Source organism: Homo sapiens, chromosome 14 (assembly GCF_000001405.40).
Source record: "Homo sapiens chromosome 14, GRCh38.p14 Primary Assembly".
NCBI classification, from domain to species: domain Eukaryota; kingdom Metazoa; phylum Chordata; class Mammalia; order Primates; family Hominidae; genus Homo; species Homo sapiens.
The window spans coordinates 104,903,500-105,120,579 of record NC_000014.9 but is presented as its reverse complement, the minus strand read 5'-3'; the positions used below and the strand labels follow the sequence as shown (position 1 = coordinate 105,120,579).

Here is a 217,080-nt window from a genome sequence, read left to right as displayed (position 1 = left end):
TCAGTCCATAGCAGCTTCCAAGGGTGGATCCGGTCACGCTTATCCATGTGTATTTCCTTATTGGAGCTGCTGGCCTGTGGGTGATTGCTCACCAGTGAGGAGGGGTCACTGGTTTGCTTGGTTAGACAGCCGAGACATGCACTCAGTGGCCCTCACTGACTGAGGTCAAGACGCCAGCACACCTCTGGTGTAGCTGAGAAAGAATGAGAGGGCTTAGTGAATGGGATACTGGAACGGTTTTGTCCTGTGTAGCTCATCCCTGCACCTCTATGCCTTGTAGATGTTCCCACCTCTTAGTGGGTGGATCCTTTCCTCTGAATGGGGAAAGGAATTTTACTCCAGAGCTCGGCCTCAGAGACTAGCTAACCACGTCATATTTCTTCATTCCTTTAACAAATGCTTCACAGTGTTCACTCTATGCCAGATCTTGCTCTGAAAACTTTGCAAAAATAATTCACTTAACCCGCAGCACCACAGGTGTTTTGCTGGTGATACTCTTATGATTCCCATTTTGCAGGTAAGAAATGCATAAAAGGGCTACATGGATGGCCATGGCCACAGAGCTGACAGAGCATCCTGACCCCTTTCCGGGTCACTCAGCATGAAGCTCCCACCTGCACACAAGGGGGAGAGGTCCCAGGCCCGCACCTCTCTCCTTGGCATGAATTTGGTCTCCAAATGTCCTGTGAGCACATACATGGACAAGAAGCACATGAGCCTCCCCAGAGCAGACAGGATTCTCAAGGATGCTATGCCAACTCTGGAAGGGTGCCCCTGCTGGGCGCCTCTGCCCTCTCTTGTCCCCCTTCCTGCGGGACAGACCCTCACAGGCCCAGCCTTGTGCAGAGCCCAGTTCCAGTCCCTGTCTGGGCAGAGCCTGTGGCCTGGCTGTGTCCCCAGAGCCCAGTACCTCCCAGACGCAGCTGGGTCCGACAGCCCTGCCCCTGCGGTTCCACATCGGCTCATCTGCATTTGGCCCCATCCCTCCTTCTGACCTCCCAACTTGGCTATGCATTTTACCCTTATTTTAGAAAATCAGCACTTCTGGCGCTTGGGGTTATAAACAGAGCTCTCGGCCCTGCCTGTTCAGGCGTCTTGGGCAGGAGAAACCAGCCTTTTGCCTGGGGCCTAGGGGTCCACTCCAGTCTTCCCAACCACAGCAAGGATTCCGTTGTCAGGAAGCACCTGTGCACAGAACATTCTCCCGGTGCCCCAGTGACGGACATTTCAAGCTGTTGCTGTGGAGCCGCCTGTGTGCAGGTTTTTTTGAGGGATGGCTCTATCACTGTGGGTGTACCGTGTCAAGAGCGAACACGTCTGAAGATGTCGGTGGGGGCAGTGGCGCTGCTCTGCACAGAGGCTGTGCTCTGTGTGAGCTCACCCAGAGAGGGAATAGAGTTCCCTTTCCAGCACTGGGAGTGGGTGGGGCTCCTATGAAGAACAAAAATATGTGACCTTATTTGTACCCCAAGCTGGTAGAACAGGTTGCACTGGCTATGTTTGTCTATAATGTCTTTTGCCATGAGATATTTTTAATTTTTACATGGATAAATCTGTCATTTCTTCCATCATGTATATTGCAAATGTATATATATTTTTTTTGCAAATTCAGAGTTCCTGGTGGAGTCTTTGCTGAGTAAAAGTCTTAAATGCTTATGGTTGAATCTGTCCATCGTTTTGGGATGTGTGTTGCAAGAAGCGTCCCTCAGTTTGTTCACTGTGGTTCTCTTAACTGATCAGAAGTTTGGAATTTTTGTGTAGTCAGGTCTGTCAGTCTTTCTTTGTGGCTTCTGTGCTTTTGTGGTGGGGTTGTTGAGGAGGACCACGAATGATAGCCCATCCCTCCCCCCACACATACACACACCAAATTCAGACCAAGTGAGGCCCATGAGTCAAACTGGTGGAAATGAAAATCTGGTTCAGTACTGACAGGGCTGGGTTGAGGCTGTGGATTAGATAAGCAGCTGCCATGGGCTCCATGGAGTGTGCCCCTCCAACAGACACCCTCTGGTGACAGTTGGATGGGAAAAATGAGGTAGAATCTGTCATTGTTGCTTCCCTCGTTTTCCACTAGCAAGCCCAGACAGGGAGATGGTCAGCATTTCTGAGGCGGCAGTAACAGAAGCCTCAGAGTCTCACCCCTAGACCTCATGTCATAGGATATTCATTTTGCTGTTATTTGTCTTGCCTAGGGGAATATGGTCCTGGAGCCAAACATAGGGGCATCTTATGGTTTCCCCAGTTTCTGGATTGTGGCAGGAATGGAAGCTTCCTGGAGAGGCGCATTGGATATCTTTTTGCTGTGTAATGAATCATCCCAAAGCTCAATGACCATGCATTCAGGTCATGGTTCTGTGGGTTGACAATTTGGGCTGGGCTCAGCAGGATGGTTCTGCTGGGCTTGGCTGGGTTCACGCTTGCATCTGTGCTCAGCTGTTGGTTCTGTAGTTAGTCGGTGGGTCAGCTGGGATCTAGCTGGTTCTTATTGGCATCACACACAGGTTTATCAGTTGATTGGTTTGGGGCTGGGGTGCTTCAACACTTACCCAGTTTCTTAGCCTCACCAATACTTGTTCACATTGTCCCAGCTCTCCAAGAGCACCAGAGCAGGAGCTCCAGAGCTTTACTTTCAATACCTTCTTTGGTCAAAGCTAGTCACAAGTCAGTCCCTAATGAGGGGGTCGGGGGAGGCGGCGAAATGGATCTACTTCTTGACTGCAGGAGCTGCAAAGGATCTGTGGCCATTTCTAATCTACCACAGCAGGACAATTCTGGAGTACCACTGTGAGAGCCGTGGCTGAGGCCCAGCTGAAACCCTGCTCTTCCTGCTGTCACAGTGCCCTTAATTCTCTCCATTCTGCCTTGATTCAATCCCTTTCTACCCAAAGTAGCCAGGATAAGTTTTTGTTATCCACAGCTGAATCCTGACTCCTACAGTATTTGACACCAGAAGTGACTGCAGATAACAGACCTTGGTGGGTGAGATTCTGGATGGTTTCTATGACCTGGTTGGGTTTGGGGGCCATGAGGATGAAGGGATATTTGGAGTCCGTGGCACCTGGTGAGACAGTTAATTAAGTAACCACCTGTGCTCACCTAGAGTGAAGCTCCTGTGCAGTGTGGGTCTGGTGATGGCAGCACAGTACAGCGGGCAGGAGGGGCACAGGCCTGTGGGCTGAGGTGGCTGCTCTGAGCTGCACTGGAGAGTCTCAGGAAACAAGATGACACAGTTGGGCTTTTCAAATGCTGAGCTCAAGGCCTGGTCAGAGAACAAGGTTTCCATCATCACTGAAAGAATCTCTTCTCTCTTAAGGCTGTTGAGTCTGGTGTGCCCTCAGGTCAGCCTCAGGGCATTATTGGGAGGTTTGCTGAATGCCAATGTAGACCGGACTTTCACCCTCCCTCAGGTCTCTTCTGTGAGAATCAGGGCATGGACTGGGAAGGTGTTGGACCCCAGAATCAGGAGGGGGGCGATGAGCTGCATACCCTGACAATCACACCAAGAGAAGTAGCCCCTGTTTGATGGGTCTGGTCCTGCATTGTTTGAAGACCTCTCTGTGACCTCACCTGATGTGGTTACTTTGCAAGCAGGTGCTGATTTCCATCCCACTCCACCACTACCAACCTCACCACTTCCAAACCTGCAATTACAATCAGATCCCGGCATGTCCCAGGGGTATCAGCACAAACCTAATTTGGGAAAAGAAGGCTTACACATCAAAAGGTTTGCAAGATTTGTCATTTATATTGTTAGAAGACTGGGGGTGTGTGTGTGGGGGTGGGTGGCTTCTGCAAACACTAGACCTGGGAGGGAAGCACAAACTTAAAGATTAGAGTCTGTTGAGCTGTGTGCATTTACAAGAGATTCTGAATTCAATATTTTTAGTTCAAGAAGCTGGAAGTGGCCGGGCGTGGGGGCTCATGCCTGTAATCCCAGCACTTTGGGAGTCCGAGGTAGGCGGATCACGAGGTCAGGAGATTGAGACCATCGTGGCTAACACAGTGAAACCCTGTCTCTACTAAATATACAAAAAATTAGCCGGGCATGGTGGCGGGCACCTGTAGCCCCAGCTACACAGGAGGCTGAGCCAGGAGAATGGTGTGAACCCGGGAGGTGGAGCTTGCAGTGAGTGGAGATTGCGCCACTGCACTCCAGCCTGGGCGACAGAGCAAGACTCCATCTCAAAAAAAAAAAAAAAAAAAGAAAAAGCTGGAAGTGTCTCTAACATTTTTCTTCGTTGGTTGATTGAAGCCTGAGCTCCAGAGTCACCTCCATCATTGGAGGCTGAGCCGCTGAAGTGCCTTGGCATGACATAGAGGAAGGAGTGCAAAGTGAGGAGAGAGGCACTCATCCCCTGACTCTCCCCATGAAGACCCTGAGGAAAAGCCCCTCACCACGGCCTGGGAAATAGGCAGGAGAGCAAATGCTGGCATTTGGGCCAGTCCCGAGGCTGTCCTCCACAGGTGGGAGTGAGAGAGGGAGATGCTGCTGTCAAAACGGCTCCCTGCCTGCCATGGGGATGATGGGCGACCACATCCCAAAGGGTCAGATCGTAAAGACAGAAGCAAAAATGAACGGACTCAGGTTGGTTAGAACAAATAAGTAAGTCTAGGAGCTAATTATTTGGGGATGAAATCAAAATAAAATAGAAAAGCAATGAGAAAACCCAATCAAGGAGAGAAAAGAGGCACTTGCCCTCCACGTCGCCCGCCTGGCCCTCTTCCAAGTGCACTTTCCTTCCTTTCCTTCCTGCTCTAAAACTTTTTAATGAACCTTTGCCTCTGCTCTGAAACTGGCCTCGGTCTCTCCTTCTGCCTTGTGCCCCACAGTCAAATTCTTTCTTCTGAGGAGGCAAGAATTGAGGTTGCTGCAGACCCCTACAGACTCACCACCGGTAGCTCGGATTCCTGCCACCAATAGCATATGTTGGTGCTCTGTGACTTGGGTAACTTCTGCTGTTAACATACTTTGCTGCGTGACTCCAATATGTTCCCTAGTGGTAAGAGGCCTCTATGCCTCACCTTCTTCTGCTAGAGGCATTCAACCCCCATACGCAGTTTTCTTCTCCTCTTTCTCCTGCTTACTAACCAAACCCCAGAACAATTCCTCTTGGCCATAAGTGACTCTGCTCCCCTGGCTGATTTCTCAGCTCACCCTGGCAGGTGGCTTGCCAGGGTGGAAAGGATCTTAAGGTCCTCACCAAGCAGATTGGAGGTTAGAATTTGGCCCTCCTGGGCAGGAGGCTCTCGACAGTGGTGAGGCTAAGGCCTAAACCCATGCAATGTCTGGGGTTTCCTCTGCTTTTTCAACAAAAACCAGCTCTTTTCCCAAAAACCTGCACTGCCCATTCTCCTAATTTCTCTTTGTGTTCTGAAAGGGCCTTCAGCACCCAGGCGGACCATCTACCTCTGCTTCCACCCCGTGTGCCACGTGACTTCTTAAACACACTCCCTGGCCGGGCGTGTTGGCTCATGCCTGTAATCCCAGCACTTTGGTAGGCCTAGGCAGGCAGATCACGAGGTCAGGAGATGGAGACCATCCTGGCCAACATGGTGAAACTCCGTCTCTACTAAAAACACAAAAATTAGCCAGGCGTGGCAGTGGGCACCTGTAGTCCCAGCTACTCGGGAGGCTGAGGCAGGAGAATGGCGTGAACCCGGGAGGCGGAGCTTGCAGTGAGCCAAGATCGCACCACTGCCCTCCAGCCTGGGCGACAGAGCGAGACTCCGTCTCAAAAAAACCAAAACAAACAAAAAAAAACACACACTCCCTCCTTTGGTCCCATCCCTCCTTCTGACCTCCCAACTTGGCCATGCATTCGCGTGCTCGCGGCTCTTGCTGTGTTTGTGGGGCAGCAGAGACATGGGTTCCCGTGCAGACATCCCCTGAGAGTCACGCTTATTTTTTTAAAAAAAAGAAGAGAAAGTTGAAATATACAACAAGAAGAAAATAATCCCAGATATCAAAAAGATTGTTTACATTACAAGAGCACATTTTGATGAACACCAAGCAAATAAATCAGGCCTTGGTTACGACATTATTCTTACAGAAAATATTATAATGAATGATTATAATAATATTATAGCAGATCTCTGAAGAGATTTAAAAATCTAAGCACACGAAGTGATGCAGACCATTTTTAAAATGTGAACCTTTTATTTATTATTATTTTTTGAGACAGAGTCTTGCTCTATAATCCAGGCTGGAGTGCAGTGGTGTGATCTTGGCTCACTGCAACCTCCGCCTCCCGGGTTCAAACAATTCTCCTGCTTCAGCCTCCCAAGCAGCTGAGATTACAGACTAGTTTTTGTATTTTTATTTTTATTTATTTATTTTTCGAGATGGAATTTCGCTCTTGTTGCCCAGGCTAGAGTATAATGGCGTGGTCTTAGCTCCCTGCAAGCTCCGCCTCCCGGGTTCAGGCGATTCTCCTGCCTCAGCCTCCCAAGAAGCTGGGACTACAGGCACCCACCACCACGCCTGGCTACTTTTTTGTATTTATTTATTTTTTGAGACGGAGTCTCGCTCTGTCGCCCAGGCTGGAGTGCAGTGGTGCGATCTTGGCTCACTGCAAGCTCCGCCTCCCGGGTTCACGCCATTCTCCTGCCTCAGCCTCCCGAGTAGCTGGGACTACAGGCGCCCGCCACCGCGCCCGGATAATTTTTTGTATTTTTAAGAGACAGGGTTTCACCGTGTTAGCCAAGATGGTCTCGATCTCCTGACCTCGTGATCTGCCCGCCTCGGCCTCCCAAAGTGCTGGGATTACAGGTGTGAGCCACCGTGCCTGGCCCCCACTTTTTTGTATTTTTAGTAGAGACAGGGTTTCACCATGTTGGCCAGGCTGGTCTCAAACTCCTGACCTCAGATGATCCACCCGCCTCGGCCTCCCAAAGTGCTGGGATTACAGGCTCAGTGAGCCACCGCACTCAACCCCATTTTTAATTTTTAAAAATGTTAAAACAAATTTTTTTTTTGAAACAGCTCACTCTGTCGCCCAGGCTGAGTGCAGTGGCGCAATCTTGGCTCACTGCAACCTCCACCTCCTGGGTTCAAGCAATTCTCCTGCCTCATCCTCCCAAGTAGCTGGGACTACAGGTGCATGCTGTCATGCCCAGCTAATTTCTTTTGTATTTTAGTAGAGACAGGGTTTCACCATGTTGCCCAGGCTGGTCTCGAACTCCTGAGCTTAGGCAATCCACCCGCCTTGGCCTCCCAAAGTACTAGGATTACAGGCGTGAGCCACCACGCCTGGCCTAGATTTTGTCTTAAAAAAAAAAAGAAAAGAAAAGAAATCTATTAATAAAAATAACATATTTAAAAAATAATATTGATAGCTGGGCGTGGTGGTGCACACCTGTAGTCCCAGCTACTCAGGAGGCTGAGGCTGAGGCAGGAAAATCGCTTCAACCTGGGAGGCAGAGGTTGCAGTGAGCCGAGATTGCACCACTGCACTCCACCCAGACAACAGAGCAAGACTCCGTCTCAAAAAATAAAATAAAATAAAAGGAAAAGAAAAAAGAAATTTCAGGCAGAGGAAGTCGCGGCGCCGGAGGCCCCAGAAGGGTCGAAGGCGCCGCGGGCTGGGGTCGGTGGCTTAGGGAGCCCGTCCGGCCATGGTGGCCGCGGCTGGTGGTTGGCGCGGCTGCGCTGCGGCCCGGGGCAGTGCGGAGCCAGGACAGTCGCGGCGCTGACGCCCGCGGGCCCCAGCTGCAGATATGAAGCGGAGCCGCTGCCGCGACCGACCGCAGCCGCCGCCGCCCGACCGCCGGGAGGATGGAGTTCAGCGGGCAGCGGAGCTGTCTCAGTCTTTGCCGCCGCGCCGGCGAGCGCCGCCCGGGAGGCAGCGGCTGGAGGAGCGGACGGGCCCCGCGGGGCCCGAGGGCAAGGAGCAGCCGCCTGCCTTGGCCTCCCAAAGTGCCGAGATTGCAGCCTCTGCCCGGCTGCCACCCCGTCTGGGAAGTGAGGAGTGTCTCTGCCTGGCCGCCCATCGTCTGGGATGTGAGGAGCCCCTCTGCCTGGCTGCCCAGTCTGGAAAGTGAGGAGCGTCTCCGCCCGGCCGCCATCCCATCTAGGAAGTGAGGAGCGCCTCTTCCCAGCCGCCATCACATCTAGGAAGTGAGGAGCGTCTCTGCCCGGCCGCCCATCGTCTGAGATGTGGGGAGCGCCTCTGCCCCGCCGCCCCATCTGGGATGTGAGGAGCGCCTCTGCCCGGCCGAGACCCCGTCTGGGAGGTGAGGAGCGTCTCTGCCCGGCCGCCCCGTCTGAGAAGTGAGGAGACCCTCTGCCTGGCAACCACCCCGTCTGAGAAGTGAGGAGCCTCTCCGCCCGGCAGCCACCCCATCTGGGAAGTGAGGAGCGTCTCCGCCCGGCAGCCACCCCGTCCGGGAGGGAGGTGGGGGGGGGGGGGGTCAGCCCCCCCGCCCGGCCAGCCGTGCCATCCGGGAGGGAGGTGGGGGGGTCGGCCCCCCGCCCGGCCAGCCGCCCCGTCCGGGAGGTGAGGGGCGCCTCTGCCCGGCCGCCCCTACTGGGAAGTGAGGAGCCCCTCAGCCTGGCCAGCCACCCCGTCCGGGAGGGAGATGGGGGGGTCAGCCCCCCGCCTGGCCAGCCGCCCCGTCCGGGAGGGAGGTAGGGGGGTCAGCCCCCCGCCTGGCCAGCCGCCCCGTCCGGGAGGGAGGTGGGGGGCTCAGCCCTCCGCCCGGCCAGCCGCCCCGTCTGGGAGGTGAGGGGCGCCTCTGCCCGGCCGCCCCTACTGGGAAGTGAGGAGCCCCTCTGCCCGGCCAGCCGCCCCGTCCGGGAGGGAGGTGGGGGGGTCGGCCCCCCGCCCGGCCAGCCGCCCCGTCCGGGAGGTGAGGGGCGCCTCTGCCCGGCCGCCCCTACTGGGAAGTGAGGAGCCCCTCAGCCCGGCCAGCCACCCCGTCCGGGAGGGAGATGGGGGGGTCAGCCCCCCCACCCGGCCAGCCGCCCCGTCCGGGAGGGAGGTAGGGGGGTCAGCCCCCCGCCTGGCCAGCCGCCCCGTCCGGGAGGGAGGTGGGGGGCTCAGCCCTCCGCCCGGCCAGCCGCCCCGTCTGGGAGGTGAGGGGCGCCTCTGCCCGGCCGCCCCTACTGGGAAGTGAGGAGCCCCTCTGCCCGGCCAGCCGCCCCGTCCGGGAGGGAGGTGGGGGGGTCGGCCCCCCGCCCGGCCAGCCGCCCCGTCCGGGAGGTGAGGGGCGCCTCTGCCTGGCCGCCCCTACTGGGAAGTGAGGAGCCCCTCTGCCCGGCCACCACCCCGTCTGGGAGGTGTGCCCAACAGCTCATTGAGAACGGGCCAGGATGACAATGGCGGCTTTGTGGAATAGAAAGGCGGGAAAGGTGGGGAAAAGATTGAGAAATCGGATGGTTGCCGTGTCTGTGTAGAAAGAAGTAGACATGGGAGACTTTTCATTTTGTTCTGCACTAAGAAAAATTCCTCTGCCTTGGGATCCTGTTGATCTGTGACCTTACCCCCAACCCTGTGCTCTCTGAAACATGTGCTGTGTCCACTCAGGGTTAAATGGATTAAGGGCGGTGCAAGATGTGCTTTGTTAAACAGATGCTTGAAGGCAGCATGCTCGTTAAGAGTCATCACCAATCCCTAATCTCAAGTAATCAGGGACACAAACACTGCGGAAGGCCGCAGGGTCCTCTGCCTAGGAAAACCAGAGACCTTTGTTCACTTGTTTATCTGCTGACCTTCCCTCCACTATTGTCCCATGACCCTGCCAAATCCCCCTCTGTGAGAAACACCCAAGAATTATCAATAAAAAAATAAATTAAAAAAAAAAAAAAAAAAAAAAAAAAAGAATGGACTTTCCCAGGCCAGCTGTGGTGGCTCACGACTGTAATCCCAGCACTGTGGCAGGCCAAGGCGGGCAGATCACCTGAGATCAGGAGTTCAAGACCAGCCTGACCAACACGGAGAAACCCCGTCTCTACTAAAAATAAAAAAAAATAGCTGGGCGTGGTGGTGCATGCCTGTAATCCCAGCTACTTGGGAGGCTGAGGCAGGAGAATTGCTTGAACCCAGGAGGCAGAGGTTGTTGTGAGCTGAGATTGCACCATTGCACTCCAGCCTGGGCAACAAGAGGGAAACTCCATAAAAAAAAAAAAAAAAAAAGGACTTTCTCAAAGAAAATGTATTTAAATGTCTGCACCAATAATTCCAGCATGTGTATGAATAAATATGATATGTCCTTTACTAAAAAAAAAAAAACAAAACAAAAAAATAATAATAATATTGATAACAAAACTCCAAAATGTAGCACAATAATGTAAAATTACAGGCCGTAATGACAATCACTGCAATGTTATTGTCGTTTGCAATAACGACAATGCAAAAATACTAAATAAGATATTAGTAAATAGGATCAAGCAGCACATTTTTAAAAATTACACTCTGGGGCCAGGTATAATGGCTCACGCCTGTAATCCCCGTGTGTTGGGAGGTCAAGGCGGAAGGATTGCTTGAGGCCAGGTGAGACCAGCCTGGGAAACGTAACAAGATCCTGGCTCTACAGTGTTTGAAAAATTGCCTGGGCGTGGTGGTGCACACCTATAGTCCTAGCTACTCGGGAGGCTGAGCCAGGAGGAGCGCTTGAGCCTAGGAATTCGACGTTACAGTGAGCTATGATCACACCACTCCACTACAGCCGGGGTGACAGAAAAAAACAACAACATACACTTAAAAAAACAAACAACAACAAAAAAAACCCACACAACCAAACTCTGAAACCGAGTGACGTCTACCATGGAATCATGCAATGTTAAGAATGGCTCTTTTTTTTTTTTTTTTTTTTTTGAGACAGTCTCTCTCTCTCTCCCCAGGCTGGAATGCAGTGGTGAGATCTCGGCTCACTGCAACCTCTGCCTCCTGGGTTCAAGCAATTTTCCTGTCACAGCCTCCTGAGTAGCTGGGATTACAGGCACATGCCACCATGCCCAGCTAATTTTTGTATGTTTAGTAGAGACAGGGTTTCACCATGCTGGCCAGGCTGGTCTCCAACCCCTGACCTCAGGTGATCTGCCCGCCTCGGCCTCCAAAAGTGCTGGGATTACAGGCACGAGCCACCGCACCAGGACTTTTTTGTATTTTTTAGTAGAGACGAGGTTTCACCTTGTTGGCCAGGCTGGTCTCTAACTCCTGACCTCAAGTGATCCACCTGCCTCAGCCTCCCAAAGTGCCAGGATTACAGGCGTGAACCACTGCGGCCAGCCGGGATGGCTCATTAATGGAGAATATTTTAATACAATTCACCATATTAACAAATCAGAAGGCAGAAATTATTAACCTCTCCTTAGATACTTGAAGAGGCATTTTATAAAATTTAACATATTTTATTTTGTTGAGGTAATTTACATACAGTCAAATGGACAGATTTTTAAAACAATCCTAAACCTACAGAAAAGTTTCAACTTAGTTTCTGGAACCATTTGAGAGTAAGTTGCTGACCCGATGCCCCATCACCCTCAGATACTTTAGTGTGTGGTTAGAGCAAGAATATTCTCCTAAATAATAAAAATCCAACTCTCAAAGTCAGGAAACTGGCCGGGCGTAGTGGCTCACGCCTGTAATCCCAGCACTTTGGGAGGCCAAGGTGGGCAGATCACGAGGTCAGGAGATCGAGACCATCCTGGCCAACATGGTGAAATCCCGTCTCTACTAAAAATACAAAATTTAGCCAGACGTGGTGGCGGGCGCCTGTAATCCCAGCTACTCGGGAGGCTGAGGCAGAAGAATCGCTGGAACCCAGGAGGTGGGGGTTGCACTGAGCCGAGATTGCGCCACTGTACTCCAGCCTGGCAACAGAGCTACACTCCATCTCAAAAACAAACAAACAAACAAAAAACACCAAACAAAGTCAGGAAACTGACGCTGATAGAGCAGTGCCTTCTAGTTGATAAAATCCCTGCAGATTTCATCATTTTCCTCACACGATCCCGCCTGGAACTCCACACTGCATTTGGTTGCCCCATCTCTCCAGTCTCCTTCCATTTGGATTTGTTCTTCAGGATTTCCTTTACTTTTATGTCCTTGACACATGGGAAAAATCACACGCCAGTTATTTTGTAGGATGTTTCTCAGTCTGGATCTGCCTGAGGTTTCCTCATTGTTAGATTCAGGATGTACATTGTTGTTAGGAACATCTCAGAAGACAGGCTGTGTTCCCAGGGCACCCCATCAGGTGAACACACATTTCACTTTGCCCTGTTACACACGGTCTGCACCTTGATCAGTTCTCAGAATGTGAAGCTGCTCTCTCTCCCTCTGTAATTACTGAGAATTTTGTGAGAAGGTATATTGAGACTATGCAAATATCCTAGTCCTCATAAGTCATATAATTAATACCTATCAGTGTGGATTCATGAATTCTTATTTATTCAATGCATTCTAATTGTAACTTTCAGTATTTATTTTATAGCTCAAATCATCCCAGATTTGGCCACTGGGAGTGCCTTTAAGCTAGCTTCTGTGTCTTTTTGACATGCCGCCTTCCTTTGTTTTTTTGTTTGTTTGTTTGTTTGAGACAGAGTCTTGCTCAGTCACCCAGGCTGGTGTACAGTGGCGTGATCACGGCTCACTGCAGCTGCAGCTCCTGGGTTCACGGGACCCTCCCACCTCAGCCTCCCAGGTAGCTGAGACTATAGGTGCTTGCTACCAGTCCCGGCTAATTTTCTGTTTTTTTTTTTTTTTTTTGAGACAGAGTCTGGCTCTGCCACCCAGGATGGAGTGCAGTGGCGTGATCTCGGCTCACTGCAACCTCCACCTCCCTGGTTCAAGTAATTCTCCTGCCTCAGCCTCCCGAGTAGCTAGGACTACAGGTGTGCGCCAACATGCCTGGCTAATTTTTTATATTTTAGTAGAGACGGGTTTCACCATGTTTCCAAAGCTGGTCTCGAACTCCTGAGCTCAGGCAATCCACCCTCCTCAGCCTCCTAAAGTGCTGGGATTACAGGCATGAGCCACTGCGCCCAGCGAGTCCCAGCTGATTTTTACAAAACTGTTTGTAGAACCAGGGTCTAGCTATGTTGCCCAGGCTGGTCGCGAAGTCCTGGGCTCAAGGGATCCTCCCACCTCAGCCTCCCAAGCATCTGGGATTACAGGTGTGCACCACCACACAGGCCCCTTCATTCTTGAAGCACAACTTACTCTCTGATAAACACAGTGTTCCAGGCTCCCCTTATATGTTCCCTGAACCAACCTAGTAACTAGCCATTCCTTCAAGGATCCCTAATTCCTTTTGGTGGAAGATGGTATTTCAATATACAGATCTGAAGTGTACAATTCAATGAGATTTGAGAAATGTATGCACCACTGCAGACAATAGCCCCAAAGTATAAGCCATTTCCATCACCCCAAAAAGTCACTTTGCCTCTTGAAGATTATTCCTAACCCCATAAGTAATCACTCTTCTGATTTCTCTCAACACAGATTCATTTTGCCTGTGAATTCATGATTATAGTCAAATGAATTCATTTATTCTTCATTTGAATAGAAATATTAAGTACACATGTTTTTTGTGTTTGGCATTTTTTATTCAATCTAAAGTTTTTGAGGTTCATTCATGTTGTGGCATACATCAGTCATTCATTTTTGTTTTTGCCACGTAGTATTTCATGGTAGGGCTCTACCACAATTTCTTTATCACCTTGATAATGCTCTGGCATTATAGGCATTAGCCACCATGCCTGACCCTTCTCTCTCTCTTTCTCTCTTTTCTGGAGACAGGGTCTTGCTCTGTCACCCGGGCTGGAGTGCAGTGGTGATCATAGCTCACTGCAGCCTCGAACTCCTGGGTTCAAGTCATAGTCCTGCTTCAGTCTCCCAAGTAACTAAGACTACAGGATTGTGCCACCATTCCTGACTCTGTGTGTGTGCGTGTGTGTATGTGTGTGTGCAGATGGGGTTTTGCTATATTGCCCAGGCTGGTCTTGAACTCTTGGCCTAAGGCAATCCTCCCACCTCAGCTTCCCAAAACGGTGGGGTTACAGTGTGAGCCACCATGCCTGGCCTTATAGTTTTGATTTCACCATGGAGATTTCATGTTTGTCTATTCATTTTCCTCATTTGCTCCTTTAATCTTTGGACAGATTTACAATAGATCTTTTAAAGTTAAGGTCTGCTAATTCCAACATCTGTTCACCTGGAGATCTATTTCTGTTTACTTCTATTGTACTGGAAAATCATCTTGAACATATCAAGCTCGGCTTCTGCTTGTTTTTAAATTTATTTTTATTTTGTTTTGAGACGGGGTCTCACTCTGTTGCCTAGGCTTGAATGCAGTGGTGTGATCATGGCTCACTGCAGCCTCAAACTCCTAGGCTCAAGTGATCCTCCCATCTCAGCCTCCTGGATAGCTGGAACTACAAGTACCCACCACAGCACCTGGCTGGTTGTTTTGTGATAATAGAAAATAATGTTATCAAAACATTCATATGGCTCATGCCTGTAATCTCAACACTTTGGGAGGCCAAGGCGAGAGGATTGCTTGAGCCCCGAAATTGGAGACAAGTTTCTGCAACATCGTGAGACCCTGTCTTTTCAAACAAAATAATTAAAAAATAAAAATAAATTAGCTGGGCATGGTGTCGCGTGTCTGTAATCCCAGCTACTTGAGAGGCTGAAGTGGGAGGATTGTTTGAACCCAGGAGGTTAAAGTGAACTATGATTGTACCACTGTACTTCAGCCTGGAAAACAGGGAGACCCTGTCTCAAAAAGAAAAATGTTTATTCTTAATTGTAAATTGAGCAAAATTATACATTATAAAATAATATCTCTGATACCATCCCTTATTTGTAAAAATTTGACAATGGCTATGTAAGCATAGAAAGGACTAGAAGGAAATATTTTACAACCACAGCAAATGACTTTAGTCTTCTCTGAGCCTTCGGTTTTCTGCAATGAATATGCTTGTAGATGTCCTCGGTTTTCCTTATCTCAAGCTTTTATTTTTATGTGATAAGAACACTTCACATGGGATCTGCACTCCTCTGTAGGGTAGTACACTGCAGTAATGTTAACTATGGGGACGATGTTGTATAGGAGATCTCTAGAACTTATTCGTCTTGCGTAATTGATACTTTATGCCCATTGATTAGAAACTCCCCATTTCCCCCTCCTCCCAGCTCCTGGCAGGCAAACAACATTCTATTCCCTGACTTTATGAGTTTGACTCTTTCAGATACCTCACATAAGCGGAATCAGGTAGCGTTTGACTTCCTGTTTTTGTTTCTGTCTTCTTTTCCTGTTTTCCTGTGCCTTATCCCTCTTCTCGTGTTTTCTTTTTTGGGTTTGTTGATATTTTTGTGTTGCTATGCTTTGATTCCTTTCTCCTTTTCTTTTTTGTAACTTCTATAGGTATTTTCTTTGTGTTTACCATAGCGCTTACATAAAATATCTTATAATTAAAATAGTGTGTTTTAAGCTGATAACAACTTAACTTCAATCACATAAGTAAATTCTACACTTTTACCATTCCTCCTACTTTATGTTACTGATGTCACAATTAACATCGACTTATATTGTGCACCCATTAAAATATTTTTAGCTGTAGTTATCTTCAATAATTCTGTAATTTAACTTTTATGTTAGAACTAAAAGTGATTTACCCACCACCATGACAGTAATACAGTATTCTGTATTTGTGTATATAGTTACCCTTGTCAAAGAGTTTTATGTGGCTGGGCACGGTGGCTCATATCTGTAATCCCAGCACTTTGAGAGGCCGAGAAGGGCGGATTACCTGAGGTCAGAAGTTCACGACCAGCCTGGCCAACATGGTGAAACCCCGTCTCTACTAAAAATACAAAAATTAGCCGGGTGTGGTGGCGCATGCCTGTAATCCCAGCTACTTGGGAGGCTGAGGCAGGAGAATTGCTTGAACCTGGGAGGTGGAGGTTGTAGTGAGCTGAGATGGTGTCATTGTACTCTAGCCTGGGCGACAAGAGCGAAACTCCATCTCAAAAAAAACCAAAAACAAAAAACAAATAAATAAAAAGAGTTTTATGTTTTCTTATGCTATCATGTTGCTGTTTATTGTCCTTTCATTTCCAGTGAAATAACTCCCTTCATTATTTCTTACAAGGCAAGTTCATAGTGAAGAACAGTGTCAGCTTTTGTTTGTCTGGAAAGTATGTCGCTCATCTTCATTTCTGAAAGACAGTTTTTTCCCAGGCACAGTATTCTTGCTTGGTAGTTTTAAAAATGTCAGCACTTTGAGTATGTCATCCCATTCCCTCTGGTTTGCAAGATTTCTGAAAAATTAGCTTATTTCTTATGGAGATTCTTTTAAATGTGACAAGTCACTTTTCCCTGCTGCTTTCTAATTCTTTGTCTTTGACAACTTGATTTTAATGTCCCTTGCTGTAAATGTCTTTGAGTTCATCTTATTTGGGATCTTTTGGGCTTCTTGAATCTGGGTGTCCATTTTCTTCCACAGATCTGAGGAGTTTTCAACCGTTATTTCTTTGAATATAATGATTCTTTCCCTTATCTTTCTGGGACTCCCTTAATGCATCTATTGGTCTGATTGATGGTGTCCCATAAGTCCCTTCTACTTTCTTTACTCTTTTTCTTTTTTTCCGTTTGCTCCTATGATTAATTTCCAATGACCTTTCTTTGAGTTCACTGATCCTTTTTTCTGCTTGATCCAGTCTACTGTTCCCCTCATCTAGTGACTTTTTCAGTGCAGTTATCATATTCTTCAGCTCCATGATTTCTGTTTGGTACTTTTTAGCATTTTCTGTCTCTTTGTTGAAATTCTCCCATTGTTCATACATTGTTTTCCTGTCTTCAGTGAGCAATTTTATGATAGTTATTTAAAATTCTCTGTCTGATAAATCATATAACTCCATATCACTAGGGTCAGTTTCTGGAGATTTATCTTATTCCTTTGTTTGAAACATTGTTCCCTGTTTCTTCATTTTCTTGCCTTTCTCTGTTGCTGTCTGAACATTCAACAAAGCAGGCCTCTGTCAAGTTTTCACGAACTGGCCAGGTACAGGAGGAGACCCTCACCAATCAGCCAAGCCAAAGATTCTGGGGGCCTCTCTAAACTTCCTGCTGGCCCAACCCACTTTCTCTGTTTTCTGGAGCCCCCGGGTGTCTGGAGTATGCCAAGTCCTGTCAGCATTTTAGACAAGTGACTGAAAGAAGTTCCTCAGGTAGCCTCCAGAAAACTGGATTGTTGGGTGTTCTGTCCAACTCTTTTCTTCCCTAGGGAGAAGCCTGAATCTAAGGTGTGTTTTTGTTGTTTTTCCTGTTCACTCTGTGCTGAGTTGGACTGTGGTGACTAGTTGCACTTTAGATCATCCCACCAGGTCTCTTTCCATGGCCCTGAGGCAGTGGGGTTATGCTACGTCCCATCCGCACTCTGAGACAGGCAACACAGAAGTCAGCCCCCTAGGTAGCCCTCAGAAAAGTTGAGGTGTTGAATACACAGCTCATCTCTTTCTCACTCCATGGTAAGCTGGGAGCTAGGGGATTTCCTCTCAGTCATATGGCACTGTGCTGGGGGTAGGGATTATGCCAAGAGGGTGTCTTGAATTTCCCTGCCAGTTTCAATGTGAGTAGATTCATGCTTACCTGGAATGCGTGAGATGCTCAGCTAGTTTCTGGATTTCTTGCAAAGGGAATTTTCAGGAATTGTTGTTGAGTTGATGTGTTCATGGTTTTGAAAAGGAGAGTCCAGAGCTTCCAATTCCATCATTTTGCTGATATCACTGCAGGCTTGATTTTATGCTTTGTAAGGGTGAGTCTGTTTTGGTTGTGTTCTTAGTTCTGTGCTTTGGCCATTATTCTGGAGTGCGATTCTTATTCTTAAGCCATGGCCTTTCTGATTTCTCAACTGATTGCCTGAGGGGCTTGGTGAGGTTTCTCCACCCTAGCTGGGCAAGAACTGCAATGTCGCCTAGCACTGCACACTGCTGGGCTTGTCTGTCAGCTCCCAGCCCCACAGCAGCAGCTTCCCGCTAGGCCTTGTGAAGGATCACCTTGCACATGTACAGCCTGGCCTCATCCAGGGACCTGAGGGACCCCCATGCAGCCTCTGCACCCTCATTCTACGTAGCACCCTCCCCTCCAGTGCCCTGCTCTACCAATCGTAGCCACCTCAGCACTGATCTCTGCTTTCCCAGCCAGTGATCGCTGGCTGATGATCTCTGCTGCGGCTTTATCTCTCATACCTTGGTAGGAAAACCCAAGGTAAAAAGACAGGGCAAACTTGGACTCACTTCAGGTATTTCCCTTCTCTCAGCTATCACAGTCCTACCAGTTGTCCAATTCCTGTACATAACTGCCTTATACATTTGGCCCAACTTTATCGTTGTTTATGGCAGGAGGCTAAGTATAAATCTCATTACTCGTCGTGCCCAGAATCAACTTGCATTCTCAGTAATACTTTCTCAATGTGCTGCCATTCATTTATGTCAGCCTCAAAGCTACTCCTGTGTCAAATGGGGAAGATACTAGAAGCATCTCTGTCAAGGTGAAAGCTCAGGAAGGTGTCTTCTATCATCACTGTTATTTAATTTTTTTGCAATTGGAAGAGAGAAAGAAATTAAGTTTAAAAAATGCAAAGGAGGAAATACAATATCACTTTTTGCAGATGACATGATTAAGTCCTTGGAAAATCCAAGAGAATCAATTTAATTTCTATGACAAACAATATTTAAGTTTTGTGGCTGGAGGCCGGGCACGGTGGCTCACACCTGTAATTCCAGCACTTTGGGAGGCCGAGGTGGGCGGATCACGAGGTCAGGAGATCAAGACCATCTTGGCTAACACAGTGAAACCCCATCTCTACTGAAAATACAAAAACAATTAGCCGGGCCTGGTGGCAGGTGCCTGTAGTCCCAGCTACTCAGGAGGCTGAGGCAGGAGAATGGTGTGAACTCTGGAGGCAGAGCTTGCAGTGAGCCAAGATCACACCACTGCACTCCGGCCTGGGTGACAGAGCGAGACTCCATCTAAAAAAAAAAAAAAAAAGTTTTGTGGCTGGGACGAAAGTAACATGATAATTAGCCTTCATCTACATAAAAAATGACTTGTGAGCAGGAATATTGATGAGAAAAAATATCTCATTTACCACAGCACCAAAAAAAAAAAAATAAAACCTAGGAATAAACCTAAAAAGAAACATGTACAATCAAAAAGAAGAACACTTTAAATCCACTGAGGGACATGAAAGGAGACCTGAGAGAATGAAAGGCATATCGTGTTCTCAGATCCAGTGGTTGAACATCATAAGACAACAATCTTCACTGCGAGGAACTTATCCTATGGATATGTTCTCGTGTGTGAAGTGAGGTATGTGCAAGGTTATTCATTGTAGCATTGTCCATAACAGTGGTGCAGGGCAGGCACACCCCCAAATCGGGGCTTAGCCCAGGAGGGTTCCTGGCTTCACCCAGGGAAGAATTCAGAGGCAAGCTGCTGTGCATAGCAGAGCAGCCATGCATGGCAGCAACACAGGAACTGTCCCTTGTGGAGCAGGGCCACCCACAGGCAGTATGCCCAGAGCAGCGCTCAGAGGCAGCTCTGCACTCAGATTTATACCCACTTTTAATTACATGCAAATTAAGGGGTAGTTTATGCAGACATTTCTAGGGTGAGGGTGGTAACTTCTGGGTTGCCAGGTCATTGCCATGGAAAGATGCCATAACTTCTAGATGTTGCCATGGTAGTGGTAAACTGACATGGCACACTGGTGGGTGTGTCTTATAGGGAGGTGCCTCTGCCCTGGACCTGCTTAGGTAGTCCTCAATTTGGTCCAGTGTCTGAGCCCTACCTCCAGAGTTGAGTTCTGTTTCCTACCTCAATAGCAAAGAGTTTGGAAACAACTCAAAAGGTCGATGAGGCTGGTTAAATAAATCATATTACACATCCAGAGTGGTGGTATACTGCCATTAACAAAAACGAGGCTGGGTGGAGTGGCTCATGCCTGTAGTGTCAGCAGTTTGGGAGGCCTAGGCAGGGGGACTGCTTGAGTCCAGGAGTTCAAGACCAGCCTGGGCAACAAAGCAAGACCCAGTCTCTAAAAGAACATGTGAAAATTAGCCGGGCATGGTGGCACATGCCTTTAGTACCAGCTACTCGGGAGGCTGAGGACGGAGGACTGCTGAGCCCAGAAGGTCCAGGCTGTAGTGAGCTATGATTGTGCCAATGCACTCCAGCCTGGGCAACAGATGAGACCTTGTCTTAAACAAAAACAAAAACAAAAACCCAAGAAAACAAGGGCAAGACAAGTTGCCAGGCACTGATAAAGGATGATCTGCAAGACTGATGGTTCAGTGGAAAAATCGAGGTGCTAGTCGGACAGCATGTGATCACTTGTGATGTACGTGTGGCATGCACATGTGTCTGGTTTTGTATGTTAGAAATGTCTTGGCTTTAAGTAAAAGAAAATCCAACCTAGCATGAGGCCAACAAACAGGGGTTTATTTTTCTCCCTTGAAACCGAGAGGCAGTGGCCCCAGTCCTGACTCAGCTGCCCAACCGTACCATTGCCATCTTAGGCTTCTCTTTCCATTCTGCCCTCTGAAGCAGGATGGCATTTCCCTCAGTCTTGCTGCCTCCTATTTGCAAGATGGCTGACTCATCTCCAAACATGACGGCAATGCAATGTTCGAATCAAGAAGAAAGGGGAAATGCAAAAAGGTGACTGGTCCTACATGTTACTGGAAAAGCAAACGCTTTCTGATTGCACCTGTCAGCAAGTGTTTCTTGTATCTCGTTGGCCAGAATGGAGTCACATGACTGCTCCTAGCTGCAAGGGAGGCTGGGAAATAGAGCATTTAACTTCCAGGACTCTGCAACAGAGAAAGGCAAAGAAGAAGAGGTTAAGAATGAGTGGTGGGGCCAGGCATGGTGGCTCATGCCTATAATCCCAGCACTTTGGGAAGCTGAGGAGGGTAGATTGCTGGAGCCCAAGAGTTCAAGACTAGCCTGGGCAACAAGGTGAAACCCCATTCTAAAAAACAAACAAACAAACAAAAACAAACAAAACAGTGGTGGGTGACTCACTTTACTAGGTTGGTCGTACTTAGAAAGTCTTCAAAAGGACACATAAGAAATTGGTAATTGGGAGTTCAAGACAAGCCTGGCCAAATGGTGAAACCCCATCTTTACTAAAAGTACAAAATTTAGGGTATGGTTGTGGGTGCCTGTAATCCCAGCAACTCTGGAGGCTGAGGCAGGAGAGTCGCTTGAACCCAGGAGGCGGAGGTTGCAGTGAGTCATGATCGCGCCATTGCACTTCAGCCTGGGCAACAGAGTGAGACTCCATCTCAAAAAAAAAAAAAAAAAAAAGAAAGAAAGAAATCAAAGTAGTAACCACACCTGTATCCCACCGCACACGCACGAAAACAAACACACACTTCCCAAAGCCCCCAGCACAGTGGCATTCACAGCACCCATATCCCAAACCTGTGGGGAACAGATAATCCACAGGATATGTCCGTTGTTCCAGAAAAGGAGAAGTTAAGGGAAAGTGGTCCTGCCCATTTGATGAAGCTCATAGACAGCTAGAAACGGGAACACAAATAAATTGCAACCCAGTTTTATAAAAATCTTGAAGTATCAGCTAACCAAAATCCAACAGAATACCAAGGTCACATAAAGTTTATCTCAGGAATATCAGAAGGGTTCAAATCAGACATGTTAACACAGAAATTCACCAGGTTCAAGAAGAAAAGTAAAGTCATCATGGGGGCTGGGCATGGTGACGCCTGCCTGTGGTCTTGGCTACTTGGAGGCTGACGTGAGAGGATCACTTGAGCCCAACAGGTCGAGGCTGCAGTGAGTCCAGATCACACCACTGCCCTCCAGCCTGGGCGACACAGCGAGACCCTGTCTCAAAAAAAAAATTGTAATCATTATATTGATGTGGAATATGGCATTTGATAACATTTATTATACTCATGATTTAAAGATTTTTTAAAGTAGAGAATAAGAACGAGAGGGCATTTTCCTATAAGGACTGTCTTCCTCACACCTGTGGCCAGCATCGCAGGGAGACTGCCCGTGACCTCCCTCTAAGGTTGGGAAGCACCGGGCGGCTGCTCTCAGTCACTCTTCCATATCATCCTGGAAGTCCTGGCCGATGCAACGAGACAGGAAAAAGAAATCAGCCTTTGAGGAGCAATATCAAGGAAGGCAAAGTTATATTACCGTGTCTTTCATGGTAACATGGTTGCTTAATGTTGAATTTCCCAAATAACCAACAGTTAACTATTAGCACTGATCAGAGGTCAACAAGGGGGCCCAATACAAAGAAGTCAATAGCATTCTTTAAAGCCAGTAAAAAAAAAAAATAACAGGGAAGAGCTCATTTTCCAAAAGAACAAAAATTATAAAATATTCAAGAATTAATCTTGAAATCCACCTATCTTTTATGGGGGAAAAAAAAGCAAAAACAAAAAACTAAGCAACCTGAAATCTCTTTCCAGGCCATGTCAGAAGACTGGGCTAGAGAGTGCCATTCAGCCCTGTGTGGAGGGGCCTGGCGGGAGGTGCCCACCATTGCCCTGGCCGTGCTTGCCAGGTTCCAGTGCTCACATTCCTGCAGTTTGGAGGCCTAGGGGAGGCTCTGGGCCGTGGCAGGTGTCATGGCCCCTCGAGGCCTGCCTTGCACCCCAGCTGGCCCAGCGCTGCATTGAGCTGCCCTGGCCCCCTCTGCCCTCCCCATAAGCAATGCTGGGACCTGGCCTTCCTGTGGCAGCCCCTCCCCTGCTGGGCTACGTGGTTCAGGGACAGGACGCCCTGGCCCCTTGGCCCTACAGCTCAGTCACAGGTCAGTGGGCCGTGCTGGTGCTCTCTGTTCAGACCTCCAGGGCCTGAGCTCCTGAGATGCCGGGTGCTGACCAGGCCTGTCAGGGATCTTCCCAGCCACTGGGCCAGGATGCCAGGGCGTGCTGGAGCCTGCCTGTCTAATGCCTGGCTCAACCAAGCTGCTTCAGGTGTGTGTGTGTGTGTGTGTGTGTGTGTGTGTGTGTGTGTGTACGTGTGTGTGTTGTAGAGGGTTGGGAGGCAGGGGGACGGGCTGGACCTGCAGGGAATGGAGTCGGCTCCCTGAGCCCAGAGGGCAGCTTGAGCTTCCAGGACGACTTGAAGGGCACAGGCCCAGGGCTCCTCCCTTCTGTTTAGCTACCTGGGACTTGGATGTGCTGTGTGACACCAAGCCAGTCACTCCGCCTCTCTGGGAGGCTGCATCCCAGACAGGGGCTGAGCATCTCATTCTGCAGGCTCTTGGTGAGGGCTCTCCTTGCTGTGGTTTGGGGAAACACAGTATTTGACTCCGGCTTGGGGCTGAAATGGCAGGGCCCTGAAACCCAGCCGGGGAAGGCCAGAGAGGCAAGGGCTTCTCAACTGATGCAGACACAGGCCAGGTCGGGGGCACAAAGGAGGGGGTAGAGCTGGGTGGGACTCAGAAGGGGGCAGAGGCAGGACAGGGTTTGCAGAAGCAGTAACACCTGAGTTTCAGTGTGGGGCACAGAACCCGGGTGGGCGGACCTGTAAATAGCCAGACATAGCCTGACGGGGTGTGGGCTCTATTGAGGTTGTGGCCACAACAACAGCTTGGGTTTGATCTTGCAGGTACTGGGGAGCAATGGTGTGTGTGCTTCAGAGCAGAGGAGGGGGCAAGTCAGATGTGTGTTTGAGATGCTCTCTTGGCAGCCAGGATGGAGACAAGGTGAGTTGGGGAGCCAGGAATGGGACAGGGCTCAGAGTGGATAGACGTTTAGGAGGTTGAATTGATCAGAGACGGAGGGAAAGAGGTGGCTCCTGAGCCTGAACTGCCAGGGGAGGGGTGCCTCTGAGAGATGGAGGTCCCAGGCCACTGGAGACCCGCGTCGCACTTTGGAGAAGAGCCGGGGCTGGGGACAGAGGCATGTACAGGGTGGCATCACCGCCCTGCTCCCGGGATGGGGAGACCGAGGCTGGGGAAGGGGCTTAGGGATTGTCAGGATCTCTAGCACAGAGCTGGTGACCAAGCTGTGGGCATCATGAGTGTCCAGGAGGAAAGATCAGATCCCAGGTGAGAGAAGAGGGCTCAGGGAGAGGGTGAATTGTGGGCAGAGAAGAGAGGAAGACCTCCCTGGGGCAGCCATGGGACGGGAGCCAGGTGGGGTGTGGCCCCTGGGATGGGGGTGGTGTACACACCCACACAAGGTTGGCCTGGTGGGCCAGGGCCAGGCTGCACGGGCTGAGAGAAGCTGACGGCCTTGTCTGTGACCTCCAGGACCCCTGGGTCTGCCTCTGTGGGCCCCTAATCCTGGGCTCACAGACCTGCCAGCCTCCGTGCGTGCTGGCCTGTGCCTGGTGGGCACGGCTGGTGCAGGCTCCAAGGGGGCCTGGCAAAGCCTGGAGCTGGCCCAGGGGAGGCCTCCCCTGGCCAGGGAGTCTCCCGACCCCCACCTTGGAGGGATGTATCAGCCCCGGTGAGGCTTCTCAGACTCATTCTGGAGCTTCTCAAGGGCGCGAGATCAATTTGGCCGAGAAGGGCCAAGGGCCGAGCCTGCACCTTCCTTCTGCCCCAATGCTAGGTGAAACATTCAATGTCTGTTTAAATCTATAGAAAAGGGTGAATTTGAGAGTTGAGGATTTATCAAACTTCCAGCAGTTAAGTCCCTGGGAAACAGCACCAAAAGAGAGATAATAAAGGAACCAAAAGAAGAAACCACACAGGAGCAGATGGAGGCACCAACTGCATAAAGAATGGTGACTGCACACAGGCAAGATGCGCACAGCAGGTGGGAAACTTCTGTAACAAGTATGTCCACAGGCAGATCACCTTTACCTGTGAGGAGCTTGTGTGCACGAGGGCAACCTCGCAGCAGCGACGCCCACCACAGAATGCTGATGGCTCAATCCCAGCAGAAGTTTATTTAGGGCACAGAAAGCTGGAAACAAGGGCTTGACTGGAGGCAGCTCTGCAGCAGGTGGAGATTTGGACAGCGAGGGCTGTCCTGGAGGAAGTCCCAAGGTCCTCACTTCCCTCTGTAGGCCACCCTTGGTGTGGACAACAGCTGCAGACAGGAGACACGGAGGGGGCACACAGAGGTCTTAGGGTCTGGCCTCAGGTGATGTCCATCACATCTCTTTCTGTTGGTGAGAGCTAGTTACCTGGGCCCCCAGGGTGCAAGGCCGAGCTGGCATGGCATGCAGACCAACTAGTAGGATCTTCTTGCCAGCTCAGGGGACAATGCACACATGGAGAAGTGCAGTTGGATACCAGGCATCTGGGAAAATGCACATGCTCACTCTTTTTCAAAGAAATGCAGGTTCCAAAACCAAACACCATTAGAAAATAGACACCAGCCAACACAATCAAGATTAGAAGGTCTATGGTGAGACCACTGATGGAGCGTGAAGCTGGCCAAACTCTGGAGAGTGGTTGATGATACGTATCAAGAATCCAAAATCCAGCAGGGCGTGGTGGCTCACGCCTGTAATCCCAGCCAGGAATTCGAGACCAGCCTGGCCAACATGGCGAAACCCCGCCTCTACTAAAAATACAAAAATTAGCTGGGCATGGTGGTGCACGCCTGTAGTCCCAGCTACTCAGGAGGCTGAGGCATGAGAATCACTTGGCCTTGAGTGATTGCAGTGAGCAGAGATCGCACCACTGCACTACAGCCTGGGTAACAGAGTGAAGTGAGTCTCTAAATAAATAAATAAATAAACCTGAAATCCTAGAAATCTGTTTAATGGCTCAAGATGTTATCTTTCCAAAACTCGAATCTGACCCTGTCACTCCCCGGCTCAAACATCTCCAATGGCTCCCCACTGCCATCCTGGCCATGTTCCAGCCCAGGCCCCTCCCTCCAGCCTCATCTTCCATGCTGAGGTTTGCACCTCCACTGTGGTGGAGCACAGCGGGCATTTCTCCCTGGTGCACCTTTGCTTCTTTGGGCCCCTCTGCCTGGAATGCCCTTCCTGTTCCTGTCCAGACCCACTCGAGACACTCCTGCCCTGAGCACCTCCTGCCTCTCCCTCCTCACTCCAGACACTCCTGCCCTGAGCACCTCCTGCCTCTCCCTCCTCTCTGCCGCTCCCCCCACCCTCATGCTCTCACCCTAGCTCCTCCTGTTACTGGGTCCCTCTGGGAGCACCGTCCTGACCAGTGCCCAACCTGGGCCTGGGGGACAGAGGGGTCGGCACATGTAGGCTGAGCTGAGCTTTCGGGAGCGAGGAGGCCAGGCGCTGGGAGTGGTGGCCTTGCTGTAGGCTGAAGACACAGCTCGCAGCTCAGCCTGCCCTCCACCTGACCCCCCGGGCCCAGCCTTCCCTAGTGGGCCACGACCTTCCCACCAGGGCCCTCGGCCCTGCTCCTGCTGGCCCCTGCAGACCTCAGCTGAGTCCAAGCTCCTGGAGGGCAGGGAGGGTGAGCATCTCGTGTGTCCCCAGCGCACAGCTGCTGTGCCAGCTCCCGGTAGGGATTTGTTACAGGAATAAATGGGGTGGGGGTTGGAGGAGATGGAGGCAGGCCCTGACGCCGGCTCCTGGCGCACCCTCCAGGCCCTCTCCATCGCGGCTTCGCGGCTCCGGCTCTGGCCCCGCCCCAGCCTTCCCCGCCCTGCCGGGAACCTGGGGCCTCTCGGACCACGAAAGCCGCCCACACCTCCGCGGCTCCGCCCTCGCCTCTCGCTCCCCCAGCCTAGCCTGGACCCTCCGCTCTCCGGGGCTCAGCAGCGACCCCGATCGGCCACACGCAAGCCGCCCACATCGCCGCGGCAGCCACCTACCCCGGGACGCCCAACCAAGCCCTCGGGGGACCAAGCCCGGGGACTTCGTCCCCAACTCCAGGCCAGTCAAGCCACCCCACAGGGGCCCTGCCTGTCCCACCCGCAGCGTGCTGGGGGGTCCATGCTTGCGGTGATCAGGAGGGTGGCACGGCCCTGGGGTTACAGCCGGCGGAGGGGCTTCCCAAAAGAATCCTCAGCCTCTCCCGCCTGCGGCGGCGCAGCCCAGGCGGGGCTCGGCCCGCAGAATCCCCTCGTGGCCTCGCCAGGTATGCGCGCGGGGCCCGGGGCGCGGGCCGGGGGCGGGCGCTGGAGCGGGGCCGGTGCCGGGCCCGCCGCGACACGCTCGGGGACGCGACGCACAAAGGCGCCTTCTGCCGCCCCCCGACCCCGCCCCGCGCTGCCCCCGTCCAGCGTGGCGGCCCGCCCCGGCAGGCGGTGAGGGGCTGTCGGGGTCCCCTCCTCCTGGGCCCGCCACCCCCCTCGCGGGCGACGTGCCCTGTCCGGGCGGCGCGCAGGCGCGGGCTTGTCCCACCGCGCAGGAATCCGAGGCCGCCGCGCGCGTTTCCGGCCCCAGCCCCGCCCGCGGTGCAGGGGAGCGAGTGCGCAGCCGCGTGTCGGGACTCGGACCCCCGTGGCCCCCGCCATACTCTCTTTCTCCACCCGCGGAGCTTTTGCTCAGGAATCCACTCTTGCAGCCAGGGAGCTTCCGGGCCCCCTCCTCCAGGGAGCGTTCCTGGCTGCTCCGGTGAGCACTTGCCTCCTCGCACCCCTGTCTGGGCACCTTGAGGACCCAGCCTGACCACTCCCCTCTCCTCTGTCTGCATAGGAAGGCGCCCCATTGGAAAGGGACCCCCCCCCCACCAGACCCTGGCAATCCCATGGCCAGGCCAGGGTTGGGAGTAAGGACCCACCAGGAAGGAGGGTGCCCGCCGCGTCAAGTGGGCAGTAGAACAAGGCTGGGTCCCAGGGATCCCCGCAAGCCAGGTGGCTCCGTGGCTCGGCCCCGCAGAGGCCAGAGTCCTCCGCCCTGCAGCCGGCGCTCACCTTTAGCGCCTTCTCCCTGGGCCATATGTGGCAGAGGGGGTGGGGCAAGTTCCAGGCCCACAGGGCACCACGGGCCTCTGGGAGGGGACGCTAATGACTGTAATTTCCACTTAGCAGATCAGGACGGCTGGCAGAGTGGAGCCATCCTCCTGCCTCTCAGGAGCCCGGGCGAGATCCTTCCTTGGGCCCCTCCTTTATCTGGACTCCTGGCCCTGGGCCCCTCCCACGTGGGATTTTGAGATTGCTCTCCCCTCCCCCAGGCTCAGAGGGTGGTCCTGTTTCCTGTGGGACCCCTTGTCCCCTTGTCCACTGGTTGGGGTGCTCAGTGGTGCTTGAACAGGGGTCGGGGACGCATGAAGGTGTACTGAGGGGGTAGCTGTCAGCCGGCTCCAGAGGCTGGGGGAGCAGGAAACAAGCACATAGGGTTGAGGGTTCTGAGCCGCGTGCCAGGCTTTAGCCTATGCTGGCTCCTTTGTGGTCAGAAGCCCAGGACATTCTGGGATCTGTCTTGATGCTGAGCAGGCCAGTGTCCTGAACAGCACCAGGCGCCCAGGAGTCTCTGGGTGGGGCAGTTGTGGCTGCCGAATGGGGGGTGCTAGGGCAGGAGGGTGAGCATGTGAGGCCAGGCTGGCGGAGAGGGGCTGGGACTCTGTGCCCTGTGGCAGACTGGGGAGGTGAGGGAAGGGGTTGCTGTGGCCATCACAGGCTGAAGGTGGGGACTGGGCCATTGCCCAGTGCTGGTCTCTGCCCGATTAGTCTGGGCACCAGGCCCCGTGCCCAGCTGGCAAGAGGTGAGGCAGGAGCTTCTGGGGCACCTGGGGAGCAGGCCCAGGCCCTGGGAGCTGGGGTTCCTGAGCTGAGGGAGTCAGCTCTGTCTCGCCTGGGCCTGCCTCCTGGCCTCCCCTGTGGCCTGGCTGGCAGGGCCTGGGCGTGGCCTCGCTCCCTGGAACTGGCAAGGATCAAAGGGTGGAAAGCCGTCCTCCACCCCCGCCCACTGAGACAGGAATCCGTGGCCCCAGGGGGCGGAATCCACAGCCACATTCCCGGTGCCCTGGTCCCTGCAAGGCAAGGGTGGGGCAGGGCTGGGGTGCCAAGATTGGCACCATAGAGCGTGGGAACGTGGTGCTGCTGGCACCCGGCCCAGTGCCTGAGCAGAGCGGACGGCACCCTCCTCTCGGCCGAGCCGTGGCCTTTGTCCCTTCTGACCTCCCTTGATGGCCTCAGGCACCAGGGCCTCAGCTGCCAAATGGGCTTCCACCTTGCCTGGAGGTGGGGTTTGCATCCTGGTGGCCCAGGAGGCCTGGGGGTCCTGAGGAGGTTGGGGCCTGGGTTTCTGTGGCTCAAAGCAGTGGGCACTCCCGACCCCCGGGGCGCTCTGGGCTGGGGGACTCGGCCTCCATCTGGGGCCAGTGGGGACCACAGGAGGGAGAGGGTGTTGACAGCTGGGGCATACCTGCTAGGGGTCACACCGAGCCCAGGCCCCTGGCACACACAGATATGCTCACACACGCACACAGCAGAAAGCAGAAAGGCAGCCGCTCAAAGGCAGCCTCGCTTGTTCTGGCCACAGCCCAAAAGCTCCCCAGGAGAGTTTGTCCTCAGCTGGCAGGTGCAGGGCTGAGTTGGCCCTGTGGACCCCCACCCATGGGTGCAGGGTCACCTGCTGGCGGAGACAACAGCCTTTAGGCACCTGTGCTGGGTGGGGTGGGTCCCTGCTCCCAGGGGCTGGAGACCAGCCTGCTGGAGCCAGGGCCCCAAGCTCTGTCCTGTAGTCCCATGCTCAGCCCCAGCAGTGATGCCTTCCCACCCCCACTGTACAGGTGGGGAAACGGAAGCCCAGAGAGGTCAGATGACTTTCCCAAATTGGTGGCTTGGAGGAATCCTGGAGACACAGACCTCCCACTCCCAAGAGCCAGGGCCGGTGGCATCCTCCTCTCTGGCCTGTTTCCTCATCTGGGGAGTGGGCCCACAGTGACCACCTGGCTGAGTTGTCCTGAAGCCCGGAAGGTACCAGCCAGAGGTCAGTTAGCCTCTTCTGTCCCCAGCCCCTGGGCTCCCAGATAAGCAGCACTGCTGTGTCCTAAGCCCGCCCCTGAGGCAGGGCGCCCCCTGGTGGTGCGACAGTGCCTTTCTGTGCCCTTGGGTGATAGGAGCTGAAGGAGGAGAAGGTGAGGGAGAGGTCAAGCCTGGAGCAGGCGCTGGGAGGGCTGCAGGCCAGGGCAGAGGGGCTGCTGGCTTGGAGCAATGCCCCTGGGGGCTGGTCCATGCAGGAAGGGCCTGGAGAGGACATTGGTCCCGCCAGGAGGCTGCAAGTCGGGACCTTGGCAGGGCTTCCATGGGCAGTTGAAGCCCATTAGGGCCCAAGGACACCATCCCCCGGAGGATGGCAGCAGGGGGAGCAGGACTGGTGCGCCAGACACTGCCCGCTGCTAGGGTGGGGAGTGTGGGCAGCCAGGCTGGGAGAAGTGGAGGCCAGGCCCAAGGTGTCCGTGTGTTGGCCAGCTGAGCCCATCCCTCTTCAGACCTGCACCCTGGGTGCCTCTAGAGGCCTCCCCGCCCTCTCCAGGATGCTCAAAGGCCCACACTACTTGACCCTGATCATCCCAGTGGCAGCCATCCAGGCATCAGGCCAGGTCTGGCACTGGGCAGCCGTGGGGCTTCTTTGGTGGAGATGTGAATGAATGAGGAGCCTCCCGGGGCTGCGGTCCCTCCTGGGCCCCAGCTTGCCTCCTGCAGCATGGGGTCCTTGTCAGTCAGCAGGCTGTGATGGGCAGGTGCTGAGGAACCTGCGGCAGGAGCGACAAGGCTAGGGGTGGGTGGGGGCCCTGGCTCACCCATCCCAGCCCCCCACACCAGGGGAGGGAGCATCCCTGGCCTTCGGGAGCTGTCAGGGCGGAGGCCATACGGGGATGTGGTGGGGTGGGCCAGCCCATGAGACCCCTCTGGGCTCTGGGTCTGGGTGGGAAGTGGTCTGCCTGGTCTCTGGGCCCAGGGTGAAGGGACAGGTCTCAGTTTGTGAGTTTGTGGTCCCCTGCTCCATCTCCTACCCTGCTTCGCGGGCAGTGGGTTCAGGGGGGATCTGGGAAGCGGGCTTGAGCCTGCTCAGGGCGGGGCAGCTGGGCCCCCACTCACCCCAGGGGCTTGCCAGCAACCTGGGCAGGGAGGCTCGTGTGCCCTGGGACTCCTGGTTCTGCAGCGAGTCCCTGCAGACCTGGGTCCCCCAGTGTGTCTGCACGGCAGGACCCCAGCTCCCTGGACTGTCAGTCCTTAAGGCTTCTGCGGAGTCCCCCATCCTGAGTGCCCAGCGCCGTCGGGGTGGGGGGTTCCCTGGGGTTGGCTGACCTGGCTGGCCCTCCTTCCTGGGCTCTGCTGTCACCTGAGCTGGGGGACTTCTTGGCCTGGAGGGTAAGCCGGGGACCATCTGCTCTCAGGGCACAGGCCTGCCCTTGCAGGGCGCTGAACCCACCACAACTCCCTCTAGCCCCCAGATGGCAAAGCACTCCTTGGCAAGGGCTGATCAGGGGAGGGGACAAGCTGGGCCAGCCAAACCTGGGGCGGGGGCCCAGTGTCCCCAGGGACTGGCATCTGAGACCTCCACTGTTTACACAACACCACACCCGAGGAGTGGATTGCCCAGAGTATGCGTGCGCGCACACACTGCTTCCAGCATACACACGATGCACACTTGCATGAGCACAGGGTACACACACATGTTCACACCAGCACTCACACACAGGCACACACCTTCACACGTGGAGGGCACACAGCACACTGCCTTGCATGACATGCACGCCCATTCACACCACTGTGTACAGCTCAGCCTGCCTCGAGCTCCCAGCTGGGTGCCCTCTGAACCTCCAAAACCCACAGCATGATGGAGGACACTGTGCGGGGAGTGGTGGGGGCTGGGGGCTGGTGAGTAGACGTGGCTCTGTGGTGTTGGGGCCTCTGGGCCTCAGTTTACCTTCCATGCAATTGTAACAACCATTTACAAGACACTTTGAATCTCAACGAGCCATTCTGAGATGGCCGTTAGCACCCTTTGCAGAGATGGGGAAACAGGCACAGAGCATTTGGTAATGTGCTCAAGGCCCTGGGGCAGGAGCTGGACAGGGTCTGCCCCGGGCTGTCTCTGGTGGTTGTGGAGTGAGGGGAGTTCACATCTGCCTGGGTCCGGAGCACAGAGGGTACTGCTACCTCCAGGCAGGCTGCCTGGGAGGGGGAGGGACACGGACAGGGCGGGCTCCAGCAGGAGGAACGAGGTGGGTGTGCGCCCCACCCCCGTGGAGGGAGCCTGTCCTCCCCTCGGCCCCGCTGGCTGGGGCCGGCCAAGAGCAGAAGAGGTCACAGGCCGCGGCCGGCTCTCCTGGGAATTCCAGGCGCGTGTGTCAGCGCGCTCGGCTTCGCCCCCGCCCCCAGCCCTCCGCCCGGGCTGGCGGTTTGGCAAAGAGAACTAGATTCCCGAGGGGGCGAGGGGCGGCTCCCAGGGCCTGGGACCGGGTTGGGGACTCAGGAACCCTTCTCCTCCGCCCACTCCTCCACTCCCAGAAGAGAGGTCCTGGCGGGAGCGGGTCCCCTCTCGACCTCCTTCCAGATGGCTCGCCATTTCTCCAGGGAGGGGGCTGAGGGAGGGCTTCATGGGGAGGGGAGCTCTGGGGCCCCGGGTGCTGGCACGTGCACCCGAATTCTCAGCACCTCCCTGCCCTGCCCGCAGGCAGGCTCGGTGAGGTCCCTAAGGTCAGGAATGATGCTTGTTTCTGCGCAAACCTCTGCCCGAGGACGGGCGGTGTCTGGAACCTGGATACGAATTCCAGTTGTGTCTCGACTTTCGAATCTGAAAAGTGGGAACAATAGCATCACCCACCTCGGGGTGATTGTGCAAATAAAAGAGCCAGAGGCGAGGCCAAGGGCGATCTGCCTGGGAAGCGGGCCGGCGCCCCACTAAGGCGCGCGTGCGTGCTGGGACCCAGGAAACCCAGCGCTGGGCCAGCTCTCCCGCCCCCGCCAGCTCGCCCCGCGCCAGCGCCCCAGCCTGCCTGGGCTCGCTCCAGCCTCTGCGGGGGCTCCTCCGGGCCGCGCAGACGCAGCCTCCCCGCCCGCCCCGCCGCTGCTCCGCCAGCGGCCTCGACAGGCCCAGGCGCGCTCCAGCCTGCGGCGGCATGAAGGTGGGCGCGGATGCCGCCGCCGCGAGGCTGCCCGCCTGCCCGGAGCCTGCCCCGCCGGGCGGGAAGGGCCAGGGAGGCTCCTGGCCGGGGGCGGAGATTGAAGGGTACGGTGCGGGCAGGAATGCTCTGGGCTGGGGGTTGGGGAGGCGCGGAGGGGACTGGGTGGTTCCCGGCCTGGGGGGAGGGGACAGGGAACTCGGGACCGAGGGGTGGGGAGCTGTGAGTCTCGGTTCTAGACCAGGGAGGGAACTGGGGAAGAGAATCCTGGGGATCGCTAGGGGAGAGGAGTACTTCTGGACCGCGGAGGCCACGCGAATCCTCCAGGCCCCCAGGGCGGGCTCCCCCGTCCTCCCTGCGCCCGTGGGCGCAGCACGCCCATTTCCCTGCCTGGGAAACAAAGGCCCCAGGTCTGCAGTGCGTCTGATGGCGGGGAGGAGACTGTGGCCGAGGGAGCCGTGTCCGTGGACGGCGTGCTGAGGGTCCCCCGCGCAGAGCTGACTGCACCCAGGAGAGAAGCGGCCCCGAGCGCAGGAGCCGAGGTTGCGGGTAACACCACCTCCGGGCTGCTGTCTCGACCTCTGCTGCTCTCGGCGCACTCCCGGGCGCGGGCGGGGGAACTGGAGGTCGGATGCCCTGGAGCGCGGGCCGGTCGGGCGCAGCGCAGCCGCAGCCACCAGGCGGCAGGGCAGCTCCGGGACCGGCGGGGCTGGGGACGTGGTTGGGGGAGCTGAGAAACACGTCTCAGTTTCTTAGGTCCGCCAGTCTCCTGGCCTGCACAGCCCGTCCCAGGAGCAGCCCGGTGGGGTCGCAAGTGGGGACCCAGGCCCCTGACACCCTCACCTTATCCTGGAGAGACTGTGGCAAGAGGGGAACAGGGAGGCCGCTGTCTCAGAGATATCAGGTGGAAGAAGTTTCTGGTCCCTGTGCCTCACCCTGCACCCTGCCTCTGATGGGCTGTGTGACCTTAAGCAACTTTCTCAGGCTCTTTGTGTCTCAGTTTCTTCTAAGAAAATGGGAGGTGGGCTGGGCGCGGTGGCTCACGCCTGTAATCCCAGCACTTTGGGAAGCCGAGGTGGGCGGATCACCTGAGGTCAGGAGTTCAAGACTGGCCTGGCCAACATGGTGAAACCCGGTCTCTACAAAAATACGAAAATTAGCCGGGCATGATGGCGGGTCCCTGTAGTCCCAGCTACTTGGGAGGCTGAGGCGGGAGAATCATTTGAACCCAGGAGGCAGAGGTTGCAGTGAGCCGAAATTGGGCCATTGCACCCCAGCCTGGGTGACAGAGTGAGACTCCATCTCAAAAAAAAAAAAAAAAAAAAAAAAAGAGAGCGAGAGAGAGAAAGAAGAGAAGATAAAATGGGAGGTGGGACGGTGAGAATTCCCAAGCTGCAGGGAATTGTCCCCCAGAGAAACAGGCTGTGGGAAGCTGGGTCTCTCCGGAGGGGAAGAGGAACTGAGCACCGGCCTGTTAGAGGAGGAGGGGCTGGTGAGCCTGGGACCCTGCAGGTCAGGGCCCAGCCATCGGGTTTGGATCTGGGCAGTGGGAGTGTACCTCCCCCACCAGGGCCTGGCCACCCCCCTAGAGTCCATTTTAGCTCTTGGGGTGCCATTGAGCATGCCCAGATGCCCCCACCAGCAGCTTCTGCCAGCATGGCCTGGCTGGCTGCATGGGTTGTCCTCCTGCCCCAGGCACTGGAGCTTGGCAGTAATGGGAAACGGGAGGTGACATGGGAGGGATTGGGGATGGAGAAGGCCCAGGACACGGTTGCTGAGGGTCTGCGCCTCACTGCATAAACCTGATGGGGGCCAGTCCCAGTGAGAGCAGGGGAGGTCACAGGCCTCTGGTGCCTTCTTGCCCACAAAGAAACTGAGGCAGGAAGCCACAACCAGCCTCTAGAAGCCCAGGACTCCCCCACATCACTCCCTGTTGTGTGGTTGTGGTCGGGGGTACTTCAATCACTGTGACCAGGGGACCAAGAGATTTTCCGGCTGAGGGTGATGGGGGTTTCTCTGAATCAAGAAAATTTCTAATGAATGGCTGAGCCTGGGTCATTAGTTATTCAGTGTCCGGGGAACTGAATGGGCCTCTGCCCCATGCCCAGTATGCTGTTTCCCAAGGCTGGGCTGCAGGCACAGAGTCTGAGGGGCTGCTGCCTCCAGTGCAGTGGGCACTACCAGCTGTCTGCCCTCCCAGGGCCAGCTCCATGGAGGGAGGAGCAGGGCTGGCTGGACCCCCTCTCCCAAGCTGTGGCAGTGCCTGGAGTTTCACCATCGCGCAGGGAGAACACAAGGTCGTCTCCAGGGTCCGAGACTTCCCTCGCTGGGTTCAGGCTGGTTTCAGGCTGTCCCAGGTAGCTGGAGGGAAGGGCCAGGGGTCAGGGCTCTTCGCGTGCCTCAATGCTGGACGCTCCCCTGTTCTTCCTGTCGGTGTTCACAGGCGGCTGTTCAGGGTCCCAGATGTGGAAGGGTGAGGCCCAGAACATGATGGGCTTGGGCAGCTGTGGGAAGTGAAGGCAGAGGGCAGGCCTGTGTCCCAGGGGAGCACCCAGCTGCCTCCTGACCCCCTCCCTGGGTCCTGCTTGCCAGTGGAGGGTTGGTGTGAGAGCACAGACCTTGTTTGACCTCAGACCTCAGGCCAGAACACCAGGATCCCTAGAGACCACAAGGTATGGCTGTCCCAAGGCTGTGGTGACTTAGAAAGTGATTAGTGGACAAAGCGTCCCCACTCTCCCGTCCAAGCCCAGCCCTGGGACCGGCCACTGAGCATCACTTCACTGGACAGGTGGGATGTGTTGTGTCCTCCCTGTCCTGAGACTCACCATCACTTGATGGCAGAACTGCCACAGACCTCTGGGCAGAATAAATGACTTTTATTACAGAGTAACTTAGACATAGCCAAACCCAAAATGTATACTTTGACAAAAGGATGTCCAAGGCCTGCCCTCACTCCCCTCTGGTTCCAGCTATCGAGGGCTCAGCCTCTCCAAGCTCTCCCTCCACTCACCCTGCAAAGCTGGGCTTTGACGTCTGCCTCTGTGAGCCCTCTCTGAATCTGCGTGGAAAAGGGTCACTCAGCAGGCCTGGGAGTGCACACTCTGCACAGTCCAAAGAAAAGCCTGGCCTCTGCTGGCTCCTGGGAGGAGCCCTGTGCCCATGGAGAGGATGACATCCCTGTCCTCAGCCTGTGGTGGATGGATGTGGGGGTGGGCTGCACCAGCAATCTGTGGCAGCCCTTAGGTCTGGCTGTCAGGCCTTTCTCTGCTGGTCTCCAATTCACTAAGGCATGAGGCTTGGAAGCAGCACCCCCAGTTGGAGTCAGCCCCCCAGGACGTGGGGCTTGTAGGGAAAACAAAGGGAGGAGAGGTGGATGGATACAGTGGTGAGTGGATGGATAGAGGGATGGATATATGGATGTATGAAAAGATGGACAAATGGATAGAGGAATGGATGGATAGAGCTGGATGTATGGAGGGGTGGATAGAGGAGTGGAAGGCTGGATAGAGGGATGGGTGGGTGGATGGGTGGAAGGATGGATGGATGGATGGGGGTAGATAGAGGAATGGAAAGATGGATAGAGGGATGGGTGGGTGGATAAATGGATGGATGGAGAGGTGGATACAGGAATGGATAGAAGGATGGATGGATGGATGAATAGAGGAGTGGGTGGGTGGATACAGGGATGAATGGATAGAGATGGATGGGTGGATGGTGAATAGAGGAGTGGAAGGGCAGATAGAGAGATAGATGGATGGGTGGATAGAGAGATGGGTGGATGGAGGGTGGAGGGGTGGATAGAGGAATGGATGGGTGGAGGGAGGATGGAGGGGTGGGTGGATGGGTGGATAGAGGAGTGGATGGGTGGATAGAGTGGTGGATGGAGATGGTTGGTTGGGTGGATGGATGGATGCCTGGGGGGTGGGTGGAGGAGTGGATAGAGAAGTGGATGGGTGGATAGAGTGGTGGGTGGATGGATGGAGGGGTGGGTGGAGGGGTGGATAGAGGAGTGGAAGGGCAGATAGAGGGATAGATGGATGTGTGGATAGAGAGATGGTGGATGGAAGATGGAGGGGTGGGTGGAGGGGTGGATAGAGAAGTGGATGGGTGCATAGAGTGGTGGGTGGATGGATGGAGGGGTGGGTGGAGGGGTGGATAGAGGAGTGGAAGGGCAGATAGAGGGATAGATGGGTGGATAGACGGGTGGATGGAGGATGGAGGGGTGGGTAGAGGGGTGGATAGAGAAGCGGTTGGGTGGATAGAGTGGTGGGTGGATGGATGGAGGGGTGAGTGGAGGGGTGAATAGAGGAGTGGAAGGGCAGATAGAGGGATTGATGGATGTGTGGATAGAGAGATGGGTGGATGGAGGATGGAGGGTTGGGTGGAGGGGTGGATAGAGGAGTGGGTGGGTGGATAGAAGGATGGATAGAGATGGATGGATGGGTGGATGGATGGATGATGGAGGGGTGGGCGGAGGGGTGGAGAGAGGAGTGAATGGGTGGATAGAAGGATGGATAGAGATGGGTGGATGGATGGATGATGGAGGGGTGGGTGGAGGGGTGGAGAGAGGAGGGGATGGGTGGATAGAAGGATGGATAGAGATGGATGGATGGGTGGAGGGGTGGAGAGGAGTGGATGGGTGGATAGAAGGATGGATAGAGATGGATGGATGGGTGGATGGATGGATGCCTGGGGGATGGGTGGAGGGGTGGATAGAGGAATGGATAGGTGGATAGAGGGGAGGATGGATAGAAATGGATAGATGGATGGCTGGAGGGGGGGATGGGGGTTGATGGGGGATGGATGGATGGATAGAGGGATCGAAGGATAGAGATGGATGGATGGGTAGATGGTGGGTGAAGGGGTGGATAGAGGAGTGGAAGGGTGTATAGAGAGATGGATGGGTAGATGCAGAGATGTGTGAAGGAACAAGTACAGTAAATTGTTAACTAGAATTCAAGTGGTGAGTGGGGTTACACTGTGTGATTCTTTTCATGTTGCTATATGTTTAAAAATATGCAATGTTGGGGAAATTATAGACAAGACTTTTACACACACACACACACACACACACACACACACACACGTATGTACACTGCTAAATAACATAAGCTAAAGAAGGGATCATAATAGAAACCTTAAAAACCCAGAACTGGGCCGGGCGTGGTGGCTCATGCCTGTAATCCCAGCACTTTGGGAGGCCGAGGTGGGTGGATCACTTGAGGTCAAGAGTTTGAGACCAGCCTGACCACATGGTGAAACCCTATCTCTACTAAAAATAACAAAAAATTAGCCGGGTGTGGTAGCACATGCCTGTAATCCCAGCTACTCGGGAGGCTGAGACAGAAGAATCACTTGAACCCAGGAGGCAGAGGTTGCAGTGAGCCGAGATCGTGCCATTGCACTCCAGCCTGGGCAACAGAGTGAGATTTCATCTCAGTAAATAAATAAACAAACAGAACTGGATGATCATGAAAACATTGCACACCCAGCTTGTGGGGGGCCACAGAAGCGGGGCTTCCAGAAGCATTGCTACAGATGCTTACAGTGAAAAGAAGAAATCTTAAGGTTTGTAAGCTGTCTCCATCTCAGAAAGTTAGGGGGCAGGATTGACTGTGAAGAGGCATGAGGGAACCTTTTGGGAGATGGCAATTTTTTTTTTTTCTTTTGAGACAGAGTCTCACTCTGTCACCCAGGCTGGAGTGCAGTGGCGAAATTTCGATTCTCCTGCTCAGCCTCCAAGTAGCTGGGACTACAGGCGTGCGTCACCACGCCTGGCTAATTTTTGTATTTTTAGTAGGGATGGGGTTTCACCATGTTGGCCAGGCTGGTCTCAAACTCCTGACCTCAGGTGATGCACCTGCCTTGGCCTCCCAAAGTGCTGGGACTACAGGCGTGAGCCACTGCGCCCGGCCAGGAGATGGAAATGTTTTACAGTTCGGTTGTGCTGGTGGTTACAGAGCTAAACGCATGTGTCAAGTCAGAACTGTGCATACCAGAGGAGTGAATTGCACTGTATGTAAATTATACCTTAAATTTTAAAAAATGAATTTTAAAAAGAGGAAGTTGGGAGGTAAACAAAAGCAAAAACAGTGTAAGCCCAGAAAGTTGAGAAAATGGAGATAAAAATAAGATCAGAAATCAATGAAATAGCAAAGATGCAATAGAGAAGAACAATGAAGACAAAAATTGGTTCTTCGAAAAAAATTATCCAACAAAATGGATCAACAGTTCTGGGAAGAAGGAGCAAAGAAAGGAAAGACACAAATAATATGAACAAAAAAAGGCCAAGTTGCAGATTTAAAAGATAATAATTACCACAGACTGGTGGAAAATTTTCAGATCATTTATCAGATAAAGGACTTCCATTCAGAATATATAAAGAATTCAGAACTGAACAATAAAAAAAAAAAAAAACCCAGTTTAAAAATGGGCTAATGCTGGGCGCGGTGGCTCACGCCTGTAATCCCAGCACTTTGGGAGGCCGAGGTGGGCGGATCACTTGAGGTCAGGAGTTCGAGACCAGCCTGACCAACATGGTGAAACTCCATCTCTACTAAAAAAAAAATACAAAATTTGCTGGGCATGGTGGCGCATGCCTGTAATTCCAGCTACTTGGGAGGCTGAGACAGGAGAGTTGCTTGAACCCGGGAGGCAGAAGTTGCAGTGAGCCAAGATCACGTCATTGCACTCCAGCCTGGGCAACGAGAGTAAAACTCTGTCTTAAAAAAAAAGGCTAACAGCTGGGTGTGGTGGCTTATGTCTGTAATCCTAGCACTTTGGGAGGCTGCGGTGGGAGGATAGCTTGAAGCCAGGAGTTCAAGACCAGCCTGGACAACATAGAGAGGCCCTGTCTTTACAAAAATAAAAATAAAAAATTAGCTGGGCATGGTAGCATGTGCCTGTAGTCCTACCTTCTTGGGAGGCTGAGGTGGAAGGATTGCTGAAGCCCAGGAATTGCAGGTTACAGTGAGCTATGATTGCACTACTGCATTCCAGCCCGGGAGACAGAGTGAGACTGTCTCAAAAAAGAAAAAGAGAGGAAGAGAAAAGGAAAGGAAAAAAAAAGGCTAAAGATCTGAAGAAACAGAGTCACAGAAGGTATACAGACGGCAGATACGAACATGAAAAGACGCGCCACGTAATTTCTCGTTAGGCGAGTGTAGATTAAACGCAATGCCATCCCATTGCACAGCCACGCAAACAGAGCGCCACAGAAGGTATACAGATGGCAGATAAGCACATGAGAAGACGCTCAACATAATTTCTCATTAGGCGAGTGCAGATTGAAAGCACGATGCCATCCCATCGCACAGTCACGAAATGGCTAAAACATAATCACACAAGTAAAATGACAATGCCACATGCTGACACAGATGTGAAGCACGAGAAATTCTCATCTACTGCTGGTGAGAATGCAAAATGGTGCAGCCGTTGTGGAAAAGAAATTGGCCATTTCTCACCCAGAAATGCCACTCACATAAATCTTCACAGCAGCTTTATTTATAATCACTAAAAACTGGAAGCAGCTCTCCCTCTCCCTCTCCCTCTCCCTCTCCCCACGGTCTCCCTCTCTTTCCACAGTCTCCCTCTCATGCGGAGCCGAAGCTGGACTGTACTGCTGCCATCTCGGCTCAGGCTCACTGCAACCTCCCTGCCTGATTCTCCTGCCTCAGCCTGCCGAGTGCCTGCGATTGCAGGCACGCGCTGCCACGCCTGACTGGTTTTGGTGGAGACGGGGTTTTGCTTTGTTGGCCGGGCTGGTCTCCAGCTCCTAATCGCGAGTGATCTGCCAGCCTCGGCCTCCCGAGGTGCCGGGATTGCAGACGGAGTCTGGTTCACTCAGTGCTCAATGGTGCCCAGGCTGGAGTGCAGTAGCGTGATCTCAGCTCACTACAACCTACACCTCCCAGCCGCCTGCCTTGGCCTCCCAAAGTGCTGAGATTGCAGCCTCTGCCCGGCCGCCACCCCGTCTGGGAAGTGAGGAGTGTCTCTGCCTGGCCGCCCATCGTCTGGGATGTGGGGAGCCCCTCTGCCTGGCTGCCCAGTCTGGAAAGTGAGGAGCGTCTCCGCCCAGCCGCCATCCCATCTAGGAAGTGAGGAGCGCCTCTTCCCGGCCGCCATCACATCTAGGAAGTGAGGGGCGTCTCTGCCCGGCCGCCCATCGTCTGAGATGTGGGGAGCACCTCTGCCCCGCCGCCCCATCTGGGATGTGAGGAGCGCCTCTGCCCGGCCGCGACCCCGTCTGGGAGGTGAGGAGCGTCTCTGCCCGGCCGCCCCGTCTGAGAAGTGAGGAGCCCCTCCGCCCGGCAGCCACCCCGTCTGGGAAGTGAGGAGCGTCTCCGCCCGGCAGCCGCCCCGTCCGGGAGGGAGGTGGGGGGGTCAGCCCCCCGCCCGGCCAGCCGCCCCGTCCGGGAGGTGAGGGGCGCCTCTGCCTGGCCGCCCCTACTGGGAAGTGAGGAGCCCCTCTGCCCGGCCACCACCCCGTCTGGGAGGTGTGCCCAACAGCTCATTGAGAACGGGCCATGATAACAATGGTGGTTTTGTGGAATAGAAAGGGGGGAAAGGTGGGGAAAAGATTGAGAAATCGGATGGTTGCCGTGTCTGTGTAGAAAGAAGTAGACATGGGAGACTTCATTTTGTTCTGTACTAAGAAAAATTCTTCTGCCTTGGGATCCTGTTGATCTGTGACCTTACCCCCAACCCTGTGCTCTCTGAAACGTGTGCTGTGTCCACTCAGGGTTAAATGGATTAAGGGTGGTGCAAGATGTGCTTTGTTAAACAGATGCTTGAAGGCAGCATGCTCGTTAAGAGTCATCACCACTCCCTAATCTCAAGTAATCAGGGAGACAAACACTGCGGAAGGCCGCAGGGTCCTCTGCCTAGGAAAACCAGAGACCTTTGTTCACTTGTTTATCTGCTGACCTTCCCTCCACTATTGTCCCATGACCCTGCCAAATCCCCCTCTGTGAGAAACACCCAAGAATTATCAATAAAAAAAAAAAAAACAAAAAAAAAACAAAACTGGAAGCAAATCCACTGTTCTTCAGTCGGTGAGTAGATCAAACCTGCAGCCCATGGGTGGAATGGAATACTATTCAGCAACAAAAAGGAAGAGGCCATCAATTCAAATGTCATGCATGAGTCTCCAATGCATTTTTCTTTGTGAAAGAAACCAGATTCAAAAGGTTACTATCTGTACTAATAAGCATTATTGTGCATATTAATTGATTAATTGCATTAATTAAATGCATTGACTAAACTGCATATTGGTTGATTGATTAATTACATTAATATGACATTCCAGAAAAAGCAAAGCTAGAGAGAAGGAAAATAGATTGGTGGTTGCAGGGGTTGGGGATGGGGGCAGCACAGGGGGATTTGAGGGTGACGAGACTGTTCTGAATCGTGACTGTGGGAGTGGATGACGTGATTGTGCATTTGTCAAAACCTGTAGAACTGAACACCAGACAGTGCATTTTTTGGATATGTATATTAAGATTTTTTTATGCAAAAAAAAAAAAAAAGCAATTCTAAGAAAAGATAATCTTCCCATGCAGACATTTTGGGCTGGAAGGACCCGTTTTTCGAGTGAAGTCACAGAGGCCAGAGGACAGCAACCTCAGAGCCTGCCTGCCTCAAAGCCGAAGGAAGGGGCTCTGCTGACGATGGAACTGCTCTCTCTGAAGGTGGAGGATTGACAGGAGCTGCCTGGCTGAGGCCGAGGCAAGCCTTGTGCCCAGGCCAGAGCTGGAGCCCACAGCTGCAGCTGGGAAGATGCCCCCAGGACCTCTGAGCAGTTTGCACATGGCATCGGGCCCCGTGGGTCCGGTCCACACCCCCGTCTTGCCCTGAGGGAGCCCAGCCCAGAGACTTGAGGCAGCCTGCTTGGGGTCTCACAGCAGTAAGATGGCCCAGGGGTCCGGGCCTGTGGCCACCCATGCTCCTGGCTGGCCTGGAGCCATGTGTGGGGGTTTGTGTGTGTGTCCCTGTGTGAGTGTGTGTCTGAACACACATATGCAAATGCATGCCTGTGTGTGCACCTGTGTCTGAGTGTGTGTGCACCTGTGTATGTGAGAGTGTGTGTGCACCTGTGTGTGTGTGTGTGTGCACCTGTGTATGTGAGAGAGTGTGTGTGCACCTGTGTGAGAGTGTGTGTGTGCACCTGTGTGTGTGCACCTGTGTGTTGAGTGTGCATGTGTGTAAAGATGAGATCTCTCAGGTGGGTGAGGCAGTGGATGGGTGCCAGCACGAGCAGGGCTGGAAGGTGTGGCTTTGGGGTGAGGGGGCTAGAAGATGCAGCTTTGGGGGTGAGGCCCTGTCCAGGCGGGTGTTGGGTTCCTCCACCCCGGAAGGAAGTCACACCCCTGAGCAGGGGACACAGGCCAAGGCTGTGGAGTCTGTAGGTGAGGGGGCAGGAAGTGGAGCACCCCCCCAACCTCCTGCATTTTCTGTGAGGCAAAGGAGTGCCCTCCACTGCCCTGCCGCGGGCCGGTCAGAGCCGTGCAGCAGAACTCCTTTCACACGCACACACGTGTGTGCATTCTCACACACACACGTATACACATACTGGCATGCCCGTGTTCACATGCACAGGCTGTTCCTCAGCCCTCCAGCTCCTGCCCGGACTCCACCAACTCTGAGCACCTGGTAAATGCCCCCCACCCGCCCTCTGGCCTGCCCCTCATCCTCCCCCGCCGTGGGCGGGCAACTCTGCCCTGCCAGCCTCACGTGGCCTCTTAGCCCTTAGGCCCTAGGATCCTCTGAGCCCTCTCGATGTCCTGTGCAGTGCCTTCAGGCTGGATGTCCTCTAGGCCTCGCCTCTCCCACAGCCTGAGGGTGGCTGTGGCTTGGGGATGTCCACTCCCCCAGTCCTCCTCTCCCACGGACAGCCCTGAGCCCTCCTGCTCCCCTGCCCTCCGTCTCCTGGCCCAGCCTCCTTGGCCCATGGCCTTGCCCACTCTGCGTCACCCCTCACCCCTCCCTGCTTTTGCCCTCACTGTCCCCTCGGCCCGGGATGCCCTGGCCTGCCTCAGCGGGCTCCGCTCAAGCCCAGCCCCTCTGCAAAGCTTCCCGTCCTGCTCCAGGATTTGGGCCTGGCCCGCATGCCCAGGGTGGTGATGGTGGCCTTTCTCCAGGGCCTGCTGACGGGAGGAGCCCCCTCCCAGGACTGTGGGTCCTTGGAGGCAGAGAGCTCCCCCACCTCAGAAGCTGCCCGGGGTGGGGCGTGCCGCGGGCCTGCAGGTCTGTCTGCCAGAAACCCCCAGTTTCTGTGGGGTCAGCCCCGACTCCACTGGCCCTCCTTTATTAGTGACAGTGAGGGGTCCCGCAGCCCAGAAGCCTTGGGTCCCTGACCCTGGATTGTTAACCAGACCCCTGGCAGCTGAGCTTGGCTGGAACCCCGACAGCCTGCAGAGGGAACCAAAATGTTTCCAGCATGGGTGCTGAGCGCTGGCATCAGCCAGGGTGCTTTCCACCTGGGGTTGCTGTCTCCCCAGTGGTGTCTGGGTTGCTGTCCTGGCCTCAGCTGCCAACCTGGACACTGCACCTTTAGGGGCTTCCCCCGGGCTGAAGGACACTGGCAGGGACGCAAGGGCTGCCCCTCTATCGCGTGGCCTCCTGGCACTAGCCGTCTCCCAGCCACCCTCCCAGCCGCCAGCCCTCCCGTGGGGGCGTCGGAACAATGATTCTAAAACAGGACAGCTCTGAGCTTTCCCCTGGCTGCCCGAAGGCTACCAGGACTTCTTGCCTGGACATTTGGGGCTGGAAACTTCTTTGTGGTGGCGGGAGGGGCTGTCCTGTGTGTTGCAGGACATTTTCCAGCTTCCTTGGTCTCCACCCACTAGAAGCCAGTGGCACCCCTCCCTGCCGTGAAGTCCAAAGATGTCTCCAGAGACCCTAACTGTCCCCTCTGTGGAACGGGGGACACTGGACCCCCCCCTCACTGGCACGGGGAAGGGGAGGTGCCTGTTGGGAGCCACTGGGCCGGGTTCCCCCATAAGGGTTTCCGTGCTGAGCTCCTGCTGGCCTGGATGGGGGCAGGGGAAGCAGCTGCACTTCTGCTGATCCGCAGAGGGCCTGTGGGGAGCAGTCTGCTCCCTCCGCTGCCCCGCCCCATCCCTATCCCCCGCCCTGAGGCCTGGGGGGTGGCCCTTATCTTGGGCCTTTCCTGTCTCAAAGCACCATTAGGGCAAAACAAGCAGTTCCTAAAAGCGGCTGAGAATAGGCCCTGAGGGCTTGGCAGGGGCTGTGGGGGTGGGAGGGAGGGTCTGGGGGAGCTCGGGGCAGGGGCTGTGGGGGTGGGAGAGGGTCTGGGGGAGCTCGGGGCAGGGGCTGTGGGGGTGGGAGGGAGGGTCTGGGGGAGCTCGGGGCAGGGGCTGTGGGGGTGGGAGGGAGGGTCTGGGGGAGCTCGGGGCAGGGGCTGTGGGGGTGGGAGGGAGGGTCTGGGGGAGCTCGGGGCAGCGGGGCTGCAAAGGAGGCCCAGGGCCATGAGGAGGGTAAGTCCCCCACCTGTGGAGACTCTGTGGGTCCCCGCCCAGACCTGGCACCCAGCAGGTACTTCACAGAAGAGCTGTGCCTGGGCAGATGGCTCCTGGGTGTGGTGGGACGTTCAGCAGCATCCCTGGCCCCACCTAGCCACCGCAGCCGGCTGCACGTCGCTCCTTCCTGAGTCCTGGAAGCTGGCCCTGGATGTGGCACCTGTTGGCTCCAGCTGGCTCCAGGCCCTCAAGGAGTGTCACAGGGACTGTTCGGCCGGGGTTTGCCTGCTGCTGCTACCCCCCCAGGGACGAAAAAGGATGGTCAGTGGAGACCAGGGACCGCCGGGGGCAGGAGCAGATACAGGGCGAGTGGACACGCCCCAAGGCCCAGCTCCACAGGGGTTGGGGGGACAGCCAGGCTCGAGGCGGGTTCCCTAGGGAAGTGCATTCCAAAGGGGATCAGCCCCCCACGCTGTGAAGGGCAATGAGAAGGATGCAGCCCCCACCAGGCCCAGCCCTTCCTTGGGGCCCCAGGGGAGGGTCTCTGAGGAGGGTGAGCTTCGGGGCAGGGGCCCTGAGCTGCAGGTGGAGGGGTGTACTCTGCGGTTGAGGAGAATTTTCAGGGGCCAGCTCTGGGGTTCAGGGGGCCACATGATACCAAGCCCTTACCCCAGAGAGCCACCCACACCCCACACTGAGGGTGGACCCCCCAACCTTGGCCTCCCACTGCTGCAGGGTCTTCCTCCCCACCAGTTCCTAGAGAGGAGAGCTGGGAGTGACAGTCCCCAGAGAGGGGACAGCCAGGAGCCCAGCTCTGGGAAGCCCCCAGGGACCTGCTTCAATCTCTCCTGGACCCTCCAGGTAACAGATGGGTTCTCGGAGCATCCCCTGCCAGCCCAGAGCTTGAGACCACAGGGGAATAGCCCCTGCCCCGGGAGCATCGAGCAGCCCAGACTGCAGCCAAACCCCGCGCCAAGCAGAGAGGGCAAGAGAATGACAAGCATGGTCCTGGGGGGCCGTGGACGCATGGTCACCGCGGGAGCAGTGGCGGAGGTGGCTGTGAGTTGGACCCTGGCAGGGAGCAAGACCCAGAGGCTGGTGGAGGAAACAGGTAGAGGAAGGGGAGTTTATTAGGGGGGTGGTGGTGCCGGGGGCGTGGCAGGCTCCGAGGCCCAGCTGGACACAAGGACCCAGATTCGTCTGGCCAGGCCTGGGCAACCCAGCCTCGACCACACTAGGTATGGGCTGCCCAGAAGAGGAGCCACTCTGCCCAGGGTGGGCTGCAGAACCTGATGGGCCAGAGTCCTGTCCTGGGATTGTTCCAGAAATCAAGGCTGTAGCTTGAGACTGGGGGCTTCCCCAGGTCTTCCACCCTGAGGGGAGAGCAGCTGGCCGTGGACACCACCCTCAGGGAGCTGAGAGGCCAGAGGTGGAGAGAGGCTGGGGGCCGGCTCTGCAGCCCCCAGGCCCCCACTGCAGCCCCCAGGCCACCCTTGGCTGCCGGCTTAGGGCCCTTGGCTTGCTCAGCCTATCTTTAGCCACCATGGCCTCGTAGGGTGCCCTGCAGCCCCTTCTTGGCCCAGGCGAGCCCTGGAGCAGTTCTTCACTTGGACAGGTGCATGGTTTACGGTGAGGGATTCAGCTTGCCAGAACCCGCATGCCCCTTGGAAGCCCCTTTTTCTGCCCCCAGCAGCTCCACTCCCACCACCGCACCCACCCCAGCAGCTAGTCTAAAGCTCTCTGTCTCCAGGGATGCTCCCAGCCCCCCTCCAGCAGATGGCCTTTCTGGAAACACCCTTAGGCTGAGCCTCTGTCCACTCCACTGGTGTAACCAACAACAGGGAGCTCCCAAGGACCCCACAAAAAGGCAGACATTGTAAGGGGGAAACTGAGGCCCAAAGTGTCCGGCAGCTTGCCCAGATCCCACGGGCAGGGAGCAGGAGCCGGGATTGGGCTCATTCCTTCAGCTGGCAACCGTCCATTTGTAGGGGCAGAGGCGGCAGGGACATAGCCTCCTGCTTGGAGCTGGGAAGCGGGGGCGGTGAGGGGGACACAGAGGAAGACTACCCAGCTCCACCCAGGCCTGCCTGTGGGGGCACTTCCTGCGGGATGCGGGGACTCTGATGAGACCCAAAGGAGGAATGAGAAATGTGGGCAGAGCTGGAGCCGGCCAGGGATGGGATGATCCCACAGGTGTGAGAGCAAGGGAGTGCCCTGTCCGCACCTCTGCTTTCTGGTGTCCCCACCATACCTTTCTGTTACGTCCCTTCTCTCCTTCTGAGAGGCTGTCCCATCCCAGCTGCACACCATTCTCATTGAAGTGAAAAGGCTGCCTCCCGACCCCAGCTGCCCAGGGCAGTCATCCACACCCTGGCTCTGGGCCATCCGCCCCTCTCGTGGTTCCTACGGTCCGTGTCCTCTGTGGCACCTCAAGTGCCCCCTGCCTGCCCCAGGGACAGCCACTCACTGGGCTCAGAGCCCCCTGACACACACACAGCAGGGGGCTTCGAGAGTCCAGGGATGCCTCCTGGAGTCACGGCTCTGCCAAGCTCCCCAAAGTTGACTTGGTGGGGGAGCTGGCATCCTGACTACATGGCCGTGTTGACAGGACCAGCGAGCAGCCTCCTGGTATCTGCTGTTAATCCTCATGACTGCTCTCAAACCTCTCAACTCTACTGAAGACACAGACACAGTCATGCCCACAGCTCCACAGAGAGTTCCTACCTAAACACCCGTGCAACCAGCACGTGATGAAGACACAGATATCACCAAGAACGGCTTGATGCCTCCTACAGAAGTGTCCATTGCATGTTGGAAGTTCCTGAGCTGAACAGCAAGGTTGTTTGCCATCTTCATCTCCCTAGGCAAGACTGCCCTGGAAGAGCGAGTGATGTGGATGGAGACAGGGAATACTGAGGTCTGCTGACGTCAGTCGATGGCGGCCATGTGGATGGACGGCGGGCATGTGGACGGACGGTCAGACATGTGGACGGACGGGCGGGCGTGTGGACGGGCGGGCGGGCGTGTGGACGGGCAGGCGGGCGTGTGGATGGACGGCGGGAGTGTGGATGGATGGTTTTGGTGGTTGACACCAATCCTGCGTGCAAAGGCTTGATGTGGGTTTTCCCGGGGTTCCCGTGGGGAGAAAATTCCTTCACAATGAACCAAATCCCGCTCCCACTGGGTGTTCCTCCTCCTCCTCCATCTTTTTCTCCTCTTTTGGCTCCTCTTATGACATCATAAGACATATATATTTGGTCTCTGTCCCCCATTACTGACACAGAGCTCCTAATCCCTTAGACTTGCCTAGGTGATGGGAGCATCTTTTGTTCCAATGAGGCAGCTCTTGCTGGGCTCCTGGGTAGCTCCAGGATGGGGGCTGGTCGCCAGCAAGACCAAGCCACGATGAGCAGCTTGACACTTCTGGCCTCACCCGCCATGCTCTGGGGAAGGGAGGGGCTGGAGACCAAGCCTGTGTGATGAAGCCTCCATGAAAAGTCAGAACAATGGGATTTGGAGAGCGTCTGGGTTGGTGCACGCGTGGAGGCTCTCGGAGGGAGGCGCCCGGAGAGGCCGTGGGAGCTCCACCCGCATCCCCATACCTTGCCCTGAGCATCTCTGCTGGCTGAGTTGTTTCCTTTAGTAATAAGCCAGAAGTGGCCGGGTGCGGTGGCTCACGCCTTTGGGAGGCCAAGGTGGACAGATCGCTTGAGTTCAGGGGTTCAAAATCAACCTGGGCAACATGGTGAGACCCTCTCTCTACAAAAAATACAAAAATTAGCTGGGCGTGGCGGCTCATGCCTGTAGTCCGAGCTACTTGGGAGGCTGGGGTGAGAGGATCGCTTGAGCCCAAGAGGCAGAGGTTGCAGTGAACCAAGATTGCACCACTGTGCTCCAGTCTGGGTGACAGAGGCAGACCTGTCTGCAAATGTAAAATAAAAATAGATATATATAATATAAAACATTCTGCTGAGAGAGAGCATGACAGAAAAAAAATTCAGTAGTAGGAAACAAACAGTTGTTCTAGTCTCTGTGAGCTGTTCTAGCAAATGACTGAACCCGAGGAGAGAGTCATCAGACCTCCCATTTGTCACAGCCAAGGCATTCAGAAGTAGTGGGTAACCTGGGGACCCACCCCTCCATGACTGGTGTCTGAAGTCAGGGCAGTCACGGGTGACTGAGCCCTTAACCTAACCCCAGAAGTGAAGTGCCAGAGGCGTTGTGAGTTACAGTATGGAAGAAAAGCTTTCTCTCATACGCCCAGCTTCTCTGGCCTCGGGGCTCCACCTCCTTCTTCCCAGTTCAACATCCCCTGACCCTTTTCTCATTTGGGGTAATTGAGTCCCTGGGCTTGGCCAGCGTGCCCCTCGCTCAGCTGCCAGGGACCTGCCCTTGCTGGGTGGAAGAAAAGCTGGTGACAGTGTGTGCCATTGCAGCACACATCGCCGACTCCGCGCCCCCTTCCTGATTAGGAGAACACCCAGCATCAGCTGGCGCAGTGACATCAAAGACTACGTTTCCTAGCCTCCCTCGCTGCCAGATGTGGTCACAAGACTACGTTGGGCCCAGGAAAGAGGGAAGATGGAGCAGGCGAACTGGGTGGGAATTCCGGGAATTCTCCACACAGGGGACGGGCCGTGCCCTGCTCTCCTTCGCTCCTTCCTCATTCCTGGAACACAGATGTGAAGGCTGGAGATCAAGTTGCCATCTGGGACCATGAGGTAAGGCTGGGGGCTTCCCATGGCTGTGGAGGCTGTCGTGCCAGCCCTGAGAAAGAGGAAACTCTGTGGATTAGGTGGGTTAGGCATGGTCGTCTGGGTTTTCTGGGGTCACAGGCAGCCTCTCCCTGGCCTCACTAGGACACACTATGACTGTTGAAACCATGACTCATGATTCACATTGGGGGTATGCCCTGGTCAAAGGAACATGCGCTGGCAACAAGGAGTTTCAGAATGATCCAGTTCTTGGGTTGACACTTCTCAAAAGCCCCTATCTTCCCCTGCCTCTTCTGTCTCGGGGAGGCTGTCTTCAAAATTTCCCTAAAAACCCCTTCCCTGGCTGAGACCTGGGGCCTCTTGCCTTCTTACCAGAGCAGCTGTCCCCCAACAGAAACCTCAGGACACTTCCGCCTTTCCTCTTCCCACTTGGCCTGTCATCCGGTCCCCACCCCCTGCTTGCATCACTAACACCCAGGGGTGGGAGAGGCCAGGACAGAGCCCTCCTCCAAGGGAGCGAACAAGGAGTCAGAAAAGGCTGGGAAGACTTCTTCCGAGGGATGGAATCACCATCTGAGCAGAGGGGCCCGGCGAGACGTGAATACACAGACACACCTGATGGAGGGAGGGATGGAATCACCATCTGAGCAGGGGGGCCCGGCGAGGCGTGAATACACAGACACACCTGATGGAGGGGGGCTCCGTGCCTGGAAACTGACACACAGGATTTGCCCTATAGTCATCAGCACAGAGGCAGAGTGGGTGACTTGTCAAATCTGGGACAATTTGAGCATCATCAAGAATAATGACTAGGGGCCGAGCACAGTCCCAGCACTTTGGGAGACCGAGGTGAGCAGATCATCTGAGGTCAGGAGTTCAAGACCAGCCTGACCAACATGGCGAAACCCCGTCTCTACTAAAAATATAAAAATTAGCTGGGAGTGGTGGTGGGCGCCTGTAATCCCAGCTACTTGGGAGGCTGAGGCAAGAGAATCGCTTGAACCCGGGAGGCGGAGGTTGCAGTGAGCCAAAATCATGCCACTGCACTCTAGCCTGGGCCACAGGGCAACACGTCATCTCAAGAAAAAATAAAAATAAAAAAAGAATAATGACTAGGTTGGACAGAAACACTTGGAAGATATAAAAGTCCATGAATCCCACACACCCATATTCACAGCAGCCAAGCGACATCCACCCATCAACACCTGAATGGCTAAACACAGAGACATGGAAGGGATGTTATTTACCCTCAAAAAGGAAGGAAATTCTGACACGTGCTGCAAGAATGAGACTTGAGGACACTGCACTAAGTAAAATAAGCCAGACATCAGGACAAAAGGACAAAGGCTGTGTGATTGCGCTTACGATGAAGTACCCGGAGTAGCCGCGTGTATAGAGCAGAAAGTGGAAGGGGCTGGGCGCAGGGAGGAATGGGATGTTACTGTGTAGTGAGGACAGTTTCAGTTTTACACGATGAAAAATTTCTGAAAATGGACGGTGGGGGCGGTTGCAGAGCGTGAATGTGCTTAGAGCCACTGACCGGTACACTTAGAAATGGCTAAGATGGTAATTTTCATCTCGTGTAATTTTCATCTTGTATTTTACCATAAAATACAAATCTATGAGTCCTTAATAATCAAGAGAGAAGGCCAGGTGCAGTGGCACACACCTGTAATCCCAGCACTTTGGGAGGCCAAGGTGAGAGGATCACCTGAGGTCGGGAGTTCGAGACCAGCCTGACCAACATGGCAAAACCCTGTCTCTACTAATAATACAAAATTAGTCAGGCGTGGTGGCACATGCCTGTAATCCCAGCGACTCAAGAGGCTAAGGCGGGAGAATCGCTTGAACCTGGGAGGTGGAGGTTGCGGTGAGCCAAGTTCCTGCCATTGCACTCCAGCCTGGGCAACAAGAGCAAAACTCCGTCTCGAAAAAAAAAAAAAAAAAAGCCAGGCGTGGTGGCTCACGCCTGTAATCCCAGCACTTTTGGAGGCTGAGGCAGGCAGATCATGAGGTCAGGAGTTCGAGACCAGCCTGGCCAACATAATGAAACCCTATCTCTATTAAAAGATACAAAAAATTAACTGGGTGTGGTGGCACACACCTGTAATCCCAGCTACTTGGGAGGCTGAGGCAGGAGAATCACTTGAACCAGGCAGGCGGAGGTTGCATGAGCCGAGATTGCACCATTGTACTCCAGCCTGGGCGACGGGACCGACAGGGATCTGGGCATCTGCCCGCCACACCTGTCCTCCTGGGAGGCTGGGAGGCCTGGGGCCCCCACTCTCAAAGCCTACCCTTCCGGCCACTGTCTCTCTACAGTTATAGAGCAAAGGCCCCCGACCCAACCCTGCCGCCGTCACCAGAGGAGCAGCCCCACAAGCCCCCACAGCGTGGTCACACCTGGCTTGGGGGACAGCCGCACCCCACATGCAAGGTAGCCCTTGGGAACTTCTGCTCCAGATGCACCAGGTGGGGAAGGCCAGAGCTGGCCATTCAGGGTTTTTTAGGGCCAGACAAGAGCAAGGCCCTGTGTCTGCCCGGGAGGTAGAGCAGACCACACTGGCCCCATGCACAGGGGCTCTTTGGGTCCCTCGTCCCATCTTTCCAGCTCCTTCCAACTTTGCCCCCTGGACATTTCTTGCTCTGACCCTCCCTTCCCTTATTCCTGGCCTTGTCTCCCCCTGGGCCCAGGCCTTCCCAGACTGACTGGACAAATTAGCAAGCAATCACCAGCTTTGGCTTCTGCAGGGTCCAGACAGGCCAGGAGAACGGCTGGTGAACCCACCGGACAGCAGGGCGGTTTCTGGTGCACACATCGGGATGTGAAGTTGTACCCCATGTCTGCAGCTTGGACCTCACCACTGCTGTGTCTGGGCCGCAGGGAGCTGTTCTGGCACGTGACTCAGCCGTGGGATGTTCGGGTGACTTCCTGTCTGAAACCTGCTCTCCTGTTGGTGAGGGATTCTCTGGGTATGAATCGCTTTGCTGGGGTCAGAGCAGGGAGAGCCATCTCCCTGACGGGCTTCTCAGAGACAACACCCCAGGTGCCGCACAGCCCGGGGCAGCCTCCACTGGTCCCGAAGGCCCGGTGGGAATAGGCAGGGCCAGTCCACACCCCCAGGCTGTCAGTGTTTGGACTCCCAGGCTCCTGCCTGCCCTCCACCCCAGCCTGGCTTCTCCACCTGGCAGGGGCAGGGGAGCCGGTACACGGCTGCCAACCCCCCAGTTCATACCCACAGCTCCTGCCACCCAAGGGACCCAACTTTCCTTTCCCAGACCCCAGTGAAGGACCCAAAGAGAGGATTCAACTGACCTCACTTGAATCGGCTATTCCCGGACTGCCTGGCAAAGGCCAGAAGGCATGGAGGGTGACAATGGCCTGAGCCGGGTCCGCATGTCACTCCTGGACCCCTCACCGGGGGCGCAGAGGAGGCCTGGTGAACGTGACAGACCACCCAGTGGGGCGCAGGACGGGGCAGGTCCTAGGAGGCTGCTGGGGCCAGCGACAGGAACCCACAGCTGTCCCTGGCCATCACCCCCACTGGCCTGATGTGGGCTTCGTCTATTGCTGCTCCGAGGGTGGGGCTGCCCTGGCCCAAAGACCCGGGAGGCCAGTGACCCCATGAGCAGTGGCCTGTGGAGGCGTGTGTTTGCACCAGATCCCCTAGAGGATCACTGTCCCCTGGGCAAGTGTTTCTGGAAAGCCAAGGTAGGCCCTGCCCTGAGACCTGCGCCTCCCCGCCAGGGCAATGGGAAAGCCCAGCTTTCCAGGGACTCCACTGCCACCCACACAAAACCCTCTGAAATCGCTGTTCGGAGGCAGCCTCCAGCCATGCGGCCCTGCAGCAGGGGGCAGCTGTGATCCACGTGTCTGGGGGAAAGTGTAGACTGGGGGCTCGGCCTCCACCGGCCTCTCCTGGCCGTGGGTGTACCCACCCAGGATGGCGGCTTCTTCGCTCAGTGACCGTCCCTGCTGCGGTGCTGGGCAGTGTCGCTTGGAGACATTTGTGGTCCCCAGCTCCTTCCCTCAGCCCGGCCCTGTCCCCACTGCTGAAAGAGCCTGGCTTGGATGGAGCTTGGCAGGCTCGGGAGTGGGCACCAGGGTGGGTCTGTGCCCTGAAACTCAGAAGCAGCCTGGAGGTGAGTGGAGTTGTAGGTGCTGTCCACAGCCAGCTGGCTTTGTCCAAGGAAACTGGGCCCATCATGGCCGGAAGCCCCACAGTGAGGGGGACTGTCCCAGGCAACCCTGCCTGCCCACCCTCCAGTTCCCACAGGGCCCCTCACAGAGAAGCCCACCCGCAGGGCTCCTGGGCCAGGCCAGGCTTGGTTCTGGATGCAGGAGGGGTTGAGGTAGGGCTGGGGGAGGAATGTGGAGTGTGCAGTAGGCTGTTCTTCCCACACGGCCCTGCCCCATGTAGGAAGAGGGAGGCGGGGAGGGGAGGGTGCTTGTGTGCAGTGGCTGTGCCGAGCCTTCCAGGACATGCAGGTGCCATCCTGGTCCCGGGGCTGCAGTGGGCGCACTCAGCCTCTCTACTCCTGGCACCCCGGACAGGGACTCCTGGGAGGACACAGCCTCTGGGAAGTCACCCTGCTCCGTGCTTGCCTGGCCCGAGAGTGGGCAACACCAGGCCTGAGCTGCAGAGGAGCTGGATTTTGTCTTTCCAGGACCCCTCCCTGCAGCCTTTCCAGGACCCCTGTCCTGCCTTGCCTGTCTGGGGACACACGGACAGCCGCTGTGCCGCGCCAGGCCCCAGCACCTGCCTGGGAGCTCCTGAGTGAGTGGAGCCTGGCTCTGAGTGCTGCTATTGCTAAAAGAGGTAAGACTGGGGTTTCCTGCCACTCCCTCCCTCAGGAAGGTGACGAGGCCATGCTGTCATCACCAGTAAGATACCCCAGCCCGGTTGGCTAACCCCTAGCTCAGCCCTGTTTGTGGTTAGGGGAGTTCTAGACAGAACATAATTAGACCCCTGCTACTTCCTGAAACCTCAGCTAGGACTGCAGGGAGGGGTGCGAGGCTAGCCACGCAGGCGGGGCCCTGGGTAAGTCGCTGGGCTCTGCGTGCTGGGGAGTGGGCCTGGGGGGCCAGGCTCTGGGATGGGGCTGGGGGCTGGGAGCTGGAGGCGGGCAGAGGGGGATCTGAAGGCAAAGGTGATTTGTTGGTAAAGATGGAGGCTTTGTTGAGGGTTCTTAATCTGGGGTCCCTCCCGAGAGAACCCAGGACCCCCAGTGACCACAGATGTGATGGGGCCGGAGGATTTGGGGGAGAGGGACAACAGTTTCCATTGTATCTTTGTCACCGCCACCTTCCTGGAGACTTTCTTCTGGAAAAGGCTTCCCTGGCTACTGGTCCAGATGGGGGTGAGTCAGGGGGCTGGACTTTGTCCCTGGAATCTCTCCTTGGCCACTTGCTTCCGTGATTGGTCGGGGGGCACTGAAGGGCTGGGCTTCTCTCTGTGGGGCCTGTGCTGCTTGTGGGGTTACACAGAGGGAAAAGCAGGGCAGTGGGGGCTGTGCTGCGGTGAGTGGCAGTTGGCCCAGTCACGTGACAAGATCCTGGAGCTGGGCAGGTCACCGGCCTTTGGAGTGGCGTTCGGCGCACCAGGCACAGCGGGGCGGGGGGCCCAATACCTTCTGTCAAGTGCATGACGTGGGTCTGTACCACTGCAAGGGACTGGGACTGACCACTGAAGACTGGCCAGTTGGGCTGAGCACAAAATGATATTTCAGGAGATTGGCCAGGCCGAGGTGGGAGAGCAGAGGCTCCTGGAAGAAGATGAGGATAGGGGCTGGGCACGGTGGTTCATGCCTGTAATCCCAGCACTTTGGGAGGCCGAGGTGGGCGGATCACTTGAGGTCAGGAGTTTGAGACCAGCCTGACCAACATGGTGATACCCTGTCTCTACTAAAAATACAAAAATTAGCCGGGCGTGTTGGCACACGTCTGTAATCCCAGCTACTTGGGAGGCCGAGGCAGGAGAATCGCTTGAACCTGAGAGGCGGAGCTTGCAGTGAGCCGAGATCGCGCCATTGCACTCTAGCCTGGGCAACACTATCAAATTGGGAAAAATAAGAAAGTTGACAATGGGCTTTGGATGGGTGTGGTGGAGCAGGGAGGTTGGAGCTGGTGACTCCACATTTCCCTCCCTAGGGTTTGTCTCAAACGTGACGGCAGAAAAGAGGTCATAGGTTTGCCTGGTGCCAAAGCAGGTGGGAGTAAAAGACGGAAATGGCTAGGAATGGCCAGCAACCGTGAAACAGCTTAGAAATTACAGGCAATCCAGCCAGGTGCGGTGGCTTACGCCTGTAATCCCAGCACTTTGGGAGGCCAAGGCAGGTGGATCACCTGAGGTCAGGAGTTCGAGACCAGCGTAACCAATATGGTGAAACCCTGTCTCTACTAAAAATACAAAATTAGCCGGGCGTGGTGGCACACGCCTGTAATCCCATTTACTTGGGAGGCTGAGGCAGGAGACTCACTTGAACCCAGGAGGTGGAGGTTGTGGTGAGCCGAGATCGTGCCATTGCACTCCAGCCTGGGCAACGAGAGCGAAACTCTGTCTCAAAAAAAAAAAGAAAGAAAGAAATTACAGATAGTCCACAAGACAGACCTCAGCAGCCTGAGGAGCTGTTTTTGACAAATGGGCTGGAATGAGGAACTGCTCCCTGCACATGGCAGGGGCCAGGGCTCCTTCTCTGTCCTTTTGTGTCTGTCTGAAAAGTTCCATCATAAGTTACAAAACAGGCTGGGCGTGGTGGCTCACACCTGTAATCCCAGCACTTTAGGAGGCCGAGGCGGGCGGATCACCTGAGGTCAGGAGTTCAAGACCAGCCTGACCAATATGGCGAAACCCCTTCTCTACTAAAAATACAAAAAATTAGCCGGGCATGGTGGCAGGCGCCTGCTAATCCCAGCTACTTCAGAGGCTGAGGCAGGAGAATCACTTGAACCCGGGAGGCAGAGGTTGCAGTGAGCCAAGATCGTGCTATTGCACTCCAGCCTGGGCAACGAGAGAGAAACTCAGCCTAAAAAAAAAAAAAAAGTTACAAAATAGATTTTAAAAGACTGGAGGAGCACAGCAACTTGCAGGCCAGAGAGCTCCAGGGACAGTGGCTGGGTGAGGTCATGCTAGATCCTGTTATTGAAATGTCCATCCCAGGAACATGTGGTGCTTCTCTAATCTGGAAAATGGATTCATTGGCCGGGCATGGTGGCTCACGCCTGTATTCCCAGCACTTTCGGAGACCGAGGCCGGCGGATTTCTTGAGCCCAGGAGCTCGAGACCAGCCTGGGTAACATAGGGAAACCTCGTCTCTAAGAATAAAAGTACAAAAATTAACTGGGCATGGCAGCAGGTGCCTGTAGTCCCAGTTACTCGGAAGGGAGGATGATGTGAGCCTGGGAGGTGGAGGTTTCAGTGAGCAGAGATTTTGCCACTGTACTCCAGCCTGGATGAGGGAGCAAGACCCTGTCTCCAAATAAATAAATAAACAAACAAACAAACAAATAAAGCAAGAGAGAGAGGGAGAGGGTTAGGGAGAGAGAGAGAGAACAATTTTAATAGTATTTAAAGAAAAAAAAGCTGGGCGTAGTGGCTCACACCGTAATCCCAGCACTTTGGGAGGCTGAGGCAGGAGGATCATTGGAGCCCAGGAGTTCAAGACCTGCCTAGGCAACATGGCAAAACCCTGTTTCTACTAAAAATACAAAAAAAGTAGCTGGACGTGGTGGTGTGCCTGTAGTCCCAACCACTCGGGAGGCTGAGGCAGGAGAATTGCTTGAACCTGGGAGGTAGAGGTTGCAGTGAGCCAAGATCGCGCCACTTTACTCCAGCCTGGGCAACAGAGCAAGACTCCATCTCAAAAAAAAAAAAAAAAAAGAAAAGAAAAGAAAAGAAAGAAAAGAAAGAAAAGGCAAAAAAGGCAAAAGAAAAAAAGAAAGAGAAAACATGGGTTCATGGAAGAAGCACGGAAAGTGTGAGGCAGAGCAGCCTCGGAGCTGACACGCTGAGTGGGAGAAAGGCGGGTTGGACACAGGAGAGAGAAGTCCAGGGAGCAGTGGAGGGCTGGCCTCAGTGGGCTGCCAAGGTGTGGCTTGAAGATGGAGCTGGACAGGGACACATTTGCCCAGCATGGAGGCTGGGTGATGAGGGGCTTGGTCATTTGCTGATGTGAGGTGGAGGCAGGGGCCCAGGGCCAGCAGGGACAGGAGATGCAGCTGGAGCTCAGGGATGGGTGGACGGGGGTGTCAGGCTGACCTGGGCCCACACACACTGTGGTCTTGTGGCTGGAGTCATCCGAGGGACCTCACCATGGCCATCATGTCTGGCCACGCTGCCCTGAATCCAGTTGGAGTTGGATGGTGATAGCGGGGCCTCTGCCTGTCATAGTCCCTCAGAGCAGATCAAGAACAGAGTCCCCTGGAGTCCACCAGGCCAGGCTGGCATTGCTGGTGCTGTGAGCATGGTGGGCTATCCCCTACCCAAGCCTCCGGCAGGCTGGGAGCACCTTGCTGCTGTTTCAGAAGTGAAAGTCTGCACCGGGGACCTTTCCCACAGGGCTCAGTCACTCCCACCCACCCCACAGCTGAGAGGAGCCCCACTGGTGGGCCAGACAGCTGGGGCGATGAGAGGAAGGGACGGTCCCCATGCACAGCCCAGGAGGGACTCCCCCCCCCCAGGAGGGTGGTGCCTGCTTCCTGAGTGGAACAACACAGGAAGCCTCTGCCTGGCCTTGTCCTTCCACTTGAAGACCCAGCCCCAGGGGAAGCTGAGAGAGGGCCCGGGCCCCACTGCACCCTCCCCGAGGAAGAGCAGGGCCTGAAATGTGGGTGACCTGCTGTACCCCACGCCCCTTTCTGTGGAGGAAACAGCCCTGGCCCCGGGCCAGGACAGACCGCGACACTGCAGCTGGCGGGTGGGGCCACTGGGCTGGCCGGAGAGAGGGCCCTGAGCCCCTATCCTGAGCTCACTCACCCCGAGGGGAGGCAGAGGCTCCCAGGGGCAGTAGGAGTAGCAGGTGCGGCAAAAGGATGGTGAGCAGGTGCTGGCGGGACCCCGGACCCTGGTCCAGGAAGGCCCTCGGAAGAGGCCGGTGGGCTGCCTGAGGCTGTGGGCCTGTCCGGCAGGGAATGCCAGACAAAGCCTGGATGTGCTCTGATAAGCAAAGGGCTGGTGCAGGGCTCCCCCGGCGCCCAAGCCTGGTTGGCCATGCGTGGTGAGGAGCTGGACCTCGGTGCGAGGGAGTCGGGACGTCCCAGTGGACCCGGCTCTCCGGCTGCCCTGCCTTGGGTTGTTCCCACCGGGCCTCCTGCTGGGCCCACTGACTCTTTCCAGGCATCCTCGCCAGGCTGTGGTGCCCAAAGGTCAGGCACGTGGCGGGATCTGGACGTCAGCAGCTCACGCTGCATGGGCCGCATGGGACCAGCTGGATGGGAAGGTGGCTCCGGCTCTGCCCCTGGCTAGTCTCTGCTCTCAACATACAGGCCTGGATCCCAGAGGGGCCTCGCTGTGAGCCTCTGCCTGCGGCTGGGGCCCGGGAGGGGAGCGTGCATTTCCACTGCAGCTGCCACTTCCTTTGGTTTTGCAGAAGTGCTTGCAGCCCTCTGACCCAGGGTTGCCGGCTGGCATTGGCGTGACTGGGCGGCACAGCCCTGGACCAGCAAGAGTTCATCCTCCCAGGTTTGGGAGGGTTTCCAGAACCCTTGGTCCAGTTAAAGTGAAGGAGGCAGACTCCCCGGGAGCCCCTTCCTGGGCGGCTCAGGCGTTCTGATGGGGCCCAGGGGCCTCAGGCAGTGGCTCCATGTGCTCACTCCTGCTCATTTGACAGGAGAGGTCCCTGCCTCGTGTTATTCAGAATTTGAAAGGTGGGGAGGGGGCGGCTGCAGAATCGGAGTAGACACCAGCGAGCAAGAGTATGTGGGCTTCTAGGGCCACTGAAGGGGACTCGGCAGCTGAGGAGGGAAGCCAGGCCCAGTGTGAGGCTGGTCGGGCCCCCCACACCCCCGGGGCTCAGAAGGAACAGGACTGGTCTCAGGTGGCTCTGACATGCCCCCAGCCCACTTGGGCCCCCTGCCTGGCTGGGGGTCTGCCTTCCTTGGCCCTCCTGGTTCCGGCTCACTGCTTCCTCACCTACTGACCCCTCTGTTTTGGGCATGGCCAGAGAGCCCTGCATCTCTTGCTGGGCCTTGGAGCTGGGCGCAGCAGCCAGACGACAGGGCCACACGGATCTTGGCAGAGCAGCAGCTGGGAGGGCAGCGCCCAGCACACAGGCACCCGAGGGAGAGTCTGAAGACCCTCAGCGCTGCCCCACCATCTCCACTCAGGGGGCTGGCCCGAGATGCAGGGAGCAGTGCATACTTACTCCAGCCAGTGGCAGGGTGGTGGCAGAATGGGTAGCCCAGGAACCCCTCCGGCCCACACCACCCACCGCCAAGGGGGCATCACTTTGGAGATGGCTTTTCTTGTTTCTTTCTTGACTCAGTGTCTCACTTTTTCATGTGTTTTCAAGGTATTGCTTTAAAATTCTCCATAAGTTAACAAGCTTCCTGTAATCTCAGGAGAACATTGTGGCTTCCTGTTTTTCCAGTTGTTAAAAAACGTCGAGACAAGTCTCAATCATTTTAGGAGGTTTATTTGCTAAAGTTGAGGACACGCGTCTGTGACACAGCCTCAGGAAGTCCTGATGACGTGCCCAGGGTGGTCGGGCGCAGCCTGGTTTCATGCATTTTAGGGAGACAAGAGACATCAATCAATATATGTGAGACGTACATTGGTTCCGTCCAGAAAGGTGGGGACAACTCGAAGCAGGGAGGGGGCTTCCCAACCATTTGTCTCTCGCCTACACAGGTAGGCGAGAGACAAATGGTTGCATTGTTTTCAGTTTCTGATAAGTCTCTCCAAAGGAGGCATCAGAATATGCATCTGTCTCAGTGAGCAGAGGGATGACTGAATAGAACGCCAGGCAGATCGGCGCTGAGCAGTTCCCAGCTTGAAGGGGCCCAAGATACTTTCCTTTCACAGAAATATACTTGAAAGGGCAGCTGGGGATGTCAACACACAGGCAGCCCCACCTGCTGGCCCAGAGCCCTTGGTGTGGGTGTCCCTGGGTTCTGCCTCACTTTTGAGCAGCTTCCAGAGAATTCCTGCAAGAGCCACGTGGGATGGGCGGGAAGAGCAAGTGGCTCCAGGGAGTGCCCCTGGCCAGCCTCTCAACATACAGGCCTCGGGCCCAAAGGGGCCTTGCTGTGTAGGGGCTCTGCCCGCAGCCGGGCCGGCCCTGCCCTGGGAGGGGAGTGTGCACTGGGAGACTGACTGCACCTGCTGGCTTCCCATGAGGGTCTCGGCTGATAGAGGGCAGCACCAGGCAGCATGGGGTGGGGGTTGGGCCTGGCACCAGGGAGGCAGGATTGGAGCTAGTGAGGCAGCCGCCAGGCTCAGCCTCTATCCCTGCACTGCAGGGCCCGGAAACAGCAGAGCGAGACCCTCAGGCTTTGCAGGGCTGTGGGAGAGGCACAAACACCATCTGAGGATGGGTTTAGGGCGCTCTCCTCCCTGCAAACCCTCTTTGGCTGGTCAGGGTGGTGCCTGTTTTAGAGGCACCTCAGGTTAGGGAAGGAAGCAGAGGGACAGGCCCCTGGGCGCCTTGCGCCACCCCCCTGCATGCCCTGAGCCATCTGCTGCCCGCCCATCATGCCTCCCTCCTCCGGGCCCCTCATGCTGTGGGTGACACAGCTTCCAGGCCATGTGCACGTCACACCTCGGGTAGCCAGGAAAAATTCCTAGAAGGGGATCAGCCAGGTCAAAAGTAGAGCACATTTGAGATTTTTGGAAACATATTGCAAAATTTTGCTGCGAGCCAATTCATACTTCCGTCAGTCCCGTGTACGGGCACCCATTGCCTACTCTCAAACACTATGAGTTTAAAAGGTCTTTATTTTTGCCAACATGATAGGCCAAAAAAAGATTTTAAAAGACTGTCTTTCAGATATTCATGTTTGCATTTCTTTGATTAGAAGTGGAGTTGAACATTTTTCAGATTTTAGGAGCTTTTCTTTTTTCTTGAGACGGGGTCTCTCTCTGTAGCCAGGCCGGAGTGCAGCAGCTCAGTCACAGCTCACTGCAACCCCTACCTCCTGGGCTCAAGCGATCCTCCCAACTCAGCCTCCTGGGTAGCTGGGACTACACGTGTGCACCATCATGCCTGTTTATATTTTTGTAGGTGTGGGGTGTTACTATATTGCCCAGGCTGGTCTTGAACTCCTGGACTCCAGCTATCCTCCCACCTCAGCTTCTCAAAGGGCTGGGATTTACAGCCATGAGTTACCACACCTGGCCTTTAGGAGCTATTTTTATGTTTTCTGTGAAAGCTCATCAACTTTCTTTTCTCTCCCAGCTTTATAAAGGTATAATTGACAAACAAGAAGAGTACCTAGGCCAGGTGCGGTGGCTTACGCCTGTAATCCCAGCACTTTGGGAGGCCGAGGTGGGTGGATCATTTGAGGTCAGGAGTTTGAGACCAGCCTGCCCAACATGGTGAGACCCCGTCTCTACTAAAAATACAAAATCTAGCTGGGGATGGTGGCGCGTGTGTGTAGTCCCAGCTACTTGGGAGGCTAAGACAGGAGAATCGCTTGAACCCAGGAGGCGGAGGTTGCAGTGAGCCGAGATCATGCCATTGCACTCCAGCCTGGGCAACAGAGTGCGACTCTGTCTCAAAAAAAAAAAAAAAAAAATTAGCTGGGGGTGGTGGCAGGCGACTGTACTCCCAGCTACTCAAGAGGCTGCTGCAGGAGAATAGTTTGAACCCGGGAGGCAGAGGTTGCAGTGAGCCGAGATTGTGCTACTGCACTCCAGCCTGGGCGACAGAGCAAGACTCCATCTCAAGAAAAAAAAAAAAAAAAAAAAAAAAGAATCGTATGTAGTCGCAGTGGCTAATGTGACGTTTTGATGCCTGTTGGCTTGGAGCCTTGCTTGTGTTTCTCATGTGGGATGCAACGGCAGATTCTCAACATTTAAAAAACACCTACGAATCAACGGGCCACTTAGTAAATTAGTAAATACTCACTAGCCGTTTGTCAATGGGTTAACTTGTGACTCAATCTGATTTCCCTAAAACAATTTCAACCTACTCTTTTTCCAGGTCATTTTAAACTCTCAGAGTGAACGTCTTGATAGGACCGACAAGACGCATGACATGTACTTAGAAAGCTTATCTTAGAGCCACACTGAGATTGGAACCCGCAAAATATGCCAGGTGAGAGAGCCTTCTCCGACTTTGAACATGTAAGAGGAAGCCCATGAGAATTTTTCCATGAAGCATGTTGTCTCATAATTCAAAAATTAACGCATAAAAATAGATTATCGAGATAAAAACTAGCTCAGCAATAATAAATCTAGAGGTGCTACATGGAGAAATGAAGGACTGATTTCATAATTCTTTCGTGAAGTTCTGGGAAGCCAGGAACGGGAATGAGGGCATAGTTGGTGGCTCCTGGGAGGGCGACACAGTACTGAGTCAGGGGGCTGTCCCACAGGTCCCAGGGGAGCCCTGCACGGTCTGGGCCATGAGGAGCTGACCACCAGCCCCCCGCATCCATGCGTCTCCTGGTGCCGTTGCCCCTACTTCTGACCCACCAGGAAGGCTCTCTTCCCAGGAGGTCACTTGTGGCAGGAGGCGGGGGAGCGGGGGACAGCCTCCTCACCAGATGGGCACAGAGCCACAGACACCACGGACCTGGTGTCCAGAGGTGAAGGTCCCAAGGCTGCGTGAGGCCTGGAGCAGGGGGTGCGGGACTGAGGGGCACCGAGGCCCTGACTGAGACCGCACGGGCGACGATGTGTGGGGTGGGGGAGCCGTAGGAAGTCGGGGAGGGAACAGACCAGAGCGGCTCTGTGCAGGCTGAGGTGGGAGGGACCCCTCTGGCCACCCCGGGTCTTGCCTGCATCTCCCCTTGTGTTTTGGATTCTGGCTCTGCCTCCCAGGGCCTGTGATTGTCATGAAAGAGACGGGGCCGTGTAGGGGGCCCGAAACTTCCTCTGAGCTCAGGACTCGCACAGCGGGGCTGGGGCACTCGTTTGATGGGAAAAGAGCCATCTGGGTGAAGAACAGTGAGTGCAAACACAGGCGTTGGGCCTCCCACCCGAGAACTGCCTTCACTGCCCCCCGCCGCCCGCCACAGGCCTGTGTCTTGGGCGAAGTGGTGACAACTGAGTGTGAGGCAGCCCAGTCACACCCACTCTCTCCCTCTGCCCAGGGAGGAAGGTGAGCAAGGGACACGACACTCACCCGGAGAAACCCAGCAAGCGCAGCGAGGCTGTGGGGAGACCGGAGCCCTGCACACCGCCGGGGGAAGGTGGGCCAGCGCCACCACCGTGGAGAACAGCGCGGAGGCACCCCACGAGATGAGACGGAACTGCCGTGAGATCCAGCAATGCCAACTGTGGGTCTGACCCAGGAGAACGGAAAGCAGGGACGTGAACAGCCCTCCTCATGTTCTTGACACCGTCATTCTCAGCAGCTCAGCTAAGGCACAGAGGCAGCCGAGCGTCTGTCAGCGGAGTCGTGGCTGAGCAGAACACGCCACACGCCACACGCCACACGCCACACGTGCAGGATTGCTCAAGATGGAAGGGCACAGTGGAATATATATATATATTTATATTTTTGGCGAGACCCTGGAGGACACACTGAATACAATGGAATACCATCCCGCCTTTGAAAGGAAGGGAAATCCTGGCACACGCTGCAACAGGAGGGAGCTTGAGGACACTGTGGTGAGTGGAGCACGTGAGACACGGAAGGACACACGCTGAAGACACGCAGAGATGCCCACCCACGTGGGGAGGTGACAGGGGAGCCCAGCGCACAGAGACAAAGTGGAATGGAGGCCTGGGGGCTGGGAGCAAATGCGGAGCGAGTGCTTCCTGGGGCAGAGTCTCCGTTTGGGAAGATGAGAAGGTTCTGCCGACGGATGCTGGCGATGGTTGCAGAAGAATGTGAATGTGCCCAATGCTACTGAAAAACGGTTACAATGGTAAATTCCTTGTTATGTGTATTTTGCCACAATTTTCCACTTTTTCAATTTTTTTTTCTTGCGATTGAGTCTCACTCTATCGCCCAGGCTGGAGTGCAGTGGCACAATCTCGGCTCACTGCAGCTTCTGCCTCCCAGGTTCAAGGGATTCTCCTGCATCAGCCTCCCAAGTAGCTGGGATTACAGGTGCCCACCACGCCTGGCTAATATTTGTATTTTTAATAGAGATGGGATTTCACCATGTTGGTCAGGCTGGTCTGGAACTCCAGACCTCGGGTGATCCACCTGCCTTGTCCTTCCAAAGCGTTGGGATTGAAGGAATGAACGGCCCATGGGGCCGAATTTTTTTTTTTTTTTTTTTTTTGAGATGGAGTCTTGCTCTGTTGCCCTGGCTGGAGTGCAGTGGCGCAATCTCTGCCTTCCGGGTTCACACCATTCTCCTGCCTCAGCCTCCCAAGTAGCTGGGACTGCAGGCACCTGCCACCACGCCTGTCTAATTTTTGTATTTTTAGTAGAGACGAGTTTTCACCAGGTTAGCCAGGCTGGTCTCGAACGCCTGACCTCTAGTGATCTCCCCACCCTGGCCTCCCAAAGTGCTGGGATTACAGGCGTGAGCCACTGCGCCCAGCTGAATTTTTTAAATGCACAAAAACAAGTGGCCTGGCATGGTGGCTCACACCTGTAATCCCAGCACTTTGGGAGGCCAAGGTGGGCAGATCACCCAAGGTCAGGAGTTCAAGACCAGCCTGGCCAACCTGGTGAAACCTTGTCTCTACTAAAACTACAAAAATTAGATGGGCGTGGTGGCGAGTGCCTGTAGTCCCAGCTACTCGGGAGGCTGAGGCAGGAGAATCACTTGAACTTGGGAGGCAGAGGTTGCAGTAGCAGAGATCACGCCACTGCACTCCAGCCTGGGCATCAACACAGTTTTTTGAGACTACGTCTCAAAAAAAAAAAAAAGAAAAAAAAAGAGCGACACAATGGGGCCGCAGGGCTGACCCCGTTCGGGGTGACTTGCCCCATCGTGCTGGAGGTCAACAGGCCCTCAAGTACAGGAGGGAGGTCAAGGAAACTACGACATTTGCATGTGGAAGGTTCCTGAGGCCAGCGGGCTGGACAGTGCCCAGGGACCCCTGACCTCGCGCCAGGGCACAGCTGAAGTTTGCCCCGCCCGGGGCTGCTGTGGCCCAATAAGTTTGGCAACGCTCTGTCCGTCCGTCAGGTGCTGAGGCCAGGTCTGTCTGCGGCTTCCTGCTGACCTGGAGGTGGGACTCCATGATCTGTAACCACAGAAGGCCCAGAAGCATGAACTCAGCCAGAGTGGGCAGCCAGGACACTGGAGCTGGTGGCGCTGGCAGAGCTTGGGGAAGTCACACCACTGCACACCCTGCGTGACCTCTAGCAACCCCCTGGCTGGAAAGGATGAGTTTCTGACCTCGGAGAGCTGTGTTTGAGGCAGGTTGCTGAGATCACTTTGATCTCCTTTTCTTTTGCCCTCTCCCACATTTAAGGACTTTTGTGATTCCATTGGGCCCACCAGATAGTCCAGAATAATCTCTTTATTTTACTGTCAGCTAGTTAGCAACCTTCATTCAACTTGCAACCTTAGTTCCCCTTTCCCGTGTAACCTGCCATATCTACATGTCCCAAGGATTAGGATTCAGACATCTTTTGGGTGGGGTCATTAGTCTCCTGCCACCGAGAGGAGGGGTATCACATGACATAGTAATAAGAGGATCAATTCACCAAGAAGACAGAACCATCTGTGACTCCTATGCCCCAATTCACAGTAGCTTCAAATACGTAAAGCAAGCACTGGGAGAATACAAGGAGAGGTGGACAAATCCACCACTCCCACAGGAGCTTATAATTATCTTTTTTAGTAATTGATAGTTCACACAGGCAAATATGTGGTAAGACTACAGATTAGCCGGGCGCAGTGGCTCACGCCTGTAATCCCAGCACTTTGGGAGGCCAAGGAGGGCAGATCACCTGAGGTCGGGAGTTCAAGATAAGCCTGACCAACATGGAGAAACCCCATCTCTACTAAAAATACAAAATTAGCTGGGTGTGGTGACGCATGCCTGTAATGCCAGCTACTCAGGAGGCTGAGGCAGGAGAATCCCTTGAATCCGGGAGGCAGAGGTTGCAGTGAGCTGAGATCGTGCCACTGCACTCCAGCCTGGGCAACAGAGCAGAGGGAGAGACTCCATCTCCAAAAAAAAAAAAAAAAAAAAAAAGACTACAGGTTAGGAATTAGGATGAGGCAGTGCCCAGCTATGGGGCCAGGTGGGAAGTGGAGGCAAAGTGGGTCAGCGCTGGAAGGGCATAGTAGCAGCGCCTAACAGACTGCTTAGAAAAGCACTCACACAGCAATTACAGGATCAACATTCTTTTCAAACACACAAGCAACTTTTTTTTTTTTTTTGAGAAGGAGTCTCACTCTTGTTGCCCAGGCTGGAGTACAGCGGCACGATCTCAGCTCACTGCAACCTCCGCCTCCTGGGTTCAAGTGATTCTCCTGCCTCAGCCTCCAGAGTAGCTGGGATTACAGGTGCGAGCCAGCACGCCCAACTATTTGTTTTAAATTTTTAGTAGAGACAGGGTTTCTCCATGTTGGCCAGGCTGGTCTCAAACGCCTGACCTCAAGTGATCTGCCTGCCTCAGCCTCCCAAAATGCTGGGATTACAGGTGTGAGCCACCATGCCGGGCCAGAAGCAACATTTTTGAAAACCTCAGTGAGTTACAAAGACTCAGCATTGCCCAGACACAATGGCTCACGCCTGTAATCCCAGCACTTTGGGAAGCTGATGCAGGCGGATCACCTGAGATCAGGAATTCGAGACCAGCCTGGCCAACATGGTGAAACCCCGTCTCTACTAAAATACAAAAATTAGCCAGGCATGGTGGCACGTGCCTGTAATCCTGGCTACTTGGGAGGCTGAGGCAGGAGAATTGCCTGAACCCAGGAGGCAGAGGTTGCAGTGAGCCGAGGTTGTGCCACTGCACTCCAACCTGGGCCACAAGAGCAAAACTCCATTTCAAAAAAAAGAAAAAAGAAAAATGATTCAGTATTGCCCAGCCTGCATTCTTTGTCCATGACGCTGCTAGGTTGGAGATCCACTATCTAATAATTGCTCTAAAAAATCAATTTGGAAATGTTTTAAACACCTGCGTGTGTCTAGTCTGAGCTACCACAAAGCTTCTATCCTTTCTTCCCACAGTAGAGTCTCTCCCAGGTGGTTTCCAGGGACTCCCGTCCTCACTCTTGTCTCTGTCCCACAGGAAACGCCACCCCAGTGACCACCACTGCCCCGTGGGCCTCCCTGGGCCTCTCCGCCAAGACCTGCAACAACGTGTCCTTCGAAGAGAGCAGGATAGTCCTGGTCGTGGTGTACAGCGCGGTGTGCACGCTGGGGGTGCCGGCCAACTGCCTGACTGCGTGGCTGGCGCTGCTGCAGGTACTGCAGGGCAACGTGCTGGCCGTCTACCTGCTCTGCCTGGCACTCTGCGAGCTGCTGTACACAGGCACGCTGCCACTCTGGGTCATCTATATCCGCAACCAGCACCGCTGGACCCTAGGCCTGCTGGCCTGCAAGGTGACCGCCTACATCTTCTTCTGCAACATCTACGTCAGCATCCTCTTCCTGTGCTGCATCTCCTGCGACCGCTTCGTGGCCGTGGTGTACGCGCTGGAGAGTCGGGGCCGCCGCCGCCGGAGGACCGCCATCCTCATCTCCGCCTGCATCTTCATCCTCGTCGGGATCGTTCACTACCCGGTGTTCCAGACGGAAGACAAGGAGACCTGCTTTGACATGCTGCAGATGGACAGCAGGATTGCCGGGTACTACTACGCCAGGTTCACCGTTGGCTTTGCCATCCCTCTCTCCATCATCGCCTTCACCAACCACCGGATTTTCAGGAGCATCAAGCAGAGCATGGGCTTAAGCGCTGCCCAGAAGGCCAAGGTGAAGCACTCGGCCATCGCGGTGGTTGTCATCTTCCTAGTCTGCTTCGCCCCGTACCACCTGGTTCTCCTCGTCAAAGCCGCTGCCTTTTCCTACTACAGAGGAGACAGGAACGCCATGTGCGGCTTGGAGGAAAGGCTGTACACAGCCTCTGTGGTGTTTCTGTGCCTGTCCACGGTGAACGGCGTGGCTGACCCCATTATCTACGTGCTGGCCACGGACCATTCCCGCCAAGAAGTGTCCAGAATCCATAAGGGGTGGAAAGAGTGGTCCATGAAGACAGACGTCACCAGGCTCACCCACAGCAGGGACACCGAGGAGCTGCAGTCGCCCGTGGCCCTTGCAGACCACTACACCTTCTCCAGGCCCGTGCACCCACCAGGGTCACCATGCCCTGCAAAGAGGCTGATTGAGGAGTCCTGCTGAGCCCACTGTGTGGCAGGGGGATGGCAGGTTGGGGGTCCTGGGGCCAGCAATGTGGTTCCTGTGCACTGAGCCCACCAGCCACAGTGCCCATGTCCCCTCTGGAAGACAAACTACCAATTTCTCGTTCCTGAAGCCACTCCCTCCGTGACCACTGGCCCCAGGCTTTCCCACATGGAAGGTGGCTGCATGCCAAGGGGAGGAGCGACACCTCCAGGCTTCCGGGAGCCCAGAGAGCATGTGGCAGGCAGTGGGGCCTCTTCATCAGCAGCCTGCCTGGCTGGCTCCCTTGGCTGTGGGCAGGTAGCACGCCTGCTGGCAGAGGTACCTGGTGGCTGCCCTGTTCGCATCAGTGGCGATGACTTTATTTGCGGAGCATTTCTGCAAGCGTTGCCTGGATGCGGTGGTGCATTGTGGGCCCTCTGGGCTCCTGCCTCAGAATGTCAGTGAGCACCATGCTGGAGGTCACCCAGCACTGTGGCAGCGCCCAGGAGGGCATAGGGCAGCCTACCACCTCCAAGGGGGCAGGCGCCCTCATCTGGGGTTGGGTCTGTGCTGAGCTGGAGGGCCTCTAGGGAACCGTGGGGCAGGGTGGCCAGCTGCTGGCTCCCAGAGCGCAGCCCAGGCGTCCTCAACGGGGAGCCCCAAATGTCCACGCCCAGAACAACAGTTGGCAGGACAGGTGTGACACAGCCACAGCAGAGGCAAGGGGTGCCAGGAGTCCCCAGCGGCATCCTCGGGGAGATGCTGGTGAGGGGTCCGTACAGGGTGGGGTCCCCACCCCTAGCCCCTTACTGAGGGGGGAGTGCAGCAGTTGGCCTGCTTGTCTGGCGGAGAAAGCCAGCTCCCTGCACCCTCGGGGCTGAGTCAGATCTGGGTCTGCCGCAAAGGCCTTGCCTAGACCAGGTCACACTGATGCCCTGGTTTCCCTATCTGTAAAATGGGGCCAATGACACCTACCTCACTGGGTCACCATCGAGATCAATCCTCCTCCCTGCCCCGACACCTCGGGCACATCGCATGCACTCAGAGCACAGAGCCGGGCAGACGCAGCACCTGCATGGGGAGCCCAGTGCCCGGCACAGCACAGGGGCTTCCAGGGAGGCCGCGCAGGGCCGTGGGGCTGAGCCACGCTCTCGTTTTGTCAGGCAGCTATGCAGTTGCTCTTCCTTGTTTTTGTTTTGTTTTTGTTTTTGTTTTTAATATTTATTTTTTTAGAGACAGGGCCTTGCTCTGTTGCCTGGGCTGGAGAACAGTGGCACCATCATAGCTCACTGCAGCCTCAAACTCCTGGGCTCAAGCGATCCTCCCCGCTCAGCCTCCTGAGTAGCTGGGACTACAGGTGTGCACCACCACACCCAGCCAAAACAGCCATCCTCCCCTTGAGAGTCATCAGAAAAATACATTAGGAAAATGTGTTTAGAAATAAAAGCACAAGGCAGGGCAGTGCTCACGCCTGTCATCCCAGCACTTTGGGAGGCCGAGACGGGAGGATCAGTTGAGGTCAGGAGTTTGAGACCAGCCTCGGCAACATGGCAAAATCTTGTCTCTTTTTTTTGGTATTAAAAAAATCATAAAAATAAAAGAAATAATGCAATTTAACCTTCACAGTTAACATTTCTCCAATTTAACCTTCACAGTTAACATTTCTCCAATTTAACCTTCACAGTTAACATTTCTCCTGCCTTGAGAGGAGTGTGCCCCTAGGCTTCCAGAGGACAGCCGTGACCAGGGACTTGAAAAGTTGGGGCTGAGGTTCTGGACCAGTCTGGAATATTCAGGGCTGGGGCAAAAGGGATCATAACGATGTCCAGCAGGGGCTTTCCTGTGGCTGCTATAACCAGTTCCCACAAGTTGGTGGCTTAAAACAACAAACCGGGCTGGGCACCATGGCTCATGCCTATAATCCCAGCACTTTGGGAGGCCAAGGCGGGCAGATCACCTGAGGTCAGGAGTTCAAGACTAGCCTGGCCAACATGATGAAACCCCGTCTCTACTAAAAACACACACAAAAAAATTATCTGGGTGTGGTGGAGCACACCTGTAATCCCAGCTACTTCGGAGGCTGAGACAGGAGAATCGCTTGAACCCAGGAGGCAGAGGTTGCAGTGAGCTGCGATCGTGCCATTGCACTCCAGCCTGGGCAACAAGAGCAAAATTCCTTCTCAAAAAACAAAACAACAGCAACAACAAAAAAACACAACCAAAAACTGTTTACTCAGGCTGGGCGCGGTGGCTCACGCCTGTAATCCCAGCACTTTGGGAGGCCGAGGCGGGCGGATCACGAGGTCAGGAGATCAAGACCATCCTGGCTAACACAGTGAAACCCCTTCTCTACTAAAAATACAAAAAATTAGCCGGGCGTGGTGGCAGGCGCCTGTAGTCCCAGCTACTCGGGAGGCTGAGGCAGGAGAATGGCGTGAACCCAGGAGGCAGAACTTGCAGTGAGCCGAGATCGCGCCACTGCACTCCAGCCTGGGAGACAGAGCGAGACTCCATCTCAAAAAAAAAAAAACCACTGTTTTCTCACAGCTCTGAAGCCAGAGTCCACTTTTTCATCTTTTGCTGCCACACAGCAACAAATAAGAGCCTCGCTCCCACGTCAGATCCCAGCCTTGGGGACCGGGCGCCGTCTCACCCACCGGTAGGGACAGCAGGGCTAGGCTGAGACACGCAGAGTACCTGGCTCAGGCGAGGGACTGCCTGAACTGGCTGGTGTCACAGTGGCAGGAAAGTTACCAGGCATAGCCGGGTGAGGTGGCACCTGCAGTCCCAGCTGCTTAGGAGGCTGAGGTGAGAGGATCATTTGAGCCTGGGAGGTGGAGGCTGCAGTGAGCTAGCACTGCACCACTGCACACGGGGAGGCCAGGAGACAAAGGCCCGATGGGACCTGGGGATGACACCTCTGTGGCGGTTTCAGAGGGCGCCTGAGCGCAATGTCTGCAGTGAAATTTAAAAATGGACACCGGACCTGTGGGACCCACGGCAGTCACCATCAGGTGGGGAAGCTCTATGCAAAGACAAACCACTCAGAGTGAAACTCGGGGGGTGGGGCTTACCTGATGGGAGGGGCAGCTACGGGGACCTTGCCCAGGGTGAGGCCCAAATGGGACCAGGCACCCAGAAGGGAGGCCCAGCCCAGCCCTTAATGCTGAGACCCTCGAGGGCTGTGGGCGGAGGGCAGCAGGTTGAGTCCCTGCAGGACGGGCGCAGCTGGGGAGGTGGAGGTTACGGGCCTGCCTGGCTGCTCACCGCCCCGCGTCTGCTCTGGCAGTGAGAGAGGGTCACAGCATGGCTTTGTCATCAGCCACTGACCACTGACCACAGGCCCTGGCCCTGTCATCCAGCTTGTGCTGCTGGTGGGAGCTGCTGAGGTGGCCAGCGCTAGGGGCCGCCCTGTGTGGAGTCTGGGCTCACTCACTGTCTCTCTCACCATCGACCCCTTCCTCCGCCCCGCTTGACCTCACTCAGGCACTCCCTCCACGAGGTGCTCCTGGGGCACCCCAGGTAGTGAGGAGGCCACAGTGAAGGCCGCTGTGACCCACGCAGGGAGGCGGGAATGAGGAGGGGAGCCCCGAGGGCCACCCCTGCCTCCAGCACCATGCCCTGCCGCCCTGCCCTCCAGCCTCTAGCCACAGTTGCCTCTTCAGACAGGGTCCAGGAGGGGCAACACTGCTCTGCTCACTGCCCTGTCGTTACCTGAGTAACGGTGACAGGGAGAGAGGACCACACACCTCCTCGCCAGCTGGAGAGAAGCCCCCGGACCTATGGAACTGTTCTCCCAGGTCCTACTGTGACGAAGACACCTGCACACCAGGGGAAGGAGCAGTTCAGAAGCAGCACCTCAGGCTCTCCGGAAGGCCCTGTGTCCCGTCCACACCCGCTCCCCTCCGACCATCCCCACTCTGCCTGGCATGGCAGGGGCTGTGGATGCCTCACAGCGACAGCCCAGGGAGAGGCCGCATAGGCCAGGGAGGCAGGGAGAGTTTTGTTGGGAATTCTGGGATCCTACTGCCTGGAGTTGGGGCAGGGGAGCACAGCCCAAGGAGGTCACATCCTGGTGGCCCTGCAGCCTCCTGGCATGTGGGAGGACATGCCTGGAAGAGACAGCATGAGGGGGGACCACATATGGAGGACTTTTTTTTTCTTTTGAGACAGAGTCTTGCTCTGTCACCCAGGCTGAAGTGCCGTGGCATGATCTCAGCTCACGGCAGCCTCCACCTCCTGGTCCCCTGAATAGCTGGGACCACAGGCGTGCACCACCACACCCAGCTGGTTTTTTTTTTGTTAGGGACAGGGTTTCACCACATTGCCCAGGCTGGTCTTGAACTTCTGGACTCAAGCAATCTGCCTGCCTCAGCCTCCCAGAGTGCTGGGAGGGATTACAGGCATAGGCCACCACATCCATCCTTTTTTTTTTTTTTTTTTTGAGACAGGGTCTTGCTTTGTCACCCAGGCTGGAGTTGAGTGCAGTGGTGCAATCTCAGCTCACTGCAGCCTCTGCCTCCTGGGTTCAAGCGATCCTCACACCTCAGCCTCCTGAGTAGCTGGCATCACAGGCATGTGCCACCATGCCCAGCTGCCCAGCTAATTTTTACATTTTTTATAGGGACAGGGTCTCACTGTTGCTCAGATTGGTCTTGAACTCCTGGCCTCAAGCAATCTGCCTGCCTTGGCCTCCCAAGGTGCTGGGATCGCAGGAGTGAGCCAGCCCCCAGTGCTAGCAGTGCTCTTGGGTAATGAACGTGTGAATGAGAGCACACTGAATGGTCGCGTGGGGCGGCCACCCTCCTGAGGGACAGCTCACTATGGACAGGTGATACCACCACTTGGTACCTCCTTTCTTCATCCATAATTTGCGAATGGTGACAGTGACTGTCCCACAGGCCTGGTGGGGTATTAATTCAGATAGTACACGTCCCACACCTAAGATGAGCCTGGCACAAAGCAGCGCTCAAAAACACACATCTTCCTTTAACTTCCTCCTCGGTTCCCCCAATGGGGGATCTTGCAGGCAAAGTGTTGACGAAAGGTCCGCCCGTTCCCAAGAACGACCCTAGAGGGCGCCAGGCAGCGGGGCTTGAATGGACCGGGCGGGTTTCGCTTTCCCGCTAGTAGCCGCCCGCGGCCGCCAGGGGGCAGCAGCTGCAAAGGGCGCCCGTGGGCAGCCGGGCCGCGCCTGTGGCCACGCAGTGCAGAGGCGGCCCCATCCGAGCGCTCGGGCGGGCGGGAGCGGAGCCGGAGCAGTGTCCCCGCCACCGCGGAACCTTCGCAGGCGGAACATTTTGCACATCCTTCCAGACCTTTCCTAAATCCTTACCTGCCTGCACAGGCACTCGTGGAAAATACGCGATACTGCCTTGTGTGTATGCATTTATCCAGCTTTTTATTTTGAAATAATTCCCAATTTTGGGGCTGGGCGCAGTGGCTCACGCCTGTAATCCCAGCACTTTGGGAGACCGAGGCGGGCAGATCACGAGGTCAGGAGTTCGAGACCATCCTGGCCAACATGGTGAAACACCGTCTCTACTAAAAATACAAAAAAAAATTAGCTGGGCGTGGTGGCGTGTGCCTGTAATCCCAGCTACTCGGGAGGCTGAGGCAGGAGAATCGCTTGAACCAGGAAGTCAGAGGTTGCAGTGAGACTCCGTCTCAAAAAAAAAAAAAAAAAAAAAAAAAATCCCAATTTACAGAAGGTGGCAAACACCGTGCAAAGAGACCCGGATATTCCTGTCCTGCAGATTCGCCATCTGTGAACATTGCCCCGCTATTCCTTCTCTCGCTCCTGCTTATATGGCATTTGAGAATAAGCTGCAGACTCCAGGCTTGCTCCCCTAAACAGCTCAGAGAGTATTTTGGAAATAAACGAACTCTCTCCCAAGTAATTGCAGTGAACCTTGAAAAATCAGGAAGCCACCACTGATCCAATGTCCCCATCGACTCCGCAGAGCCCCTGCCAATTTCCCCGCTGTCTCAGTGAGTCTTTGTGGGTCTTATGGGTCTTTGTGGGATGGCCCTCGCTCTAGCCTTGCCTGTTTCCTGTGGCTTCTTCATTTCCAGGAGGAACCCCTCAGAAGTGAGACTTTCCTCTTACAGCAACCTACCGGAGGCCCACGGGGCCAATCTGGCCATCGCTGGTGATGATAACCCTCATCGCTTGGGTATGATGGTGTCTGCCGCCATTCCCCACTGAAAAGTTAATTAGTAAGCATTTTGCATTCATTAATGAATAAGCAATTATTACACCGTTTCTGGGGAGAGAATTTGAGGTTTCCACTATGAGGTCAGGCTTACCCTTCTCTCTCATGTGTGTATGTGCGGGTCTCCGTCCATTTTGTCTTGCTATAAAAGATTACTTGAGACTGCATAATTTATCAGAAAAAAAAGAGGTTTACTTAGCTCACAGTTCTACAAGCTGAGAAGTTCAAGGGCATGGCCCTGGTGAGGACTTTCATTCTGTGTCACAAAATGGTAGAGAAGGCAGGGCACAGTTGCTCACACCTGTAATCCCAGCACTTTGGGAGGCTGAGGTGGGTGGATCACCTGAGGTCGGGAGTTCAAGACCAGCCCGGCCAACATGGTGAAACCCCGTCTCTACTAATAATACAAAAATTAGCTGGGCGTGGTTGCACATGCTTGTAGTCCCAGCTACTCGGGAGGCTGAGGCAGGAGAATCGCTTGAACCCAGGAGGCAGAAGTTACAGTGAGCCGAGATCGCGCCGTTGTACTCCAGCCTGGGCGACAAGAGCAAAACTCCATCTCAAAAAATAATAATAATAATAATCCAAGATCTGGGCACTAGGGGTGCTCACTGTTTCCAGATCTGTAGAAAATACATATGCCTATACACACACACATAGATATATACACACACATAGATATACATCTGTATTTCCAGCTATCCATATTGGAACTGGATTTGTACTGATATCTCCAATTTCAATCCACCCAGCCAGAAGTTGGTCCAGTCTGACCACTTTCCTAATTTGCAACTCCCTTCTCCGAAACGAGAGTCCTCAAATCCTTCATCCCCGATGCTTTTACTTATTTGTGCAATCCCCAGCCCTCTCCAACGTCTCTTTCTTGGCTCCTTGGCAGGTTAAAAGCTGGCCCTCAAGGAGGAGGGAAAGGGGAAGTAGGAAAAAGGAAGAAATGAATGGTCTGAGAGTTCCCTCTGTTTGCAAGTGAACAGTGAGCCTGCCAGTGTTCTGAACATGGGCAAGACATGAGACACCTGGGTCTGAGACAAAGACTTTGTTACTCACAGCACAGCAGGCAGCACGAGCTTCATATTCCCCCCAGCCCCCCAGCCCCACGGACAATGAGGAGTGGCTCCGGTGGATGCTGTACACACAGCTAAGGAACCCTGGGTTAGGAAACACCAGTCATTTAAAGGACTGCTAGCAAACCTGCCCAGTTTCTGCCCAGAGGGAGAAGCCATCTTTATTATCTTGGACAGCAAGCAAATTTGCCCTCTGCCTGGAGGGAGACACATGCATGACGCTGAGGATTCACGTGTGGACATTGGGACCCCAGGGCCTGAGCTGAGACCCCAGCACTGCCCTTTACTCTCTGGGACCTTGGACAAGTGACCCAACCTCTCTGTGCCTCGCTGTCCTCATCTGGAAAATGGAGACAATAACTGTATCCAGGTCACTGCTTTCTTAGGAAGATTAGCAAGACCAGTATACAACGTGCCAGGGTCATCTATGCTGGGAAGGGCTGAGTGGGCTGCAGACAGGGCCATGGATGGCCTCTCTGAGCAGGTGCTTTTGAGACCAGACCAGTGGAAGTGGGGAGCAACCTTGCAGCTGGTCTGGGTCAGGCGCAGGGCAAAAGCCCAGGGCAGGGAGCACTTCAGGTGCTCGAGAAGTGGTGAGAATCCACGGGGAGCAAGAGCCCAGGAAGCCAGGCATCGACAATGGAGTTCCCTCTGAGCACCTGAGACGGCTGTGCCGGGGACTCCTGAGCAGAGGCCAATGCAGCCAACTCGCATTTAAGGGCCCGCTGGCTGTCGTGGAAGTGCCTGGATACTCAGGAAGAGCTACAAGCATCTGGAGGCGGCCCAAGGGTGCAGGTGAGCCTCCGAACTGGGCAGCAGCGCGGGCGGTTGCAGGTGGGTAGATCCTGATGTGTGTGAAGGTGGAGCCGAGGACGCTGGCGGGCAGATGGGAGGTGGAGGTGAAAGAAAGAGGCTGCAGGAGGAACCCAGTGCTTCGGAGGAGCCTCAGGTAGCTGGTGGTCTTCCTCTCCTGTTACCACAAATTGCGTGGTTTCAAGCAGCCCACCTTTCTTAGCTTGCAGTCTGTGGGTCTCTGCTTACGCTGGAGTCAGGCGGCAGCTGGTCACGCTCTGGTCTGGAGCTCAGGGTCCCCTTCCAAGCTCGCTCCTGTCGCTGGGAAGCCGGGTGTGGGACTGAGGAGGTCCCTGCCTCCTTGTGGTGTCACTGATGGCTGCTCCCTGCTTCTGGGGGGTGCTCATGTTCCTTCTCACGCCCCCCGCCCTGTCTTCAAACCAGCATCCGCACCTTGAAGCCTTCCCAGGCTTGGACCTCCCTGACTCCCCCTCCTGTCACCAGCCACAGAAAACTGTCCTCTTTTCAAGGCTCCCGGGACTAGGTCAGGCCCACTTGGGAATTAGCGTTAAGCTCCACTCTGCCGTGTAAACTCGCCCGACCTTGGGAGTGGCACCTCCGCAGAGGCACCAGTTCCAGGGGCTGGCGCAGGGGAATCTGGGAGAGCACATGTTCTTAGAATTCGGCCTAAACTGGGGTGCTTAAAATAAGGGCACGGCTGACACGCAGTGGCCTCCTGGTTCTTTTGGTGCAGGGTGGATGGCGTTTAATCCAGGACTGGAGAGGCGCCTGGGGAGTAGGCGGTGACAGAGGGGCGGTGTGAGGGCTGGGATCCGGAGCCCTGCAACACTGGGAGGGGGCGGAGAGGAGGGATGCACAGAGGCTCACGAGGAGGGGCTGGTGGGAAGAGCAAGTGCAAGGGTTGGGCAGGGCAGGGCAGGGCCCACAAAGTTTGGCCCAAGGCCCCCAGTGGCTTGGAGAGGAGAGGAGGGTGGAGGACGGCTGGCAAGCCCATAGGTACATAAAGGCCTCAGGAGGCCAGCATGGTGACTCATGACTGTAATCCCAGCACTTTGGGAAGCTGCAGTGAAAAGATCGCCTGAGTCCAGGAGTTCAAGACTAGCCTGGGCAACATAGGAAAATCCTGCCTCTACCAAAAATACAAAAATTAGCTGGGCATGGTGGTGTGCGCTTGTTGTCCCAGCTGCTCGGGAGGCTGAGGTGGGAGGATGGATTGAGCCCGGGAGATTGAGGCTGCAGTGAGCCATGATCACACCACTGGTGGAGAAAGAGTGCACCCCAGGAGTTTGAGACCAAGAACAGCAAAGTAACTGTGGCCACGGGGGTGTGGGAAGGTTTTGGGGTATTTGCTAGTATGAAAGGAAAATATGGGGACCCCAAAATCACTAAGCCAAAGTGAAAAGTCAAACTGGGAACTGCTGGCAGGCAGACCTCCCTCCAATCCTATTTGTAAACAAGACAGCTACAAAGATTAAAAAGCTACATACCTCCCACACAAATTGCCCACAAGGAAATTCCTTGTGATGTGTTACCCGTGGAAGGTGCTCCCCACTCCCTGCTTCGAGTTGTCCCACCTTTTTGGAACAAACCAATGTGTTTCTGTTTCTTTTTTTTTTTTTTTTTGAGACAGAGTCTCACTCTGTCGCCCAGGCTGGAGTGCAGTGGTGCAATCTCAGCTCACTGCAACCTCTGCCTCCCGGGTTCAAGCGATTCTCCTGCCTCAGCCTCCCAAGTAGCTGGGATTACAGGCGCCTGCCATCATGCCCAGCTAATTTTTGTATTTTTGTAGAGACAGGGTTTCACCATGTTGGCCAGGCTGGCCTTGAACTCCTGACCTCAGGTGATCCACCCACCTCGGACTCCCAAAGTGCTGGAATTACAGGCGTGAGCCACCGTGCGCGGCCTTATGTATTTCTTTCTTTCTTTCTTTTTTGAGATGGAGTCTCGCTCTGTTGCCCAGGCTGGAGTGCAGTGGCACGGTCTCGGCTCACTGCAACCTCCGACTTCCTGGTTCAAGCGATTCTCCTACCTCAGCCTCCCGAGTAGCTGGGATTACAGGCGCCCGCCACCATGCCCGGCTAATTTTTGTATTTTTAGTAGAGACAGGGTTTCACCGTGTTAGCCAGGATGGTCTCGATCTCCTGACCTTGTGATCTGCCCACCTCGGCCTCCCAAAGTGCTGGGATTACAGGCGTGAGCCACCGCACCCGGCTGGCCTTATGTATTTCTTAAATGTGTTTGATTGATGTCTGTGTCTCCCTAAATTGTATAAAACCAAGCTGCACCCCAGCCACCTTGGGCACATGTTCTCAGGACCTCCTGACGGCTGTGTCACAGGCCATGGTCACTCATATTTGGCTCAAAATAAATCTCTTCAAATGTTTTACAGAGTTTGATTCTTTCCATTGACATGTTACTGGTGAAAGGTATCTGAGTTACTGGCAGTGAATCCGTACAGGTCTGTGGCAACCTCAATTCTTGCCTCCTCAGAAGAATTCGACCAATGGGCATAAGCAGAAGGAGAAACTGAGGTAAGTTTCAGAGCAGGGGTGAATGTTTATTAAAGAACTTTGGAACAGGAATGAAGGGAAGGAAAGCACACGTGGAAGAGGGCCAGGTGGGCGACTTGAGAAACCAAGTGCACGACAATCTATACAATTTTTCTTTTCTTTTTTTGAGACGGAGTCTCGCTCTGTCACCCAGGCTGGAGTGCAGTGGTGGGATCTTGGCTCACTGCAACCTCTCCCTCCTAGGCTCAAGCGATTCTCCTGCCTCAGCCTCCTAAGTAGCTGGGATTACAGTTGCACGCCACCACGCCCAGCTAATTTTTTTGTATTTTTAGTAGAGATGGGGTTTCATCATGTTGGCCAGGCTGGTCTTGAACTCCTGACCTCAAGTGATCCGCCCACCTCGGTCCTCCCAAAGTGCTGGGATTACAGGCATGAGCCACTGCACCTAGCCCAATCTATACAATTTTAATCATGTTGAGTATAAAATACAATTTCCATAAGCCTTTTATAACCTTTTATTAAGGACTGGGTTAATACTCCAAGAAAACCTTGTTAATCCGACACAGAGGCCCATATGCTGGGCTTACATCAGTGTGCCTTCAACATTAATGGTTAACTTATCTCTCAAAATCACCCCTTACAATCCACACACCCGCCTCTTCCGCGATAGTCCCTGGGCCTTCAGGAACTGAACTGTTTTAACTGGTTTTGGTTTGATTTCTGGCCTGTGTCTCAGGAACGCGGTTTATTTTGACTGGCATCTTCTATCGGGTCTGAGGATGAGGCTTTAACTGCTGTCAGTGTTTAAGATTTAGCAGGACTTTGGCTAGTGGGGGTGGCTCATGCCTGTAATTCCAACGCCTTAGGAGGCCGAGGTGGGTTGGGAACTCCTGGGGTCAAGAGTTCCACACCAGCCTGGCCAACATGGTGAAACCCTGTCTCTACTAAAAATACAAAATAGCCAGGCGTGGTGGTGCAAACCTGTAATCCCAGCTACTTGGGAAGCTGAGGCAGGAGAATCGCTTGAACCCAGGAGGCAGAGGTTGCAGTGAGCTGAGATCGCACCACTGCACTCCAGCCTGGGTGACAGAGCGAGACTCTGTCTCAAAAAAAAAAAAAAAAAAAAAAAAAAAAAAAAATTAGCAGGACTTGGTGTCCTTTTTAGACCCAGGAGTCAAAGCCCTGTAACTTAATGGCATAAGGATTTTAAAAGCACGTACAGAAAATTACACAGATGTAATAACTTTAATTTAAAAACATTTTAATCTCAATTTTTCTAAGCAAATCACAACTTAGGAATTATTTCAATAAAGTGTAAAAAGCCAGTTACCCAAAGGCAAAAGAAAAGACCTTCTGCAGTATGAGTGCTGTTCCCTGCGGGGAGTCCATTTAGATCACCGGCAAGGCAGAACTGATGACAAGGTACTTGAATTAGTTACACATAGTGTAGCAGGACAAGTCGCAGACAAAACTCCTCAGACACCGGATTAAAGAAGGAAGAGGTTTTTATTCAGCTGGGAGCGTCGGCAGACTCACGTCTCAAGAGCCGAGCTCCCGGAAAAAGAAATTCCTAGCCCTTTTAAGGGCTTACAACTCTAAGAGGTCCACGTGAAAAGGTCATGGTAGATCAAGTAAGCGTGAGGAACGTGACTGGGGGCTACATACATCAGCTCACAGAACAAAAAGTTTTACATTGCTTTCTCATACAATGTCTGGAATTTACAGATAACACCAGTAGTTTTGGTCAGGGGTTAACATTATTATTATTATTATTATTATTATTATTATTATTATTATTATTATTTTAACCACGAGGGCCAGGTGGTGGCGCCAAGGTCATCTAGCTATTTATCTTACTTCTGTTTCTTTCCAACTTTTTGCTTTCTCCCTTTTCTCTTGTCTTATAAACTAGGGAAAAGGGGAGGTGGGGGAGAAGCTGGGAAGGACAACAGGAGAAGTGGTGGTCTCATTCCACAATAGGAAGAGTGTTTCCTGGGTCATAAGCGAAAATTTTTGGATCCATAGAACAATTTAAAGCAAGAGCACAGAACGTTATGTTGGAAGGAAACGCGTCCTTTAGAACTCTAAAACAAAACATTTTCTAGCATCAGGTCACAATAAACAGAAGCTGAAGAATAAAAAACTTACAAGAGTTAAACACTAGTTGAAGGACAGAGTTATTCTTTCAGGCCTATTAAAAGGGGAGAGAAAGCGGAAAACAGAGAGGTGCAATGAAGTTGAACTTTGCATACAAAAATAATAATGTTGTGTAACTTTATTAAGAGTAAAGCAATACCTTAGGAAAATTTCATTGTTCAAACCAACTTTTTAGGAAGTTTTTAAATATCAAAACCTAATCTCTAGAAAGACCATTATAAACAATTTCCCTTTAATTATGACAACTATAAAAGTTTTTTCCATAAATCCTCTTCTTATGATTTACACAGACCATTCATGACGTTTGGACTTTCTGGTTTGTCCTGAACATCCCTCTTTCATGAACAACCAGTCATTTTATTCTAGGACAAAAATTCACCAAACAAGATTCTTTCTCATATAAAATTATTTTTCTCTAAGCATTTTTTTTTTTTTGAGACAGAGTCTTGCTCTGTCACACAGGCTGGAGTGCAGTGGCATGATCTCGACTCATTGCAACCTCTGCCTCCTGGGTTCAAGCAATTCTCCTGCCTCAGCCTCCTGAGTAGCTGGGATTACAGGCATGTGCCATTGTGCCTGGCTAATTTTTATATTTTTGTAGAGACGGCATTTCACCATGTTGGCCAGGCTGGTCTTGAACTCTTGACCTCAGGTGATCCACCTGCCTCGGCCTCCCAAAGTGCTAAAAAGGATTACAGGCATAAGCCACTGCACCGAGCCAACTTTTTTTTTAATACTAAAAATGCCTCTTTATTTTTCTTTCTTTTTTCTTTTCTTTTTTTTTTTGAGACGTAATTTTGCTCCTTGTTGCCTAGGCTGGAGTGCAATGGTGCGATCTCAGCTCACTGCAACCTGTCTCCCAGGTTCAAGCAATTCTCCTGCCTCAGCATCCCAAATAGCTAGGATTACAGGCATGTGCCACCACGCCTGGCTAATTTTGTATTTTTAGTAGAAACGGAGTTTCACCATGTTGGTCAGGCTGGTCTCAAACTCCTGACCTCAGGTGATAATGCCCACCTCAGCCTCTCAAAGTGCTGGATTACAGGTATGAGCCACCGTGCCCAGCCTTTTTTTTTTTTTTTTTTTTTTGAGATGGAGTCTCACTCTATTGCCCAAGCTGCTGGAGGGCAGTGGCACGATCTCAGCTCACTGCAACCTCTGCCTCCCGGGTTCAAGCAGTTCTCCTGCCTCAGCCTCCCGAGTAGCTGTGATTACAGGCACCCGCCATCATGCCTAGCTAATTTTTGTATATTTGTAGAGACAGGTTTTCACCATGTTGGCCAGGCTGGTCTCAAACTCCTGACCTCAGGTTATCTGCCCACTTCAGCCTCCCAAAGTGCTGGGATAACAGGCATAAGCCACCGCTCCTGGCCATGGCCTTTTATAACTTTCTTTACATCTCTTTTATTTCCTGGTTCCCTTTACCTTGTTTTATACATAATCTTTAAATAAGCTTTAAATTACACAAAAATTGGCTGGGTGCGGTGACTCATGCCTGTAATCCCAGCACTTTGGGAGGCTGAGGTGGGTGGATCACCTGAGGTCAGGAGTTCAAGACCAGCCTGGCCAAAATGGTGAAACCCTGTCTCTACAAAAATACAAAACTTAGCTGGGCATGATGGCGGGTGCCTGTAATCCCAGCTACTCAGGAGGCTGAGGCAGGAGAATCGCTTGAACCCAAGAGGCAGAGGTTGTAGTGAGCCAAGATCACACCACTGCACTCTAGCCTGGGCAACACAGTGAGATTCCGTCTCAAAAAAAAAAAAAAAGGCAGGAGAATCACTTGAACCCGGGAGGTGGAGGTTGCAGTGAGCTGAGATCGTGCCACCCACTGCACTCCACCTGGGCAATAGAGAGACTCAGTCTCAAAAAATATATATAATCATAAAAATAACAATAAATAAATTAGACAAAAATTATTCATCTTTTAACAAGAACACACATTTTTTAGAAAGAATGTTTTCTTAGTTTTTTTAATTGAAAAATACCTATTTAAGGAAATATCTGCTATTTAACTTAATATTAAACTTTAGGTTCTAAATTATGGCATTTGTCTACAAGTATGTATCCCATTACATACACCTAATTATTTTATATTAATAGTTTACCTGCATTATTTATGAAAACTGTGAGTCATCATGTAAAGTTATTTCCCTGTCAACCATTTTATAGCCTGTGAATTTCAGATATTTAGGTGAGTAGAAACCTTAAGATTAAATATATGGTTATTTTACTAAATAATTCAATATTTAACTGTTTTCATTAAAACAGTATTAACGTCTTATTTATCAAAAATTACACAAGCAGGAAAACTTACCCAAGCCAAGATCATTCTGTGTTGGGCTGGGTTTATAGTTTAATGAGCTTTATGCCAAATGTTGGCACCATTTATTATTTGGCAGGGATAAGAATGAAATCTCTTGATCAATAAATGCAAATAGAAATGTATGCTGGCTGGGCACAGTGACTCACACCTGTAATCCCAGCACTTTGGGAGGTCAAGGCAGGCAGATCACCTGAGGTTGGGAGTTTGAGACCCCAGCCTGACCAACATGGAGAAACCCTGTCTCTACTAAAAATACAAAATTAGCTGGGTGTGGTGGCGCATGCCTGTAATCCCAGCTACTTGGGAGGCTGAGGCAGGAGAATTGGGTGAACCCGGGAGGCGGAGGTTGCCGTGAGCCAAGATTGCGCCACTGCACTCCAGCCTGGGCAACAAGAGCAAAACTCCATCTCAAAAAAAAAAAAAAAAAGTATGCCGACAATTCATAAGACTGTTCTAATATCACCTTACCAAAATTTTAAAGCTAGCTTATTAAAGATTTTACTTAAGTCACATGAACTTGAAAAGCATTTCGGTTATTATTTATGAGTACTCTATAACTTTAAGCCAATTTGGTACCTGTGGCCAAAAACACATAACAAAATACAGGTATATACACATAAACACACACATACACACTCAAAAATCCTATAGCTTTTACTTTAGAACTCTAGCCATGCGATATTAATACAAACTCATTGGTTTGCGGAAACAATAACAAAAAGAAATGGTTGGATGCAAACAGTGGATTTTATCTCAGTAGAAAAGTAACAGCAGACTTAAAGCAGGGAAAACACAGCAGAGAGATAGAGAACTTAGGAACTTTGGCCGGCTGTGGCGGCTCACGCCTGTAATCCCAGTACTTTGGGAGGCCAAGGCAGGCATATGACCTGAAGTCAGGAGTTCAAGACCAGCTTTGCCAACATGGTGAAACTCCGTTTCTACTAAAAAATACAAAAATTAGCCTGGGCATGGTGGCGGGTGCCTGTAATCCCAGCTACTCAGGAGGCTAAGGTAGGAGAATCACTTGAAACCAACAGGTGGAGGTTGCGGTGAGCCGAGATGGTGCCATAGCACAACAGCCTGGGTGACAGAGCGAGACTGTCTCAAAACAAAAGAAAAAACAAAAAAAACCCACTTAGGAACTTGACAGTTGCAGGCCGACCCTCAGGCGCTGCATTTTCCTTGACGTAATTGTGCACAGAAAGACCATATTTCCATTTTATACAAACACTTGCAAACAGAGGCATCATAAAACCAAACGGGGGCCCAAGAGGCGTTGCTTTCCTTGGCTTTCCTCATTCTTAGATGATTTGTTTCCCACATTTTTTTCTCAAAAGGAGGAAGTGACCTGTGGCCTAGCAAGTGTCATGGGTCAAACTGTGCTGGTTGCGGGTGGGACTTCACAGTGTCACCACGAGTCATTGCTGCCCTCTCACGTGTCTCAATTTCTCTCTCCGGAGGTCTAAGTGTCTCAATTTCTCTCTCAGGACGTCTAAGTACCTCCAGAAGGGCTCAAAGTGCGGAGTGAGCCACTCTTACATGCGCTTCCTGGACAACCTTTTAAACTAATTTTGTTGGGGGTTTCCTGTAGGACCGTCGCACATCGCAGCGGGTCAACCCCCCGGACACTCCTGCTTGGCCCCCATTCACCCAGGAGCACCTTTCCACTGGGAAAAGCAAAATGTCCTTTCTTTTTGGAGCTGAGGAAACTCAATCTCTCATTTACCTATGAAAACAACAGTTGAGTTCCTCATGCAAATGTGCATACAAGGCAATGGAGAAGACCCTTTAAAATGCACCTCCGAACTAGAATTAGGATCCTAAACAACAACTTCCCAGGGGGAAAAAATCCCAGCCAAGACCACTTCCTATAAACTGTCCTCAGCCACCCCTAACTTTGTAGCTCTCGCCCACCATGATTATAAACGCCAAGCTCAAATCCTCTCATAGCGCAAGGTCATCTCTGGTACCCCCACAAAGCCAAAGAATACAGGTAATGTAGCAGGAGCCAGAGCCTTAGACCCAGAAGGACCTGTCCATGACTCTTGAAACGCCACCAAGAAAACAGAACACCCCAAAAGGGGTGAGTGGTGCCATTGTTCTGAGTTCTTTACAGGATTTGAGTCATTAGACACCTCTAGATTTTTTTCTTGGTACTGAAGTTGGTGAAGGGGAAGGAGGAACAGGGTGGAAGAAAAGTAAGACAGGAAGCAAACATGGAAACCGAGAGCGCGACCGGGAGCGAACGCGGAAACCGAGAGCGCGACGGGGAGCGAACGCGGAAACCGAGAGCGCGACCGGGAGCGAACGCGGAAACCGAGAGCCTGACGGGGAGCGAACGCGGAAACCGAGAGCCTGACGGGGAGCGAACGCGGAAACCGAGAGCCTGACGGGGAGCGAACGCGGAAACCGAGAGCGCGACGGGGAGCGAACGCGGAAACCGAGAGTATGGTTTTGTTTTGGTTTTCTCTTTTGCATCTGTGAGGAATTTTAGGTAATTCAGAAAGTCCTTGTTCCCCATAATTTGGAATTCTCATTCGGATTTGACCAAGGCAGGTAGAGTGGGTCAAATCTAATGGGAGAAAGACCGGAAAACATTTTTTTAAAAAAGATCCCAACAATATGATTACTGAGCACTCTAATGGTAAAGAGAAACTGAGACCAGCTGGTTGTTAATCATAACTTTAGCCAAGACGAAAACCCAATTAAGCTACTTACCTAGGAATGGGTCTCAGGCTGAAGACTGCCATCTTCCATTCTAGAAGCAGGGGAAAACTCAAATTTGCCTTCCCTGTTGAAAGCAGGCTCGAACTCCGGAAAGGAGTTATCTGCCTTCCACCGTCATGGAAGCAGGAAAACTTGCCTTCCTTGTTGGAAGCAAGTAAAACTCCAAAAAAAGGAGTTGTGTTACAAGAAAGGGGTCCCGATCAAGACCCCAAGAGAGGGTTCTTAGATCTCGCACAAGAAAGAATCAGGGCGAGTACATAAAGGGAAATAAATGTTGTTAGGAAAGTAAAGGAATAAAAGCATGGCTACTCCGTAGACAGAGCAGGCCTGAGGGCTGCTGATGGCCCGTTTTTATGGTTACTTTTTGATGATATGCTAAACAAGAGTGTATTATTCATGCCTCCCCTTTTTAGACCATATAGGGTAACTTCCTGACGTTACCATGACATTTGTAAACTCTCATGGTGCTGGTGGGAGTGTAGCAGTGAGGATGACCAGAGGTCACTCTTGTGGTCATCTTGGTTTTGGTGGGTTTTAGCTGGCTTCTTGACTGCAACCTGTTTTTAAATCAGCAAGGTCTTTATGACCTGTATCTTGTGCCAACTTCCTAGTCTCATTCTGTGACTTAGAATGCCTTAACCGTCTGGGAATGCAGCCCAGTAGGTTTCAGCCTCATTTTACCCAGCCCCTATTCAAGGTGGAGTTGCTCTGGTTCACACGCCTCTGACAGTTGCACAGAAAAATAAACTGTAGATCTCAACCAAATTTTGGGAGATCTGGGATTCTCTGGAGGGAGGGAAGCTCCCAGTCTTCAGCAAATTGTCCTATTGGTTTGAGCCGTAAAGAAAGCTCAAGCTGGTACCAATCACTGATAGATTTGTTGAAGGTCAGGGTCACCTCCACTCAGAGTCTTTTTTTTTTTTTTTTTTTTTGTGAGACAGAGTCTCGCTCTGTCGCCCAGGCTGGAGTGCAGTGGCGCAATCTTGGCTCACTGCAAGCGCCACCTCCCAGGTTCACGCCATTCTCCTGCCTCAGCCTCCCGAGTAGCTGGGACAACAGGCGCCCGCCACCACGCCCGGCTTATTTTTTTGTATTTTTAATAGAGACGGGATTTCACTGTGTTAGCCAGGATGGTCTCGATCCCCTGACCTCGTGATCCGCCCGTCTCGGCCTCCCAAAGTGCTGGGATTACAGGCGTGACCCACCGCGCCCGGCCTCAGAGTCCTTTCTGTTGGTTACCAAATTGGTAAACCAAAACGTATCTGAGGCTGGGTGCATGGCTCATACCTGTAATCCCAACACTTTGGGAGGCTGAGGCAGGTGGATCACCTGAGGTCAGGAGTTCCAGACCAGCCTGGCCAACATGGTGAAACCCCATTTCTACTGAAAATACAAAAATTACCCGAACATGGTGGTGGGTGCCTGTAGTCCCGGCTACTCAGAAGACTGAGGCAGGAGAATCGTTTCAATGGTCTGGAAAGGTGGGACAATTCAAATCGGGAAGGGGGCTTCTAGGTGATAGGTAAATAAGAGACAAAAGTTTGCATTCTTTTGAGTTTCTGATTAGCCTTTAATTGAATACACAATTTATAGGAATAGTCACTTACGCCTTAGTCCAGCTTAGTGAAACAATAGGGCAAAGAAGCCATCAGCTGTGCGTTTGTCTCACCGGAGCAGAGGGAGGACTCTTGAGTTCTGCGTGTCTTTTGTCCACAAGGAATTTTCTGTGGACAAATTTTGAGGGAAGGACATAGCTTTTTTATGTTTGTAGCTATTTTATTTAGGAATAGGATGGGAGGCAGGTTTGCTGATGGAGTTCCCAGCTTGACTTTTCCCGTTGGCTTAGTGATTTTGGGGTCCTGAGATTTATTTTCCTTTCAGTTTCTGTTATTGCAGCCAATCTGTTGGCTCTGTTACCCAGACTGGAGTGCAGTGGCACTATCTCAGCTTAACTGCAGCCTCGACCTTCTGGGCTCCAGCGATCCTCCCACTTCAGCTTGAGTAGCTGGAACCACAGGCAGGCGACACCATGTGATATAGTTAGGCTTTGTGTCCACAACGAAATCTCATCTTGAATTGTACTCCCCATAATCCCCACGTGTCAAGGGAGAGACCAAGTGGAGGTAACTGAGTCATGGGGGTGGCGGTGCCCCCATGCTGCTCTCACGTAGTGCATTTGTTCTCAAGAGATCTGATGGTTTGCAAAGGGCTCTTCCCCCTTTGCTCGGCACTTCTTTCTGCCACCTTATGAAGGTGTCTTGCTTCCCCTTTGATGGCCTCCATGATTATAAGTTTCCTGAGGCCTCCCCAGCCATGTTGAACTGTGAGCCAATTAAATCTCTTTCCTTTATAAATGACCCAGTCTCGGGCAGTACTTTATAGCAGTGTGAAAGCAAACCAATACACCACGCCCGGCTAATTTCTTGATTTTTTGTAGACGGGGTCTCGCTATGTTACCCAGGCTGGTCTCAAACTCCTGAACTCAAGTGATCCTCCCACCTTGGCCTCCCAAAATGTCAGGATTACAGGCATGAGCCACCATGCCCAGCCCCAAAAGGGGCATTTTCTACCATTTAAATAGTGACAGCTCTGCCAGTGACCATGGCTCTTTGTGACAAAAATATTAAACAACATAAAGGAAAAGAAAAAGATGGCTGGGAGGCTTAGTCACAGGCTGAGGGCCTGCCTTGACAGGAGTGTCCTGAGCATCTCCTCACTGGCTCTCTGGGGACTTCCTGGTACATATGGGCCTAAGGTCTCCACCCTACCACAGACCCAACAGCCCACAGCCCCAGGGTTGGCCCCAGGAGTCAGGATGAGTGATGAGGGGGTGGGTAGGGCCATAGCAGCGTCCTGCCTGGAATCTGAACTGTGCACAAATGCACCCAGGCTGCTCCCAAGTGAAGGGGCTCAGCTGCGAGGCTGAAAAGCTGAATGCATTTTTTTTTAATTAAACAGAAGCCTTTTTTCCTTGACTAGGTAATACATATGCATGGGAGGTAATTCCAAAGGAACAAAAAGACGGACATGGAACCTTCTAGCCTGGCCTGAGCCCCAGCCACCAGGGCACCACCCAGAGATAGCCCCTGGGGATCCAGCCATAGATACATTGTACGATACATAGTACTTAATGTACTTTTTTTTTTTTTTTTTTTTTTTGAGATGGAGTGTCTGTCTGTCGCCAGGCTGGATTGCACTGGCCCTATCTCAGCTTACTGCAACCTCCACCTCCCAGGTTCAAGCGATTCTCCTGCCTCAGCCTCCCAAGTAGCTGGGATTACAGACATGTGCCACCATGCCCGGGTAATTTTTGTATTTTTGGTACAAACAGGGTTTTACCATGTTGGCCAGGATGGTCTCGATCTCTTGACCTCGTGATCCACAAACCTCGACCTCCTGAAGTGCTGGGATTACAGGTGTGAGCCACCCCGCCTGGCTTAATGTACTTATTTATTGAAGTCAAAACACAGAATGCCCTGAAAGGGAGCACACAAAACAGATTCAACACCACCATTCAGATCAAGACAGTGATGGTCTCCAGGTCCTGGGAGACTGCCGTGCTGCCTGAGGGCCATTCTCTGGCACGGTGCCCTCTGCCTCATCTGAGCTTTCCATCTGTGGAAGCAGCCATTACTCCTGAGTTTGGCTTCTCTCCCGAAACGTTATGCTTGTGGGACCCATCCATTTGTTTGTGTGCAGCAATGTTTGCTCGTCTCATCTCACAAGTGTGCCACTGTTGAACATACCCACCTCCAGTGTCCATTCTCTTGGGGACATTTGGGTTGTTTTCAGGTTGGAGCTTTCACTGGGTGGAATGGCTCGCGCCTGTAATCCCAGCACTCTTTGGGAGGCTGAGGTGGGTGGATCACAAGGTCAGGAATTCGAGACCAGCCTGGACAACATGGTGAAACCCCATCTCTACTAAAAATACAAAAAATTAGCTGGGTGTGGTGGCGCACGCCTGTAACACCAGCTACTCAGGAGGCTGAGGCAGAAGAACTGCTTGAACCCAGGAGGTGGAAGTTGCAATGAGCCGAGATCGCACCATTGCACTCCACCATGGGCGACATAGCGAGCCTCTGTCCCCCCAAAAATAGAAGTTAAAAAAAAAAAACAGAGAGTTGAATCTCTAAGTTTAAATAAAAGGTTGTATTTGGGTGTAAGAAGTAGGACTGCAATCTGGGACATATAGACAGACCATGGTGGTCTCTGGTATGTCCAAAGAATGAAGGGAAAAGGTTAGGGTTTTATTAGGGAAAGCGTAGGCTACACAGGTTATTTTGAAAGAAAGTATATTGGAGCTGGAAGTGTCTTATAAGAGCTGGTGAGTTTTTATTTTTCATAGTTTTAAAATTAAATTCTTTTTTATAGAGACAGGGTCTCACTATGTTGTCCAGGCTGGTCTCGAACTCCTGGCCTCAAGTGATCCTCCCACTTCAGCCTCTCAGGATGCTGGGATTACTGGCATGAGCCACTGTGCCTGGCTCTGAGCTGGTGAGTTCTGACTGGCAAGTGTTGGTAGTTGCTAGGTAGGACGTGTAGTCTGGGAGTTGGCTAGGCTCCCGCAGTTTTGGATTGGGCTTGTGAGGCCACGTGTCAGGCAAGTGTTCTTGTATAAGCAGCTAGCTGTCCTTGTGTGACTTGTGTAGTGACCTGTGGTTTGGAAACATCTCATGATAGTTCTTATAATCGCGCACATCATACACGGGAGACTTCCCTTCATGCCCTTCCCCAGCTCCATGTAGCCAGGGGATTGTCACAAGTGATCCCGTTTTGAATCGGACAACTTTCACCAGGCTACTATGAGTAACCCTGCTATAAATTTTATTGTATAAATCTTTTTGTGAACATATGCATGCCTTTCTACGGGACACATCCTGACAAGCAGTGCTAAGTCATAGGCTCGGTGTGTGCTCAGGTCTGGCAGATCCTGCCATACATCTCCAAAGTGATTGTCCAGCTCACCACTTTCTTGTTCTTCAAGGTTGTTTTGGCTCTTTTTGGCACTTTGTATTGCCATAAAAATGTGAGAATCAGTTTGTCAATTCCCATAAAAGGTTGGTATTTTGACTGAGATTGCTTTGAATCTGAAGATAAATTTCGAGGTCTCTGATATCTTTACAAGAGTAAGTCTTCCAATCCATATGCCTGGTTTATTCCTCCATTTATTTAGATTTCTCTTGGCAATGTTGTGTAGTTTTCTGTGTAGAGGTCTTACATATTCAATGTTAGATTTATCCCTAGTGCTGATGTTTTCAGTGGTTTGCAAATGACATCATTAAAAAAGTATTTTATAATGGTTTCTGGCTTTTTTTTTTTTTTTGGGATGGAGTCTCACACTGTCGCCCAGGCTGGAGTGCAATGGCGTGGTCTTGGCTCACTGCAACCTCTGCCTCCTGGGTTTAAGCGATTTTCCTGCCTCAGCCTCCCAAGTAGCTGGGATTACAAGCTCCCAACACCATGCCCACCTGATTTTTTGTATTTTTAGTAAAGACGGGATTTCACCATGTTGGCCAGTCTGGTCTGGAACTCCTGACCTCATGATCCGCCTGCCTCAGACTCGCAAAGTGCTGGGATTACAGGCATGAGCCACCACGCCCGGCCAATGGTTTCTTATATATACAAATAGAATTGATTTTCCTGTATTGGCTATATTAAAAAATAAAAATCCAAGACAAGTTAAATATAACTGAGTTTAAGTAAGCAGAGAAAACATTCGTGTACCTGGGAAACAGTCCAGACTGAAAATGGTTTAGAATGCATCACCCAGCAATTTCTGCAAGCTATATTTATAGCCAGAGAAGAGGAAATGACATACAGAAATAACCTGATTGGTTACATTTGGTGTTTGCCTTGTTTGGTCATGTTTTGGCAGCCTTCAGCCTCTGACTGGTGGACATTCAGCTGCTATGATTGGCTGAGACTCAGCTGCTTATTACAAACCCATCCATCCTCTTAGGTTAGTATACAATTTGTTTACACATTAACTTTTTATTAATTTGAACAATTTATCTGGGGATTCCCTCCCTCCCTTCCTTTCTTCCTCCTTCCTTCTCTCCTTCCTTCCTCCATCCCTCCCTGCCTCCCTTCCTCCTTCCTCCCTCCCTTCCTTTCTCTCTTCTGAGACTCTTTCTTGACAGTCTTGCTCTGTCACCCAGAGTGACAGTGGTACAATCATGGCTCACTCTAGTCTCAACTTCCCAGGCTTAAGCAATCTTCTTGCTTCAGCCTCCTGAGTAACTGGGACTACAGGTGTGCATCACTACACCTGACTAATTTTATTATTTTTATTTTATTTTTCTTTTTTTGAGACAGAGTCTTGCTCTGTCACCCAGGCTAGAGTGCAGTGGCACAATCTCCACTCACTGCAACCTCCACCTCCTTGTTTCAAGCGATTCTTCTGCCTTAGCCTCCCAAGTAGCTGGGACTACAGTTGCGTGCCACCACACCCGGCTAATTTTTGTATTTTTAGTAGATATGGGGTTTCACCATATTGGCCAGGCTGGTCTTGAATTCCTGACCTCATGATCCGCTTGCCTTGGCCTCCCAAAGTGCTGGGATAACAGCCGTGAGCCACTGCGCCCGGCTCATGTGGCTAATTTTTAAAATTTTTTTGTAGAGACAAGGTCTCACTATGTTGCCTGGTCTGGTGTCAAACCCCTGGCCTCAAGTGAGCCTCCTGCCTTGGTCTCTCAAAGTGCTGGGATCAGAGGTGTGAGCCACCGCGCCCAGCATCCTTTGGATTTTCTACGTTCAAATTCCAACTTTCTGAAATTAATGATAATTTTAGTTCATTTTCAAATCTTCATACCTTTTCTTTCTTTTTCTTGCCTTCTTACAATAGCTAGGTCCTAGAGTACAACGTTGGGTAGAAATTAGTCAGAGCGGAGATGAGTCAGGAGATGAGGAAGTAATAGGAGAAAGCTTTACCATTTTCACCATTTCGCTATTCATTTTAGTATTTCCTGTGGATTCTTGTAGATACAGATGGTCTCTGACTTATGATTGCTTGACTTAACGATTTTTTGACTTTACAGTGGTGCAAAAGCAATACGCATTCAGTAGGAACCGTACTTCCAAGTACCCAGCCGGCCATTCTGTTTTTCACTTTCAGTGATGGTGAAAAAAGTGAAAGTATTCAGTAAATTCCATGACATAGTCAGTATTTTATTATAAAATAGGCTTTGAGTTAAGATGGTTTTACTCAACTGTAGATTAAGCTAAGTGTTTTGAGATGTGTAAGATGGGCTAGGCTTAAGGCATGTTTGGTAGGTTAGATGTATTAAATGCATTCTCAACTTATTTTTGATATTTTCAAATTACAATAGGGTTTTTGAGACATAATTTCATCCTAAGTGGAGAAGCATCTGTATATATTTGTTTAATTTTACTACAGTATACACCAATATCTGTCATTACTAAGTATATATTTAAGTTTACTTACAGTATGTTCAAGTATGTGGTAAGAATTAGTAGACTACAGTAATGTTTGGTTAGGTGTGGTGGTGTGTGCCAGTAGCCCAAGCTACTTGGGAGGCTGAGGCGAGAGAATCACTTCAGCTGGGGGAGGTCAAGGCTGCAGTGAGCACCACTGCACTTCAGCCTGGGCCACAGAGCAAGACCTTGTCTCAAAACAATAACGATAATAGGCTGGGTGCAGTGGCTCAAGCCTGTAATCCCAGCACTTTGGGAGGCTAAGGCGGGCAGATCACTTGACGTCAGGAGTTCGAGACCAGCCTCGCCAACATGGTGAAACCTTGTCTCTACTAAAAATACAAAAATTAGCCAGGTATGGTGGTGGGCGCCTGTAATCCCAGCTACTAGGGAGGCTGAGGCAGGAGAATCGCTTGAACTCAGGAGGCAGAGGTTGCAGTGAGTTGAGAGCATCACACCATTGCACTCCAGCCTGGGCGACAGAGTGAGATTCTGTCTCAAAATAATAGTAACAATAATAATGTCCTCCAGGGAATTGTCTTCTCGTGTCCACACTGGCCCTAGGCTTGGCCACATGTGGTTTGGCCACCTGGACATTGGCACATATGAGCAGAGCAGAGGGAAGTATAAAAAGAGCCCCTGTATTGGTGCCTGCCTGGGCTGGCCTTCCGGAGGATGACAGAGCAGAGATGAGTCAGTCATCTCTGCCAAGACCCAAACACTTGAGTGAGCTCAGCTGATGCCTCATGAGACACAGGATGCTGTGACCCCAGCCGAAATGCCAACCGCAGAAATGCCAGCAAACAAAAGGCTGCCTTTTGAATCTACTAAGTTTGGGAAAGTGTGTCACACAGCAAAAGGTAACTGATATAGAGGTGGGTGTCCTCCTTAATACTTTTCTTTTTTCTTACTTTATCTATAGGGTAGCCTTCCACATGTATTTCTCTAGATTTTTATTTTATTTTTTATGTTTATTTATTTATTTTTTGAGACAGAGTCTCACTCTGTCGCCCAGGCTGGAATGCAGTGGTGCAATCTCAGCTCACTGCAACCTCCGCCTCCTGTGTTCCAGCAATTCTCCTGCCTCAGCCTCCCGAGTAGCGGGATTACGGGTACATGCCACCACGCCTGGCTAATTTTTGTATTTTTAGTAGAGACGGGGTTTCACCATGTTGGCCAGGCTGGTCTCGAACTCCTGAACTCAGGTAACCCGCCCACCTCAGCCTCCCAAAGTGCTGGGATTACAGGCATGAGCCACTGTGCCCGGCCATTTCTCTAGATTTTTAATAGCATTTTGTGAGGTTTCAAAAATATCCTGGGATTTTGCCTGGCAATAGAATAAATGTATATATTCATTTGGGAAGTAAATGAACTCTGGACTCAGGCCCAGTGACACATTTTCACCAGCAATACCACTATGACTCCACTAAGAGAACAACTGGAGTCTCCGCATGGCCTCTCCTGGCCGCTGCCCCATGCACCTCTTCTCTTGGTTAATTTTAATGAGCCTTTTCATGGTAATGAACCATAACCACGAGTACAATAGCTTCTAGGGAATTCTCTGAGTCCTTCTAATGAATTTCAAACTTGAGGGTGGTCTTGGGGCTGTCCCTAACTTTGTACTTGTATATTTAGTTTGCTAAAGATTATACCATGAAGGGGTGTTGAATTTTACTAGATGCTTCTACACTGAGATTTTCATACTTTTTTTCTCCTTCATTCTATTGTCATGAATCATGTTGACCTTGCAATGTGAAATCAACTGTACTCCAGTTCCTGGAGTACACCCAACTTGGTTGTGATGAGTTACCTTTTTTACATTATCATTGGATCTGATTTGCTAATATGTGGTTTGGAATTTTAAACAATGTTCATGAGAGAGAATACCATGTGTGTTTTCTCCCATCATGTCCCTTTCGAGTTTTAGTATCAAATTTGTTAGCCCTGTAGAACAAATTGGTAAGAAGAGTTCCCCTTTATCATTTGGAAGACTCTGTGTAAGACTGATGCTCTTTCTTCAATTTGAGTCTTTTTTTTAACGGATTCTAGTTCTCCTTGTCATCAATTTTCCTGAATACATTAGTTACTGAAAAATATGACTCCAATCTTGGTGTAACCATAGACTTCTATGTTTTTTCTGGTCCTATGTCCTAGCAAGCCTGTTAATATTTTATGACTACAGTTAACAGTAACTTACTGCATATTTTCTAATAGGTAGAGGAGAGGATTTTGAATGTTCCCAACACAAAAGAAATGATGTTTGAGGTGATGGATATGCTAACTACCTTGATGGATCATTATACTTTGTATATACATGTCAAAATATCACACCAAATCTCATCTTGAATTGTAGCTCCTATAATTCCCATGTCGTGGGAGGGACCCGGCAGGAGGTAACTGAATCATGGGGCAGGCTTTCCTGTTCTGTTCTCCGGATAGTGAATACATTTCCTGAGATCTGACGGTTTTATAAAGGGGAGCTCCCTGCACACGCTCTCTTGCCTGCCGCCGTGTAAGACGTCCCTTCGCTTTTCCTTTGTCTCCTGCCATGATTGCGAGTCCATTAAACCTCTTTTTCTTTATAAATTACCCAGTCTCGGGTATGTCTTTATTAGCAGCATGAGAATAGACTAATATGCTCTGGAAGATATTATCTTACTCCAGACATTATTTTAGATCTTTGCCAATTTGACCCGTGGCAAACAGCACTCCAGCATAGCTTTAATTTCCACTGCTCTTGTTCTGATTGGGGCTGAGCATCTATTCGCCTGTATAGGAGCATTTGTATTTTCTTTGCTCTGAACTGTGTTTATATTCTACGCCCACTTTTCTTTTCTTTTTTTAAGAGATGGGGTCTCACTCTGCTGCCCAGGCTGGAGTGCAGTGGTGCAATCATAGTTCACTGCAGCCTCCAACTCCTGGGCTCAAGGGATTCTCTCACCCCAGCCTCCTGAGTAGCTGGGATTACAGGTGGGTGCCACTATTTCCAAACCACTTTTCTTTGGTGATCTAGATTTCATTTGCATTTGCAGAATATCTGTATATTAAGGAATTTAACCTTTATGTGGGATACAGCCAGGAAAAACTTTTTTCCCCATTTGTCTTTTCACTTTGACATGCATAAACTTTAAATTCTCAGGTAGTCACCTTTATCAAGTCCCATTTTCTTTTACCTGGGCAGTAACCTAATGGGATTTTCTACTTCCAGCCTTCCTGCCACCTCCTCCAAATCTATTACCAACAGTGATTCTTGGTGGTTGTGGTGCCTCATGCCTGTAATCCCAGAACTTTGGGAGGCCAAGGTAGGAGGATCACTTAAGGCCAGGAGTTGGAGACCAGCCTGTGTAACAAGACAATACCCTGTCTCTACAAAATTACCAAAAAAAAAAAAAAAGTTAGCTTGGTGTAGTGGCACACTTCTGTAGTCCCAGCTACTTGGGAGGCTGAGGCGTGAGAATCACTCGAGCACAAGAGTTCGAGGATACAGTGAGCCATAATCACGCCACTGTTGTCCAGCCTGGGCGAAAGAGACCCCCTTTTTTTTTTTTTTAAATAAGAACAGTGATTCTTTTCAAGCACAATTCAGATTCCAGTTCCTTCTCTGCTGACCATGCCAGTAGTCTCCATCCCACTCCCAGAATAGCCCAAAAGTCCCTCCACCCCTCACACTTAAAACTTTCCCACGAGATCACAGGGTTCTTTCTCACTGCACTGAGACGTGCTCCTGCCTCCTGCCCCTGCCTCGGGCTTTGCCCCAGCCATTCCTCTCCTGAATTCTCGTCCACTCTTCCTTTTGGTGCTTTAAGACGCTCCTTATCCTAGAGACCTATGTGAGCAGCGCCCCCACGTCACTCCCAGGTTTCCCGACAGCATTTCAGCATTTACCACCGACCTTGGCGCATCCGCACCTGCGGATTGATCTGAGGATTCCCCCCCAACTTCCAGCACTTGGCTCTCAGCTGCAGCCACGCCTGCCGGGCCTGCTGCAGGCGCTCAGGGTATTACTTAAGTCAATGATTGCAGGTTCTCGCATCCTATTTAAAACCTTTTCCACTAAGAGATTTAAAACACGTGTCCCCTGCTTTGAACTTTCACGTTACATTTCTTACGTGTAAACCTAGGAAGCCTTTGGAGATAACCCCGGTCTCTGGAGAGGCTTGGATAGACCTCGGAGCCCAGACCGCCCGGGAATTGCCGTGCCCGGCTCCTCCCGACCCCGGCACGGATGCCTCGGCGGAGAAGTTGAGCCAGGCAGAAGCGAGAGAGTCCAAACCTCTGTTTGCCCCGCCACGCCCGCCCGAGGGCCCCACGTGGGCCCCAGGCGCAGGCGCGTTCAGTTCAGGGCCAGACGCGCGGAGACCTGGGAGCTGGCGGGGCGGGGCCGGACTGGGCGCGGGGAGACCTGGGAGCCGGCGGGGCGTGGGCGTGGCGGGGCCGGGCGCAGGGGCGGGGGCGGGGCAACCGAGGGCGCGCGCGAGCCCCAACGGCCGTCGCCGCAGCGCGGGAAGACGCGCCACAGATGCCCCGCCCGCGTGGGTTTGAACAAGAGGCCCCGCCCCCGGCCCGCGAGTGGCCAATCAGCGGGCGTAGCGCGCGGAGAGCGCAGCGTCGACCCTTTGTGGACGCCGAGTGGCGGTCGCTCGCCCCGCCCCGCGCCGTCGGGCGCTCCTTCCTCAGCGGCGGGAAGCTGGCGGCAGCGGCGGTGGCGGTGGCTGAGCAGAGGACCCGGCGGGCGGCCTCGCGGGTCAGGTGAGCGGGCCCGGCGGACCGCTAGGGCGTCTACGGCGGCGTGCACTTTTGTGCTGCAGGGCGCGGAGGAGCCTGGGGGCGGTGCGCGGAGTCTGTGGCTCCTGGCGCTGGGTCCGGGGCGGAGGCGGCGCCCGGGACCACCGCTGGGGCTGCCGCGGCGCCCTCGCCGCCCTCCTGGGCGCTGGTTCCCCCGCGGGGTGGCCGCTGCTGAGGGGGCCCGGGGAACAGAGGGGCCCGGGCCGCCGTCTGCGTTCCTTGCGGAGCGCGGAGCTGGGGCTTTGCCGAGGCCTGCGGGCGGCCCCACGCGGGAGCCGCTTCACGAGGGCCCGGCTGGGGTACGCAGCGGCGTTTCCCGTACCTCGGCTCTAGTTGCAGCGGAGGGAACGCCAGGCGCGCCGCAGCCCCCTCTGTCGGAGCCCGGCCGCGGAGAGGGCCGCGGATGTGGGAGGAGGCCCAGACCCCGGGCGGGTCGGCCAGCGCCGTCTTCCCTGGGCTCCTCCGGCGGTGCGAGGTGGGACTAGGGAAAGTCCCCGAGACACTTGCAGAAGTCAGACGCAAGCCTCCCTCCGCGTCTTCAGACGCTTCTCGCCCCGCAAACAGGATCGTCGTGGCAAAGGCTCCGACAGCTTGCTGGAATAGAGGGTCTCCGCTGCCTCGCTTCTCCTGTGGCCTTCGTGTGGGACGCACGGGACGGCGGGACCCAGATAACCGTTCTCTCAAAGCGAGCCACAGAAAAACATTGCCTGTTCACAAAACTTACGTTTTATCAACTTTCTACGTACAACCACTCTATTTTCAAGTGTCACCGTGTTTTATAATTAGGGTGGAAATCCAGAATACAAAGTGAGTTACACCCCTTTTCTAGGAAGAGTAGTAGGCTGTATCTTGGAAAAGGGGCTAGGAAGTTTCCCTCAACTTGCCACTGGAACATGTTTTCAGGGAAAAGAAGGAGTGTGTTTCGTTCCAAGTAACAAAAGTACCTGCAATTGGCTGGGCGCGGTAGCTCACACCTCCCAGCACTTTGAGAGGAGGCCTAGGCGGGTGGATCTCCTGAGGTCCCGAGTTCGAGACTAGCTGGCCAACGTGGTGAAACCCCGTCTGTACTAAAAATACAAAAATTAGCTGGGCGTGATGGCGCATGCCTGTAATCATAATCCTAGCTATGTGGGAGGCTGAGGCAGGAGAATCGCTTGAACCAGAAAGGCAGAGGTCTCAGCCGAGATCGTGCCATTGCACTCCAGCCTGGGCGACAGAGCGAGACTCCGTCTCAAAAAACAAAAAAAACCAAATACCTGAAATTAACATAACAGTAATTGTTCATGAACAGCCTCCAGGAGACTTGTAGTGGAAGGTGGAGCTCCCACTCAGTACTCAAGACTGCAGACCTTGCTCCTCTTCTCCCTGTTTTTCCGATAAAGTATTTCAAAGCTTATCTGATGTGTGAGGAATGGAAATTGTTGATGATTTGCTTAAAAACCCGAAACTTTGAAGTGGCTGCAAGTCCAGCTGTGAAGGTGACAGGTTAGGTCAGAGTTGAGTCTGTCCCCAACCGTCCCAGCCCTACTGATCAGAATCTGGGAATCTGCGTTTTCAGCCAGCCTCGTGGTATTGCTCAGCCACGAAGGTGTGGCCACTGCTGCTGTAGTGAAGGACCAGTCCCCGAGCTGTACTCTGCTTGCCTGAGCAGCACTGCGGGGCTGCTCCCTGCTGGCCTCTGCCTCGGTGGGCCTAGGTTGCTCTGTCCCTAGTGGCCTGTTGGCTGTTCCACCTGCCATGTCGGACATGTCCTCAGTCCGTCTGGCCCTCTTCGTTTTTCTCTGTCTGGTCGGTGCTTGGTTTAGAAGCCTGAGGGCAGTGCTGGGAGTTGACTGAGGGCTTGGCTGTCCCGGTAACAACCTGTGGAGTTGGTGGGATTTTAGGCATTTAACTAGATGTGTAGAAAGAGCTTCAAAACTGAGCAGGGGGCCAGGCATGGTGGCTCACGCCTGTAATCCAGCACTTTGGGAGGCCGAGATGGGCGGATTGCCTGAGTTCAGGAGTTCGAGATCAGCCTGGCCAACATGGTGAAACCCCGTCTCTACAAAAAATACAAAAATTAGCCGGGTGTGGTGGCGCGTGCCTGTAGTCCTAGCTACTCGGGAGGCTGAGGTAGGAGAATCGCTTGAACCTGGGAGGTGGAGGTTGCAGTGAGCTGAGATTGCATCACTGCACTCCAGCCTGGGGGACAGAATGAGACTCTGTCTTAAAAAAAAAAAAAAAAATTGAGCAGGGAGCTAGGCTCCACAGCCCCACCGGTATGGTATAGGGCCCTTTCTCATTCCATATTAGAAGGAGTTAAGCAGCCTCAGGCAGAAGTCACACAGGAGGCCCTCAGGGAGCTGGGCCCAGCCCAGGCATCCCTCGGGGCTGGTTAAGACCATGCTCTTGCTGACTTTGTCCCAAACACAGATATAACCCAATTCAGGGTGATCCTCACAGGCCAGCTTCTCCGGGCCCAACCTTATCCTCTTCACTCCTGAACACATGTTCTGGGTGACAGCTCTTTGGGGTCACGTGACTGTAAAAAGCACCTGTGAGCTTTACTCTTTTTTGTATTAATAGTAATAAACTTGTCAGCATTTTAAAATATTGGGTACAACACAGAATTAACAGCTGCTGGAGATTTGGAACATTGGAGAGGAATGATTTGAAGTGACTGAACAGGGATATTCTCCTGGTACCAGAATGGGATCTGTGCATGGGATGAGATGCAGTGGAGGATGATGGGGATTATCTCTCGTCCCTTGTAGAACTTGTGTAACCCAGGCACATCTATGCAGGTCCCTGGGTTACACAAGTCCTACAAGGGGCGAGAGAGAATCTCCATCATCCTGGAGGATTCTTTCTGGCCCCTTGTAGCATTTCCCACCCTGATGGTGGCTACCCTTCTGTGTTTTCACAACTTAGATTAGCTTTGCCTGTCCTGAAGGTTCAGATCAATAGAATCCTACGGTACATATTTTTGTGTGTGTCTTGCTGCTTTTATTCAGCATAATGTTTTGAAATTTATCCGTGTTGCATAAATCATTGAGGTATGTTGCTGAGTTGCATTCCTTTGTCAGAATACACCAGATCGTATACATTCAACTTGTTTTAAGTGTTTTTTTTGTGTGTGTGTGTTTTTTTTTTGAGACGGAGTCTCGCTCTGTTGTTCAGGCTGTAGTGCAGTGGTGCAATCTCTGCTCACTGCAACCTCCGCCTTCCAGGTTCAAGCAATTCTCCTGCCTCAGCCTCCCGAGTAGCTGGGACTACAGGCACGTGCCACCACACCTGACTAATCTTTTGTATTTTTAGTAGAGATGGGGTTTCATCGTGTTGGCCAGGATGGTCTCAATCTCCTGACCTGGTGATCCGCCTGCCTCAGCCTCCCAAAGTGCTGGGATTACAGGCATGAGCCACTGTGCCCGGGCTGTTTAAGTCCTAAAAGAATGCTTGTGGCTGGGTGTGATGGCTCACTCCTGTAATCCTAGCACTTTGGGAGGCCGAGGTGGGCAAATCACTTGATGTCAGGAGTTCGAGACCAGCCTGGCCAACATGGCGAAACCCCGGCTCTATTAAAAATACAAAAAACTAGCTGGGCGTGGTGGTGCACGCCTATAATCCCAGCTACTCGGGAAGTTGAGGGAAGATGAGGCAGGAGAATCGCTTGAACCTAGGAGGTGGAGGTTGCAGTGAGCCGAGATTGCACCACTGCACTCCAGCCTGGGCGACAGTGAGACTCCATCTAAAAAAAAAAAGAATGCTTACAACTGAGAGTGATGAAACTAGGCCAAGGACCGCCCCCCACCTCCCCAGGAGCCTCTCTGGAGGCTCACACCTGCTGGTCCTGTCCTTGAATAGACAGAAAAAAGGTTCCCCCTGTTCTCTGAATTTCTTTTCGGTGTGATAGATCTCATTGCCTGTGCATTTAACACTCCTAAATTTTATAAAACGATTATTTCTTTGGCATTTATCCAAGAGAAATGAAAAACCAATGTTCATGCAAAAACATGTTCTAGAATGTCCATAGCAGCTTTATGTGTAATAACTCCAAACTGGAAACAAGGAAAAAGTTCCCTTCAGCTGGGGTGTGGTGACACTCTGCTCCGTCTGTGCCTCCAGATCCTACTCTGTTGGGAACTGTTGACACACAAGAGTTTGCAAGGATCTCAAGAGAATTATGCTGAAGGAGAAAAGCCAACCTCAGAAGGGTGCTTGCTGTGGGATCCCATTTATGCCACATTGTTGGGCTGACCCAGAGCTGAAGGGTGGCATGGCCAGAAAAGGACCTACACAGGGAGGCCAGGGTGTCTGGTCCTGGCAGGAGAGCAGCCGTGGAACAGGGTAGGAACACAGACGTGGAGCTCAGTGGAGGAGGGAAGGAACGCTTAGCTGTGGGGCTTAGAGACTTGGCAAAACAAGAGGAAGCTTTACCAGCAAGTGTGCAGAAATAGTGCGGGAGAAAGTTGGTGGAGCGTTCCACCTTCTTAGGATGCAGTTTAATAATGTTTATCAAGCCTCTTAAAAATGTACCTGCACATCACCCTAGTAAGTAAAGAGCCGAGGCTAAGGAAGCCAAATGCTAGAAATACCAAAACACCTAAAGTTAGAAACTGGTATCATTTGTGATTGGGAAAATTGTCAGTAGTGTGAAACTTCCCTCCCTTGTGCAGAGAGGAAAGTGCTGGGAGAAACGACTGGAAAGGAGGAACCCAGGTGGTGACTGTGTTTTTCTGAGTGGATGGGATCCTGGGAGAAAATTCGTTTTATGGTTTTTGATGCTCTTCCAGATTGTCTATGGTGAGCTGTGGAAATAAGCAACCAGGTGAGAACAGGCAGAGGCTGTTTATCCAGAGCTTCCCCTAGCAAGGGTGCGGCCCTCCTCTCTCGTGATTGGCAGAAACTCATAGGCAGGTGAGGGAACAGGAGAGCTTTACAGTGGAATCCAGGGAAGCTCAGGGATGGCTGATGGAGGCTGCTGACTTGGGGGACTGGGGTGGCCAGTTAGAAGTGGGGCTCCTGGCCTGGCACGGTGGCTGACGCCTGTAGTCCCAGCACTTTGGGAGGCCAAGGTGAGTGGATCACCCGAGGTCAGGAGTTTTGAGACCAGCCTGACCAACATGGTAAGTCTCTACTGAAAATATAAAAATTAGCCAGGCCTGGTGGTACACCCTTGTAATCCCAGCTACTCGGGAGGCTGAGGCAGGAGAATCCCTTGAACCTGGGAGGCGGAGGTTGCGGTGAGCTGAGATTGCGCCACTGCACTCCAGCCTGGGCGACACAACAACAACAACAAAGAAGTGGGGCTCCTGTGAGATGGCCTAGAACATGTTTGGCTTTCTCTGGTTGGTCCTAAATTGGAAGCAGGGACAAAAACTGGAGAGGTTGTCGGTTACTAATCATGTCCTGGCCATTTTGGGCTGCTTGCTATGGAAATGATTGTTTAGCTTCCTGGATTGTTCCTAGAGAAAGCAGCCAGGCTTCCTGCAGGTCTGACTAGGGCAACCTGGCTTCCTGGCCCGTTACTGAAGGTAAAGGGCTGGTTTCCGACTGATGGCGGCAGATAATGGCTGAGAGTTCTGTTTCTGTATGTGGTTCCGCCATTGTTTGTTGGTATATTCCCTCGCTCAGAGCAGATGTTATTAGGGTGATTTCTGACGGTCACGTATTGCTAGTGCTGCCCTTAGGACCGCTGACAGCACCAGGCCAAGCACTGAATTCATCCTCTTAAGATCCCCAGTGGGAGGCTTCTAGTATCCATATCTGGCTTTCAGAAAAGGGCGGGAGGGTCTGTCGTTGGGTTTGGACTCAGGACCTGGCATTTCTAAGGACTCAGAGGAAAGGAAAGTGGGACCCAGAGGGTCCTAGGAGCTTGGGACAGCTTCTTGAACTGGTTCCCAGTGTGGTTGTGGGTCTTCTTGGCCTGTCCCATTGGTATTCTTGTTCCTTCTGTGAGTTGCCCTGATTGCCCTGCTCAGTCGTGCTGACCTCCTGTAGGCCCCACATTATGGGGGTTGTGCTGCTGGGTTTCCAGAGTCAGGGGAGGCAGCCAGGGGTTCTTCTGTCTATAAACTTGGGCTTAATGCATGCTGTTCAAGAGGATTTGGTTTGGGTCCTAAATTAATCCATTGCTATGCAGGCTTGGGATTGAGATAGGTTGAAAGAGAAACTAAAAACCTAAAAGGTATATTGACTTCCCACAGAGGAACCCGTGGGACTTAATCTTTTCCCCAACGCAGGGTGTCCTTTGTAGTTTGACATAGCCTTATGTTAATTCTCGATATACTTAGCAATTTTAAGCCAGTGATTTAAACAATGGATTGGGATGGAAAAGCTCTGAAAAGTTAAATTTGTGGCTGACACAAAGAACTCGAATATTTACCAAAAGTAATAGAAATGTGTAAATGTGTTTTGGTGGTAAACTGTCCTTCATTTAGAATTAGTTGAGAAGCTGGTGTATGCAGGTGTGAGAGGCGGTGCCCAGCCTGAGGGCTGTGCCTGTGGTGACACTGGCATGCTGCTCTGGGGAAATGGGTGCTGTAGGGGAAATAAGCTAGGGTTAGGGAAGTTTTCCTTTAATTTTAATTTTGAAATAATTGTAGAGCCAGGGGAGGTTGCAGAGCAGTGTTCAGGAGGTCCTATGTGCCCTTCCTCTGCTCCCCAGGGCCGGCATCCTTGTAGGATGCACAGCCAGGCCCCAGGTCCGTGTGATGACACGGCTGCCGCAGGCGCATGTGTGCGTGTCCGGCGCTGTGCAGTCAGGGTAGGGCCACCCCCACAGCCCAGGAGCAGAAGGGCCCTCACCCCCAAGATCTCCCTGCGCAGGTTCCTTTCTAGCCCTGCCACCCCTCAGCTCTGGGTCAGCATGACAATGTGGCATAAATGGGATCCCATAGCAAGCACCCTTCTGAGGTTGGCTTTTCTCCCTCAGCCTAATGCCCCTGTGGAAGGATCCGTCCTGTGTATCAACAGTTCATTTCTTTCTATTGCAGAGTAGGATTTGGTGGCATGAATGGAGCAGAGTGTGTGTCACCGTGCCCAGGTGAAGGGTACATTTTCCTTGTTTCAGATTTGGAGCTACTACAAATAAAGCTGCTGTGCACATTCTGGAACATGTTTTTTGCATGAACATTGGCTTTTTCTCTGGGATAAATGCCCAAGAGGTCACTTAGTTTTTTAAAATTTACATGTGTTAAAGGCACGGGGATGAGATCTGTGACACTGAAGGGAAATTCAGAGAACAGGGGGACCCTTTCTTCTGTTAATTCAAGGGTAGGACCAGCAGGTGGGAGCCTCCAGAGGGGCTCCTGGGAAGGGGTATGTTTGGCAGCCAGTTCTCCCGCACTGCAAAACTTCCCATCCTTGGTCTCCAGACCCCGAGCAGAGACAGCATGTGCCTCCCATACGCCAGCTTTCCAAGAGCACCTGGGTATACCCTGGTCACAGGGAGCCATCAGATTGACTAAGAGAAAAAGAAGTTCCAAAGTTTGCATATTCAAAAGATTGTAACCCTATTTATGCATAACTTGAATTATTTGAAATAATATTTCACTACATTACAAGCATGAGAAGAGAGAAACTTAATCATGCGTGAGATGCTTGTCCTGTCAGACTCTGCCGGCCAGTATGGCCCTGAGCCAGCTGTCATCCTCCCAGCTCCCCGCAGGCGGCACTGGCTCAGAATGGCATCTGTCAAAAGCCAGAGCCCACCCTCCTGTCTGCTCTGCCTTTAGTGCCCCAGAGATGTCCCAATTTAGAATCAGTTAAAAAAAAAAAAAAACAGTTTGCACAGACTTGTACTTCTGAGAGTAGACATGGCCAATGTCCATCTAGTGCATCTGTGCTGTGCGTCTTAGTGGAACCTGCCCAGCAAGGCTGAGCCTTAGGTGCCATCCCGGAGTTGCCCAGGTCTGGGGTAAGATCCAGGAATCTGCATCTTCAACCAACAGCGCCAGTGCTGAGGCATACGCCGAGAAACACTGCCTTGGCCAGCTCTGGGCTGCCACAACACACTGGTGAGGAACCCACCCCCCCTGCCCCGGACACACACATACCCTGCCATGTTTTGGTTCCTTTGAAGAGAAAGGAGTTGAGATGAGAGGGGAGGTGGCCCCTGAGGCCATGGTTGTACGGGCTGGTCAGAGCTCTCGAGTGGAGGGCATTGACCTGAGAGATGTCAAGTAGAAAGCAGCCAGGCAGAGCCTGTGCACCTTGGGAGAAATGAACTGGTGGGGCGGGTGGGGGGAGCCAAGGAATGGGTGTGATCCCTAAGGCAGGCAGCATGGGCGGGTGTGGGAGCAAGGGACTGTCCAGGGCCACATAGGCTCGGCCAGGAGACCCTGTGTCCCTTGGAGAATTGTGCACGAAACACAGACCACTCGCTGCATGGGATGAGCATACAGCCCTGCAGTCCTTCCCCTGCGCGTTCCTGGTGGCACAGCTTTCCAGCCCGGCTGTCTGCGACATATAGAGGCTTTTAGTGAAAGCATTGAGGGGGAAGGCACTAACTCTTCTGAACGCAGAAGTGACTTTGTCCGAGGCAGGATCCTGAGGGAAGTCAGAATGGTACGTGTGTGTGCCCGGCCCTGTCCGGCCCCCGCCCTGCGCCCTCTGCAGGCTGGCACGGTTCACATTAATCTCATGTTACCCCAGGGTCTCTTCTTTTGTACACACCACAGTTAGATTTTTGAAACAGATTTTCAGCCAAGCTCTCGAACACTTACATTTCTCTTATATATTTCTCCTATTTTTAGTTCATTTATCTTTTTTGCTATAAAACACTGTCGTGGTACAGTTGAGAGGTTTGTCGTTTCTAACAACGTGACTGTGCCTGGCTTAGGCAGGATGGCAGCTGATCTGGGGGTGGGGGTCTCCCACTGGGCTCCACGTCTCAGCTCTGTTAGGGAGTTACAGCTCTGTCAAGTCCCTGCCAGTTACGGAGTCGCTGCTCCTTGCGTACAGTGAGGGCAGTCAGACGAAATCCAAGGGGCGCTGTCCGCAGAGAGTCTGCCGTGTGCTAAGTGGTGTCTTCCTTGGTTTCTGCAGGACACAATGTTTGCACGAGGACTGAAGAGGAAATGTGTTGGCCACGAGGAAGACGTGGAGGGAGCCCTGGCCGGCTTGAAGACAGTGTCCTCATACAGCCTGCAGCGGCAGTCGCTCCTGGACATGTCTCTGGTGAAGTTGCAGCTTTGCCACATGCTTGTGGAGCCCAACCTGTGCCGCTCAGTCCTCATTGCCAACACGGTCCGGCAGATCCAAGAGGAGATGACGCAGGATGGGACGTGGCGCACAGTGGCACCCCAGGCTGCAGAGCGGGCGCCGCTCGACCGCTTGGTCTCCACGGAGATCCTGTGCCGTGCAGCGTGGGGGCAAGAGGGGGCACATCCTGCTCCTGGCTTGGGGGACGGCCACACACAGGGTCCAGTTTCTGACCTTTGCCCAGTCACCTCAGCACAGGCACCAAGGCACCTGCAGAGCAGCGCCTGGGAGATGGATGGCCCTCGAGAAAACAGAGGAAGCTTTCACAAGTCACTTGATCAGATATTTGAAACGCTGGAGACTAAAAACCCCAGCTGCATGGAAGAGCTGTTCTCAGACGTGGACAGCCCCTACTACGACCTGGACACAGTACTGACAGGCATGATGGGGGGTGCCAGGCCGGGCCCCTGCGAAGGGCTCGAGGGCTTGGCTCCGGCCACCCCAGGCCCTAGCTCCAGCTGCAAGTCCGACCTGGGCGAGCTGGACCACGTGGTGGAGATCCTGGTGGAGACCTGAGCAGGAGCCCTGAGTGCTCACAGCCGCCTCTGACGCATTGACACGTGAGCACTGGCTCCCACGGAGGGTGCGCCTGCCGCCAGCGGCCCAGCCTTGCTGCCCTGTCTGCTGATTCTGAGAAATCCCAGAACAGCCCATTACCAGTGGGGCTGCAGCCCTAGGCCCGTCCCACTCACCTCCCCCCTGTGGAGCGCCAGGCAGAGGCTGTTCTGGAAGGCTTCTTGTCTTCTGACGTCCCCACAGCCCTGGGCCCCTCGTGTCTCTTTGTGTCCCCCACTGTAGAGGACGGTGAGCCGCAGCTGCATCAACCTCCTTTTACCTTTAGATAGGTGAATTTTTACAATTCAGTTTTACATGTTTTGGGCAGTATTTTGTCTTAAGATATATTTTTTAAACTTTTTATACCTTATCTCTTTAGATTTTTTCAGCTATTTTCTTAAAAGTATATTTTTTCTATAAACATCCTTTGCTGCTACATTAGAACTTTTATAGCCTAAACAATTGCAGTTGGTGTGTTTCATTTTTTTAAGGTTTAAATAAGGGTTTTTTGTTTTGTTTTGTTTTTTGCAGTGAGCATCACTACAGTCTCAGTCAACAGTGTGAATGTATCATGTTTTACTTTAAATGTGTGTGTGATACTTCTTCATTATGTCCTGCGCTGCAGTGAGACCTGGGTGAAAATCAGGAGCCGCACACAGCCACATCTTCCTAGACCTAAGAGTAAATTATGGAGGATTTTATTTATGTCTATTTATATGTAAATGTCATTGAAGACAAAGGTCAAATATTTGTCTGTTTGTAGATCACAGGCACCAGTTGGTCTTCAGGGACCTCATAGCCCCTCGGTGGTGCCTTCTCAAGGCAGTGTTCCTGGAGGCTCCCATCAGGGTCAGCCCATGCACCTGCCCTGGGTGAGGAAGTAGCATTGCTGCTGGATGAGAAACGCCTGCGCTGCTCTGTTAGACTGGTGCTGAAACAAAAGGTTAAGGCTAGGTTGAAGTCTAGAATGAAAGAAATCTGAATCCATGTCATTCATAACCCCTTGATCTGTAGTGTCATGGGTGCTGCCGCAGGCAGGGAGTGAGCTGGGGGTGCCTGCAGCCTTCCACTCCTGCCCCGCCTCACCCCACATGCTCCCTGTTTCTCATGCTTTCTCTAACTTCCTCACCCCTTAACCAAAAAGGTGTGTTTTCTTTTGTGCATATAGCCATTCTTAAATATCAGTGATGTAAACCTCACTTTATTAAAAAATTATCCAGCAAACAAAATGGGAATGTGGTGTTAGTTACGACCACGGCCTGACCCTCCAGCAACCTTTCTGCAGGATCAGTTCTGCTGTATTATCTGGTGGTGCTTTCTAAGGTGGGGAAAGGAATTGCACTTGGCTGCATTAAATGGACGCTGGGTTACTTTTATTTCCCCCCCCCACAGGGTTGCAGAGCAAATTCTTTTTACATTGTTCAGCGCCCGGCTGGAGTTGGGGGTGTCCACGACCTCTGACAGCCCCCGATGTCGAAAGTTAATCCTCATGGACCCTAGTTTAAAGGGTATGTGTTTTATAGGAATAAATCTAAAGCACTATTTTGTTTCTGTATAGCATTTTTATCTTTTAGAAACATCATTTGTTCAGCATTAGTAGTAGTTGTAGTGCCTGTTTTGGTAGCCTTCAAAATTATAAACTGCTCAGAGAATGTGACTTTTGAGCGCTTTAGGGGTGCTTGGTCGGAAAACAGACTGGGTCTGTGGAAGGACCACAGACAGGAGAGAACAGCTGCTGTGACTTAGAAGTGTAGCCGGAGTCTCATTCCCTGGACTCGCCGTGTTCACCTGTGACACCGTACACCAAAGCCTGCTTGTTTCCACCGTGGTGCGCAGTGGCTGAGTAATCAGCTGTTTTCCAAGCATCATTTCTCTGCAAGTTTAGTCCGTGTGTGTGGCTTTGTTTTTTTTTGTTTTTTTTTTTTCTTTTTTTTTGATGGAGTCTCGCTCTGTCTCCCAGGCTGGAGTGCAGTGGCGCGATCTTGGCTCACCGCAACCTCTGCCTCCCAGGTTCAAGCGATTCTCCTGCTTCAGCCTCCCAAGTAGCTGGGATTACAGGCACCCACCACTACGCCCAGCTAATTTGGTGTATTTTTAGTAGAGACAGGGTTTCACCGTGTTGCCAGGATGGTCTCGAACTCCTGACCTCATGATTCACCTGCCTCAGCCTCCCAAAATGCTAGGATTACAGGCGTGAGCCACCGCGCCTGGCATTCTTGGTTTTTTGACAGGATTTAACTTTTGTTGCCCAGGCTGGAGTGCAATGGCGTGACCTTGGCTCACTGCAACCTCTGCCTCCCAGGTTCAAGCGATTCTCCTGCCTCAGCCTCCCAAGTAGCTGGGATTACAGGCATGTGCCACCACGCCCGGCTAATTTTTATATTTTTAGTAGAGATGGGGTTTCACCATGTTGATGAGACTGGTCTCGAACTCCCAACCTCAGGTGATCCACCTGCCTCGGCCTCCCAAAGTGCTGGGAATATAGGCGTGAGCCACCGCACCTGGCCATGTATGTGGTATTTTTAAGTCTGTAGGTACAAATTGACTTTAATTGGGAAGAAATTTTCCAAGTGTTTAATAATTTTGTTTACAAAATGTTTATTCAGAAACAGAAATACAAATTCCAGTCATCTAAACTTGGCACTGTTCTCTGCGGTTTGCTTCTGGCCAAACTGAGGGGAGCGGGCATGTTAGTTGACAGTTTCCCAGGGGCGTTTCCTGACGTGTGGTGGGTACCCCTCACGTGCAGCATGCCTTGCACACAGCTTCGGAGCCCCTTCTACCTCAGAAGTTCGGTTTCTAGGGTTATAAAGTAATGCACGTTTATTTGAAGACATGGAACCAGTATGAAGATAGCAGACTCCTCCCAGGGAACCGATCTTCCTTTCAGGGGTGACAGCGCACCTTGGAGAACGCTACCTGCTCCGCCCACAGATGCCTGCGCAGGATTTCCTCGGGGGCGGGGCGGGGTGGGAGGGGGTGGTCTCCACAGGGCTGAGCCCAGCCATCTGGGCCTGGATCCCTGCTGGGCCACATCTGGGCCAGGCGCCTTCTCCCAGGTTCACTCCTTAGTGAAGTGGGCCCGGCAGTGATGGAAGGAGGACGCAGCAGCAAACTGCGGAACAAGTGTGGACATTGTGCTCACCCTGTGGAGTCCAGGTAGCCGGGTGAGCAGGCTGGCGGAGCCACCGGAAAGGGCCGGGCTGGGGTGGGTGGGTGTCTGAGGTGTGGACACTTGATGTGTTGCCTTGGTGTCTACCTAAAGACAGAGTGGTGGGATCACGTCCCTCATCATAAACTCTCACAGTTGGTTTCTGGGTTGCTAGAAGTTTCTATCTGCAACCAGCGAGCCGTGTCCTTAAACTGGGATTTTGCTGTGACCTGAACCAAGCTTTCCATGTGGCAGTGCTGTGTGTGCTGGGTTGCTGCATTTACTCACAGGAAGGCCGCTGTTCCTTCTCATGCCCTGTGTGGAGGTGGCTGTGTCCTCAGTGCCTGCTCAGGGTTTGTAGTGGAGCCAAGCAGGGAGGGGAGTTGTGATGTGTGGATGCCTGAGGGTTCGAGGGTAACCTCCCTTTCTCAGTGATGAGCCTTTGCAGTATTCTCAGGAGTGGCGATCGCCCGTCTGGGAAGATGTGACTGCCAAGTGCAGCCCTCAGTTGAGGTGACACATGTTGCTTGGTCGCTCCAGCAGACTTGCTGCAGCTGGACAGTTTAAGCTCTTGGGGCTGCTTGCTGCCCCTTGCAGGCGTACACTTCATCGGCCCATCCCTCACTCTGCTGTGCCCCTGGGAGATAAGCCCCGCCTTCTCAGATCCGTCCCCCTTGCCTTCCACGCTGGGCCTGAATGAGCCTCTGCACTGCGCAGAGGAGCCCGGCAGGGGCCTTGCAGAGGAAGCTGGGAGCAGCTCCATGGACTGTTCCTGAAGCTGTCGGAACCAGCTGGATGAACTGGAGGTGCACTGAGGGCCTGCTTCTTGGGTGACAATTTGGTCAATGCCAGAACAAGAGGCTTGGAAAACCTACAGCGAGCTGGAGTGGAAGGTCCAGGAAAGGCCCTAAAAATGATAGGCTCTGAGCAGCCTGTTGGCCACAGCCACTGTGCAGTGGTTCCCGTCGGCCTGTAGACGCCAGGCTCGGGCTCACTGCCTGGCCTGGCCCGGCCCTGCCACCTCTGGGGCCTTCAGGGACCCTTCAGCACCCTCATCTTTTTGTGAAAAAGCCCCAAATGTATAAACTACCCCCATCCCTGGGTTGGCCCGAGGCCCTGTGACCTTGCTGCCCCCACATTCCTGCACACCATCGGACTGGGGGGTAGTTACACCGATCTACTTGAAGGTTGGCAAGTTGCATGGAGTTGGGGGAGCGGGTGGGTGTCCACAGGCACCTCTTGGGTGGACGCCCAGAGTGGAGTCGAAAACCACCTCAGATTCAAAACAAAGCAACCTGGACGGGATGTTATGAACACGCAGCCTCTGCCTGATGAAAGCTCCTCTGTCCTGCACTCACACATGTGCCTCCCTGCAAGTGCCTCCATCGCAAGCTGCGGAGAAATCTGGCATGCCAGGCGAACCTGCCCTCCAGGCTGCCCGGTGATCCTCTTACTGGAGCTGATGCAGAGCACAGCCAGGCCCATGGGCTGCATTTGGTTGACAGACAGGACTTTCATTACAGGTGGGTTCATTTCCCGCTGGGGTCAGAGAAGGGGCGTTCCAGGACCCTACAAAGAGCTGGGCAGGCCTGGGGACAGAGGGCACTGTGGTGCTGGGCCCCAGGAGGGGCTGCCCCACCAATGACCCCACCAGTGATAAAGCTGGGCAGCCTGCAGGGCAAGAGCCAGGTGGGGTGCGTGCTGCCCACAAGCTGAAGATCGGGTCCCAGGAAGCTCTCCCAGGGGCTCTGCCGTCTTCACCCTGTTCTTCCCACCTTGGCTGGTGGCCTGGCCTGTGACAGCTGTGCTGGACCCAGGCACCCAGCAGGACCAGCCACCCACTGAGGGGCAGGAGAACAAGAAGGGGCACTACCCAGCTCTGAGAGCTCAGTTGGGGCGGTGCCTCTGCCTCCCGACCCTGGCCAGAGGCCCAGCCCGTCCTGGGGACTGGCTGTACCAAGTCAGCCTAAGCCCAGTCCCACGGTGAGACACAGGCGGAAAGGTGCTGCCTCCATCCTGGCTGCCTGCTGTGGGGACTGGCTGGGTGGTGTAGGAGGGTGTGCACGTGTGTGTGCACCTACACGTATGTGCATGCGCAGCTGGAGGGGGTGCTGGGGGTGAGGGCCGGGGAAGTGGTCAGATCCCAGCCTGTTGGAAGATCCTGGTTTGTGATCCTGTCCCTGTGACCACGGGGCCACCACTCCCGCAGAGCTGCTCAGCCGTGCTCACACTGGGTGCGGCTGCGAGGAGCACGGGCCGTGCATTTTCCTCCTCGCCCGTGGGCCTGGCCAGCCTGGTGCTGAGGGTCACTGGGGACTGGGAGGGTCCCCAGGAGGCCACAACCCCTGCCACCACCCCAAACACTTGGCCCTCGACTGTGGCCTCATGGTTCCCCATGCTTCGCCTTCTGGATGCAAGTTGAGGGCCAGGCAGAGCTCCCAGCCAGAGGTAGAGGTGCTGTCCCGAAGCAGGCAGGCTTGCCTGGAACAGTTCACACACCTGGAGCCCGAGCTGGGAAGCAGGACACTGAGCCCCCGGGCCTGCTGCCTGGGCTGACCAGGTGTTAGCACTGTTCATCCTTTTTTTTTTTTTAATTTGAGACAGAGTCTCTTACTCTGTCGCCTAGGCTGGAGTGCAGTGGCGCAATCTTGGCTCACTGTAACGTCTACCTCCTAGGTTCAAGCGATTCTCTTGCCTCAGCCTCCCGAGTAGCTTGGGTTACAGGCGCCCACCACCACGCCCGGCTAATTATTTTTAGTAGAGACGGGATTTCGCCATGTTGGCCAGGCTGGTCTCAGACTCCTGACCTCAAGTGATCCGCCCGCCTTGGCCTCCCAAAGTGCTGGGATTACAGGCATGAGCCAGCGCACCTGGCCTTTTTGAGTTTCTGAAAGAATTTTAAAACAAATCCCAGATGTTGAGACATTTTGACCCTAAAAACACGTTAAACTTCTTTCCTTTTTTTTTTTTTTGAGACTGAGTCTCCCTCCGTCACCTAGGCTGGAGTGCAGTGGCATGTGATCTTGACTCACTGCAACCTCTGCCTCCCCGGTACGATCAATTCTCCTGCCTCCGCCTCCTGAGTAGCTGGGACTACAGGCCTGTGCCACCATGCCCAGCTAATTTTTCTATTATTAGTACAGACAGGGTTTCACCATGTTGGCCAGGCTGGTTGGTCTTGAACTCCTGACCTCGTGATCCGCTCGCCTCGGCCTCCCAAAGTGCTGGGATTACAGGTGTGAGCCACCATGCCTGGCCAGGTTAAACTTTTTTAAAAAGACTTTTGTTTATTTATTTTTTGAGGCGGAGTTTCGCTCTTGTCGCCCAGGCTGGAGTGCAGTGGCGCGATCTCAGCTCACTGCAACTTCTGTCTCCCGGGTTCAAGCAATTCTCCTGCCTCAGCCTCCCAAGTACCTGGGATTACAGGTGCCCGCTACCATGCCCAGCTAATTTTTTGTATTTTTAGTAGAGGCGGGGTTTCAACATGTTGGCTAGGCTGATCTCAAACTCCTGACCTCAGGTGATCCTCTTGCTTTGACCTCCCAAAGTGCTGGTATTACAGGTGTGAGCCAATGCGCCCAGCCAAAAAAGACATTTTCTTACACAACCACAATACCATTGTGAAAGAAAAATACAATTTCAGGGCCCCCAAATTCACTAGGCCAAAGGGAAAAATTAAGCTGGAAACTGACTCATTCAAGAAACCGCCTTTTTGTTTCTGAGCAAACAGCTGCAGGTAGAAGGCCACAGGCCTCCACAGGCAGCTGCGCTTGTCTGCTGTAGCTTATGAAAGCACAATTTGCTGAGCGAGACGATTGCGTGACGAACCTGGGAGGCAGAGGCTGCAGTGAGCCAAGATCGTGCCACTGCACTCCAGCCTGGGCAACAGGGCAAGACTCTGTCTCATAAAATATGTGTATATATTGAAGTCCCCAAATCTTGCTCTCTTTGGAAAAAGCACAGATCACAGACTGTTCCTGTGGTTTTGTGTTTCTTTTTCCTGGGCTCTGGCAAAATAAACCTCTGACTTGATTGAGAGCTGCCTCAGATGCTTTTTGGTTTACACCATATTGTAACTGGAAAATTAGGGAGAATTCTTTAATATCTAACACCTGCTTCATAGTCAAATGTCTGATTTTCTCCCTAAATTGTCCTTTTTTTTTTTTTTTTTTTTTTTGAGATGGAGTCTTGCTGTCGCCCAGGCTGGAGTGCAGTGGCGCGATCTCCGCTCACTGCAAGCTCCGCCCCCTGGGTTCTCGCCATTCTCCTGCCTCAGCCTCCCGACTAGCTGGGACTACAGGCTCCCGCCACCATGCCTGGCTAATTCTTTGTATTTTTAGTAGAGACGGGGTTTCACTGTGTTATCCAGGATGGTCTCGATCTCCTCACCTCATGATCCACCCACCTCGGCCACCCAAAGTGTTGGGATTAGAGGCGTGAGCCACCACGCCCGGCCCCTTTATTTCCTTTTTAACTTTTAAAAATTGAGGTACATAGTAGAGTCCAGAACATGCCAGAATTGTCAGTGTCCGCTTGGCAACAGTTTACACGGGAAGATACCCTGTAGCTGCTATGGGTTAAGGTAGGGGAGGTGCGTCCCCACCGTTGCCAACAGGATTTGTGGGCCTGATCTGCTTGTGAATGGGCACCTGCAGGGCCTGGCCTTTACATGTCGTGAGGTTTGCCCAGGTTGTGTGTGTTGCTGTTCTTTTTTAAAAAATTAACTGTTTTGGTGGGGCGCGGTGGCTCACGCCTGTAATCCCAGCACTTTGGGAGGCTGAGGTGGGTGGATCATGAGGTCAGGAGTTCAAGACCAGCCTGGCCAAGATGGTGAAACCCCGTCTCTACTAAAAATACAAAAATTAGCCAGGCGTGGTGGCAGGTGCCTGTAATCCCAGCTACTTGGGAAGCTGAAGCAGAGAATTGCTTGAACCTGGGAGGAGGAGGCTGCAGTGAGCCGAGATTGTGCCACTGCACTCCAGCCTGGGCAACAAAGCGAAACTCCATCTCAAAAAAATAATAATAATAATAATAATAATTAATTTTTAGGCCGGGCGTGGTGGCTCATGCCTGTAATCCCAGCACTTTGGGAGGCTAAGGCGGGCAGATCACGAGGCCAGGAGTTCGAGACCAGCTTGGCCAATGTGGAGAAACTCCGTCTCTACTAAAAATACAAAAATTAGCCAGGCATGGTGGCCTGTAGTCACAGCTACTCGGGAGGCTAAGGCAGGAGAATCGCTTGAACCTGGAAGGCGGAGGTTGCAGTGAGCCAAGATGGCACCACTGCACTCCAGCCTGGGTGACAGAGTGAGACTCTGTCTCAAAAAAAAAAAATTAATTTTTAAATTGACAAAAATTGTATATCATGTACAACATGTTTTGAAATATGTGTACACTGTGAAACAGCTAAGTCGAGCTAATTAATATGCACTGCCACACATACTTGTCACTTTTTGGGGTGAGAACACTTAAATCTACTCTCTTAGTGGTTTTATTATTATTTTTTTGAGACGGAGTCTTGCTCTGCCGCCCAGGCTGGAGTGCAGTCGTGCAATCTTGGCTCACTGCAACCTCCACCTCCCAGGTACAAGCGATTCTCCTGCCTCGGCCTCCTGAGTAGCTGGGACTACAGGCATGTGCCACCACGCCGGGCTAATTTTTGTATTATTAGTAAAGATGGGGTTTCATCATGTTGGCCAGGCTGGTCTCGAGAACTCCTGACCTCGTGATCCACCCGCCTCAGCCTCCCAAAGTACTGGGATTACAGGCGTGAGCCACCGTAGCCAGTCTCTCCTAGTGGTTTTCAAGAATGTAATCCATTGTTACTGATTACGGTCCCTGCGTACAAGAGATCCCCGAGCTCATTCCTTGCAACTGAAATTTTGCATCTTTTGGCCACCATCTCCCCAGCCAGCCCTCAGCCCCCGGCAACCACCAGTCTACTCTGCGTCTGTGAACTCCCCTTTCTTTTTTGAGACAGGGTCTTGCTCTTACCCACGCTGGAGTGCAGTGGCGCAAACATGGCTCACTGCAGCCTCAATCTCTTGGGTTGAGTTTTGCTTTTTTTTTTTTTGAGACAGAGTCTCGCTCTGTCACCCAGACTGGAGTGCAGGGATTACGATCTTGGCTCGACGCAACCTCCGCCTCCCGGGTCCAAGTGATTCTCCTGCCTCAGCCTCCTGAGTAGTTGGGATTACAGGCACGCACCATCACGCCCGGCTAATTTTTGTATTTTAGTGGAGACGGGGTTTCACTATGTTGGTCAGGCTGGTGTCAAACTCCTGACCTCAAGTCATCTGCCCAGCTTGGCCTCCCAGAGTCCTGGGATCACAGCCGTGAGCCACCATGCCCAGCCTTTATTTTATTTTATTTATTTATTTAGAGACAGAGTCTCGCTCTGTTGCCAGGCTGGACTGCAGTGGCCCGATCTTGGCTCACTGCAACCTATGCCTCCTGGGTTCAAGCAATTCTCCTGCCTCAGCCTCCCGAGTAGCTGGGACTACAGGCACACACCACCATGCCCAGCCAATTTTTGTTTTAGTAGAGACGGGGTTTTACCATGTTGGCCAGGAGGGTCTCGAACTCCTGACCTCAGGTGATCCGCCTGCCTCGGCCTCCCAAAATGCTTAGATTACAGGCGTGAGCCACCATGTCAGGCCCCGGCCTTTATTTTATATTTGTGTAGAGATGAGGTATCACTCTGTTGCCCAGGCTGGTTTCAAACTCCTGGACTCACGTGATCCTCTTGCCTTGGCCTCCCAAAGTGCTGGGATTACAGGCATGAGCCACCACACCTGGCGAGTTTGACTTTTTGGGTTCCACGTATGAGTGAGATCACGTGGGGTTTGTCTTTCTGTACCAGCTTATTTCGCTTAGCATAAATGCTTCAGGTTCATCTAGACAGTTGCAAATGAGAGGATTTCATTTTTTTTTTTTTTTTTTTTTTACAGCTGAATAGTATCCCATTGTGCGTATGTACCACATTTTCTTTATCCATTCATCTGTTGTTGGACACCTAGGTTGGTTCCATAGCTTGGCTATGGTGACTAGTGCTGCAATAAACATGGGGGTGCGGGTATCTCTTCAACATACTGATTTCCTTTCCATTGGATAAATACCCAGTAGTGGGATTGCTAGATGATATGGTAGTTCTATTTTTAACTTTTTCAGACACCTCCATACTGTTTTCCATAGCGGCGGTACTACTTTACACTCCCACCAACAGTGCACAAGCATTCCCATTTCTCTACACCATCACCGACATTTCATCTGTTTAGAATAGCCATCCTAACAGGTGTGAGGGGGTATCTTATTGCAGTCTTGATTTGCATTTCCCTGATGATTACTGATATGGAGCATTGGTTTTGTATAGCTGTTGGTCATTTGTGTGTGTGTATATATATAAAAATAGATATATATATATTTTTGGAAAATGTCTGCTTGGCTGGACGCGGTGGCTCACGCCTGTAATCCCAGCACTTTGGGAGGCCGAGGCAGGTGGATCACCTGAGGTCAGGAGTTCGAGACCAGCCTGGCCAACATGGTGAAACCCTGTCTCTACTAAAAATACAAAAATTAGCCGGGCATGGTGGCGGGCGCCTGTAGTCCCAGCTACTCGGGAGGCTGAGGCAGGACAATCACTTGTACTCAGGAGGCAGAGTTTGCAGTGAGCTAACATTGCACCATTGCACCCCAGCCTGGGCGACACAGCAAAAAAAAAAAAGAAAGAAAGAAAGAAAAAATGTCTGTTCAGGTCCTTTTCCTATTTTTTCAATCAGGTTATCTGGGTTTTCTTCCTGTTACGTTGTTTGAGTTCCTTATGTATTTTGGATATTAACCCCTTATCAGACATATGGTTTCCAAATATTTTCTCCGATTTCCGAGGCTGTCTCCTGGCTGTGTTGGGCAGAGGCTGCCTGCTTTTCCTCGCTGTGTGTTATTCGAAGTTGTCTCTACATTTGGTTTGTTTGAATCAGGAGTCATGCGAGAGCTGCACATCACATGCTCTTACGTCTTCACTTAGGACCATCCCTTTTTCCTAGTGTTCTGCCATTTTCCATTTTGTTGATTTTGGCACTCAGTTTTATTTCCTTCTTTCTGCTTACTTTTGGTTTAATTTGCTCTTTTTCTTGCACATTAACATGAAATCTTAGGTGGTTTTGTACTTTTCTTACTTTCTAATATAAACATTTAAAGCTATAAATTTCCTTCTATGCACTGCATTCACTCAGATTTTGATCAGTGCCATTTTCATTATTCAGTTTCAATTACTAAGTTTCCAGTGACCTCTATGGACCCACTGGTTATCTGGACATGTGTTGTTTTCATGACCTCCTGCTGTGTAGCTGCCATCACTAGCTTCACAGCATGCAGCACCTACCATCTGTTACTGCCATGATCTCATGCCACGGCTTGGCTGGGCTCAGCCGGGTGGTTCTTGCTGGGATCTGTCAGGCCACTGCTGTCAGGCAGCAGCTGCAGCTGGATGCACCCCACCCTGAAGGCTTCCCTCCTCCCAGGGCTGGCATGCTGGCCGGAAAGCTCCAGCAGCTGGGTCCTTGGGCATCTTGTCAGCATCTCTGTGGGATCACTGCAGACATTTCTCCAGCATAGAGGCTTCAGGGTGGCCAGGTTTTTTGCATGATGGCCAAAGCCTCTGAAGGCCATGTCCCTGGCCTCTGATGTGGCTGACGGCTCAGTTATCTGCTTGGAGAGAGCTCCACGTCCACTAGAAAGAATGAGGGCTTTGCAGTGTCACTCAGGTCAGGTGATGGTCACGTTCCTTCAGGGCCTCTAGGAATCAAAGGCCAGGACAGATTTACACATTCAAGAAGTTTATTTGGGGAAATACTTATGAAGGACAAAAGGGTTAGAAAGCAGGAGCAGGCAGAGGAAAGCTGTCAGCCTCAATGCAAGCCTGGCATCTGTGGGAGGAAGGGCCTTTGCCACACCCATGGGCCCTGGATAGAGTGTCCATCTGAGGCCGAGGTGGGCAGAAACGGCTGGCTCTGCACCACTCTCTACTCAGCACTGACTGCAGACAGCTGGGAAGCGGCAGTAGCTGGCTGGGAGAGGGGCTTCCCTCTTGGGTCTGGTCCTCCATCAGTGTTATTTGGCACAGGAGCCCAGCATGGCACGATGGGCCCCAGCATGCCCCGTGTTTGCACTGGCTCTGCTCCTGAGCCACTCCAGTAGGGTGCTCCTGGGGGCACCTGTCCTGCCAGCTGTCCCTGCAGACCAGCTCCAGCTCAGCTCCTTTGCCTAGGCCTGTTCCTATATAGCCACACTCACTGTGAAAGGCCTGCGTCTCAGCCTGGGAGGGCAGGGGGCCTTGGCCAGGCCTTAATTCCTCACTGTACCTCACCGCCAACCCAGAGAAGCTGCTTTCCCGCACCTGCTACTTCAGGGCCTATTAAGTAAGTCTTTATTGAAAAACAAAAAACAAAAAGAGAGGCCAAGGCAGGAAGACTGCTTGAGCTCAGGAGTTCAAAACCAGCACGGCAACATCGTAAGACCCTGTCTCTAACCCAAGCCAAACCAAACCAAGACCCTTTTAGTAGTTAACCAACTTTTACTACTTAATTCTTTTTTTTTTTTTAAGAGATAGGGTCTTACTCTGTTGCCCAGGCTGGAGTGCAGTGGTGTGATCACAGCTCACTGCAGCCTCCAACTCCTGGGCTCAAGCAATCCTCCCACCTCAGCCTCCTGAGTAGCTGGGACTGCAGGTGAGCGCCACCACACCAGGCTAATTTTTTTTTTTTACTTTTTTGTAGAGATGGGGGTCTCACTATGTTGCCCAGCCTGGTCTCAAACTCCCGGCCTCAAGCAATCCTTCCACCTTGGCCTCTCAAAGTGCTGGGATTACAGGTATGAACCACATACCGGGCCTAGTAATTCTTTACATTTTTTCCTCTTCAGATAACTGGTGTGGTTTCTGTATCCTGGCTGATAATGCCTTCATTTTTAAAGAATATTTTTTTCTTTTCTTTCTTTCTTTATTTTTTTGAGATAGAGTCTCACTCTGTTGCCCAGACTGGAGTGCAATGGCGTGATCTCGGCTCACTGCAACCTTCCCCTCCCAGGTTCAAGTAAGTCTCTTGTCTCAGCCTCCCAAGTAGCTGGGATTACAGGCATGCGCCACCACGCCTGGCTAATTTTTGTACTTTTAGTAGAGATGGGGTTTCTCCGTGTTGGCCAGGCTGGTCTCAAACTCCTGATCTCAGGTGATCCACCTGCATCAGCCTCCCAAAGTGCTGGGATTACAGGTGTGAGCCCCTGTGACCAGCCTAAAGAATATTTCAATGTATGTGAACTTCTAAGTTGACCTTCCTTTTCCCTTCAGCACCGCAGATGTGGGTGCGTGCGTGGCCTTCTGGTGGGAAGTGAGCCATTGTTCCTATCGTTGCTTCTCTATATGAATCTCCTGTTTCCATCCTAGCTGCCTTTAAGGCCTGTAGGATGTGTTCAGGTACGGTTTTCTCCACGTCACCTCCTTGCAGTTACAGAGATTCTTGGATTTGTGGATTATTTTCTTTCATGAATTTCAGAAAGTTCTTAGTGATTCGGTCTTGGAATATTTCTTCTTTATTCTCTCCTGTTCCTGCTCTGGGACTCCAGTTACACCCAGTTAGGCCATCTGACTTTGGCCCACAGATCTTGGACCCTCTGTCGTCTTCCCTCCCCTCTCTGTGTTTGGATCTTCTTTAGTGACCAATCTTCAAGTTAACTGATCCATTCCTCTGTGATGTCCAGTCTGCTGTTAAACCCATCTAAAGATCATTTATATACTGTATTTTTCATTTGCAGCATCTTCATTCTGTCTTTTACTGAAGTGTCCCTGTTTCTGCTGAACATCCCTATCTCTTGGTGAATGTCACCCGCCATTTCCACAGGCCCTCCCCACCTCCCCAGAGTTCCTTCAAAGCCCTTGACTTCAGTTTTACCACTGGGGCTGACTCTGCTTCTACTGCTCACTGTGGCTCACGTTTTCTTGCCTTTTCATGTGTCTTGTAATGTCTTACTGCAGGCTAGACAGTTCATATAAAAGAACAATCGAGGCTGAAGCAAACAACGTTTAGTTCCACAGAGGGGCACGTGCCTTCCACTGTGAGGTTGCCAGAGTGGGAACAGAGTTGTCCTTCCCGGTAGTTGAGCTAGCTCTGGACTTCTCTGCAGCTGTAGTTAGGCCTTCAGACGCCCTGAGGGTGGCATCAGGGCATGGCTTCGGTGGGGTCTGAGCTTTGAGCACAGTGATTCTGGACATCAGCCTGTGTGTCGCAGCCAAGCCACTGGCTTTGGGGGCTGCATGATTTCTCCGTTCTTCAGCCGGACTGCCGTCCTTTTTGGCCACTGGAGGCTTCCTTTGCTCTCCATTCCAGCCCCTCGCCTTGCGCCCGGGGTGTCTTGCAGCCTCTTCCTCAGCCTTTGGGGGCTTGCCTCCCGCCCACTGTCCCAGCTCCCCTGCTGGGCCTCCAGACTTTGGGAACAAAAATCCCAGCATATCTGTGAGAGGGGCGTTCTCGAGGGAGTGTCCGTCAGCTCCCTGCCCCCACTCCCAGCTTTTGGCACTTTCTTCCTGAGCACTCAGTGTGGACCTGAGGGAGGCCAGGGAGCTTTGGACTTGCCTGTTGCAGGGTCCTCCAGACCCTGGGGGCTTGGCAGCCGCACTAGTGGACAAGTGGTTTGCATGTACGTCGCCTGGTCCCTCCTTACCTGACTCTGAGGGGCCTCTTCCTCTCACTCCCCTCTGGGGACGAGAGCAGCAGGGCCTCTCTTCTCTAGTGGGTGCCACAGAAGTCAGGTTTGGAACCTGTTGCTTCTGAGGTTCCTGTGAGGCCACAGGGAAGTCAGAAGAAAGGCTTGGCCTTCTGAGGTCTGTGGGTCACCAACATCCAGCCAGGTGAGGAGCAAGGGCCACCATGGGTGACACCATGATGCCATGGCACAGTCTGAACCCGAATCTTGGAGTGGGAGGAGCAGGATGGAGTATTTTGGCTTGTTAAAGTCTAACTTTTAAAGGTTAGGAAACCAGGGCATCTCCTGGAGGGGCTCTGCTGGCAGGGCCCAAAAGACAGTGCCTTTGAAGGAAGCTGTGTGTTAGAAAAACAGTCTCTAAATTCCCACTTTCCCCTGGCTGAAAATGAAAAATAAAGGCAGCTTTCCAAACCATGTGGTACCCAGAAACAAACAAACAAAAAGGAATTCTCCTCATCACAGACCTAGAGCCACGTGCAACATGGTGCTGGCTATGCAGCTGGGTGGCCGAGGCCAGGGTTTGTGCAGGGACATCTGCTTCCTCCTCCCTCATGATGGAAACTCCTGCCCATCACTGTGCACATCGCACTGATACCACAGTGACATGGAGGCTATGGTCCCCTGTGTGGCCTTGGCAGGAAAAGAGACAGCCAGGGTGGCTGCTTGCTTAAGACTTCAGGCCTCCCCTGGGGACAGGATTTCAGGTATCAGTCCCCCCAGCTGATGAACCAGTGACAACAGGCTTATCCAGGTGGTTTTATTTAGTAAAATTTTACAAAAGTCAGGGCTGACTTCTTGGCTCTGCCCTTCGAAGAGCACAGTTTTCCTTAGCAGATAACTGGGGGAAGCCACGGGCCCACCAGAGGCTCTCGCAGGCCAGTGGTGCGACCTCCTGTCCACAACCGTGAGGGACAAAGGCCTGTCCTTGAGGCTGCTGGGCAGGGGCCCAGGCAGTAAGTGAGGGCACCTGCGAGGCTCTGAGGACACAGCACATCTGTACACCCTCATGGTGCCCTGACCACACAGCAGCCAGGGCAGAGTGTGACAGACAGAGGGTTTCTGAGCGGTCTCAACAGCTGTCTCTCTGGTGACGTTTCAGTGCCTTCCCCTTTTCCTCTGAACTCATGGATTTGGCCACAAGTTGCTCCCCCTGGACTAAGCAGCCCAGAAGCCATGCCCAGGGTCCATCCCTGGGCAACCCCCCACCAGGTGCCAGCAGCATTCACATGGGGCAGGGGGCCCATGAGTGCCACCTGGACCCCGACAGCCTGTCATGGCATCCAGAAACCTCTGTCTCCCCTTGGCTCTGCCAAGGACACATCCTCCATCTCCTGGTCAGACCCGAGACAAGCCCAGAACACAGGACAGGTCCTGTTGGAGAGATCCCAGGAATGGGCCTGGGGTCTGGAAAACAGCTCCACAGACAGCTCTGGTTTCCACATCAACCCAGCCAGGAAGAAAATGAAAAATTCCTCATAAAGGTACAAAGTCCTCCTGATTTTAGCAAACGTCGCTATTAAAGAGTGTCAGTTTGAGCTTGCGTGGAGTGAACATCCTTTTCCTTGGAATAGTGATGTGCTGGCCACCTCCGCATGAGGGGGTCTTCAGGAAGCGGCTGCATGTCATCAGCCTCCCCTGTTTGCTGCCAGGCGGCCCCGAGAGCTGAGATGAGAGGACAGCAGTCAGGCGCGCGCACCCCGGGCAATGAGAAGCGCTAGCTTGGGCGTTTGCCCCTGGCCGCCCCCTGCCTCTCGGCCCCCTAGTGTTCTCTCCTTGGTTCTCCTCTTAGAAACCTTCTCATCATGGGATGTCACCAGAGAGGCGCCCAGGGAAAACATGCTGGGGCTTCCTCATGGTGCAGTCTGTGGCTCTGGCCTGCAGCCAGCCCCGAAGACAGCAGTGGGCCCACATCTTAGGCGGGGTCTCTGGCCCTTGTGCTACGTGTCTGGCACTCCCTGGTGGAGGCTGCCACTACCCTGCACACTCACAGCCCTCCAGTAGCCACTCTTGGACTACACCACAGACTTCCCCCAAACAGCTGCGGCTGGACGTCTCCCCCACCGGCTGCTGTGAACAACACAGCCACGAACATTTCTTTACAGCTGCTGCTCTAGGATAACCCTCCTGTGCTATGGTGCTTTTCAAAAAGATGGACAGCCTGTGAAGACGGCCGATCAGGGCCCTCTCCTGTTGCCCCATGGCACCTGTCGCCTGTCACCTGTGTGCTGATCATCCAGGGAACCCACCCCATGTCAGCTGGGGGCAGTGCCACATTCATGCCTAATTCTTGCCCAGAAGCTGACCCTGGCTGCCTCCTGTGCTATGCAACCTTCCTGCTGTCCCAGCTCAGTCTCAGGTCCTTGTTACCTCCTACCAGGCCACAGGGCAGTACTTTACCCCTGCGCCTCCCTGCATGTCACTCTTCATGCTCACAGCCGCCCATGCGCCCCTCCCACCATCTCCTGGGTGTACACAATGAGCCCCGACTGTTCCAAGGTCCTGGGTCTCCAGGGTGAGCAGGAAACCAGGTGAGCTAGGCCTGGCCATCTCACCCCTCCTGCAATACTTGGTCTGAGGGTGGGCTCCAGACTCCAGCCCAGAAAAGCTTTTCTTCCCCCTGATAAAAGAGAGAGCTGCAAGAAGAAGTCCCCTTCTCTGCCCATCTCCTCTTCTGCCTTGAGCCCGGCTGTGATGATGTGATGAAGTGACTCTGTGGCAAGAACCGCGGCTCATGAGAGAAAAGCTGTGGGCAGACCCTGTGTAGGGTAAGCGGCCCGTGACTGAAGCCGCCAGTCAGATCCGTTCACGACAGCTGCCCAGGCGGAGTCAACATCCCCTGGCCCAACAGTCACAGCCTGGTCCTGCCTCATCCTTCCAGCCTCGTCATCCACACCTGGCGTCTCAGCTTCCCTGCAGCTCTCTTCTCTCCCTGGCTTCTCCTGCGTGACCCACCCATATCCTGGGTCCTCTGGCCTGAGAGTCTTTCCGGATGGTATTTATATTCCTTGGCACCCTGCAGTGGTGTTCACAATTTGCCTGTCTGCCCTAAATAGCACAAATGTTTGTTTTCTGGAAGTCCACAAGACTTAAAGGAAGAAAACAAGCAACTGACTCACATCAGAGAAAGCGGAGGGCTCCACATGTGTGGACACCGCCAGCGCGGTTCCCTGAGGCCTCTCCTTGGTGACCACTCACCTTGGTCTGGATCAGGGCTTTGCAATGCTGGAGACAGAAGCTGCTGACAGTGAGGAGTCCTTCAGGCTCTTTGAGGTCACAATCTTCCATGATGTGGCCCTGGCCTCCAGAAAGGTTCTAAGGAGACAGACCCCATCAGACAGCCGGTACAGTCATCATTTTGTCTCCTGTTTCCTTTTCCCCTGAGCCCCTCTACTAATTTCATGCTAAAACTGCAAAGTTCTCTCAGGCCCCTCTCAAGGTCAGCGCACCAGTTTCCCCTGTGTCGCCCTGCCACTCGCTGCCTCATGCCCGGCTCACAGGCCTCGCTCCCCTTCAGGACCTCAGCGCCCCTCAACTGCTCAATGGGAATAATGTCTTCACGGCCACTTTCAGACACACCCTTCAGGCTGCCGCCACTCGGAGCTGGCCCGCACCTGAGGCTTCTATTCAGGCCTCCCCCATTTCCTAGCCTCCTGGTTCTCTGTTTTCCTCACACAATGACACAGTCAGGGCGAATCTCACTGGGAGCCTCTCTGTTCCTTTCTGCCCTTCACTTCCTTCCTGGCCAGCCCAATGTGGCCCATGGGCCAACAGGGCAACCATTTTCATGCCCCTGTCTTCACCAGGGCCAATCTGCCTGCCTGGCTGGCCCTTTTTGAGTTTTCCATGTTTGAAAATTTCCATAATATTTAAGAATGAGGAAAGATCATTGAAATCTAGATCTCTGAAAAGGCGGCCCTCCCTATGACTGGCGTTTTCTGCGACAGCCCAGGAGCTTGAGCACGTGCACGGCAGTCTGTGCGTGGCAGTGGCGCATGTGGTGGCGTGTGTGGTGTGTGTGCTTGGTGGCGTGTGCGTGGCGGCATGTGAGTGGTGGCGTGTGAGTGGTGGCCGTGGCAGTGTGTGCATGGTGGCATGTGGTGGTGTGTGAGGCGTGTGCATGGCGGCGTGTGCGTGGTGGCGTGTGCATGGCGGCATGTGGTGGTGTGTGAGGCATGTGCGTGGCGGGGTGTGCGTGGCGGCGTGTGCGTGGTGGCGTGTGCGTGGCGGCGTGTGCATGGCGGCATGTGGTGGCGTGAGGTGTGTGCATGGCGGCGTGTGAGGCGTGTGTGTGGCGGCGTGTGCGTGGCGGCGTGTGCGTGGTGGCATGTGCGTGGCGGCGGCAGTGGCATGAGTGCACACACACTGTTGCACATCTCTGAATGCGTTGTCTGCTGCAGGCTCAGGCCCGTTCCTTCCAGAGCCTTTCCCCACCTCCTGCTCTAGGCTTTGCTGGCTCCTGCCTCAAGCATTCGGGAGTCATCCAGTGGCCCTGACACGTTTATGGGGCCACCTAGTGGCTTTAACCCACCTGAACCCACACCTCTGCCTGCACCCACCCCTTGGGCGCGGCCAAGGGCCACTGGTGACAGTGAAGTTCAACCACACTCCCAGGAGCCCTGTGTCAACCCAAACCGCCTACCTTCTGCGCAGCATCTATTCCGAGAACAAGAAAGAAGTTCTCCTGGCAACGGGACTCGCTCCAGAGGCGCTGAGAAGTAGACGTGGTGTGTATGCTCTGAAGGGCTCTCCAGAGTTTTCTGGATTCGTTACTGGAAAACAGATGCACTTGTTAAAAGGTGACCTTGAGAGCCTTCTGAGGAGATCATGAGGCACGGCCCGAGGCACGCAGCGGGGCGCCTGGCCTTTACCCGCAAGCCGAGACGCGCACAAGCCAAGAGGCGTATGGCTGTTAAGAACTCTAAAAACAGTGTTCCCGGGCTGGGCACAGTGGCTCACGCCTGTAATCCCAGCACTTTGGGAGGCTGAGGCTGACAGATCAGGAGGTCAGGAGTTCAAGATCTGCCTGGCCAACATAGTGAAACCCCGTCTCTACTAAAAATACAAAAAAATAGCCGGGCGTGGTGATGGGCGCCTGTCATCCCAGCTACTGGGGAGGCTGAGGCAGGAGAATCGCTTGAACCCGGGAGGCGGAGGTTGCAGGGAGCGGAGATCGCGCCACTGCACTCCAGCCTGGGGGACAGAGTGAGACTCTGTCTCAAACAAACAAACAAAAAAACAAATAAAAACAGCATTCCCTGCAGGAGCACTGGGCTGTCTCATTTATTTGTTCATTTATACTTTTATTCAAACAACACGTGCCATCCTTCAACACCCCAACCCACCTCCCGTGCCCCCTCTATGCCTCACAGCACCTGCCCTGGAGTAGCTGACTTACTGCCGTTACTGTCTCCTCCAAGGAGTGGAAGCTCCGTGAGACCAGATATTTTGCTGGTTTTGTTCACTCAAGTGCCTAGAACTGTGCTGAGTACAAAACAGATGCTCCCAAACTACGAGTACCAGTGCATGCTCAGGAGAACAAATGAGCAAACCAACGGTGAATGTCTACTATGTGCCACACGTCACTGCTACGCACTGTGAGGGACTGAGAAGGTCTGCCTGCAGGAAGTTCACGTTCTAGTATGGAAGGGAAAATGAGTGCAAGGGCAGGTGCGGCAGCTCACACCTGTAAACCCAGCACTTTGGGAGACTGAGGAGGGCAAATCACTTGAGCTCAGGAGTTTGAGACCAGCCTGAGCAACATAGCAAAACCCTGTCTCTACAAAAAATACAAAAATTAGCTGGGTGTAGTGGCGGGTGCCTGTAGTCCCAGTACTCAGGAGGCTGAGGCAGGAAGATCGCTTAAGCCTAGGAGACGGAGGCTGTAGTGAGCTGAGATGGTGCCACTGCACTCCAGATGAGTACAGAAGAAGAGCAAATGTGCTAAACACCAAACCATTTCCAAAAATACCCCAGTGTTTCAGAACACACAAACCATGCTCTACTCCACCCCCAAAGTACCATCCAGCCTTCTGTCCCACGAGTGTCCAGCCCCGCCAAGTCCTGACACCCAGGACTCCCCATGCCTCTGGGTCCGCGAGTTGTGCTGCTGGGGACAGAGATGTCAATGCTGCCAGCACAGAGCCCACCCCCACCGTCAGCTTGCTGGGACCACATTCTCCACAGTTTTTCCCCAGGGATCATGCTTTGCAGAAGCACCACACACAGAGGGCACACGGGCCATCTGGGCAATGCTGGTTGCGGCCTTCTGGGCTCCAGGCCTCTGTCCTCAAGCCCCTGTAGAGGGTACCCTGGGGCAGGTGCTGGTTGGACCCCAGCAGAGGACACGGTGGGCCAGGGCTGGAGCCCAGAATGGCCTGTCTGCAGAGCTCTCTGAAAGTCCAGGCCTGCTCAGAGACACAAAAATCAGCAGGCTGACCTGGCTCTCCCCTGGCTGCTGGGAGACCCACTCCGCAGACCACACCGAGGGACAGGGAAGCTAGCTCACCCCAACCTTCACTTCCCTCCTCCCTCTGGGGCCTTGGGCCAACTTACCTCGAGCTTCTCAACCACTGCGGCCTAATCCACTCGAGCGCTGTCTGTCTTTCAATGCTCAGTTGAAAGTGTGTCCCTGGAAAATGGCCATCTGCGAGTGACTGCGGGTGCACTTTCCCCTAGGAGCCTGTGGCCCTGCAGGCAGCACCGGGAGCACCCCTGGGGCTGGGCCTGGGGCTGACAATGGGGCTCCAGAGTGTGGAACGTTTTCTAGAACTCTGTGGCTGAGAACCATGAGGCAGCCGGTGCCCACTCAGCCAAGTCCCCCAGAAGGCCCCTGTGCCCACTGCCCAGGCCCACCAGCCACTCGCACTGAATGCGAGGCCCCCACCCACTCCACCAGCACTGGCACTGAGACCCAAGGGGAGCTGGGCTTGGGTCCAGCTGCTCCAGGTGAGCTGGCTGGGGAGGAGGATGAATAGGGCTCAGAGTGGAAGGCCACAGCTGGAGCGCCAATCGTGCTGCCCCTTCTCATAGGACCCCTATGACCCACAGATGGCAGGGACCTCAGGAGAGATGCTACTCTCCATAAAGGCAAAAACAAAGCCTCACACACCTACTTTTATCAAACAAAAGTACAAAAGCAGTTGCTGTAAGAAATATTTCTTCAGTTCATTACCACAATTTATGTACACGTTCAACGCCAGGTTTTTCTTCACTGCTTATTTCTAGGAAATGGTCTATGGTGGAAACGTCTTCAGCTGCCTGCTGGACTGTTATTTCTTGAAAAGCACACTTTAAAATGTTCTCATAGCTGAGAATGGGCTGAAAAGAAAAGAAGAAAAGCATACCAAAGTTAGGAGAAAGACATACATAACGTTACCTTATTCCAAAGAAATAATTGTGATAGAAATGAAATTTGTAATTGATCATACCATTAGTGTTACTATCACTTGACATATTCATTCCTAAAAATCACCAAGTTAGCAAAATCACACAAAACCAGAGGACTCATGGGAAAGGTGGGGTTAGGGCAAAACATTCAAACTTCATCAGTGACACATGAAAAAAGATGACCACCCAATAATGTCAGTGCTGTTTTCCAGTTTGGTTAAGAAATTATACATGCGGCCGGGCGCGGTGGCTCACGCCTGTAATCCCAGCACTTTGGGAGCCCCAGGTGGGCAGATCACGAGGTCAGGAGTTCGAGACCAGCCTGGCCAACATGGTGAAACCCCCATCTCTACTAAAAATACAAAAATTAGCTGGGTGTGGTGGTACACGCCTATAATCCCAGCTACTTAGGAGGCTGAGGCAGGAGAATCGCTTGAATCCGGCGGGTGGGGGGCAGAAGTTGCAGTGAGCCGAGATTGTGCCACTGCACTCCAGCCTGGGTGACAGAGAGAGACTCCGTCTCAAAAAAAAAAAAAAAGAAATTATACATACTACAGTAAGCACAGCACTTTACCTTGGAAAAGACAAAGGCTCGCAGGCTGAGTTAGTGTGAAGGGGTAGGAGGAGGGTGGTCTGAACCGGGTGAAGTCCTAACACCAGGTGTTGACAGGTGTGCTACATTGGGGCACTAAGCGCTGTGTGAGGGTGTACGTGTGCGAGTCTCATGTATTCCAACGGGCCCCAGCTCAGCTGGGGGCAGTTTTCTGCATTTATCTACTCTTTCTTGTGAAATTTCAACTATGCTCTAATTGTTCCCTAATACATCAATCACGCTGGAAAACAAATCCTGTATTCAAAACAAGCATTACAGCAGACCTTACTCTATTAAGAGTGGATCTCATCAGGATTCCAGGGAAACTGCTTCAGAAAACAGTCCGGCCGGGCATGGTGGCTCACGCCTGTAATCCCAGCACTTTGAGAGGCCGAGGCGGGCGGATCACCTGAGGTCAGGAGTTCAAGACCAGCCTGGCAAACATGGTAAAACCCAGTCTCTACTAAACATACATATATATATATATATATAAAAAGTTAGCCGGGCGTGGTGGTGGATGCCTGTAATCCCAGCTACTCAGGAGGCTAAGGCAGGAGAACTGCTTGAACCCAGGAGACAGAGGTTGCAGTGAGCCGACACAGTGCCACTGCACTCCAGCCTCAGCGACAGAGTGAGGCTGTCTCAAAAAAAAAAAAAAAAAAAAAAAAAAAAAAAGAAAAGGAAGAGAAAACAGGCCAGCCCTGAGAACTACAATATCTTTATTTCCTTCCTCACTGGTTTTATTTCTGATCTCTCATGATGGTGCTTGGGATGAACCATTTGGGAAGAAGTGGCAGAGAAAGAGGAACAATGGAAGGAAGAAGACAGGAAAAGAGAAGGAGCGGAAGTGTCACCAAACGGTAAACACCCACAGTCTGCTCTGAAAGAGAGCAGGGGGCAGGGGCCTGAAGGCTGGGACCCTGGCTCCCGGACAGGTCGGAATGGGCATCACCCAATTCATTACAAGCTCCCGGACAGGTTGGATCCCGCGTCACCCAATTCATTACAAGCAAGTTGAAATGTGATCATGTGATTTTAGAATCTCTGAGACTTTTGAACTCAGCAGATTCAGAATTCAGACAAAAAGCTCCTCCTCAAATGCCCTGAGCTGGGGCCAGTGCAGCCCCCACCAATGGGGAATGGACAGGCTGGGGGAGGAATGGTCAGAAAGAGCGACCCAGCTCAGGTGGCCCCCACCTGGCCTTCGTGTGACCCATTTCTGCAGCCTCCTCTGCCAACTCATTGCTTCCCTGGCCTCAGGATGGGACTGCCAACCACATGGCCAGGGACGAAGGCCAGGAGAGAAGCAGACGCTCTGGGGCTGTCAGCCCCCTCCCTGGCCAGCACGCCACAGCATTCGAGGGCTGTAGGCCTCTTGGTGTGTACACGTCCCACTCAACATGGTGACCACAGCACAGCAGAAATACCTCAGAAGGTGGGACGGCAGAAGTTCCTGTCACCCAAGGTCCACCCTGGCATGGTTGGTGAGAACTGCACTCTTTTGGGGCAGAAGTGGTTCTCGGTGGCTGGGGTTCTGTGGGTCCCTCGAGGAGTTCAAGGGACTGTGAGAATTGTCCAGACTTGGCTGAAGATTCCCGAAAGCCTTCAAACTCCCCCCAAGTGCTGCTGTGTTCCCCAGGGTCAGGACATCGGGCAGTGCAGGTGGAACCGCCCTCACGGGGCATGGAGATGCTGGCTTTCCCATCGGACAGGAGAAGGTCGGGGCAGGTCCGTCTCCATTCCAAACTGTCATCACTCAGCCTCTCAGGTGCCACTCGGAGGGAAGCGCTGGCTGCTTCCTCCTGGAGGTCACTCAAAGGCTCTCCCCCCAGCTCCCGCCGGCCTTGCATCTTGGAGCCCCCAGGCCAGCAGAGGCCCGATGGGCAGCTGCTCAGGAGACATGCACGCCGGGGTGCTGGCCGCCCAGGACTGCCCAACCTTCCCCTGCCCTGGAGAGGGCCAGGGGACGCTGCAGGAGTGCCCCGGGCTGCCCAGTGGCTGACGGTGGAAAGTGCCCACGTGCTGCTGTGGAACTGACACAAACCACAGGAATGGCCCGGTCGCCCGGGAGTCCTGGCTTCCTCCCACGCAGGCGGGCGCGGAGTCCGACACAGAGGCGCGTACCAGACCCACGGCAGGTGTGAGAGGGGCGGCCCAAGGTGGGGCTCCTGCTCTGGAGAGAGCCGCGAGGGGGCCTGGGAGGCCCACGCTGGCCAGAGGAGCGAGAGCCGGGCGCCCGCGGGAGTCCCAAGTGGGAAGGAGTGGGTGCGGCGCCCCGGGGCCTCCCGAGAGTCCCTCTCGCACGCGGCCCGCAGAGCAGCCCTGGAACGCCTGGGCCTGGACAGGGCCCGAGGTGGCCGGCTAAGCGCCTGGCCCACGGCTCCCGAGAGTCCCCGCACCCACCTTGGTCGCCGCCTCGGCGGGGCCGCGCGGGACCAGGGCGAGAGAAACCTGCAACCAGCCGTTCCCTCCTGCCTGCGCCGCCCCGTTGCCTGGCAACGGCGTGCGCCAGCTCCGCTTCCGGCGTCCGTCGCCGTGGCGTCAGCACGCATCCGGGGCGAGGCCAGCGCCGGCCCCCGCCGTTCAGGACCCGCCCCGGACCCGCCCTCCCTGCCCCGGGCCGCCTCCGCTGCGGGTGGGATCGGGCTTCCACACTGGCCGAGCCCTGGGCGCCGGGCCGCTCGAGCTTTCTGTCCGTGCTCAGTTCGCCGCCCGAGTGGTTCTTTCTTTTTTTTTTTTTTCTTTTTTTTTTGAGACGGAGTCTCGCTCTGTCGCCCAGGCTGGAGAGCAGTGGCGCGATCTCGACTCACTGCAAGCTCCGCCTCCCGGGTTCACGCCATTCTCCTGCCTCAGCCTCCCGAGTAGCTGGGACTACAGGCGCCCGCCACCACGCCCGGCTGATTTTTTTGTATTTTAATAGAGACTGGGTTTCACCGTGTTAGCCAGGATGGTCTCGATTTCCTGACCTCGTGATCCGCCCGCCTCGGCCTCCCAAAGTGCTGGGATTACAGGCTTGAGCCACTGGGCCTGGCCCTAGAGTGGTTCTTTCTTCCTCACGACGAGCTCCCCAGGTCCGTCCCAGCGCACCCGTCACCCGCAGCCCCTTCTCCCGGCGCCCCGCAGCCTAACTTGCCGCGCCGCCGACCCCTCTGTGGGTGCAGCTGAGCGACGGCCCCTCAGGACCCCACCTGTCCCTGGCGAGAGCCAAGTCCGTCTTGCTGACTCCTGAATCCCAAAACCTCGCCCGCCCCTAACTCGTCCCCATTCCTGGGGGAAGGAGCTGCGGGGAGGCTCCACCCCTCCCTCGCAGGCCGCATGGAGTGCTCCCCTCCTTTGTCACCAGCCAGACCCGGGCAGAGCAGGGCTGACGGACAGCCCCTCTCCAGCCACTGGACGACCAAGGAGCTAGGCTGGCCTCTGGCAGCTCCCCTCCGGGCTTCCAGGCCTTCTGCCATCTGCCCTCACCCCCAGACTCAAGGAGTCAACCTTGACTCCATCTCCTCCCTGGCCTTCCCAGACTGGCCCCCATCACTGCCTCCTCTGGGTAAGGGGAGGGCCTGGCCCTGGTGAAGCCCTGAACCATGCCACCTACTGTCCACCCCCTATCTACCTCAGGCTCGCATTTCTCCCACCCTGGGGCCTGGGGCCCTGCCTGGACTCTGTCCTTGCTTGAATCACCCCTTCCCTCCCTGGTCCTTCTCAGCCAAGCTACAGAACAATTTAATTTTACAAATGACAAGATGAGATCATTCTCTGCACCTTAGACCCAGCCTCCTGTCCCCGCTCCTTCCTGAGGGGCAGAGCAGCCGGGCCATGCAGTATGGAAGCTCTTCGGTCAGACTGCCCAGGACTGGATCTTGGCTTGGCCACCCCAGCACCGCAGTGACCCTAAGGATGGTGATCAGGAGCTGGCTGGGTTTGTAGACCAGGCCTGGGCCTGTCTTGCCAGCTTAAGGGCAGTGTCCGTTCCCACTGCTGCCCCTCATCCACTGCACGTCCTTGCCGTCCTTGAGGCCCAGGGAGCTGGGAGGGGGGCAGGAGGAGTGTTGTCCTTGTGTACAGGTGGGGAAACTGAGGCCCCACCCCAAAGGCCTGCGTGAGAAGCAGAGCTGGGACAGGAGCTGCTCTCCTCGTTCTCTGCAATTCCCCACCCCCGTCTGGGCCTCAGCTTCCACGTGAAGAGCGTGGGGAGCACAGTACTCCCAGGGTGGTTGGAGGATAGAAATGACCCATATGGGTTGAAGAGCTGGTGTGGCAGTTGAACAGCCCCACAGAGATGTCCACATCCTAACCCCTGGAACCTGTGGCTATGTGACCTTACAGGGTCAAAGACACTTTATAGATGGGCTTAAATTAAGGCTCTTGAGAGGAGGAGTGGAGCCTGGATGAGGCATGTAATCACAAAGGTCCTGAGAAGGAAGCAGGAAGGTCAGAGTCAGAGAGGAGACGCAAAGATGGAAGCAGAGCCGGAGTGATACGAGACTGCAGATGCCTCTGGAGGCTGAAGGGACCAGAAAACAGATCTCCCCTGAAGCCTCCAGAAGGCACACCATCCTGCCCACACCTAGAACTGGAGTTGATAAATGCGCACATGCTGTTTTCAACCACTGTGTCGGGGGTATTTTGTTATGGCAGCAGCAGGGAACTAATATGCCTGAGTGACCCCTTGTGACCCACTGAGAAGTGCTGCGTCGGGGAAGCCAAGGTGCAGAGGAAATGGCAGCGGCAACCTTGACATCAGGTGCCCAACCCTGGTTGCAGGAGGAGGTGGGGGCAGCCCAGGTGGCTGCTAGGCCGCTGCTGGCTTCTTGGGCCAGCTTCTGGGCAGACCATCCTGCTTCATGGCACAGCCTGAAAGGCACGAGCTGAGGATAAGGCTTCCAGGTTGGCGATTGGAGCAGGCACTGCTCAAATTGAACTGGCCCAGCTGCTAGGGGAGACTGGGCCGGAGAGGGTGGGTTCCCATTAAAGCCTGGGTGTGGGGGACATTAGCCATGACTCCCGAGGGGCATGGAGGGGGCAGGTGGAGTGTGGTCGGGACGAGGAGCCCATGTGGCCCTCCCAGGACCTCTCCAGCCACCTCGGTCCACCCTGAGCCCCAGCCCTGCTCAATGGCTGTGTGGGGAGCACCTTCCCTTCTGCAGAGGAGCCAAGCTTCCCTACCCTAGTCTCAGGAGGAAGGGGCCAGCCTGGGTTCTGGGGCAAGTGCCACCTATGCACAGAGCCCCACAGTCATCTTGGGATCTCCCAGCATCACCTGATGAGCAAGGACTGGCTGGGGAGGGGTCCCCAGAAGCACCCAGGCATCCTGGTCCTCTGGGATCCTCAGCCCCAAGTCCCTAGGGCAAGTTGGGGCGTGTGCCTGTCCTCACCTCTGGCAGCAGGAGTGCCAGGGCTTGCAGGCGGCAGCATGGGAACCTGCTGCTGCTCGGATCCCAGGCTAGCCCACACGGACTGCTGAGCCAGAGAGCCCGATGAAGACATGGGTTGAAGAAACCCATCCGAGTGGAACGATGGCAGCACCCTGACATGCCCCACCACTGCCACATTTCCTGATCCCAGCTGTGTGGGTGCAGAGGAAGTGGACCTGGGGACAATACCCAGGCCTGAAACGGGCACCCAGCTTTGGGGGAGAGTGAGGCGGTTAGAGGTCAGGAGTCAGTGTGGTCAGGCAAGAGTGGGAGGCTGGGTGGACAAGTGTCCCCCACCTGGTCAGGGGGTCCTCCCCCATCATCTCCGTATAAAAGACTGAGGAGGGGCAGGCAGTGGCTGAGACAGTCCTAGATGCTCCCACCTCACCTCACACCCCTCCATCTGGGCACGAGGCTGGGCTGGATGCAAGGCTGTGGCTGGGGCGGGGCAGGGACCACAGCAGAGCTATTTTTGCTTATGTTGCTGCAGCTGCCGCAGCAAGAATCAATCATTGATGCTGTGGGCATCCCTGCCTGCAGAGGGTGGAGGCAAGCAGCGCCAGTCAGGCCATGGGGGCAGGGCAGCGGCTCTGCTGATGATCAGGGCCTGGGGAGCCTCGGCTCCTCACCCAGGCCCCGGCACCCAGCCTCAGGAAGGCTGTGGGCAACCAGTGGGCTGGGCCAGTGTCCCCATCTCAGTGGTCCAGGGAAGAGGTGGAGGCTGTGTGCACAGGAGAGAGCATGCGATGCCCTCTCCCTGGGGTGACACCTACAGCAGGTGTGGGGCCTTGTATGTGCCAGGGGCGGCTGTGAGTTGGGCTTGTGTCCAGCGATGCTGTGGGTGGGGGCATGAATTCCTGAGCCCAGGCATGCTTCTGTGGTCCTCCCTAGCTGGGCATCTGTCCTCAGAGGGGCACATGGGGAGGAAACTGGAGCTGGGCGTGACGACAGGAGCGCAGGCTTCAGCTGGCGGGCAGGGCCCGGGATGGGGGCTGGCAGCCCCTCTCATCTTCTCCCCTGCTCCCACAGCTGTGACCCTGGACCCCTGTTTCAGCTGCTGAGGCCCTGGTGGGCGGGAGGAGGGATTCTGGCTGGCCCCTGGGGAGCCAGTCCTCAACTGCACATAGCCGCAGCCTGCCTGTTTGTGGGGGTACACTGCCCAAGTTGCAGGCCCTCCCAGAGGCATCTGGAGTGAGATAGAGCTCTCAGGACCCCAGGTTCCTTGAGGTGGGGAAGCTCTCTGGACAGACACCCCAAGGTGTCTTACTCATGACACTGTCAGCTTAACCCTCAAGCTAGGAGAAGACCCCCAGAAGGAGGGTGGGAGGGGCAGTCCCCAGCTCCCCGACAGTCACAACCAGACTGTGGCCCCAGCACTCAGGGCAGCGCAGAGCCAGAGGCCACTGCAGAGAGACACCAGCCCTCTGTCTCAGAGTGGGCAGGAGAAGGGAGGGACGGCCTCCGGGTGGAGCAGGCCCTGCCCAGACCCCATCCTGAATTCTGGGGCCACAGGGGAGCATGGCGCAGCTGCGTGTGTGTGTCTGTGCCCACCTTGGAAGTGGGCAGCCCCGTGCAGGGCAGAGGCAAAGTTCCTGGACCTGGGCAGCTGTGGTTGGTTCTGGGACCATTTCTTAGCCAGGGGAGGACAGGCCCAGTGGACACAGCTAGGGGAAGATCTCAGCCACCCCAGGCTGAGGGGCAGGACCAGGGCAAAGTCCTCCCAAGTGTGGGGTCCCCACACTCCCGTGACGCCACGCTGAACTTGCGCTCTCACTCGGCCCCCACCAAGATGGCCTGGAGGGTTCTCTCATCTTGCTGAAGGAAAACAGAGGCAGGGGCAGCAGGTAGTAGCCCAGGGACAGGGACATGTCGGGGGCAACCTCGGCTTCCCCACCCAGGGCTCCATCCTCACCCATCCCGCAAAGCCAAGGGGAGTCCCCGTAGCCCTGCGCAGATCACGCCAGACAATCAGGAGAGGGGCCACTTCATTTGGATGGGGACCCAGGAGGCCACATGACTTTGTCAAGGGCACACACCTAAAGGGGCTGAGGACACAAAGGTGGGTGAGTGCCCTGAGCGGCCCCTCGTTCCCAGGCCCTGCAGCCAGACTCAGACACAGAGGACTAGCGGGCGAAACCCCAGCAGACCAGGCAGAGGCATAGACACATCCAGGGACACACACAGAGGTGTATGCACCCAGGCACCCTAGTGGCTCTCTCCCTGTGTCCAGGGAGTGACTGACTCCAGGTGACCAGAGCAGGGTGGGCTCCTGGGGAGGGAGGTAAGTGCAGGGCCTCTGGACCCCAGGCAACACTGCTCAGCCCCGAAAAAAGGACACTGCGAGGGGGTGGGGTAAGACCTGCGCCAGGTCCCCACACGAGGGAGAAGGTTGTGCCCATCATGCCTGGGCTCACTGGCAGGAGGCTGCCAGGGCCTCTTCCCAGCAGTGGCTCTGGCGTCCATCTGACCTGCTGCTGGATGGCTGCCCGGTGGCTGCAGCGCGGCTAACGGGAACTGTCTAGGGTGAGTCATCGTGCCCGGGTGGCTCACCTGGGCCCGCTAGCTGTGCGTGGTCTCCAAATGAGCCCAGGAATGCGTGTGCCCCTGTGTGTATGTATACACGTGCATGGGTCTGTATCCTGGTGTGGGTGTTCATGCATGCAGGCCTGAGTGTATCAAATATCTCAGGTGGCCTGTGTCTGTGTCTTGGTGAGTTTGTGATCTTATCTATGAGTGTGTGTGTCTGCCTGGCCCTTCCGGTACAGCCTGGCCTCTTCCCACCCCAGGAAAAGGTGTCCGTGTGTGTGTGTGTGTGTGTGTGTGTATGACAGAGCATGTGTGTTTGTGTCTCTATGTGTATGTGTCTGTGTGTCTCTGTGTGTGTGTCTGTGTGTGTGTGAGTGTGCCTCTATGTGTACCTGTGTATCTCTGTGTCTGTGTCTCTGTCCATGTGTGTCTGTGTGTCTCTGTGTGTGTCTGTGTGTGCCTCTGTGTGTGTGTCTGTATGTGTACCTGTGTATCTGTGTGTCTGTGTCTCTGTCCGTGTGTGTCTGTGTGTCTCTGTGTCTTTATCTCTGTATGTATGTATGTGTGTGTGTATCCGTATGTGTGTCCGTGTGTGTGTGTGTCCCTGCATCTGACCCACACCCCTGGACATTGCCAGGCAGCTCCTCATGGAGGTGGCGGTCCTCTCCTGGGTCTCTTCCAGCCCTGCCTTCCCCGACAATCCCTGCAGAACTCCACTCCTTCTGGGGTATGCCCGGTTTGGGTCTACACCAGGCCAGGCGTCACCAAACTCTTAGAACTCCCTTGGGCCCCTGCCCTCCCTGTCCACACCCCCAGGTGTGCTGCCTCTGTGTGGTGCCCAAGCTAGATCCCAGGGAGGCTCCCACCCTCTGCACTCTGATCCTCACCAAGTCCCCTCTGCCTGCATATCCTTTCACTCCCTCCCATACCATGGCCGTGGTTCCACTGCTCCTGTTTCCAGCTGTGCCCCATGCCAACACCCCTAGCCACCTGCGCAGTCTTTCCTCAGCTCTCACCACGCTCAGAGACCCTGCTTGGAGCCTTAAGTGGCACCTCCTACCGACAGGAGCCCCCTCAGCCTCCTTGCTGCCCTGCCCCCGCCCACTGGGCCTGACTTTCAACCCCAGCCCTTTTGCCCCCATTCTCTGCACACACGCTACTCTGTCCCCTCTCTCCAGAACGCTTCCTACACTGCCTGGCACATGTCTCACCCCTAAGGTCCCAGCTTACACTGCCAGGAGCCCTCCAGGACCTCCGTTCCCCCGCCCCCAGGGCAGTGCCGCCCTGCAGAACGCCTCATCCTTACAGGCTTGCTTGTGTCTACGCCAGACCTGGAGCCCCTGGGGCAGGGCCAGTGGGGTGCTGGTTGCCGCTGTGTCCTAGGCCCTAGGCTCTTGACAAGAATCAGCAGAAAGGATGACTCTGGGCGGGGTTCTGGCTCCAGGACTGCCCCCAGCGCTGGGCGCTCCCGCACGCGGCGCCCACCCCGCAGCCCTGCCCGGGGCGCCCTGTTCCCGCTGCACGCTCTCAGCCGCGTCCTCGTATCTGCCACCCACCAGCCCCTGCAGAATTCTATCTTGTCCTTATGCTGCCAGATCACCTCCTGCGGTGCCCGCGACCCCTGTTGTCCCCGCAGGCTGCCCCCCACCCCAGCTTCTGACTAAAGTGTCTGTCTCCCCCGGAATGGGAGGTGAAGACAGCGGCAAGTCCAGGAGCCTCGGTGCGGGGATCCAGAGGTCGCTCCCTGGCGGGAGTCCAAAGTTAATTCTGCGGACGCGACAGGCGGGCCGGGGGCGCGGGGTGGGGCGGGGCCTGGCTGGGAGGGGCGGGGCCGCGGCGACGGCAGCCAATGGGCTGAATGAGGCCGACGGCACCGCCCGCGAGCGCGCTCCGCAGTGGCCCGGCAGGGCTGGGCGGAGCCGGGCGGGGTCCTAGCTGAGCGGCTGGGTAGCCTGGCGCGCGGTGTCCGCAGTCCGAGGTCGGCCGCCCGCGGCAGCGCAGGGCAGCGGGGCAGAGCGCGGCTCCCGCCCGCCCGCCCCGTGCGCCGGAGCCGGGACCAGCGACTGGACGCGACGGGCCGCCAGGCCCGCACCGCCTGGCCGCCGCGATGTGCGACTGCTTCCACATGGTGCTGCCCACCTGGCCCGGAACCCCCGGCAGCGGTGCGCCCCTCCCCGCCTGCAGCCCGCTCCCCTGGGGCGGGTGGGCTACGCGCGAGGGCGCGCGCCGGGGCGTGTCCAGGGGCGCGCAGTGCGGGCCTTGGGGGCGGGGGACTCGGAGACGCCTGCGGGACTCGCGCGTGGTTCTGGGCCTTCCCGGCCGCTGGAGTCTCTTCTCCCATGCCTCGCGTTCTACCTGTCCGTGGCTGTAGGTTCCTGCTCCTCTCCCGGCCTCTGAGACTGTCTCTGTCGCTCACTTTGTTTCTCGGTGGCTGACTCGTCTCTGTCGCTCACTCCCTCTGTCACTCGCGGTCCCTGTCTGTCTCTCCTTCTCGCTCCTGCCCCGCTCCTGGGACGCTGTCTGGTCGAGAGGCGGCCTCCTGGGAGGTGCTACCGCACTCTGGAGCAGGGCTGGTGTCTGCAAGGGGCGTGAAAGCCGGGGCCGCCGGGACCCGGGGCACCTGCACCAGGCTTGCCCTCTCACCTGCTTTGCGGGAGAGCAGCCAGGCTGGTCCAGGAGTCTGGGCTCTCCACTTTGGTCCGGGGCTTCCAGGCAGGGCTGGGCTGCGTCTACTGTGTGGCTGTGTGGTGGGGTCGCTGGCTAGGTGGAGGCTGTGGCAGGGCTAGGCCTGAGGTCTGGGGCCTGGTGAGGGGCCTGAATGGGGTCAAAGTCAGGCCACAGGGTCCCGCAGTGCTGGGCAAGGGAAAGTGGGTGCTACCTACTGGCATGCCCCCAGGGATGGTCAGTAGCCTCCCTCTGAGCCGCAGGCTACGGCATGTGTACCTGCTGCTCTTTGTGTGTCTGTCCCTGCACTGGGCCTGGTTCCGGGGCCTGGGTGTCTCAGCATCTTGGAGGGCAGGGCTGAGGGGGGCAGGGCAGTCCCTTGGGCGCTGGGTCTATGCTGCTGCAGCTGACCACACCCAGGGCATTGGCAGCCACTGGCCAGGGGGTTGGGCTGGCCGGCACTGGTGCAGGCTGGACCCCACTCCTTGGGGAAAACAGGTCAATGCTAATGGTGCCGACAATGCTGCAGGTGAGAGGGGTGCCCCTGGCCTGGGCATGCCCCCCAGCTGCAGCAGGCACTACCAAGGCCCCTCCTGTGGCCTGTCTGTCTGGTGCGCACTTAGGGTGGGAGGCTTGTCTGGGGGGCTCCAGAGCAGGGAGGCCCCTACAGCACCTGCTTCACGGTGTCGCAGATGGGAGCCCAAGGTGTTTGGGCACAGCAGCGGGAGGATGATGGCTCCGGTGGGCTGGAGGCCCCTGGCCCCCTCCTCTTTCACTATGACTGGCCCTGCCCACATGGCTGCAGGTCGACCTCCTCAGAGGGAGAAGGGCAGGGCCCCCAGGCATGGGACCACTACCCTGCCCCCAGCTTCCCTGCACAGCCTTTCTGCTCTGCTTCCTCCTCACTCACGGGCACCCAGAGACTCCCAAGCTGCAGGGTCCAGGACCATCTCATCCACCCCCTGCCTCCACAGAGGCTTGTGCTGGCTTCATGGTTCCCAGCCCGTCTGGGGCAGTCCCTCCCTGTGTCCAGCCTACGGAACCATCCGCTCTTAGGGAATAAGGTCAGTGGCTCTCGCTGGAGCTTTGGTAGGAGACTTGCAAGATCAGAGACCTTGGGAGTTCTGTCCAGCACACCGGTTCCCAGACCCTCCCCAACCCTGCGGCCCAGGAACGTGCATTCCTGACAAGCACCCTGCCAACTACTGCCTTTCCCAGCCTGGATTTGGTCCAGGCCTTTTCCACCTGCAGTTTCCTCTCAGCAGGCTGGAGATGGGCGGACTCTCCCCTGCTCTCGTCTTCCTGTCCAGTCCAAACCTGCCCTCTGCCCGACACACCAGGCACCAGCCCAGCAGGGAGCCATCTCCTGGGCGGCTTTTGTGCCGAGGCTGCCCCCTGGTGGCCATGCTGGGACCACCCCACGCAGCGCTGCCGACTGTAACACCAGCCAGTTCACTCCCAGTGGGCTCTGGGTGTCACACTCTTGCCTACTCCAGGGGCAGGTTGCCTCTTTCCCAGGGGCAGAGCTGGGCCCCTGATAACTGGGGAGACAGGGAACCCCTCCCCGGCCCCGGCCCCCACCCTGCACCTGCTGCCCCGGTGTGGCCTGAGCACCTCCCACGACCCCCCAAGAAAGCACCACCGTGTTGGGAAGGCCCCAGGTGGTGATACCATGCGAAGATGTGTGGGTGGTCTCTTCTCTGCGGTGGGGGTCATGAGATGGCTGGGCCCTTTCCCAAGAAGGGTGCAAAGCAAGGCAGCTGTGGAGGTGGTCTCGCTGTTCTGTGCCTCGCTGGTGCCCTCTTCAGGGCCTCAGGCTGCAAATGTGGGTCAGGACCTCACATTCGGGGTCAGGAGTGATTGCAGCTGCCTGTGCTGCTAGCTCCACGCAGCCAGGGATGCCGAGTGACAGCGCGGGCGGGTCTGTCACCACCCTGGTGTCTCCCTGACTGGGTCATCTACACTGGGGGAGGGCTGTATTCCCATTCTGCAGACAAGGACACTGAGGCTGGGGACAGTGACGCAGTGACTCCCTGGGCTCTTAGGGGCCAGAGCAGAATGTCGCACGCTTTGGTCGGTGACATGCTGTTCTGACAGGTGCTGGCTCTGCCCTGCCCCACCAGGCAGGGTGACCGCAGGCAAAGGAGCCCCTCTGTAGCCGCTAGTGGCAGGAATGGGCCTTGAGGAGGAGGCAGCAGAGGGCATCCTGGAGTGCCCTCCAGTGAGGTGGCCTCTCAGAAGCCACCGACAGTGATGCTGTAAGTGTGTTCCTAACAACCCCAGCTCTTTCCCTGGTGGGGAAACAGAAGCTGGACCACCAGGGAGGGAGGCTGGGCTGCCTGCTGGCCTCTGGCTCCTGCCCCAAGCCTCAGGCAGTGCCCACCTGGTGCAGCTCAGGGAAGGGGGTGAGGCTCAGAAGTGGACAGGAGGGTCAAGCCCGCAGAGCCTCCAGTTCCAATGCCCCAGGAGCCCGCTCCCTCCCGGCCTTCTCCATGCCCAGGAAGCTGAGTGCCCACTCCCATCCGGGCTCGTCGTGGCTGGGCCTACAACAGGAATGCCCTCATTGCCTTCTCTCCATTTGGCCAAGCTCTTCTGTCCTGGGCTGGGCTAGGAGCTGCCTCTTCTGGGAAGTCCCCTGGGTTGCTGGGCCCACTCCCAGCTCTCCCTTAGACTCTGGCCCGCTCTGTGTCCTTCCTCTTGTGACACCTATGCGGAAGGCCTCTGTGTTTCAGGCTCAGCTAGGGGCTGGCTTGGCCAGGTGTGGAGAAGTATAGGTGCTGGGGAGGAAAGGCCCCCAAGCCCCAGCAAGTGGGGGGCACTGGCCATCTGGGGGTCCCTGCCACCCACTTCAGGAGTAAAATGCCACACTCTCCCAGCTTGGTCTTCCGGCTGGCAGAGACGGACCCTGCGCTCAGGGATGGTGTGAGTTGTGGGGGTGCTTCCCCGTCTGTCTGGCGGCCTGTTCACCCATCCTTCTGGGTCTCAAAGCCACCCCGGGAACCCTGGGACCTGGGAGGTCATAGCTCAGCAGAGGAAGGATCCACCCATTGTTCAGTCAACAAATGTGAATCCCATTTTTGTGGCCAGTGCAGCCTTAGGGGGCACAGAAGGGCCAGAGAGGGCTCCCTGGAGGACAACTGGCCCAATGGAGACCGGGACTGGTCATGAAAAAGAAGCGGAGGCAAAGCAGCAGGAGCCTGCAGAGGCTGAGGGCGAAGTCAGGGACCTGCAAGTTGTTCAACCCAGTGCATCTGGGACGGGGTGGGGTGAGGATGGAGAGGTGGCAGCGTCAGCTGCTGGAGGGAGGGCTTTGTCCTGAGGGCACCGGGGAGCCCCATAGGTCTTAGGGCAGTTTTGGTGGGAAGGAAGCTGCTCCGTGGGGGATGTGGAGGCCAGGTTAGCTAAGGGAGCTTAGCGGAGGCTTAACTGGACACACAAGGAGGACGGGGCATGCTCCTCTGCTCCCCTCCACCCGCTCTAAGGGTGACGGGATCCCCAGCCACGCTGCGAGCTTGAGGGTGTCTCCACCAGGCCCCACCTGCACTCAGCCTGGGCCTCCAGATTTCCCTTTATTTTTCTTTTTTTGGAAGTCATCGGCTGGCCGGGAGTCAAGGCCTTCCTTGCTCGGATAAATATTTAATAGTCAGAAGCACTTTCTAAAATGGAAACATGGAGCTGAGCCCAGGAGGCAGGGGATGGGGAGGGGCTGGGGCGGGAGGCGGTACTCCCCCATCCCCGCACCCCACAGAGGCCAGGCAGAGGTTTTTGCAGCCACCGCCCTCCCCTCCCCTCCGGCTGCGGGTCCCTGCCCTGCCAGCTCTGCTGCGCACTCGGACCTGCTGACCCAATGTGTGCTTGTGAGGGTGGGAGTGGCATCGGGGCCTCCTCTCTGCAGAGCTCTTGGGAGGGACTCCTTCCTGCAGGGGTGGCGGTGGTGGGAGGCTAGGCAATTGCCCAGGCTGTTCCAGGCAGGAGTCCGGAAAGGGATCTCAAGCCACACCCCTGCCTGGACGCTGCTGAGGGTATAGCCAAGCAGGGGCAGCTGGGGGTACCCGGGATGTGGCAGGGGCAGGACACTTGGGGGACCCTTACTGGGCTATGTCCGTGTGAGCCCTGCCGGCTGGAGGGGCTGTCAGGTGATGGCGCCTGGGTGGGCAGGAGGCCCCATGACTCACCCCCACCAGGTGGAATTAAGGCCCCTTTGTTTAGGGCCACAGCCTTCGGTCCTCGCCCTGCTCCTGCTGCTTGGCAGGCCTGGCTCCTGGGTGAGCCAGCACCGCGGGCTCCTTGGTGACACACGCCCTGAGAATGCCGAGCTTCACGCCTTGGCCTCCTCCCGGCTGATTCACCATCCGCTGCCCTCAGCCCTCCCTGGCCCCCGCCAGCAGCCGAGTTCCCATGGCGACTCCTAGCTGGTCCTGGGTCCTAGCAGCTCTGAGCCAGGACTAGCTGTTCAGTGCGCATCACGGGACATGCCGGATGGCCTAGGTCTCAGGGTCTGTGATGTGGTGGCTTAGCAGAGCCCCTGCTTGCCGTCCCTCCAGCTGATCAGACACCTGCCTGACCACTGAGTCCCACCACGTGGTGCCAGGGGTCCGGTAGGTGGGGCCCCCGGGAACTGAGGCAGGTGAGCAAGGCCCTGCCCAGCACCCGCCTGCTGGTGGTCAAGTGTGCCTCTCTTGGGACTGGGTAGCAACAGGGGCAGGTGTGAAGCATGGCTCTCCAGCTCTTACCCTTCCCAGTAAGTGGCCCCCTGAGCCAGAGCCCAGGGCCTCCAGCCTGACCCCATCCCTTGCTGTGTGTCTGCACCGTGCTGTGGGCACCCACCGCCAGGGGCTCTGGAGCCGAGGGCTCGGTTCTGAGTGCCTGGCGGGGGAGCAAGTCCAGGATCTGAGCTGGGAGGGTGCCCCAGGCAGAGCCAGTGGCACGTGCTTAGAGTCTGGAGAGGGCCTGGGGCAGGGTGTGGTGCGTTCCCATGGCTGTCCGCGTTGGGGAGGGTGCACCAGGAGGAGATCTCCGTCATGTGTTCCAGGGCTTGGCGGACCACACTGGCCGCACTGCAGCGAGGGTCTGGGAAGGGCTTGCGTGGCCAGCGCTGTGGCCAGCTGTGCAGGGCACCTCCCTCTGGCTGCTGTGAGGTGGGCGTAGCTGGGGTGGGGGCCCCAGCAAAGGCTCTTGCGGGGGTCAGTGCTGTGTCTGGCATGACGGCCCCGCTCTGTGCCAGCGTCTCCTTCCTGTCCCACTCCAGCAGGCTGGGCCTCTGGGTACGGCGCTGACTCAGCCAGCCCTGCCCTGCCTGGCTGAGTGTGGGTGTCAGGTGGTAAACAGTAAACAGCGTTCCCAGGTGAGAGCTGTCTGGGAGTGTCCCTGGAGCAGACGTGGCCAGCTTTCCTGCCTCCGTGTAAATAGAGTCGTTTTCTATCTTTGTGACCGTTAGGTTTTTGTGTCAGCCTTTTTAGGGTATTGCAATGGGGGGAGGCCCAGAAGGGGCCTGGAATCAGGTCCCCACCTTTCAGGCCTGAGGAGCCCCTGAGGCCTCTCCCACCCCATTTGCCGGCAAGTGCCCCTGCCCTGGGGCTGGGACAGAGCCTTCCCTGCCCTTGAAGTCCTCTGGCCTACTTGAGGACCCCTTCTCTGTGTGCCCACCTCAGGCCACCCTGGCATCCCGTGGCGGGGGCAGCCCTCTCAGCTGCACCTTCCCACCTCTTCCCATGCCGTTGGGGCCTGGTGCAGGTGCAAGCCGTTCCATCGCTGACCTCCCAGGCTGGGTCTGACCCCTCGCTGCCCCTAAGGCCTGGGCTGGGCCTCGGCTGTGTGGGCCTGCTCCAGACTGCCTGTTGGAGGCACGTCCACACCCAGGCTATGGGCACAGGGCTGGCACACTGGGATCCCAGGGGGGCTACACGTAGCACAGCTGGTTGAGTCCTGCTGGAGCCTCCTGGCTGCCCAGAGCAAAGAGGAGTGGGGGCTAAGGGCCCAGGGTGCAGCAGGGTGAGGTGACCAGGAGGTGGGCCAGGCAGCTGGAGCTCTGGATAGTGGGGGACTTGGGGTCATGGGACTCAGGTGTTTCTCAGCCACCACTTGTATTGAAATGACGGGGAAGGATGGGAGGCTTGTTAAAAAAAAAAGCTAGGCCAGTGCGGAGGCTCACACCTGTAATCCCAGCAGTTTGGGAGGCTGAGGCAGAAGGATCACTTGAGCCTAGGAGTTTGAGACTAGCCAGGGCAACACAGGGAGACCTTGTCTCTACAAAAAATTTAAAAATTAGCCAGGCGTGCTGGTGTGTGCCTGCAGCCCCAGCCACTTGGGAGGCCAAGGCGGGAGGATCACCTGAGCCCATGCGTATGAGATCAGCCTGGACAATATGGTAGGATCCTATCTCTACAAAAAATTTTTAAAATTAGCCAGGTGTGGTGGCGTCACCTGGAGCCCCAGCCACTTGAGAGGCTGACACGGGAGGATGGTTTGAGTCCAGGAGTTTGAGGCTGCAGTGAGCCATGATCGCACCACTGCACTCCAACCTGGGTGAGAGAGAGACCCTGTTTCAAAAAATGCTGCTTCCTGAGCCCCACCGCACCCTGCTTACCAGATACCCTGGTGCTTCGAGGTGTGGTGGCCGCTGTGAGTTTGGGCTGAGCGGGCTGAAGGGAGGCCAGGGTCGGCTGCCCTGGGGGCTCAGGCAGGTGGCAGATGACCAGGCCCCAAGGTCACTGGCCCAGTGACCATGGGGGCAGGCCCTTAGGCTATGCCTCTCCTCCCTTCTGGGCCAGCCTCTGTCCTGGCCCCCATAGGGAAACTGAGACACAGGGTTTGTGCAGAGCCTGCCTAGGAGGGACCTGCCTCAGGCCTGTGTCTGTCCACACAGCAGGACCTGGCGCACACTAAGGCACTCACCAGACTGGGCTGGCTGTGTGACTCAGAGCGGTCTGTTCCTCTGCAGTCAGCTGCTCAGGCTGGGGGTGGGCACTCAGGGTGGGGTCCCCAGCTCCAAGAAGCTGAGTGAGTGTTGGGGGCTGGCCAGGCTCCTGGCCCATCAGGGGACCCGCCCACTCCCTCTGGTGGGATGTGGGGGTCCTGGCAGGGTCCAGAGCCAGCCCTAGGAGCAGGCAGAGGCGGGACAATGGGGGGAGGAGCTGTGGAGGGAAGAACCGGGCGTGGCAGGGGGAGGTGGCCAGTTGGGATCTTCGCTTCTGGGCCAGTTGGGAGAGCGTCTGTAGCTTCCTTGGTAAGTGGCTCCTGTGTCCATGTCCGGACACCTGCTTGCCTCACTCTTCCGCGGGTCTGTGGGGGCCAGCAGGCCACCAGCAAGGGGGGCTGGAGGAACAGAGCTGGGCTAGGCATCCCCCGACCTGCAGCTGACAGACGGGCAGGGGTGTTAGTTCACCGTGGCTCCAGCCAGGGCCAGCGGGCTGGGCAGGGATGTCAGGGAGAAAGCCCCGGAGCCCCTTCTCCTGGGTCCTGGTCCCTGGGGTGCCGGCGGAGCCCAGGCCATACAAGGTGTGTGGCAGGACACCAAGCTGTGGGCCCTGGGCAGGTAGGGGACAGTGGCTCTTGTTTCCAAGGAGCCTGGGTGTGGGGGGAGGTGAATGCCAAGAGCACCCACATTCAGGGCAGCCGCAGGTCTGCAAGTCCCCAAGGTGGGCGTGGGGCCTGGAGAAGGGTCCTCAGATGACCGTGTGCTTGCTTGGTGCACAGGGGCCCTGGGTGGCTGTGGAGGGTGGTTGCTTCCAAAGGCCAGGTTTACTCTCCTGGGGGTGCCCGAGGTGGGCTGTGGGGGCCTGGGGCGATGGGTAGCTCCATCACAGGGTCACACTGCCCTGGACGTCTGTGGGGCCGGCCTTTCAGCCCAGGGAAACTGGCTCAGGCTAGCCCGCCTGGGATGGATGGGAGCATGGGGCTGTTCCTTTTGGCTGCCAAATCCCTTGGAGAGGTGGCACATGTGCTACCCTGTGCCTCAGTTTCTCCAGGAGCAGAAGGAGATGAACTGGGCCCACCTGCTGCCCTCCCATCCCCATCAACTGGCTCCCACCCTCAGGCTTACCAGGCTTTTCCAGGAGATCTGACAAGCTCCTTCCTTTTTCCCATGCACTGCCTGCACTAGCATTTATTATGCACCTACTGTGTGCCAGGCTCTGAGTGCTTGGTGAGCAAAGTGTTCTGGGGACCAGGGAGCCGGCAGTGTCCAGAAGCCATGGCAGGGTGGCCAAGCTCAGTCTGTGAATTTGCCCAGCAGAGAAGACAGCCTGGGAAAGCCCAGAGAGAGAGCGCCTGTGGCCCAGGCAGGCACAGTGAGGGCTGGAGAGGCTGGGGATGTCGGCTAGGGCTAGAGCAGGCACGGAGAGGCTGCCAGGCCAGTCTGACCGATGGATGGCACCAGGGAGCTACGAAAGGTTGTTTCGGGAGAGGGTGATGTGAATAGCCTCACGGGTGCAGCTGGGCTGCAGTGGGGAATGGCTGCTGGATGGGCAAGGAGCCCAGCTCCCAGGTCTAGGGGACTGAGTCTGGCTTCCCCAGCCCTCCTGCAGCCTTGGAGGCAGACACAGAGGCAGGAGCAAGAGCCTGAGCTCATCCCGAGAGAGTTATCTCAAGAAGCATCGGGGAGGGGCGGGGGATGTTGCTCAGGGAAGTCTGAAGGTCTCATGACAGTCAGCCCGCTTGGCACCTTCTTCATGAAGTTCCACGACTGGGTGAGGCCCAAGTGCGGCCGGCTGTGTGTGCCTGTGTCTGGGTGGGCACCAGGTTTCCAGCCCGAGGGCAGTGACTCCCACAGGGCTCCCGCCTCCATGGCCTCACTCTGGGCTGTCCATGGGTGTTCAGAGGGAGGAGCCCAGGCCAGACACACAAGTGCACACACGCCCTAGCACCTGAGCACGTACATCCTGTGAGCACACACGTGTGCACACACACCTGCAAACCTGGAGTGGGCCATTCGTTCCTCCCACCCAGGATGGACTTTTCCGGCCACTGGAGAGCCAGTCTCCTCCCTGCCAGCCCCCAGGGCCCTGGGGACTTGCAAATGCACCCAACCATGCCCTCCCACCTGGAGGCCAGAGATGGGGCCCTGGGGCTGCCAGTTTAGAGGCAAACTTGGATTTTGTTTAAGCAAAATCCACCTCCTCCCCCCACGGACCTGTTCTGGACCCTCCAAGAACTCTCATTTAGCTGGTGGCTGGTGGGAGTCCTCAATCTGGACCCAGCTGTGGAGCAGGGGTGTTGGTGAGCCTCTGCCACACTCCCCGCCTGTGTTCCTTCTCCCCTCCCGCTCGGCCCCTCCCCGCCTCCCGGCCAGGATCTGCTCGTCCCCCAGACACACTGCCTGAGGCCCCGCCTGCTCAGGCCCTGCGCCAGGATAGTCCAGTTCTCGGGGAGGCAGCTTTTCTGGGCCAGGGTGGGTGTCCTCTGCGGCTTTCACTGTGGTACCACCCCCACCTGCCCTGGCATGCAAGGGACTGACCTGGGTCCCGGGGTCCCTCCACAAGGTTCAAGTTTTCACCCGCAGGAATGTTAATGGTAGTGTTGAGGCCAGGGCGCTGGGGGGCCCGGGGAGTGGGGGAAGGGCATTGGGGAAGGAACCAGGTGCCAACGGCCTGACCAGCTGGGCCTGGCTCAGGCGAGTCACCTCCACATTCTCCTCTGTGAAGTGGGGCTTTGGTGACCGTCAACAAACAGTGTCATGATTCAGGTGATGGGGCCACTTGCAGAGCCTGTCTGGGAGAACCGGAGGCCGGGCGGGCAAAGGCGGCCTCCCCTGCGCTCTGCGGCCGAGGCGGGGCTTCCTCAGGAGCTCGGGCCTGGGAGGCGGTGCTCTTGGCGGGGGACTGGGATACTGGGGGCCTTCCTCTCTCTCCCGACTGGCGCGGGTCCGAGGCCGGTAGCCTGGCTGCGCAGCCTTATCCCGAGGCGGGCAGGATTTCCCCCTTCCTGTTTGTGTTCCTGGGCCAGGCTCCTGCCAGCCCAGTGACTGGAGGGGTCCCCACTGCGCAGCTCTGTGGCCAGAGGCAGGTCTGCCGCTCGCTGAGCCTCTGCACTCCATCCCCACTACAGGCAGTGTAGGAACAGCCGCTCCCAGTGCGGTGGCTGAGGGTGGGGCTGGGGACTGTCCCGCGTGGGCCAGTGGCAGGACCAGGCACGAGGGCCAGCAGGAGCAGGGCTGGTCACGTCTCCTCCTCCTTCCCCCATGCAGGTTCCCAGCACAGGGTGTGCCCAGGGCTTGCTGTCGACACCCTCCCTCACCGGCCCCAACACCCACAAGACTACCCTGGAGAGATTTGGGAGTGCAGCCGGCTGTGCCCAGCTCAGGGGCCCTTGACCGTGGTGCCCACCCCCAGCCCAGCAGACCTGTGTTTCCCTGCCTGGCGAGTCCCTTCTCCGAGGAGTTGCCCTCCTGACCCTTTCTTGGGCCTCACAGCAGCTGCCCCCCACCCCCAACCCATCCAGGCTCCTGCCAGCTGGGTGGGGCTTTTTGGCTGGGGAGGCTGCGGAGGGACGGGGAGGCGGCTGGGTTTCTGGGCAGCCTCAGAACACCTGCCCCACCCTGAGTGCTAGGCAGGGCCTGGGACACCCGGTCTCCGAGGCAGTGGAGCCCCTCCCCACTCATGACCCCAGCTGCACCTGCTGCCAGGGGAGCAGCTGTGGGCCAAGTGACCCAGGGACCCTCCTCTGCCCCCAGCCCTGCTAGGTAGTTGCCCCAGCTCCACACCTACTGGCTGGGTCCCCTTGGGTAAGTGGCTCCCCTCCCCCAGCCTCAGTTTTCACATATGTTACCCACCTTGGGGATTGAGCGGCAGGGTCTGGGCAGAGCAGGAAGGGAAACTGAGGCCAGAGAGTGGCTTACCTGCCATTGCCCTTGGCTTAGCGGTGGGCAGGCTCTGGCCAGATTCCTGTCCCTTTCCTTGGCACCACCCCGTCCCACGAATTTGTTGTGGGTCTGGTGTGGCTGGAGCTCCAGGCAGCTCCAGAGGGGCTGGGGTGGCCCCAGCTGGTGGTCCCTCAGGGTTGTGGGGTGCACTGGGGAGCCCTGGCAGGGCCACGTGGAGGGAGTGGGAGGGGGCAGGTGGGCAAGGAGTGGAGGGTTTGGCAGCCATCTGGGAGGCAGAGCGGTGGGGCTGGCCAAGTTCTGTCTGTGCAGGTTGGGGGTGCGTCCAGGTGGGAGCAGCAGGGGCCCTGTCAGGTGGTGGGGCAGTGTCTGAATGCAAAGGTGAGTGAGATGGGCCCAGGTGGCCAGGACAGAGCTGTGCAGAAGGGAGACAGGGTCTTGCCCCTTCACTGCCTGGTTAGGGAGAAGGGGCCTGTGGAGGAGATCGTGTTGTGGGGTTGCCAGGGGTACAATTCTTGGGCTGACACCGTGGGCAAGGCTGGTTTGGCAGGTGGGGGAAACGGAGGTTGTGGCTCTGCTGGGGGGTTATGGAGGCCAGGGGTCTGGGCCTGGCCCCCGGAGCAGTAGGAAGGTGGCGGGGCCGGGATGACGTGGGGGTGAGTGTTGATGCCTCCTGGCACTGACCCAGCCCTGCCTGCCCTCACCTCCTGCCCTTCTCTTCCTTCGCTTGAGAGAACCTCCTCCAGGAGACACCATCCTCCAGCCCTGCCAGGCCTGAGAGCAGAGCCAGAGGGGACCTGGGCTGTGAGCCATCTTGCAGAAGGGCAAGGAAAGGCCCGTGAAGCGGTGAGGGAGTGGCAGGGGCCCGCGCAGGCAGAGGTGCTCTTGGGATGAGCAGGCATGGCCCTGGGGGTGCCTCTGCGGGAGCAGTGTCTGTAGCCCAGCAACCCACAGTCAGGGCAGGCAGGGTGGTCCACATATCCATGAGGGAATGAAAGCTCAGAGAGGGGATGAGCTTGCTCAGGGCCACACAGCACACTGGCCAGAGGAGCAGCCAGACCTAGACCACTGCCGGGACTGGGCCTCCCCATCTGTCTTCGTGGGACAGTCCCCAAGGCCAGGACACCTACCGCAGGGGACAGGGAGCAGCTGGTCCCCGAGGCCAGCACACCACCCCAAAGGATAGGGACATGCTCCTTCCCAATCAGTGTCCTACCAGCAACTGGGTCTGGGGCAGGGATGGGGGCCTTAGTTCTGAGACCCTCCTTGTCACTGCAGGAGGGAGGCCCTGGAGCCCAGGCCAGGGCGCCAGAGTTGGCGTAAGATTGGTACTGTTTCTTCTTGGAATATTTAGAGTATAATTCAGAGTGGGGTTGAGACTGGAGTCCTTTTTGTGGGACGGTTTTAAATAAGGGATTTGATTTTTTCTTTTCTTTTCTTTTCTTTTTTTTTTTTTTTTTTTTGAGACAGAGTTTTGCTTTTGTTGCTGAGGCTGGAGTGCAATGGCATGATCTTGGCTCACTGCAACCTCTGCCTTCTGGGTTCAAGTGATTCTCCTGCCTCAGTCTTCCTAGTAGCTGGGATTACAGGCGCCTGCCACCATGCCCAGCTAATTTTTGTATTTTTAGTAGAGATGGGGTTTCACCATGTTGATTTTTAAATCGTTACAAAAATACTTGGATTATCCATCGGGGCGTCCGTCCTATCTTTTGGCTTCCCTGGGCTACATTGGAAGAAGAAGAATTGTCTTGGGTCACACATAAACTACACTAATGATAGCTGATGAGCTAAAAGAAACAATTGCAAAAGAGTGTAATAAAGTTTTAGGAAGTTTATGAATTTGTGTTAAGCCGTATTCAAAGCTGTTCTGGGCCACATGCGGCCTGTGGGCCGTGGGTTGGACAAGTTTGGTTCTTCTTGTGGGTTTTCTAGGAATATATCCAATCAATCGAAATTTTCAGATTTATTAGTGTAAAGTTTATAATTGTGTTTGATTTTATATAGAATTCTAAAATTTTTTATGGAGAAAGGGTACAAACCATGGCACACCCAAGTAATTAGTCCTCTCCAGGAGACCCTGTCTGCCTGCTCCCCCTGGTGACTTCAGCCCTAGGTGGCCTGAGCCTGACTGTGAGCTGGATGTGACGGGCTCCCCCGGTACGAGCGCTTTTTATATCTAGCTTCTGTGTCTCAACCTTGTGTTTGTGAACTTCATCCACGTTGCACATAGGCATAGTTTATACCATATACTGTTCCATTGGACAAATACCTCGCATTTTTTTTTATTCTACTGTTGATGGACATTTGAATCTCTGGTTTCTGGGTGCTGCAGATTATACTGAGATGGATGTTCCTGCATCCATCTTTTGAGGGACATATGTGCGCATATTTCTTGGCTCTGCCCCTGGCTATGAGTTGCTGGGCCACAGGGTAAGGCTCTACCAGGCTGTTTCCAAGTGGTTGCGCCAGCTGACCCCCAACCCACACCAGGATGGAGTTCCAGCTGCCCTAGGCCTTGTCTCCAGGTGGTCTGCCTCGACTTTTCCATTTCAGCCATTCTCCTGGGAGCATATGGCACCTCGTGGTTTTGTTAGCATTGCCCAGATGACTAGAAATGCTGGCCATCTTTCCATATACTAATCGGCTGGTTGAATATCCTCTTCTATGAGCTACCTTTCCAGTGTTTTCTTGCCCATATTTCTATCGGGTTGTTTGTCTTTTGGTTTGCAAGAATTCTTTGTGCATTCTGGGTTGGAGGCCTTTGCTTGGTAAATGTATTGCAGGTATCTTTGCCCAATCTGTGTTTTGGGCAAAGATAGCTGCAATTTATCGATTTCATTTCCTTTGGATATATACCCAGTAGTGGGACTGCTGGATCAAATGGTAGTTCTATTTTTAATTTTTTGAGGAACCATCCATAGTGTTTTCTATCATGGCTATACTAATTTACATTTCATGCCCTTAGTGGTGTTTTTTGATGAACAGAAGCTCTTAATTCTTTTCTCTCTCTCTCTTTTTTTTTTCTTTTTTTTTTTTAGACGGAGTCTCGCTGTGTGGCCCAGGCTGGAGTGCAGTGGCGCAATCTCAGCTCACTGCAAGCTCCGCCTCCCGGGTTCACGCCATTCTCCTGCCTCAGCCTCCCGAGTAGCTGGGACTACAGGCACCCGCCACCACACCCGGCTAATTTTTTGTATTTTTAGAAGAGACAGGGTTTCACCGTGTTAGCCAGGATGGTCTCGATCTCCTGACCTCGTGATCCGCCCGCCTCGGCCTCCCAAAGTGTTGGGATTACAGGCGTGAGCCACCGCGCCTGGCCAGAAGCTCTTAATTTTAATATAGACCAATATCTGTCATTTTTTGTGTGTTCTGTTTAAGAATTTTTCCCCTACTCCAAAAGTAATTTCTATTTATTTTCTAGAAATTTTATTGTTAAGCCTTTAATTTTGGATCTGTAATCCACATGAAATTAATTTTCTCTGGCTGAGGTGGGGCGAAGATTAATGTTTTTCCATATGGATATCCCATGGATCCCAGGCCATGTGTTGAACAGATCATCACAGCTTTGTGTACGTGTGTCTGTTTCTGGGATCTCTGTTCTGTTCCATTGGTCTTGATTTGCATTTTCCTGATGACTGAAAATGTTGAGCATCTTTCCTTGTACTTATTGAACACTCGTACATCTTCTTTTGTGAAATGTCTGTTCAAATCTGCTGCCTATTTTTAGCTGAGCTTTTTCTCTTCCGTTGAGTTGTACACAGGCTCCATGCAAGTCCTTTGCCAGATACATTCACTGCCTTTTCGTTTTCTGAGGAAAATGAAAGCTCTTAAGGCCAGTGTTTTAAATTATGAGAACTTAAATTTATCAGTTTTCGTTCTATGATCCTTACCTTCTGTATCCTAAGAAAACTTTGCTGCCCTCGAGGTGTTAAAGAAGTTCTCCTATATTTTCTTCTAGAAGTTTTATAGTTTTTGGTTTTACATTCCCCTCTATGATTCATTTCAAATTCATTTTCATGAGTGATGGGATGGAAGGGTCCAGGTTTATTGGTTTCCCAGTAAATACCCAGCTGTTCCAGGACCATTCGGTGAAAAGACTTTGCTTTCTGTTGGAATAACTGGGCTGCTTTGACAAGAATTTGGCCGGGCATGGTGGCTCACGCCTGTACTTTGGGAGGCCAAGGCAGGTGGATCACTTGAGGCCAGGAGTTCAAGACCAGCCTGGGCAACATGGTGAAACCCCATCTCTACTAAAAGTACCAAAAAAAAAAAAAATTAGTGAGGCATGATGGCGCATGCCTGTAATCCCAGCTACTTGGGAGGATGAGGCACCAGAAACGCTTGAACCCAGGAGGCAGAAGTTGCTGTGAGCTGAGATTGTGCCACTGCATTCCAGCCTGAGCGACAGAGTGAGACCCTGTCTCAAAACAAAACCAACCAACCAACAAACAAGAATGAATTGGCCATGTAAGTGTGGGGCTGTTCTGGACTTTGTTTTCTGTTCACTGATTTGTGTTTCTGCCGCACTGTCTTGATTCCACTGGGGGTCAGAGAAGAGAACTCGGATGACTGAAGTTATTTTAAATTCGTCAAGACAGGTTTCTGAGCCAGCATGGGGCCTGTCTCAGTGACTGTCCCCTGTGCACCTGAGAGCAGCATGCACCGGCTGCTGTCAGGAGTGTTCTCCCAGTGCCAGTTTGGTCTCGTTGGTTGATGGGTACTTCAAGTGTTTTGTATCTTCCCCTATTCTACTTTGTAAGGTTATCATTTCCTAAGAGTGTTAGAATCTCCTATTGTATAATAATTGTGGATTTATTTCTCCTTTCAGTTTTGCCAGTTTTTACTGCAGTGTTTCAAAAAGGAGATCTAGGTGTTTTTTGGTTTGTTTGTTTTTTGAGACAGGGTCTTGCTTTGCTGCCCCGGCTGGAGTGCAGTGGCATGAGCTTGGCTCACTGCAGCTTTAACCTCCTGGGCTCAAGTGATCCTCCCACCTCAGCCTCCCGAGTAGCTGGGAATACAGATGTGCGCCACCATGCATGGCTAATTTTTAAATATTTTCTAAAGATGAGGTCTCACTGTGTTGCCCAGGCTAGTCTCAAACTCCTGGCCTCAAGTGTTCCTCCTGCCTCGGTCTCCTAAAGTGCTGGGATTACGGCACAAGCCACTGTGCCCAGCCTAGCATTCCATTTTGGTTCCACTATTGGCTTATTACCTATACATCTTTTTATTTTTTTAATGGTTGCATTATGCTTTATACCCTGAATATTTAACTTATTACAGTATAATTTCAAGTAAGATTGTCCTACTTTAAGTATAATGTAAGATCTTCACAACAGCAACTTTTTTTTTTTTTTTAAGATGGGGTCTCGCTGTCACCCAGGCTGGAGTGCAGTGACGCGATCTCGGCTCACTGCAGGCTCCGCCCCCCGGGGTTCACGCCATTCTCCTGCCTCAGCCTCCCGAGTAGCTGGGACTACAGGCGCCCGCCACCTCGCCCGGCTATTTTTTTGTATTTTTAGTAGAGACGGGGTTTCACTGTGTTAGCCAGGATGGTTTTGATCTCCTGACCTCGTGATCCGCCCGCCTCGGCCTCCCAAAGTGCTGGGATTACAGGCGTGAGCCACCGTGCCCGGCCCACAACAGCAACTTTTGCACTCCATCCCCATCCTGTCATATGCTTTACTTCTATATTTGTAAAATTCTAAGATACATTTTATTTTATTTGTTTTTTTTTTTGGAGACAGAGTCTTGGTCTGTTACCAAGGCTGGAGTGCAGTGGAACAATCTCAGCTCACTGCAACCTCCACCTCCTGGGTTCAAGTGATTCTCCTGCCTCTGCTTCTTGAGTAGCTGGGATTACAGACGTGCACCACCCTGCCCAGCTAATGTTTGTATTTTTAGTAGAGAGGGGTTTCACCATGTTGGCCAGGCTGGTCTCAAACTCCTGGCCTCAAGTGATCTGCCCTCCTTGGCCTCCCAAAGTGCTGGGATTACAGGTGTGAGCCACCGTGCTGACTTATTTTTGTTTTATACAGTTAATTACCTTTTTCTTTTACAGTTTCATTGAGGTACAGTTTATAAACCATAGAACTCACCCATTGTAAATGTACAATTCAATCATTTTACTAACCTTATAGAGTTGTGCAAACATTACCACAATCCAGTTCTGGAAGACCTCCATCACCTTCCAAATTTTCTCAACCCCATTTACAATCAATCTCCCTTCCCACTCCCAGCCCCAGGCAATGCCAGCTTAATTCTGGTAAATTATAGAAACTTTGGTCCAGGGTACACTTGTGCCTCAGCATCCATGAGGGATTGCTTCTAGGACCTCCCTCAGATACCAAAATTCATGGATGCTCAAGTCCCTTCTATAAAGCAATGTAGTATTTGCAAATAACCTACATACATCTTCCCTCCCCTATACTTTAAATCATCTCTAGATTACTTATAATACCTAATGCAATGTAAATGCTATGTAAATAGCTGGTATACTATATTGTTTAGGGAATAATGACAAGAAAAAAAGTCTACACGTGTTCAGTACAGGTGCAATTTTTGGGAGAACATTTTTGACCCAAGTTTCATTGAACTCAGGATACAGAAACCACTGATATGAGAGGCTGACTGTATACCCTCTCCTCCTACTCCTTTTTGCTATTATTGTCACGTATATACTGTATCTATATATGTTATAATCCTAACAATATGGTGTTAGAATTGTTGCCTTATATAAGTGGTTCACAGATGATTGTCTGTCTTCTAAATCCAGCCTCCTTTTTGTTTTACAAGTAAAGTTTTGTTGAAACAGTTTTGCTCATTTATTTACATATTATCTATAATCTATAGCTGCTTTTGTACTATGGCTGCAGAGTTGCAACAGAGATCATGTGGCCTGGTAAGCTTAAAATATCCACTATATTGCCTTTTTCAAGAAAAGTTTGTCAATCCTTGCTTTATACAATCCTCTGTTTTTGAAAGAAGTTAAGAAATAAAATGAGGACAATATATATTCATAGAGTCTTTTATATTTGCCTGCATAGTTACCATTTTCTGCATTCTCCATTTCTTCCTGTGCATTTGACTTAGTGTCTGGTATTAGTTCCTTTCAGTCCGAAGGACTTCTTTAGTATATCTTGTAAGGCAGATTTGCTAGCAATGACATTTCCAAGTCTTTGTTCATTTGGGAATGCCTTTATTTTTCCTTTTTTTAAAATTTAAATTTTTATTTTTTTGAGACAGAGTCTTGCTCTGCCTGACTAGAGTGAAGTGGTGCAATCACAGCTCACTGCAGCCTCAACCTCTCAGGCTTAAGCTATCCTCCCGCCTCAGCCTCCTGAGCAGCTGGGACTATAGGCATGCACCACCATGCCCCGCTAATTTTTAAAAAAATTTTTGGGCCGGACACGGCAGCTCATGCCTGTAATCCCAGCACTTTGGGAGGCTGAGGCAGGCGGATCACGAGGTCAAGAGTTCAAGACCAGCCTGGCCGACATGGTGAAACCCGTCTCTCCTAAACGTACGAAAATTAGCTGGGCATGGTAGCGCGTGTCTGTAGTCCCAGCTACTCGGGAGGCTGAGGCAGAAGAATCACTTGAACCTGGGAGGCGGAGGTTGCAGTGAACCAAGATCGTGCCACTGCACTTCATCCTGGGTGACAGAGTGAGACTCCGTCTCAAAAAAAAAATTTTTTTTTGTAGAGATGAGATCTTACTATATTGCTCAGGCTGGCCTTGAGTTTCTGGGCTCAAGCAATCCTCGCACTTCAGCCTCCCAAAGTGCTGGGATTACAGGCATAAGCCAGCATGCCCAGACTATTTTGCCTTTATTTTTGGAAGGATAGGTTGCTTGATATCAAATTCTTCGTTGACAACAGTTTCTTTCAGCCCTTTGAATATATTGTTCCACTTTCTCGTAGCTTCTATGGTTTTGATGTGATTCAGGTGTTAGTTGTATTTTTGTGCCCTTATTATGTGATGGGGCCCTTTCTCTTAAGCATTTTGACTGTGACGTTTCTAGGTGTGGATCTCTGTGTTTCTCCTGCTTAGGTCTGGTCGCGCTTCTTGGATTCTGCAGATTGTTTTCAGCTATCACTTCTTCAACTCTCTCTTCTGCCTCTTTATCTTATGGTTAATGCTCTGAGACTCTGTTTTTCTTCAAACAATCTTCCCCCTGACCCCGTTCTTCAAATTGGTTAATTTATATTAATCTACAAGTTGATAATTCTTCTGGTATCTCAAATCTGTTGGTGAACCCCAGTAGTAAATTTTCAACTCCAGAATTTTTGCTTGCTTTTAAAAAATAAGTTTTATTTCTTTATGAGATTCTCTCTTCATTGAGCCATTGTTAACATATTTTCCATTAATTTTTTAAACATGATTTGTTTTTGTGTTTTGAACAAACTTTTTTTTTTCTTTTTGAGACGGAGTTTCACTCTTGTTGCCCAGGCTGGAGTACAATGGCACAATCTCGGCTCACCACAACCTCCGCCTCCCAGGTTCAAGTGATTCTCCTACCTCAGCCTCCTGAGTAGCTGGGATTACAGGCATGTGCCACCATGCCTGGCTAATTTTGTATTTTTAGTAGAGATGGGGTTTCTCCATGTTGGTGAGGCTGGTCTCGAACTCCCAACCTCAGGTGATCCACCCGCCTCAGCCTCCCAAAGTCCTGGGATTACAGGCATGAGCCACCGTGCCCGGCCTGAACAAACTTTTAATAGTTTCTTTGAAGTCTGTATTAAACCCAGCATTAGTAGACATTTAGAGACACTTTCCATTCACTGCTTTGTTTCTCAGTATGGACCATACATTCTTGTTTCTTCGCGTAACTTGTAATTTTTTGGTGGCTGCTGGACATTTTAGATAATATATTCTGGCAGCTCTGGATTCTGATCCTCCCAGGGTGTGGTTATACAATAACAAACGCCTTGTGTTTGTTTAGTCACTTTCTTGGACTAAATCTGTTCCAACTTGGAATAAGTCCAGTCTCAATTCACTGCTACCTGACGTGATGCCTCAGCCTCTCCAGCCCATTGGCTATAGATCTTCCCCCAGCCCCTGAGTTTGCTCTCCGATCCAGTGTCCAGGAAAGGACTATGACACCTCCACAGTGTACATACAGTCCTGGCTCCCTCCCCCGGGCCCCGATCTGCTCCCCCAGCCTGCTTGTCTCCACTGACAGCCACTCTCTCTGCAGTGTCCGGCCGTCAGCTGCAGCCCGGGGAGCCAGGTGCAGAAACGGAAGATGACCACTCTGTAAGTGAGAGCAGGAGGAAGTGTGTCCTCCTCATACCCTGCCCCCATTCTCCCTGGGCCCTGGGAGAACCGAGTGGCAAAAATAACTGGATTCTCTCCCGTCAGGTGACTGAAGGGCCTGCGGATGAGGGCATTCGACCACGGCCGCAGGGGTCTTCACCTGTCTACGAATACACGACTGAGGCTGCCGACTTTGGACTCCAGGTGAGCCTGCTGGGCAGAGCCCCACAGGCACCCAGGTCTCCTCCTGCATCGCCCTGTGTGGGCAACTCACGCATGTCTGTTCAACCTTGCTGCCCTGCCCCGCTGCCCACTGGGCAGTGCCCACTCAGATGTCCTCTCAGACTCCTCTGTGCCCTTGGGTCCCTCCCTGTGGCCGGCCAGGGCACAGTGGGATGGAGGTGCCCTGCAGCTCTTGTGAGCATGCGTATGGGCTGATGGGGACAGGCCTCATGTTACTGTGTTTGTGTTTCAGGGGCACAGGGTGTGTGCATCCCTGCACCTGTGTAACACACTCATGCTGTCTTTGGGGACAGGGCCCCATGGCTACCTCTGGAGACAAGGACTCGGGGAAGGGATCAGAGGAGGCATGTCTATGAAAGGATTCATTTTTGTACAATTTGAATTTCTTATCTCCCTCCATACAAAACTCCAGTTGCTGTGGGGCTTCCCTATGGGCGCTGTGGGCTGTAGGGTGGGTGCTGTGGGCTGTAGGCTGGGCCCTGTCGGGAAGCAGGAAGGCCGAGAGTTGCCTTTTCTCTGTGGATGTGCCTGGAGGAACTCGGCTGCCTCTGCACACAGCTGTGTGTTGGAAGTTCTGGGCCCCTCTGAAGGGAGGGCTCCTGGTCTGGCACCAGCCTACCTGTGCCCCTCCCTGTCCCTGAGCTGGGGCAGGTGCCTAACTCCCAACACTTGTGGCTGCAGGAAGACGCCCCCGGCAGGCAAGGTTCTGCTGGGAGACGGAGATCCTGGTGGAAGCGAGATTCAGGGGACTCACGGACATTTTTCAGGATGAGTCGTCCAGAGGTGGGTACAGCAGGAGCTGAGGGTCACAGAGGTGTGTCGGTCCTCAAGGGATCCAGCCAGAGAGTCCGAGGTCAGAGCAGGCAGGGGAGGAGCAAAGAGGCTGGCAGTGTGCCCCGTGCCCTGGGGAGGAGGGGTGTTCTTGTCCCCCTTGTCAGGCCTGGGGAAGGGCAGGGGCTCCAGAAGGCTACATCTGGTCCTGGCCCTCTCCACCCCTCCCTGGGGTGGAGTCTGATGCATAGCCAAGCTCCTGGCCAGGTAGACCTGGCTGTACAGACCTCGATTTTCTCCTCCGTGCAATGGGGCAGTGCTGGTGTCTGTTGCATATTCAAGCTGTGGGGCTGAAAAGGCCAGTCAGCACCCAGGCCATGGAACTATGGAAGGTGCTAGACTCTGCTAGCACCCAATGATGAGGGCACTCTGCCTCTTAAGCAACTAGTTTTTTTCCTTGGAGGCCCCAGCAGTCCAAGAGCTCTGCAGGACACAGGCCCCATCCTGTCCCAGGTCTCGCAGGCTGCACCCAATGTCCCGTATTTTCCTTGGCATTGCTGTGCTTCCTTGTCTTGAGCATCAGGTGCCTTGCACACAACTGGTGCTTCACGCGTTTGTGAAGAATGCATGAAGGAGCTGAAAAAGAGAAACTGGCCACAGGGAAAGCAGAATCCGTTCTGCGCTGCTCCTGGTGCCCTGCTGGGCCTGGTGGCATGGACAGGCTGTGCCTAAGTCCTGGCAGGTTGGGGTGGGGACAAGAGTTCTGGCAGGTTCCAGCTGGCTTCCTCCAGAGCTCAGAGACAGCTACCTGAGCCCACCTGGTGGGTACCCTACTCTGCTCTGTGTTGTCTGGGCTGATGGAAAGGATGGTGGGGTGCCCATCCTCTGGAGACACAGGCCCCAGCAGGGATGCTTATGGTGGGACTGGCACATGCTCACCATGGCCCTGATGTGCTTCTGCTCCAGGCTGTCCAGGAGGCAACAGAGGTGACGCTGAAGACAGAGGTGGAGGCAGGAGCCAGTGGCTACAGTGTCACAGGTGGTGGGGACCAGGGGATCTTCGTCAAGCAAGTGCTGAAGGACTCCTCAGCCGCCAAGCTTTTTAACTTGAGAGAAGGTGCCATGGCAGTTCCATCCCTGGGGTCACCATTCTCCCCACCAGGATGGGAGGGACCTGGAGGGGGGTATTGAGGGGTAAGAACCACACCTGGAGCTTAGGATGACCTCCTCACGCCTCTGCTCAACAGCTTGAGGCTGGGATCACCCACTGCATCTAGTAAAATGGGGGACCCCATCCACCTTGCCTGTGCCTGAGGCACTCAGTGGGGGACTGGTGGGGCAGACTCAGTGGGATTCCCCCTATTCATGTCCCCGGGACCCTCCTCGCCAGCCAAGGCAAGACAGCAGACCCCGTCTCATTCACACACCCGGCCCTGGGGCTGCTCTTTCTTGGTCTAGGGGATCAGCTGCTCAGTACAACCGTGTTCTTTGAAAACATAAAATATGAAGATGCTCTCAAAATCCTTCAATATTCAGAGCCGTACAAGGTTCAGTTCAAAATCAGACGGCAGCTCCCTGCCCCACAGGATGAAGAGTGGGCTTCCAGCGATGCCCAGCACGGCCCACAGGGCAAGGAGAAGGAGGTGAGACCACTATGCCCGGGGGGCAGGGCCCCAGCTGGCTTCACTACCCTGCTGGCTGAGCCTGGGAGGGGATAGCACTCCCACTCCATCTGTCCCTGGGCCAGGGCCCCAGGCTTCTTGGACTGGCACCAACAGATTCCCTCTCCCTATGTTTCAGGACACGGATGTTGCTGATGGGTGCAGAGAGACCCCCACGAAAACTCTGGAAGGAGATGGGGACCAAGAGAGACTCATCTCCAAACCAAGGGTGGGGAGAGGCAGGCAGAGCCAGAGGGAGAGGCTCTCTTGGCCAAAATTTCAATCCATAAAGAGCAAGCGGGGGCCGGGACCCCAGAGGTCACACAGCTCGTCAGAGGCCTACGAACCTAGGGACGCACATGACGTGTCCCCTACAAGCACAGACACAGAGGCCCAGCTCACGGTGGAGCGCCAAGAGCAGAAGGCAGGGCCGGGCAGCCAGAGGAGGCGGAAGTTCCTCAACCTCAGATTCAGGACAGGCTCGGGACAGGGCCCTTCATCGACAGGACAGCCAGGCAGGGGGTTCCAGAGTGGGGTGGGCCGTGCTGGGGTCCTGGAAGAGTTGGGGCCCTGGGGTGATAGCCTCGAGGAGACTGGGGCTGCCACAGGCAGCAGGAGAGAGGAGAGGGCAGAACAGGATCGAGAAGTGATGCCTGCTCAGAGCATGCCATTGCCCACAGAGCTCGGTGACCCTAGACTTTGCGAGGGAACCCCTCAGGAAGGGGGACTCAGGGCAGCCAGGCTCCATGGAAAGACCCTGGAGGGGCAGGCACAGGAGACAGCAGTGGCCCAGAGGAAGCCCAGGGCCCAGCCAACTCCTGGAATGAGCCGGGAGGGTGAAGGCGAGGGACTGCAGAGCCTGGAAATCGGGATCGCCAGACTGTCCTTGAGAGACACAACCGAAGGAGGCACACAGATTGGCCCACCAGAAATTAGGGTGCGAGTACACGATTTAAAGACACCAAAATTTGCATTTTCCACAGAAAAAGAGCCAGAAAGAGAAAGGCGCCTTAGTACCCCACAGCGAGGGAAGAGACAGGATGCGTCCTCAAAAGCGGGTACTGGCCTGAAGGGTGAGGAGGTGGAAGGAGCCGGGTGGATGCCGGGCAGGGAACCAACCACACATGCAGAAGCACAGGGGGATGAAGGAGATGGAGAGGAAGGACTACAGAGGACAAGGATCACTGAGGAACAGGACAAGGGCAGGGAAGACACAGAAGGACAGATAAGAATGCCCAAGTTCAAGATACCCTCCTTAGGATGGTCGCCAAGCAAGCACACAAAGACAGGCAGAGAAAAAGCCACAGAAGACACAGAGCAGGGAAGGGAAGGAGAGGCCACAGCAACAGCTGATAGAAGAGAACAGAGACGCACAGAGGAAGGATTAAAAGACAAAGAAGACAGTGACTCAATGACAAACACAACAAAAATACAACTAATACACGATGAAAAACGCTTAAAAAAGGAACAAATTCTGACAGAAAAGGAAGTGGCCACCAAAGACAGCAAGTTCAAAATGCCCAAGTTCAAGATGCCATTGTTCGGGGCGTCAGCCCCAGGCAAGTCCATGGAGGCCTCGGTGGATGTGTCTGCGCCGAAGGTGGAGGCCGACGTGAGCCTCCTCTCCATGCAGGGGGACCTCAAGACCACTGACCTCAGCGTCCAGACCCCTTCCGCTGACCTGGAGGTCCAGGATGGCCAAGTGGATGTGAAACTTCCGGAGGGCCCCCTGCCCGAGGGAGCCAGCCTCAAAGGGCACCTGCCCAAGGTGCAGAGGCCCAGTTTGAAGATGCCCAAAGTGGACCTCAAGGGCCCCAAGCTGGACCTGAAAGGCCCCAAGGCGGAAGTGACAGCCCCCGATGTGAAGATGTCTCTGTCCAGCATGGAGGTGGACGTCCAGGCCCCGAGAGCAAAGCTGGATGGTGCGCGGCTGGAGGGGGACCTGTCCCTGGCCGACAAGGAGGTGACTGCCAAAGACAGCAAGTTCAAAATGCCCAAGTTCAAGATGCCATCATTCGGGGTGTCGGCCCCAGGCAAGTCCATGGAGGACTCGGTGGATGTGTCTGCGCCGAAGGTGGAGGCCGACGTGAGCCTCTCCTCCATGCAGGGGGACCTCAAGGCCACTGACCTCAGCATTCAGCCCCCTTCCGCTGACCTGGAGGTCCAGGCTGGCCAAGTGGATGTGAAACTTCCGGAGGGCCCTGTGCCCGAGGGAGCCGGCCCCAAAGTGCACCTGCCCAAAGTGGAGATGCCCAGTTTCAAGATGCCCAAAGTGGACCTCAAGGGCCCCCAGATAGATGTTAAGGGCCCCAAGCTGGACCTGAAAGGCCCCAAGGCGGAAGTGACAGCCCCCGATGGCGAGGTGTCTCTGCCCAGCATGGAGGTGGATGTCCAGGCCCAGAAGGCCAAGCTGGATGGTGCGTGGCTGGAGGGGGACCTGTCCCTGGCCGACAAGGACGTGACTGCCAAAGACAGCAAGTTCAAAATGCCCAAGTTCAAGATGCCGTCGTTCGGGGTATCGGCCCCAGGGAAGTCCATCAAGGCCTTGGTGGATGTGTCTGCACCCAAGGTGGAGGCCGACCTGAGTCTCCCCTCCATGCAGGGGGACCTGAAGACCACTGACCTCAGCATTCAGCCTGCTTCTACTGACCTGAAGGTCCAGGCTGACCAGGTGGATGTGAAGCTCCCGGAGGGCCACCTGCCCGAGGGAGCTGGCCTTAAAGGGCACTTGCCCAAGGTGGAGATGCCCAGTTTCAAGATGCCCAAAGTGGCCCTCAAGGGCCCCCAGGTGGACGTCAAGGGCCCCAAGCTGGACCTGAAAAGCCCCAAGGCGGAAGTCACAGCCCCTGATGTGGAGGTGTCTCTGCCCAGCGTGGAGGTGGACGTCGAGGCCCCGGGAGCCAAGCTGGACAGTGCGCGGCTGGAGGGGGAACTGTCCCTGGCCGACAAGGATGTGACTGCCAAAGACAGCAGGTTCAAAATGCCCAAGTTCAAGATGCCATCGTTCGGGGCGTCAGCCCCAGGCAAGTCCATCGAGGCCTCGGTGGATGTGTCTGCACCCAAAGTGGAGGCCGACGTGAGTCTCCCCTCCATGCAGGGGGACCTCAAGACCACTGACCTCAGCATTCAGCCCCCTTCCGCTGACCTGGAGGTCCACGCTGGCCAGGTGGACGTGAAGCTCCTGGAGGGCCACGTGCCTGAGGGAGCCGGCTTCAAAGGGCACCTGCCCAAGGTGCAGATGCCTAGTTTGAAGATGCCCAAAGTGGACCTCAAGGGCCCCCAGGTGGAAGTCAGGGGCCCCAAGCTGGACCTGAAAGGTCATAAGGCAGAGGTGACGGCCCACGAAGTGGCTGTGTCTCTGCCCAGTGTGGAGGTGGACATGCAGGCCCCGGGAGCCAAGTTGGATGGCGCACAGCTGGACGGGGACCTGTCCCTGGCTGACAAGGACGTGACTGCCAAAGACAGCAAGTTCAAAATGCCCAAGTTCAAGATGCCGTCGTTCGGGGTGTCTGCCCCAGGCAAGTCCATTGAGGCCTCCGTGGACCTGTCTGCACCCAAGGTGGAGGCCGACATGAGCCTCCCCTCCATGCAGGGGGACCTCAAGACCACTGACCTCAGCATTCAGCCCCCTTCCACTGACCTGGAGCTCCAGGCTGGCCAATTGGACGTGAAACTCCCAGAGGGCCCCGTGCCCGAGGGAGCCGGCCTCAAAGGGCACCTGCCCAAGCTGCAGATGCCCAGTTTCAAGGTGCCCAAAGTGGACCTCAAGGGCCCTGAAATAGACATCAAGGGCCCCAAGCTGGACCTAAAAGACCCCAAGGTGGAAGTGACAGCCCCTGATGTGGAGGTTTCTCTGCCCAGCGTGGAGGTGGATGTCGAGGCCCCAGGAGCCAAGCTGGATGGTGGACGGCTGGAGGAGGACATGTCCCTGGCCGACAAGGACTTGACTACCAAAGACAGCAAGTTCAAAATGCCCAAGTTCAAGATGCCGTCGTTCGGGGTGTCTGCCCCAGGCAAGTCCATCGAGGCCTCAGTGGATGTGTCTGCGCCGAAGGTGGAGGCCGACGTGAGCCTCCCCTCCATGCAGGGGGACCTCAAGGCCACTGACCTGAGCATACAGCCCCCTTCTGCTGACCTGGAGGTCCAGGCTGGCCAAGTGGACGTGAAACTCCCAGAGGGCCCTGTGTCCGAGGGAGCCGGCCTCAAAGGGCACCTGCCCAAAGTGCAGATGCCCAGTTTCAAGATGCCCAAAGTGGACCTCAAGGGGCCCCAGATAGATGTTAAGGGCCCCAAGCTGGACCTGAAAGGCCCCAAGGTGGAAGTGACAGCCCCCGATGTGAAGATGTCTCTGTCCAGCATGGAGGTGGACGTCCAGGCCCCGAGAGCAAAGCTGGATGGTGCGCAGCTGGAGGGGGACCTGTCCCTGGCCGACAAGGCGGTGACTGCCAAAGACAGCAAGTTCAAAATGCCCAAGTTCAAGATGCCATCATTTGGGGTGTCGGCCCCAGGCAAGTCCATCGAGGCCTCGGTGGATGTGTCTGAGCCGAAGGTGGAAGCTGATGTGAGCCTCCCCTCCATGCAGGGGGACCTGAAGACCACTGACCTCAGCATTCAGTCCCCTTCCGCCGACCTGGAGGTCCAGGCTGGCCAAGTGAACGTGAAACTCCCGGAGGGCCCCCTTCCCGAGGGAGCCGGCTTCAAAGGGCACCTCCCCAAGGTGCAGATGCCCAGTTTGAAGATGCCCAAAGTGGCCCTCAAGGGCCCCCAGATGGACGTCAAGGGCCCCAAGCTGGACCTGAAAGGCCCCAAGGCGGAGGTGATGGCCCCCGACGTGGAGGTGTCTCTGCCCAGCGTGGAGGTGGACGTCGAGGCTCCAGGAGCCAAGCTGGACAGTGTGCGGCTGGAGGGTGACCTGTCCCTGGCCGACAAGGATGTGACTGCCAAAGACAGCAAGTTCAAAATGCCCAAGTTCAAGATGCCGTCGTTCGGGGTGTCTGCCCCAGGCAAGTCCATCGAGGCCTCGGTGGATGTGTCTGCGCCGAAGGTGGAGGCCGAAGTGAGCCTCCCCTCCATGCAGGGGGACCTCAAGACCACGGACCTCTGCATTCCGCTCCCTTCTGCAGACCTGGTGGTCCAGGCTGGCCAAGTGGACATGAAGCTCCCGGAGGGCCAGGTGCCCGAGGGAGCCGGCCTCAAAGGGCACTTGCCCAAGGTGGATATGCCCAGTTTCAAGATGCCCAAAGTGGACCTCAAGGGCCCCCAGACAGATGTTAAGGGCGCCAAGCTGGACCTGAAAGGCCCCAAGGCGGAAGTGACAGCCCCCGATGTCGAGGTGTCTCTGCCCAGCATGGAGGTGGATGTCCAGGCCCAGAAGGCTAAGCTGGATGGTGCGCGGCTGGAGGGAGACCTGTCCCTGGCCGACAAGGACATGACTGCCAAAGACAGCAAGTTCAAAATGCCCAAATTCAAGATGCCGTCGTTCGGGGTATCGGCCCCAGGGAGGTCCATCGAGGCCTCGGTGGATGTGCCTGCACCCAAGGTGGAGGCCGACGTGAGTCTCCCCTCCATGCAGGGGGACCTGAAGACCACTGACCTCAGCATTCAGCCCCCTTCTGCCGACCTGAAGGTCCAGACTGGCCAGGTGGATGTGAAGCTCCCGGAGGGCCACGTGCCCGAGGGAGCTGGCCTCAAAGGGCACCTGCCCAAGGTGGAGATGCCCAGTTTGAAGATGCCCAAAGTGGACCTCAAGGGCCCCCAGGTGGACATCAAGGGCCCCAAACTGGACCTAAAAGACCCCAAGGTGGAAATGAGAGTCCCCGATGTCGAGGTGTCTCTGCCCAGCATGGAGGTGGACGTCCAGGCCCCAAGAGCCAAGCTGGATAGTGCGCATCTGCAGGGGGACCTGACCCTGGCCAACAAGGACCTGACTACCAAAGACAGCAAGTTCAAAATGCCCAAGTTCAAGATGCCGTCGTTTGGGGTGTCTGCCCCAGGCAAGTCCATCGAGGCCTCGGTGGATGTGTCTCCACCCAAGGTGGAGGCCGACATGAGTCTCCCCTCCATGCAGGGGGACCTCAAGACCACTGACCTCAGCATTCAGCCCCTTTCCGCCGACGTGAAGGTCCAGGCTGGCCAGGTGGACGTGAAACTCCTGGAGGGCCCTGTGCCCGAGGAAGTCGGCCTCAAAGGGCACCTGCCCAAGCTGCAGATGCCCAGTTTCAAGGTGCCCAAAGTGGACCTCAAGGGCCCCGAAATAGACATCAAGGGCCCCAAGCTGGACCTAAAAGACCCCAAGGTGGAAGTGACAGCCCCTGATGTGGAGGTGTCTCTGCCCAGCGTGGAGGTGGACGTCAAGGCCCCAGGAGCCAAGCTGGATGGTGCGCGGCTGGAGGGGGACATGTCCCTGGCCGACAAGGACGTGACTGCCAAAGACAGCAAGTTCAAAATGCCCAAGTTCAAGATGCTGTCGTTTGGGGTGTCTGCCCTTGGCAAGTCCATCGAGGCCTCAGCGGATGTGTCTGCGTTGAAGGTGGAGGCCGACGTGAGCCTCCCCTCCATGCAGGGGGACCTCAAGACCACTGACCTCAGCGTTCAGCCCCCTTCCGCTGACCTGGAGGTCCAGGCTGGCCAAGTGGATGTGAAACTCCCAGAGGGCCCCGTGCCGGAGGGAGCCGGCCTCAAAGGGCACCTGCCCAAGCTGCAGATGCCCAGTTTCAAGATGCCCAAAGTAGATCTCAAGGGCCCCCAGATAGATGTCAAGGGCCCCAAGCTGGACCTGAAAGGCCCCAAGACGGACGTGATGGCCCCCGACGTGGAGGTGTCTCAGCCCAGCGTGGAGGTGGATGTCGAGGCCCCGGGAGCCAAGCTGGATGGTGCGTGGCTGGAGGGGGACCTGTCTGTGGCGGACAAGGATGTGACTACCAAAGACAGCAGGTTCAAAATTCCCAAGTTCAAGATGCCGTCATTCGGGGTGTCTGCCCCAGGCAAGTCCATCGAGGCCTCGGTGGATGTGTCTGCGCCGAAGGTGGAGGCCGACGGGAGCCTCTCCTCCATGCAGGGGGACCTCAAGGCCACTGACCTCAGCATTCAGCCCCCTTCCGCTGACCTGGAGGTCCAGGCTGGCCAAGTGGACGTGAAACTCCCAGAGGGCCCTGTGCCGGAGGGAGCCGGCCTCAAAGGGCACCTGCCCAAGGTGCAGATGCCCAGTTTCAAGATGCCTGAAATGGACCTCAAGGGCCCCCAGCTAGATGTCAAGGGCCCCAAGCTGGACCTGAAAGGCCCCAAGGCGGAAGTGACAGCCCCCGATGTGGAGATGTCTCTGTCCAGCATGGAGGTGGACGTCCAGGCCCCGAGAGCAAAGCTGGATGGTGCGCGGCTGGAGGGGGACCTGTCCCTGGCCGACAAGGGTGTGACAGCCAAAGATAGCAAGTTCAAAATGCCCAAGTTCAAGATGCCATCATTCAGGGTGTCGGCCCCAGGCGAGTCCATCGAGGCGTTGGTGGATGTGTCTGAGCTGAAGGTGGAAGCCGACATGAGCCTCCCCTCCATGCAAGGGGACCTTAAGACCACTGACATCAGCATTCAGCCCCCCTCTGCCCAACTGGAGGTCCAGGCTGGCCAGGTGGATGTGAAACTCCCAGAGGGCCACGTTCCCGAGGGAGCCGGCCTCAAAGGGCACCTGCCCAAGCTGCAGATGCCCAGTTTCAAGATGCCTGAAGTGGACCTCAAGGGCCCCCAGATAGATGTTAAGGGCCCCAACGTGGACCTGAAAGGCCCCAAGGCGGAAGTGACAGCCCCCGATGTGAAGATGTCTCTGTCCAGCATGGAGGTGGACGTCCAGGCCCCGAGAGCAAAGCTGGATGGTGCGCGGCTGGAGGGGGACCTGTCCCTGGCCGACAAGGGCATGACAGCCAAAGACAGCAAGTTCAAAATGCCCAAGTTCAAGATGCCGTCATTCGGGGTGTCGGCCCCAGGCAAGTCCATCGAGGCCTCGGTGGATGTGTCTGAGCTGAAGGTGGAAGCTGACGGGAGCTTCCCCTCCATGCAAGGGGATCTTAAGACCACTGACATCCGCATTCAGCCCCCCTCCGCCCAACTGGAGGTCCAGGCTGGCCAGGTGGACGTGAAACTCCCAGAGGGCCACGTTCCCGAGGGAGCCGGCCTCAAAGGGCACCTGCCCAAGGTGCAGATGCCCAGTTTCAAGATGCCCAAAGTGGATCTCAAGGGCCCCCAGATAGACGTCAAGGGCCCCAAGCTGGACCTGAAAGGCCCCAAGGCGGAGGTGACGGCCCCCGACGTGGAGGTGTCTCTGCCCAGCGTGGAGGTGGACGTCGAGGCCCCGAGAGCAAAGCTGGATGGTGCACGGCTGGAGGGTGACCTGTCCCTGGCCGACAAGGATGTGACTGCCAAAGACAGCAAGTTCAAAATGCCCAAGTTCAAGATGCCGTCGTTCGGGGTGTCTGCCCCAGGCAAGTCCATTGAGGTCTCGGTGGATGTGTCTGCGCCGAAGGTGGAGGCCGAAGTGAGCCTCCCCTCCATGCAGGGGGACCTGAAGACCACTGACATCAGCATTGAGCCCCCCTCTGCCCAACTGGAGGTCCAGGCTGGCCAGGTGGACCTGAAGCTCCCAGAGGGCCACGTTCCCGAGGGAGCTGGCCTCAAAGGGCACCTGCCCAAGTTGCAGATGCCCAGTTTCAAGATGCCCAAAGTAGATCGCAAGGGACCCCAGATAGATGTCAAGGGCCCCAAGCTGGACCTGAAAGGCCCGAAGACGGACGTGACGGCCCCCGACGTGGAGGTGTCTCAGCCCGGCATGGAGGTGGATGTCGAGGCCCCAGGAGCCAAGTTGGATGGTGCACGGCTGGAGGGGGACCTGTCCCTGGCCGACAAGGATGTGACTGCCAAAGACAGCAAGTTCAAAATGCCCAAGTTCAAGATGCCGTCGTTCGGGGTGTCTGCCCCAGGCAAGTCCATTGAGGTCTTGGTGGATGTGTCTGCGCCAAAGGTGGAGGCCGACCTGAGCCTCCCCTCCATGCAGGGGGACCTGAAGAACACTGACATCAGCATTGAGCCCCCCTCTGCCCAACTGGAGGTCCAGGCTGGCCAGGTGGACGTGAAGCTCCCAGAGGGCCACGTTCTCGAGGGAGCTGGCCTCAAAGGGCACCTGCCCAAGTTGCAGATGCCCAGTTTCAAGATGCCCAAAGTAGATCGCAAGGGCCCCCAGATAGACATCAAGGGCCCCAAGCTGGACCTGAAAGGCCCGAAGATGGATGTGACGGCCCCCGACGTGGAGGTGTCTCAGCCCAGCATGGAGGTGGACGTCGAGGCCCCAGGAGCCAAGTTGGATGGTGCACGGCTGGAGGGGGACCTGTCCCTGGCCGACAAGGATGTGACTGCCAAAGACAGCAAGTTCAAAATGCCCAAATTCAAGATGCCGTCGTACAGGGCGTCTGCCCCAGGCAAGTCCATCCAGGCCTCGGTGGATGTGTCTGCGCCGAAGGCGGAGGCCGACGTGAGCCTCCCCTCCATGCAGGGGGACCTCAAGACCACTGACCTCAGCATTCAGCTCCCTTCTGTGGACCTGGAGGTCCAGGCTGGCCAGGTGGACGTGAAGCTCCCGGAGGGCCACGTGCCCGAGGGAGCTGGCCTCAAAGGGCACCTGCCCAAGGTGGAGATGCCCAGTTTCAAGATGCCCAAAGTGGACCTCAAGAGCCCCCAGGTGGACATCAAGGGCCCCAAGCTGGACCTAAAAGTCCCCAAGGCGGAAGTGACAGTCCCTGATGTGGAGGTGTCTCTGCCCAGCGTGGAGGTGGACGTCCAGGCCCCGAGAGCCAAGCTGGATGGTGCGCGGCTGGAGGGGGACCTGTCCCTGGCTGAAAAGGATGTGACTGCCAAAGACAGCAAGTTCAAAATGCCCAAGTTCAAGATGCCCTCCTTCGGGGTGTCGGCCCCAGGCAGGTCCATCGAGGCCTCGCTGGATGTGTCTGCGCCGAAGGTGGAGGCCGACGTGAGCCTCTCCTCCATGCAGGGGGACCTCAAGGCCACTGACCTCAGCATTCAGCCCCCTTCCGCTGACCTGGAGGTCCAGGCTGTCCAAGTGGATGTGGAACTCCTGGAGGGCCCCGTGCCCGAGGGAGCCGGCCTCAAAGGGCACCTGCCCAAAGTGGAGATGCCCAGTTTAAAGACGCCCAAAGTGGACCTCAAGGGCCCCCAGATAGATGTTAAGGGCCCCAAGCTGGACCTGAAAGGCCCCAAGGCAGAAGTGAGAGTCCCCGATGTCGAGGTGTCTCTGCCCAGCGTGGAGGTGGATGTCCAGGCCCCGAAGGCCAAGCTGGATGCTGGGCGGCTGGAGGGAGACCTGTCCCTGGCTGACAAGGACGTGACTGCCAAAGACAGCAAGTTCAAAATGCCCAAATTCAAGATGCCGTCATTCAGGGTATCGGCCCCAGGGAAGTCCATGGAGGCCTCGGTGGATGTGTCTGCACCCAAGGTGGAAGCCGATGTGAGTCTCCCCTCCATGCAGGGGGACCTGAAGACCACTGACCTCAGCATTCAGCCCCCTTCTGCCGACCTGAAGGTCCAGGCTGGCCAGATGGATGTGAAGCTCCCGGAGGGCCAGGTGCCCGAGGGAGCCGGCCTCAAAGAGCACCTGCCCAAGGTGGAGATGCCCAGTTTGAAGATGCCCAAAGTGGACCTCAAGGGCCCCCAGGTGGACATCAAGGGCCCCAAGCTGGACCTAAAAGTCTCCAAGGCGGAAGTCACAGCCCCTGATGTGGAGGTGTCTCTGCCCAGCGTGGAGGTGGACGTCCAGGCCCCAAGAGCCAAACTGGATAGTGCACAGCTGGAGGGGGACCTGTCCCTGGCCGACAAGGATGTGACTGCCAAAGACAGCAAATTCAAAATGCCCAAGTTCAAGATGCCGTCATTTGGGGTGTCTGCCCCAGGCAAGTCCATTGAGGCCTCGGTGCACGTGTCTGCACCCAAGGTGGAGGCCGATGTGAGTCTCCCCTCCATGCAGGGGGACCTCAAGACCACTGACCTCAGCATTCAGCCCCATTCTGCCGACCTGACGGTCCAAGCTCGCCAGGTGGACATGAAACTCCTGGAGGGCCACGTGCCCGAGGAAGCCGGCCTCAAAGGACACCTGCCCAAGGTGCAGATGCCCAGTTTCAAGATGCCCAAAGTCGACCTCAAGGGCCCTGAAATAGACATCAAGGGCCCCAAGCTGGACCTAAAAGACCCCAAGGTGGAAGTGACAGCCCCTGATGTGGAGGTTTCTCTGCCCAGCGTGGAGGTGGACGTCGAGGCCCCAGGAGCCAAGCTGGATGGTGCGCGGCTGGAGGGGGACCTGTCCCTGGCCGACAAGGACATGACGGCCAAAGACAGCAAGTTCAAAATGCCCAAGTTCAAGATGCCGTCGTTCGGGGTGTCTGCCCCAGGCAAGTCCATGGAGGCATCAGTGGATGTGACCGCGCCAAAGGTGGAGGCCGACGTGAGCCTCCCTTCCATGCAGGGGGACCTCAAGGCCACTGACCTCAGCGTTCAGCCCCCTTCCGCTGACCTGGAGGTCCAGGCTGGCCAAGTGGACGTGAAACTCCCAGAGGGCCCCGTGCCCGAGGGAGCCAGCCTCAAAGGGCACCTGCCCAAGGTGCAGATGCCCAGTTTCAAGATGCCCAAAGTGGACCTCAAGGGCCCCCAGATAGATGTTAAGGGCCCCAAGCTGGACCTGAAAGGCCCCAAGGCGGAAGTGACAGCCCCTGATGTGAAGATGTCTCTGTCCAGCATGGAGGTGGACGTCCAGGCCCCGAGAGCAAAGCTGGATGGTGTGCAGCTGGAGGGGGACCTGTCCCTGGCCGACAAGGATGTGACTGCCAAAGACAGCAAGTTCAAAATGCCCAAGTTCAAGATGCCATCATTCGGGGTGTCGGCCCCAGGCAAGTCCATGGAGGCGTCCGTGGATGTGTCTGAGCTGAAGGCGAAAGCCGACGTGAGCCTCCCCTCCATGCAGGGGGACCTCAAGACCACTGACCTCAGCATTCAGTCCCCTTCCGCCGACCTGGAGGTCCAGGCTGGCCAAGTGGACGTGAAACTCCCGGAGGGCCCCCTGCCCAAGGGAGCCGGCCTCAAAGGGCACCTCCCCAAGGTGCAGATGCCCTGTTTGAAGATGCCCAAAGTGGCCCTCAAGGGCCCCCAGGTGGATGTCAAGGGCCCCAAGCTGGACCTGAAAGGCCCCAAGGCGGATGTGATGACCCCCGTCGTGGAGGTGTCTCTGCCCAGCATGGAGGTGGACGTCGAGGCCCCGGGAGCCAAGCTGGACAGTGTGCGGCTGGAGGGTGACCTGTCCCTAGCCGACAAGGACATGACTGCCAAAGACAGCAAGTTCAAAATGCCCAAGTTCAAGATGCCGTCGTTCGGGGTGTCTGCCCCAGGCAAGTCCATCGAGGCCTCGTTGGATGTGTCTGCGCTGAAGGTGGAGGCTGACGTGAGCCTCCCCTCCATGCAGGGGGACCTGAAGACCACTCACCTCAGCATTCAGCCCCCTTCCGCTGATCTGGAGGTCCAGGCTGGCCAAGAGGATGTGAAACTCCCAGAGGGCCCTGTGCATGAGGGAGCCGGCCTCAAAGGGCACCTGCCGAAGCTGCAGATGCCCAGTTTCAAGGTACCCAAAGTGGACCTCAAGGGTCCCCAGATAGACGTTAATGTCCCCAAGCTGGACCTGAAAGGCCCCAAGGTGGAGGTGACGTCCCCCAACCTGGACGTGTCTCTGCCCAGCATGGAGGTGGACATCCAAGCCCCAGGAGCCAAGCTGGACAGTACGCGGCTGGAGGGGGACCTGTCCCTGGCTGACAAGGACGTGACTGCCAAAGACAGCAAGTTCAAAATGCCCAAGTTCAAGATGCCATCCTTTGGGATGTTGTCCCCAGGCAAGTCCATCGAGGTCTCGGTGGATGTGTCTGCGCCAAAGATGGAGGCCGACATGAGCATTCCCTCCATGCAGGGGGACCTCAAGACCACTGACCTCCGCATTCAGGCCCCTTCCGCCGACCTGGAGGTCCAGGCTGGCCAGGTGGACTTGAAACTTCCAGAAGGCCACATGCCCGAGGTAGCCGGCCTCAAAGGGCACCTGCCCAAGGTGGAGATGCCCAGTTTCAAGATGCCCAAAGTGGACCTCAAGGGCCCCCAGGTGGACGTCAAGGGCCCCAAGCTGGACCTGAAAGGCCCAAAGGCAGAGGTGATGGCCCCCGATGTGGAGGTGTCTCTGCCCAGCGTGGAGACGGATGTCCAGGCCCCAGGATCCATGCTGGATGGTGCGCGGCTTGAGGGGGACCTGTCCCTGGCCCACGAGGATGTAGCTGGGAAAGACAGTAAGTTTCAAGGACCAAAACTGAGCACGTCTGGTTTTGAATGGTCGTCAAAGAAAGTTTCCATGTCTTCCTCTGAAATCGAAGGAAATGTTACATTCCATGAGAAGACTTCCACATTTCCCATTGTGGAATCTGTTGTTCATGAAGGTGATCTTCATGATCCATCTCGCGATGGTAACTTGGGGCTTGCTGTTGGAGAAGTTGGAATGGATTCGAAGTTTAAGAAACTGCATTTTAAAGTGCCCAAAGTTTCATTTTCTTCTACCAAAACTCCTAAAGATAGTTTAGTCCCAGGTGCAAAGTCTAGCATAGGTCTTTCCACGATTCCTTTATCATCTTCAGAATGCTCAAGTTTTGAATTACAACAGGTTTCGGCTTGTTCAGAGCCATCCATGCAGATGCCTAAGGTGGGTTTTGCTGGGTTTCCATCATCCCGGCTTGATCTCACTGGTCCTCACTTTGAATCTTCTATTCTCTCTCCCTGTGAGGATGTTACACTTACAAAATACCAGGTGACTGTTCCCAGAGCTGCCTTGGCCCCTGAGCTTGCTCTGGAAATTCCTTCTGGGTCTCAGGCTGATATTCCTCTTCCCAAGACAGAGTGCTCCACTGACCTGCAGCCTCCAGAGGGAGTTCCAACATCTCAAGCTGAGAGTCACTCTGGCCCACTGAATTCCATGATTCCTGTTTCTCTTGGTCAGGTATCTTTTCCTAAATTCTATAAACCAAAGTTTGTGTTTTCAGTCCCCCAAATGGCAGTTCCTGAGGGAGACCTACATGCAGCAGTGGGTGCCCCAGTCATGTCTCCTCTTAGCCCTGGAGAAAGAGTGCAGTGCCCCTTGCCAAGCACCCAGCTGCCATCCCCAGGCACCTGTGTGTCTCAGGGCCCAGAAGAGCTTGTGGCCTCCTTGCAGACATCAGTAGTGGCCCCTGGAGAAGCCCCTTCTGAAGATGCTGACCACGAAGGGAAAGGGAGTCCCTTGAAAATGCCTAAGATTAAGCTTCCATCATTTAGGTGGTCCCCGAAGAAGGAAACAGGGCCAAAGGTGGACCCAGAATGCAGCGTGGAGGACTCAAAACTCAGCCTGGTTTTAGACAAGGATGAAGTGGCCCCGCAGTCTGCCATCCACATGGATCTGCCTCCTGAGAGGGATGGAGAGAAGGGGAGGAGCACAAAGCCTGGCTTTGCCATGCCAAAACTTGCACTTCCCAAAATGAAGGCTTCTAAGAGTGGGGTCAGCCTGCCACAGAGAGACGTGGATCCTTCCCTTTCTAGTGCCACAGCAGGGGGTAGCTTTCAAGACACAGAAAAGGCCAGCAGTGACGGTGGTAGGGGAGGACTTGGTGCAACAGCAAGTGCCACAGGAAGTGAGGGTGTGAACCTCCACCGGCCACAGGTCCACATTCCCAGTTTGGGCTTTGCCAAACCTGATCTCAGATCCTCCAAGGCCAAGGTGGAGGTGAGCCAGCCTGAAGCTGACCTGCCTCTTCCCAAACATGATCTGTCTACCGAAGGTGACAGCAGAGGATGTGGGCTCGGGGATGTCCCAGTGAGCCAGCCTTGTGGGGAGGGGATAGCCCCCACACCTGAAGATCCCCTCCAGCCATCCTGTAGAAAACCAGATGCTGAAGTCCTCACAGTGGAAAGCCCAGAGGAGGAAGCCATGACCAAGTACTCGCAGGAAAGCTGGTTTAAAATGCCCAAGTTCCGCATGCCCAGCCTTAGGCGCTCTTTCAGGGACAGAGGCGGGGCTGGAAAGCTGGAAGTGGCTCAGACACAGGCACCGGCAGCAACAGGGGGTGAAGCAGCAGCTAAAGTCAAAGAGTTCCTTGTTTCTGGGTCAAACGTGGAGGCAGCTATGTCCCTACAGCTCCCAGAGGCAGATGCAGAAGTGACAGCTTCTGAGAGCAAATCATCCACAGATATTCTAAGGTGTGATCTTGACAGCACAGGCTTGAAGCTGCACCTCTCCACTGCTGGGATGACTGGGGATGAGCTTTCCACTTCTGAGGTCAGGATCCATCCATCCAAAGGACCTCTCCCTTTTCAGATGCCTGGCATGAGGCTTCCAGAAACCCAGGTTCTTCCAGGAGAAATAGATGAGACTCCTCTTTCCAAGCCAGGACATGACCTTGCCAGCATGGAGGATAAAACAGAGAAATGGTCTTCCCAGCCTGAAGGTCCACTTAAATTGAAAGCTTCAAGTACTGATATGCCATCCCAGATTTCTGTGGTTAATGTGGATCAACTGTGGGAAGATTCTGTCCTAACTGTCAAATTCCCCAAATTAATGGTACCAAGGTTCTCCTTCCCTGCCCCCAGCTCAGAGGATGATGTGTTCATCCCCACTGTGAGGGAAGTGCAGTGTCCAGAGGCCAATATTGATACAGCCCTTTGTAAGGAAAGTCCGGGGCTCTGGGGAGCCAGCATCCTGAAGGCAGGTGCTGGGGTCCCTGGGGAGCAGCCTGTGGACCTTAACCTGCCTTTGGAAGCTCCCCCAATTTCAAAGGTCAGAGTGCATATTCAGGGTGCTCAGGTTGAAAGTCAAGAGGTCACTATACACAGCATAGTGACACCAGAGTTTGTAGATCTCTCAGTACCCAGGACTTTTTCCACTCAGATTGTGCGGGAATCAGAGATCCCCACGTCAGAGATTCAAACACCTTCGTACGGATTTTCCTTATTAAAAGTGAAAATCCCAGAGCCCCACACGCAGGCTAGAGTGTACACAACAATGACTCAACACTCTAGGACTCAGGAGGGCACAGAAGAGGCTCCCATACAAGCCACCCCAGGAGTAGACTCCATTTCTGGAGATCTCCAGCCTGACACTGGAGAACCATTTGAGATGATCTCTTCCAGCGTCAATGTACTGGGACAGCAAACACTCACATTTGAAGTTCCTTCTGGCCACCAGCTTGCAGACAGCTGTTCAGATGAGGAGCCAGCAGAAATTCTTGAGTTTCCCCCTGATGATAGCCAAGAGGCAACCACACCACTGGCAGATGAAGGCAGGGCTCCAAAAGACAAACCAGAAAGTAAAAAATCTGGTCTGCTCTGGTTTTGGCTTCCAAACATTGGGTTTTCCTCTTCTGTTGATGAGACAGGTGTTGATTCCAAAAATGACGTCCAGAGATCTGCTCCCATTCAAACACAGCCTGAGGCACGACCAGAGGCAGAACTGCCTAAAAAACAGGAGAAGGCAGGCTGGTTCCGATTTCCCAAATTAGGGTTCTCCTCATCTCCTACCAAGAAAAGCAAAAGCACCGAAGATGGGGCAGAGCTGGAAGAACAAAAACTTCAAGAAGAAACAATCACGTTTTTTGATGCCCGAGAAAGTTTCTCCCCTGAAGAGAAGGAAGAGGGTGAACTGATCGGGCCTGTGGGCACTGGGCTGGACTCCAGAGTGATGGTGACATCCGCGGCAAGAACAGAGTTAATCCTGCCCGAGCAGGACAGAAAAGCTGACGATGAAAGCAAAGGGTCAGGCCTGGGACCAAATGAAGGCTGAGAGGTATGGCTCATCAGTACAAGAGAGATGCAAAAAACTAAGTTGGAAAGTAAAGGCTACACACACATATGGAGCACCCCATCCCACAGCACATTACATCCACCTCACTTCACAGAACGGAGAACAGAGCAGAAATGACCAGAACACCTTTGTCACCATCACACAGCCCTCCTAAAATGGAACCAAAGCTTCCCAGCTCCCTCAAAGCTTTGGATGCAAAGAAGGCACCCTGACTTCCACAAGACACCAGAATTCACACGGTACTCAGAGGCACTGCTGGGGAAGTTTGTTGGTCTTTATTAGATAAATTTCCAGAGACCTGTCCATAATACCCAACAGAACATGACTGTTTCTTTGAGGAAAGGGTTATAATGTCTGTGGTGTACAAGTCGTTTTTGGTATAACTTCTTTCCTGCTGCTGCTGCTTCCCGGCAAACATAGTTTTCCTATTTCAGGCAGAGTGCGGTATATTCCAGGAAACACTGTTTCCTACTCACTTAGCTTACTTCTTTGTTGAATGCCTCACTAATGGCAAGTTTCAAGATGTTTTGGGTGACAATGCACACATGCTGGGCAAAAGGGTGATGGCCAGTGGCTGGCAGCTGGGCCAGCAGAAGCTAGGACATCTGTGAGTTGTCATTCTCATCTATCCATGTCCACTGGCCTGCCAGCATCCGCCAGTGCCTTGCCAGTGTGCACGGTCCCACACTGTGGCCCCTGAGTCCCCTAATGTACACGCTGCAGCCAGAATGCAGATGGAGCTGGCTTGGCTGTTCCCTGGATGGGCAATAAAGAAAGTGCTGCATCCCATGCTGAAGGCTGCTGAGGTCTTCTGTCTCAGGGTCGAAGTTTACCAGGGCTTTCCTCCCACACACTCCTGGTCTCTACTAAGCAGCTCTAGAGAACAGTCAATGAGGAACATTTGGGTGGTTGCCTACCTATCATCCATTTGTCCAGGTCCTCCTCTGAGCCAGAGGCTGTGAGGAAGACAAGGAAGATAGGGCTGAGTTCACAGTGTGGCAGGGACACAGACGTACAACCCTCCCTCCCTCCCTCCAGCTGGAGGCAGTGTGGGATGGGAGATGGAGTGCAGAGTGGGGACAGCACAGAAAGGTGACCTTGGCCATCTTTAGTGGCCCATCCTCAGAAGCTTCCTTCACCACAGAGGCGCTCTTGGGCAGCCCACAGGAAGCAAATCCACGTGGCGTAGCGGATTGAGGTTCAAGGGTTTCCCTACAGTCTTTCAGTGGTCAAATCTCTTCCCAGATGCCCCTGCCAGATTCATGGGTATGCAGTGTTCAAGGGGGCAGTTGGAACTTGCCCCCAGCTCCCTCCTGGCCTAGGTGGGCTCCTGGTGAGAAGCGCTTATGGCCCCCTGGGGAGGTGGCTGCTCTCATGGCTGTGGATATGGGAGCAAGAGCTGGGCTGTGAGCCAATCTGGAGGACCGCAGTGCCTGGAGGGTGAAGGCCACTCCGAGGCTACCACTCGTGCTGCCCTGAGAGGTTCCAGAGGGGTGACAGCTATGGGGTGCAGGAGCCTGGGCAGGGGAGAGGCTGGGTTCTTTCCCCATGCCACCATGGGCATATGTTCCCTGTGCTGAGTTGGGGAGGCCCGTGGGTGTCATCCAAGTTAGGGCACATAGAAGCCTCTAGAAAGTGAACTGACACAGGTCCCCTGGGGGCTCATGAGCAGGGGAAGTGGGAAGGGAAATTTGGTGGACACTCATCCCAGTTAAGCAAGGCCATCACCCTCTCCCTTCCCAGGGCTTCCTGCCTTCTCTACTCCAACTTGTGTGTGCCAGACAAGCTAGGTGAGTGCAGCCCAGGGGGAGGAGTCTGCTTGGCTCCATGGGGCTTTTGTCCCTCTCTGATCCAAGAGTCAAGGCCTGGGATAGTGGGGACCTTGGTGCTAGAGGCCAGAGAGACAGCTGTCCCAGCATGTGAGGAGTGGCTGAGCAGCAGGGGCCCCCACAGGGTTCTCGCGTGGCCTTGGTTCTCTGTGTATGAGTTATCTATGCTGCATAAGAACATCACTACAAATTAGCAACTTAAAACAACACACATTTATGATCTCCCAGTTTCTGTGGATCAGGAGCCCAAGTGTGGCTTTGTTGGGTTCTCTGCTCAAGGTCCCATTAGGCTACAATCAAGATGTCAGCTGGGGCTGTGGTCTCCCCTTCAGGTATGACCAGGAAAGCAGCCACTTCTGAAGCTCACGTTGTTGCTAGCCACACTCAACTCCTTGTGGATGGGATGATTGAGGGCCCCAGTTTCTTGCTAGTTGGGGGCTGGAGGCAACCCCAGTACCCTGCTACATGGGCCTCTTCATAGGACAGCTCATAGCCTAGCAGCTCACTTTTTAAAGCTAGCAAGGGATAGACTGCTATTCCTTGATAATGTTATAATCTTATGTCACATGATCACAAGGTGTCACAGGAGTGACATCCCCTTACCTCTGTATTCTATTGGTTACAACAAGGCACAGGTCCTGCACACACTCAAGGTGAGATCACACAAGGGCATGCATACCAGCAGGTGGGGGTCAAGGGAGCCATTCTAGAGTCTGTCTGCTATAGCCCAGAAGGGGCCACATTGTGGCACCCTCCTGGGGTCTCCCAAGCCTTGTCAAGCTGGATTTCCTTTGGAATAGGCATCTGCCTTGAAGCAGGCCTCTGTCAGTGCCACTGAGGTGTGACTGCCAGTCCCCAGGTGTGTGGAAAGAGGCCTTTCACTGGCTGAGGGCCACCAGCCAGTTGTCCAAATCACAGCCTGGAGCACAGAGCCCTCCTAGAACATAGTTGGCAGGCCAAGAGAGCAGGCCAAGTGCTCTGAGACACATTCAGGTATAAGGCCAAGAACCAGGGAGCAAACCCACACGTGCAACCCTGGAGGGCAGAGCTTAGTCTGGGATGATATCGGCTTCTGAGCCAGGTGTTGCCACGAAGCTTTTTGCCAGATGGTTACTGAGGAGATATGGAGCATGAATGAGGGATAGGAAGCCACAGGGAGCAGCCACTGCAACTGCCAGAGCTTGGCTTGGCCAAGTGCAGCTCACACACAAAGCAGCCCCCAGAAGCTCCTGAAGGCCTTGCAGGGCTATGTGGATCCCTATCCCCCTGCAGCATCTGCAGCAAGCTTTTCACAAGCTTGGGCAGGGAGGCAGGATGGGTGTAGGAGATTTCTGCACAGACAGAATGCTGAAGTCTAAGGTGTCCTTTAGATGGGGGAAGTATGAGGTCACTAATCGAACAGAAAAGTAACTTGTACTGTACCTGAGATGAACTTTGCTAGCTTTCCCCAAAGCAAAGAGGGAAGAGGAAGATATGGCTGAGTTCACAGTGTGGCAGGGACACAAATGTAGGAAAGAAAAAAGTAGAGAAGGGTAGGAAAAGGAGAGAAGTAGAGAAGGGTAGGAAAGTGGTGCCTCAAGACCGGGAGAGCATTCGGGGCACCCTGGGGTCCATTCAGCATCCAGTGCTCCTTCATACCGCTGAGCCATCCCTGAACTCCAGCCTAGCATGGCCCCATGGACCTCCACCAGGGGAGGGTACCCTGTGGTCTTGGTCAGGAACCATCAGGTGAGATAAGCCAGGGTGTTTTGAGAATCCTTCTGACCCAGCATTCATAGCAGAAGAGTGGGAACTGAGTTGCCAAACCTGGGTTCAAATCCTGCATCTGCAGGACAGGTGCCCAGGTGGCTCCCAGGATAGGGTGAGTTCCAGTGGAGCTGCATCCAAGTCCTGGTCTCAGACTGGAGTCACCTTCCTGCCCTCCAGCTCAAATGCTGGTCCTCTCAGCCCCATCCACCAACCCTGGGCACTGCATCCCCAGGACAAGCCTGCCCCCACATGCTTGGACCCACCCTGCACAACAGCCCACAAACCACACAGCCTTGTGCACCCCTACCCTCGCCCGCCTGTCTCCCCAGCCCGCACGCAGGACCTGTCCCCTCAGCCGCGGGTCCCCTCCCGCCCTCCCCGTCCCCTCAGCCCCGGGTCGCCTCCCGCCCTCCCCGTCCCCTCAGCCGCGGGTCCCCTCCCGCCCTCCCCGTCCCCTCAGCCGCGGGTCCCCTCCCACCCTCCCCTCACTCAGCCCCGGATCGCCTCACATCCTCCCCGTCCCCTCAGTCGCAGGTCCCCTCCCGCCCTCCCGGTCCCCTCAGCCCCGCTCCCCTCCCGCCCTCCCCTCACTCAGCCCCGGGTCGCCTCCCGCCCTCCCGGTCCCCTCAGCCGCGGGTCCCCTCCCGCCCTCCCTGTCCCCTCAGCCGCGGGTCCCCTCCCACCCTCCCCTCACTCAGCCGCGGGTCGCCTCCCGCCCTCCCGGTCCCCTCAGCCGCGGGTCCCCTCCCGCCCTTCCCTCACTCAGCCGCGGGTCGCCTCCCGCCCTCCCTGTCCCCTCAGTCGCAGGTCCCCTCCCGCCCTCCCGGTCCCCTCAGCCCCGCTCCCCTCCCGCGCCGCCCCTGTCCGGCGCCGTAGGAGCTGCCCCCTGGCGGTGGGTGCGCGGCGCTGCGCCTTGGTCTGCGTTTCCTCCGCTGGAGTCCCGGGCGTGGGCTCCGCGCCTCTCGCTTCCCCCGGCAGCCTCGGGGCGGGAATTTGGGTTCCGGAGCGCGGCAGCCCGGCGCGGGGTGGGAGGTGGAGGGTTCGCTCCGCCTGGGAGGCCCGTCTGGTCCCCGCCCCGCCCCGCCCCAGGTTCTCGCGGACCCGGGGCTAGCTGAGGCGCTGCCACGGCGGTCGCGCGGCGCAGTTTCGCAGGGGCGGGCGCATAGAGGCGGGCCCTTGGCAAGAGGATGAAGGGCCGCCCGCGCGGGACTCACACAGAGGCACCGGGAAGCCACGAGTTTTTTTTAGGCCTGGCCTGTGGGCCAGGAGTCAGGGAAGGGGCTTCCTGGAGGGCTCCCTGGAGGAGGTGGGGCTCAGGGGGGGCTGGACTCGGAAATCAGAGAGCAGGCGGGCGGTTTGCGACGCCCGGGCGGTCGCAGGCGGCTCCTGGCGCAGTGCGGACCCGGGCTGCTTGCGGGAGGAAGCGGCTGAAGCCCAGGCCGGGGTCAGAGGGGAGGGCGCGTGCGGGGCGGGGTCGCCGAGAGAAAAAGAGGCCCCCCTCAGCCCTGCCAAACGCAGTCCTGGCCCGGAGCCTGTCCGTCCAGGCCGACGGCGTAGCGCGAACTCCAGTCCCGCTCAAAGAGCTGCCGCAGCTGCTCCTGCACCGTGGCCCCCGCGGGCTGCGCGCCAGGGCTCTGGGTGACCACCAAGCCCACCCCCGCCGTGCTGCTGAAGTAATCCTCCGACCAGTTGGAGGTGCCTGCGGGGAGGATGGAGGAGACACTGGGGCGCCGGCTCCCACAGGCCCCTCTGCAGCCCGCTCAGCGCCAGGCCCGGCTACGGGTTTGGGGACGGTTGGCAGCTGGCCCCTCCACTGTCATCAGACTCCAGCCGGGGAAGCCCCTCGCTTAGGTGCGGGAGGGACAGCTGGTCGCGGTAGAACTCCACCTTCATCACTTGGGGACAGGCGTCCTGACTCAGTGTTCTGGGGCCCTGTGGGGCCAGGTGACAGGCGGGTGGCCTGGTCCCCGGAACTCCATGGAGACCCCGTCCCCCTTCAGCAGCAGCCCCTCCCTCCTGAGGTGTCCACGCCGGTCACAAAGCCAGTGCCTCCCTCGCCCGTGCCTGGCCACCCTGGGGCCCGCCCGCCGTGATCTGATCGCGCTCACCTATGTAGGCTGCCTTCTCCGTGACCATGAACTTGCTGTGGTTCACCCTGCTGAATGGGATGTTGGAATGGTTCCCCACCGGCACGATGAAGACTTTCTTAGGGGAGCAGAGGCAGCGCGTCAGGAAGGGCGGCAGGAGGGCCGCCTTTCCCACGCCCGGCCGGGAGCACGCCCTCACCACGTCCACAGAGACGTTGGCCGCGGGGTTGCTGAGCGCCTGCAGGGACCGCAGGTAGGGGAACATGGTGGGGTCCGTGTTGAGTCCGCAGCCGACCAGCAGGCGCACGCGCACGCCCTTGCCGAAGGCTGCCGCCCGCAGCGCGTTGTCCAGCACCGGCCAGTACCTTGGGGTGGGGAGGGACGGGGCTCTGCTTACAAGCCGGGCCCGATAGGGGTCCCAGCAGGAGGGGACGTGCCCAGGAGCTGCCCGTCAGCAGAGCAGGCCGCCCACCTCCCACTCAGACCTACCTCGGGGGGTGGCTGAAGCGCGTGGTGGGGAAATACTCCATCACGGAGGCATAGATGAACTCCTGGGCGCTCCCCATCACCGCCAGCAGCGCCTCCAGGTCCCGGGTGCGGCCCTGGGGACAGAGTGCTGGTGGCGACGCCTGTGACGGGAGAGAAATCCCTGAAGGCTCTGCCAGCCCAGCCCATTCTGAACTTGTGACCCCACCATGCACCACCTAAGAGGCCCCATGTGGTGTGGAGGGAGGGGGCCCAGGTGCCTGGAAATATGAGGAAAGAAGGGGTCGGCTCAACAGGGGTCCTGGGGACTGGCTCTGAGGCCTGGCGGAGAGAGTGGGGAAGCAGCTGGACTGCCCTGGGCTCCAGGCTGGATTGACGTCCCAGAAACAGTTCCTGGCCACAGGGAAGTTTATCCACTCCCTTCAGGGTGCCACCCCCACCCCCATCTAGGGAGGCTTCCCTTGTTCTGATACAGCCTCTACTACAGACCAGTCCCTCGGCTGGCTGGAGGGCTGTCCACCCCCACCCCCGTGGGCTGATAAAGGAGGATCTGCCCACCCCTCACTCTTCCCTTCCTTCCCCGCAGAGCAAGTGGGGTTCCCCTCCCTCTCCAGTGCCCAGCTAAGCCCCTTGGCCTCGCCCAGCAGTCTGGAGACTCCCAGGGCCCCAGGTCCTCCCACCACCTCCCAGGCGGCCTGTTTCCCAGGGATGGTGCTGACCAGCTGTCCTCCTGGAGCTAAGCCTGCCTCCAGGCACAGCCCAGAGCCTACTGATGCCAGCCTGCTTGCTGCTCACCCCAGGGCCACAGCCCCACCCATGGTGCTGGCTGCCTGAGGACCCAGCTGATGCTGCTGGTGTCTGCAGGGCCAGCCCAGAGGGCTCCCTGTGGGTCTGGCCAGCCAGGGGAGAACAGGGGCCTCTGATGGGCTCCTTCTCAACCCGTCTTACTGAGAAGTAGGCAGTGGTGGGCACCCCATCAAAGAGGCCGTGGAAGGGCTGGAAACGGTTGAAGTGAGATGAGAAGTTCTGAGGCCAGGTTTTGGGGAGGACAGCCTTGGGCACCCCCAGTACCCAGTAGGTCTGGAAGGTCTTCTCCAGGTCTTGGGCCAGGTGGCTGCAGTTATAGATGACAGCGCCAAGCTCCTTCACCTGCAGGGACCAAAGTCAGGCGCTGTGGGAGAAAAACCCCTCTGTGGGGCCTCCACCCCACTCCACCCAGGCCAGGGATGTTGGGGCAGGTGCAGTCCCTGCCCGACTGGTCCCCACTTGCGGGAAGCATTGCCTGTAGGAATCTGTAATAGAGTGTGCTGGTGGGAGGAGTGCCCAGCGGGTGCCTGTGTTTTTGAACATTGTATTCCAATGATCAAAGCAATACACGTTTATTACAAAAACAATAGAAAATGCATCAAGCCATTAAGAATGGGATCATTCTTAATCCCACTGTCAAGTGATAACCATGGTTGCCTTTGCCATGACCATTCTGACACGTTTTTCATGCATTGCTTTTCCTAAAAAGGCTTGTATTTTGTAATCTCCATGCTTCCCTGGGTAATGTGACTTGAACATCTTTCCATGTCATTGAATGTGATTCCACAGCATGAATTCAGTGGCTGTGTAGAATTCTATCATTTATTAGACCAGTCTCCGGTTGTTTCTACCATAGTGAATTGTAAACAGGACTACACGACTTTCTCCAGATGCACTGAGATGTCAGGCCAAGTCCCCAGGAGTGCAGGCGGGGAAACGCTTCAGGCAGGCCTCCTGTGTTAGGGCCCTGGCACTCACCTGCGTCAGAGACCGCCAGTCCATGTTGGCACTGCCCATGTATATGTGCCGTCCATCCACAACCCAGAATTTGGAGTGCAAAACACCCCTGGTGAGCCGCCCCATGGGCACCTGTCGTACATGGGCACCTGGTGGAGAGTTCAGGCAATGGGATGAACTAGGTCTTGCTAAGTGCTAGCTTCATGGTGAGCCTGACCCCAAGCTCTTGACAGTGGGGTTGACTCAGATGTCCTCACAACAGTCCTACTAAGCTGCTGCTATCCTCATCCCCATTTTATAGGTGAGGACACAGAGGGATAGACTGGCCCAGGATCCCTCTGGGCAGCTCAGCTCCAGAGCCTGCCTTTGTGGTGACTGCCCATGGCCTCTCACTGCCCAGCCAGAGGTCCCAGCCTGAGCCTCCACCCACAGGTCAGCTGCTGGGCTCAGCAGGGCTCCGAGGCCACCTGTGCTCTGCCCTGTGGAAAATGGCACTTTTGGATCCGTGGAACCAGCCCTGTGCCCAGGTGAAGCTGACTCAAAGGACCTCAGAGCCCTGGGTCCTGCCCTCCTGGGGTGTCCTAGGGAAGTCCAGGGCACCTTTCCCACCCTCACTTCTTTTCCTTGTCCTGTGGTGCCAGCCAGACAGCCCATGCCCGACGCTAGGGCAGTGGTGCCCAGCATGGTGCAGGTACCCACCTCGGGCAGCCAGAACCTGCAGGTCGGTGGATGTCCTGGCCAGTGTCGGGCTGCTGGTGGCCACAGCCAGGGAAATGTTCCTGCCCAGCAGCTGCTGCAGCTTCTGCAGAAGAGCCTCTCCCTGCAAGGCCAGGCCAGCCATGAGAGCTGACCTCAGGCTGCCCTCTCCTCCGCATCCCCACTAGGACCCATGTCCTCCTCAGGAGGCCCACCTATGACTGCCCACAGCTCAAGGTCAGGTCAAGTATCTGGATGACCCTTGGTGAGAGCCAAACTGCACCAGGCACAGTCTGAGTGTTTAGTCACCCAGAGGCCCAGCTCCTTGACACCTCTGCTGTTAGAGCCCCCAAAGGAGCGGCCTAATCCCTGTTCCATGCTAGACCCTACCACCAAGCTGAGCCCCCGGGCCTGGTGCCCGAGACGCCTGCATAGATAGGCAGCCTGACTTGCTGTGTTTCCAGCACCAGGATGCGGTGGGGCCAGGGCGGGGCGCACCAGCTGGGAAGACGAGTCGTTGACCCCGATGTCAGGCCCTGTGAGGGACCAGTAGTATGAAGCCACGTGGACGCTCTCCTGGGCAGTGTCCAGCAGCTGCAGCCAGGCCTGGCCCAGAGGCTGGGCAGAGGGGCTGCCGGCTGCAGATGGCAGGTCCTGGGGGATGCTTTCCACAAGGACAAGCCTGTGGGGAGAGCCACACTGGGCTCAGTATGGGTGCGGGAGCCCCCAGCCCACCTCACATCACCTGCCCCATCCCACTGCCAAGCCAGAGCAACCGTTGCTCAGGTGGCCCCCGGGATGAGCCCAGGCCAAGTGTGCAGGGTAAGGGTTTAAGGTATAGGCAACAAAACAGACTGGGCAGGGTGGGCCTGAGCCCAGCATGCTGCTGGGGTGGTGACACCCAGGAGCAATTTGGGAAGGAGCCTGAGAGGGGCTGCCTGGTCCAGAGCAGGCTAGACTGGGGGGTCCTGGCCCCACTCAGCCCTGAGGCACTGCCCACAGGGAGCAGCTGCTCCTGAAGCCGGGCAGAGTAGAGCAGAGCTGTGGAGTCTGGGGTCTGGGGTGGCCTCGTGGTGTGGAAGCCCTTGGTGGTGGCCAGAGCTGGCCTGGAAGGGAAAGGTTGGGCCAGGGGCAGGTAAGCTCCCGTTTCCAGGGGATGTGTGCAGGATGGCCCAACAGGTTCCTCCGGGGCAGTCCTGGGATTCCAGGACCCCAACCGCAGGGAAAGAAGGGTGGGAGGGAAGGATGAGGGGCGGCAGGGGACAGTGACATTACCCCCAGGGGTGGAAGGACTGAGGGGGTGAGCCTCAGCACAGGCAGTGTTCTCCAGCCTGTCAGAGCCCCCAGGTGGCAGCCTCTGTTTGCTGCAAAAAGCACCACACGCCTGCCCCGTCCCCAGCCCCCACTCCAGCTCATATGGTCGTGGCCCTCCCTGGTGACCTGCACCTTCCTGGAGGAGCTGGTAGAGGGCCCCCCTTATCTCACGGGCAGATCCAAGGGCAGAAACACAGGCAGCAGCCCCAAACTGAGACCTGCCCCCGCAGGCCTCCATGGGCTCACTTACTGGCAGGAGTCCCTCTGCTGCCTGGCCTCTGCTTCCAGGGGCTCCCAAGCTGGGCTGGAGCCATGCTCCCAGGACCTGGGCACGTCCTTGGGCTGCACCTGGCCCCAGGTGGGAGGACGGGGCACTTGCCACAGGAGGCAGATAAGAGCCACGGAGCCCAGCCACAGCACAGCCAGCGCTCCCAGGACCTGCAACTGGATGGGGCAGCACCCGCAGGGTCACCAGACAGGGCGGGGCTTGACTTCTGGCTGGGCCACGATGGCCCCTCCAGTGCTGAGACAGAGACCGTCTTGACTTCCCGGACCTGGGCTGCCACTGGGGTGGGACTAGGGTGGACAAGGGAGAGGGGAGGGTGATACAGAGAAGGCCCCCAGCCCAGGGTGGTGGCAGGGGTCAGGGGGCCTGCAGCCCACTCTGCAATGCTGTGGCTCGTGGTAACTGGCTGTCCCCAGCACCTCCAGCAGGGGCATAAAGGGAAGGTCTGGAGCAGCCCAGGGAGGCTTCCCTTGCCCACCAGTCAGGGCACCTCTGCTTGGAGGCCCCCTCAAGGCTGCTTGTGACCTCTCCACTCTGGCTCGGAGCTCTTGAAAGGCCATTGATCCCAGCCACCTCCCCCCTGGGGCCCCCCAGTCCTACCGTGCCAGCCTCTCTGTCCCACGGGCGGCGGGGCGGCATGGAGCATGGCCATGTGGGGGCCACTGCTGCTTTCCAAAGAGGCTTCAGCATCTGCACAGGGCAGCCTGGCATCACCAGCAGCTCCAGCTCTGCCCAGAACTGCCCCTCAGTGCCTGGGCAGCTGGGCACTGGGGACACCCCTGCACAGACACCCACATAAGCCCCCAAAAGCCCCCCACTCATGCCCGAGGTCACGCCCTGGATGTTGGGGGTGTGCTTTCCACGAGGACAAGCCGTGTGGGTGTTGGAGCCCGCAGCCGGCCACATGTCACCTGTCCTGTCCCCCTGGCCAAGCCGGAAGGACTGCTGTTAAGGCGGTCCCCAGGGCTGAGCCTGGGCCAAGCACGAGGGGCGGGCGGGCGTCTGTGCCTAGCCACATGCCCCGGCTTTCTGTGTCTCCCCTTTCAGGGTCTCCCACTCAGTGAGTATCTAGGTATTTGCATCTCAGTTCCCTGTTTCAACCACAACTGAAACTGCGTCTGAAAGGGCTGTTTCTGCTTTTGTCGCTTGGTCCTCTTATTGCTGGCCTATAAATAACTGCTTCCCTCCTGGGCTGGGCTCCTGTCTTGGCCCCACGGCAGCCCCTCCAGAGAGCCACAGGTCAGAGGGGGCAGCTGAGCAGTACCCTTGCTGGAGAGGCTAGGCGTGGAGAGGGCAGAGATGGCGGCAGAGTGGGACCCCTACTGCTGGCAGAGGGGGTTGTCCTCTGCTGCAGGGACTCGCCTTATCTCCTCAGAGTGGTCACCCCACAAGGAGCTGGGAGCCAGGCCATCTGGGCCCTGTGGGATGTGGGCTCCCATCCCCACTCCTACCCCCAAAGCAAGCAGTCAGGCTGCCCCAGGTGCCACCATGGGGGAAGGGTGCCTCACAAGTACAGAGGCGCCCTCCCCGGGTGCAGGGAGGGGTCTGTGCCCAGCATGGTCACCTGGCTGGCCAGCCTCTGACTGAGACATCCACCAGGGCAGGAGCTGGCTGGCCCCTGGCTGGGATGGGGATGTCTCCGAGGTTTGGGGCCTGGGCCTGGGCAGTGCTGAGTGCCAGTGTCTGCAGCCAGGCTGGGCGCTGGGACCCAGGGCTCGGTGGGTCGGCTGTCCACCCAGGAGCAGCCAGCTCAGCCTCCAGGCCTCTGGGGTTCGTCTGGGCTGTCCTCCCACGGGTCAGGGCTGAGGGCTTTGAGAACCTGGCCTGCCTCAGCATGGGGCGGAAATGCCAGGAACACCACAGGAGTCGGGCCTGGACTGAGTCTGCCCTGGAGACCAAGCGTTATGGGGGATTGGGGGTAGGAGCATAAACCAAGTGTGGGGACAGGGGACTCAGGCCAAGTCACTGCGGCCCAACTCCCCCCACGCTGGGGGGTCCTGCAGAGGTGGGTGGGTGCCGCCCCCACCCCAGAGCTGAACTCTGGGGGATGCTCCCCCCACCCCACAGAGGAGACCTCAGGGTGCCCACCGTGTCCCCACTGTCCCCAGGGATTCAGGGCCCAGCATCGGGCCTTTGCTCTCCCCCACTAACTCTCAGAAGAGGAAACATGGAATCCTGGGCTGTGGCTGGTCAATGAGAGGAAACATGGAATCCTGGGCTGTGGCTGGGCAACGAGGTGCCAGGGCTGTTCTTGGACAGCTGCTCCCCACACTCCCTGCCCTCACCAGAGAGGACCTTTGCTCCCTTAAATGCTCCAGGCAGACGGGCAGCTCAGAGCACAGAGGCGCTGCCTCTTGCAGGCCCCATCTCAGACTTGGAGCCTGTCCAAGTCCCCTCCCAGGACTACAGACCCCAGAGCGCCTCACCACCTCCTCCTGCAATGGAACCTGGGAGGACCGCCAGCCAGGTTGGCTCAAGCTGAGAGACCCCTGCAGAGTAGGGCTGTAGCCCCCTGGTCCCATGGTAGATAGCGTAAGACCCTGCAGACATCAGAGGTCATGGCTGAAGGTGCCAGATTTCCTGCCCTGCAGGGCATTAGGCATGGCTGCCAGTCCCAGGCTGAGGTAGAGGGCCCAGCTGTCACCTGGCTGGAGAGCCAGGGCCCAGCTTATCCCAGCTGCACGGACTGGGGACGGAGCGAGTCATCTACAGGACTAGCTGGAGGCTGTGTGACTCTCTGGACCTGGGGTTGCTGGGAGGCTGAGGCCATAGGGAGGCAGACAGCAGCCCTTTCCCCATGCCTGGCTTTTCTCAGCTGCCCTGGCCTCATTGGCACATACCTCTGGGGGTCCTGCCTTGGTGTCTATCCTGATTCCAGCCGCAGACTGCAGGCCCTCAGCTCACGGGGCAGGCTCGGTGCTGCCTGTGCTCCACACCAACCTCCTCTTCTCTGCAGCTCACCTCCTCCTCTCTGCAGCTGGCTCCTTCCCCTTCCAGCTACTTCCTCTTTGTCCTGAGAGGCCCCCTCTCATCTGAGACAGAAACAGACGGCTGGAGCTGGGTGGGCGGGCTAGAGGGTAGGGCTGAGAACCTTCACCTCCAGGAAAAATCTACACCCCACTCCCTCGAGGTAGAGGCCCTCCAGTTGCGGGCCTACGAATCGGAGTCAAGTTCAGCTGCAGGCCACAGACACCTAAGGAACAGTGGCTTCAGCAAGGTTGTTCATTACTCTCGAACACTAAGCAGGTCCAGGGGCTGGCAGGCTAGAGACGGCCTTGCTAGAGATGATGGCATTGCTCCACTGCCATTGGGAGCCAGGCTCTCAGATCCCAGTCCCTAGGATCCCTGCCTTCATGGCCTCACAGTGGCTGCTGGAACTCAGCCATTGCCTCTGTGTTCTTAGCAGAGAATAAGGGACATCCCAGAGGAGACTTCCTGGAAGTCCCACAGGGCACTTCCACTTATCTGTGATCTGGAACTTGATCTAGAACTTAGTCACATGGCTACACTTAGCTGCAAGGGAGGCTGAGCAATGGAGGTAACTAGGGTCTTTATCTTGGAGAACGAAGCTGGGGCTGCTCACTGGCATATCTGAAAAGGTGGGCCTGGCTAGAAGCTCCTAGCAAGGGGCTCTGCCTCCCACTGCCCCACCCCCCGACTGGGGTCCCTGAGTAAGGTCTGGGACCTTGAGAACACTCCTACTTTCAATGAGGTCTGGGTGTCCACCCTGGCTCCTCCTTGTAAGGCCTATGTAGGGCAGGGGTCCAGGGTGATGGCCTCAGGGTGCCTGCAGGACACCAGTCAGGAGGGTGCAGTTCCCAAGGGTGGGGCCTGTCAGCTGCACCCCTGGGGCCAGTCTGGGTGGGCCAGGAAGTGAATGGGGAAGAGATCCATCCTCTCCCTAGCCCCTCCCAGATCTCTCTTCACCTTCCTGATGCTCTGATTTGGCCTTGGGTTCAGCCCTTACCTCCCGGCCATGGTTGGGGAGCCCCAGCCCTCTGGCTGGGTTGCTGGATGCCTGAATGCAGCTGGGCCCCAGGCATGCCCCCGAGGGTTGGGTCCTCCAGGGACTCTGGGTGAGGGTTACTCTGGGTATGGGGAGGGGCAGCCAGGTGGGTCCTGCTGTGACATTTGCAGGGCTGGGGCATGAGTATGAAGGGAGGCTGCCTTCCCTGCACTCAAGCAAAAGGCAGTTAGACAGAACAGGTTCTCTTCTGTCTTTTTTTTTTTCTTTTTCCTTTGAGAGAAGTCTCGCTCTTGTACCCCAGGTTTGAGTGCAACGGCTTTATCTCGGCTCACTGCAACTTCTGCCTCCCGAGTTCATACGATTCTCCTGCCTCTGTCTCCCAAGTAGCTGGGATTAAGGCACGTGCCACCACGCCCGGCTAATTTTTGTATTTTTTATTAGAGACGGGGTTTCACCATGTTGGCCAGGCTGGTCTCGAACTCCTGAACTCAGATGATCCACCCGCCTCGGCCTCCCAAAGTGCTGGGATTACAGGCGTGAACCACAGCGCCCAGTCTCTTCTGTCTGGACAACAATGGTGTGTGAGGGCCTGGAAGGCCAGGGGCAAGTGGAGGACCCCAGGGCTCCTTGGAGCACTCTCAGAAGTCCTTGCAGGAGGGCCAGCCCCAGCCAGTCCCCTCTCCGATTTCCCCACATTGTGAGGGGCCTCAATGAGCCCACATGCTACACCCAGCCCGTGGGTCTGAGCTCATTGCAGCCCCAGAAAAGCACCACGTCACCTCCCCTGGCTGCCCCTCAGGCCAGCAGGACTGGGTACAGCTCAGGCAGCTCTACCTCGGGAGGATGGATCCAGGCTTGGGGATGTTTAAGCAAGGAATCCTGGGCCTTGGGCTCAGGGTTCGGTGGACTGTCCTCTTGGCCTCTCAGGCTGCTTACCCTGGAAGAAAGATTGAGGCTGGAAGGGGCGTCTAGATTCGGGACCCAGGGCAGGCCTCTCAGTGGCTCCGAGGCTGGCTGTGTGGCCAGGAACGACCTGAGGGCAGCTCCTTGCCGGCTCTGCTCCCTGCGCTGCAGGCCCCACCCTGAGGTCTAGGGCCCTTTGGTCCCATGGGGTGTGGGGAGGGACTTTGGGGATTTCCCATGAAGCAAAACTTTTTTTTTTTTTGAGATGGAGTCTTGCTCTGTCGCCCAGGCTGGAGTGTAGTGGCGCCATCTCGGCTCACTGCAAGCTCCGCCTCCCAGGTTCAGGCCATTCTCCTGCCTCAGCCTCCAGAGTAGCTGGGACTACAGGCGCCCGCCACCATGCCCAGCTAATTTTTTGTATTTTTAGTAGAGACGGGGTTTCACCGTGTTAGCCAGGATGGTCTCAATCTCCTGACCTCGTGATCCACCCGCCTCAGGCTCCCAAAGTGCTGAGATTACAGGCATGAGCCACCGTGCCCAGCTAGTGCATATGTGTTTCTAGTTATTATATCTTCCTTATGGATCACCCTCTTATCATTATAACACATCCTTCTTTGTCTCTAACAATAATTTTTGTCTTAATATCTATATTTTCTGATATTAGTATAGGAACTCCACCTCTCTTTGAGTTGCTGTTTGAATGTTATATCTTTTCCTGTCATTTTACTTTTTTTTTTTTTGGACGGAGTCTCGCTCTGTCGCCCAGGCTGGAGTGCAGTGGTGTGATCTTGGCTCACTGCAAGCTCTGCCTCCCAGGTTCACGCCATTCTCCTGCCTCAGCCTCCCGAGTAGCTGGGACTACAGGTGCCCGCCACCACGCCCAGCTAATTTTTTGTATTTTTAGTAGAGACGGGGTTTCACCGTGTTAGCCAGGATGGTCTCAATCTCCTGACCTCGTGATCTGCCTGCCTCGGCCTCCCAAAGTGCTGGGATTACAGGTGTGAGCCACCGTGCCCAGCCTGAACATTTTTTCTTTAATTTCCTTTGTTATTTCAAAAATTAACTTTGTGGGAAAATATGACTCATTATTTGTCAGCAGAGCTAAGTTTTTTGTTTTTTTTTTTTTTGTTTTTTTTTGTTTTTTACCCCAAATAAGTACAGACTGTCAGAGCAGGCTTGTGGGAGCACTTAAACCCCACCGTAAGCACATCAGACACACCTCACCTCATGGTGGAGCTATGTCCTGATAAGCCCATCATAAATGGAAGCTGAAAATATTCTAAGTTGATAATGAAGAAAAAAAGAGAGACAACCCAAATAACCAAAACCAGAAACAAAAAAGAGACATTACAACTGATATCACAGAAATACAAAAGATCACCAGAGACTACATGAGAAATTATACACTCAGAAACTGGAAACCTGGAGGAAATGGAGACATCCCTGGACACGCGTAGCTGCCGAGATTGAATCAGGAAGAAACAAAAAAACCCGAACAGATCAATAAGGAGTGATGAGATTGGAACAGTAATAAAAATCTCCCAACAACAACGCAAAAGGCCTATAGACCAGATGGCTTTACTACTAAATTCTACCAAACTTACAAAAAAGAACTAATACCATTTCTCCTTAAACTGTTCCAAAAAACTGAAGAGGAGGGAATTCTCTCTGACCCATTCTATGAGGCCAGCATTATCCTGATACTCAAACCAGGCAGGGACACAACAACAAAAAAGAAAACTACAGGTCAATATTCCTGATGAATAGATACACAAAAATCCTCAACAACATACTAGCAAATTGAATCTAATAGCACATTGAAAGATAATACATTATGACTAAGTGGGATTTATCCTGGGGATGCAAGGATGGTTCAACATACGCAAATCAATACATGCAATACGTCAAATCACAGATTAAAGGACAAAAACCGTATGGTCATCTCAATAGATACAGAGAAAGCATGTGATAAAATTCGACATCCCTTCTTCATGATAAAAACTCCCAGCAGGCTGGGCAAGGTGACTCACGCCTGCAATCCCAGAGTTTTGGGAGGCCAAGGTGAGAGAATCACTCCAGACCAGGAGTTTGAGACCAGCCTGCACAATACAGTGAGACCCTGTTGCTAAAAAAATTTTTTTTAATGTGACCAGGTGCAGTAGCTCATAATCCCAGCATTTTGGAAGGCCGAGGTGGGCAGATCACTTGAGTCTAGGAGTTTGAGACTAGCCTGGCCAACTTGATGAAACCCTGTCTCTACTAAAAATACAAAATTAGCCAGGCATGGTGGCGCATGCCTGTAGTCCCAGCTACTTGGGAGACTGATGCAGAAGAATCACTTGAACCCAGGAGGCAGAGGTTGCAGTGAGCCAATATGATGCCACTGCACTCCAGTCTGGGTGACAGAGCAAGACACTGTTTAAAAAATAAATAGGCCGGGCACGGTGGCTCACGCCTGTAATCCCAGCACTTTGGGAGGCCAAAGTGGGCGGATCTCTTGAGGTCAGGAGTTTGAGAACAGCCTGGCCAACATGGCAAAACCCTGTCTCTACTAAAAATACAAAAAATTAGGTGGGCGTGGTGGCAGGCGCCTGTAATCCCAGCTACTCGGGAGGCTGAGGCAGGAGAATCGCTTGAACCCGGGAGGCTGAGGTTGCAGTGAGTCGAGATTGTGCCATTGCACTCCAGCTTGGCAACAAGAGCGAAACTCAGTCTTGAAAAAACAAATCAGGCAAAAGATCTGAATAGACATTTCTCAAGAGACATACAAATGGCCAACAGGCATACGAGAAAAATCTCAGTATCACTAGTCATCAGGGAAATGCAGATCAAAACCACAATGAGATATCATCTCACCCCAGTTAGAATTGGTGTTATCAAGAAGACAAAAAATAAATGCTGACAAGGATGCCAAGAAAAGGGAACACTTATGCTCTGTTGGTGGGAATGTAAATTAGTGAAGCCATTGTGGAGAACTGTATGGAAGTTTCTCAAAAAACTAAAAACAGAACTACCATACGATCCAGCAATCCCACTACTGAGTATTTATCCAAAGGAAAGGAAATCAGTATATGAAAGGGATTCTTGTACTCCCATGCTTACTGCGGCACTACTCACGGTAGCCAAGATATGGAATCAACCTAACTGTCTATCAATGGATGAATGGATAAAGAAAATGTGATATATATATACACACACACACAATGGAATACTGTTTGGTCATAAAAAGAATGAAATCTTGTCATTTGCAGCAACGTGAATGGAACTGGAGGTCATTATGTTAAGAGAAATAGGCCAGTCACAGAAAGACAAACATCACATGTTCTCACTCACACATGGGAGTGAAAAAAGTTGACCTCTGAGGCAGAGAAGAGAACGATAGATCCCAGAGTCTAGGAAGGGTGCGTGGGTATGTGAGAAACAAACTCACCCATCCAAACCCAAAGAATGGACTTAGAGACCCGGAGAAAAGCCAAAGTGAAACTTTTAATGACAGTCTTGCAAGATCGGGTGTCTGGTGGGCAGGCACACCCAGCACAGTTTCAACAAGCAATTTATCCCCTCGTGTGCAGGTCCCTCCCCCGGTTCCTCATAGGCTGAGTACTATGGGGTCACAACCTTCCTGGACGTCACCTATTGGTTGTTGGGCAGGGGCTTTAGGTGTTTTCTTTAGAGTTGTCTTGCTGCATTTTGTTGCAGCCCACAATGCATTGCAATCCTAGTTAGCTCAGGGGCTCTTCAAGTATTTGACTTATGACCTAAGTAGCTGGGCAGGCTGATACGAACAGACAAGGCAAGCTATTTTACAGGCTAGCAAACTTTTATCTTAGACCAAACTTCTTTGGTTTGGGTGAGGGCAACTTAAGTAGGTGGCGGGAGGGTGGGTGACAAGCAGGCATTGGCTATCCAACCCAGGGCCTAGTATATCCTGCTTCTTCTGTAGTTTGCTGACCTAAGCCGATTTAAGGCACTTTGTCTTGAAAATGGACCACTGTATACATTATTTCCTTCCAGTGGAGGGGGAGGACAAAAAGAGGATGCTTAATGAGCACAAATGCACTCATTATGGTGCGATGGAAGGAATATGTCTAATGTTTGATAGCAGAGTAGGGTAGCTATAGTTGACAACAATGTATTGTTTATTTCAAAAGAGCTGGAAGAGAGGACTTGGAATATTCCCAACACATAAAAATGACAAAGACTTGAAGTGATGGACACCCTAAATACTGAGTTAATCATGACGCATGCTATGCATGTAATAAAAGCTTACATGCACCCCGTGAATATGTACAAAAATTATGTATCAATTAAGAATATATCATGTCAAAAATGCAGGCTGGGTGAGGTGGCTCACGCCTGTAATCCCAACAGTTTGGGAGGCTGAGGTGGGCAGATCACTGGAGCCCAGGAGTTCAAGACCAGCCTGGGCAATATGGCAAAACCCTGTGTCTACAAAAAATACAAAACTTAGCTGGGCATGTTGGCGTGTGCCTGTGGTCTCAGCTACTCCGTAGACTGAGGCACGAGAATCCCTTGAATCCGGGAGGCAGAGGTTGCAGTGAGCCAAGATTGCATCACTGAACTCCAGCCTGGGCAATAGAACAAGACTCTGTCTCAAAAGAAAATGCATTATGCATTTAATACCCCTAACTTACTGAACATCATAGCATAGCCTGACCTTAAACGTGATCAGAACACTTGCAGACATTTCTTTTTGTTGTTGTTGTTGTTGAGATGGAGTCTTGTTCTGTTGCCCAGGGTGGAGTTTGGTGATGCAATCTTGGCTCACTGCAACCTCTGCCTCCCAGATTCAAGGGATTATCATGCCTCAGCCTACGGAGTAGCTGGGACCACAGGCAAGCGCCACCATGCCTGGCTAAGTTTTGTATTTTTAGTAGACATGGGGTTTCACCACGTTTGTCAGGCTGGTCTTGAACTCCTGACATTGTGATCTGCCCTCCTTGGCCTCCCAAAGTGCTGGGATTACAGGAGTGAGCCACGGCACCTGGCCAACTTACAGATATTTCTGAGAAGAAGATATACAAAGGCCGGGCTTGGTAGCTCACGCCTGTAATCCCAGCACTTTGGGAGGCCAAGGCGGATGGATCACCTGAGGTCAGGAGTTTGAGACCAGCCTGACCAATATGGTGTACCCCTGTCTCTACTAAAAATACAAAAATTAGCCGGGCATGGTGGCAGGTGCTTCTAGTCCCAGCTACTCAGGAGGCTGAGGCAGGAGAATCTCTTGAACCCGGGAGGCGGAGGTTGCAGTGAGCTGAGATGGCACCACTGCACTCCAGCCTGGGCAACAGAGTGAGACTCTGTCTCAAAAAAAACACAAAAACCAAAAAAACATGGCTAACAGGCATATGATTTCACCCTAGAGTTGGGCAAAATCACCTAACACAAAGCCCACTTTATAATAAAGTGTCAATACCTTGTGTAACTTATTGAATACTACACTGAAAGTGAAAAACAGAATGGTTGTGTGGGTGCTCAAAGCATGGTTTCTACTGAAGGTGTGTCACTTTTGCACCACGATAAAGTTGAAAGATCATTAACTCGAATTGTCCTAAGATGGGACCATCTGTACTTGAATCGTGGGGAGTGCCGCTTTCATGAAAGGAAGCGTCCACTGATGCGGCAAACTTCATTGTTGTCTTATTTAAGAAACTGCCACAGCCACTCCAGCCTTCAGCAAGTACCACCCTATCAGTCAGCAGCCATCAACACTGAGGCGAGACCCTCACCGGCAAAAAGATTACAACTCCCCCAAGGCTCAGATGATTATTAGCATTTTTTAGCAATAAGATATTTTAAAATTAAGGTACGTACAGTTTTTTTTCAACTTAATGGTATTGTACACTTACTAGACTACGTAAAGTATAAAGATAACTTTTGTATGCACTGGAAAGCTGAAACATTTATGTGACATTGCAGCGGCCTGGAATTGAGTCGGCAATACTTGCAACATATGTGTAGTTCTTGCTGGCGAGGCAGGAGAAAAGCTTGAATCTTTCTCTCTAATTACCAATTTTCAGGGTAAGGGGTTTGTGCAATGGGCTGTCTCTGATGGTGGCAGATGAGTTTTTGTTTGCTTTTTGCTTTAGTTTTCTTTCTTTGACTTTTTGATGTATCATTATGGACTCACGGATTATTATATATTTAATGTGTTTTGATCCAGTTCAGTCATCATTCTTTGGTCAGTGGGAGCTCTTTCATCATTTTTGCTGGAAAATTTAAAAGTAATGGGCAGAGATAAATGATATTTTACCTCTAAATACTTGAGTATGCATTTCTGAATAAAGAAGGAAAGCTTCCTGCATAATCACAGCTTCATTACCCCACTAACAAAATCCATCATTCTGGCCACTATATTCTTTTTTCATATTTCCAATAATCTATGCATCTTAATTCAGCTGCTTTCTGCCACAACAAGATCTTCCAGCCTTATCTTATTACACATTTCCTGCACCAGACCTGGACTCAGCTACTTACTGAGGAGTCCATGGGTCTTTAAAGTGGGGAAATGGCATTTAGAAACCCAGGTTAAATCATGAGTTCCTATTGATAGTTCCAATTCAAATTTAACATTAAAAATTTTCCTTAGGCTGGGAACAATGGCTTACGCCTGTAATCCCAGCACTTTGGGAGGCCAAGGTGGGTAGATCGCTTGAGCTCAAGAGTTTGAGAGCAGCCTGGGAAACATAGCAAAACCTCATTTCTACAAAAAATACAAAAAATTAGTTGGGTGTGGTGGTGCACACCTGTAGTCCCACCTATGTGGGAGTTTGAGGTAGGAGGATTGCTTGAGCCCATGAGGTCTAGGCTGCAGTGAGTCGAGATGGCACCACTGCACTCCAGCCTTGGTGACAGAGCAGAGACCATGTCTCAAAAAAAAAAAAAAAAAAAAAAGAGTTTTTCTTAATTTCTTTGGTTTTGTACTTGTATGTCATTTCTCTTATATGGAAAATTTTGGCTCCTAACAACTTTAATGTAATTACTAGCTTTAGCTTACCCTATATTTAACATGTTTTCAAAATAACAATTCCAATATCTCTACAGCCAGTAATACTAGTAAGAGAAATTTAAGATTTCTTTGCAAGTTTTTTTTTCTTTTGCTGTTATCTAAGTGTGTAAAGCCAAATACTCTGCTCTAAAGGCCCCCCTGTTTTTTCACATTGAGGTGTTGTCTACACCTGGAACTGATTGCTTTGGAAGGCTGGAGGCAGAGTTCCATTTCACTTCTTTTCCTCGTGGGTATTTAAGACTATTCCGTCTTCCTCCAACAGATATGTCTGGCCAGCTCTGACGAACTCAAGTCGCCACATGTGCGGGTCTTTGTCCCGGTTCTCTTTCCCATTCCGTTGATCCGTTTCTCTCCGTGCTGTGTTGTTCTATATTCATTATCACAGCTTTGTTCTGAGGTGCGCGGTCTGATGAGCAAGTCTCTCCCTTCTTTAGAAGCACCATGTGCTTTTGGGGCAACCATTGAGATGACAATATGGTTTTTCTCCTTTAATATGTGAATGGAATGACTTAGACATTTTCTAAAATTAAATTAACCTTGGATTCCTGGAATAATCCCAACTGAACCAAAATATCATACACAGTTTGAAACTTGGACAACACAGGTTTGACTTGCATGGGTCCCCTTACACGCAAACTTTCTTCTGCCTCTGCCATTCCTAACACAGCAAGACCAAGCCCTCCTCTTCCTCCTCCTCCTCAGCCTACTCATTGTGAACACGACGAGAATGGAGACCTTTAGGATGATCCACTTCCACTTAATGAAGTGCAAATATATTTTCTCTTTCTTATGATTTTCTTAATAATATTATGTTCTTTCTTCTAGCTTACTTGATTGTAAGAATATAGCATATAATAAAGACAACATAAGATATGTGTTAATCAACTGTTTGTGTGATCTGTAAGGCTTCTGGTCAACAGTAGGCTACTAGTCATCAACTTGGGGGGAGTCAAAAGTTATACGTAGATTTTTGACTGTGTGTTGGGGGTGCAGTGGTTAACGGTACTTTTTATACATTTTTGAGATTGGATAGGGCAATAATTATATAGGATTTTTCATCCGTGCCCAAGAGTGTGCTTTTTCTTTTGTGGTACACACTTGTCCTGTCTTTGTATTGAGATTATGATAGAGTCCTACAGTGAACTAGGTCATGTGCCCACTTTTGCCTACATTTTGAAGTTTGTAAAATGGGATAAAATATTCTTTTTAATTTTGGCAGAACATGTAAAATTGTCTTAGATTTTTGACATCTTTGTGGGAAGATTTTAACTTCTTAATTTCTTCTAGGATTATAGGACTCTTTGGGCTTTCTGTTTCTCTATGAATCAAACTTGGCAAATAATGTTTTTCTAGAAATGGTCCATTTTGTGTAATTTTCCAAGTTGCCTTGCTGTGAGATCACTCATGTTGCCCTCTGCTGCATTGTAGAGCAGCCCTCCTCTCATTTCTCAGTAGGGTTTTGTGCCTCTTGCCGGTCTTTCCCTTCAGAGATCTTGTGGCCATTTCATTAATTTTTTCAAGAAATCAAATTTATATATGTTAGTTCTGCTTTTAGTTCTAATTTAGTTTTAGATATTTTTAGTTCTAGTTTTGTTTTGTTTTTCATTTATTTATGTTTCACCTTTATCTTCATCCTTCTACTTTCTTAGTATATTCCTATTGTCATTTTTAGACTTCCTTCAGTTGGATGCTTAACATTTTTGTTTGTTTGTTTCTTTTTGAGACAAGAGTCTCGCTGTGTGGCCCAGGCTGGAGTGAAGTGGCACGATCTTGGCTCATTGCAACCTTTGCCTCCTGGGTTCAAGCAATTCTCCTGCCTCAGCCTCCTGAGTAGTTGGGATTACAGCCCTGCGCCACCATGCCCGGCTAATTGTTGTGTTTTAGTAGAGACAGGATTTCACCGTGTTGGCCAGGCTGGTGTCAAACTCCTGACCTCATGATCCGCCCACCTTGGCCTCCCAAAGTGCTGGGATTACAGGCATGAGCCACCGTGCCCGGCCGGATGCTTAACTTTTTAATTTTCAGCTGCTCTTCTTTACTAATGTAAGTGTGTCAGGGATACATTATTATTTAGTTCTAAATATTTTACGTTTTCTTTCATTCATGAATGATTTAGAAATCTGTTATAAGGTTTCCAGATGTATTTTAACACTCTTCCTCAGTGAGTGATTGAGAGTTGAATTACATTTGGCTGAGAGAGTGAAGTCATATGACACTGGGTTTTGAAGTGTGTTAAGCCCTGCCTTATGTCTAAGCGTGTGCTCATTGTCCTAAGTGGGTTTTGAAGTGTGTTAAGCCCTGCCTTATGTCTAAGCATGTGCTCATTGTCATAAGTGGGTTTTGAAGTGTGTTAAGCCCTGCCTTATGTCTAAGCGTGTGCTGATTGTTGTAAGTGCTCCACACGTACCAGAGCATAATGTGTCCTCTCTAACGGTCACGTCTAGATATGGCTTTAAATCCAGCTCGCGAAATGTGCTATTGGAATCTTATTCACCTTTTATTAATGTTTTATCCGCTTGACCTGGCAGTCACTGAGAGAGTTGTGTTGAAATCTTCTTTTATGATAGAATTATCAATTTCTACTTGCAGTCTTCTTCATTTTTTCCCCATACTTATGGCTGTTTTCAGGTACATACATGTTTTGAATCTTTACATCCTCTGAACAATACTATTCATTATTATATACCGGCCTTCTTTTCCCTAATTATGGTTTTTGTCTTAAAATATATTTTTTTGAAAATCAATTTAGTGCTGGGCATGGTGGCTCACACCTGTAATCCCAGCACTTTGGCAGGCCAAGGCAGGTGGATCACCTGAGGTTGGGAGTTCGAGGCTAGCCTGACCAACATGGAGAAACCCCCGTCTCTACTAAAAATACAAAATTAGCACAGCGTGGTGCCGCACACCTGTAATCCTAGCTACTCGGGAGGCTGAGGCAGGAGAATCACTTGAACCCAGGAGACGGAGGTTGCGGTGAGCCGAGATTGCACCGTTGCACTCCAGCCTGGGCAACAAGAACAAAACTCTGTCTCAAAAAAAAAAAAGAGAATATTAGTTTAGCCACATCAGCTTTCTTTTTATTAATACTTGCCTGACCATAGCACTTGTAATATTATTATTTTAAACTCCATAAATTAAATGTTTATAAGGATGATATATTTAACTACTATAATTATATATTTGTCTAACTAGATATTATTTATCTAGTGAGAGTGTGTTTAGAATTATCCACTTTTAATGATTTCCTTTTAAAAATACTTTTATTTATTTATTTATTTTTTGAGACAGAGTCTCACTCTGTAGCCCAAGCTGGAGTGCAGTGGCATAACTCAGCTCATTGTAATCTCTGCCTCCTGGGCTCAAGCAATTCTCATGCCTCAGCCTCCTGAGTAGCTGGGACTCCAGGTGCACGCCACCATGCCTAGCTAATTTTTTTGTATTTTAGTAGGGGTGGGGCTTCACCATGTTGCCCAGGGTGGTCTCGAATTCCTGAGCTGAGGCGATCCACCCATCTTGGCCTCCGAAAGTGCTGGCATTACAGGTGTGAGCCACAGTGCCCAGCCACTTTTAGCAATTTCTTTATTCACTATTCCTTCTTTGACTTCAGCCTCTCCCTCTGTGATCATTGTCCTTCTTCCTGAAATATATCCTTTAAAGTCTACTTGAATATTAGTTTAGCTGGGTATAAAATTTTGGGTTGTCAATTGTTTTCCTTGAGTCAAGATGTGTTGGTAAACTCTTAGTTGTTATGTAACATAAAAATATTTCTAATTTTCCTTTAGTATTGAAAGATCATTTTTCTGGGTATAGAATTACAGATTGACAATTATTTTCTCTGGAAACTTTGAGGTCTTTAGGGTCCCATTGTTAAGAAATCCACCACCATTCATTTTCATTTTGGAGACAAAGTCTCACTCTGTCGCCCAGGCTGGAGTGCAAATGGCATGATCTTGGCTCATTGCAACCTCCACCTCCCAGGTTCAAGTGATTCTTCCACCTCAGCCTTCCAAATAGCTGGGTTTACAGGTGCACACTACCACACCCAGCTAATTTTTGTATTTTTACTAGAGACGGGGTTTTGCCATATTGGCCAGGCTGGTCTCAAACTCCTGACCTCAGGTGATCCACCCACCGCTGCCTCCCAAAGTGCTGGCTGGGATTACAGGTGTGAGCCACCATGCCTGGCCACCACCATTCTTTTGTAGAGAATCCTTCTTTACTATTGTGGCTGTTTTAAACAAATTTTATTATCTACAGTATTCCTCAATGTTACTGTGATGTAACTGTGTAGTTTTACTTTCATTTATTCTGTTTGGCTTCCCTTATGTTTTTGTATCTTCTGTGGATATATGTTGTATTCATTTCTAGGGTTGCTGTAGTGAAGTTCACAAACTGAGTAGTTTATGCAACAGAAATGTATTGTCTCACAGTTCCAGAGGCTGGAAGTCCAAACTCAAGGTGTCGGCAAGGTTAATTCCTTCTGAGGCTGTGAGGGAGGATCCTGTGGCTCTCTCATAATTTCTGGTAGCCCCAGGTGTTCTTTAGCTTATAGATGAAATTCTCCCTGTGTCTTCATGCCTTCCCTCTGTACATGTCTGTCTCAAATTTCCCCTACCATAAGGCATCAGTCACATGGGATTAGGGTTGTCAATAAAAAGAGTCAAATTCTGTAAACTATTTGAAGAGATTTATTCTGAGCCAAATATGAGTGCCTAATGGCCTGTGACACAGCCCCAGCAGATCCTGAGACATGTTTCCAAGGTGGTCGGGCTACAGCTTGGTTTTATACATTTTAGGGAGGCATAAGACATCAATCAATACATGTAAGATGTACATCGGTTTGGTCTGGAAAGGTGGGACAACTTGAAGTGGGGGCTTCGAGGTCAGAGATGGATTCAAGGATTTTCTGGTTGCCAGTTGGTTGAAAGAGTTAATATAGGCCAGGCATGGTGGCTCGCACCCGTAATCCCAGCACTTTTGGAGGCCAAGTTTGGAGGATCACCTGAGGTTAGGAGTTCAAGACCAGCCTGGCCAACATGATGAAACCCCATTTCTACTAAAAATACAAAAATTCGCCAGGCATGGTGGCACATGCCTGTAATCCCAGCTACACCAGAGGCTGAGGTGGGAGAATCGCTGGAACCTGGGAGGTGGAGGTTGCAGTGGGCCGAGATCACACCACTGCACTCCAGGCTGGGCAACAGAGCAAGACTTCATCTCAAAAAAAAAAAAAGAAAAAAAAGAGTTATCTAAAGACCTGGAATCAATAGAAGGGGGTGTCTAGGTTAAGATAACGGTTGTAGAGACCAGGGTTCTTACTATGCAGATGAAGCCTTCCAGGTAGCAGACTTCAGAGAGAATGGATTGCAGATGTTTCTTATCAGACTTCAATAGTCTGTTCTATCAGTCCTAATTTTAATCTTTCTGTTGAAATGTTAATGCTGGTCAGCTGTGCCAGAATTCCAAAGGGAAGAGGGTATAATGAAGCATCTGACCCCTAATTCGCATCATGGCCTGAGCTAGTCTTTTAGGTTAACTTTGGAATGCCCTTTGCTGAGGGGGGGATCCATCAGTCAGTCGGGAGCTTAGGTTTTTATTTTTGGTTTACCGGATCTCCCCCAATTACTTCATCTTACCTTGATCATCTGTAAAGGCTCTATTTCCAAATAAGGCCACATTCACAGGCACTGGGCATCAGGACTTTAACATCTTTTGAGAGACAATTTCATCCATGGTATGTGTCTTTCCCAGTTCTGGAAAATTCTGGCCTGATCTCTTTGAATATTTCCTGTGTCTCATCCTTTCGACTCCCTCATTCAGAAACTCCAGATAGATGTATGTTATATGTTGTCACGCAGTCTTCTATGCCTATTAACATGTCTTTCACATTTTCTATTCCCACCATGTTCCTGTGTATTGCATTTTGGGTAATTTCTTCTCATCTTTCTTACAGTTGACTAATTCTTGTTTTAACTGTGTCTAATCTGCTGTTTAACTCTTTCATTGAGGTTTTGAAAGATCTTTATTTTCAGTCATTATAGTTTTCCATGTGATGTTTTTCTGACTCTGGCTGTATCCCATGCTCTTTTGTTCCTTTTGCATCTTCCAGTACTGTGTCCATCTGTCATTTTTTGCTGGTGTTGCTGCTTGATAACTTTTGGGCCGGGGACAGTGGCTCACGCCTGTAATCCCAGCACTTTAGGAGGCCAAGGCAGGCGGATCATGAGGTCAGGAGATCAAGACCATCCTGGCTAACACGGTGAAACCCTGTCTCTACTAAAAATACAAAAAATTAGCCGGGCGTGGTGGCAGGTGCCTGTAGTCCCAGCTACTCGGGAGGCTGAGGCAGGAGAATGGCGTGAACCTGGGAGGCAGAGCTTGCAGTGAGCCAAGATCACACCACTGCATTCCGGCCTGCATGACACAGTGATACTCTGTCTCAAAAAAAAAAAAAAACACAAACAAACAAAAAAAAAACAACTTTTGATGTGAGCTCATATTTGCCAGGCTTTGCTGCATGGGAGCATTGAGGGCCCTGGATTGGAGATGCTTGCCTTTCTGCTTCTGCAGGGGTCACCATCAACCCACAAAACTTTGAATGAATTTCTCTAATTCTTTACTTACAGATTCTAATTTTTTTTTTTTTGAGACAGGGTCTCACTCTGTCACCCAGACTGGAGTGCAATGGTATGATCACGGCTCACTGCAGCCTCAACCTCCCAGGCTCAAATGATCCTCCTGTCTCAGCCTCCTGTGTCACTGGGGCCACAGGTGTGTGCCACCACAGCCAGGTAATTTTTATATTTTTTGGTAGAGGCAGGGTTTCGTCATGTCACCCAGGCTGGTCTCAAACTCCTGGGCTCAAGCAATCTGCCTGCTTCAGCCTCCCAAAGTGCTGGGATGACAGGTGTGAGCCACTGCACCTGGCCTACTTAGATTCTTTAATGGTCAGCTGTAACATAAATGTCAACCCTGAGACCACGTGAAACAAGGGGAGACTGAAGAGAGATACACCCAGGTGGGCTGAGGTCTCACTTTCATCTCTGCCTGTAGCTTGGTAAGACGCTGGTTCAACAGTTCCAAATGAGGCTAATAAGAGAACAAGTTGATATTAAGTCCTGAGATCCAGAAGCTCCCCTTGATAATGAGGCCACTGCATGGCCAGGCAGCACCTGCTGTTCCAGGGTCTCCCACACGTTCACTTCTCCCTTTCCCTTTGAGAGTGCAGAACTTTTCAGGGCTGTGGTCCTTCTCCCTGCTTTAATCATGTTACCTTAGGGGAGGAATGGTAGGACCAGCTGCAGATGAGGAGACAGAACAGGAAAGCTTAAAGGTTTTATCATACTTGCTGGTTCCTGGGAACCTACAATACAGCTGACAGAAAAGAACCCATTATCTTTCTGTGCTGTTAGTGGCTACGTTTATATTTGTAACATGATACTTGACTTTCAGAAGTCTAGACTTCATCTCTCCACCCTTTTGAACAGCAAAAAGGGCTCAGAATGTTTTGCTCCAACTGCTTCCTGAGGGATGCTGGCTTTTATTCCTTAGTATTTTAGTTTTACCTTTTGGTATAAACTTTCATAGCCATTATAACTTTTTAACATTCAATGATTATTTAGATTTACCACATATTTACCAGTTTCTTTACTCACTATTTCTTCTTGCATGCCCCAACTTCCTTCTGAATTCTGAATTAAAGGGTTTTTTCTTCCTAAAGTTTATTATCCTTAAGTGATTCTTTCATCATGGCTCTAACAGTGGTAAATTGCCAGGTTTTATTGTCTGAAAATAGCTATTCCTCCTTCACTTTTTTCTTTTTTTAGGAAACAAGGTCTTACTCTGTTGCCCAAGCTGTAGTACAGTGGTGTGATCCCGGCTCAGCACAGCCTTGACCTCCAGGCTCAAGCCATCCTTCCACCTCAGCCTCCTGAGTGGCTGGGACTACAGACACACACCACAATGTCCAGCTAATTTTTTTATTCTTTGTAGAGACAAGGTCTCACTACGTTGCCCAGGCTGGTTTGGAACTCCTGGGCTCAAGTGATCCTCCCATCTTGGCCTCCCAAAGTGCTGGGATTATAGGCATGTGTCACTGTGCCCTGCTCCCTCCTTCACTCTTGAATAATACTTAAGTTGGGTATTGGTTGTTATATTCTTACAATTTGAAGATACTGACTTCTGAAACATAATGTGGCTGTGGAGAAATATGCACCAAGCTAATTGTTGTTCCTTTGAAAACAGTTTCTCTTATCTCTGTTTGCTTTTAAGGTTTTCTCTTTGTCTTTGGAGTTCTGCAGTTTCAACATGCTGTGTTCAGGTTAGATTTATTCTTATGCATTCTCCTTGGGACTCGTGCAGCTTAAACTTAAGGATTTATGCTTTTGGTTATTTCTGTAAGGATCTCAGCCATTATCTCTTTGAATATCGACTCCTCTTATTTCTTTATCCTCATCCTGTAAAACTCATTAAATAGATTTTCATTCTATCTTCCATGCCTCATAATCTCCTTTGACATTTTACATGTCTTCATCCCATTCCTGCATCTGCCTAATTTCTGATGATCAACCTTCCCATTTGCAAGTTGTTTCTTCAGCTCTGTTAATTAGTTGGTCAACTTTCCCTGAGGTTTCAATTTCTCACTGTGGAATTTTCCTTCTCACCCACAGTCAGGGGATAGACAAGTTTCCTTGCCTGTTCACTGGAGCCACAAGTCAAGTTTATCTGGCCCCTTTCCCTGCCCTTTGAACACACATCTCGGAGCAGGATTCTCAATGTCATCTCTCCCCTCTCCTAGCATAAGGCCTCATCCCCTGACCGGGTGGCTGGAACATCTCGGGTGCTTAGCCAGTAGGGCTATTTCTGGGCCCATAAACGTCCCAGAGATACTGCAGTGTCAGCTCCCTGACCATCCTGGCTCATGGTTCCCACCTGCAGCGACAGCTCCCTGCGCGTCCTGGCTCTCGGTTCCCACCTGCAGCGTCAGCTCCCTGCCCGTCCTGGCTCGCGGTTCCCACCTGCAGCGACAGCTCCCTGCCCGTCCTGGCTCATGGTTCCCACCTGCAGCGACAGCTCCCTGCGCGTCCTGGCTCTCGGTTCCCACCTGCAGGGTCAGCTCCCTGCCCTGCCCGTCCCGGCTCGCGGTTCCCACCTGCAGCGACAGCTCCCTGGGCTTCCTGGCTCTCGGTTCCCACCTGCAGTGTCAGCTCCCTGACCATCCTGGCTCTCGGTTCCCACCTGCAGCGTCAGCTCCCTGCCCGTCCTGGCTCGCGGTTCCCACCTGCAGCGACAGCTCCCTGCCCGTCCTGGCTCATGGTTCCCACCTGCAGCGACAGCTCCCTGCGCGTCCTGGCTCTCGGTTCCCACCTGCAGGGTCAGCTCCCTGCCCTGCCCGTCCCGGCTCGCGGTTCCCACCTGCAGCGACAGCTCCCTGGGCTTCCTGGCTCTCGGTTCCCACCTGCAGCGACAGCTCCCTGCGCGTCCTGGCTCTCGGTTCCCACCTGCAGCGTCAGCTCCCTGCCCGTCCTGGCTCGCGGTTCCCACCTGCAGCGACAGCTCCCTGCCCGTCCTGGCTGATGGTTCCCACCTGCAGCGACAGCTCCCTGCGCGTCCTGGCTCTCAGTTCCCACTTGCAGCGTCAGCTCCCTGCCCGTCCTGGCTCGCGGTTCCCACCTGCAGCGTCAGCTCCCTGCCCGTCCTGGCTGATGGTTCCCACCTGCAGCGACAGCTCCCTGCGCGTCCTGGCTCTCGGTTCCCACCTGCAGCGTCAGCTCCCTGCGCGTCCTGGCTCGCGGTTCCCACCTGCAGCGTCAGCTCCCTGCCCGTCCTGGCTGATGGTTCCCACCTGCAGCGACAGCTCCCTGCGCGTCCTGGCTCTCGGTTCCCACTTGCAGCGTCAGCTCCCTGCCCGTCCTGGCTCGCGGTTCCCACCTGCAGCGTCAGCTCCCTGCCCGTCCTGGCTGATGGTTCCCACCTGCAGCGACAGCTCCCTGCGCGTCCTGGCTCTCGGTTCCCACCTGCAGCGTCAGCTCCCTGCCCGTCCTGGCTGACGGTTCCCACCTGCAGCGACAGCTCCCTGCCCGTCCTGGCTCGCGGTTCCCACCTGCAGCGACAGCTCCCTGCGCATCCTGGCTGATGGTTCCCACCTGCAGCGACAGCTCCCTGCCCGTCCTGGCTGACGGTTCCCACCTGCAGCGACAGCTCCCTGCCCGTCCTGGCTCTCGGTTCCCACCTGCAGCGTCAGCTCCCTGCCCGTCCTGGCTCGCGGTTCCCACCTGCAGCGACAGCTCCCTGCGCGTCCTGGCTCTCGGTTCCCACCTGCAGCGTCAGCTCCCTGCGCGTCCTGGCTCTCGGTTCCCACCTGCAGCGTCAGCTCCCTGCCCGTCCTGGCTGATGGTTCCCACCTGCAGCGACAGCTCCCTGTGCGTCCTGGCTGATGGTTCCCACCTGCAGCGACAGCTCCCTGCGCGTCCTGGCTGATGGTTCCCACCTGCAGCGACAGCTCCCTGCCCGTCCTGGCTCGCGGTTCCCACCTGCAGCGACAGCTCCCTGCCCGTCCTGGCTCGCGGTTCCCACCTGCAGCGTCAGCTCCCTGCCCGTCCTGGCTCGCGGTTCCCACCTGCAGCGACAGCTCCCTGCGCGTCCTGGCTCTCGGTTCCCACCTGCAGCGTCAGCTCCCTGCGCGTCCTGGCTCTCGGTTCCCACCTGCAGCGTCAGCTCCCTGCGCGTCCTGGCTCGCGGTTCCCACTCCATTTCTGGCATATGGGGATTTCCCTTTCTTGCCTATAATGATGTCTAATTTTGATTTTACTTTTAGCTGACAATTCTAGCTGTTTCAAGGGGTAGAGATTAAGCAGTGAGGGTGAGGGGCTGAGAAGTTGGGCAGAGGATGGTTGCTAAGAGGCAGAAAAGACATGCGTAATAGATTCTGGCAAACTCACAAGTCTCAGGAGATAGACGTTGGCTCTCAACCCTGCCAGGACCACCAGGATTGGGGTGGAAATTATTCAGAGAATAGAGGATCTGAGAAGAGAGCCGGACTTCCTGTGCTGGTTTTCCTCTTGAGGCAGTGGCTAATTCTCACCCGACATGAGAGTCACGTTCACCTCAGCTAAGAGGCTGAGCATTGAGTGGTTGAAGAGTTCAGTGAAACTTCACTCTATTATGGCTCGGGGGAAGCAAAATTGAGCCCAGGACTTCCTTCAAAGGAGGAGGGAGGAGGGAGGTACTGCTAAACTCTCCTGGCTTGCAGTTGAGACCCCAGAGGGGTGTGCCCTAGAAGCACGACAAAGAGGTAAATCAGAGGGCAAACAAGAGGTGGAACCAGACTTACCATGTCTACAGCCTGTCCTAGACAGCTCAGTCATGACTTGACTGGTGATCTGTCCCTGCTTTGTGGCAGAGGACAGGGCGGGTCCTCTCTGATGGCCACAATATCATCCAGAGATTGTACTTTTTTTCCACAGTGTCTGTCGTTTTAAACCAAGAGTCACCAGACACATTAAAAAATATATAGACCCAAGTGTAAAAGCAGGGGATGAAACTGTTGGAGCTTTGAAGTGACTCTGATGACTGCTCTGAGAAATAAGCGGCGAGATGGAAATTTTCACTAGAGAAATGAAATCTTGAAAAAATCAAATAGAAACTCTAGAACTAAGAATACAATAACCAAGGTAAAGACTGTGACAGATGGGTTAACAGACTGTTAGTGGACAGAACTCAAGAGAGGATTAACAAGCACCGATTGAGGTCAGCAGCCGACAGAAGACTGAAGCACGCAGAGAAAACTGCACGGAACATAGCATCAGAGACACACAGGGTGCCGTCAACAGGCCTACCACATCTGTCACTCAAATCCAAGAAGGGAGATTGCAAATGGGGCAGAACAATATCTGAAGAGAAAATGAGTGCAACTTTTCCAAAACCAATGAAAGACATACCAATTGCGTATGCAAGAAGTGCTACACATTTCAAGATAGAGAAATACAAAGATACTCCTAAGCACATTGTAGTAAAACCACTGAAAACCCACTAACTAGGAGAAAAGCAGTAACAGGAGGTGGGGCACAGTGGCTCACGCCTGTAATCCCAACACTTTGGGAGGCCGAGACAGGAGGATCCTGTCTCTACAAAAATAAAAATAAATTAAACAAATAACAGCCAGGAAAAAACAAGATGCCACCTTCAAAGAAGCAATAATGAGGCTCTTGACTTCTCCACGTAAGCACTGAAAGCCAGAAGACAATGGAACAACATTCTCTAAGTACCAAGAGAAAATAACTGCCAACTTGGGATGCTATTTCAAGTGAAAGGGAAAGGCAAAACAAAAACATTTTCAGACACCCTCCCCAGTGAATTGAGAGAATTCCTTACAGCAAACATGCACTAATAAACAAGACAAATCACAATGGAGGCCTTTGGAAAATGGTCCT

The 217,080-nt window shown here is 54.1% G+C and overlaps 5 protein-coding genes and 2 long non-coding RNA genes across 18 annotated transcripts, besides 54 other annotated features; 3 read left to right on the top strand and 4 right to left on the bottom strand.

Annotated features, from left to right (window-relative positions):
- Positions 499-998: an enhancer, noted in NCBI's record as "H3K4me1 hESC enhancer chr14:105585919-105586418 (GRCh37/hg19 assembly coordinates)". NCBI's record gives its function as "activates a minimal SCP1, AML or CMV promoter by ChIP-STARR-seq in naive H9 embryonic stem cells {active_cell/tissue: H9 hESC(naive)}" and the evidence as "EXISTENCE:reporter gene assay evidence [ECO:0000049][PMID:30033119]".
- Positions 19,448-19,597: an enhancer, noted in NCBI's record as "active region_9140". NCBI's record gives its function as "activates an Ori minimal core promoter by ATAC-STARR-seq in GM12878 lymphoblastoid cells {active_cell/tissue: GM12878}" and the evidence as "EXISTENCE:reporter gene assay evidence [ECO:0000049][PMID:35858748]".
- On the bottom strand, positions 21,084-26,433 carry LINC02298 (long intergenic non-protein coding RNA 2298). Its single transcript, NR_110546.1, has 6 exons — positions 26,364-26,433; positions 25,138-25,253; positions 24,812-25,040; positions 22,007-22,107; positions 21,690-21,861; positions 21,084-21,298 (listed from the first exon to the last, which is right to left on the bottom strand). It is a non-coding gene; the product is annotated as a long intergenic non-protein coding RNA 2298 (long non-coding RNA).
- Positions 26,280-26,902: an enhancer, noted in NCBI's record as "H3K27ac-H3K4me1 hESC enhancer chr14:105560015-105560637 (GRCh37/hg19 assembly coordinates)". NCBI's record gives its function as "activates a minimal SCP1, AML or CMV promoter by ChIP-STARR-seq in naive H9 embryonic stem cells {active_cell/tissue: H9 hESC(naive)}" and the evidence as "EXISTENCE:reporter gene assay evidence [ECO:0000049][PMID:30033119]".
- Positions 26,545-26,594: a silencer, noted in NCBI's record as "silent region_6220". NCBI's record gives its function as "represses an Ori minimal core promoter by ATAC-STARR-seq in GM12878 lymphoblastoid cells {active_cell/tissue: GM12878}" and the evidence as "EXISTENCE:reporter gene assay evidence [ECO:0000049][PMID:35858748]".
- Positions 26,765-26,814: a silencer, noted in NCBI's record as "silent region_6219". NCBI's record gives its function as "represses an Ori minimal core promoter by ATAC-STARR-seq in GM12878 lymphoblastoid cells {active_cell/tissue: GM12878}" and the evidence as "EXISTENCE:reporter gene assay evidence [ECO:0000049][PMID:35858748]".
- Positions 27,125-27,384: a silencer, noted in NCBI's record as "silent region_6218". NCBI's record gives its function as "represses an Ori minimal core promoter by ATAC-STARR-seq in GM12878 lymphoblastoid cells {active_cell/tissue: GM12878}" and the evidence as "EXISTENCE:reporter gene assay evidence [ECO:0000049][PMID:35858748]".
- Positions 29,829-29,998: a silencer, noted in NCBI's record as "silent region_6217". NCBI's record gives its function as "represses an Ori minimal core promoter by ATAC-STARR-seq in GM12878 lymphoblastoid cells {active_cell/tissue: GM12878}" and the evidence as "EXISTENCE:reporter gene assay evidence [ECO:0000049][PMID:35858748]".
- Positions 32,694-33,023: a silencer, noted in NCBI's record as "silent region_6216". NCBI's record gives its function as "represses an Ori minimal core promoter by ATAC-STARR-seq in GM12878 lymphoblastoid cells {active_cell/tissue: GM12878}" and the evidence as "EXISTENCE:reporter gene assay evidence [ECO:0000049][PMID:35858748]".
- Positions 33,534-33,803: a silencer, noted in NCBI's record as "silent region_6215". NCBI's record gives its function as "represses an Ori minimal core promoter by ATAC-STARR-seq in GM12878 lymphoblastoid cells {active_cell/tissue: GM12878}" and the evidence as "EXISTENCE:reporter gene assay evidence [ECO:0000049][PMID:35858748]".
- Positions 41,049-41,999: an enhancer, noted in NCBI's record as "NANOG-H3K27ac hESC enhancer chr14:105544918-105545868 (GRCh37/hg19 assembly coordinates)". NCBI's record gives its function as "activates a minimal SCP1, AML or CMV promoter by ChIP-STARR-seq in primed H9 embryonic stem cells {active_cell/tissue: H9 hESC(primed)}" and the evidence as "EXISTENCE:reporter gene assay evidence [ECO:0000049][PMID:30033119]".
- Positions 42,360-42,860: an enhancer, noted in NCBI's record as "H3K4me1 hESC enhancer chr14:105544057-105544557 (GRCh37/hg19 assembly coordinates)". NCBI's record gives its function as "activates a minimal SCP1, AML or CMV promoter by ChIP-STARR-seq in naive H9 embryonic stem cells {active_cell/tissue: H9 hESC(naive)}" and the evidence as "EXISTENCE:reporter gene assay evidence [ECO:0000049][PMID:30033119]".
- Positions 43,288-43,367: a silencer, noted in NCBI's record as "silent region_6214". NCBI's record gives its function as "represses an Ori minimal core promoter by ATAC-STARR-seq in GM12878 lymphoblastoid cells {active_cell/tissue: GM12878}" and the evidence as "EXISTENCE:reporter gene assay evidence [ECO:0000049][PMID:35858748]".
- Positions 49,623-50,822: an enhancer, noted in NCBI's record as "BRD4-independent group 4 enhancer chr14:105536095-105537294 (GRCh37/hg19 assembly coordinates)". NCBI's record gives its function as "activates an origin of replication core promoter dependent on BRD2, P300/CBP, MED14 and CDK7 cofactors, and independent of BRD4, by STARR-seq in HCT116 cells {active_cell/tissue: HCT116}" and the evidence as "EXISTENCE:reporter gene assay evidence [ECO:0000049][PMID:35650434]".
- Positions 50,284-50,563: an enhancer, noted in NCBI's record as "active region_9139". NCBI's record gives its function as "activates an Ori minimal core promoter by ATAC-STARR-seq in GM12878 lymphoblastoid cells {active_cell/tissue: GM12878}" and the evidence as "EXISTENCE:reporter gene assay evidence [ECO:0000049][PMID:35858748]".
- Positions 50,864-51,033: an enhancer, noted in NCBI's record as "active region_9138". NCBI's record gives its function as "activates an Ori minimal core promoter by ATAC-STARR-seq in GM12878 lymphoblastoid cells {active_cell/tissue: GM12878}" and the evidence as "EXISTENCE:reporter gene assay evidence [ECO:0000049][PMID:35858748]".
- Positions 54,002-54,071: an enhancer, noted in NCBI's record as "active region_9137". NCBI's record gives its function as "activates an Ori minimal core promoter by ATAC-STARR-seq in GM12878 lymphoblastoid cells {active_cell/tissue: GM12878}" and the evidence as "EXISTENCE:reporter gene assay evidence [ECO:0000049][PMID:35858748]".
- Positions 54,127-54,644: an enhancer, noted in NCBI's record as "H3K4me1 hESC enhancer chr14:105532273-105532790 (GRCh37/hg19 assembly coordinates)". NCBI's record gives its function as "activates a minimal SCP1, AML or CMV promoter by ChIP-STARR-seq in naive H9 embryonic stem cells {active_cell/tissue: H9 hESC(naive)}" and the evidence as "EXISTENCE:reporter gene assay evidence [ECO:0000049][PMID:30033119]".
- Positions 54,282-54,451: an enhancer, noted in NCBI's record as "active region_9136". NCBI's record gives its function as "activates an Ori minimal core promoter by ATAC-STARR-seq in GM12878 lymphoblastoid cells {active_cell/tissue: GM12878}" and the evidence as "EXISTENCE:reporter gene assay evidence [ECO:0000049][PMID:35858748]".
- GPR132 (G protein-coupled receptor 132) lies at positions 55,150-71,185 on the top strand. Of its 4 annotated transcripts, NM_001278694.2 has the most exons (5): positions 55,150-55,201; positions 62,553-62,642; positions 63,300-63,413; positions 64,414-65,193; positions 68,478-71,185. In NM_001278694.2, the coding sequence occupies exons 4-5, from the start codon at positions 65,160-65,162 to the stop codon at positions 69,584-69,586; spliced, it is 1,143 nt and encodes a 380-aa protein (NP_001265623.1). In that variant the 5' UTR covers positions 55,150-55,201; positions 62,553-62,642; positions 63,300-63,413; positions 64,414-65,159; the 3' UTR covers positions 69,587-71,185. The 4 variants fall into 4 exon arrangements, with proteins under 4 accessions (NP_001265623.1, NP_037477.1, NP_001265624.1 ...); NM_013345.4 differs by lacking the exon at positions 62,553-62,642; NM_001278695.2 differs by lacking the exons at positions 62,553-62,642; positions 64,414-65,193.
- Positions 56,322-56,461: an enhancer, noted in NCBI's record as "active region_9135". NCBI's record gives its function as "activates an Ori minimal core promoter by ATAC-STARR-seq in GM12878 lymphoblastoid cells {active_cell/tissue: GM12878}" and the evidence as "EXISTENCE:reporter gene assay evidence [ECO:0000049][PMID:35858748]".
- Positions 56,572-56,671: an enhancer, noted in NCBI's record as "active region_9134". NCBI's record gives its function as "activates an Ori minimal core promoter by ATAC-STARR-seq in GM12878 lymphoblastoid cells {active_cell/tissue: GM12878}" and the evidence as "EXISTENCE:reporter gene assay evidence [ECO:0000049][PMID:35858748]".
- Positions 56,872-56,931: an enhancer, noted in NCBI's record as "active region_9133". NCBI's record gives its function as "activates an Ori minimal core promoter by ATAC-STARR-seq in GM12878 lymphoblastoid cells {active_cell/tissue: GM12878}" and the evidence as "EXISTENCE:reporter gene assay evidence [ECO:0000049][PMID:35858748]".
- Positions 58,527-58,676: an enhancer, noted in NCBI's record as "active region_9132". NCBI's record gives its function as "activates an Ori minimal core promoter by ATAC-STARR-seq in GM12878 lymphoblastoid cells {active_cell/tissue: GM12878}" and the evidence as "EXISTENCE:reporter gene assay evidence [ECO:0000049][PMID:35858748]".
- Positions 58,877-58,926: an enhancer, noted in NCBI's record as "active region_9131". NCBI's record gives its function as "activates an Ori minimal core promoter by ATAC-STARR-seq in GM12878 lymphoblastoid cells {active_cell/tissue: GM12878}" and the evidence as "EXISTENCE:reporter gene assay evidence [ECO:0000049][PMID:35858748]".
- Positions 59,317-59,366: an enhancer, noted in NCBI's record as "active region_9130". NCBI's record gives its function as "activates an Ori minimal core promoter by ATAC-STARR-seq in GM12878 lymphoblastoid cells {active_cell/tissue: GM12878}" and the evidence as "EXISTENCE:reporter gene assay evidence [ECO:0000049][PMID:35858748]".
- Positions 64,195-64,970: an enhancer, noted in NCBI's record as "H3K27ac-H3K4me1 hESC enhancer chr14:105521947-105522722 (GRCh37/hg19 assembly coordinates)". NCBI's record gives its function as "activates a minimal SCP1, AML or CMV promoter by ChIP-STARR-seq in primed H9 embryonic stem cells {active_cell/tissue: H9 hESC(primed)}" and the evidence as "EXISTENCE:reporter gene assay evidence [ECO:0000049][PMID:30033119]".
- LOC124903398 (uncharacterized) lies at positions 64,803-87,723 on the bottom strand. Its single transcript, XR_007064368.1, has 2 exons — positions 87,390-87,723; positions 64,803-65,171 (listed from the first exon to the last, which is right to left on the bottom strand). It is a non-coding gene; the product is annotated as an uncharacterized LOC124903398 (long non-coding RNA).
- Positions 72,995-73,094: an enhancer, noted in NCBI's record as "active region_9129". NCBI's record gives its function as "activates an Ori minimal core promoter by ATAC-STARR-seq in GM12878 lymphoblastoid cells {active_cell/tissue: GM12878}" and the evidence as "EXISTENCE:reporter gene assay evidence [ECO:0000049][PMID:35858748]".
- Positions 74,630-74,889: a silencer, noted in NCBI's record as "silent region_6213". NCBI's record gives its function as "represses an Ori minimal core promoter by ATAC-STARR-seq in GM12878 lymphoblastoid cells {active_cell/tissue: GM12878}" and the evidence as "EXISTENCE:reporter gene assay evidence [ECO:0000049][PMID:35858748]".
- Positions 86,469-86,970: an enhancer, noted in NCBI's record as "H3K27ac-H3K4me1 hESC enhancer chr14:105499947-105500448 (GRCh37/hg19 assembly coordinates)". NCBI's record gives its function as "activates a minimal SCP1, AML or CMV promoter by ChIP-STARR-seq in naive H9 embryonic stem cells {active_cell/tissue: H9 hESC(naive)}" and the evidence as "EXISTENCE:reporter gene assay evidence [ECO:0000049][PMID:30033119]".
- Positions 93,114-93,408: an enhancer, noted in NCBI's record as "tiled region #5751; HepG2 Activating non-DNase unmatched - State 22:ReprW, and K562 Activating DNase matched - State 18:Pol2". NCBI's record gives its function as "activates a minimal TATA promoter and a strong SV40 promoter by Sharpr-MPRA in HepG2 and K562 cells {active_cell/tissue: HepG2 | K562}" and the evidence as "EXISTENCE:reporter gene assay evidence [ECO:0000049][PMID:27701403]".
- Positions 94,210-94,269: an enhancer, noted in NCBI's record as "active region_9128". NCBI's record gives its function as "activates an Ori minimal core promoter by ATAC-STARR-seq in GM12878 lymphoblastoid cells {active_cell/tissue: GM12878}" and the evidence as "EXISTENCE:reporter gene assay evidence [ECO:0000049][PMID:35858748]".
- Positions 98,702-98,761: an enhancer, noted in NCBI's record as "active region_9127". NCBI's record gives its function as "activates an Ori minimal core promoter by ATAC-STARR-seq in GM12878 lymphoblastoid cells {active_cell/tissue: GM12878}" and the evidence as "EXISTENCE:reporter gene assay evidence [ECO:0000049][PMID:35858748]".
- Positions 98,777-99,290: an enhancer, noted in NCBI's record as "H3K27ac hESC enhancer chr14:105487627-105488140 (GRCh37/hg19 assembly coordinates)". NCBI's record gives its function as "activates a minimal SCP1, AML or CMV promoter by ChIP-STARR-seq in primed H9 embryonic stem cells {active_cell/tissue: H9 hESC(primed)}" and the evidence as "EXISTENCE:reporter gene assay evidence [ECO:0000049][PMID:30033119]".
- Positions 98,777-100,320: a biological region, named in NCBI's record as "H3K27ac hESC enhancers GRCh37_chr14:105486597-105487112 and GRCh37_chr14:105487627-105488140".
- Positions 99,062-99,131: a silencer, noted in NCBI's record as "silent region_6212". NCBI's record gives its function as "represses an Ori minimal core promoter by ATAC-STARR-seq in GM12878 lymphoblastoid cells {active_cell/tissue: GM12878}" and the evidence as "EXISTENCE:reporter gene assay evidence [ECO:0000049][PMID:35858748]".
- Positions 99,162-100,051: a silencer, noted in NCBI's record as "silent region_6211". NCBI's record gives its function as "represses an Ori minimal core promoter by ATAC-STARR-seq in GM12878 lymphoblastoid cells {active_cell/tissue: GM12878}" and the evidence as "EXISTENCE:reporter gene assay evidence [ECO:0000049][PMID:35858748]".
- Positions 99,497-111,007, top strand: CDCA4 (cell division cycle associated 4). Of its 2 annotated transcripts, NM_145701.4 has the most exons (3): positions 99,497-99,581; positions 108,645-109,420; positions 109,947-110,957. In NM_145701.4, the coding sequence occupies exon 2, from the start codon at positions 108,651-108,653 to the stop codon at positions 109,374-109,376; it is 726 nt and encodes a 241-aa protein (NP_663747.1). In that variant the 5' UTR covers positions 99,497-99,581; positions 108,645-108,650; the 3' UTR covers positions 109,377-109,420; positions 109,947-110,957. The 2 variants fall into 2 exon arrangements, with proteins under 2 accessions (NP_663747.1, NP_060425.2); NM_017955.4 differs by having other exon boundaries at positions 108,645-111,007.
- Positions 99,805-100,320: an enhancer, noted in NCBI's record as "H3K27ac hESC enhancer chr14:105486597-105487112 (GRCh37/hg19 assembly coordinates)". NCBI's record gives its function as "activates a minimal SCP1, AML or CMV promoter by ChIP-STARR-seq in primed H9 embryonic stem cells {active_cell/tissue: H9 hESC(primed)}" and the evidence as "EXISTENCE:reporter gene assay evidence [ECO:0000049][PMID:30033119]".
- Positions 100,062-100,151: a silencer, noted in NCBI's record as "silent region_6210". NCBI's record gives its function as "represses an Ori minimal core promoter by ATAC-STARR-seq in GM12878 lymphoblastoid cells {active_cell/tissue: GM12878}" and the evidence as "EXISTENCE:reporter gene assay evidence [ECO:0000049][PMID:35858748]".
- Positions 100,772-101,432: an enhancer, noted in NCBI's record as "H3K4me1 hESC enhancer chr14:105485485-105486145 (GRCh37/hg19 assembly coordinates)". NCBI's record gives its function as "activates a minimal SCP1, AML or CMV promoter by ChIP-STARR-seq in naive H9 embryonic stem cells {active_cell/tissue: H9 hESC(naive)}" and the evidence as "EXISTENCE:reporter gene assay evidence [ECO:0000049][PMID:30033119]".
- An 8,298-nt stretch (positions 111,008-119,305) lies between the features above and the next one.
- Positions 119,306-134,792, bottom strand: CLBA1 (clathrin binding box of aftiphilin containing 1). 3 transcript variants are annotated; one of them, XM_005267318.5, is made up of 5 exons: positions 133,726-134,792; positions 131,492-131,637; positions 128,960-129,089; positions 127,516-127,632; positions 119,306-121,359 (listed from the first exon to the last, which is right to left on the bottom strand). In XM_005267318.5, the coding sequence occupies exons 1-5, from the start codon at positions 134,146-134,148 to the stop codon at positions 121,351-121,353; spliced, it is 825 nt and encodes a 274-aa protein (XP_005267375.1). In that variant the 5' UTR covers positions 134,149-134,792; the 3' UTR covers positions 119,306-121,350. The 3 variants fall into 3 exon arrangements, with proteins under 3 accessions (XP_005267375.1, NP_777551.2, NP_001351099.1); NM_174891.4 differs by lacking the exon at positions 119,306-121,359 and adding an exon at positions 125,064-125,982; NM_001364170.1 differs by lacking the exon at positions 119,306-121,359 and adding an exon at positions 125,989-127,365 and having other exon boundaries at positions 133,726-134,301.
- Positions 134,534-135,003: a silencer, noted in NCBI's record as "silent region_6209". NCBI's record gives its function as "represses an Ori minimal core promoter by ATAC-STARR-seq in GM12878 lymphoblastoid cells {active_cell/tissue: GM12878}" and the evidence as "EXISTENCE:reporter gene assay evidence [ECO:0000049][PMID:35858748]".
- Positions 142,063-142,222: a silencer, noted in NCBI's record as "silent region_6208". NCBI's record gives its function as "represses an Ori minimal core promoter by ATAC-STARR-seq in GM12878 lymphoblastoid cells {active_cell/tissue: GM12878}" and the evidence as "EXISTENCE:reporter gene assay evidence [ECO:0000049][PMID:35858748]".
- On the top strand, positions 142,206-183,327 carry AHNAK2 (AHNAK nucleoprotein 2). Of its 4 annotated transcripts, none has more exons than NM_138420.4 (7): positions 142,206-142,397; positions 162,908-162,966; positions 163,072-163,170; positions 163,891-163,992; positions 164,947-165,097; positions 165,439-165,623; positions 165,781-183,327. In NM_138420.4, the coding sequence occupies exons 1-7, from the start codon at positions 142,343-142,345 to the stop codon at positions 182,515-182,517; spliced, it is 17,388 nt and encodes a 5,795-aa protein (NP_612429.2). In that variant the 5' UTR covers positions 142,206-142,342; the 3' UTR covers positions 182,518-183,327. The 4 variants fall into 4 exon arrangements, with proteins under 4 accessions (NP_612429.2, NP_001337858.1, XP_047286860.1 ...); NM_001350929.2 differs by lacking the exon at positions 142,206-142,397 and adding an exon at positions 150,073-150,124; XM_047430904.1 differs by lacking the exon at positions 142,206-142,397 and adding an exon at positions 150,073-153,619.
- Positions 144,329-144,548: a silencer, noted in NCBI's record as "silent region_6207". NCBI's record gives its function as "represses an Ori minimal core promoter by ATAC-STARR-seq in GM12878 lymphoblastoid cells {active_cell/tissue: GM12878}" and the evidence as "EXISTENCE:reporter gene assay evidence [ECO:0000049][PMID:35858748]".
- Positions 144,749-144,828: an enhancer, noted in NCBI's record as "active region_9126". NCBI's record gives its function as "activates an Ori minimal core promoter by ATAC-STARR-seq in GM12878 lymphoblastoid cells {active_cell/tissue: GM12878}" and the evidence as "EXISTENCE:reporter gene assay evidence [ECO:0000049][PMID:35858748]".
- Positions 151,012-151,745: an enhancer, noted in NCBI's record as "H3K4me1 hESC enhancer chr14:105435172-105435905 (GRCh37/hg19 assembly coordinates)". NCBI's record gives its function as "activates a minimal SCP1, AML or CMV promoter by ChIP-STARR-seq in naive H9 embryonic stem cells {active_cell/tissue: H9 hESC(naive)}" and the evidence as "EXISTENCE:reporter gene assay evidence [ECO:0000049][PMID:30033119]".
- Positions 152,481-153,214: an enhancer, noted in NCBI's record as "H3K27ac-H3K4me1 hESC enhancer chr14:105433703-105434436 (GRCh37/hg19 assembly coordinates)". NCBI's record gives its function as "activates a minimal SCP1, AML or CMV promoter by ChIP-STARR-seq in naive H9 embryonic stem cells {active_cell/tissue: H9 hESC(naive)}" and the evidence as "EXISTENCE:reporter gene assay evidence [ECO:0000049][PMID:30033119]".
- Positions 163,383-163,552: an enhancer, noted in NCBI's record as "experimental_33767 CRE fragment used in MPRA reporter constructs". NCBI's record gives its function as "activates a minimal promoter by MPRAs in K562 erythroleukemia cells, with activity observed for both the introgressed and non-introgressed 14:105423450 or rs58365272 variant alleles {active_cell/tissue: K562}" and the evidence as "EXISTENCE:reporter gene assay evidence [ECO:0000049][PMID:34662402]".
- Position 163,467: a transcriptional cis regulatory region, noted in NCBI's record as "Neanderthal adaptively introgressed variant 14:105423450 (GRCh37/hg19 assembly coordinates) or rs58365272 in the experimental_33767 CRE". NCBI's record gives its function as "modulates activity of the experimental_33767 enhancer by MPRAs in K562 erythroleukemia cells {active_cell/tissue: K562}" and the evidence as "EXISTENCE:reporter gene assay evidence [ECO:0000049][PMID:34662402]".
- Positions 180,585-181,085: an enhancer, noted in NCBI's record as "H3K4me1 hESC enhancer chr14:105405832-105406332 (GRCh37/hg19 assembly coordinates)". NCBI's record gives its function as "activates a minimal SCP1, AML or CMV promoter by ChIP-STARR-seq in naive H9 embryonic stem cells {active_cell/tissue: H9 hESC(naive)}" and the evidence as "EXISTENCE:reporter gene assay evidence [ECO:0000049][PMID:30033119]".
- On the bottom strand, positions 182,795-195,701 carry PLD4 (phospholipase D family member 4). Of its 3 annotated transcripts, none has more exons than NM_001308174.2 (11): positions 195,590-195,701; positions 193,350-193,477; positions 192,714-192,907; positions 191,648-191,831; positions 191,153-191,273; positions 190,475-190,602; positions 189,638-189,838; positions 188,693-188,832; positions 188,403-188,568; positions 188,225-188,321; positions 182,795-187,815 (listed from the first exon to the last, which is right to left on the bottom strand). In NM_001308174.2, exons 2-11 carry the CDS (start codon positions 193,458-193,460, stop codon positions 187,616-187,618), a joined length of 1,542 nt encoding a protein of 513 aa, NP_001295103.1. In that variant the 5' UTR covers positions 193,461-193,477; positions 195,590-195,701; the 3' UTR covers positions 182,795-187,615. The 3 variants fall into 3 exon arrangements, with proteins under 3 accessions (NP_001295103.1, XP_011534713.1, NP_620145.2); XM_011536411.3 differs by having other exon boundaries at positions 182,795-183,414; NM_138790.5 differs by having other exon boundaries at positions 187,344-187,815; positions 193,350-193,439.
- Positions 186,914-187,373: a silencer, noted in NCBI's record as "silent region_6206". NCBI's record gives its function as "represses an Ori minimal core promoter by ATAC-STARR-seq in GM12878 lymphoblastoid cells {active_cell/tissue: GM12878}" and the evidence as "EXISTENCE:reporter gene assay evidence [ECO:0000049][PMID:35858748]".
- Positions 187,378-188,276: an enhancer, noted in NCBI's record as "H3K27ac-H3K4me1 hESC enhancer chr14:105398641-105399539 (GRCh37/hg19 assembly coordinates)". NCBI's record gives its function as "activates a minimal SCP1, AML or CMV promoter by ChIP-STARR-seq in naive H9 embryonic stem cells {active_cell/tissue: H9 hESC(naive)}" and the evidence as "EXISTENCE:reporter gene assay evidence [ECO:0000049][PMID:30033119]".
- Positions 194,867-195,376: an enhancer, noted in NCBI's record as "H3K4me1 hESC enhancer chr14:105391541-105392050 (GRCh37/hg19 assembly coordinates)". NCBI's record gives its function as "activates a minimal SCP1, AML or CMV promoter by ChIP-STARR-seq in naive H9 embryonic stem cells {active_cell/tissue: H9 hESC(naive)}" and the evidence as "EXISTENCE:reporter gene assay evidence [ECO:0000049][PMID:30033119]".
- Positions 195,359-195,528: an enhancer, noted in NCBI's record as "experimental_33759 CRE fragment used in MPRA reporter constructs". NCBI's record gives its function as "activates a minimal promoter by MPRAs in K562 erythroleukemia cells, with activity observed for both the introgressed and non-introgressed 14:105391474 variant alleles {active_cell/tissue: K562}" and the evidence as "EXISTENCE:reporter gene assay evidence [ECO:0000049][PMID:34662402]".
- Positions 197,923-197,972: an enhancer, noted in NCBI's record as "active region_9125". NCBI's record gives its function as "activates an Ori minimal core promoter by ATAC-STARR-seq in GM12878 lymphoblastoid cells {active_cell/tissue: GM12878}" and the evidence as "EXISTENCE:reporter gene assay evidence [ECO:0000049][PMID:35858748]".
- Positions 204,904-205,129: a silencer, noted in NCBI's record as "fragment chr14:105381788-105382013 (GRCh37/hg19 assembly coordinates)". NCBI's record gives its function as "represses an EF-1alpha promoter that drives an FKBP-Casp9 reporter gene in an ReSE screen in K562 erythroleukemia cells {active_cell/tissue: K562}" and the evidence as "EXISTENCE:reporter gene assay evidence [ECO:0000049][PMID:32094911]".
- Positions 213,827-214,450: an enhancer, noted in NCBI's record as "H3K27ac-H3K4me1 hESC enhancer chr14:105372467-105373090 (GRCh37/hg19 assembly coordinates)". NCBI's record gives its function as "activates a minimal SCP1, AML or CMV promoter by ChIP-STARR-seq in naive H9 embryonic stem cells {active_cell/tissue: H9 hESC(naive)}" and the evidence as "EXISTENCE:reporter gene assay evidence [ECO:0000049][PMID:30033119]".

Excerpts from the sequence above, each read along its gene's own strand:
- AHNAK2 (NM_138420.4), top strand. The coding sequence starts at position 142,343 with ATGTGCGACTGCTTCCACATGGTGCTGCCCACCTGGCCCGGAACCCCC. Across the intron at positions 142,398-162,907 it reads GCCCGGAACCCCCGGCAGCG|TGTCCGGCCGTCAGCTGCAG; the intron begins GTGCGCCCCTCC and ends CTCTCTCTGCAG. Across the intron at positions 163,993-164,946 it reads TCAGGATGAGTCGTCCAGAG|GCTGTCCAGGAGGCAACAGA; the intron begins GTGGGTACAGCA and ends CTTCTGCTCCAG.
- GPR132 (NM_013345.4), top strand. The coding sequence starts at position 65,160 with ATGTGCCCAATGCTACTGAAAAACGGTTACAATG. Across the intron at positions 65,194-68,477 it reads ACTGAAAAACGGTTACAATG|GAAACGCCACCCCAGTGACC; the intron begins GTAAATTCCTTG and ends TCTGTCCCACAG.
- CLBA1 (NM_174891.4), bottom strand. The coding sequence starts at position 134,148 with ATGCAAGGCCGGCGGGAGCTGGGGGGAGAGCCTTTGAGTGACCTCCAG. Across the intron at positions 129,090-131,491 it reads GAACGTGTACATAAATTGTG|TAACGAATCCAGAAAACTCT; the intron begins GTAATGAACTGA and ends TCTGTTTTCCAG. Across the intron at positions 127,633-128,959 it reads GAATAGATGCTGCGCAGAAG|AACCTTTCTGGAGGCCAGGG; the intron begins GTAGGCGGTTTG and ends CTGTCTCCTTAG.
- PLD4 (NM_001308174.2), bottom strand. The coding sequence starts at position 193,460 with ATGCCAGGCTGCCCTGTGCAGATGCTGAAGCCTCTTTGGAAAGCAGCA. Across the intron at positions 188,833-189,637 it reads CCACCACTGCCTACTTCTCA|GCGTCGCCACCAGCACTCTG; the intron begins GTAAGACGGGTT and ends CTCCCGTCACAG. Across the intron at positions 187,816-188,224 it reads GGAGAAGGCAGCCTACATAG|GCACCTCCAACTGGTCGGAG; the intron begins GTGAGCGCGATC and ends TCCTCCCCGCAG.
- CDCA4 (NM_017955.4), top strand. The coding sequence starts at position 108,651 with ATGTTTGCACGAGGACTGAAGAGGAAATGTGTTGGCCACGAGGAAGAC.